General features: G+C 38.7%; 6 protein-coding genes and 1 non-coding gene across 13 annotated transcripts in view; 3 read left to right on the plus strand and 4 right to left on the minus strand.

Moving 5' to 3' along the window:
• Window positions 1-9,118, plus strand: part of fgfr4 (fibroblast growth factor receptor 4) — a 14,719-nt gene extending 5,601 nt beyond the window's left edge. The window contains exons 5-20 of one of the 3 annotated variants that reach the window (XM_053331385.1): window positions 40-309; window positions 587-676; window positions 766-932; window positions 1,074-1,197; window positions 2,081-2,271; window positions 2,710-2,848; window positions 3,006-3,199; window positions 3,416-3,561; window positions 3,888-4,009; window positions 4,097-4,207; window positions 4,573-4,763; window positions 6,239-6,361; window positions 7,006-7,076; window positions 7,300-7,437; window positions 7,883-7,988; window positions 8,713-9,118. In XM_053331385.1, coding sequence (XP_053187360.1) covers window positions 40-309; window positions 587-676; window positions 766-932; window positions 1,074-1,197; window positions 2,081-2,271; window positions 2,710-2,848; window positions 3,006-3,199; window positions 3,416-3,561; window positions 3,888-4,009; window positions 4,097-4,207; window positions 4,573-4,763; window positions 6,239-6,361; window positions 7,006-7,076; window positions 7,300-7,437; window positions 7,883-7,988; window positions 8,713-8,889 — 2,360 coding nt within the window. In that variant the 3' untranslated portion in view covers window positions 8,890-9,118. Of the gene's footprint in view, window positions 1-39; window positions 310-586; window positions 677-759; window positions 933-1,073; window positions 1,198-2,080; window positions 2,272-2,709; window positions 2,849-3,005; window positions 3,221-3,415; window positions 3,562-3,887; window positions 4,010-4,096; window positions 4,208-4,572; window positions 4,764-6,238; window positions 6,362-7,005; window positions 7,077-7,299; window positions 7,438-7,882; window positions 7,989-8,712 lie in introns of those variants that run through there. The other 2 variants (XM_053331386.1, XM_053331387.1) reach the window with 2 other exon arrangements.
• Window positions 9,119-70,655: 61,537 nt separating this feature from the next.
• Window positions 70,656-78,496, minus strand: znf346 (zinc finger protein 346). Its single transcript, XM_053331401.1, has 7 exons — window positions 78,439-78,496; window positions 75,825-75,928; window positions 74,468-74,563; window positions 73,233-73,383; window positions 72,820-73,044; window positions 72,614-72,713; window positions 70,656-71,150 (listed from the first exon to the last, which is right to left on the minus strand). The coding sequence occupies exons 1-7, from the start codon at window positions 78,494-78,496 to the stop codon at window positions 70,880-70,882; spliced, it is 1,005 nt and encodes a 334-aa protein (XP_053187376.1). The 3' UTR covers window positions 70,656-70,879.
• A 2,733-nt stretch (window positions 78,497-81,229) lies between these two features.
• On the plus strand, window positions 81,230-81,302 carry trnav-aac (transfer RNA valine (anticodon AAC)). The gene has a single exon. It is a non-coding gene; the product is annotated as a tRNA-Val (tRNA).
• A 9,244-nt stretch (window positions 81,303-90,546) lies between these two features.
• On the minus strand, window positions 90,547-126,547 carry dpysl3 (dihydropyrimidinase like 3). Its single transcript, XM_053331400.1, has 14 exons — window positions 126,117-126,547; window positions 108,820-108,908; window positions 107,407-107,591; window positions 105,688-105,852; window positions 105,038-105,099; window positions 104,257-104,337; window positions 102,952-103,020; window positions 101,672-101,792; window positions 99,286-99,442; window positions 98,480-98,621; window positions 97,525-97,695; window positions 94,356-94,535; window positions 93,408-93,561; window positions 90,547-90,690 (listed from the first exon to the last, which is right to left on the minus strand). Exons 1-14 carry the CDS (start codon window positions 126,474-126,476, stop codon window positions 90,596-90,598), a joined length of 2,031 nt encoding a protein of 676 aa, XP_053187375.1. The 5' UTR covers window positions 126,477-126,547; the 3' UTR covers window positions 90,547-90,595.
• Window positions 126,548-135,802: 9,255 nt separating this feature from the next.
• jakmip2 (janus kinase and microtubule interacting protein 2) lies at window positions 135,803-149,100 on the minus strand. Of its 4 annotated transcripts, none has more exons than XM_053331391.1 (22): window positions 148,972-149,100; window positions 147,654-147,908; window positions 147,307-147,549; window positions 146,493-146,702; window positions 145,822-145,920; window positions 145,516-145,662; window positions 145,272-145,412; window positions 143,905-143,961; window positions 143,370-143,492; window positions 143,105-143,233; window positions 142,035-142,118; window positions 141,700-141,762; window positions 141,433-141,531; window positions 139,581-139,682; window positions 139,252-139,305; window positions 139,099-139,164; window positions 138,921-138,989; window positions 138,133-138,210; window positions 137,875-137,925; window positions 136,436-136,588; window positions 136,194-136,259; window positions 135,803-135,853 (listed from the first exon to the last, which is right to left on the minus strand). In XM_053331391.1, exons 1-22 carry the CDS (start codon window positions 149,098-149,100, stop codon window positions 135,803-135,805), a joined length of 2,469 nt encoding a protein of 822 aa, XP_053187366.1. The 4 variants fall into 4 exon arrangements, with proteins under 4 accessions (XP_053187366.1, XP_053187365.1, XP_053187364.1 ...); XM_053331390.1 differs by having other exon boundaries at window positions 143,370-143,479; window positions 143,886-143,961; XM_053331389.1 differs by having other exon boundaries at window positions 145,822-145,927; window positions 146,473-146,702.
• An 11,927-nt stretch (window positions 149,101-161,027) lies between these two features.
• Window positions 161,028-169,302, plus strand: LOC128371811 (sodium- and chloride-dependent GABA transporter 2-like). The gene is made up of 14 exons (XM_053332187.1): window positions 161,028-161,145; window positions 161,289-161,423; window positions 161,757-161,897; window positions 162,250-162,337; window positions 162,592-162,728; window positions 163,145-163,275; window positions 163,366-163,469; window positions 163,629-163,753; window positions 164,785-164,897; window positions 164,991-165,128; window positions 167,109-167,211; window positions 167,341-167,441; window positions 167,847-168,017; window positions 169,180-169,302. Exons 1-14 carry the CDS (start codon window positions 161,028-161,030, stop codon window positions 169,300-169,302), a joined length of 1,728 nt encoding a protein of 575 aa, XP_053188162.1.
• A 13,281-nt stretch (window positions 169,303-182,583) lies between these two features.
• Window positions 182,584-211,308, minus strand: p4ha2 (procollagen-proline, 2-oxoglutarate 4-dioxygenase (proline 4-hydroxylase), alpha polypeptide 2). 2 transcript variants are annotated; one of them, XM_053331393.1, is made up of 16 exons: window positions 211,210-211,308; window positions 203,691-203,797; window positions 201,403-201,499; window positions 200,704-200,855; window positions 198,811-198,948; window positions 197,516-197,755; window positions 195,499-195,695; window positions 194,379-194,555; window positions 193,894-193,964; window positions 192,860-192,959; window positions 191,482-191,535; window positions 190,851-190,910; window positions 190,713-190,778; window positions 189,623-189,691; window positions 187,139-187,235; window positions 182,584-183,447 (listed from the first exon to the last, which is right to left on the minus strand). In XM_053331393.1, exons 2-16 carry the CDS (start codon window positions 203,773-203,775, stop codon window positions 183,377-183,379), a joined length of 1,674 nt encoding a protein of 557 aa, XP_053187368.1. In that variant the 5' UTR covers window positions 203,776-203,797; window positions 211,210-211,308; the 3' UTR covers window positions 182,584-183,376. The 2 variants fall into 2 exon arrangements, with proteins under 2 accessions (XP_053187368.1, XP_053187369.1); XM_053331394.1 differs by lacking the exon at window positions 190,851-190,910.
• Window positions 211,309-225,080: the final 13,772 nt, after the last annotated feature.

Here is a 225,080-nt window from a genome sequence, read left to right on the forward strand (position 1 = left end):
GTTAAAATGTTGTGCGCTAATGTTCTCTGGTTTCAACAGATGTTCTTGAGGACTTGAGTGAAGACACCACAGAGCATCTTCTGTTAGAGCCGGGCAACATCCTGAAACTGCGCTGTGACATGAACACTCGCCCCGGCATGGCAGTCACTTGGTACAAGGAGGGAGTCCGGGTTCTGGCCACGCCCCGCATCCAGATCCGTGGTGCCATCATGGAGATTACAGACGTCACCTATGAGGATTCGGGCATTTATGTTTGTGTTCTCCGAGGAACCAAAGACCCCGTGAGGAACTTCACCATCACTGTGGCAGGTAGGAACACTAACACTTAACTAGCAGCTGTTCTATTCAGGGCTAATATGGTTAAAACTAGCTGATGAACAAGCTGACAAATCCAAGATATACACGGGCCTTGAAAAACTAAGATGTGCAGTTTTCATTACTTTTACATTTTATAAATTTAAGAAATGTCCACTGTTCTTATGATGTCCACTGCAGAATTTGTTTCCCCAACTGCTGCTGAATATCAGTGACTGAAGCAGTTGAAAATATGTTTTCATGTCTTTATTTGTTGTTTTATTGTTCACAGACTCTTTGGGATCGGGGGACGATGACGAGGACAATGGCTTGGAGGACTCATCAGCTGAGATTGAAAATGACCAAGTTTACTTCTCCAGAGGTGTGTTAATTGCTGAAATTATTAAAGAATTAGTACATCTCAACCTCAAGGTATTAAATATGTCTAACAGATGGTCTTTATCCATACAGGTCCCTATTGGACCCACACTCAGCGTATGGAGAAGAAGCTGTATGCTGTTCCAGCTGGTAACACAGTGAAGTTTCGTTGCCCCGCCATGGGCAGCCCCATGCCAACCATCCGCTGGCTCAAAAATGGTCGTGAATTTAGAGGAGAGCACCGCATTGGCGGCATCAAGGTGAGGGTGGTGGCAGTTTGTTATCTCCATTAGGGGCTCTGATTGTCAGTATCGTCAGTTGGTTTGAAAGAGTTCAGTATTTTAGTCTTTTCTTTGCTCTATTTTATTTACACTGATATTATTTGTTTTTTCTTTCATTAGCTGAGACACCAGCACTGGAGCCTGGTGATGGAAAGCGTTGTGCCTTCAGACAGAGGAAACTACACTTGTGTGGTGGAGAATAAATACGGCTCAATTGCTCACAGCTACGTCCTCGACGTCCTAGGTAAGAAACAGACGGTTTAGCGCTTGTTGTTGCTTGTGAAAAAGTAAATTAAATCTTTAAACCTGAATTTCAATATCTTGTGAACTGACCGACAGTATTCATGGCAGCTCTAGCAACAGTCATTAGACAGCACTTTCGGAAAAAAGCATCATGCCTTCAAATGAAAGCCTCCAGTCTGGTGGAGGGGATAATCAGGGGGGTGAGCGGAAGGTGACAGGGGCGCCTGGCGTCGGCCGTGGCCGGCAGGATGTGGACGGTCAGGCGTCCACACCAGTTTTCTACCTGACCTGTGACAGGAGATTGAGGAGGGCTGCGGGTTGTTTGTTCATTTGTTCACTGTCCGTCCACCGCAGGGTCAGTTTCCGTCCCTGTCAACGGGGGGAGAAGACTAACGAGACAACTAACGAGATCAGAGAGCGAGAGTAACCACAGATCAAAGAGAACCCGGCGACCAGCTGACAAAGAGCCACGCTAATGGAACCGATTTTCATCCCAAAATGACATTTCCTGCTCTTTTGCCAGCATAAAAACACATTATATGTGACAGTAACAACTGCCGGCCACTTTAAGAAGTTTGTTTACAAAGCAGTGAAGTTTGTCGACTGTTAAACTGCCAAATATTTGGATGTTTTTAGTTCACAGCTCCCTATGATTTCAGATTCCCCCGCGTTTGTCCTGCCTACATAGACTCCTGGTGACAGGGCTATTTGTGAGACTCTGTCAGAATTAAATCACGCTCGGCAGATCATTTGATTCTCTGTCTCCAAGTCCTTGGATCACCTTTGAAGAAAGTCTTTTAGCTGTGACTGGTTTCTGTTTAGCTTCAAGTTATCTTCCTGTTTCAGTCTTTGCTTATCTCTCCTCTGATTTGTTCCCAATACAGAGCGCTCCCCACACAGGCCCATCCTGCAGGCAGGTCTACCAGCCAACAACACAGCAGTGGTGGGTAGTGACGTCCAGTTCCATTGTAAGGTCTACAGTGATGCCCAGCCTCATATTCAGTGGCTCAAACACATAGAAAGGAATGGCAGTCGCTACGGTCCTGATGGGACACCCTACGTTCAGGTCCTTAAGGTTGGTGATATTTTTAACAGTGGGTTTTTTCAATCAGAGGCTGAAGACAACTTCAAATTCAAGCTCTTGCTGAGCCAGCTTGAGAACCCAGTTGAAATATGCTTAGTTGTGTAGTTTTAGCTCTGTTGGAAGTTGCTGTTTAATAAACATATTCCAATTCAGATCTCTATCTAAAAGACTGGAACAAGTTTTCCTATCACGCTTCAATTGACGTGTTTGTCAGAGCTGTAATCCAGTAACAAATTAATTTCCCGCCATAAAAAGTAGTAGCATTTAGTTGCTAACCACAGTAAACACTCGCAGCACTAGCAGCTGTTTTACTGTGAAACGCTTCTAGTGCTGCCTCTTTTCCTTATATAAGTTACTAAAGAATTTGCTGATTATTGTTCTTGTTGTATGCTAATTACCCTGTTTTATCCCTGTTTCTGTTTCATTCAGACTGGCAGTCTGAACATGTCAGAGGTGGAAGTGCTCTACCTGTCCAAAGTTACCATGGAAGATGCAGGAGAGTACACCTGTCTTGCTGGAAATTCAATCGGCTTTGCCCACCAATCTGCTTGGCTCACTGTCCTTTCAGGTAAAATAAAAACTGAACACTATACAAGTCAGTGCTGAAAAAAATGCCTCTTTGCTTGATTTTGATTTTCTGGATGTTTAATTCTTCAAAATGTTTGATTTGTGACTTCCTGAGGTTGTAAACTCTTTTATTTAAAAATGTTCACCTTTTCCTACAGAGGAGGAAGCAGCAGACGCTATGGACACCATGGAGACCAAGTACACCGACATCATCATTTATGCCTGTGGTTTCCTGGCTCTGATTATGGCCATCGTCATCGTGGTGTTGTGTCGAATGCAGGTCCACCCCAGAAGGGAGCCTTTTGATGCTCTTCCTGTCCAGAAGCTCTCCAAGTTCCCTCTTCGCAGACAGGTACAGGGCATGAACGAGTTTGTACAACTGACTAGTTTCTGGTAGAAAAAATGTGCTCTGCAGTCTGCACTAAAATTATACATTATGGTTTTGTGGTGTATTTAAAAAGAAATTGTGAAAGTTTTACTTAGCTCAAATGTTTGAAATGGAAGAACATTCTTTTATGGTCCTGGAAGGTGATTACGAAATTCTCCTTGTCTACATCTCTTCCTTTAGTATTCAGTGGAGTCCAACTCATCAGGGAAATCCAGTGCATCTCTGGTGAGGGTAGCTCGCCTCTCATCCAGCTGCTCTCCCATGCTGGCTGGCGTCATGGAGTTTGAGTTGCCCTACGACCCAGACTGGGAGTTCCCCAGGGAAAAGTAAGTTATATGCCATTTAGAAACATTTCTGACAGCATTTAAAAAGATAACATTTGAAATTATTAGGAAAGAAATGTAACACAGCATTTACTTAAAACTTGTGTTTCTTGCAAAGAGTGTGTTTATTCACTAAGTTTAGTTTGGCTCTCGGGATTCAGAGTCATTTAAACATTGTAGCTCATGTGGGGACCTAAAAAGAAACTAACCCACAGCCCATTTTTGGCTCTACCCAACGTATGTTTTAAGGAACCAGAGCCCAAAATTATGGATTTGTACAGTTTTCATTTGGACATACTTATTTTCACTAACTCCTGTACTCTTTCTAGTTTAACATTGGGCAAACCACTGGGAGAAGGCTGTTTCGGCCAGGTGGTCAGAGCTGAGGCCTACGGCATCAACAAGGACGGCCAGGACCAGGCCACCACTGTGGCGGTTAAGATGCTCAAAGGTAGGAAAGAAATGATATAGACAAAAAAATCCTCAAGAGAAAAGCTCAAGTCTCTGCTTGTCTAAAAAAAATGCATTTTTCTTTAAGATGATGCCACAGACAAAGATCTCGCAGACCTCATCTCAGAAATGGAGTTGATGAAGGTGATGGACAAACACAAGAACATCATCAACCTACTTGGAGTCTGCACACAGGATGGTGAGCTTCTGACCTATGACTAACAACTAAAGTTGTTTAATTTTCTCCCAGCATACCGTTATTTAATTCAACTCGGGAATCTGAATTGAAAGGTTTTTATCTGTCAGCTCATGGACAAGTCAGTCAAGCTAAACTTAGAGCAATTATGAAAGGACAGTTTCGTCCTTGTTAACACAAATTATTTTGGGGAGAAAACAATGCCTCTCCTTTACCTTCATCCCAAACCCCCTTGTTACTGTAAATCTCAACAAACCAACCATTGGGCCTAAATTAGTGAGTGTTTCAACCATGGTGGTCCCAAGCCTCAAGGCTGAAACAACAATAGAAATAACCCCATCCTTCATCCTGTTTGTGTTCACCCCCAGGCCCTCTGTATGTGCTGGTGGAGTACGCCTCCAAAGGCAGTCTAAGGGAGTACCTGCGGGCCCGGCGACCCCCAGGCATGGACTACACCTTTGATGTGACGAAAGTGCCAGAGGAGCAGCTCACCTTCAAAGACCTGCTGTCCTGTGCCTACCAAGTGGCCAGAGGGATGGAGTACCTGGCCTCTAAAAGGGTATGTTCACTTTGATAACTTGTAGTAGCATGACATCTGAGAGTATAGCTGAATATATTGTGGCTGTAAAACTACCCTGCATTCATGAAGGCAGGAGGGGGCAGAGCTTGATATTGTACCAAAACAGAAAGTGAAATGCATACTGGAATACTTTTTACCAGTAGTCAAACACTTTAATGTGTTGGTACGTTATGTTTAGGGAGTTAACTAAATTATTTAATTGTAAGCCACTCATTGGTTTGTTATCAGACCTCATTAAAATGTATCCATGTCCTTGGGTAGGAAATACAGCCACAAAATGGAACCCTGAAAGAGCTGTAATATCAGGAGTTTGGGTTCTGACTCAAAGGGAATTTGATTAGGATTTAGTTAATTTGTTTAATTCAGTGTTTTTTTTTAATTAAGGCACTTTCTGGATGAGTTTTGTCCAGCATCACCAGCTGCCTCTCTGCTCTCTCTCTTTCCTTTCTTCATCTCCCCATGCCATCTTCTGCTACACTGTCCGTTCCTGTCTTTCTTTCTTTCTTTTTCCCATCCCAACCCCCCATCTATATTTTCCTTTCATTTTCCCAGCATGCACTCTGTCTGTATGCCTCTTATCAACATGTCTCTTTGTCTACCAGCCGGTGTCTCAGACAGGCATTCCAGGGCAGAAAGCTGCTTCAGCTTCAGCCCTGTTTACTCTTCTCCATCCATCTGTCTGTCCCTCCGTCGCAGGGCTTTGTCCTTTTTAGCGCTGCCATAAATCTGTTAGCAAACAGGCAGCAGAGCCGTCGTCTGGGTGTAGGCATCAGGTTTCTGGCTCTACGGCCTCCTAAGAATGCAGGAGTCTGAAACTACCCCTCCATTATGGGGAGACCCGCAAACCAAGACTGGTTCATTTCGCACATCCCCACAAATCCCACGTCTATTTCGAATGAAAACCAAAATAAACTTAATGACATCCATTCAATGTGGGCAAACACTGCCTTTCTTTTTTTCCTCCCAAAGGGTTGTTTTTTCTTCAAGCTCCTGGGTTTCTATATAAAGACATTTTAATGTTGTTGCGTTCGCTAAAATGAGGCATTGCGTGTTGACTTTAGTGTCCTGAGTCTTTTCATTTTTGGAGAACATCTGCAGTGAATCATTTCTACCTCCCTCTGCTTCTGTTTTTTTACATGATCTCTCCAAACCACGACCTGGAACAGTTTCATAAGTCCAAATTCAAAAGAGTAATTCATGAATATAAAACATCAGATAATATAGTTTTATTCAATGTTCCTGTTCAGCCAATATTTAGAATTTATTATTTTGCCAAAGGGACAGCATTGTTAAAACAAACAAAAAAGAAGCAACACACTCAACAAAAAATGAGGATAATTTAACAGACAAAATGAGGAGAGTAGGACCATTTAAATTTAATGTTAATGTGGAGTCCCAGAAGTTGGACTAAAGCTCATTTTAGGGTTTTCTTTAATTCTCTCATCTCTCCACAGTGCATCCACAGAGATTTGGCAGCCAGAAATGTTCTGGTGACGGAGGACAACGTGATGAAGATCGCTGACTTTGGACTGGCCAGAGGAGTTCACCAGATCGACTACTACAAGAAAACCACCAACGTGAGTGACAGTTTCTAGAAGCATATTTTCAGGAATTGCTTTTCTCTCTTTTTTACTTTTTTACTAGAAGTGGGGTATAGGGCAGAGAAATTATTGGTCTCCTTAAAAGTGTTGTCATATTATTGCACATTTCCGAAATAAAGTATTATCTTACATTAATGAGCTCCAAAAAGTGGTTAGAATATGCTACTAGATTATAAGTAGTTTAGTAGATTTAAATAGTAGCTTTCATGTTTTCATGATATTTTGATTGTTGAAAAAAGTTAAAATGGAAAGTAGTTTGTTTTTCAACCAGCCCTGCTGTTGTAAACAGGTCTGCTCCTCAGCCAGGTTCTTCGTGCCTTTCACAGCTTTAATTCTCCTCAAGACACTGACACTGTCTGATGTTTTTGTCTGATTGGCAGCAGGCTTAATGGGACTTAATTAGAGAAGAGGGGAGACAAGGAGGGAGGATGACAGAGGAGGGGGGAGGAATTATGAGGGAGAAATGAGAGGGCATGGAGAGTTAGAGAGTGAGAATTCGGTGGGGGTAAAAAAACTTACAGTGAGACATAAAGAAAAACAAGTTCAGATGAAAAATGTGCAGCTGGGTTGTCATGGTAATTGAAGGCAGGGGAGCTAACATTTCTATGTCCATTCTGTAGGGACGGCTGCCGGTGAAATGGATGGCACCAGAGGCCTTGTTTGACAGAGTCTACACACACCAGAGCGATGTGTAAGTACCACCTTTCATACATTTAGAAGTCTCTGCTGTGGAGAATCATGGAGTGCTTTTTAACAAAGTCAATGTGTTAAAGAATAATGTAACGGGCAAAAAATTATCCAAAATCATATTGATATTGATATGTATCCTGTGTCAGAATGTTTTATACCTATTATTTCAGCATTTGTCCCCATCATTAATTCTCCATCTTTCCTCTCTTCTTGTCTGTCCTTAGGTGGTCATTTGGCGTACTGATGTGGGAGATCTTCACGCTGGGCGGCTCACCGTACCCTGGTATCCCCGTTGAGGAGCTCTTCAAGCTGCTGAAGGAAGGACACCGCATGGACAAACCATCCAACTGCACACACGAACTGTAAGCAGGAGCTTTTCTTCTTTTAGTCTGCTTTACTTTTCCACTGTTAGTGACCATAGACCAGTGTCTACACTACATTAGTCAAAATAATCCTTAGGTTATTTTTAAGATATGGTTTCACCTCAGCACAAATGGGGGAACAAATATATAAAGCATTTATAAAATTTCATTGGCCCTGTTTCTGGCAAACATTAAAGCAGTACATGCTCTACATTCACATAATAACCCATTCCACATTAACTTACTGACTGGGCAGTTAGTTTATTTCAATTTTTTTTCGTAAAGGTGGGGTCTTTTAATGGAAAACTGTTAACTAAACTTCATATAGTCATTGCATCTCTTATGAGTTTTTAATATCTTTTGCAAAGCTAACAATATCTGTCACAGTGTAGATTGTCCTGATTGTAGAAATGATTTTTTTGCATGTTGTGTTTTTCCTCTGTAGCTACATGATGATGCGTGAGTGCTGGCATGCCGTTCCCACCCAGAGACCGACCTTCAAACAGCTGGTAGAGGAGCTGGACAGAGTGCTGCTGTCCATCTCTGACGAGGTGAGCTTCAGCCTCACACACTGCCGCACACACAGGCCTGCCAACATGTTCATGCACCTACTCCCTCCTATGAAATTGCACACACAGCAATACAGACACCAACACACCCAAAGACAAAACATTTTAAAACATGCACACATGCTAATGTATGTGCACACACATTTTATTCCTCTCTTTCACAATCTGCCGGCCAGATGTTCTCAGTACACAAACTGGTTGAGCTGAAACAAGAGTGAATGAGCAGAGAGTGGAATCCAGAGCTAATAAACTCGAAACAACAAAAACAAAATCAAACTGTGTTTGGCTGTAGTGTCCACATTGCTGAAATTTCAGTGCAGCCTTTTTTTTTCATCAAATACATAACAGACCATCGTCTGCAGATGGGTCAACAGTTCATGTGATTGATTTGTAGGTTTTTACTTAAACACAGACATTTCTTGGCTTAGACATTAACCTAACCATTAAACCTTAAATTAACCAATCCAAAACTGTTGCTCCAGAACTAATGTGGTGGTCTAAAATTGCAATGGCAGCTATTCTCCACATCTGCACCTCTTCTTGCGTGGACGCTATTAAATGAACAACATATTAAATAACAGTTCAGTTCAGTTCAATGACAGCCTCGAAGAACATGCCAAGTTCAGTTTCCATTACTGTTTATTGCCAATATAACAAACATTTGTCACTAAGATTTCTCTCCTTTCCGAACTTCTTGTCTCCCCAGTATTTGGACCTGTCGACGCCCTTCGAGCAGTACTCCCCATCATGCGAGGACACGTCCAGCTCCTGCTCCTCTGACAACGACTCTGTTTTTACCCACGATGCCTTGTCCACTGACCCTTGCCTCCTGGGATATCAGGACGTGCGCTCTCGGATAGACATGAAGACGGCACTCCGATAGACTAAACGCATCCATACACATAAAGACATTAACATATCACTACAAGTACACGCTACAAAAAACACTACTTTTAAGTAATGTAACATATTGGAGGTCCACCGCTGCATTTCTAAAGTTAAGCTGAAGTTTTTATTCTAATTAAGTTTTCAATCGGACCTCCATTATGGCACCAAACAAAGCCCTTAGATGTAGATGGGCTTTTCTACACACTTACATGCACATATACACATACACAAACACACACATGTATGCACATGGAGCACTGAGGCCAGTGGGCTTCATTAAAAAGTGGAGGTTTGTAGAAAAACATTATTGTGGGCAGAAGAACGAGCAGAAGAAAAGAGGTGCAAACAAACGTGGTACTTTGGACTAGCAGCTCTGGCACTGTGCCCAAGAACAGTTGTAACGTTGAAAACTGAGGCACTAAATATGACAGAAGAGACCCTGGTACTCAAAACGCCTGGAAATGCTTTCTTGATCACTTCTCCTCCAGAGAGGTGACGGACAATGATCTCCTCACACAAACTCAACCTTAAACCAGGGCTTGAAACCTCGTTGATAAAGACATTTTTAACAAAAAAAAAGATTTATTTTGCTATGATAAAAAAGAAGAAACTGATTGTTAAATATAAATCTCTCTATATAAGATTATTTTACTTTTGTGTTGCTTATTTAAAAAGAAAACGGTCTTAAATCTCAGGATCTCTCATGCTAAGAAGTTGCTGTTTAGCAGCAGCAAAGTGCCTGAATTTATGATTTCCTGTGAATATATTAGAATATTAAAATATTGTATGTACATATCAACAACAGAAAGACGATTGCCTTTTATAAATTATTCTGAATGACGCTAAAATGAAGGTTATCGGAGGCGAAATGAGAGATAAATTTGTGTTTAAAAAAGTGTTTCAAGTGCCAAACCTGTCACAGCTGTCACACTGTCTTCATGTTCAAGTTTCATTCCAAAAACACCATCATTAGAAGAATTTGATTTCTTAAAAATTGGCATTCACTGTTACTTTTGTGAACATATTTGGAAAATTATCAATCATTTCAATTGTGATGGACCAACAAACAGAAAATTCCCATTTTGCAACTCAAACCTCAAATGTTTGTGGTCAAAAATGTTTATTGGATCTTTTAAAGATGGCTTGACTTTTGGAATGAGACCCCTCATCTGTCATTTTGTAGTGAACTGCCTCAGCCTGTAACCCCCCCCCCCCCAAAAAAAAAATACAATTTGTGGTCAAATACCACAAGGAGCCAGTCATTGTTGCTGTTGTTGGATGAATAACACAAATCTGCAGAATTTTTTAAATATTATTTTCTCACTAGCTCTAATTCTACTCTGAAGTCATAAATCTCAGAGGTCTCGGAGACCCAGAGGTCATGAGACACACTCATTTACAGGTATAAACTTTTGAGACAACATTATGTGGTCTTCTTCTACTCTTTTAGTCTTTGTCTACATGACTGCTTTGTCAGAGACAGTGTGTCCAGGGTGGGACTTGTCTTAAAAAGAGGTACTGACGATTCAGCATGAGGACTCTGTGGGGAGCTGGCCCAAGCCCACTGTCACTACTGACATGGAGAGGAGGAGGGGGGGTACTGAATGTGAAAGCCAGTGTGATTGATTTCAAATAGAAGAGAAGGGGGAGGGACCCTCCTTTGTCTAGCTGTAACCCTTCACCCAGCCCAATCTGTTGGCGAGGGGTCCTCAGGTCCGCAGCCTGGCCGGACAATGAAGGCTTTGCAGGCTTAATGGGTGTGACTATGGACCAGAGGGAGTTTTGGGGGTGGTGGTGTGGAGATAGCTTGGGCTTGTGTGCAAATGAAGAGGCTCTTATTATGTTAATGTGTCCTCTTCTCTCCCAAACGCCCCTATCTTTATCCCCGGTCGCCATCTTTTAAATTACAAATCTTAATTCAGATTCGCCTCTCTGCCACTACCACCAGCACCAGCTGCAGAAAATTCCCCTGTGGGGTAAATTGCCAACTGGTTCCCAGTCTGCCTCCTGAATCTGACCAAAGACAAAACAACTGACAACAATAACCATTTTCAGTTGTTTTGTCTTTCTTGTTGAGGTGTGGAAATAGATCAAATTGTTTAATCAGCTAATATGATGACTTTCTGCATTTTGGAAATGGTTTGGTCAATGATGCAACTTTGTATGCCTAAATTAACCAAACTTAAACTCCATTGAAATGAATTGATTTTGATCTGAAAATAGGCAGCTGGACTCCTGAAAACACATTTCATTTAGCTAATATCTGTATCACCGGTTGTATTGCGTCACAACTTTCAAATGTTTGAAAGCTTGAGAAAATTGAAGGTCTTTCCAAAATGCTTTAAATTCATCATCCTGTTTGTAAAACCAGTCAACTGTTTTGTCAACGAAGAATTAATGTATGTACTCTCCTCATTTTGTCTCTATCTTATGCTGCCAGTCATCTTGTGACAGTTGGCATCGCTGATGGATATCTCATTTAGGAATGAAGCTCTTACATTTACACACACAAAGTGTCCAGATACATTTTGCATTATTACATTCCATCTATCTGCTCTTCTCCCAGATACCAACTGTAAACAATCACATCGTTCTTAAACATTTCCTCAAGAGAATTATTTTAGAAATATCTAATTTATTTGTTTATTGTTTTGTTTTTATATGAAATAAAGTATAATTTAAAATAAAGCAGCAATGTGTCCCTGTCTGTGTCTCTGCATAAAAAATACATTTTAAAAAACTGCTGTTGGACAATAATGACCATCTACAGCACTCATTTGATCAGCAATCTACATAAAAAGAAGTCAGTTGAGTCTGATAATCAGGATAGAAAGACCATAAAAGTGAAATAACAAAACCAAAGATATTAGATTTTGGGAAGGTTGATATTGTTCTTAGTTCATATGAAACCTACAAAACCAGAAATATTCCTCGTTTGATGTCAGTCCTTCTGCTTAAAGTGAGCTGCCCTTGTCACGCTCTGGAGATAATTGGCTGTCAGTGAAGTGCAATCTAGTTCACCTGAACTATAAAAGCTGTCCCATGTGCTCACTACCTCGCTCTCCCTTTAACTTGCATTCACCCTGCATTGACCTCTCCTGAAAGTTTTAAAGTGCAACTGACATTAAAGTATTTTTGTCTACCTCAGCATACATATCTGTTTACTCCTTTAAGAAAAAAGTCAGAAACCAAACGGGAAATATGTATATTTATTATTCCATCAATCACTTAGGGCGCACTCACACTAGGCAATCCGGGCCTGAGCACCTTTCAGCCCTGAGGCCTGGTTCGTTTGACTAGTGTGATCGCTCCGAACTGTGCCGGGCCCGGATGAAGAAGTGGGCATGAGCACGGTTCAGTTGGACTCAGGTTAGGGTTAGGGTTAGCCATAGCCATAGCAACAAACCGTCATACCAACAACCAGGCCTAGTGTGAGTGCACCCTTATATAGCTGGAGTCCTCATTTTGATACAGCAAATCTATTCTTACATAAAGCGATAATGATGTGTTCAATCATAAGCACAGCAGACAGTCACACTGAGGCTGATAGCATCCTGCTACAAAAGAGCCACAGACCCTGAACAACAACCCACGTAAGCTTCTAGCTGAAGTTTCCTTCTTTTCCAACTTATAAAACATGAACACATGTCTTGTACCAGACCTTAGCTTGATGAACAAACTACCACCCCTACTACTAGTGTCACTTAGCAGGCTAGTCAGCTAATTAACCTCTCAGCTTCAGCACATTAAACAGCATGTAAACATACCTGAAAATATCACTGGACCCATAAGATGTTCCTGAAAATTCCTGTTATTTTGCTTCTTCTTTTGCACGAAAAGTTCCTGCAATACTAAGAAAAACTTTTCATTTCAGATTTTTTCAATTCAGCAAATTAAAAGAAACAAATACAGTTGATTGAGACTCAGCTACAAGCAAAAAAGAAACAGTATGGGAGAGAGAGAAATCAAGAAAGAAATGTGAGAAAGATGAAAGACAGAGACGGGCACTGAGAGGGAGAGGCGGCGAGACGGAAGAATGAAGAGATGGAGGTTAAAGGTCAAGAGGAGGGAGGAGAGGGCAGCAGTGATCCCAGCCAGCCTCGGCTTTTGAAGTGTGTCTATGTGTGTGTTATTTCTCAATGTGTTTCTGCGTACATGATTATGTGTCGGTGTATGTGTGTTACCCCGTGTACATGCTGTGTGGTCTGTACATTTGTGTGTGTGTCTTATCTCTCAGCAATACATCTTGATAACAATAAATCTTGATCACCCAGCCAGTCTGTCTCTCTGAGCTCCCTTGGGTTTGTGCTCCTGCTTGAACTGATAAAGGTCTCAGTCTGGGATTTGTGTCTGGAGGTGTCTGTGTGTGTGTGTGTGTGTGTGTGTGTGTGCGTGCGCGCCTGTGTGTGTGTATGTGTGTGTGTCTTTAGATGCAGACAATACATACAGAATTATTCAAGTTGTTAGATGTCCATAGTGAGGTTAATGCATGTTGTGTGGTATTAATCCAGACATGTTTAATGTGCATGTAAAGAAAACGTTCAAAAGTCAAAAAACATGGCCCTAACACACGCACACACAGGCTGACACTTGGACATTAATCATTGTTAGGTATGTTCAGTCAAAAAACTAAATTTATGCCTGGGAACACACAACTTGGTACAAAGATGTGTCTGCATGAGTTGAAAGTATAAAAATGTGTGCATTTCCTGGGGCTTCGTGACTACTTCATAAACATAAAGAGAAGAAAGGAAAAAGAAGAAAGAACCATAGTTTCTGAGTTCAATCAAAGTCTGAGCTGAGCACAAAAATATAAACACATCCGCAAACCTGGTGCAAGTTGGTTCATTGGCTGTTTGGTGGTCCAGAAGCCAACCTCACATGAATTAAACAAGGCAAACATTTTCTTTGCTTTTTGACTGAACACACTTCTGTTGCTAACCGTCACTCATAGGTTTTGTGTCTGGCTATGTCAGCTAAAGTCGAGTCTGAAGTATCTTCAAAGGAAGGATCTTTGAGTGAGACAAATCAGAAAAGCAACCCAAGACAGTCAAGCTTGATTCAAGGTGACCTGCATATAATTAGACCTGATCTGAACAAACCTGAACCAACCAAGACAGAAACAAACACCAAGAATAAATGTTCTTCCAGTTTATGTTTCTATTCATTCTATCATGATTTTCGGTTTCAATTGATTGAAAATATGAATTCAGAGGACAAAGCCATGGTAAAATATATATAATGAATTTGGACTGAAAGCAAACTGTATATGGTACACACAAACTTACACGTACACTGTATACACAGAGAGACCATATACACACACAAACAGACACCTTATCTCCACAGTACAGTCCGTTCAATCAGTTGCGGTTGCTTAACTCCAGATATGAAGTATGTGTTTGTCAGTATTACCTCTATTGACCTGGCTTCACGAGAGGAAACAGTCGAGGTGATGTAATGTTTGTTCATCACTTTAGGGCCGAGAAGTACAACAGTTACATTTTACATTTCAGCCTAAATGTTTGATGCCTTACTGGTTACCAAGGCAACTCATAAGGAGTCCTGCGGTAGTTAACAATCTAAGTGTCTATATGAAGACATACCTTTTAAATAACTATGTCTACAAAAACTATCACATGAAAAAATGTTCCAATCATTTTAGACATGTTGCTAATGTCAGTGTTATGAAGCTAGAGTTTTATGACACTTTATTCACAGTAAATGATGCCCTTTTGGGTGATATTGCTGTACAAACTGTCCTCACCAGCTGCAACACATGCATTCAGAAAAATAAACACAACCTCCTACGATCTCTGAGCATGTGTTTATGTGTCAGCATAGAGCACTGAAGGATACAAACATGGTTTTGGTGTCCCTGCTCTTATCTCCAAAACCTGAATTTGTTTTGGTTTATTCTTTTAAATGTTCTGTTCAGGGGTGCCAGTGGTATTTTGCTGGGTGTGTGAGTGTATAGAAGTGCAGCGTTAGACTCAGCGGGCAGGGTATCTGCTGACATGTTTCCTCCTCAACTTGTCTGATTAGTCAGCGAGGGTCCAGTCTGTATTGTGTGACTCAACTCGTCCCACAATACAGACCAACGACTAATCCAGCTCCAATTCAGTCACATAAAGTGTTGCTGCTGCTGTTACTGCTGGGAAATCCCCAAACTCCTGATTTTTCTGACTTTCACAATGTTTTTGGAGATGCTGAGCAAGCTTTATGATTGTAGAAACCACAGCTTTTTAAGAGCACCTACTCTTAAAAAGAAGAGAGTAAGTCTGCATAATTGGATAAATTTAAAAAATATATGTGTATCTGTGTTTTTACCAGATGGTGTGATGCAAGGTGTGACATCACCTATTGATTTCCCTTTGAGCAAGTTTAAAGCCCAGCTACCTTGGATCGAGGCAAACACTAGTTTATTGCGAACACAGAGTGCGGCACACTTGGGCTGATGTTAGCTACTTTAGCTAAATTGAGCTAACAGGGCACGTATCAGGTAACACTAAACTTACTGGAATACTGTAACAATAGTCAGACTCAGCAGCCAGGGAGAGTACAGGTGAATCAATTACAAATCAGAGCATCAGCATAAATCAAAGTTCCTATAAACCTTCACATCATGTTAACAAAGCAATCATTTCCAAAATGACCACAAGCACACTTATTACAAGGCCCAAATTTAGCGATTGAGACCATGATGACTAATTGAAAAACATGACTGACTTATTTGACTGGTATTTCTAGATAGAAGATGGCGCTTTTTGAATGGAGCCAGAGATTTTTTGGAGCCAGCAACTAGGGGCCATTGGTGGCATTGCTCTTTAACCTACTTTGCCTTCAGCCCCAAGTTGTGGTATTTGCCGCTTGAGTTTTGACCTTCCATCCAACCGTAGCCGGTGAAAAGCCTGACTAATTTTGTGCTGAAGGCCAAAAAAAGTATGTATCTTAATTTGCATCTGCAATACATCTGACAAGTGGAGATGTGGATTGGACAAGAAAGTTGAAATGCAAGTGAACCAAGGCTTGTTGAGAAAATACATGATGTACTGTACCAGCATATTTTATATTTGACCTGTCATCCCACAGTGTTTGAGTATCCGTGAGTCCAAACAAATCTGATTCCAGGCTGAAACTTAAACTCAACAAGATGTTCTTGCCTGAGATTTTTCTTCTCTAATGTTCATAAGCACACTGACTGAGAAAGAAACCGCTGAAGCAAACTTCCTTTTGTTATACTCAGGAACTGCAGACCACCAAGCATATTAGTCTGACGTCTAACTCCTGTGTTTTGAGGTTGTTTCCTCCAGTTTCTTTGGCGTGTGTTCACCCAGGTTCTCCCAAACCACAGTTCTCTTGGAACATTAGAGATCTTCCGTTTTTTCGGCATCTTAATGACATTATTTGGTGTTTTTAATGGGAATGAACTGCAGACCGTGCTAACTGTGAGTGGACTGATTGGAGGTTTAAACCCACATCCTCAGTCACTCATGAGACTGTTTCAACAGAAAGAAAGACATATTCCAGATAATTTCCTGCCTGTATTTGTTGAATCAACAGCAGTTATCATCACTTGGTGAATTTCAATAATCAAAGGATCATATTTTTTTATGAAGGCAGTGAGCGTAGAAGCTTTGTTCCTTAAAAGGCAAAAAAATGTTTCTCAGAAGTAAAATAAACTGGATTGCTGACGCTATCTGTCTCGTCTTTCTTAGCTTCTCGTACTCATAACATCATAGAAGTTCCAACAGTAATAGACTCTCATCTTGGGCTTCTAAATATTTAAGGATTGCTGTGCCAAAAATGGTATCATACCAACTTCAAAGAGCCACACTTTTCTCAAAGTCTCCTGTTTACCTGGGACATTTGCAAATTACAGGAGAAATGACTTTGAGAGACAGAAAGAAAATGAAAGAGAGGAAGATAGTGTCTCATGGCTGTCACTGAGTCTTGTCAGACTCATGAAAGAAAGAACAGAAGAAATTTAAAATACACAGAAAGAGTCCTCACACTAGATAAACTGAAGTCTGCACACCAGACCGAACCCAGGATTTGACATTGACATTGAGCCAAATAAACTCGCTACCACAACTTTTTAATGTTTCATTTAAAGTTCCTTTCCAAAACCAAAAACATACAGTAAGAGCAAATGCATAAGGAATTAATTAAGTAGTGTGTTTGTCTACAATAACATGACCTGCAGATGTTAGGATGCTAATTATGATATCAGAATATCATTAGGTAACTACACCATTTTGTGGGGTTACAGGTTACATAGAAAAAACATAGAGGCTCTGTCCTGCTCTTTATTTGGTTTCAGGTAAGTTTACATATATAGTGTAAAAAATCAGTTTGTCTTCATCGTCAAATTTTTTTCTTTCCAAAGCTACTCATTCTGTTTTAAAAATCTGAACAATGATGCATACATCTAACCTCTGTGTTCCTTGACCAAGTATGTTTTTCTACAGTAAGCAGCTCACCATACTTATTTAAGAGCTTAATCACATTTTAATGACCTTTTTATTTATAACACTGTACAGTAATACTGATTATATCCTGCAATACAAGAACCTTAGTGTTCCTTCATTTCCATGTCTGTTCAGTTGTTCAGTCTTTGCTAAAATCAGAAGCCTGCTTTTATTTTCTTTTGAGTGAAACTGAAGATCCATTGTTTCCAGATTTACGATCAGTTTCTAGTGGAAAAATGTGCTGCTACCAGGAATTGAACCTTGCTGCTGTGGATGGGAACTATTTCTGGATCTATCTTTGCTGGGCCATCGCTATCATCACTGAAAGTGTGTAATACAGTGCAATGACACCTGGGATGTCAGGACTGATTGAGGTCGTGTATCTGTGCTGAAAAAGGGGCCTGTCCTAGAGTTGTTCAGAGTAGGTGTACATCCTGCAGGTCAGTAATGGGAAGAAAAAGATGGTCACCAACTAGTTTGGGAACTACAGCTAATATGCATAATTTTTGTTTTTGTTTTCTTTCTAATAGTGTGCATACGTTCTCATCCTTTTGTAGTAGTTTATATGTCTGTGTGGCTGGTTTTAAAGATCAGCAGAAGCACGTCATTTATGACCTGTGTCTTCCTCCTAACATGCTCTTGAGGACTTGATATACGTAGATGTTGGATGAAAACAACTGCTTTATTGGACATTTCGTCATTTAAAATGCTGATCGGGCAGTAAACAGAATGAGGAGGTATATAGAGACATGGAGCAACTCCCCTGTTTATCACTGTTTAAAGTTTAACCGCTTTCTTACAGCACTTTACACTGAACCCTGGACCACACACACACAGTAAATGCTACCGTTGTAAATGTGTGTGTGTGTGTGTGTGTGTGTGTGTGTGTGTGTGTGTATAAGGTCCAGTGCAATGTTTGTTGGTCTACTTTATCTATTGACCTCCGGAAGTATTTGTGATTCTGTCTACACACACGGTGAGTGATAAGGCCAGGAAGAGTGTGTGGACACAGGATGTTGAGTTAACACTGGGACAACATAAGAGCAGCTTATCACATCCATACTGGATCTATACTGGCATGAACTGACACAGTATGAAGAAGAAGAAACTGGTAACATTAAAGAATACATTTTCTATATTGTCAAAAAAGCAATAATAGATATGTATATTTTATGTAATGATTTATTTTTAGGAGGGGGTGGTGCAATCTGGTACAAAAAAGAAAAATGGAGGAAAAAGTGTCAATTTGATATAACTGGGGGGTACTTCTTAATAAGCAAAAATAAATAAATTAGGTTTAGATTCATTTGAATGTGTCATTTTGTGTGTCACATGAAATATTAGCATGTTAATAAAACTATTAATGAAGTAAAAATAGTCAGTTATTTTAAGAACACTTGCTTGAACCCCAATATACTGAATAAAAGCTTACCAAGTAAACCGATTTAACACTTTCCCCCTTATTTTGTCTTATAATTTGTACCAAATTGCACCATATTTTGTAAAACCTCCTAAAATTATACTGTTACATAAACTACTACCAGGAAATTAGTATAAAATTAAGTTTCCTGTAAAATAAAGCATTATAAGTTATATGTTATGCGAACACAGCATAACAGAGTTGGAAACTGCATTGCTGTCAAGACAAACATTACTGAGCAGGAACCAGACCGTCAGAGGCTCCAAAGCTCTGAGATTTGCTGTGTTTTAATCAGCTGGTTTGTGGTAGTTCAATGAAATGCAAATTTCGTTGAAATATGTACCACTTAAGCTCAGTACCCACATTGTTCCTTGTTCCATGGAGGAGACAAGAAATGTGACATGTCTGGGAGGTCTTGATGGATATTCAACATGTCACGCGGTCAAAAACCACTTTCCACTGTTGTGCAATAATTTTGATCGAACCAGTTATTTCACAAACCTTTCATTATGCACTATTTGTCTTTTTTGGTCAACAAAAATATCTGCTTTGAGAGACTTTAACCCCCTGAAATAATGCTGTCCCTTCACAGTATGGACTCAGCTGTTATTATTACCTCAAAATCTCTATCGTCAATTCTAAACCACAAACCTGCTTACCATTCGTCAATATGCTACAAAAATATCTAGCAAAGAAGTGCAGACTTTAAATGAGTTGGTTCAATTGCAGGTGGTATGAATAATCTACATGAGTTTTTTTATAACTAAGGATTCTGGGTTTTGTTTTGCAGGCCGTCATTTTTCACGAGAGCCACATGTTTCATAGAGAAACATTTGCACAGACTTTTGTATAAGTCACACTACCCATCACGTCTGTGTCCTGTAAATGCAGCTTTTATTGTTTAAGGCGTATCGAAAATTACACAAAGTTTGGCTTTGCTGTCCATCAACTCAGAACGAGCAAAGGCCCCTAAGGAGCAGGACTGCTTTTGTAAATGGCCACAACATAAAACAAAGACTTAAACTATTTCTGTGTTAATATTTGTTTGTCTGTCTCATTGTGTGTGTGTGTGTGTGTGTGTGTGTCAGAGACAGAGAGATGATTGGACTGGTACAGTCTGCAACAGGCCAGATCAGGTAACATCAGAGCAAAGCCTAAGCTTTAAGATGACAACACAACACCCCGAAACTGTAGACACCCCCCGCATGTCTGGCGTCTACGGTTACCAACAGGCCAAAACAGACATGGGTGAAATTTATGTTAATACCTGTGAAAAAAGGGTTTATTTCTTCTTTTAAATGTACAGGGAGAAAAACACACTTTTTTAAACGTTAGATTAGCAGTAAATCTGTCCCTCCTCTCACTCCTCTTATAAATACTCCAAACAGATTTAGTTATTCTGTAAACATCATGCAGTGAAGCGCATGAAAACTCACATTGTGATATTGTTAGAGGTCGGAGGCCCCGGCATCCTGAGCTGCACATGCAGACAGGAGGGGCCCCATAACTCTGGTTTCCCCTCCGCCCGTCTCCACTGCTGCCGACTGGCCCTGGTTATTTATTGCTCTGTAATTTCTGCAGACTAATTGATTTGGCTCGGCTTTCAGGCTGCAGGGAGACAGGAAGTCAGGGAACCAAGGGGTTAAGAAGAAGGGGAATGTGTGTGTGTGTGATTGTAAGTGAGAGAGAGAGTGTTGGGGAGAGGAAGAGAGAAAAGACGCATGTGAGAAGAAAGCAGAGGAAGAGAGGATGAGTTTCCGACAGGAAGAGTGAATAATGTGTGTATAAGTGACACAAGAGTGGCGTCTCTGTCTTTAAGCATTGTGGTGAGCATGTGTGGTGTCTCAGATGTTTACTGCTGCTTTTTCACAAATGTGTTTGTCTACTGGATGTAAATTAAGTATTAAAAGCATAAAGCTTTAGCTGGAACATAAGGTTTAAGGAGATCAGACAGGTATGATGGGGCATGCACATTTAGGACTGTATGAGTCATCAGAAGCATCTTCAAGTCTGACCTAACATGGATAGGTAGTAAGTTAAGTTAAGATTCTCGCTGCAGCATTTTGAACCATCTGAACACTTTTAGTACAAGCATGTGGCAGTCCTGAAAACAGAACATTACAGTAATCATGTCTGGATAAAAAAACAATTGGATGTATTAGAGTGTCTGCGTCAGCCATGGACAGGAAAGATAGAAATTTATCTCTGTTACGTCAGTGGAAAAAGGCTGTCTTGATGATTTCTTTGATGTGCTTATCAAAAGAGAGGCTAGGATCAAACGTAACACAGAGATTCTTGGCTGCCACACTTAGTGAAATCAAACAGCTGTCAAGAGTTATTTGATCAAACTGGTGTCTGTTTCACATAATATGAAACAGCAAAACATTAGTGCAATAATACAGCAACAATATCCACTATTTGGTACATGTAGCCATGCAAGCAAGACGTGGCAGCAAAACATGACCAAGCAATACTGATTATAACCATATTTTGATTCACGCAGACATTCAGAGCAACAATAAATTTAAAACCTTGGTAAAATGATAAAAGCAGACATAATGTTCATGATTATTCACAGCAACTTTATTATTATAATAGTTTTTAAGCACAGAGGCATTTCAAATTTCTTTACATAAGAAACAGAAGTGCTGTAGGATATATTTTAAAAATACAATAAATGGGGAGAATAAACTCAATTAAAGTGGAAAAAAGTTAAATAATAACAACAACAAATGAGACATACAGCTACAGTGCAGTGATACATTTTTGGTATTATGCAAATAGATTTTTATCATGAAATGTAATCAGCTATCTGGACATTTAAAAACAACTGAAAAGCACTTCAGTTTGCTTTGGAAAATGGTCGGCAGGAATGTAAATTAAATATTAAATACATGTAATTAGTGGTAAATGGGGTAAAACATACAAAAACACGAGTATATCCCCTTAGGCTAAATTAAGCAGCATTTTAATTGTGACATTAGGTCAACATTAGATTTCTACAATTTATTGCTCCATGCTAAGTGGTTTCAGGTCAGAAAATGAGAGTTCAATTAAATTATCCCCCAGACGACACTTAGCTGAAGGTCAGCGGTACACTGAGATTAGACTGCTTAATGTGCTTTTTAGCATCAATGAGCTGCTGTCCAGCCAAGACACATCTGACAGGGACTCTGAACAAAACACTTTCAGAGGACGTCAAACACTGTCATAACCTACAGTGTAAACTGCCCCCTCAGGCCTCATTTTATACTGACGCTTGATTGACAGCGAGCAGAAGAAGACTCAACTCTGCCACCTCTGCTGCTACCCTGTCTCTGCTCTAGTGTCCCTCCAGAGTCTTTCTGCTGCTTGCAGACATTCAAACCTCCATTTAGTCCGCCCCTGCTCTCTGTGATCACCTACACTGTGCTTTAACACGGACAAATGCACAATTTAGTCATTGTCATTTAGATATTTTCCTGTTTCTGTTGTCAGATAACATAACTAGTAATGTAATAATATAATTAGTATAAGTTATACTATGGTTTGGATGAATACTCTTTTCTGATTGGCTGGCAGGTGGTTTTACACACATAGTTCGGCTCAGGTTTAATCATCTACTACCCAACCTGTAACTATAGCAATGTTAAAGAGCACAGCTGTCAAAGCTTACTTGTTATCAACTGAGCACAGCTGAGTTATCAACTAGATAAACTAATGACAGGAAGGAAAACACACCAACGGCTGATTTGAACATTTCTTTCAATCTGTTTGGAGAATACAGTACAATGATTTTGAAGAACGAGATGCAGCAGAGGAAAAAAGGAAAGGAAAAAGGAGCTTAAAATGATGGAGGAAAGAAAGAAGGATGAGATTAGTACAAAAGGCAACAAAGTGGGTTCAGTCCACTGAGGCTGGAGGAGAGTACAGTGTGGCAGGTTTAATGAGCATTACAGTTGCTATCAGCAGCCATATATCACATTTCAATATAATAAAGGATATGGAGTCAAGCAGTGCTGTCTTTAAAGCCATGTTACTTCATAGTGTTTCGATTTTGAGTGTAAAACGTTCACCAGAAATATGTGAATGCTTTTATTTTATATTGCTTTGCATCGTGTAGTTCTTTGCCTCCACATTGCGCCATGACTTTGTTGATTATCCCTTATTGAGCCACCGGTACTGATGAAAATCTTTATGTTATAAAAGCGACGTCGCCTGACAAGATTAATATATATATCAAATATGCGTCAACAGCTGCTCTGGACGTTTGACTGTTATTACATTTAAAATGAGAGATCACAGCAAATGTTTGAGGTAACAGAAAGTTATTAACTTTGCTACACAGCCTCCAATCGTCACTGCTCAGGCTTTCATCATTATTTTGCAAAACCTCCAAATTTTGTATACACACAAAAACACAAAGCCACTGGATGATGTTTTGTAACTGTGGAGCTCGTCGGATTTTGTTTTAGAATCCCATATTATAATTAGCAATCATTCCTTGAGTAGGGGTAGGGGGTAAACTCTTCACTGGGGTCATCCCTCCTTGCTTGGTGTTTAATTGATAAGCCCACGCAGCAACAGAACTTCAGGAGAGTCCAGGTTTCTTCTGTCAGTGAGTTGAATGAGTGAATTACGTGATTTGTTGTCATTTCTGTTCCTGTGTCAGGTGTGTGTTAGCGTAGTATCAGTCGATGAGCAGTCTTCAATTCACTAGCAGGTGATGGAGCCTTATTAACATTGTAAACTACTAGCTTAGTCATAGCAGTATTAATAGCTGAGTGGCATGGTGTTCCACAGAATCACAGAGTTTTCTTCTTTGGAAAAAGGCTAATTACTTCCACAATGACAACTAAAGACTGGGACCAGGATCAGTTGATAGTGTAATGAGGTGACAAAGTGTCAAAAATGTAGATTTAGTGTGACGTTACTCGAAAACTAGCATTCTGCCTTCCAAATGTTAACCATCAGTGCCTAAAGGACACTGCTTTCTGGTGCCAAATTCCTAAGACTCTGAAAAGACATGACTGTAGGAGATCACTGCACCTGGCACAAAAATAGTTTTGCCCTGGTTAAACCACAACCTGTTGTTTATACGCTTTGTCTTTTTGTAACATTTAAACAAACAAGATAAAACTTATCTATTAGTGAGCTTTTAGGTTGATTTTTTTAGCTGTTTTCCCTTATGAATGCTAAGCTAAGCTAACCATTTTCCAGCTCTAGATTCACATTACTGTACAGAAAGTGTGATCTATCTTCTGTCAAGCTATTCCAGTGTCCAAGTGCAGTTTTTTAGATTCAATCTTAATAACAAGTAATTCTACAAATGTGTCTCTAATGTGTGTCTCTAAAAAAGGACTACTGGAATTAAATTGTTTATCTATGAGCTGTTGCAGAGTTTAAATTGGATTTTGATGGGGAAAAAAAGTGAAACTCCTAATCCCATTATCCCAGGAGTCTTGCTCTATTTCTTAATGAGAGCAGCTGCGGATGCTAGATGCTTGTCAGGTGTCACTGAGTAGGTTGTGCAAACATTTGTAAAACTGTCCGAACTTCGGCATCTGTTGCATGTGTGTGTCATGTTACAGATATCAAGCATACAAAGACAGAAGACAGAGGAAGACGATATGCATGAAGGGAAAGTGAGGGAGACTGTGAGCCTGTACAAATCAGTCTGAGAGTTTATCACAGAGGGGAGCAAGAAAAAGGTTGTGTGTGTTTCTCCAAGAGGGAGTGAGTCTGACGGAGGCAGAAAATCTGTGAATAATTCATTCTAACCCAAAACTAAACGGCTGCCTCTTTTTAATGGGGGAGGATTTCTGGGCCTGCACCCACACATGCTGGAGATGGCAAACGTTCTTCAAAGGTCAAGTCAACATCTTTTTAGGTGAAAAAAAGGAATTAATGACATAAGTGAATAGTGCTCAGCTAAGTGGGGTATTTTGTGAATGAAAGTTCTGACTTGAAATAACTGAGTTTGGTGTTTGAAGTGTGATGTTAATATTTAGATCTTTCTTTTAAATGGCATACAGTATGTTTTGTAGTTTTTTCATGGGACATGAATTGCTTTGAACCTAACTCAGCAAGATTCCTCCCTCTGTGTGAGCTTCCTAACCAACCAGTAGGAGTCGCTTGCTCAGTGAAGAGGACATGATCCCACAGATTAAAAGGGAATTCCATAAATTTTAGACATCAAAGTCTGTTTACAGTGTTGGGGAGTTCCATGACATATGTGGAAAAAAAGCTGTATAAAGCTATTTGTGGCTCCAGAGTGGCTCCAACATGTGATAAACTGTTTCAAGTGAAGTCACTTGAATCAGTGTCAGTTAGGGTTGAAGAGATAAAAATCTGGAAATGTGGAGTTAGGAAGAAGTAAGATTACCAGACCTCTTCATCTCATCTCCTCTTCTCATCTCTGAGACATGCTGCTATTAGCATCAAACACCCCGAACCAAACAGTTGGTGGTCGCATTGCATTATGGATAAGGTAGGCAACAGAGTGCAATAGAATAGTTGATAACTCCTGTTCTGCTGCATCAGTTTTGATATATATTGTGGCCAAAACCACTCTGTTATTCACTCATTCACTATTTCCTATAGACACTGCTAGTGAGCAGCAATTCAAAATTTCAAATACAGACTTATAATTGTTTAGTGTCATCACCATCAGCTGTAGAGTTGTGTGCCAGTAGTTTTCACATCTTTAAAATGTGGAGCACGGCATTGTGGGAATTTTAGTAGAAAGTAGTGTACATGCCATTTATGCACACTAAGCAATTGGACACTCAATCGCAGTCGGAGGGTTAATGTAGCGCACTATATAGCAAATAAGGAGTGATTGTGGACATAGTCTTTATGTTTTTAAGATGTCCACTGGATCATACAACTATGCTTGAGTTAAGGCGTCAGTATGCTTCAAAGGAAGTGTTCAACAGTTCATAGAAGAAAAGTGCGTGTGAAATCCTTTCCCATGAAGGAAATGGGGAGTCTGCCTTTGAGAATTTATGTATCCTTCTGAAACTGTCAATCCAACAAGACGCAACAGATTCACTCAGTGACTGGCCAGGTGTGCGGAAGTTTAAAAAGTAGAAAGGGTTTTTACTCCTATTTCTAGATCTCTTTTTTCATTCTTCACAAACCAGTTTTCATCTAGGTAAGTGGAACACCATGAATGAACACCATTTGAGGAACCCAAAATTTGTGTCATTATCCCTATCGCAATGATTAGTGGTTATTTAAACATTTTTGCTTTATGGTTAAACAACACTTAACTATTTCATTTCAAGTATACTCTGGTCTTTCTCTGCTGCCAGGAAGAAATGTCTCTTTGGTGATGAATGAATGTTTTACCCCTGAAAAAGGACTGAGTCAAGTATAAAATTTAATATATAGTTACATTTAAATCTTACATAATATGTAAAACACTGTGCAGTGTTTTGTCAGTGTCATTTATTGTTATGTGAAAACCCTCGTAACCCTAGATTGCACTCCTACATGAACTGCATGATAAGATCAAGTTCTGCGGTTTAAGAAACTTCCCTCTCCCACTTGGCTTAAGAAATCTTTTCAAAACTGGATATACCAAAAAAATGTTTAAATGGTTTTCAGCCAAAAGCCACAAATAATGCAGTGGCAGAGACAGGGAAGACAAAGAGAAAGAGAGCAGTGATTCCATTTCTCAAAGGTGTGAAAGATAAATAGACAGCAGATGTCATCCAGGCAGGGGGTCCGTCTCATCCCTCCCCATCCAGATGACTTATTACCTCTTGCTGTGTCTGTCTGTCTCTTTTCTCATGCTAACTGTGCCTGCTAAAGGTTTCAATGACATGGAAAAAGTAAAGTCCATTTGGTGTTTTATTCTTTTTTGACAAAAAAATGACAAAAAAGGTGAGCTGGGCCATGACATGTCACCCAAGTCAAACTGGGTGTAAATGTATGTTCTGTGTGGGTTGCTGCAGGTCCAATATGATACAAGAGAGCACCCAAGTAGAATCACTTGGTGTGCTTTAATCATCACAGGAGACAATATACTTTTTGAGGCACAGAGAAAGTATGAACTGTGAAATGCAGCAAATACAGGTCGTTAGCCTCAGCTGCTACTTCCAATGTCCCTTTATCTGGGTCTGTTCAAGTCCGCCACATTTCATCCACAGGTCTATTTGACCACCACTGACTACCTTCGGGCACCTTGCAGGTCATATTGTTTTTGTTTGTCAATTTTCTGAAAAAAAATTACTATATGGATATCGCTTTTTTGTCTGTTTCCAATTGGGCACAAAATTGCAGGTTGCTGTACTCTTGTCTTCGTGGTGTTAGTGGCTCCAAATAACAAATACAGATTACTGTTATACGGTTGAAGAATTTTGTTAACCCTAACCTGCAATCATATAACCTGACATCATTTGTATTTCTTTTTTAGTGGCTGGTAAATGTGAGTTATGTGTCCATCATTTTCAGCACATGGAAAAGGATTTTTAAAAATTCACTTAAGGTTTTTAAAGATTAAAGTCAATTGTTTTACTCAATTTATTTATGTCTTCCATGGCTGTTACAGCTTAATCTTATTATAAGGATGTCTAGGAGCTTTTAAGGTATAAACTTAAATTGCTCATATGCATGCATTGAAAATGTGCAGCTTCAGGTTGATCCACACATGTCTCTTCGATCTGATCGTGACGCCCTCACTCTGTGGTTTTTAGTAACTCTGCTTCATGTCTGTTAGTGCTTCAGCGACCACATCACAGCTCAATCCACACATGGCCGAGAGGTTTCAGAGCCGCGACCATGTGTGAGCTGCAGTAATTGGTGGTGGGTGGTAATTGCCCAGGCGTCACCGAAGCGGGTGTGTTTGTATGTATATAGTGTGTGTGTGTGTGCACCGTGTCTCCACTGTGTCTCGAGGTCTCTGGTCTCTCCAAGCTGCTGACAGTTCCCCATTAGACACTTCATTACTGTCAACGAAGCAGAAACAAACCATCCAGCACTCCTTTCTCCTCTTGCTCTCTTTGCCCCTTTCAGAAGAGGACATCTGAAATATGACCGTAATGCTGTGCGGACATCAAGGGAAGTAAGGAAGAACCTATGTGGACGCTGTGGACTTGATCTCAGTATGTGTAACATTCAAAGAGCAATAATACAGTATGGAAATATCTGCACTCAATAAAATAACAAAATGTAGTAATGTAGTCATTTAGTCTGATGCACTAACTTGAAAGCAGAATGTTAATGTTTAACTGGTCACAGTAGACCTAATTTTAATTATATTGTTGGGATTTGCAGCAATGCATCATTTTATTAGATGACCAATGTGTGTAAAAATAAAAAATAAAAAAACCCCTACAAGATAAATTCAACTGTCAGATAAATGTAGTGGAGTAAAATTAAACTATTTTTCTTTCAAGTGTAGCGGAATTACAAAATAAAGTAGCAGAAAATAGTAAAGTACCTCAAAGCATGTGATTAAGTATCGCACTTGACATAATTCAACCCTCCTTAATTTTGACCTGGGCTGAGATGTTTGCATTTAAATTAGGCCTATTAACTATAATTTCAAAAAAATTGTGTAAAACCAGTGGTAATAAGTTGGAATGTGGTTGGCTAAAAGGGTCTAACACAAAATTGGGTGATAATATAAATATGACAAAAGTTGCACGGTCGACAGGAAGACAACAGGGGGGTTAATAAGTCTGTGAATGTTAAAGGGGAACCTATCATACACACGTACAGGCATAAACTACATTTTGTGGCTCTACTGGAATGTCTTTGCATGATTTACTGCCCCTTTATTCGGCCCTTCAGTTCAGCCTCTGTCTGAAACAGGTTGTTTTAGCTCCTGTCTCTTTAAGGCCTCCACACCTATGAACCTGCTATGTTCTGATTGGTTAGGTTCGGCTAACTAGGCTTATATAATCACGAGGAGGAAGTGCATGTTGAAGCCCTGCTTTTGATGTTAAGGGGCATTTTTACATTAATTCACCTGTTTTGGACCTTTTACCATGTTTAACACATTTCATTGACACACAACAGTATACTGTACAATTGACAGAAAGCCAAAAAAAGTAAGATACGTCTCCTTTAAGAAATATTGAGTATCATGAATTTATCATCGTTCTATCAGTTGTTTTTTTCTGTGTCAGATGCTGTCAACCATATTTAATAGATTCAGCCAAAAGGGAAAATAAAAAATGCATTTGGCAATATTTAAATGCATCAACTCAGAGTCATACAACCACATTAGGCTCTGGCCACATGCAGAGCCGAGCGGGGAAGGAGGTTGCGGTGGACAGATATGTCAGCTTTCAGGAAATCCAAAACCACTTATGAACTGTTGTGTGATTAAACTGAGTCGCAAAGTCAAAGTCATTTATTCAATAAATATGTTTCCGTGGCTGCTGAATGCATACCTCCATCCCTCACAAGCATTTTTGAAGTATTGAGGAAACGTTCACCTTTTCTTATTTAATAGACTATAATTCACCCAGTAACATTTAAAGCCAAACTATATTCTGTGCTTCATGGCAGGAAATAGAGCAAAATTTGAAAAATACAGTGCACAGTCTCAAAATTAGACAGTGCTCTTTTATTTATGCCTGTGAAGATTTACAGCACACTTTGACAATGTGTCACTGTTATTTTGCCTGACTTTAAATTCTTATTTCAATGTTTTTTTTCTGAATATCTGCAAAGTCCCTTAACCTAGGAATAAGAGAAGGTATCTTTGTTGTCTTGGATCATTTCACAGTACTGTACAAGCTTTGATTTTTATAACCCGGTCGTTCATCATTTGCACTGAAAGTCAAGTTTCAAGAGTTGGCAACCCCATAGCCTGACAAGAACGCTAATATTGAACATTCAGTCAGACTTTTTTTTTCAAATCCAGTGCATATTTTACAATATCTGTGCATGACAAGTACAGTATTTTTACCAATTGGATGCAGCGGAAATCAGTTGTGAACACAAAATTGTCATATCATCACCTTTTAAGGTGAACTGAGCTGCTTATTTCTGCATCCAGCGGTTACAGAGCAATGTTATCATTCAGTTGGAGGCGTGTTTCTGTCCACTTGGTGAATAAGTCCAATATACACTCTCATTTTTGCTCTCTCTATCTGTCTCTTTAGCCACTAAATACTCCACTGTGTTTACCAGTTGGTTGCTAACTATTTCTATTAGCTGTTTGGTGCTGAGCAGGTAGTGTACTGTGGATATTTGAGATATTTCTCTGAAAACAGCTGCCTGCTGTCGCCAAAAAATGACACTGAGAGCGTGAAGACTGAACCAAAACAATGAATTTGCAGCCAAATAGCTAAACAATGAGCTGAAAATTGCAAGCTGCAGAGTCAGGTGATAATTATCTGCATGTTCATCATTGGATATATGAAAAACTCTTCTATAGCTGCTCTAAGGAAAGATTCTGGCTATGGCAAATAAATCCTGGCTCAGGTATAGTTAAGGTTTAGGTGCATAAAACACTTACATTTGGTAAAGATTGTGCTTACAAGTCAGACACACCACATCCCTCCACTATCCAGGTCTCCAGTGTTGTTTTCTGTTACATAATGGGTACACTACGTCCTGCAGAGGCACCAGTTGTAATTGTAATTCTTCGGAATACTAGAATAAAATTGGAAGTTTTCCAAAACTCAGTCACCTGAAAATAAACAGGACCCCCACTTTGAGAAAATGGTTGATAAAAGTGTTGTGTCCTGTACTTTCTCCTCGCTCTCTTGCAGGTAAACTGACTGTGACTGTTATCAGGCTAATTATCAGACCTGCTCTTCCTCTCCGCCTCACTTCTCCTGCAGGAAAACAGGAAGGCAGGATTAGAGCGACGCGCTGCGCTGAGATCCGGAGAAACCGGACGAATCACCGGGTGGAATGTGCGCGCACACACACACACACACACACACACGCACATATGCACACACACACACAGAGAGAAAGTTTTGAGAGTCAGAGTTTTGAGTCACACTGAATACACAGTCCACATAGAAACACACTTTCTTTCACTCTCTTAATATCTACCACACACACAGACAATAAAACAAACTCACACACATATCCCCATTAAATTCATTAAGTGATCATGAGCAAACAGATAGCACAAACAGCTCAAGGAAAACTTGTTAGATTGTCGATCTAATAAAAAAGTCACGGGGCGAGGACGACTAGGAAAGAGCCAAGAAACAATAAGGGCCTCAGACTGCAGCCAAGACATTTACGACCTGCATTAGGGTTCAGACCCAGTCATTACGAGGAAGAGGTGCTCATTATAGCCTTTTATGGGAGGAAACAAATAGTCTCCTGTGACTCACATTTTAGTTGAAATGCAAAGATGCAAAACAACGTGTAAAGAATAAAACGTGACTGCAGTTGGCTGAGAGAACACGCAAAGTTATCTTGGACAGATATCTGTGACCTTGAGAGGCGGTAATTGAGCGGAAAGGGGATGTAAAACATCCGCTGGTGGGGTTTAGTGTGGATGTGTACACACACACAGACACAGACACACACACACACACGCACACGCACACCCACTCTCACACACACACACACACACACACACACAGCAGCAGTGGCAGCAGTGTTAGTCCCAGGCTGGCCTCTCTCTGGCATTATCTCATAGCCTGAGCACTCCCGCTCCCTCTGAGGCCGTCCAGCTCCGCACACAGAAGCATTACGCGCATCTGCCTCGCATTAATCGGCAAATTATGGAAAAACTGCACGTCAAAAGACATTACTGAGGGTGTTGGGGGTTAAGGCGGTGGGATCGACACACTCAGTACAACCTCACACACTACTTTTCTTTTTTGTTTGTGCTCTTTAATAGACTGTACTTCTTTTAAATTTATTGATCTCTTTTGTGATATTTATTTGTTGTAGATCAAGATTTGTGTTTTGATTTTCATTATTTGGCTGAATTTTTTACTTTTTATGGGGAAAACAACACAATTTCCCACGGTTGTTTATTTCTATGCTCAAGTTTATTTCACGGTTTCACATAGATTTATATGTATAATAGTATAAATGGGTCATAGGGCCCCACGTCCATGTTCACAACCACCTACTTTGCTTGGGGCCCCCGTGACTCTTGTTGCCATGGATACCATTCAATGTTACAACCACCACATCCATGGGCAGCTAATCACAAATTCACATGACCTCATCCCAGTGCAGGTGGTTTCTGTGCAATTTCTTTACACTGGAAACAATCAGCAGGAAGCTGCAGATTAGTGTTAGCTAACGCGGTGTAAATTTCATCTTTCTGTTAAAGAAGTTTTGCATGTTGAAAGGAAAATGCATAATGAACTGAATGATGCCAAACTGTAAAAACACATCACAGATAATTTAGGGTGTAATAATTATGATCTGGGAAAGTGTCACAATTCATATTATTTCATTATAAGGTGACAATTTGCCTTATTAGGAAGAAACAGGTTGGGGGGGGTGGCAAAAAGTTCACTGTGTTGCTTCCCGTTGCCAACTGTGAATCAGGACATTTCTTTGTAATGACTGTCACAGTGTTTACTATTACCACGATAATGAAAGTTGGTAACTGGTCATTCTGGAGTGTGGTTGTTTAATTATGAGGATGTGTTGCACTGGCACAGTTTGCTATAACACCTACATGAATTTCCAGATAACCTCTCCTGACTTTGGTGAGATGATTTCTGAAGGGATAACGTTCTAAAGGTTTTTCGACCCTCCTCCTCAAACCTCCTCGCTGTTGCATGAACAAATCTCTGCTGATACTTACTCTCACCACCTACTTGTTTTTTATTTGTCAGCCAGCAAGTAAATTGGAAATATTGCAATCTTCATTTTATTAGTGTGCAAAACACATGCAGATTGCTCCGTTTCTAAAAATGTAGTCACTCTGGGCTCTTTATCAGGGGGCATCAAATTGACTCTGTCATTGAATAAATAGACTTTGTCACTCCTTGGGGTACAGCTACAACACCAAAGTTAGAGCAACAATAGCAATGTGTAGTTCTCCAACATGAGCTTGTTAGCATATGAATACAATTCAGAATGAAAACCTTGTCACTATACGATTTCTTTTTGTCACCATTCATTTATTATTCCTGCCACAATCATGACACATACAATACATATAGTATGTTTGGACTTAAGTAGCACTGATGCAGTTACAACAATAAGTAAAGTAAAACACTTCTTTATTTTATTAGCACTCAGCTTTATGTAGCCTCTAACTTAAGAAGGAAAATTAACCATAGCAGTTCAAAATATTTTGAGGTCTGAACTTGGTGGGGCAACATAATACTTCAAATTCCATCTCACTCCCATCCAAATCCTCTTGTGCTCAACCCCTCATTCCTCCATCCTTGACCCTCATTCACCTGCCAGTCCAATAAAACACTTTTCACACATATCTTTGTCAGTGAATTGAGTTTTTTTGAAAGGGAGAGTTGTGCTCTTTCTCTCAATGAGCATTTGTCTTGCTAGAAATGATGTATTCATCTGTTTAACTTTGATTGATTTATATTTCTCTTGAGATCTCAAACTTCTAACAAACCTTGTCTATTGCATATACTAAAATCTCATTAGCATTTTGTGACAGTAAAATAGATATCCATGCAGAAGTTTGACTTTTCTCACAATACATCTTGAAGTGGATGAAATTTATCTCATCAAACTTATGATGTGGAAAGGAAAATGTGTGTGTCATGTAGTTTTTATCAGTGGGTGTTCACTAAAATAGTCTTAGGGGCTTAACTTTTCAGCCTTTTATCACCACTGATGATAAAAATTCATATTCGGGCAGCATTCATATTCTGGACTTGTTCTCAACTCTGGGGGACCTTCCAGCATGAGGCCGCTCTCATCAGGACAAACATCCAGTGTCTCTGCCTAACCGCTGAATGTTCTCCGTGGTCAGATCTCCCCATCCCCTCCCATCTCTCAGATATTTCTGTAATGAATAAACTTTCTCATCTCTGACATTCACTCTCAAACAGTTTGTTTTTGTCAGCACTTATGGTTTACCCAGCATCCCCAGAGCTGTGACTCACATGCAGACTCTCTCATTCCCGTTTAGATTTGGATACATCAGTTTGTTGCAACATTTTTCGGATGATACTGACTGACCCAACAGAGGTGTTTGTTTGCTGTCTGATTTCATATGTCAAACATATCTGAGTGTGAGGAAGATTTCAAGGGAATGACACATTTCACCCATATGAGTGGTACATTATATTCAAAAGAAAATTAAATCCAATGGTCACTTACAATAAATATCACCTAGATTAAGAGATTAAGAATCTTTAAAAATCTTTCTTGATGTTGTATCAGTGAGGTATGGAGTCAACATTTTGGAGGCAGGGTTTTGAAATGCTGTTGTTTATGATTTTATTTAGTTAATTTCAGTTAAATTGAACACACTAACACTTTACTTTAAGTCCTCCTTTATAACATTAAGCAGTATATAAATATTTAATACATGTTTACACATTATAACAGAGTTTGTTACACCTGTGCTGTTTAATTCATATTCCTCCTTGGTGCAATTTGTTTGGGCAGATCTGAACACTGCAGTCATATTTGGGTGTGGACCAAAACCGTACCAAGTTCGTTTGAGGATGTGGAGCAGTTAATTTGTGGTGGGAATGTGATCTGACTTTAATCTGACCCAACTACAAAGCATAATCTACTCTGCAAGTTTGAGCTAAACAGTGCCCATAGCCAAGTGCGCTTTCGATTGCTGGGATGTGGACAACTGTTACTCAGCTGTTTCTTGCAGCTAGCTGGAGAATGACTTGAGGTCCAATACTTGTCAGGTAAGACTTTAAGTACCTTATTCCTGTGTTGATCTTACTCTCACCCCAGACCCAACTGACTAATGAGAGGAAAGAAGGCTCTCGTGTGGCTGGTATGTGGCTTGCTGCATTTTGGTTAGCTCGGAAATCTGTCTGTATGAAAATAAACTGAAATTTACCACCTCCTCCACTGATTCAGATCACAGAAAATATAACTGAATGCTTGAAAACACTCATACTTTTAAGCAGACACATGATCATTTTACGTATGTAATAATATACTGTGTTTTTAACTTAACTTTCATTGTCATTTATTATCTGTCCCATATTTAATGTTAACTAAAGCATAACAATATAAATCAGCCAGCCTATGGTCAAAGTTTCATTATGATGTCCGATATGTACTTAATTAAACTTTGGTGCGCAGGTCTTTGCATCAAAATTGATTCAGTGTTATATTCAGTGTTAGAAATATCTGATTGACCTGCTTCTCAGTCCTTTTTTATCTTCCATAGACTTCCTTCCTTATCTGTTATCTCTTGTGGTGAAGATTTAAATTCTAAAGCCTTTTCTAAACCCCCCACTCCCCCATTTCTCTGTCTCCTCAGATCTCTGATGGTTATTTATCCAGACCTTTTTGGCTTCACAATCTCATTTACTCCTCAACAACTCAACACTCGTTGCTCATTTCCTGCAGCTTCAAAAACACAATTTAATTTGCCTCATTAAGGCTAAAAGGGGAATGTATGCAATGTGTGTGTCTGTTTGGATGTTTTCGTGACATCCAAGAACCACAATGAGTACAACGCCAATAATGAGGGAGAGAATGAGACACACGAGAGGGAAAATAAGAGAGCAAGTGAAAAAAAGAGAGATAATGTAGAAGAAGAGAGAGAGAGATAGACAGATGTGGAGCAAGACAACGCGAGCTGGAGAGCAGCAAGAGTTTGTGATCCAACATTTGATTTCACAGTCTTTCCTGATGGTGTTCTGCTGGCAAGCAAATATCTGATTAGTCAAGTTGTTTAATACGACTTCCTCTCCATTAACCTTCAAACCATTCACTAAATTAAAGCATGGAATAAAACCGATTAACAACAATCCCAATTTACATCCCTTTGATCACAAAAAATCCCTTGAGTCTCCATGTACAAAAGTTTGCAGACACCCTCCCATTCATTTGAATAAGAAGAGTGTCTAAATGTTTGACTTGTATGTTAAGTAATAGGAGATACAAGTGAAAGCTTCCATTCTGTATAACAATAGGGATTTTGTACTGCAAAGATGAAATTAAGATGTCCACTTGTTGTGCCTGACTGCTTAAGTTTCATATTAAAGGATAAAAAGCTTCAAATGAGCAATGCCCCCCCCATCAGTTACAATGAAAGTGCATCTCTTACTTGCTAGTATGAACTGGAGGATGGTTAAAGCCACCAAAACCTGTTTCAGTGTTCATTTGGACACATGACTATTGTTTTAAAACTGACTTAAAAAATTGTGAACTTATCCTATAACTCCAGGTGAAAGCACTTTTGCAATAAAACATCACCCTCACAGATGTGGAAACACATTGGGAGCAGGAGTAATAATAATAAGTCTTTTTATCTAAATAAAGGCTTGAAATAATTTGAATCTATCCTTTGAAAGTGTAGCATGCAGGATTTAGTTACACATATTTCAGTTAAAAAAAACTATATTTAACTCTTTTCCACCATCTTTTTCATATACACACACACACACACACACATACACACACACTTAGACGCACACACTCCCATCTTTCATGGCAAAATCGTGTAGTAGTGTAAACAGATTCCCACCCAGATACAGTCAGCCTTTCATTCATGCAGAAGGAATCTGACAGGAGTGTGAAAGTCGCTGTGTGAGGTTTAACGTCGGATGAAGAAGATTACTCAGGGGGAAAAGAATTAAATACACACTGAAACACATGGTGTGTTTGGTAAAAATACCAAACACTGGCTTAACAGATGTGAGAATTCCATGCTTTTCTACTAAATAAACAAGACACCAGTTTAGGGTCCAGTAAATTATTTTTAAACATTGTTTTTGGCACTTGTTTTGCCTTTATTGGTCAGTTATTAGTGGACAAGAAACAAGGGGAGTTGGGTATGACGAGCACAAAGGTCCATTGCTGGACTTGAAAAAGCAGGGCTGTTGCAGATATGTAGCATACAATGTAACCTTTCAGCTAACAGTGCCCTCCTATTTAATAACATTTTAAGATTAAATGATCATATGGGAAAGCTTTTCAAGGGGTTAATCAATGCTGATATTACTGTAGTTTCAGCTATATGTTATCTGTGAGTATTTAATAAACAATCATGGTGTAAAAGACTTGAATATGTATTAAAATGCAAGGTGCAACAGATGCCCTTCATTTCAGAGATTAACTGTTGAATTAACTGCTTTCTCGGTTGATGAGGTGTCTACAAAAAAAAGCTTTTAAAATGCAGTTGGTTTTGTTTTCATCACATTGCTCCATGAGTGCACACATGCATCCTTTATAACTGAATCTCTGTGCTGCGAATTGGAATGAAACAAGCTTGACCCAACTTGTTTCTGAAGGTTTAATTGTGCTTTGACTGCTTTATTACCTCCTGAGCTCCAGGTACTTGGCTCCCCTTAATTCTCTCAAGTGGTGTGTTGACAGTGAAAACAAGCCGGGGGAACAAACGCCAGGAGGGATCCGAGGATCTGATTGCACAGCCTCAAACCCCCTACTTGGTTCAGGCTACAATGAGGGTATGGAGAGAAAGATGGATGGTCATACAAAGGGTTTGGAGTTTTGCCAATGTGAAAGTGCGCCAGAGGTTTCTTTAAATATGCCTCCTGGAATGTCACCTTGATGAGAGCATTTTCACTTTTATGAGGAAGTGTGGTTTGATTTTCTTCCAAATTACAGATTGTAAGAGGAATGGATAGATGCCAATTCAAGTAGTTTGGACTTGTGCCAGTGACATAGTTTTAATTCTGAAATCATTTACAGTTAAATATTTATGCACAAAACGTGTTGTGTGAGCAGCAAATTTCTATTGGTCTTAAATGTGTTTTATTTCTGTTTAAAGGATGCTTCTATGGATGTTCCACGTTCTTATTGTCAAGTAATTAAACAGACAGGAAACAAGGGGACAGAGAGGTTTATTTTAAATTGATCCTGCATATAAAAAAAAAAAACACTGACTTATTACTTACTTACTATATGTGTATTATTGCACAGCTGAAAATCGCACCACTTATAGATACTTATAGATACTACTGACAGATGCCATCTAGCTTGGGGAAGTGACGTTTATAAGATGATAAATTCCCTTTTTGGGGCAGGTTGAGTGATTTTTAGATTGTAACTTACAAAAGGGCAATTTCAGCTTTCAGTTCATCCTAGACTTCCAGAGCTCTGTAACAGTCCATTAGAAGGTGCTGCTGTGTCTCATCATTGTTGCATCATTGGACTATTTTTTTGTTGTTACACAACAGCTCTAACTGGAAGTCTTCCCACAGATATAAGCCACCGAACCTCCCTAATGCTCTCTGACGGATGCTTATGTCTAAAACCTAACCATACCTTAACCACAATGCTGTTACATCTTAAAACATAACTATGGATAACATTACCTGCTGATTATCAATGATAGAGGCGCCTGATTATAAAATGCTGATCCACCTGTTCACACTCTCATTCACACACACACTCACACACATAAGAGGCGCTGGTGCAACCATCTGGAACAATTTGGGTACTTTCAGTGTCTTGCCCAAGGACACTTCAACATGCGGACTAGATCGAACCACCAACCTTCTGATTAGTGGACAATCCACTTTAGCTCCTGTTTCTTTAAGTCCCCCTATCCCGATGATCCCACTCTGTTCTGATTGGCTTGGTACTGGAAGCTACCCCTCAGCAGACTGGAGGCTACGTAAACAAACAATAGCAGTAGGTTTTCATTTCTTTTTTCTCGTTCTTTTCTCAATATGGAAACCTAAATACGTATGTGCACATTTGTGCCTGCATCCAAGTGGAAATATGCGAATGGATAACACTGTGAGGATTTTAAAAGAGCATACCTTTCCCAGAGCATGACCGATCATATTTTTTATCCTTTTATAAAGTATAATAGCCAGTGATTTATACAGCTGATGGGATCTTGAGAAATAAAGGACCTGGCACCTCACAACTCCAACATATTTTAAAGTCTTTTCCTCTGACTATGCCAATTGAGTACCGGTCAGAACAAGGTCACATTTTTAGCCCTTGCATCATCTTTTAATTTGATACGGTTCTCGAAAAGACCGTAAAATACAACCCAGATGGAGGAGCAGTGACGCCAAGAACCTGCAGGGAAATCTAATGATCACTTAGTAAAGATGTTTTATTATGACAGAGGGGAAGCTAAAGATGGAGGAGGGGTTAGAAGTAAGAGGAGGAAAAGAGTGAGGTAGATTGAAGGTTAAGGTGGAGGATGTAGAGGGCGGATAAAATAGTGAGATAGAGGGGAGGTAATGGGGGAGGAAGAGGCGCAGGGGGAGAAGCCCAAAGCTCTTAGGGAACAAAGAGGCACTTATACAACCAGCAGCAACAGCTGAAAACATCTTTAAGCTGAGTTTGGCTGGCTGATATTGTGTGTGTGTGTGTGTGTGTGTGTGTGTGTGTGTGTGTGTGTGCGTGTGTTGTTTTTTGTTCAATATTTAACAAGTCCTAGTGAAAGCGTCTTCAGGTCATATGAAGAACTTGGGGGGGTGGGGGGGGGTGGCTTCAGTGTTCATAGTCATAGTAGCTGCTGAGTTATGCTGATGAGTAATGGCCTAAATGTTACAAATTGAAGTAGTGAAATATATATTAATTAAAACATGGCAGATTCCAGTTTTAAAAAAATTAAGTTGATGCCATGGTTATTATCTTGGGCTATAATATGTCAGTATCAGATTTTCATGTTTTTTCTTAACTAAACACGACAGCAGATTTCAGTGAGGTCTCACTGTTGTCATTCACTCCTCTGCAGTTCCTCTCTCCATCCTCCCCTGCATCCATCCCTCCTCTCCTATCGACTTCCCTCCTTCACTTCTTCGCACTCCCTTCCTCTCTTCCCTTATCTCCCTCCCGTCCTCCATGCCAGCTGTTGTTTTGAAGGCTGTTAACTGGAAGGTCTGCAGGTCAGGACCCGGGCAGGACCTCCACGGTCCTCAGCCTGGATAAATGCAGACATTGTCAAAGCTGGAGAAAGTGCATGAGCTATTTGAAAGTTTATTATTTTATGTTGATTATTTTCATAATGTTCCTGCTTTATCTGAGTATTTGGCAAACTGGAAAGAGGAAATGGAAGGACTAGAAAACAGAGGGGGAAAGATGTGATGTGGTGCATGGTTTAAAGGAGAAGCCTGGTGATTTTCTAGATTTTCCTTAATGTCATCAAATTTCATGTGCAGAGCAAAACCAACAATTAACTAATCTACTAAAACGTATTGTGATTGTATATCCAAAGCCTCATACCCTATGTCTTATCTTCTTTCTACCTCTGTTGTTTTCCATGAACAGTTTAAAACCCATCAATGAGCCACCACGCTGCACTGGGAGACATTATCTTTCACCATGAAGATAATGGTTATGATAGTTTGTTTAGAAAAGGCCCAAAACAGTAATAATCACAACTTCTTGACTTTGTACTATATAACTTTAATTTAACAGAGAATGTCAGCACATAGTGAACAGGTTATGATATGTAGCACAACCAGCTAGCAAAGGTCTTATGTTTGTAAATAACCAAATTAATGTACCAGCTTTAACAAGTTATTAATAAGGTGACATCCTCTATATAAGGAGCAGCCAGTCATTGGGTTTTTAATCTTGTGGCATTCATCAATTTTCTTGTACTTAAATTGTTCTCTTAAGTACGAATGAAATTTCTTACTGGTCCAGATCTGTTGTACATGTCATGAATAAATCATCTCTGCCTTTCTTTAGAGCACAGGGGAGAAACACCTGTTTGACTTGAAATCATAATGTCCAAATCAGAATTAATCCGGAGTTTAAATATGGTACAGAAACTAACAAACATTAAATATGAACTAAAACTTAATGCAAGTATTCTTTTGACTACATATTCATCATCATGGCTGCCAGTTTAGTAAAAAGGTTTTTAGATTTTCTCACTAATGATTCAATTTATAAACATTAATTTGGCTGAAACAAGCAATTTGTGTTCAGGCAGCTAAGAGTTTAGTATAAAAATATGAATATGTCCTTGCGTAAGGACCATGCTCATATGTCATATGAGCATTTAGCATATATTTGATTTGATAAATTTGATGTCCAGTACAATTTTGTCCTGGGGTTTTAAACATAGCCTTCAGAAGTGCTTTATTCTTTTACTCATTTTAAAAGCAAACAGCAACATCAGTCTTCTGTCCTTTCAGAAAATATACATCTATTTTCTGAAGCTGAAGCAGAATCACAGTGACAAGACATCACTCCAGTAAAAGCAGATCCTGGAAAGACACTTTCAGTGCTTCGCAGCTTCCAGGGTCTTGACTCAATGTGAGCTTTGTCCTCAGCATCAGGGAGGGGAAGGTGAGTGTGAGCTGTCTGAACCTTGACATTTGAACCCAGAGGTCACATGTCCCTGGGAGCCATTTTTGAGGCCCAAAACTACACGGGGGAGCTGGGAGGTCCCCATCTCAAACAACAGTGAGAGTACAGAAGTGTTTCTTGGAGGTCTGAACAGCACATTGATGTGTTCCCCCTCAACAGGCTGCGTTTTAGTTTGACATGGTTCAAACTTTCCCACCCATCTACCCTCCTCTTCTTCACAGAGTTCACATTTATAACTGCCCTGAAGCCATGGCAATGCAACTGTCAAGTGGCACAGAGTGTCAAAAAACATCATTCAGCTAAAACTGCACAATTTACCACCAAAAAACAACACAATTTTAGATAAAAATGGTGTCCTTTAACCCTCCATAAACATCTCACACCCAGACTGACACACTATCAATCACATTTATGTATTTGACCAATTAAGGTGTGTCAGACTCTTGTAATATCCACAGTATTTAGCACTTTTGCACAGTTTAAAAGACATTAATCACATAGTTTCCACTGATATAAAATGTTTTGTATTTCAGAAATGTTGTAATTGTTTAAATTGGTTAACATACTGTTGGTGAACTCACTGTCATGAGTTGAAAATAAAAAAGATTCCAGTGATGAACATCCTTTTCTGATGTTCTGCAGTATCTAAAATGACTGAATACTAATTCATTTTACATTTTCCAGACTCATGGATAAAAATGTTATCATCAGACTAACAAGGAAGTGCAGATATTGGTCTGTTGATGCTTTATGTCCTTTAAACATTCAGCTGTGGCCAACTTTTCTTGGCTGACAGTTAGTTGAACACAGAGTTTTTCTGCTTTACGTAAATGAGTGTTGTTGTTTTTTTACAACTTAATTGAGAGCTTGCAGGACATTTACACTGTGTTGTGTTGAACTCTGTCAGAGTCTAAATTTGCAGAGTCGTAACAGAGGGATTGGAATTTAAGAGGAAGGATTGAAACACTCATCACGAAACATTTCTGCTGTCGTGTAAACAACCTCACCACACGCAGCAAAACATCCATTTCTTAGGTTTTCTGAAGCTGCATGGTATTCATCAGATGTTAGACAGCATGAGTAAACAGCTACAGTCCTTTTTACGCTGTCTTGTTGAAAGTTTACAGATAGATTTTTATTTAAAACAAACAAATCATAAGAATCATAAGATATGAGTTTTCAATATCAACTTAGAAGGTCTTAAAGCTCCATGCTGCCTTTCTGTTGCTTCTTAAACATGCTTCTCATTTTCTTGCTGTGGAAGTCATGTGTCCCAGCAGAGAAAAGGTGAGTTTGGTGTGTTTGGCCTTTGACATGCAGCGAGGTCACATGTCCCCAGAGGCCAAAAATGAGCAATGCAAGTGAACAGCCATGACTCAGGAAATAGTTTTGCACAACAGGTATGACAAAGCATAGTTTTTTGGTTGCATATGTTGCTAACATAACATAAGTTTCCCTCTATTTTTTTCTCTGCAATATCGTGAACTTACATTGTTGTATCTTCCATCTGAAACATGAAATTGGCAACTATAATTTGACTCTTAAAAAAGCATCAAAACTTTTTAGAAAACAAACATCAGGCCTCAGAGAAAAACCCCTCATACACCACAGGCATTTAATCTAACATGTTGCCTCTGCTGAACCCTATCAACCTCTATGTGACCATGTTTGGTAGGAGTGGAGATTAAAGTCTGAGCTGCACGGATGGTAAGGTCAGTCCCATAAGTCAGGGACAGGGAGCTGAACCTCAACCTTTGACCCTTGTCTTAGACCAGAAGTCACATGTCTTAATAAGCTATAAAGATCCCCTCTTGTCTGGAAGCCCCTCTTTTGGAATTTTGGAAATGCTTGATATTTAGTCCAGCAATTTTTTTCTAAATAACTTTTTTTTCTCTAAACTTTTGCTAATTGAATGCTCTTGTAATTGATACATCAGGCATCTGTTGGGCATTTTTTCACAATACATTTGTTGATTTTTCAATATTCTAAAAATAGATCTCCAAAAATGTTATTTCAGTAGTTAATTCAGGTAACAAATATCAGGTTTTATCACAGTATTGCACTCTGCTGAACATTTTTCAGCATTCTTTCTTCAGGTTCAAACTGTCTTATACATTTAAACCTTGAGCTGCTCTCTGAGGCTGTCCTCAGGAGAAAAATCACAGCATTGTCAAGTGGCCTGTTACAGAATGAATGTTCACATCACAACACAACAGTCAGTTGGTTTCTCTTAACCACCAAGGCAATCTTTCTGTAATTAAGCCGTTTTAGTTGCCTAAACTTAACCAAACTTTGTTTTTCAGATATGACAACTTGCTGGCCTCACTGTGTCTCATGTAAACAACTCCAATGACTGGATGAAATTTAAGTGCCTTGCTCGAGTGTAAAATGAATGTTCACTTTCTCACTTAGTCAAATCTTTGAAGGTTTCTTTTTGTCACAGACGAGCCTAAACCAGAAATGATGCAGCACAACCGACTCAGCATAACTAATCTAACGTCTGGGTGGTCCAGGCATCACCGATAGGAAGTGACCAGCAGCTAATGACAAAATTTAACTCAAGCAGTTAAGTCAAGCCACGGGGCTCTATAAGTGAACAATGAACAACACTAAATCCTTACAGATTCTCATAATGTTTTGGTTTCTGTGATGCAACTTTCCTTTCCTACTGGTCTTTCAGTCAGGATATGATCAAGTCAAGCAGCAAAGCCACACCACTGTGCCCAGTGAGTTAAGTCTAAGCCCCATTCAGACACTTTCAGCCTGCAGTCACAAAAGTGAGATCTTTACAGTCCTATGATGGAAGCTTCCTCTCTTCTTGCATCTGTGTAAAGACAGGGTTAAGGTACTTTTCAGCACCAAGCAATCACTGTTGTGTCTGCTTTTGCAATGTTGGTGTTCTGTGTTTTGAATGGAAAGCAGCTTGGCACATTTCCGCTGCTGCTTCCTCGTAATAACAACCTGTACCTGATGCTTGAGGCCACTGCTCTCTATCTACTAATCTTATTTTCAGGTAGAGTTGCACGAAGTTTAAAGTTGAGGAAAAGGCTATTTCACAGTTAATGTAAATCATCAAATTTTTGGCTCAGGTCAGACAGTAAAGCTCCAAAAACATTTTTGTTGAGACAGGGTCACAAGTCGAGAGTTGAAGAAGTTTGACCAACATCAACTCAGACTGCAAGAAAAATATCTGCACTGTGTCACAATATTGACAGCAACCTCTTAATCCAGATGCTTCTGCTGCAACCGTTAAACACTCTGATCGTCAGTCAAGTCAAATTAATTTTTATTTATACAGCCCAAAATTACAAACCACAAATCTGCCTCAGTGGGCCTTAAAATCTGTAAAGCAATACATCATACTCTATCCTTAGATCCTCCATTTGGAGAAAGAAAATAACAAAATGAATGTAATTTTAAAGAGAAAAATCATACCATAAAACATTTAAACACTCTTAAAAACACTTTTGCAGTACCTTGGTGGTTTATTTTTCTCATTCCTCTGAATAACCAAATATGGATGGTGTGACATCATATTGAGACATTTCTAATAAAGCAAAAAAGGTCAGTTCCTCAGAATGAAACACTAAAGATTTTAGGTAAAATATATCAACAGCTATTGCATGGATTGCCATAAAATCTGGTGGACATGTTTCCCAAAGGATAAATGATTATAAAAACTATGGTGATCCGCTGGCTTTTTCTTTATCATCCAATCAAAACTTCAATTTGTCCAATAATTGATTGATGACAAGATTCTTGCTGAGCTAGTGACATTCACAGCAGCCTCAGCTGTACTTTGTTACGTGCTAATTAGCCTGTGAGCATGCTAACGTGCACCATTGAGAGCATGCATGTTGACCTTAAAACACCACTGTTCTTGCAGCTTCTCTGGGCTGCTAGCATTGTAGACTCTTAAATTGTGTTCGTTAACCACTTAACGCACGCTGTTCCGTCTTCGGGACGGGACGGATGTTAGGAGGTAGCCACAAGTTCTTCTGGATGTTTTAAACACCAACCCTTAAACATATATATTCATGCCGTACATCGTTGGAAAGCTTAGATTGTCCTGATTCATTTAAGACCACTCACGACTTATATGGTTGCTCACAGCCGTAATAGTATTAGCGATTAGCTCGGCTAGCCACTCAGCTAAGTAAGAAAAGCTATAATGCCTACATACCTTCAAAGTCTTCCCTTTATCCACAACGATCATCTTATGACTCAGGACTTTCTGTACAGCTCGCCAAGTATCCATTCTTGTGAAATATGAAATCCGTTTCCATAAAACCGAAATACTTTCCTCAATATGTCCATGTATTTAGTCCAACACGTAACGTAATAACAAACCATATACGGTCCCTTTTACGTCATTTCCTGACCTGCACGTCCATCTCAGAGTACACGTGACTAGATGGCCAATCGGTGCTTTGGATGAGGACATGTGACCGACAACAATGACGACATGGCTTTGATTGACTGCTGTTCTAGCCTATGGAAATATTCGGTGAAATGAAGTTGATAACCTTTTAGCCAATAGTCAGAGGTTTCCAACGGTGTATGACACTAAGCTATTAAGTTTGGCTGTCCATAAACAAACTCCAAGCGTAACCGGCGTGCGCCCTGTGCGTAAAAGAGTTGAACCATATATCATTACGCACTCGGCATTTTGGTACACGGTTGGTTCTTCTTCGACTTAACATATGACTTATACCAAAATAAACAGATAGATAGATAGATAGATATGGCCAAACAAAAAAAATATGGTTATATGTAATAATAATAATAATAATAATAATAATAATAATAATAATAATAATAATAATATTAATATTAATAATAATAATAATATGGCGTCAGCTTTCATTAGAGACCAAGATTTTGATTGTAGGCAAAGGGGATGTGAAGTTATAGGTGTTTGATTGCGGTTATACAGCTTTGGTAACCAAGTGTCCATTTGGAGTCTCCCAAAAGGACCTGAGGAAAACGCATGGACATACCTGTTGAAAAATAATTCTGAAAAATTCATCTTTTGGTCTTTTGACTCCAAATTTGGACTGCATGAAGCCAAGACATGTGGCTGTGGCCTCATTGTGTCTATATCCTGCTGAGAGGTCCCTGAATGTCTGTACACATGTCATTGTAAAGGCAAACCTATGGGCGAGTAAACAACCCCATCATTGTAACCTCTGCCACTCTTTGTCAGTAAGTCACAGAATCACACAGACACTTTTACAAGAATCCTGAGAGTGTTTCCTTTCCAATGATACCAGTCTCAAACTATGTGGGATCTGTGCTGCTCACAACTTGGGCATGTTGTTTAGGCTAACAGCATAAAAAACAGGGGTGTGTGTTAAGTGGTTAAAGCTGAAATCTATATTTTCTGCATGTTCTGGCCTCATAGCATCAATAACTGATGACGTCCAAAATACAGTAAAAGCCCTATTTGCACTGGACTATACCTGGGGACCTCATACAATTGTACACCACAGTAAAGTTTTATATCAGCAATATACAGTATTTAGTGCAAACCTTTTTCATATCAAGTGTTTTTTCACTAGTTTTAAGGTCAGCTCATGTTGTGTAGTTGATTTTTAAGCTACTAATTTTTGCAGACACTAGACTCACATTTTTCTTGATTACACAACATTTCGCTCATTTAAGTTTAATTATTAGCAATGTATAAACAATTTAAGCCCTGTGACCTTATATACAGTATGTTTCTCTATGTCTGTTCCTACAGCAGGATTTGCAAACATTACATCTGAAGTTACGCTGTGGCTCTCTTTACATGGTGAGATAATTGTCTTTATAATGTCATAACTAGTAAAGAAACATCTGTCATTTTGGCATCTGAACACTAAGACTTGCAGTTTTATGGACACGTGTTAATACAAATAAAAAAATGGTTTAAACTTTGAGCACAATTTAAATGTATATCTTGTTTCATTAAATATGACATTACTTGCATGTTATATAGCGTGTTCATCGGCTTTTCTTACTTGAATGAATCCAATGCCTGAATTTCCACAAGTCAGGGAAATCACGAAGCAGCACATTTATAAAAGTCAATCTTTAATGTCTTTGTCCATGTTTCTGAGACATTTTTACACTTTCTTACATCTTGAATCCCCTTGTTTTCTCAGTATGTCATATTTTCACCTCACTGATCATTTTATCAGGCAGCAAAAACACTCTGAGGCAAGATGCCAAGAGGCTGTCAGTTTTTCCCCCTGACGACCATGAAACAGTATAGACGTCGTTGTGGCTCACGCTGAAACATGAGGCTGACATCCTGCTGTGAATAATGTGCTAATTAGATTTGGCCTGTGGTTGTTACCGTAATCAAATCTATCCGGTGCTGCGGGGCCGAGAGCCTGAAACCTGATCTGAAATCCAAAATATGCTCTTGGACCGTTTCTCCAATCTGTTTCCTCTCAAGTACTGGCACGCTGCTCTATCTGTCCACCCCAAGTGTGTGTTTGTGTGTGTGTGTGTGTGTGTGTGTGTGTGTGTTCTCATTTTCATGTTCTTTCCTACTGTGCTCTATTATAAACAGCTGAATTCTACTGTACTTTGCTATCCATTCAGTTTTACTTTATTGTTGCTCCTGTCTGCTCTGCTACTTTAATCAATTAAGCTTTATGCTGACTTTCTTTCTATTCTATTTTACTCTATTTCAAGTAAGTCTACATAGCTCTTGGTTTATTTTATTTTTAAGAGGGCTGAGGAAAAAAGTAGAGAAAAAAACTAACCTTGGATTCCCACTATTTCCTTTCCTCCAGAATGTGAACTTCTCAAGGATTTGTAGCCAGCGGTGAATGACGCCAAGAAAACGTGAGCAGTGATTAATTTATATATAAAATCTCACATCAAATGTACATATCTGTATCTCTTCAGTGTGTATGTTCTCTGTTTGATACAAGGGTCCTTATATGTGATGTCTTCAAGTGTAGCAGAGAGAAGAAAAGATGTGCTCAAGGAGGAAAAAGTGGAAAAGAAAAGGCATATAAACAAGGCAATGACAGAGATAACTTAAAGGATATGGATTTCAACTGTCTATATATTTTTCTTATGGTCAACAAATCTCATATGCAATTATAGAAGACAAATGTAGAAAATCACCAGCCATTTTTATTTGAAATATTTTGTTGCAACAAAAGGTATAATTATTTTCATTGATCTGTTAAATATTGTAAAATGACAGATAAATGTGATGAATGTCCTCTACAATTAACCAGAGATCAAGGGAACATCTTTAAAGTACTTGCTTTGTTTGATTAACTCCAAAATATTGAAGAAAATCCTTATAATGGAGATACTCAAATCAGAAAAAGTTTGCTTAATAAATAATTGAAAAGATTAACTGATTATCAAAACTGACTAATTGACTTATAATTTCAGCACTAATAATACAGTTGAACTGACCTACTCTTGTCTATGTCTGCTCAGCTGGGTCGACGTATAGGCAGGTTTGATGTTTATTTAACCTTTGCCAGGTACTTACAGCAGCTTTAACTTAAAAACTGAAAAACAGGGAAGGATATTTCTTCATTAATTTATCTGTATCTTTCACCATGATGGTTTCAGAGCCGTTTCATCCCATTTGAGTCTGAAGGACTGACAATAGACTAGAACAGAGGAAAGTAAAGAAGAAAGCAGAGTAATAAAGGTTTGTGTTGAGAAGAGTAGAGAATAATAGAGTAGAGCAGACCAGAGTAATCTACTGCACTCCAGTCTTCAGTGTCGTCAAGGCCTCCCGCTGCCTTCAGACTGTCCAGCTGACTGTGCTGTGGATCCACCTGTTCCTGGTGCTCAGAGCTGCTTCCTGATCCGGATGTGGGAACGTGAGAATATGGATGACTCTGCAAGGAAAACAAGTCGTTTTTTTTAATTTTTTTTTTATTGGAAGAGTCTGTCTTATTATCCTCCGGATGGGTTTTGCGCTGGTATGTGGCGGAGCTGAAATTTTGAAAAGCCTTAATGTGCCTCAAGTATGTCGGAACAAAAGACATCTTCACTTCTTGTGTTTTTGTTGGCGTTGTTTTCTTGTATTTTGCTGTTAAATGTGGTTTTGGGTTTCATGCTTGGTGGACTCACAAACTAAAAGAAAAACTATGTTGTTGCACAACCGTAATTGATGTGGTCTGTTAATATTACAGTAACATCTCATTTTCCTGTAATTCACCTCATTCAGTCTTTTAACAGTAGAAAACAAGAACACACACAGACTGATGTTGAGCAAACACTGAGCATTTATGCAAGTATGCTGTTAAACATGTGTTGCTGTTGCATAGAGTTACATGGAGGTTTTTCAATGATGATTTCCTCATTTTTGAATAGTACTATGAGATCTGTGTAAAAAAATGATAATCAAATAAAGATACTCATGCACTTTTTGTGTGTTATAATCTGGGCACAATGTGGAATTCAATTTAGAAACAGATGACTTGGCTTTCTTCATAGTTTGTCATTCCTATCAGCAAGAATATACTCACTAAGTTAGTAAAATGGGAAAATCTCTACAAAGATGTCTAGCATTGCAAGAAACACACGCAGTCGGACAAGCAGCCCAGTTATAAATAAACCTGCAGTGTAAAATTATGACCCAAACTGCCCGTTGTTGTTGCGCATGTGTGTGGTTTTTTTGTGCAATTAGGGTTTTTTTTTAAGAATGTTAAAATAACAGTTTGGTGTCCACGTATTTAGGTTGCTGTAATGATTCCTTCTGTTCATACTGACCATCATGAGATCCTTTCCTCATACACTTTCAATATAAGTGATCAGGGGCAAAATCCACAGCCCCTATTTTGTGTAAAGATATTTTAAAGCTAAAAAGACTGTAACCCTGATATGTCTAACTATGTCTGCTGATACCTCATATTAGCTTCAGAAAAACTATTAAATACATTATTACACAATTTTGTCCTCCAACACTTACACTGAAAGTGCATTAAGCAGCCAGTATGAACAGGAGGAATGATAATAGCAAGTTAAACCTGTTTTGATGTTCATTTGAGCATCTGAGTTTAATTTTCTAAGACAGCAGCTTGGAAAAAAGTTTAAGTCTTTTTTTAAAACACACAGACAACTAAAAAAGAGAGTGATGGAGACAGAGAGATAGAGAAGGAGTGGTATCACTTTTTTCTACTCTGTGGTTGGGAGGTGAAGGTGGTGGTGGTGGGAGGAACAGATTATGCAGAAAACCACTTCCAGAGGAAGTGTGTTTTAATGCTGACAAGGTTCCTGCGGAGGCTGTTATGCTAATCTGCCCCCCCCCCCCTTGTTAAACGCTGCAGAACGTCCGCGGTGGAAGAGGGGAAATGCACCATGAAAACCTATAGCTCTGGCCAGGAGAGAGAGAGAGAGAGAGAGAGAGAGAGAGAGAGGATACAGTGGAGAGGAAGCACACAGGAAGCAAACACGGCATGTTTTTTATCCCTCCAATGCCAACGCTGCTGCACTGTTACCCGGCTCTGACCTGTCTGAGGGGGGTGACATCTTGTTTTCAGAGTGGATTGCATCCGCCCCCACAACCCTCCCTCCCCCTAACACCACCACCACCACCACCACCACCACCTACACCCACACACCCACACACATCACCACCACACCAGATTTTACAGCTGGATGAAGAGCATCAATGGGAGCAGTGAGCAAGCGGCCAGACAATGGACACAGCGTCCAGGCCGGCACGCCAACCCAGGATTTCCTGGCTTACACCACAAAAAAAAAAGAAAAAAATTGTCAGACCCTTCCGGCTGCACAATAAAGAATGAAACTCTTGTATGTACCAGAAAAAAAGGGCATGTTGGGTAATCTCACAATCCAGACAAGTGGTGTAAGTATCAGTTTGCGGGTTGAAACGGGCAGTTGGCGGGCAGATATCAGGTGGTTTGTTTTTGACTGTCACTGTGAGTTACTGGAAGGGTCCACCCACCCCAGCGCCGGGGCAGCTTGGGCAGTCTGACACAACAGGGCTTAAAAAAGCAAACAGAGGCAAAACGAGCGGTGCCTTCAAACGCCAGCGCCACCCCAACATCAAACATTCTGAATCTGACCCAATCCTCCCTTTCACTGTCGCATGAGCCTGCATGGAAGCTGTCAGGCCTCGTTAACGGAGAGACGCCCACCGCCAGCCTGTCTGCCGTCCCAACCGTCTGACTGTCTGCCGCTCTGTGCAGCTTTTCGTCTGACATTTCAGCCCTCCTTCTGTTTGTCTGTTCCTCCACCCACAACTTGTTCTTGAGGTTTTGGAGGTGTGGGGCGAAGGGAGTGTGAGGGGTCGACACAACAGTGAGCAGAAAGTGGGAAGGATGGAGGATAAACACAGGACCAAGACATGGTCAAAGTGGCTCTGTGTTTTGTCATCAGTTAGTTTGCACCAATATCAGTTTCAGCTTTATCAGAGGTGGCTGCTAGTGCAACAGTGATGACTCAGTGTTTACTCATAAGAGACAGTGGAAATTAAACAGTAATGGCATTAGGTCTGTGCAACAAGTCCTCCCAATTTAATGATTAAATACGTTTGACCATGTGACTCCAGAACGACACATATCTGGCGTCAGCAGTAATCAGCAGGACAACATAATTTGTCTGTGCTTTCAAAACTGTAAAAAAACTACTGTTAAAAATGATGTTTTATGACGTGACAACACTGTGGTTAAGGTCTGGTTAGATTTAGGCACAAAAAAACAGATGGTTAGGGAAAAAAGTTAAAATTAAGTTTAGAGAAACATGGCATATGTGGTTACAAGTTACAACCTCCTTAAAGCCAGGTGACCTTCATCGTGGGGTGTCAGATTAGGTCAACATTGTAGTCACATTTTTTTAGGTGCTTTGATATTGTGCCAATCTGTTCACTAGTTGTTTTTACTGGATAAATGAAAACTTTGACCTGCTGGTAGCACAACAGGAAAAATCAGGGAATCACCAAAGTCATTAGAGTTAATCCTCTGGGGACCATGAATGTCTGTACAACATTTAATGAAAATAAATTGATTCAGTTTTAATATTAATTTTATTAATTAACTAAAGTGGGTTACAACCATTCATAGAGCCTGCCTTTTGTGTGTGTGTGTTTTTGTTTTTAATGAGACAAAAGCAAATTAACTGAAGTAACGGGACAATGAAGACCTACTCTATACTCATTGCTCCTCTCACCTTTGATTTCCTGTAAACCCGCCCTGAGTCCTGTGATCTCCTGAGGGGCAGAGCATCAGGGATTCCTCATCCTTCCTGCCCTCCCTTCCTCTCTCCATCCCCTCATCCTTTACTTCCTCCTCCTCCTCTTTACGGGGGGACATAAGCCTCTTATCGAAAGGCTTCAGGGAATCTGAGTGGCTCACAAACTGTTTAAAATGTATTGCTTTCACACATGTAGCTTTGAAGGGGGGCTTTGGTATGCAAGTGATTCTTTTTGGTTGTGTAAACAAGATGAATTTTCCTTTGTTTTGTGTAAGCTACAAAATATGGAATTCCCTGAAAGTAAAACACCAGATAGATAGTATCTGAGTATTAAACACAGCACAAAACAAAAAACATTACATTTTACAATTGCTGCCATTATTGGTTTGGTTATGCTGTGCTTCCTCTTTGTGGCCTTGCTCACATCTGGCATGAAAATGTGTCTTGGGTGACCCAACCACAAGAGAACACCTCACAGTACAGAAACGTACAGAGACAGTACAAGACACATTGAGGACGCCTGGAGATCCAATTGCTCAGACTACATTTTGAGGTGGTCTGGAATGAATATGTACTGGAAGTACATATTTATTTACATACCAATGGCATCATATTAAGTGTAAAAAAAACAAGAAGAAGCCACAACAGGCAAATGGACTCTCGTGGATTGAGTGCACATGAAACACACTGTCTGATTTCCATTTGTGCTGAAAAGTTTTGATTTTGCCTGCAGGCAAGTTTCTTTGCAAACTTCTTTTGACTTCCAGCAGATGAAGGCGTGGGAAGTGCATTTCTTTCTCCAGCCAGTTAAACATAACATCACATTTGGTTTTTGACAAATGCAATTGAGATTTGATCACTCACATGTGATGACACTGATGCACGTAGAGATGCCCACTTGTGATTGGATCACAGAAGACGCATGTTAATGCCAGGTGTGAACAGGCACTCTGTTGTAGGTTTGGGCAATTGGTGGGTGGGGCTGTTCATTTGTGCTGACTGGGAGCACCTGCTCCCAGTCAATATAAAGCTGCTATATAAAAGACTCTCCTCATGGGCTTTGTTTGACTTGCATATCGTTTTTCGCCACCAACATTCATGCACTGCTCACATATCCCCTCACTTACATCACCAACTTCCACATACACATCATTTAACTTGTGTTTTGTAAATAAACAAGTTAATTTTGGTACGTTTCATTCTCTCTCTCCTTTATTTGCCTTGGCCATTCAAGCCGGTCATGACACCATAATAACGTTAATAATTCAAAGTGTTCATCAAGTCCCTAAAGTTAGTAAGAAATGGACACCATGTCTTTCAATTAAATATTCCTGCCCTTGTCACGTCAACTGGTTAAACATCCTGAAATTGCTGCATTAGTCATTGGTGAGATTAAGTTGCATTGTCATTTATAATAAAACTTGCAATGGCTAATTTTTTAAGTGAAATTAATTAACACTGACAATAATTAATTCCCTGTTGACAACAATGGGCCAGCAATTATGTTTTTTACTGTTTCATAATCATTTTTAGTTAGATGTAACCACCAGCAACCAACCAATTGAGAGATTTTACATAGGTGTGGGAATTTCCTGTAAACTCCAACTTGGGAATACAACTAGGGGGCTGATATGAAGATTAGTACAGTATCTATCTTTATTTTTTCTTGTTCTTGTAACCATAGAAATGCTACAGCACACACTGCATGAGAGTTGACCATCTACCACTGATAAGGTAAGGTTGAAAGGGAACAGAGCAGCTTCTTCCTCCAGGAGTACAAATCCAGCCATACAGGTGGCTCAGTCTCACCCCAGGGAGGTGAAAACTCTCCTTCAGAGGGTAACAGAGGCAGACAGAGGAGGTTTTTGTGCTGAAGGGAAAGGAGAGAAGCTGCCGATTATCAGCACCAAAGGCAAAAGATCCCTTCTTTCTTAAAAGCCCCCCCCAAGCAAGCCTCTGAAGCCTAACATGCTCTTTTATCCTCCCTGATTTGAAACACAAAAGCTCTTCATGAGCATGACTCTGAGGGAGAGGTGGAGATGTGGAGTAAGTTGTGAAAAAAAATCTTAATCTCTCCCTTAATTACTCAAAGGACAAAAGAAGAATAACTTCTAATTCATTTCACTGGTGTCAGATATTTCTCAAAAACAGAGCTGACAATGTGAGACATCATTATTTGTTTAAAAAAAAGAGAGAGATATTTTAGGATTGGTGAGGAAGCATGATGCAAAACAAGGTGAGTTTTTCACTGACTCCTTCAGATGCAGCTTTCCTATTCAGTCAACAGGTGTTCACACGGTTTAAAAGAAATCCAGGAGCAGAATTTTTGCACACCTGTAGATCAACAGGTTCCCAATAAATCTTATTTTAATTGCACGTAAAGAAGTGTGCAGATGTTCTTCGATCTACTTTAAAGAGAAAAAAAAAGTTCTGAACTGGCCTCAAATTGTTTATTTGGAAGTAAACAACATGAAGAGCCTTAAAATGGTCTTCATATTCATCCACTGAGGTACAGGATATGTTATAGATCAAAGGGGAAGTTTCTAGTTTGTTTTAATTGGTTTAAAATAATTTATGGCTATTTGAGTTTAATTAATTACATTTCAAAGTTTTCATTTCAGTTTTTTTTCCTAGATCATACAATTTATGGTACCACAGCACAAGTAATTTAGACATATTTGACAGATGTATAGCGTCCTATAGTCATCATCATAGACTGTGTATAAAGATTAACGTAGCAAGTTGTGAGATTGGTTTGCATTGGAGTCGGTTTAAAGCGCAGAGTTGGACGGCTCTGCATGTCACTCACTGTGAGGTCAGTGTTTTAATGGAGCGCAGTGGGCCATTTTCTGACAGCTGTCATTCCCGGAGGAAACATCTGGTTTTATAACTAAGACCATATGAATAAAAAATACCAGGACTGGCCCCAGTCACAATCCTGTGGCTCGGCTCAGGACATATTTACTTTCATTTTAATTTCAGGCTGTAAATCTGAACTTCAAAAGATGTTGCCAGGTGCATATGGCCAAAAACAACAGTCTCCTTTAATAAATGTATTGCCCACACACTGATAGAAAAACAGAACAGCTTCCCAGGATGCAAAAGAACCAATTTATGTAATGTGTAAAAAGTGACAAAAAATCAGCATTTTGGTCAAAGCATCACTGTCAGCACAATTTCTTGTTGGGGTCTCTTGTATCTTAATTATGATGTGAGCAAATGATCCATCACAGAATAAGCAAGTTTTAATTAATGTTTTATCAGTGAGCAGACCTGCCATGACAAGGGAAATAACTGGATTCATTTGTTGATTTATCAATTATTTAGATTGTGGAAAACTCATTTTTTCTTCTTTTTTTCTGAATGGAGCGTTTGTTTCCTGTGGTTTCACCAGGTATTTGACAAACGGTGTGATCCTGCTTCCTGGAACCTTGTACCCCTCACCCCCAGGTGAGAGAGAGATGTCCGGCACAGCGAGCGGACATCCGCAGACCATCATCCTGTGAGGGGAGCGAGGGCAGTGACCCATGTGTCCTTAAATGGCCAGAGGTCAGCCCAAACAGAGGTGTTGAATTCAGATGCAGCTTCACTGCAGTGTGTTCAGGGCTCAACTGAGCATTGACCTGCAGCTTCCTGAAAGAAAACCATTGTACTGTAAGACGCTGGAAACCCCCAACTGTCTCACTGTTTTCACTTTCATTTAATAATAACTGCAGGAAAAAATGCAAAAAAGCTGCAGGTATCGCTATGACAGGGTCCTTAAATCCTTAACCAGGATTTTTACATTATTGATACATTAGTTTTATTATTAAGTATATGAAAGTTACTGTTTATTTGGAGGTCTGGGTTTTGGGGAGGTTCCGGCATTGAAAGACAGATTCTGCCAGACAAGCTGCGAGCAAACTGTGTGTTAACAGTGATGTTAAAGAGTGCAGATATCATCAACATCTAAACTAATAAAGATGATATTTGCAGTTTTCATGCTGTTTGATGTGCTGCAGTTGAGCAGCTAGTTGGCTGTCTGCCATGCAAACTCACACAGTGCACTTTTTCTACAATGAATGTTTGTCTGATTGAATTGTGCAAATACAAGACACATCCATGTTTGTAAGTAGCAGAAAACAGATGCAATGTAATTTCAGTTGGAATAAGTAAAAGTAGCAGTAGCACAATGTTAAAATCCATTGTAAGTATAGAAATATTTACATCAAAATATATTTAAATTATCAAAAGTACATAATAGTGCATAATATTCCCTTTCCAGAGATGCATATTTTATAAAATAACTTGTTTTGTATGTAAAATCTTAATCTGTAAAGTAGGTATAGTAGTGGAGTAGAAGTAGCCTCTAAATTAAAATGTAAATATTAAAGTAGACAGTTAAATGTGTTTTTTTTTGGGGCGAACCAATCCTTTGAAAAAAAAATCCTCTAAACACCCATCCAGTCACAAACATCTACAGACACTTTCACTGCTCCTCTCTGCTCCTCTCAGCCACGCTGGTCGTATTAACTGCCGTTCGGTCTCGGCTGCGATCTGCTTCACATTGAGAGGATCAAAGCATGGAGGGGGGGAGCTGTAAAGCAGTAATGTGTTTCCACAGGGGAGTCCTCTCCCTGGGAAAGTGCAATAGGTTAGAATATCAATGAGACGTGCCTGAGAGCATAACCGCTCACCTGTTGTCTGACTGCAGCTTTGGCACTGCTTCTCTGCGGTCAGGAGGCTGCTTCAGCTTCCTCTGAACTCTGTCTCTCTCCCGTATTTCCCAGCAAACATTTTGACACTGAATAAATCATGAAGACACCAACATTGACGACTAGTGTAAAGTAAGCAGAGAGGTCAGTTCATTCAGGTATGTCCACGCAGAAAGGTTGTAAGCTTTTCTGCTTCTATGCAGGGTTTTCTTTTGTTCCTAAAGTGAAAATGTGAACAAAATGTGAATGGAAACGCACCTTATGACAATAAATTACTGCTCTGCAATTTCTTCTTGTACATATGCTAGCGCCAGACTATCTGCCATAACCTGAATGCATCAGTTGTGCTCTAATTTACTGTTTCAGTAATGGCCACACTAGACACTACTACATACTGTATAAACAGTCATTAAACCTGTCACTCACTTTTCAAGCAAAATAAGCCCAAAATTAGTTGGATCAGAAAACCCTTCAACATAATTTTCATTCTGAAGACCAGACTCAAGGTAACTTCTCTTATTTATCAATTTAGATTTGCTTCACATTTGACAGTTTGAAGATTTAAGACAGAACTTTAAGTAAATATTCAGAGGATACATCTTCCTTTTTGGAAACTCATAAACCTTAGCATCTGTTGAATAAAGCAATCACAACATGTCAGTGTTAATCATCAGTGGTTTTGTGGTGGACTGAAGTTAAAATGTTACTGATTGCCCCTTTAAGACTCTCGGGCTTGAAACAGACCTGACAAATCTGAGACAGGAAACAGAAAACGGAAACATTCAGTTGATCCAGCTGTTTTGTCCCTTTCTCCCCTTCCTCCTCTATCTGTGTCTGTCTCACTCCCCCCTTTCTCCCTCTCTCCCTCGCTCTCTCTCCCTCCTCCCTCATATCAAGTGTCCGGGGGAGAAGGGGAGAAGAAGAAGGAGGAGGGGGTTTGAACAGGTGTCTGACTGTTCCAGCAGCCTGTTGGTTGGTCTGCTACAGGTTTTACCTCTTGCTCCCAGCTGCTCTCTCATGCGTGCACACACACACACACACACACACACACACACAGAGAGAGAAAGAGAGAGAGAGAGAGAGAAACCACCACCATTTGTCCATCTGTCACAAGAATTAGATCTAATCCATAGGAATTTTCAGATGTCATGGAAGGAGAGGTGCATGTGTATGTATGTGTGTGTGTGTGTGTGTGTGTGTGTGTGTGTGTGTGTGTGTGTGTGTGTGTGTGTGTGTGTGTGTGTGTGTGTGTGTGTGTATGTGCACTTTCACTGGGGTTGTAACCCGACCACTCAGCCACCTGCAGCAGACGGCTGAGAAACCGCGAGAAAAGGACAAACACTCTCTCTCTCCCCCTCGCTGTCTTTCTATAACTCTCACTCTCTTTCTACTTTACTGACACGCCTGCTAAAGCCATGTACATAATGTACAGGGGGAGTAGACAAAATAATGTAAACACCTCATGAGGAGAGACTTTATTGATACACACACTGATATGTGTGTAATGTGTGTCATATAAAGTTAAACAGCAGTTAGCAGTGTCTGTCAGCTATAACACACAGAGAGGAGGCTTTCCAGAGGAGCTTGATGTGAGGTGTGACACGTATCTTATGTCTCTAACTAGATGGAAACACCACCTACAATTGATTAAAATGATTTATTTACAACAATAAAGATAACCGACATAGATAAATAATATATTCACAGCATCATATCTTTTGTACAACAGTTGTCAAAAGGATAAAGTGCTTATTTCCATTGTGGTGCAGGTGTGTGTTTGAGTGGGTATAATTACATTTCTGTTTTGTGATTGGTCAGCTGATAGTTAAACGAGAAGCCAGGCTGTTGTGGAGGCAGCAACATTACTGAATTATAAAAAATATTACTGCATGATTGCAATACTATAGATTCATTAAACTATCCGTGGAAACATCAACGACAGATGACAGATGGTCATGCTTATTCATAAAATGAAAATTTGAGTGTGTGTTTAATCTGAATAATGGATAATAATAATAATAATAATAATACATAATACATACATAATAATACATTCTATGCAACTTTATCTATATTTATCTATATATTTACTCTTCATATTTTCAATGCATGTTCATCTTGAAATATCCGTCATTCATTCATCATTATAAATCCTATAATATCAACCTGAGCCGTAAACATACTGTCCCTGCAGTCTTGTATATATTATAGATTTTATTTAGAGCATTTTCTAGCTTTTTATGGCTCCCTCATTTCTGTTCTTCCAGTAAGTGTACACCATTATCTGATGCTTGACAAACTGTGCATCAAATTTAGATTTAAGAGGCAACTTGACTCCTGTGACTCCGCTCACATAACAGAAAGAAACAGACACATAGAAGAAAGCATCAACACTCACTGACTCAGTGCTCCGCCTATTCATTCATGCAACACACACACCTGCAGCCATCAGGTAACACAGGAGGCTGACCGTTCAGTCAGATTGGTTGGTGTTTCCTACCTGACTTCCTGTTAGGAACAGAGTGGCTTGCTGATTGATGGCTGATAGGAAATGGGCCTGTTGCATGCTGGGGAATGAGCTGATGACAGCTTGATCTGCCCACCTGCTTTGACCGGCTGTTTCATCCCTGTCGTCTCTTCTGTTAGAGCTCCTTAAGGCACCTTTTAGACTGTGAAAGCACAACAATCAAGCATGATTATTGGATGTCACATTATGTTCATCTCATGCAGCCCAAAATTGCACCATGTAGAGGGGCTTTTACACCAACAGTGCAACAGCCATATTGTGCCAATTTATATACCTAATTAATGTCATGATGAAACTTTTTTGGGGGTGGGGGAGGGACAACAGAACAAGCTATTAACACATTCACAGTTCAATAGTAACATTTTAATATTTTCTTAGTTTTAGCAATATTGAGATAAAAAATGTAGTTTTTCCAGATGTTGGTCCTAGAAGAATTCATAAAGGCTCTTTAACCACCAAGTGTCAATGTTCACAAAATATTTTTCCCCAGGTGCAACTCAGCCATCTCTTCCTCCATGTAAGGAGGGGACAAGAGGTGTGTATGCTTGCAAGAGGGGCAGGCAGAGGAAAGTTGTTTTGTTGCCTTGACTTCCAGCTATTAAGATTTCAAGATATCTCCAAAAACTCCGACCAAGGTCCTCTAAAAACCACCACATCATCCATTTCTGTCTCTTTCAATCTCTGTTCTCTTTCCTGATTCTTTTCACATTTCTCTCTCTGTCTTACTTTTTCTGGTCTCTCTTTGTTTTTATAGCCCCCTTCCTCTTTCTGCCACTAATTTGATCAACTTTCATCTTCAATTTTTCTGACATAACATAAAAAAACCACTCAGCAGCTTTTTGACAGACCACGACATAAAACAGAGGCAACAAAAATCAAGCAACACTAACACAAGTTTTGCTTGATTTTGTTGCCTCCATTTCAAATTATCTCATTATGACACAATAAACATTCATATGGAAAAATGGTTGAACTGATAATGGATACTTGGATTACCACAGCAAACATGTTTACTGGAAACATATACACACTCCTCCTCATTTCCCAGCATGCAAACCATTGAGCTCATGCAAAATAATGCAACATGACACCTCAGCCACATCATACAAACATCAGCTCATGGTTTGCTCACAGACACATAAACATGATACAGTGAAAAATAAAAAAAACATTAAGCGCAAGCACAACATGACGCAGCACAGCAGATGAAGTCATGTTTTCTGATCAGATCTAAATTTAGACGCTAGAGGTGAAACATGATGGTGTGGGTTCTGACGTAATTGGATGTTCAAGTTCAGTTAATTAAATTATAATTGAATGATCTCTAGGGGGAAATTAGGTAATGCAATTAAACCAAATGATCTTTGTTTGAGGAAGAAAACAGAACAGCACGGTCTGCATTCCCAAAATACTCCACCACATTGATGCTGGACTGAATGTCTCAATATACATTTCCAAACATTGAGAAATCAAAAAGACCTGTTTCAAATGTCTTCAGTTACATCTGGTTTTTCATGGCTTGCAACTGTCCTTCCTGAGGGTTTTGTTCCCTGTGATTAAATAAAAGCAGAGTGGCCAGTGTGATGTTTTCTTTTAGATTTGAGATGTGAATCAAAAACCTTCTCCTGCAGACAGATGAGGCAAAGATCAGATGCCATAAAACCTTCAACAACTTTGTGGGATTGATTTTTCTTTTGATCCCTTGAACACATGGACTACACAGCACAGGAAATGGAACAAGACACCAGAAGAAAAGCCATGTTCTGTACTGCTTCCTCCTCATGACCCAGCATCATGGTCAGAAAGAAAAAGAAACCCAGCTGGATCATTTAGGAGAAATTATCTGCCTTCAAATGAACATAGCTTAACTTCTTATTATATTGTAGATGCTGTATGCATGTATCACTGAAAGCTGAAACTATGTCTGATAGAAGCAACAACTACAGGTGATGGTGTGGTAATTATTAAACAACAGCTTCTCTGCTTTTCCCCAGATTCTTTTGAGTCAGTAGCTGTTATGACATATGACAATAGACAGCGAGAGTGAAAGAAAAATGATCAAAACTAACTAGTGAGGTTCTTATTATACGCGTTGTTCATTGCAGTATTTTTCAAAACACCAGGGGGCGTACAAACAAAATATTCTATAAAGTATCCTCCTTTGTTTTTCGGGTCTTCATTTATGTTGTGTTGTATTTCACAATGTGGAAATAATTATTTTACTGTTTTGTTGAGAGATCACTACAATAAGTAAAATTGAAAACTTGCTATGAAGACATAAAATTAACTTCAATAGAGAGAAGGGAATTTTCCTACACTTTGTGAAAAAAAGGTCTCATCTTTTGCCAGTGTGGTGGCAATCTCATTGAGCTGTTCATAAGGTCATAGAGATGTCTGCAGAGGTGAACTTGCTCGGCCAGTCTATCTTCCAACAAGTCTTTCTTGAAATGAAAAGTGCATCACATGTTTAGTTACAAAAATTCAGAGGTGCACGACAATTGCATAATTTTGGTGCACTCATGCTCCATGCAAGTATGGAAATGGAAGGCTCTGCCCTGCCAGCCCAAATGCACATCCTCTGTGAACATATTCAAAGCTCTTATGCAGCGGTGGAGGGGATCAGCCTCAGTCCTCATGGCGGCCATATGTCTGCTCATTTAAGCTAACCAGACCGCAATAGTAAACAAACAAGGTGTTTGTGGGGGAATGTACAGCTCACTACAACCCCCCCCCCCCCCCCAAAAAAAACAAAACAAAACAATGTGATGTACAAACTTTAATTCTTGCAATAGCCTTGCCTTGCTGTAGTGCTCAGACTGCTGCTCATGCTTGTGTTGGGTTCAAAATGTTCAGGTGCCACATCTTGCATAATACATCTGTGTTCATATAATTATGTGGTTGTCAGTCTCCATCATGCTGTTTCTTCTTATTATGATTGATACCACCACCACATATCAAACATGTTGTTAACATAATCAATCACATAAAAAGTAACCCAGTTATACAGAAATCTGCCCGATGTGGGAAGGATTTCTGCAGACAGATACAATAAACATACAGACGCTTTTACTAACTGAACCGTTGATCCAGTGCGTCTGTTTTCCTCTAAGGACAATGAAAGCAGAGAAAAACATCTGGATAACGTCTTCTGCATTTATAATGCACATCATTACAGATCACCATAAGTTTAACATTTAGACAATGAGAAAAGATCCATAACAGTTCAAGTGTCTCACAAACACTGGCAACCAAAACGTTTTTCAAGGAAAGTAAGAAAATTTAACTGACAAAAGACAATTTATTCTGGCTCATCCGTTGGTGGATACTGTAAAATCATACAGTTGCTGTATTGGAAAACCCTTTTCACATTGACATGCCTCTTTTAATTGAATTACAATAATGGAGAAGCCCATTCAGCCTGTAGGAGACCGAGACAAATTGTCTTGTCTGGCTGCTCTTACAGACTATCCTGATGTCACCCAGTATATACTATACACTGCACACTCACACTCACACTCACACACACACTCACACACACACACACATACACACACACACACACACACACACACACACACACACACACACACACACACACACACACACACACACACACACACACACACAAAGCGGGAGAAGTTATTTTAGCCATCCAGATTGCAGAATTAAAAAGTGTAAGTGACAGTTTTTGAACACATAACACTCTCTTGGTTGCATCATCAGTACAAAAAACAAACTACTATGTTAGAAATATTTGGATCCTTGATGATGAAAAGTCAAAGGTACAAGCTTATGTACAAAAATCCAAAATCCATGTCTTTGGCTAAACTGATGCAGGCATCTAGAGAGAAAGCACCAATCTGTCCACCTGTCTGTACTTTCAGACATCAGCCTTAATTTACTTTTCTCTTTACTTGTCACTTTCAGCTGTGTTAAGTAACTGTTGATGCAGATGTGGATAATTACTGTTAAATTTCTAGATTGTGAATATTTTATGTTCAGTTTTGAGTCCTGCACACCACTACCAACTAAAGTCCTGATTAGTATTTCCTCTAAATTTGCACTATTCTCTTTTATGACGGCCACATCTTGTTGTCCCTATCTCGTCTCCACTTGTTGGCTTTGTTTCAGGAAGTTAATGGATGGAGAGATGCAACACACCTGAGTAGACTGCTTAGGAATCTATAAATTAGACCTGCAAGATATTCTCAATCTTCTCCTGGCATGGCTCTTTATTTGTGTTTTGTGTTTCACATCCATATACTCTTCACCACTAACACAGACACCCTTTTATCCTTTCTTCTTTAGTTTACTTAAAACATCTTTGCATTATTCTTTGTCCTTTGTCACACCCTTTTCAGCCATATTGTGACTCTTTTCATTTAGTTAAACATTTCTTTACACCTCAGCAGCAAACATTTGTGTGAAAACCTTAAAATGATGGTTGCTCATTTTGTTGATCTACTATTTAAATCCAAACTGAACTGAAATATCTCAACAACTAGTGGGTGGATTACAATTTACAATTTAATTTAGCAGATACTTTTATCCAAAGCAACATACATCTGAGAGTTGATACACAAGCAGGGATCTAATTAGAAGAAAACAACACAACTAAGTCCAATGAAGCTACGTTTGAAACTGATAGGACATAGGTACCGAAAGGATTGCTATGAATTTTGTGCAGACAATCATGATCCCCATCTTTGGTGCCTTCAAAAACATTTCTGGTTTTGAACAGGTCAACAATTATTGGATGGATTATCATGAAATTATGTATTCAAATTCTGGGTGTTTGGTTTTAGTGGTAATTAGCTAATATTAGCAAGCTACAGTAAAATGGTGAATATCATACCTGCCAACCTTGTTAGCATGTTCATGTGAGCATGTTACTGAGCAGCTGGCATGGTTGCAAACTATCACAAATAAATGTGATTAATAAAAACATACATGGAGGAGAGAAAATGTGTGTTCTGTGTCTGAAAACATAGTACTTTCCCCCCCAAATTCCCCACCAGGTTTTTGATCAGCAGCTCTGGTAGCTAGGCAGCTCTTGCTTCACCTCATGAGTGAAAAAATGTGTGTAAGTTGTGATGTTGATGCTTCATGTGCTGTATGAGTAAAGAGTAAACCTACTGAATGGTACTTTTATGCACCCACATAAAAGTCTTTGTTGCACATGCACAGTAACATATTCATTTTAGGAAAGGAACATACCTGTGCTCCCGACCACATGTCTGCATATGACAGCACACACACTGTTATTTAATCCAAACTGGGCTCCACTGTGTCCTCAGCTCTAAAAAGATAAAGAGGGAACAAGCTGTCTTTGTGCCTGACAAATTACTTTCCCTCCTGTCTGCTCAATCTGCATGTTACACACTCCAAATAACGTCTTCATTGTGCATCTGAGAGTGTGTTCAAAACTCACCCCCAAAGCATAAATTATGGGGGTTAACCTGGGAGATTTAATGCTGTCAGGGGGTTGGGGGCATTGAAACCTCCGCCTACATCTACTGACCCGACACTGTGTCTAGTTAAGAACAGTCAGCATGTGTTTTTATATGCATTCATCTTTGTATTAGCTTTGGATAAATACAGCACTCACAACCACAGACTGTAGAGGAAACACTGAACACGGTTTAAAGACCTCAGTGTGATTTAAAAGACAACATGTGAAACCCCCGTCCTCCACCTTTCCAACAGCAGAATAAGAGGTGCTGCCTGTGTGTCGCAATTTTAGTAACTCCTCTCTCAAGCTGGTTTTTATTCATTCTTCACTCACCTACCTCTGTCACTTTACACGTGTACAACTGAGTGCAACATCATGAAAGCCTTCGAGGAGAGACAGTCGGAAAGTGTGCACTGTTATCCCTATTTGAATGATTCATTACCTCAAGACCCTAAAGCCACACTAAAGTTCATGGAGAGAGATCTGGAAAGCAGTGAGATGCAGCCAGGAGGAGGATTTCCACTTTCCAATCATAACAGCTTCTAACAATTTGGACACGTCAAACAAATTACTTTTTATTAAGCATACTGAGTGTAGTAAAGGTTCACTAGTTTCCTTTTATTAATTCCACTTCCTTTTCCTCACTTACTTCACTTCCTTCCCTTTTTCCCCCTTTCCTTCTCATTAATTGGCTGTTCTGTTCACCCTCTGTTACCCCTAATTGTCCTGATTAAGTTCACCTGGTACACTCAAGCCTTATTTAAAGACAGCTCTCCTTCTCACTCATTTTCTTTCACTGTCACACAGGCAGGCCTAGTAAGAGGTTTTATCTTTAATTTATGTCTTATGTACATTTAGTTTAATTGAAAACTTAATTTACCTTTTTAAGACATGAGGATAATTTAATTTGTGTTCATTTAATCTTGTATCTTTTTCTTACAGCTTTTGAGACCCGTGTGTGTTTTCCCCCCTTTCATTCTTTGCTCCACCAAAACAATTCCTGATCATTGAAATACATATCTTGTTAAGAGTGAAGTTTTATGGCCTAAAACACCCACACATGCCACATGAGGAAGGTTGTGTTTAAATATTCAATCTTTAAAAAACCCATAGCTTTGATTGTTGTTTAGTCATGATATTTAATATTGTAGATGAATATTTAAGATTTGAAAGTCATTTTTTTTTTTTTTTTTTTTTTTAAAGGGGCGTTAAGATGTCACCCACAGGTTTTTGAGGAAATGATTAGAAGCTGCCACTCAAGTGAGTTGGGCATCATATTTTTCTTTATTGTCAAACTACATGCAATCTGCGGAGGAAGGAAAGGGGGGAGGAAAGAAGGAAGGGAGGAAAGAGAGAGGAAGGAAAGAAAGGGAAAAGGAAGGAAGGAAGGAGGGAGGGAGGAAAGAAGGAACAGTCAAAAGTGTCCACTAACAGATGTCAATTAAAGTGTGCCTTTATAAAGATAAGCCAAGTACACATCAAAGAAAGCACATTTTCTTAAAGGTTACCATAATCAAAAATATTTTCAAAGATGATATGTTTCTGTCTCTATCTGTAGTTTTATTACATTTGTCTCCAGATGTGAGCAGCTCCTCTGTGTTCTTTGTGTATTGCATTATGGCAGAGTAATCATCAACTGCCATTGATAAAGGCAAATTTGGCCTTGAATATATCTCAACGTAAGCCTTAACATTACACCACAGGTATCTCCAGATACATCAGAAGAGGTGACGGTTCAGCCCAATGGATTGGACACATGCTTGTAGGTTGCTTACTCAGAGGAGGCAACCAGCACTGGCTGACAAAGACAATAGATCTAAAACAAGTGCATCAACAGAAAATCAGAGGCGGAGAGGAGTTTCATCCATGTTGTTTGACAAGTGATAAAAGGAAAGTGCAAAGCAGAAGCCAGTGAGCTGTTGGTATCACTGGTCTGTAGAGATTCAATAATAATGGAAAATTGAAAAACAAAGATGAATTGTGTATGTATAAAGCTAGTTGTTGACAGGTCGTATGAGTAAATTATCACCTGAGCCTGAACTCTGGACAAGCCTTTGTCATGATCTGGGACCTTAAACATTGTGATAACCTGCTAACATAGAGCAAGTGCGCCACCATGTGGACTAAACATTACCAGCCTTCATGAAGCTCATAGAAGTGAGGGTCAGTCTGCTTTCAAACTGAGCTGATTTGTCAAAATTACCTTTTGTACTTAAAGCTCAGCATACATCTTTGACTGTTTCATGCTTTCAATGTGTGATTTAACTTTTGTCCTTGGTTAAGTTATATCAGTTCATTGTATCTCCTCTCTGTGTGTGCAGTATTCTTGAGTTTTTACCTGTTTTCTCTGCAGTGTTATTTTACTATTTGTAATTTCTATCTGTCCATGTACTCTGTTTCTCTGCCTGAGGTTTCTTCCTTTTTTTCATGTTAATTTTGACAAGATCATAAAGCCTTTTGAGGCAAAATTATGATTAATTTTGGATTATACAAATATACTGTATTGGCTTAACTTGATTTCAACTTTTAAGTACCATATTTTAAGACATCCATGTGATGCATATTGTTCCAAACTGTGTGGACATACAATCATTTCATCTGTATTTTATGGTTGAACATGTAAGTAAGCAGCTGCTGCAACAGCTTCCGCTTTTGGCATCTAACTGCAGAGATTTGATCCTATTCACTCAGTCAGGTTTCTATTTAGACACATCTAGCAGGACAGAAATTAGTATTGGATAGTTGTCACAATGTTAGACTGTATCACATTGAAAGCTTTTCTTTCTTTCTTTTTTTTTTACTGGTGAACTCGTCAGAAAATAAGGTACTTTTAGTGCCTTTCTCTATGGCAGACATTTCAGGTGTACAGCCTGACTTTTAGTGATTTCTTTTTTTTCAAGGTTGTTTATAATATATTTGAGAGAAGTAGAAAAAAATACACTACTTTGTTGGCAAATATAATTTCTTTTAAATAAGCACAACATATTACACAACTGTGACCAAGATATGTACTTTGTACATTTTTCACTTGGAACATAATCTTGTCTGTGGATAAAACATGTAATTATACCAAAAAAACTGAAAAAGATGACCAAATCTCTCTTAAAACATTTCTTTACTTTATGCACATCTTTGTGGCATTGTTGTCCCTCAAGTATACACAACTTATATTTAAAGTAAATCTTAAATCACAAAACACCTTACACACCAACACTGAGGGTGAAAACAAAAAGGCAATTTGTCTTTATACACCATGTACTGTACAGTATGCATGAGCCCTCTTTGTACAAATTACATCCAAAAAACACTTTTCTTCAACCAGAAAGTTGAAGACATTCAGTACTAAAATACCCATCCAATCATCTTGTATGAGGACAAATGGACTAAAAAGAAAAAAAATGTTATTGATATTGTAATATTGACATCACTTTCTAATTTGACATCTCTCCAGTAAATATTATACTCTAATAATTACAGAGCTCAGAAAGCATCGATCAGTCTCCTCTAGAGTTTACAAAACCCCATTTTGGATAATTAGGAGGGAAAGTGTTTTTTTTTTAAAAAAACTCTCAAACTTCAATAAAGCAAGAATAGTACAAAAAAAGCTTATTTTCATTGACTCACAGCTGTTAGTGTTACTCTTATTTTGAAAAGAGCACAATATTAATCATAATTACTTTATTTCAAAGTCTATAAGGGGTTCCCATGCTGTTTTGTAATTAAAGGTGCAGTGTATAGAATTTAGTAGCATCTAGCAGAACATACTTGGAATGGAATAAAACATTCGTACATATGTTTTAATTAGTCTGTAATCACCTGAAAGTAAGAATTATTGTATTTTTGTTACATTAGAATGAGCCCTTTAAATTTACACATGAAGCGGGTCCTCTTCCACGGAGGCCGCCATGTTGCTACACTGTATGTTCTCCCACTCGCATGAAAGGGAGAGGTGAGGGCGAGCGGTTGAAATCTGCAACCTCACTGCTAGATGCAAATAAATCCTACACACTGGTCCTTTAAAACTGCCCTAACTCCTGAAAAATGAAAAAAAGAGATAATATTTATAAAAATGACATCAACTTCTACAAAATGCTTATTTTTGACAATCAGTGACCGCATGGGGTTTAAACAAATTCTGGTACTTGATCTAATTTAGTACCTGTGAGGTCACAATAACCCTGTACCTTTCATCGGTTTAACGATGAGCCTCCAATAAAGATCTTCACTGTCACAATTTTGTTTAGTGGCGATAATAAAATAACAACACATGATTGACCAACCAAACAATCAACTAAAAACAGAAAAAGACTTTACGTAAATCCGTCAAGTTTTGCCAAACTTTGGGTCGTCTTTTTACAGTGAAAATGACTGTACTGAAGAAAATAATAAAAACTGAAATAGACTGAATATCATCATCGTCCAGAATATTATAAAAAGAAAAATCTAATAAAATAACCGTCTCATAACAAGCAAATATTTCAATGACAAAAAAGTGTTTCTGGAGATATTCCAGGTTTAAATAAAAAAGGACTGTAAAACCAAATAATTATAAAATAAGTATCAGATTTAACATAAGATGCAGCATCTAGATTCAGACTTGTTTCCATCCGTCTGTACAGCAGTGACATTATTAATCACTGGCTACAAACTCCATAAAATTAACCCCCCGACCCACCACCCGCCCACCCAAAAAAAAAATCACATGTGAAGGGATTGTTAATCAGTCAACCGACTGTAATTAGTGGCTGACTTTGATTTCACTTTCCTATAAATACATCCTCAACACCAGATTTAGAAATAGTCAAACTTGCAGAGAAAGGAGTTGAGCATGTTTCAATAAATACATTCACGGGAGATGCAAACAAAAAATATTTAGGTTTAGCAGAGGAACCAGAAAGCGGTTTTGCTCTGAACTGGTTACATTTGGCTCCTGATGCGAGATGTTAGTATTGGTTAGAAGTTAGTAGGGGTTGAACAAAGAAATACCCTACTATGTCCTGTCACAGTCCAATAATGCCTTCAGTGCTGCCACAACAAGCTTCTGTCATTTTGACCTCTTCATGCTATTATTTTAATTCTAATAATAATAAAGTACATCAAACCTCAATGCTTTTAGTCCTGCGGCACAAGGTATGGAGTACAGAAGGTTAGTATATCATCTCTGAAGAGGTTTGTAGTCTTATTTGTATTATCCGATCAGGTATTTTGCCCATTTTATTAATCTATAAATTATTGATTATTGTATAAATGCAGTTTCAGCAGCAACATCAACAAATTTCACACAGTGCCCGACTTAATTCACATGGATATAGAGAATGTTTTTTAGTCAGCACACATTTGTTACGGAAGGTAATGCCAGCTGAACTCTCAGAGACTTTCTTTATGGTGATTGTGGGCACAGCTGCATCACTGCTGAACCTGTGCTCACATGTTGAAAGGCTCACTGTCATTTTACCTGCTTTTTTCAGAAAGGGGAAAAATATTAACTAGGGCAAGGCCTGGACTCTATACAAAACGCAGGAGGGTTTTTCAATTGAAACAAGGCCTTTTTTTGGCAACAGATACAGGAAGTGGCGGCATTCAGGTGACCAATTGTGTAATTTCATCAGACAATCAGCCACCAACTTTAGCATTTATACAGCTGGCCCTGCAGTTACAAAAACACATTCTTTAATCGTTTGGTTTGGGAACCAAAAGTGATCAAATTCCATATTGGGTCCTCGGATCTGGGGGAAACCTACAGAGAAGAGACTCAGACAGGAGCTGAAGGTCCATGGAGGCTGATGCTTTGTTAATGTGTTAAAGGGGCTGGTTGTTGTGTGTCATTCCAAGTCTCGACTGTAACCTCAGCAGTCCTTCTTCCAGCCCAGTCTCAGGTATACTGGTACTCCTCTGAGTACTCTGTGTCCTCAGGAGCATACTGATTGTTGTCTCCAGCAGCGTACTGTTCATCGCCAGTGCTGAACTGGTTGTCCTCGGTGGTGAACTGGTTGTCCTCGGTGGTAAACTGGTTGTCCTCGGTGGTAAACTGGTTGTCCTCGGTGGTAAACTGGTCGTCTCCGGCGGCAAACTCATTGTCACCACCGAACGACTGTTCTGCTGCACGTTGGTTCTCTGTGGGGTTCAGGCCTGATTTTTTCATTCTAAAAACACAAAACATGTTTTAAGGCAATTAATTTTTTTCTGGGGAATCAGTAAAGGTAATAGGATGCAACAAACATTAATTTTGGAATAGAGCCAGACTGATAACCACCAAATTGTGGTAATATATCGTCCAGGCCGATATATCAGCCAATATTTGCTTGTTGCAAAAATATCTGTGTTGGAGGACGTGTCGGTTGACGAATGACAAGTACAGATATGCCAAAGATACTGTGCTAAAGGTTTAGACACTTTAGAGGTTCAGATTCTTATCCAATATGCATCTGATCGGTGCCAAATGTATTATAAAATTAGAGCTGCCAGGATCACCATGTTAACACAATCAAGTCCCGACCACTGCAAAGTGAAGCTGATCACCGCTTCACTGCTGAGTGAGCAGTTCAAGTGATGGGACTTTAGTTATCCTCTCAGAATGACATTCCTGCCCAATGCTGACCAATATGCCTGCTGCTAAGTAGGCCTCCTAATGACAACGCTGGAATGAAAAGATATTTAGGGACGATTTCCCAGTCAGGGTTTAAATCAAGAGTTATTTCTCAATGGATATTTCCACAGAATCTTATCTTTAGTCTAGGACCAGTCTTAATCTCTGAGAAACTGGACCTTAGACTATAAAGGCTATAAAAATAGACTTCTACAGTTTACCATACTGTCCCAAATATAACTTTTTTTCCCCTCCTGGAAATGCATCTAAATGGTAAATGGTAAATGGACTGTACTTATATAGCGCTTTTCACATTACGTCTTATTCACTCATTCACACACATTCATACACTGATGGCAGGGGCTAACACGCAGGGTGCCAACCTGCTCATCAAAGGGAAACTAATTCATTCATACACATTCATACACTGTTGGCACAGCAACAGGAGCAATTTAGGGTAAAGTGTCTTGCCCAAGGACACATCGACATATGGACTGGAGGAGCCGGGAATCGAACCGCCGATCTTCCAATTGGACGACCGCTCTACCTCCTGAGCCACAGTCGTCCCCATTTTATATTCAGGGTCTAGACAATTACATGTGCAAAAACTCAAATCTTTTTGAATGGATAAAGTACTGATGTAAAACAGACTGTTGCAATATGGGCTGTTTATACCATTAATGTTGGTATGCTAGCGAATGTCTTAAAGCCTATTTATTGTGAATGTGCGTCAGTCAGTCCAGTTTAACCTGCAGAAGTGTTTTTACTAGTTTAGTTTGTTTTACTAAAATCAAAACTGTGTTATCAACTCAAACAAAAGCTTTTATTCTGAATAAGAAATTGTATCAGATGACTTGAGCTGAAACAATTCTTCTTCATCAGCTGATCAATCAGGAGACAAATCAGTTAAATGTTTTAGTTATTTTTCAAGATTCATTATTCAAGCTAAATAGTATGAAATGGCAGCTCAGTCTGACTATCAGTTTTTAACACCAGTATCTAAAGAAAACATGTACTTACTGGTTCTTATGTTTGGCACCACTGATATGAGACTGGTACTGTTCCACAGAGTTTAGCTCAATGTTGCAGATGGTACATGGGTAGCCCTTTAGTGTGGAAGCTGTAGACACATGAACCACAAAGAATCATAGAGAATAGAGTATTACTGAGTGATGATGGCAGTTCAACAAATACAACTTCATGACTTCCTGGTTCTGTAGTCTGACCTGGTGCTGTGGAGGGGCCGTACGTCTCCATCAGTTTGAGCTTCGTCATCTGTTTTCTATGCTTCTTGCCCACATAGTGCTGCTGGGCCATGAGCGGGTTGTTAAAAGACGCCTGGCAGATGGAGCAGAAACGGTCCGGGTTGTTGTCACCTGTTGCTGAAGTGGCGCTCGACTCATCTGCGGGCTTCTTCTTCGGCTGAACTGCCGTTGCTGTTTGGGAGGGTACTGTTGAAGAAGAAATACGATAAAAACTACTGTTATTAAACATTATTTGTATTGTTTGTTTCATTCAGAAATACCTAAAAAGATGTTTATACTTTCACTTAGGAAATAAGACAAATGCATAACATTAGATAAAGATGATAAAAAATGGATGTTAAAATAAAATTATGATTTAAAAAAAATGAACATACCGGGTGCCTGGGGTCCGACAGTTTTCAGTCTCAGGTTTTTGGCGTGAACTTTGCCCTGATAGTGAGACTCGGCCACTACATTAGAGGAGAAGGTCATGTTACATACATGACACACCTTCGACCGGTCTGTGTCTCCGTTGTTACAGTCGACCTGACAAAAGACATACAAACACAATTAATCATTTAAGGCTACGAGCGGCATCATTTATACCATTAACAAAAAGGATTAACTGTATGTTCTCACTCCAAACATCTGCTCCCTGTGTCTCTAAACTCAGTTTGAGCTGGCCTTTCGCTGACATTTGAGATGTTTAAGGAGTATTCACCAGCTGCTCGGAGTTGGCTCCAAAGACTAATCCTTTCTCAATACAGACAAAGCAAAGTTCAAACTTTCATCCTTGAGAGTATGAACATTTTTTTCAAGTCAAGAGGTCTGTTCTGAGAAAGAAAAAATTAATTATATATATAAATATTTAAAAAAAAAGCTTTTTCTGAGCTGTGAAGCATTGGCTTTGTAAGGCAGCTGAGGAGCCAAAATTAAACATAGGCAACGCAAATGTACAAATGTACAATATAACTGCCTAATAAAAAGTAGAAACCTTTACTTTACCTTCAGATAAATGTATTTATTATTTTGGCAGAAAAAAAACAAACTATTTTGACTCTGAGACCCGAGTTTATCTTGGACAGAGGAGTTTCACAAGTTGAAATTTGTACAGTATAATACTTGGTTGTTACTTGCTTGTGGTAATTTACAGTGCAGTTATATAAAAAGCGAAAAATAAATCCCCAAAACTGGACTCACAATTTTGTGTACCAGAGTTCAATCTGATGGAACACGAGGTATCTAATACAGCTCAGGTACTTCAGTATTTTAGGACAAACTAACACAGTCTGCATGAACAAATTACACATTAAGTCTAATTTGTTCAAGCCTGATTTTTTTGGGAAACCTGACAGCCTTAACTGGCTCAGACTCCACTGCAGGCTGGTGAGTGGGATAGGTATAAATGTAGCACCGTAGCAGCCAGCTGTGGCAGAAGATGCTGTGGCTGAAAAAAGCATCAGGTTTTAAAATACATAAACCTCCAGCAAAAATGTTGAAGAGAGAGATCAAACTGCTCTGTATGTTCAGGATCAAAAATATCTGACAGATGGCCAATAAAGAACAACCCAGAGGAATAGATCTGTTTGGCGTTAAATTACTTGACATGAATTGTGTGGTTTTTACTCACACTGTCAGATGACTGTGACTTGAACTTTTTCAATGCGGGCTCCTTCTCATTTTGTATGGAAATATAACGGCGTACTTTGTTGGCATGTTTCTTGCTCTGAAAGGATAAACACAAATGTTCATTGTGGACAACGTACATCAACACCTGAATTTACCACATGAAACATATTCTCATAGGTACAGAAGAAACGTTCCCTGTATGATGCCTGGTCATACAGAAAAAAAAAACATCATTAAGGCTGCACAGTTTCATGTGTATAATTACTTACTGGCTAAAAGGGTTAATCTATGAAACAACATACATTTAACATGACAAAGTATTCTAATAGTAATAGCCCTCTGTCTCCTTCTAATATACTATATCTTCTACAAATACAAATGTCAAATATGCTGTGATTACAACTTCTGAAAAACAAAGACTTGTTCAGGAAAAATAAACAATTTGAAGCATCACTATGGGCTCTTCTAATTTGTTATGTCACATTTTGTACACTGAAAAGACAAGTTATCAAAAAAAAGAAAAAAAAGATCTCCATCCACAAAAAAACATCTGAACAACAGAAAGACGGCTCAATCTTTTCTTCATCATCCTCTTTTCAGTGAGCAAAGTACAGACACTTGCATCACAGCCAACGTCTGGTAAGCAGTGGGGCAGAAAGTTTTCTTACTCTGCTCAGTCTCAGCTGGTTCTGGTCCTCCTTTGCTCTCTGTGATCAACCTTACTGCGATTTAGAACAGCTGAATTGACAATGTGAAACTTCAGCTTGTTGTCTGGCTGGTAGTGATGTCTGTGTGGTGACTATTACTCACACAAACCCTCCTGACTGTGGCCAACTGCCTCTTCTCTGCAAAACTTCTAACAACTCAGAATAATGTGTTTTTGCAACATTGAGACTCTGATCGATTAGTGCAATGCAAACCTGCCATGTGATGCTCGATCAGTCACTGTCACCTGAGCTGAAGCAGATTAAATGTTGCATCTCTGCTCTTTCCAAACTACTTTTATGACACCAACTCCTCCACAGTGATCATTACATTTGCTTTGAGCCATGTGCACTTCAGCTACATTTATTCATAACATGAATATATCAAGTATTGTGATTTGACATTTTTATCACATTGCAGTATTTAACAGTGTTATCATGATTAGTACACAATGTGATATGACACAACAATACCACCCAGCCAGCCTAATGTGGACTTAACTGTTATAGTAATAACAAATTGCATTCGATAAAAAATACTTTTTATTTCATATTTATGCAGCTTTCACCCACACCCCTGAGTGTAGTAGCACTGTCGAATAAGTTGAGTCCCATGACATGGAAACAGCAGCAGCAGACTGTGAGCTCACTGACCTGATAATGAGTCAACTTCTGAGACTCTGAAATTAGGACAGCACTGCAGACTTTACACTGGGAGTCAGAAAACAGGTCACCGTGCTCCTTTATCATCTTATTTACTGCAGGGGGGAGAAGAGAGAGAAACAGGAGATTTCTAATCAGGTTAGATCTTCTGGGAAAATATCATTAAAACAGAACATTGAGAAATATCTGAGGCAACCGTTCAAATGATTCTGTTCAACAACTCTTTCACTTATCAAGGGCATGAGGGTCTTTGAGTACAAACAGCTCTCTTTTTCATTGCCTGTGATTAAAAGCAAGACTGCTCTGTTATGTACATGTTAACATTATATCAACATATGTGAACCACATACTCTCAGACACAGAAGCACCTAAATTACTGGCTGAAAACAAATCTGGAAAATGAATTTACCTTGATGTGTCAGCCCAAAAATATGCAACAAAAATAACTGGTGATATATTGATTGAGCCAAGTATTTCATAAGGGGATTACATTTCATTGGATAGGACACTGTAAGAACATTACATATAATTACATTACATTTCTGTCTTAATCAATCTGTTACAGTAAAAGCTTTTCGTCAGACATTGCTGTCCATTACAGAGTTAACATGTTGTGATGTTAAAGAAGAAATGTGTTCTCTGCTTTCTCATAGGCTGCATCAGTGATGCATTTCTCCCAATTAGATTTCTTTGTTCTCGTCATTGCGATGAGCAACTCTGATTAGTTACTGCATAGAAAGCTAACAATGTGATGAATCACCTGCTGAGCAGAATCAGACTCAGATCTTGTAATCCAATGTAATTACTGGATGATGGTTTAAACAAACAGCCTCATCCACTGAATGAGTGTGATTGATTTAACACCATTACCCCATTTCCCTGAAGTCAAAATCCAAAGGTGAGAGAGTTTTTTTCCATTGTCGCTCCAAAATCTCCTCCAACTACAAGTTCTAGCCAAAACACCACCTTTTTACAACTGTTTTGAGTCCACTTTTGTCATAATAAAAATAATTTAAAATGTCTCTGTAATTCACTTTGGTCAATAAATGAGCTTCTTAAACGTGCTACATAAATAAACTGGCTTTATATGACATTACATGGAAATATAATAACTTCCTCAGATGGTAGTAAAGCTGCAAATTAAAAAAGAGGGAAAATAAAGGTAATAAAAAAAAAAGATAAATCATTAAATTCTGTATGGACACATACTTTCCACACACTAAACAGCTCTGTTGATAGACCTGTTTACAACTTCTATTATAACATAGTGTTCCCATTTGCACCACATTGTGACATTGTTGACATATATCCTTGTATCAATAATATCACAATCATTTGTTCAAAACCCTTAAATCATAGTCACTCTAAAAAACTCCTGGTAATTTGTAGATAATAACGAGGGCCCGACCGATACCACATTTTAGGAGCCAATGCAGATATCGATATTAGAAAAAAAAATCCTGATATCCATAGATTGATAGTGTTGTATGCACAAAACATACACGGAAACACACATTTTTTAGCAATGACCCCTCAAAAATGGTTCAAACAGTTGTGACAAAGGTAATGGAGGCTGTGAATACATTTAGTTGTGTAAAATGACATCAATGAAATTGATGATATAATTACCTCATTCATTAAAAAACTCACGTTAAACTTGAATCAAGTAAAATGATAAAGTACACATAACATGCTGCTTGTATAACTTAAATAATGTTTAAAAATATTGGCACAAATCAGACACTGGTGTATCTGTGGTAAGTCAATGTCTGTTAGGCATTATTTAACCAAACAAATAGAGTAATTCACTCCTCACTAGACTAACAACAGCTTGATAAACTCTGTCACTGGATTTTAGCCTTTAGATCAGGGAAGAAAATCTTGTGAGAGTATTGAGATAAATCAGACTTGGCTACTAATAATATCTACTACATATTTCAAACCACTGAGGGTTCACTGCTGCTGTGACTGTGTTTCTTGCATAGTTACCACCATAACATCAGCAGTGGAGTATTAAAGTTACATAAATGGGTTGAAAAAACCCCCCAAAATATTCAGGCAAAAAGGATGTACACCAAAACAAAGCTGACAACATCACTGACAGGTGAAACCAATTGCCACACCACTCAGATAGGTATTAGACACATTTTCTCACTGAGATTAATCTGAGGCAACTCTTTGAGACAATGCTGTCCATTCAAAAGTTCAAAAGTGTCTTGCTCCTATATCTGAAGCTAAGTGCAACCCGCATGTGTCCTAAAACATGCGTGGCTGCTGCTGCAGATCTAAAAACATCTCCCTCGGTCTCCGCAGCTCCACGAACAAATGCATTGATTCACGATCATACTGTGTCAACATCTGATGCACACATGCACCTCATCGACCTTGGAGCACAGACGGCTACGGCTAGCTTAGCTCTGTTTAGCACAGTATAGCAGCTCTGCTCTGCTCTGCTCATCCCGCACCGCCGGCTAATGTTAGTGTACGAGGAGCTAACCACAACACCGCTGTTTTTCTTCAGCATGCGTTCCGGACAGTGGCTTAGTGCATTGACGCATTGCTCCATTGAACAGACACATTTAATTAGTTCAAACACAGGCCATACCCTCCGCCGGCCCCGAAGGCAAGTAAGGAAAATCCTCCGTCTGCATCGCTACGGCCATAGTTTCTCACAACCAGCGGCTCCCGACGGCGCATGCGCAGTAGCAGCAGCCGCCACAGCAGCTACTTCTTCTTCTCCTTCTTCTTTCTCTTCTCTGTCTTCTTCTTCTTCTTCTTCTTCTTCGTCAGTGTTAATGTGACCAACTCAAGATTATGCAGGGAATAGGCTACCAAAAAACACATTTCTAGATTAGGAAAATGTCAAACACATGACTCACCAAGGGGTCCAATCCAGCCCACTGGATACATTTGCAAAGAATGAAAAGTACAGAAAGAGGTTTGTGGCCCTTGAAGTAAGATGAGTTTGATACCCCTGATCTAGATTATGTTAGCTACACCATGACCAGAAACTATTGTACATTTATTTTGGCATTGCCCATTTGTGAATGTATTCTGGCTAAACCTTTGTGATTTTATTGCTGAGAATATTGATGAAAGTTTTGTTTTACTTTGGAAGAATGTATTGTTTGTAGGCCTACATGATCTAATTTGTATGATACATCTTATTATTATAATGGCCAAATTTCATAACTATAAATGTAAATGTATAGGTAAGAAGCAATGAGAAATAACAATAAATTCATTCAATTCAATACTCCCTAAGACCAAAAGCAGTTGAAACTGTAACACTTTGTGCTATGTTAAAAATCTTGATGTAAATCCCCATCCTGCTAGCATTAATTTGTAGTTTTAATATGTACATTTTTTTACACATATATTTACTTTTCTTTGTATTTGTTTTATGTACCCAGAATGTATATGGTTTTGTACGTTGTGTGCATATAAACTGTTTTGTTGTTGTTGTTTCCATTTGGATACAGGTATTATCAAAATCTAATAATATAATTGTTTTAAAACCCATCCCTCTCCAATTTGGAAACTCCACACATGCTTTTTTAAGCTGCCTTGGTTAGTCTATAATCATGCTGATCTTTGGTGATATTGAATCATGTGTAGGCTATCGGCCAACACACTTGACCTTTCAACACGTTTGGTGTCAAAAATGTGCCTGGGTATTGTGGAATTGGTTAGTCTTATAAAAGCCTGCATTCACTGTGACTCATGCTGTCAGACTGCTGCCATACTTGCTTCAACTGAAGAGCCAGCAGGGCCAGAGAGGGAACAAATGCAGGAGATGCCAGCCAAAGTGCTGTGTCTCCTCTTGGCTCGGCTCACTGCAGAGCTGGTGTTGCAGTTTTGGAGGCTGCTGTGCTGCAATCCAGCACCTCCCTGTATGCTGATGCCACAACAAATGACAGTGAACAAAAACACCTTGAAGAGGTGCAGAGGACAGATATGGGGACTTTCTTAGCCGAATATCCATTAACAATTAGTTTGTTTACAGTAGCAAAATAGCAGTAGTGGTGCACTTTGAGGAACAATTTGAGAACTTGATCACCCAAAAATTGGCAACTTTGGATTTGGAGACAAGCTTCTTTGCTTAGTCCTGCAGAAGCTACTTGCACTATAGGCTTCATTACGTGAAGACTGTTTTACCGCCACATTCTGCCACAGCATTATAAAGTGCCACTACTATAAATACCATGTGCCTGTTGTTAGGCTGATTTCTAAAGCTGCCCAGACGTCACTGAGTCTGAGAGACTTCAGTGAGATCATTGAGCATTGGGGATGGGATGGACAGTTTTGGCAATGACACTTTTATGACCCCTGATGATCACACCTGTGAAAAGACACACAAGACTCTGTTGAGAGACCTGCATCAGTAGTGTGGCTCTGTAAAGGTCCTGCAGGTCACAACAACATGACCCAACTTTCAACAACATGGTTGTGCAAGGCTTGAAATGTCTCCTCCCCTTCTCCTCCAAAGAATTGTGTTGCTCTCCGGTTCTTCTCATTTGTGTTTACTTCTATTGTCAAATCATGCCTGCTGAAGAGCAAAACATCTCCTGTGAGTTCTGACTAAGCTAAGGATGTGATCAGCCAAATACATTTCAAAAACACAGTCAGCCCTCAGCCAAATCCTGCAGATCCTGCTGAATCCAGTGTATAGTCTGTTGTAATATCATAATTAGCAGAAAATGCTCCCTTTTTAGTATTAAACTTTATAAGGAGAGACTAACTCAATTTGGGGCCAGGTCATGTAGTGAAAACCACTATAAAAGCAATGTGAGTGGTATATTTTATTTTTTCTTATATATATTTTTGTTCGGAGTCTATCTGTCACACCCTGTCTGTGAGTCTAAAAATAGACACAGTGTACTTGTGTAGAAAATAATGCATCAATAACTAGATACCAATCTGAATAGTGTAATACTTTCAGAAAGCACTGAACTTCTATGGGTATGAGCAGTATGCATAAGGAAATAAGACTGTTTCTGATTAATCGCGAGTCAGCCACTAGATGGAGACAAATAGCCACACACAGACAACAGAGAACAGCGTTTCAACTGTCATAATGCAATGGGCTCAAAGGTTTCACACACTTTAGCCAAGTTACGTTATTTAAAGTCGTCACTGTTTCGAGCAGCAGAGATTCTCAGGCTAAAGATCTTGATGTGAAATCTTCACAACATCCACCTTTTTTAAACTCTTGTAAAACAACATGCCACTTTGACATTTCATTCAGGCACACTATTTCCTCTTTTCCATGATCTCAAGCCAAAACTTGACATTTAATTATTGATAATAGTTGTTACTTGTTACTCACTCTTCCTTTTAAATCTGTAGGTGCTTTTTATTTTATAAGTTGGCCATTTAACGCCTTTCGTACAACAGTTTCCGTAGTGTAGTGGTTATCACGTTCGCCTAACACGCGAAAGGTCCCCGGTTCGAGACCGGGCGGAAACACTGTTTCTTTTGAAAATTCTAAAGATATGACATGAACATAAGAGATTATTGAGACGGAAATTGAGAATAACATCATCACTGAAAACAGTTTAAACCATTACTCTGTAAATACAAACAGGATGCAAATAGTGCAGAGAAGTAAAGAGTGGAACTTTGAAATTGGATGAAGTATTCTCATAAATTCAGCAATATAATTTACTGCTGGATTTACTGCACTGTACTATGCTCCAAGAACCCGTAGTGTAACAACTTAAAGAACACTATATGAAATTCCTGAGCAGCAGCTGCATTGATGGGGACTTGGGGACTTTGGGGGGGGGGGTCTCTGTTTCCTCCCACAGAGACAATTCTTATGTAAATATTTTATTTACATTTACTGTCCCCATTAAGCAGTTGTATAGGCTAGTTAAGTAAATTCTAAAACCAGATGCAGTTAATAGCTGCTCTGTAATTAAAGGATAATTACTGTTTTTTACAACCGGGACCTTATTTCTAGCATAAAATACGATCATTTACTCACCCAGACAACTTTGGTGTCATTTGGAGTGGTTCAGACGAAATTAGACACCGTATATCCGTATAATGCCAGTAGCTACACGGGGCACCGAACCGCAGCCTCTATATAACGCATTATCTGCCGCAAAACTAGTTCATTTCACCAATATTTAGTTATGATACGTTAGTGCTATTCCCCTCCGAGCCCGTGGTGGCATGTTATCAACATCCGGGGTCTGTAGGTTAACCTAATAACCTCTGATCTGGATGATGTCATTTCCGAACGTCTACCACAGCCCGGTTTATCATTGAGTGGAAATCCTTCAGTCTTGTGTTACAGACATTTATTGACACATCCAGATGACACCACGGGCTCGGAGGGGAATAGCACTAACGTATCATAACAAAATATTGATGAAATGAACTAGTTTAGCAGCAGATAATGTGTTAGAGGCTGCGCTTCGGTGCCCCGTGTACTCGCATTATACGGATATAGGCGGAGCTCCACTGACACCAAAGTTGTCTGAGTGAGTAAATGATCGTATTTTATGCTAGAAATAAGGCCCAGGTTGTAAAAAACGGTAATTATCCTTTAAAATGAAAAGAATCACACCACAACACACCTGTTTGTTAGATTTCAACAGGCATATTTTAAGAGGGGAAGCAGGTGTGATATGAGCAAGATTCAGAAAAGATCTTAGACATTTGATCTGATTTTAGCTCTCCATTCAGAAGTCGATGACTTGTGTGTTGCTCTCTCTGATACACACAAACTTGTGAATAGCACTGTGTTCACCAGACCCGGCCCTAACCAATGTGGCGCCCTAGGCAAGATTTTAGGTGGCGCCCCCCTTGCATCGAAGTAAATTCCACTGCTGGTGTACATACTCACAAGAAACTGAATAGCTTTATCTTGGACATTCTTTTATTTAAAGAAAGCAATTGCCCAATCAAAATACTTAGAACAAATTAGAAAGAAATACAAAAAAATATGATATGAATATATGAAATGTAATATAAATAGCTTACATAAAGTATAAGATAAGTAGTAGTAGTATAAGTAGTAGTATAAGATACCCACAAAATAAAAAGTGTAAACAAGTGACATGCTGCTGCATCACTTCTGGGTGGTGCTGCTGAGGTGGAGGCAACAGGAGGAGCGCTTGATGCTGTAGGTGGCCCAAGATTTGCAGGGGTGGGACTGAGAAACCTCAACAGTGCATCTGAAGAGAGAAGATGAGTATGTGACACCAGTCTAATAATAAATATGATATGATACATAATATGATTTCAAGAATAAAATGAAATGAAATAATATAAATGAAAAATCTAAGAGATACATGCATGATGTTCACTATACTGTACATGTATAATATACAATGTACTTTTTCTGATATGCAAACTATATAAGATTCAATGTTATTGTCATTACAACAAAATGCTGATTAGCAGAATGCAAAGAAGTAGTAAACTGCAGTATAATATAGAATGTGGGAATGCTAAATTATGCTAGCTATAATATGAATGATGTGCACTTTAACACTGATGTAAAGTTTAACACTATAAACACACTTTAGACAATATGAACTGTAACACAACATACAGCTAGGCTTACAACTATAATAAAAGGGTGGAAAAGGAATAGCATTTTGATTGACTATTACAAGCTAAGAAAACGTTAGCTAACCAGATGTTAATAAAAATGCTGAATAGATCTAATATTTACACATTTCCCTGAGGAAACCCAGCGAGCACAAACCCTAATTTCATCGTTTGATTCCCGGTTGAAAACAGATTGATATGAGGTCTGAACGTCTTTTCAACCGTCTGAAAACGGTTACAACATCAACGTGTCACAAAACACACATTTGTTTGATGTCGGTTGATAATTAGCTCAGTTGTAGCTCTCTACAGAGATTGTATTGATTATTTTTACGTTTTTTCTATAAATGAGAGGAGCTGAAATAACGTCTAAACAAAACGTAATTTCAAAGCATTTAATGTTGAATAAAATATCATAAATATGAAACTATATAGGCTATGTCTGCACACTAAATAAGCTGGGAATTTTCTATACAGCAATTCCCGGTGAAATATGTTTTCTATGTGAAAGTTGAATAAACGTCTCCATATAGCCGGTAAAAAACGTTCACTTTTCAACCAATTTTCAACGTCTTTTCACCGGTTACCATAGACGTCTTTTAGACGTCTTTTCAACCAAAATGTGCTTGCTGGGAAGTAAGGTGGGAGTAGTTACATTACTATTTTCCATAACAACTTAGGCTCTTCCATAACATTAGCTGGCGTTAAAACTAACAGTTTAACAACAAACCATGTTATGCTAATGAATAACGACGTTATCGTCGTTCTGCAACACACAAATAATGTCATGACATCATCTTTATTGTAACATTACCTCTGTCTTTGTCTCGTTTTTCCTCCTCTTCTTTTCTTTTTTTCCTCCCCTGGGCACCAGACAGTTTGGGACGTTATGACATGTTGTTGTCGAGCTTGCCTTGGGGTCACGTTAAAAAACGACCATCCTCCCCCAGGTAGCAGGTACAGTCTAATTAGTGGGGGGGGCGTCTTAGGAAAGTAACGTGTCATCATTATTATTATTAGTATTCCTATTTAACAGGCTTTGCTATGCAGTTAAATTAATGTGGACTTATTATCTTCATATTAAGACATGATACCAAGTAGTTTTAAGAATAGTGGAAGTTACATTTTTTTTCTTCCCCCATTTGTGGCGCCCCCTGGATGGACGGCGCCCTTAGCATTTGCCTATACTGCCTATGCCACGGGCCGGCCCTGGTGTTCACCCACATAAACAATATTTCATCATTGTTGGCATATAGAGACATGAAACATTATTTAAATGCTCACAGTTATATTTTATTGTATCAAATGAAGTTAACGTATTCCATGTGCAGGAAGTGTGATGCCTCGTCATTTTGGGTGTACTATAGTCTGCATATCTGCATATCTGTTTGTTAGTTTCACTTGAATTTATAGCTAAGGTGAAACACTTTCACTGTTGAAAAGTCTTTTGGCGCCATCTTGTGACAAAATACATGACTGCACTTGAGAAACTGAAGATTTTTTTAGTTAAATGTATTTAAATGTATTAAAAACTGTATATTTCAGTCATTTACAATAGAAATGACTTATGTGTCTGTGGTTGTTGTCTACATTGTTTCTGGCATGAGAGTCGAGGTTTTGATACTGTAGATTTTCCTTCTCAAACCTGCAATGACTGAACTTTGACCTCATGCCTCTTCTCTGTCTCCTCTTTCAGGGAGAAGATGATCTGCAGGATTCTTCTGCTCATCAGCCTGGCCTCCTGTGTTTCTGGTTAGTTACAACTTTACTATAACATCCATAAATATAATAACAAAATACATTGTCAGCCACACTAACAGATTTTATATTTAATCTGTGAGTGATAGCATTGACAGAACATATTAAAGGTAGAATATGTAGAATGAGCAGAACGACGCCATCTAATGTCTCGAGATCGTAGTCGCAACAACCAAAAAGTAATTCCAGCAGTCGGGTTGCCAGGTCCGGTGCCGGATTTTATTTTAGCTCTAACTCTGTAAATATACCACTTTATCCCCATATCTAACATTTTTAGGCGAGAAAGTAGCCCTTTAGATCCACAATGTGACGCGAATTTGTCCAAATAACATCTGTTTAAAGTTTTGTTCCTGCGAATTCGGAGCCACTCAAGTTAGCCGTAGCGAGTAACGCACTTCCGGTCATTTTCACAAAATAAAACACCCGTTGCCTTTTATTATTAAGAAAACCATAACGATAGAGTTGGTGCTTTTATTTTGAAAACAGGAAGCGAACATACCCTCGCTGTAACTGACTTGAAACTTGAAACCACCGAGGTACATTACATTGTAACGCCAGTGGGAGTAGCAGCAATGTCTCTGCGTGTACTGCCTAATCCTAAGCACCGATTGGCTTGTGTGTGGTGTCGTCAGAAGCAGAAGAGGCTCACGGTCGTAAACATCTAGTCACGTGTACTCTGAGATGGACGCGCAGGTCAGGAAATGACGTAAACGGACTGTATATGGTTTGTTATTTGTGTTATTACGTTACGTGTTGGACTAAATACATGGACATATTGAGGAAAGTATTCCGGTTTTATGGAAAACGGATTTCATATTTCACAAGAATGGATACTTGGCGAGCTGTACAGAAAGTGCTGAGTCATAAGATGATCGTTGTGGATAAAGGGAAGACTTTGAAGGTATGTAGCATTATAGCTTTTCTCACTTAGCTGAGTGGCTAGCCAAGCTAATCGCTAATACTATTACGGCTGTGAGCAACCATATAAGTCGTGAGTGGTCTTGAATGAATCAGAACAATCTAAGCTTTCCAACAATGTACGGCATGAGTATATATGTTTAAGGGTTGGTGTTTAAAACATTCAGAAGAACGCGTGGCTACCTCCTAACATCCGTCCTGTCCCGTGAACGGAACAGCGTGCGTTAAGAGGTTAATGATCAAATATCAAAATCCGAATAGCGTCAGAAAGTCAACCCACTCTCCACATTTCCATTGCTACCGTTTTGATACTTCATGGTACACTAACAAATAGCATCTCATATGAAAGCTAAGACCCTGGCGAGTTCAACAGTACCACTATTATTGCGCTTAAAACTCAGTGAACCAGCAGCCAAAGAATACAAAGTTAAACAACCACTTATTTACAGCGACTAACAGATATTCTGTCTTACCTTCGAAGTTTTGTGATGAAAAGTTGTACTTGAGAGCAAAAAACGCTGGTTTTAGTAAGTCCAACACGGCTTTACTTGTTTACAACTCCATTTCACCCAGTGCCAGCCTACAGTAGCTGCACCGGAACAACAGACAACCCTGGCAACCCGCAATTCCGGCCGCTAATTGGCTGGTACAGTGTACACAGAACGTGTCAGAACGTCATTGTCGAACCCGTCAAAAAATTTTAAATATATTAATTCAGACTAAATATTTTTTTTTATGGAAAAGCAATACTTTCATTCTGTACCCCTCAAAACGCCCCGTGGCTGTATTATTTTTAGAAAAATATAGCTTTTAATAAATATTCTACATATTCAACCTTTAAATAATTGTAAAAAAATAAATAAATAAATAACTTAGTGCAATTGGGAAAGTTTTATTGGGTTAATGCAATGGGTCAAACTAAGGATGAATGTGATATCTTAGCAAGTTGAAGAGGAATATTTAAAATCATGTTTGTACAGATACAGTATCAACTCATACAAGTGACTTTGTCATTTCTCCCTATTATATTTCTGAGACATCCCTCAGAGATATATGGCTCTGACTAAACTAATGATGCAATAGATGTAGGACCTATTTAAAGGAGCTGTTGTCTGCCATTTGGGAGAGGGAGTAAGCTGTGTGTACATGTGTTCAGAGGAGCATGCAGCAAGTTTTGTGAGTGAAGTTTTCCTCAGGAAAGCAAAATTAATTTGACTTTGTTTGCTTTTCATTTGTGTGGTGATATACATCTATTGGTGCTTGTACTGTGTGGATAGATAACCTTATTTCAGTTGAAGACTGCCACCTACCATGTGATAAAGTTACTAAAGTGTTAGTACTGATAATTTTGTTTGGGTTTCTCAACCTAAAGAAAAAAAAATGTCTGTGATGTATGTGACTTGCAAAGTAACTACTCATAACCAGAAGGCATGGCCAGTCTCAAAGCCAGTACACTTGCTCTCATCCATCTGTTAGCGACAGGTGAGCAACATTGAAGCAATAGTTTGTTTAAGTGTGTAAGTTCAGTGTCTCCAGCATGATTTGACTGAAAATTGATAACTTGTGTTTGCAGCACTGCAAATTAATACAAGTTATAAATTTGTGTTTGTTTCCTTTCTTCATCCTTTTCCTTTGTCCATCTTTTCCTCCTTTGTCCTCCCTTTTTCTTACTGACTCTAAGAGTGATGTGTGATTTTTCCATCAAATTTCTTTTTTGTGTGTCTATGCTGTAGAACCATAATGAGGAGGAGCCTGCATACAATCCAGTCATGTACCTACCTGTTCAATTTATTATTAGGATGAGGATGAATGCTGATAAATCTGTGTGTGTGTGTGTGTGTGTGTGTGTGTGTGTGTGTGTGTGTGTGTGTGTGTGCGCGTGTGCGTGTGTGTGTGTGTGTACGTGGTAAAGGAAAATATGCCATCAAATTTTGCACACTGCATTTTATAGGATAGCATATATTAGGAAAATAGCCAGCTCAAGACTTTTTTTCAGGAAATCTGAGTCCTGGAGGCCTGAGTGAAACTCCAATTACAGGTCTTTGGCACTAATAAAGTTTATTATTGAACAAATGCTGAAAATGTGAACTAACTTTTGGGTGGTTAAAGTTGTGTGGTGTAGTGTAAACTATAGCTTAATCCGACTTCTCTGCTGCCTCTGGTGGCCACAAGATATAGTTGTTGGAAAGTATGTTAATTTATCTTAAAGAGAAATGTTTATTCTCATTATAGAATACCATTCTAACACCTGATATGTCTGGTAGAGTTACCACTATTGCTAATCTCTGTAGAGGTCAGTGTGTCAGAAATGCTAGACTGATACTTCACTCCGATGTCAACAATTTAACCTCATCCAGTGTTGCTCATCACTTAAACCTCTAAACTCAGTAGAGTGTTTCACATAGTCAGTCACAGCCATATGACTCACTGTCTAGAGAAATTAGCTGTCAGCACAATATATAAACACAGATCGGCCACCCAGTGAAGGCGAAACTAGGTGTTTTTAACATGTATATCCATAAAATGTTGATACAGAGATATAGTGCTGCTGGGTTTTAAGTGTTTCTGGTTTATTGATGTAATGAGCTTTTATTCAACTTGTAGGAGCAATGCAATGACATGTAAAGCTAGTCTACCAGAAAACAGGGTGTGTTATGCCAAGTTAATTCATAAGAAGCCATTTATGATTATTATCTCATTGTCATATCATGATAAACATCGGTGCATATGTCTTTTTAAGTTGAATAATAATAAAAAATGGAAATCTCAGTCAGTCAGTTGCAACTCATGTTTATTCAGGAAACAAATCATACCTCCACAACACACCTTATTTTTGACCTGCCATCGCTGGGTTTTTGATACAACAGTAAAAAAGAAACAACATAAAAACAATAACAAAGGTTGTCAAACTAACATAAATACAACAAACCACCACTTGTGCCTGCCTCAGAGTCTGCCAGACCACTGCCAAATAAAAACGCCACCTCCTTCCCTCGCCCTCCCCCACAGTGGAACAGCGACAAAATAAAATCTTCCCTTACTGCACCGCAATCCTCTGCCTTATCAGAAAATAGCAGAGACATAAAAAAGAGCTCTAAGCCCACCCAAAACAATCAGAATATTTGATATAAACTGTATAAGACCAACAGTTGTTTCAGCTTGATGTTGAATTGCTCAGATGTAATTAGAGTGCTGTTGGGATGGCAAGGTAATGGTCTTTCTCTTACCCTTAAATGACAGCCCAGTATGTCAGGAATGAAAAAAGTAAAGCCAGAATTGAGGCGCTATTATCTGAAAGCAGGTTTTAGTCACCTAATCATTTTATTGCATCTGTTTTTCTGTTTTTGTTTTTTTTCTGTATTGCCCTCAATTGCAAAGTTATGGTTATGCTGCGAGGGAGAGTTGAGTTAATTCATACTTCTTGTGAACTTGTGAACAGGTTTTATCTTTTTTTTTTTGCTATGTTCTCCTTCTCAAGATGACAACAGAAATAAGCAATATGACACAAGCAAATGCAAAGGACGGTTTCTTTCAATGTTCTTTTCTTTATACAGCCATGATGGAGTGCAGGAAATAAACTGACATTAACCTTTTGGGGATAAAGAAAAGTAAAACCCATTCTAATGTTTGTTTCTTTTCTATTCATTTGCCTTTCTTTAGCTATTGTGTCAATCTTTATTTTTTAACATTAATAATCACACAATCAGTACATCATGGGGATGGTATTCATCAAGCATCTAAGAAGAGGGGGACCAAAGGACCATGGATCACGTCGCCAATGTCATGTGGCCCATGCAGCTCCATGTCCAACAGTACTCCTGCTCTCAGATTTGATTAAATACCTTTTACTTGGTCCAATAAACCCAAACAGGCTGCAACAACATCATTCACAAAGCTACATTACATCTACTGTATATACAATGCCACCTAGAGCTAATCAATGGTACTGCATGATATTACATGGCTAATGTGGATTCTAGTGTTATGTCTTGTTGACTATGGAGAGAGCAGGCTACTGAAAAGGGTGACATTGAAAGCAAAACAGGATGAAAGAACCATAGCTTCATTCTGAGAAAAGCAGTATCCATTTTCCTTTGAGAACACAGTTTGATTGTTTTTCTTGGTTGAATGTGAAGGTATACAGGTTTACATATATCATTTCCCATTACCAGAGCACAAAGTGAGTACGTTTTCACTGTATTGGTAGTGTATTATTTACTGAGAAGACGTGAGACTAAGACTGTTGATGTGTATTGTGATTTGGTGCTAAGTTTATCCATTCTTGTCCAAATTCCCAAGGAAAAGGGATGCGGTTCTCGTCTGAGCAAGGTAGCATTGTGACAGGTAAGGCATGAGGATTCAGTGTTTTGCTCTTATCTTTTAACTAATCATGGTCCTCTGCATCTCCTCCTCCCTCCCTCGGTTTCTCCCTCCCACCCCACCCCTCCCACCCTACACACACTCACTCCTGCACTCTATTGTCGTTTTCTGGATGCATCCCCCCCCTTGTCCTCTGCTGTTTAACTGAGGGAAGTGATGTTGGAACGACCGCCAGGGGGCACTACAATACGCCGGCCAGCAGGCCTGATAGGGATGTCATCTGGGGTGGGGGGACCTACAGGAAAATAGAGAGAGAGAAAGATAAGTTACATGGAAAAAAAATAAACAAGATAACGCAAGGATGTATGAAGGCCAACAGGGCAAATAAAAAGAAAGCCAAAATGAAAATTAAGGACAAAGAAATATATAAAAAGATGCATTTTACAGTGCGGTTTGTACTCGCTGGTCTGAGGAGAAATGAACACTGAGAAACTTCAAAACTGTAACAGGATAATTTAAAATTCAAGTAAATGTTAGGAATTGGAATTATTTTTGTTTGCACTACATTTCCATATACACTATATTGTTACCAGTCTTTGATTACGTATTGATATCCTACCTACATGCTAATTAGTTAGTGGTGCAACGTTGAACACTCATATGTGTGAGCCCTAAATAAATGTGTTCAAATATTATATTGCAGAAAATATATAGAGTACTAGATTAAATGTTATATTTTACATTCACTGATTTATTTGAATATTTTTTGTTAAGTTGTAAACCTTTTATTAAGAAACAACAATGTGGCAAGATTGTGGTATACTGTGACAAAGGAGGGACATTTGCTATGGAAAGTCAGCACAAAGGAGATTTTGTGGAGCCTACTGTATGTAAACCCTGTTGGATTAAACAGATCCAGATGATGAGATTGACTTTCTCTGCTCTTCTCTGTGTCCTTCAAAACCAAAATCTAGGTCTTCTTTTGTCAGTCCTTGGAGACTTACTCTACACAGAACAGCTTTTATGCTTTTATGTCATAGCACACAAATAATTTTCATGCACTCACATTATCTCTTTACAGGCACTAGAGGTTTTGCAAGACATATTATTATTGTCTATGAATTACAGTATGTGTCACTGAGATGACAGGGGAATGCAAATTTCAGCCGAGTTTCAGCTGTATGAGTGCTAACAAAAAAGGCTTAAGTTTGACATAACGCATGGTGTTTCCAAAAGATGAGCCAGGGTGTCTGCTGAAACAAATTATCAGTGAGTATATATAGACTAAATGGAAAGTTGAATGATGTCAGGCTATGATACACTGCATCTAAGCAAACAATTTTTCCCATCTCCCTCCAGACAAGTAAATCAACTCTGCAGGTGGTGAACCTGGAAAAACTTAAATAGATAGGAGACTGACTCACCCTGAGAATACGCACACATATTCACACGCACACACGCAAGAATACACACCATCTTAAACACACGTTAACTGTTACAGAGCCTGGGAAACTAGGAGCTGCCAAACTTCTAAATGCATGTACTCAAATCTGCAAATTCTTTCCAGCCGAGGTCACCTTCTTGTTTCATCAATGAGGTATCACACACCAGCTATGCTTGTAAAGGCAGGTTGCTTAATACAGCCAGAGGCTAACCACCATTCTGTAGACTTTTTCTTTCAGGATCACATATCAACCATTAAAAATAGTACATGTAGTCACTAAGATCACATCAAGTACACCTGTACTCTGTCCAGATTTGAAGGGGTAACTCTCTTTAATCTAAGGTTACACATGGACACATTTAATCTATCAGGGAGGACATAGTGACTAACTAACAGCTACATAGTTGCTCTGTTGGATTATAAAACAGTGGAAACACTAACTACTGTATCTGCTTTTTGATTTCCCTGTTCCCTGTCTGAAGAAGACAATTTCTCACGTTTGTTTTCTAAATCAAAGTGAATCCACTGCTGACCTTACACATTGGCAAAAGACTGTCACTCAGCAGCTCTGCATAATGGAACAGATGTCTAATGTGAAGACATCATGTTATAATCTCTCACATTAGATAGGCTTTCTTAATAGACCATGTCCAGATGCCGGGTCTGAAATCTTGTACGCTATTCGTTTTAGGCCTTGAGCCAAGACTCGTCTAGCATGACGTACGAGAAGTGCAACCGTGGAGAAAACTTTATTTCCTACTGTAGCTTAATGTTACATGGAGGTTGTAGTGAAAAGAGGTGTGGAATAATGTAGGCGAAAGGGATTTATGGTGCATTTTTTAAAGATGAATCACATTTGAGAATGATCTATCTGACTTCGGTATAAAAAAATACTATGAAATATATGATCAGACATGCAGGGTAATGAAAACCATAATTTGCGTGGTATAACAGGCATAATTGAGACATAGACTTTAATACTGCGCTCCAAACTTGAACAGTAAAATATAGTTTACAGCAGAGATGAGTGTCGGTCAGAAGTACGGCTCATGAGGTTTCAGTTTGGGGTAATGCCGACTTCATGTCAAATCACACAAAAGCAAAAACAAATAACAGACATCTCTGTGTAGATATATTTAACTCAATAATATCTGCATTGTGGCTCATTAAAACTCAAAGGAACTATGTGACTAAATTAGCAACATGCATAAACACACAAATTGTCGTATAAACACTGTAGAGTAGACCCATGACATACTGCAGACAGACGCATATCATACTGTGGACATCAAGTATGAAACAGGATAATGATAGATTATTAGGTTTTCCTATGGGCTTGTGATGTTTGAATGCATCATTCATGAAGGGCAACTACATGCATAGATCACATGACTGTTGAGTTGAGATGAAACTGGGGATAGACAGATGCACATGCTCCTTTGATGTATCTACATACTGCGTAGATCAATTCAGACCAAAACCTGATTACAGGAACGAAAGTATGGACAGGGCGATAAGAGGTGGAGATTATATTAAAAAGATGGGCTCACCACATGGTGCAGGGTTACCTGCTAGACTAAATCCAGACTGGTGCAGGTTTCTGACGGGCTGTTTGGTGGGAGAGGTACGTGCTGAGGCCGAAGGGGTACCGCCACGGGACATTGAGAATTCAGACACAGGTCCATCATACATTCCCCTGGGTACTGCCCTCAGGACTGCCAGCTACAGGACAGACAACAAGAAAGACGAAAGAGGTGGTCATGATGAAGAGAAATAAGGAAGCATGAAAAGAGGTAGCAGAAGATTTGTAAGGACAAAGAGAGACATTATAGTGATTTGCGTAACTGTTTGTGCCCAAATTATGTATGCATTCTTTTTCCTGCTGAGAACCAGTTCCAGATTTACACATCCACACGCACATACACATATGTGCAAACCTCTCTTTAGACAGGAACAGAGAAGGCACCACATATAAGTTGAAACTCTATGTTAGTGAAAAAGCCATTGTCTGTCTTTCTGTCTGTCTTTCTGTCAGTGGTGTGACTCAGTGGAATCTGCTATGACAAGTTAAAAAGAGACATCTGTGAATAAGGAAAGCATAACAGTTACTGCTACATGTACCAAGATAAACAGCACATTGTTAATACAGCTCAATTTTCTCATCATCAGGCAGCTGTGAATTAGGAAATTGTTGAACAATGAGATTTTTGGCCCATTAGAAAGGGAGCAAGAAGCGGAAAGCAGTGTCTGCTTCCACTTTAAGCTGTTGTAAATGGTTAAATGGGGAATGCTTCATATTTTCAATTAACTATTAATTCTTTGGAGGAGATTTTTTTTTGTTTGCCATTTCATCTTCATCTGCTCAGCAACTCAGTTCAATTTAAATTCAATATTGTATTTTAAAATATTAAGGGTAGCTTTTTACTGTACTTTCAGAGTTAATTTTCCCAATATGTTACTACATACTCTTTGAGTAGGTGAATAGTAGGCTGGACAGTAGTAAAACCTTAATTTACCTGCTTCCTGGCTTTAACACGCTTGTAGGCATAGTCAGGGAAGGGTGAGCAGGGAATGAAGCGGCCCACGCCAGGGATGACATGCAGGTTCCCATCTTCCAGAACAATCTTCCCCTGGCAAATCACCACAAGTGGGGCTCCGCGCAGCTCCATGCCCTCAAAGACATTGTACTCAGCAGCCTAAAACAAAAATATGAAATTACTACAGATACAGCCAAAGTAACAAAATTGTAAATGCACAATTGTGGTGCACAACAAATGCAACACTGAAGCAATATTTGTTGTTTCTGATAATGGTTTTGAAAATTAAATTTGAGTAGTGAAAGAACAAAATGAAGAAGACAACAACAGAGGAAGCAGGAGGATGGTGGAAGAGACTACAAACTACATAAACTCTCTTCCTTATTTACTCTCTTTTAATCCCTCGCCCTCTCATTCTCCCACTCTATCATTCATCACCTTGTTTCTTACACTTAACCGTTTGGCGTGTACAAACAGCTGCCGTCATCCAGCTGGTGTCGGACAGTTCCTCTCACTCTCTACCTCGTTCTCTCACTCTCTTCACATTGCTAATTTTCCAGTTGTTCATATAACCCTGTTTCTACCTCTATTTTTCAACCTATGCCTTTCTCTCCCAACTTATCCTTGCTTGATTTATGTAAACCCTTGCATTTTTATCCCAACCTTGTTCATTTTTCATCCCCTCCCAATTTTCCTTCAGCTAACTTTCTTTTCTCGACATGTTTGTGATCTGTGATGGTCCCCCTCCCCTCATTCCATTGTTGCTTATTTCCTTTGCACACGGCCCTGTTTTCTGCTGCCGTCCAAATTGAGGCCAGAACAGGACATAACTAAGACTTACTGCATGCCAAAATGATGTCATGACTAAGCTTTGTGTGTGTGTGTGTGTGTGTGTGTGTGTGTCTCAGAGTGTGTATGTTGCTGCTCAGTCTCTTTGTCAGAATATCCTTACATCTATGTATCTATTGCATCCATCCATGTTTATGTCGACAACAACGAGTGATCCAAACCAGATGTGGGCTTACTGATAACAAACTAGGACACAGTACAATACGGTGTAAGTCATATTTATCTACAGAGGAAGGCATTTCCCTACACAGTGTGCTGGTAAACAGGGCCGCTCCTGTTTGGCCTGGAATCAGACTATCCATTAAGGTAGATTTATTGGAGCTGGGAGCTGCTGTGCTCTGGTCCTCTGCTCTCTTCTGTTATTTTATCTGGAAGGACGACCAGCAGGAAATGAAAGGGTGACATCATTATGTAAGAACCCATGGATCCTCAGTGGATGTACTCCACATTTGGAGAAGGCATATTATTAGTCCAGTTCTCTCTTTCCATTCTTCCATCTGGAGACAGAGCAAACTTCTTTCTCCTCCACTAAACAAAAGTCATAACTTGATCTGATAACTTGAGCAAGGCAAACTTAACTAACTTTGCCTTTTGACAAAAATACTGCACACAATCATGATGGAATCTGTGACATATTCTAGCAGCTGCAACCCAAAGTTTAATGTTGTCTTCCTCACTGATGTGTTTCTGTAAAAGCATGAAATGCAGTAGGCTGGTAAAGCCTTCATTTCCTGTGCAGACACTTCCTCTGCTGCTTCACAGTAACCTGTTAGAGCTCCTCTAATGTCTGTGTAATAGTAAGGATGTAAGGATGTATACAGTGTGCACAAGAAGTGCATGTGTTTATGTGTGTGTGTGTATCTTTGTGAAGCTCTAGTCTTAGACTTTGAGAGTGCAGATATATATAGGAAATGAGACAATGTTTGTATTGGGTTCAAGCAGGTCTTCATATTATAAAGATTCAAATGTTTCTAATGCTGTTTCATTGGCTTCAATATTTAATTTTGCATACATGACAATTGAATTTTTTTTAAAATTTGACACCATTAACTTAAATGTGAGCCATTGAACCTCTGACAGTAACTTATTTTATATGAAAAAAACTGATTCTTCAAAACCTTGGTGTTGTGTTGCAATTAATGGGCAAAAAATCTATAGCTTAACATGTATTTAACAGCTGGATAATCCTAGGAAAACAGTAACCCTTCAAGAGGATGAAGTTGTTAGTGATGTTGTTCAATTGCTGCTTATGTCAGTAGATTTTTCCAAACAATATGTAATCTATAATAATAGAATAAAGTGACTTAAAATCAATGCACACATATTGAGTTGAGCAAAGTGTATTGCAAAAGAGGAGGGTGGAGTAAACTGAGGTCACGCAACACTACCAATTTTGATTAAGATTGCATGTTAAGTGCAATGTTTTCTATGAAATCTGAAGTCTTTGACTAAAGCTATTTTCCACTTATGAGTTGTTTTCAAACAAGAAATGTGTACAGATGTCCCAAATCTCTGAGGTTTGTTAAAGTATTTGAAATATTAGTCCTTATTGTAACTTAATCCTGTGCAATGAATGACATAGTTTAAGAATATTTTGGATAATATGTGAATATGATATTGCATGATATAGAGGAAGGAGATACCACTTGATTGTTGGTTATCTTTAGTTGGACTGTACAGGGCATTTAGGAAAATGTTGTTTATGTCACTAACATATACAGAATGGTTTTATTTTGTATTTGGATAATCCTGTGTATTTGAATAATCCATATTATTCCAAATCAGTATTTCCGTCCTTGCTGAAGGTTTTTGGATTTAGTGAGCCTCAAATTTACACTGAGAGCTGGTCATGTGGTGAATACGGTGCAAGTCGCATTAGTAGTGAACATCCACTGAGACCTCATTTCCTTTCAGAGGAACTGAGAGCTCTTTGGAAGCTGGTCAAAAATGTGCTCCCTCTCTCCCTGACCCTCTCTTTGTATCTTTTTTCTCTCTCTATCTTGCACACATACACACACAGACATAGACACTGTTCTTATCTCATATCTTGCATTCTGCTTTACTCTTTCTCTAAAAAATCTGACCTCTTTCAAAAGCACGTTTATATTTCTCCCTTTTTTCCTCCACCTCATGTTGTTTTTCAACTCATTTCTTATTTTTAGCAAAACATAGATCAACTGCACAAAAAAGGTATTGATAATGCCAACACCAGCAAGCAAGTTCTATTGTTTGAGAAGCTGTGAAATGATATAGCATCTAGTAGTAGTAATAGTTTCAGTAGTTTATACTGTGTATGTACCGAGTTGTGTGTCTTTGCAGTGATGGTGCTGATAGAGTCTGTGTCCCAGATGACCAGGTCAGCATCGGAGCCAACAGCGATCCGACCCTTACGTGGGTACAGGTTCAGGATCTTAGCTGCATTGGTGCTGGTCACCGCCACGAACATGTTCTCGTCCATTTTACCTGTAGTCTAGAAAAGAAAACAAGCCAAGTGTTAAAAATAAGCATTTGTCAGAAAGGATGATTGGTTACTAGATGTCACAATGTTAACCTTTTCACCCGGCTTACTCACTTTCTTCCCTTTCTCATTCAAGTGAATTGAAAGGTGTCTTGAAGCTTTTGACTGGTACTGTATGTAGCTCTAGCTGAAAACATTTAGATAGCAATAGCCAGCATCTCTAAAGGACTTACATTCAGTTTTACTTTTTAAAATTCATCCACATTTTAGAGGTAGCACAGTGTTCCACAGCAGTCTAAAGCTGCAAGGCTGTTAGTTGTACTTTGATGCAGTGATAACGACAATGAATGAGGGAAAAAATTAGGGCAGTGTGCTCCATCACCGGGTGAAGGAAAGGACAAACATTGAGATAGAAAAGGCAAGTATAAAGCAAGACAGAGACAACATGATAGTAAAATAAAGCTGGAGAGAGGGAGGGAAATAGGGCAATAGCTGAGCAATGTAGGCAAACTAGCAAATGCCAGATGAGAGAACAGAGACAGAGAGTAAGAACATAGCCTTATAAAACAAAACAAGATGTGGTTTCAACTACAGAGCAAACAACACAGACTGAAACTCACAGAACAGAAGAGACACTGCAGAAAGGAGTTTTTAAAAAAAGCCTAGAAAGCTTAGAAAAATGATAATTTGCCTTAAGAGAAATGGGTAGAAACTGAATCTGTGAATAGAAAGTGAATTTTGTCCCTGTATGCCTTCCAATGTTTAAAAATGGATTTAAAAAAAACATAGTCCTCACCACAGCTTTATCCCAGATGAGGGACATCCTCTCCTCCACCCCGTTGACACCCTCTGGGATCTGAGTGAAGTCGTCCTTGCCAATGGCCTTCTGGGCCACGCTGAAGGTGCAGTGAGCGCTGCCAGTCACACTCAGGTCTCCACTGGGAGATAGAGACATGGAGATATGAGATTTAGATGGAATTATAACAGTACGACAAACTCTGTGTAGTGTAATCACAAGGAAAGATGTTTATTTACTTAAGCATGAGAGCCACACCAAAACAGAACAAGGAATGGGAGCAACTGATATATGCCTTGTGCCAAAGTTTATTCTTGAAGTTCAAACCGTTACTAATGTTTCCAGTTTCCAGATGACATTCTAACTCACTTACCAGACAAAGTCCACCCATTGTATAACAACTGCTGATTTAAATGAGGAAAGCAACTCAAAGCTTCAGTTTAATGCATTGATTGGATGGATCTTGTTGGTATCTAATCTTGTTATTTCTATATGTCTATCGTACTTGCAGATACCTGCTAGTGCACATCCAAGTGGGTCTTTAAATGAAGTTCACTGAAAATCTGTGTGTAATTTGGATAGAAATGTATGTGTGAAAGAGTATGAGATCAGTGACTATCCTGCTTAAGTGTACTCTGTCTTGTTTTGCTTAGTATTATGTCATCATTTTTCGCAATAGTAATAACAGATGATATGATATGATGTGAAATACTTATGTTACATGATATAAATGCATGACGTGGAACCACTATGGTTCAGCCAAGGGTAGTAACAACCTAACTATCAAGAGGCACTTTGATAAGTACCTGGACAGCAGTGTGTTCAGGTAGTCTGGAGTGGTTGGATCAGGGCTGAGAGGAGGTGATGTTACAAAAGAAGCTGCCTTGGCCCAATTCTTGCTCCAATAATGTGTCCCATCAGTCCCCAGGCTGGCTGTGATTGGCTCCCCAAACACAACATTTCCTGAGGAAGAAATATTAGTTTTAAAAAAATACCATCAAACTGATTAATTTCAGTGTTTCTTGGCATTCTCAAAATCATTACTTTCAATAAATCAAGCCTGATTCATTTATCAACAGTTTAGTCTCACTAAAAGCTTTGGCAATTCAAGTGTTTGAAAGAGAGGAACCATGCCTAATCTCTGAAAATCCAAATATAACCGTTGACAATATAGAAATGTCTTTTTTGGCTCAACTGCAGTTTAGCCTGTTCTTCCATGTGTGATGGACCAGGATGTGATTCATGTCACTAACAAGCGTCTGCTGTGGTGTCTCTTCATGCCACTCTACTCTCACACCTCACTCTTTCATGTGTTTCCTGGTTTAAGAGTTTTGGAATAGATCCAAGTGAAGGTGTCAGGCTCATAAAGGTCCCTAATGGGATTGTGTGACTGAAATAAAGAGGCCATCTGAGGTCTGCAGGTTAAAACCTTATCTGGTGCTTCAATCAAAGACATCCAAAAACATATCCTGCTTCTCTGCCCTCCCCCATTTTCCCCTTCCACTCTCAAAAAATGTATATTTTACAGTCCATCAAAGCCAAGGAGCCCTTTGTTTCACCTCAGCTATTGGACTTTGAGGAATCGTCAGTGTGAAAGCTGGACCACAGAAAAGACCCAAATGACAAAGCTGATGAACATATGCAGCTTAAGGGAAGAGGGAAAATGATCTTATAAGGGCATACATGTAGGTGAAGTGATACTGGTTTGTGCATTCCTAACATCTCAGAAATGAGACAGAAACACAGCAAAAAATGAGGAGAGCTGAATTACAGAAGACATTTTTAGAGAGGAAAAGATTGCAGCCAGTTTCTAAAGCAGTCATTTTTCAATTTAATATTGAAATGTGGTGCTTTTGCCAGATTATACATTATTTTAAAGTCTTGTATCTTTATACTGAGTACCAACATGTCAATTAGAAATACATGAAAATGCTGTAAAGAATAATGTAAAGTGGAATATGTCACATATGTGTGACATCATGTCAAAGATTGCTTGTGCTCTACTCATCATTCACAATGCACTAAATCACTGCATGCTCCACAAAACTCTGAAATGAGATAAACCCTATGATCTCAAGTCAATTAGCATATCTAAACTAATACAGTAGCTATTCTTTTAAAGATAAAAATGCACTCCATTTGATCCAATTTCCTTCTGGTAATGCTGAAAGTAGTACTTTTCAGATAAATGTCTTCTTAAAAGATAAAGTGACAGAGAGAAACTAATGTGTGTTGTGATCAGCAACTCTCGTGTTCTGTCAATATCAGGTGCTGTTTTGTTAAAGGTGGAAAAACTTTTGTATAATTCGACTTTGAATGGACGTTGCACATTGTTACTTTTAACCCTGTCAGTAACTGAACGTAACACATGGCTGGGTAAAAAGTAACGCAATGACATAAACTTGAAATGTTTATGTTGTTCTTGTCTTTATTTAAGATGTTTGACAATGTCCTTGTTTCTGTCTTTTTTTTCCCTCAAACATTGTGCTGCATCACAGAACAAAGCATTCATTTCCATGTGCTAGTCTTCAGTAGGTAGTAACAAAGTACCCAAACACAGACTACCCAAACGCAACAGCACTACCTGAGAATAGGCCAGAGCAGCTCCCCACGTCAAATACATCAAGGTTTCTATTACATATTGCTATCTAGTTGTCCCCACCATTAATACATCTAAAACAACCCCCATTTCATTTTAGCGAGCATTATCTCACATGAGGCAGTAATGGTCATGAGTTCGATCCAGTCCATATAACACTGTTTGCTTATAATTTTCCAGCTCCTTAACCTTCAATGGCTAACCCAAATTGTGCTTTTGTAGGTCCAGCAGCTAGTAGAACAGATTTGTCGCCAAGAAGGCAAAAACATGGCAAGCTCGGCAATGGCTGGTCCAACCACTCTTCAATTTCCCCAACCACTCATGTCCGAAACCAGCAGAAGAGCCCAACACAATGCGTAGGAAGGTAACCATAGAACTCTTACATTTCCAGCATTCATAAGATCAAGCTTTTTGAAAGAGCATTTGTGTGACAGTGTCCCATGTTACTTTCATACCAGCTCTCCCCTACAACCTGTGATTGTTGTTGGAGTGTACAACATACCATTTCAATTTCACAAAACTGAACCATTGGAAGCAACACGTGGTTTACAATCTTCTGCATTTAGCGGTTAAGTCTAAATGCTGGTCTTTACCTTTCTTCCTTGCCAGTGAGATGATGTCGGCAGCACTCTTGCTCATGACTCGGGTCACGTAGAGAGGACAGTTGGTTTGGCTGGCGATGGTGATGGCACGAAACACCGCCTCTGCCTCTAGCTAGAGAGGGGACAGGACATTGTGGTTGACTTGGAAATGTTTTTCCCATTAGGAGTTTCTCAAATAAACTTCAAATATATTGACCGCAGGAAAATTATGTATTTTTGGAGCTGCATTATTTGAATAATTCATTTTTAACCAAAACAAGAAGTGGAAGCTTATAATTTTAACATCGTAAACCAGTGGTAAGGGATTTATTATGCTACGTTTAGTCAGGGTGGTTAAAAGAAAATTTAATGAGACCAGAAGCAAATGCTGGCACCTGTCATTTACTGTAATTGTGATCACTGTTAAATTCCTGGATGCTAGTTTTTAAGATTCAGTGAGCAAACAAACAAACAAATAACTTCCACAAAGAACTGGTAAAAATAAAATTGCAAGTAGAAAGCCAAACTCCATATGTGACAACTGTCTCCCACATGTGTTTTGTAGTTTGCAAGGTGATATAAACACTTCAGCTGGTTATTGTGTTCTAGACCACAAGCTCAGCCTGGGTCCAATAAGTAATAAATTACAACCACAGGACACTGGACTCCGATAAAGAAAACACTAATCCAAATTGGCCTCTGCTCAATTAAATCATGTTACCAATCTTTTGATTCTTAAGACTCCACTTAGCTGCTTGACTATAAGACATTGTGAGACTGGCTTCACTCCAATACACCAGAGAGTGAAAAATCCCAGTCAGGCTAAAGGCAGACAAGTTGGGAGCATGGCTTTCATTTTGCTGTTTGTTGAAAAAATCATGAGCAGTAACAATTGGGGGAACCAGAGGATTTTCACCCAATGTCTCTAATGTGTCTGAAACCACATGTGTGTAACAGGAACAATGTGTGTGTGAAAACAAGTTCAGGAACAACAACAATATGACCCTGTGTATGTGTGGCAATGCTTAAATTTCAAAAAGCTGCTTGTACATTTTCTTAATTTTTTCTCATGAGATGGAAAGCTAACCACACTGGCAGCACATTTATGTTACACATGCCAACACTGAGCTGACATTCACTGAAAGAGGAAGACTTTAATAGACATTATTTCTAAAAAATTAAATAAACACAAGCACAAAAACAATCATATTTGCACATATCTCTCTTTATACAAACATCATTATTGTATGTTATTATATAATTAGTGTATATTTGTAGAGTGTGTGTTTTACCTCTTCTGGTCTGCTCAGCACATGTCCCTCTGGTCCAGTGATACCCATCTGCAGCATACGGGCCTGCTCCTGTTGAACAAACACACAACAAGTACTCTGTAAACAGCTGCTTACTCATAGATACATGCAGACACACAATATAAGCATACACACACAACCACAGACAAAAATCCAAATAGTGAATTCCATTTTTTGTTAAAATGAAACTGGAAAGTTGACCAGGTGTGAATGCTCATGTGAAGTTTTGGTCACACTCCAAAATGATGTTCTACTTCTGCTTCTTTCCGCCTGTGTGAGGAGTGTGTAAGGATGTGAGCAGCAGTTTTATCCAGCTGTGTCCGGCCACACACAGACGACCGTGGGAATCTATAGGAGGTAGAGGGTCTTTGTATACATGTACACTCACTTCTCATAATTTCAGCTAGTTTGGTTTGCTGGCAAGTCACTCTGGTAGTAGATCCCTGTGTAGTTTGCTACAAAAGTTAATCCACTTTTTTGGTTGGACTCAAATCTAACTCAATATATCCTTGATAGTTCATTATTTTTAAAATTACTGTTAAAACACACAAAATCACTATTAAGACTTGACCTATGTAGGGAAAATGTACTGTTCCTTGTGCTTCTAGGGAGAAACTGAGGTTCGAAGTCTGAGGTTTCCTAAAGTAAGCATCTAGTGGCCATTAGGGAAACTGCAGCTCAAGACACTTTGTTGCAGCAGATTAAGCACTTATCCATGGTGGTTGTCACAACATGTAGCTTGCAACAACATGTCCTCCATACCAGCACTAACAGCATTTATCATAAGCAAATCTAAGGCCTCTCTATCTCAGTAGCTTTTAAGTAAATTCAGGTCATGACACAATCTAGGAATTTAGACATTTTTGGTTTAAAAGATAATGGAAATCAGACTCCCTCAAAGTCCTACACACAGTGACAGGATCCAGGCATGGTCTGGAACTCTGACTAATACCAACCCTCTTAATCCACCCAACTATTACGAATCATTCACTTTCATTTGTCCACAATGCGGCAAAGCCCTGTATAAACTACACCCACACATTAGTGTCCTACAGGAAATTCATTCTCCCTCTCATCAGTGACAGTGTGTTTAGTCTGTAAGTATGTGAAGATGCACTGTGATAGGGCTCAGCTATAAAGGTGAAATAAACTGAAATAACTCACTGTAAAAGTTAAAACAGATCACACATGACACATGTAATTAAAGACAGACTAGGAAAGAAAGAGGAAAGAAGAGAAGAAAATGTTTAAGAGTAGAATCTGTCAGTTTATTATCGTTATTTTTACCTCAGCGATGATCTCGCCATTCTCAGCATGGACCTGGGCGATGCCTCCCCTCTCTGCCAAGAAGGTAAAGATCTCATAGAGCTGGATGAAAAAAAGAACACTGAAATTACATTTTCAGTCTTGCCTAGAAGTTTACATAAGAATGAGACACTTGGTTTTCATCCTAGGGGTCACCCTTGAGCCACAATTTAAAAGAAGCCCACAATTAACGTGATGTCTACTACGACACACTGCAATTATTGTGTGTGGTCTCCAGAAATGGTTAAACTCATGTGGGATGAGCTGCAGTAGTTGTTAGGTTGCTGCACCGCAGTAACTCAGCAAGCTGCATGACATCAGTTTTTCAAGCTGGACTATTTCAGTTGCCTCATGTGCTCCTTTGACCAACCGAATTAGCTACAGCTGCATGAAAAACAGAGCCCTCTCTTACACCATCTGCACTTACACATTTTCTGCTAGGACTTATGAACTCTTGCTATGGATCACAGACAACAAGTTACATAAGGGCAAGGTATGTCAAGAGCTAAAAAAGACAAATGCTTTTCTGTAACTATACTTAAAGTTAGGGTTCTGGTGAACACCAACTGAAGGTCATAATTTCATCACTTTTTTTAAACACTGAATCATCGCTAAGCTATTGCCATATGTTTGTACTTATTAACAATCCAGTTTAACAGCAGTTCAGCAGTGATTCATTTAGTGAAATCAAGATAAACTCAACTCTGTAGCTACATGTTTGAGGTTTTTTATCCCAGTGTGCACCACATGAAAGTTATTTTACCTCACTGTTGCTCATTTGGTAGTAGTCCTTGTAAGCCATGTAGACCTGGAAAGAGTTCACTCCTGTAAAAACAAGGACAACATTAGGAAGAAAACTTGTAAATGCTACTTATGTCCCCCTAAAAGGGCAAATAACCAAAATGTAGTCTTTATATGTAATTTGAGTCTAATTTTCCAACATTATCAGATTTTTAGGAAGGAGATTTGCTTATTTGCCTGCCAGAAAACATGTTTTTTGTTAATCCATTATAGTTTGTCTCTCTTTCAACTACAGCAAGTGATTCTGTAGTTACATTTTACAGCACCAAGGAAACTACATTCAAATTTGTATTGATTTTTGACTACTGTAGGTTGAAATCACTTGTGATTTTGAGCTACTTATTTTTATCTACTACAAGTACAGTACTTGAAAAACAATAAAGATAAGGATAACAATAATGCTGTATTTATTGCTCCCTCTGATCTCTGATTCACCATTTTACCTCTATCCGAAAAACCCCAACTACTTTATGTTTTAACAAACTACACACTAACATACTAATCCTAACCCTATACCAAATGGCTTTTTAAAAAAATATTTCTTTAGAAAAGTACTTTTCTGTTTAGAAAACCATACTTCATTCTTCCATTAGAAAGAACGTCACCGCCTACCTTTATCCTTGATGAGGTTATCCACCTCCTGCTTTACGCTGTCATTCCAGTGGGTGATATCCACATTGAGGGAGTAGTCACAACAGGTCTTCTCATCAGCCCACTGCCTCCACTGGTCATAGGCCTCCATCAGGCTGCTGCCTGCCTCTGGGATCACGTGGTCCACTGAAGGAGATGAACGATAAACAAGAGAGGAGAGAGGGATGAAGGATTGAGTAGATAATGAAAGTTCGGAGGGAGAAAAGTGTTTAAGGAGAAGAGACAGAGCCGGGTGGGGACGGTGACCCATGGGGAGATGAAGACAGGGTGATGACAGAATTTGTCTTCTGGTGTTTGTACTTTCTACTTCCCTGTGTATTTTATCTTGCATAATCAGCTGTCTGTCTGTGTTTTTGCAGAGCTCAGCCAGTGGGGACCAACCTTGTCAGATGTCACAGCGCATTTGTACAAGTTTGTCTGGGTGTGGGTGTCTTTGAAAAATGTGGGGCCACTTCAGCAGTGGATGTTGTCAAACTTTTATGTTTTTATTACAATCAATCTCATAGCTTTGAAACTAGAACCAAAAAGCAGTGGAATTTTCATAATGGGATTTGGAAAGAGTAAAGAAACATAATATTGGAAATACTGACTGAAAGAGCTGGAATTTAAGTTAGAATATCCCCACAAAAGCAAACCTCTCTGCTGAAACATATCTTTCAATAACACATGCACATTAAAATTACAAATGTAATATAGACATGGGCTCTGACGTATTCATTTCCATGATTTTCTGTGTAAATCTGAGAACAAAGAGTGCATCCTGTGTGCATGCCTGTAAAATGGAGACAGTATCTTTCACTGAAATTATTTGTTGACATAGTAAATCCTCACTGTACACAACAGTATCACCATGCACAGAATATCCGGCCCCTTCTTACTCAGCTCTGATAAAATAAGGCTGCCTGCTGGCTTGCCACCTGACTAGCTTCTTTATCTCATTAAAGATGACCCAATCTGCTTAAGCTTTGCATGTTAATAGGATAGAGCTGGCAATGGCGATCACATAGAAAGACATTGCTCTTTACAATGCCAACCATCTAAACCACTTTTTTGTTTGCTGTAACACAAACATAACATCTGTTAGCATAGAAAGATACAGACATACAGTATACAATTCACACAGGCAGACACACAGGCAGATACAAACTACAGTATACTTTTTCACTTTCTCTCTCACTCATTACCCATTGGAATATAATCCCTCTATGAATGGAGCTCATGAATAGAGCTTACTACAGTAGCACGCCTGTTAGTGAATGTGTGTGTTTGAACACTGAGCCACATTGGCACACAAGCAGCAGAGTAACAGTGAGCTCAAAAGACGTTAATGGTATTAATTAGACTTTGGTATCTACCAGCTGTTGGCTGTGACAGCGTCTGGTCTCAGAGCGGCATTAAGCACAAAAACACACACATACAAACCTTTACTGTACACAGACACACTGCTGCTCTATTTCTGTGGGAGCAATCTTTCACTCTTTGCCCCCCTTTCCCCAACCCCAACCCCCCCCAAACACTGAGTCTTTCATATAGTCCTGTTTTGGAGGGTTGCCCAAAACACACCAAAATCGCTTCTTTCCCTTTCTGTTTTCCTTTGTTGGGGTCTTGTCCATCCTTCCTTTCCTTTTTATCCCCTTTTTTTTTGCTAAAATAAGCTTTGCCTACACTTTTAGCCCTTACCGATCATGGTGGTGCCCCCAGCAAGAGCAGCCTTTGATCCCTGAGCAAAGTCATCCACGGTTGTTGTTCCACGGTACGGCATCTGGAAGTGGGTGTGGATGTCAATGCCACCGGGGATCACCATCTTCCCATTGGCCTCGATGGTCTTCACCCCACCGGGCACGATCAGGTTGTCGCCGATCTGCCTGTTGAGGGCACATGCTGTCATTAGACAGGCAGTATGAACTATTTCTACTAAAGATGTATTGACAACAGGGATTTCGTTGTCAACCCTATCTTTCAATGAATATGATATTGGTATGATTTGAGTAGAAACAATTAGTTGATTAATTGATTAGCTTAAAGTCCATTCACAGAAAATTACTCATTCAACTACTATGACTAAGAATGAACTGATAGTAAAAAAAAATCCTATTTGTATCTGTGTCATAGCTTTTGTGGTACAAAAGCTCTAGTATAATAGAAACCAAACTTCAAAAGAAAAAGTTCTTCACTTTAAACTCACATCAAATCAAAGTCAGCCAAGCTTAAAGAAGCACATTGTCACCATGTCAACACATCAACATTTCACTCCTGTTAAAAAAAAAACTCTACTGTCCAGACTTTATAAAGGACATAAGCCAGACAGACACACAGGCAGGCAGAAGCCAGTGTCTCTGTGAGTTTGCCAGCAGCCTAATGGCATTTGGATGTTTATTATGCAACACCAGGCTTCCCCTGGGTACTACTCTCTGTGCTGCCTTACTGAGGGGCAATGCGGACAAAAGGCCTGTAACTGGAAAATCAAGTGAGAGCAGGACATGGGGGGAAGAGTGAGAGAGAGGACAGACAGAGGAATTCACCCAATCTACCCTGGCCTCATCTAATTGGGCAGGGACATGCTCTCACTAGCGCAGAAAATTGGGACAAGAGTGGTTGTTATCACCCAACTATGGTGTAAGTGACCAACAGAAAAAAGTCCCATTTCATTCTTCATTTGGACAAATAGGACACTATGTGCTTGATTGATCAGCTGGAGTTCATTCATTAATTGTAAAACTTTACGTTTCCTTAAACTTGATTCTTGAGGAAGAGATAATGGACTGTTTTATTTAGTTGGGGTTGACTGAGAAAGCAATATTTGCACTTGAAGCAACATTTTTCTTTAACCTTTGCACAAATACACCTGACCAACCGTTTGATAGAGAGATCAGAATATATCTCTCAACATTTCGCAGTCTGCCATGAAAAACTGTATTCCACTTCAAATTTCTATAACAGCAATCTGCATTCTCATAAGAAAGATTCAATTAAATACGAGATGAATGAACTTGATGAAAGACAGTAAATGGATGATGAGCCTGTGAGTGGAGGGATGAAAGCAAAAAGCAATGGATGAGAGCGGTTTAGAAATGTGGACAGTGGAGAACTTACTTAATGACGCCATCCTCCATGTAGATATCAGCATGGAAGGACTGATCATCATTCACAATCCGCCCACCTTTGATCAGAAGCCTGTCGCTCTGTATAGAAAAAAGATAAGAAGAAGGAAGGGGGGGCAGAAAAGAGAAACTATTACAATTTGCTAAACAAAGAACCAGTTTGGCTTGAAACACTGTCAAGAAAAGCTCAGCTGGATGAATATCTACCATGCCAAATCCAATCTGTTCTATATTTAGAACCGCCCAAAGCTTATCTATCTATCTGTACTGTGGTTAGATTATATCCATAATTTTCCACCCAAAAAGATGAACAATGTCTCTTTCATTAATTCATGGCAGGGAAGAGACAGAGCATGTTCATCAGTCTTGTCCTATGTCAACACACCACACACAGTTTAGCTATGGACCACCCTGTGGGTCTGTCTACACAGCTCTCACTGTTGTCCTTTGTTTTTGCAGAGGTTTAGGATGGATTTTCTCAATTTCATGGACAAACGTCCATCAAAAATAGTATAAGTTACTAGCACTGCTCTAATGCTCATTCTGCCCACTGTGTAGCACCAATAGACAGGAGATGAGATAAAAAAGTTCACCCTAGAACAATTGGAGTATAGAAAAAATGCATACCTGTGTATGCCAACATCCAACTCATACATGTAAAAGAAAATCTTCATATGCTAAATATAGACCTGCAGCTTGTTGCTATAACAAATCTTTCAGGTTTAAATTTCTGTTATTTGAATATAGGTTCATGTGAGCCCCCTTCTTTGACTATGGGGCTCAAATAATATTCAGTATGAAGCATTTTAATCACAAAATTATGACTATTACTGTAAATTTAGGTTAAGGAAAACCTATTAATTAATAATAATCATAGTAAAACTTTATCTGTGGATCCTTTTTCTTTATAAAGGAAGAGGGAAATGCACACAATAAAAACACAAGTGCAATTAAAAACAATAAATTATATCATACAACCCAGGGACAATGAAATCATCCTAAGTAGAGAAAAACATAAAATTCATTGAAGCCTGTATTCAGCATGGTGTCCTTTAAAATGACCTGAACCAATCATGTTGGGCGGCTGACAGTTTGCTGCTGGAAGCAGCTTTTGAGGACTGATCATAGATTAACATCTTAACCATGTTTATCCTGATATTGTTATGTAACAAAATTAACCGTGGATGTTATTTTCTTCATAAACCATTTTGCCCAACAGACTCTCTACAATCGCAAATGCTGATTACTGATCATTTCATGAGGGAGTATTTTTATATTCTAAATGGGGAAATAATGATTCTTATAACCAAATGAAGTGCATGCATCCTATTTTGGTGCAAATGAAGCACATCTGAGAAGCCTTCAACTTCCCATCCCATAATGTGGTCTGATCTGGGCGTTGCCATGACGCAACACAGTCAGACATAAAATCTGCTGCTGCCACTGCGCCATGGACTGACTCTAGCAGGCTGTTGTCATGGCGACAGGCTGACTGCAGGGAGAGAGACTAGAAAGGAGACTGGGCGCCTGGTTTTGCTGACTTGTTGGAGAGCTGGTTGAGTGAGCAACTGGCTGTCAAACTGGGTGGATAGAGGGGACTTGTTGGTGGGTTGATTGGGTGAGATGGGCAAACGGTTTAAGATGGCATTTAATTGATTGGTCACAGTAAGAATACTAAACATTTTCTATTTCCAGCTTTTCAAATGACAAATAATGTTTTTCTTTGTTTTATATTCTTTCTTTGTGTTATGGACTGTTTTCACTTTGGGCTCTGGGAATTTTTTTCAGTTTTATTTCATGCACCAAATGATTGAGTAATGATGAAAATAATCATTGGTTGCAGCCCTAGTAACGTCCAATAAACATGCTCATGTGCAGCACAGGATTGGATGGGATTCTTTAAAGCTTCTTTTCCACCATTTATAACTATAACCATTTGCTATAGATGATTAGTTTCTTGAAGTAACAATTTTGGTAATCAAGGTTTGTTACAATGTTCTGTTATATTGTGGCATTATAAGTTAAATGCTTTTGGGATTCAGGCCATTTAAATGTCACAAACAGTATGCAACTTCCATGTGGGAGAAGTAAACCATGCATCGTTCTGGTACAGAAGTCCTACTATTTAGGCCCACGTTTATAACATAACTACATTTATGGAATACATATATTATATTGCACCCAGAACAAGCATAGCCTTGGTTTCAAATTCACACCTTGTAAAAAGCTCAGACTCCCAGCCCTCCAAGGGGAGACAAACTTGCATTATCTCCTATCAGCACATATGTGCAATGATTTACAACCCTGGCTGTGGACCCAGTGTTTCATCATTTAGATGAACTGCAGCCACCCCTTCACACCTCAGCAAAAAAGGAAAAAAAAACCTAATAGAGTTTTGCATCTCAAATAGCACAAGTCCAATATCTGCTGAGCTCCAAACACATGCAATGTGTGTATTCTTGTGTCTTCGTGTTTGATGGTGATGGAGTAGTGTGAAGCAGAGTCCAGATCCTTTCCAGGCAACCACACCCTGAACACATTACAGCACACAGTCATCAGTGGCTGGAACAGCACCAGCATACATCATACTGTAGAGCATGCTGCCCTAAAACTGTCGCTACTTAGCTCAGACACAATTCCTTCCAAAGCAGAACACTGTTCCACTGCTTCATCATCCGTGCTGTGTCTGATTATGAACTTGAAGACATAGCTCATATATTCATAACTCTGATAACCTCTTTAACAAGAATACCAATGATTCCAGTTCTGATATGAATAAAAAGACCCAGACCCTTCAAATCCATTAACAACCAGCATTACCTGTAACTGAATAACATAGTATATGATGACACAATTCATTGATTACTTGATTAATAAATCAGCAGAATGTGAATTGTCAACTTTTAACATAATACATTTTCACTCATTTATCAAGAAAAAACATTCAGCCAACATTCACTGGTTCCAGATTTCCAGATTTAAGGATGTGCTGATTTTCTCAATTTCTATCATCGTACACTGAATTGTTTTGCAGGCAATGTGAAATAAGCAAAAAAAGAAAAAATGATAGATTTGCATTGCTACATCTATCAAATAGTGGCTATTACTGCGGTATTATTGTACTGTTTTGCTGTTTCCCATTGCTCTGCATGGCTTGTGGACTGTCTTGAGAATACGTATTTTCTTGCTATTGTTTTTATGACATCTTGTTGTCTTCTGTCTATAATTTCTAACCACCACTTCACTGGTTTCAGAACATCTTGCCAAAGGACTGCAACTGAAAATTAGCCAGCTTGCTAACACTGACACCTTTACAGAAATATAACTAATGTGCCTTATGAACAAATAGATGAAATGAAATCAATCCCAAACTTCTACAATTCACTCAGCTTAAAATGACAATACTGCACGACCAAACAGTGGAGTTTAAGTACAAAAAAATTACTGTTAAGATTATCAATTAATTAAGTGAATTATTAATTTAAAAGTGTGAAAATGTGCTGTTTTTCCTCTGTTTTTTATCATTGTAAACTCAAAGACACTGGCTTTTTGACAGTTGGTCGGACAAAGCAAGCAATTTAAAGACACAAGCATTTTACTTTTTTAATATTTTGAAATTTTATAGACTAAATAATTTCTTCATTCATAAAAAAACAATTAGATATTAATAATAATTATCAGTTCCAGCCCTTATAGAATAATAATAGAGTTTAACTCAGCAATACAAACCTGTTCTCATCAATTGGATCAGATGAGGTGAGGTTTAACCTGATTTACAACACTGCAGTGCTTTAAAACAGTCTCTCTCTCTCTCTCTCTCTCTCTCTGTCTCTCTCTCTCGCACGCACTCTCATATTTGTCTCTGGCTGCTCACTCTCCCCACCAGCAAATAACCAATACCATATAACAGCATGCGAGACCACAACCATTTAAAAATCAATGGTTTTCCATTTCCATTACAACCCAGCAACACACAGCACACAATTTCCTCAGTTGGTGCATCTGCCAGTGACATAAAATGTGTTAAAATTCTTAACGTCAACATCAAAAATATAACCGTACAGATCATTTGAATTTCAACAAATTTTAGGCACACATACAGAAACTTAAATCTAAGTCGTGTTTGGCAAAGCAATATGGGTAACCAAACTGTCAGGCCTTTTCAAAGACACACAATCTGACACAGGAGTTTTTTCATTAAACCTCTCAGACTGCCTTTCATAAATTTAAATGCAGACACAACATCCATTGTGGCTTTTACTGGAATCTATGACAAACAGCCTCAATTGTCATGTTTGCCAGCTCTCATGTCATTTGACCACAAACAGCAATATGTTACACTTCAACATTTCATAGAAAATATATCAAGTGACAGCATGATGTTTCCAAATGTTGCCACAGTTATGTAGTCATTGTGTTCCAAAAGACTGTTTGTGTTTCAGAATTTATTAAGGGATTTGTCAGCATATCTGCATTTTTTGACTATTAAAAAAAAGGGAAAAAAGTGGAATATGACGTAAGGCAACATTTTATTTTACTGTGCAGTAGGTGGGGATATCATATGTGGGCTCCCTGCTCAGTCCTACCACCTGATTGTCCTAAAGTTTTGCAATTTCACATTATTATAACAGTTTTCTTCCAAATTAACAAAACACAAACTCCTTTGACAGTACCACAGTAACACTACTGGAGTTAAACTACTGCAGTGTCCATGCTATAATGTGTTTATGGAAATAAATTAACCATTTGTTCGAACATTAACAAGACAGCACCATCCACATAATTAAAAAAATACCACAGAACACATAATACTCTCTCAATTTTCACTAAGGCACATCTTTCTTGACTCTGGCTTTGGATTGGCCTTCTTTTAATTTGCAAAGACTGCAGAAAGGCATTCTGTGGGTGTAGTGGTATTTACATGGCCGAGTCCTGACTCTGAGATGGGACTGTATGACCACTATTGCTTCAAGATGGTGGATTCAGGTAAATATGATGAACATATTAGTGATGTGTGACTAATGACATGCTTTTATCTGACAAACCTTGAAGAGAAACAAGAACAATGACCGCATAATACAGCCTTACTGCACTGTTATTACAATGCAATCACTTCTTTGTTATGACTTTGTTCGCCTGTTTTCACACATGTTGTGGTGAACATATGATCTGACCACAGATACTGAAGACTTGCTACTTGCTTTCTCCACCTCAGCCTCCACCATAATGGCCATCGATATCAGTTGATTCTTGCCCAGTGTTTTTCTTCATGTCTGCCCCTACGGTAAAAATCAGTGAATGGGACATACTTCCAGGCTTTTTTAATTTTTTTGGTTTCCCAGAATAAGCAGATATTGTCCCAGAATAAGCAGATATTGTACAGTGGTGAGAGATAGCATGTAAAAGTACAACCAAGATAAAGAGCCTGTCTGTCTAAAAGGGCTGCCCAAATGTACAAGAAAACACAACAGAGTGAAATTTATTCTGTTAATCCAATGTCAAAATACTACATGACAATCAATGACACATCACAGGTTTGAATCACACCCATTTTCATCACCTCTAATCCAAAGAGACTTGATAACATAATTATTTTTTTTAATTTGTTTACATGCATGATTTGATCTTGGGTTAGAGCATTCACCAACACAGACATCAATGATAATGTTGATCCTGATGTGCTCTGACCTTCCAGGGTCACTGACCATGTCCTTGGTTGTCACTCACTGTTATAGCATCCAGTTTTTGGAAGGGGAAAAAATCTGACTGGATGAGCTGCACACAGTCATTAACAATAATGAACTGTGGCACTCTCACAGAATGTTAATGGAACATGTTAGTGTCCTGTTAAATTAATGCTCAGATTAGTAGGCAGCAGGCTTAGCTGTTACTAGCCTATAAAAGCAAAACAACAGTCAAATTCTGTATATCTATATAAAAGTGTCAATGAAGTCCAGTCACAAACTCTTTCAGTTGGGTTACACCCTGAGTGATGGAAACAAAGAAAATAAATGCTGACAGCTTGAAAGGTCATCACTGGTTTTTGTGAGCTTCTTGGATTGTTTTATGGATAACAGATACTAAACTTTGACTGTGACTGTGTTTGCTTAGAAACAATGCCAACAATTAACTGTTAGCAGGAGTGATTATGACTCCTAGTGTGACAAATGTTTCTTACTCATATTCATCTCCATATGTGTACTTGCTTATGTGTGTGCATGTGAAACTGGGTAAAACTGTGCTGGCTAAAGAATAGAGGATTAGGATCTGCTGTAAGTCACAGAGGTCAGGATTTTATCAACTGTCCTTGAGTCGACAAATTAGAACAGTTGGAGGAGGATTAGCTTTAACGCAAACATCATGCAGGATCACAACTGTCTGAGGTCGACTACAAAGCTATTTTAAAAGTCTGTCCCAATTTACAACATAAGAAATCAGTAGGGTTTATACAACTGTGTGTTCTGGCTCTTTTGATACATTTCGAGGTTGAAAGTATTTCCAAAAAAATCATTAAACTTTCTTTCCTGCCTCAACTGCATCTTACTTCTAGTTCTGACAAGTTCATTTGATACATTTCTGACAGCAAAGCAAAATAAAAGTTCAGGTGGGGAAAATAATTTGTCATTCAACACTGAAAAAAAAAACAAAGCACCAAAAATAAAGCAGCTCTCACTGCACAGGAAACTGTCATTTTCTGTTACACAAGCCAGCAGTAATCAAAAATAGACGGCAGGATGTTGTTCTTGTACTACTACGCTCATATCCAGTGACAACTTTTTTCCACTTCCACCAGACTGGAGGGAGAAGCGTTCATAAACTAGGGGTGAAAATTTCTAATAGCCACTCCTCTCTGCTTAAATAGGAATGGTCCTGGAAAACCCCATTGCTACAAAACAGGCCAAAGAGGCTGAGAGGATATTAGAGGAGACCTCCATTTGATGTGACAGAGACCTTTGTGTGGGTGGAGAGAGCAGCAGGGAGGCGGGCAGGAACCAATGGAAGAGGGAAGTCATCCTGAATGTGCACCAGTGCCTCTGCTTCAGCCTTGTTGCCTAGCGAACCAAAATATTTACTCTTCACCCAAAACTGCACTGGATTTTTTTTTCACATTCTGGAAAATGAAAACAATGAGGCTTATCAATCTAAATTAATTGTGGAGACTCCTGCCAACCATGATCATAGAGAGATCCTGCTTGTCTGGAATGTTGATCTTGTGATACACTGGAGTAGCGTAAACATTTAAAACCATGATGGCAAAAGTAAAAGGCAGGTTTAAAGAGTGTTTGTAAGTGAGAATGACTGCGTATATAAGTCTGTCGATCTATATCCCCACATAAGAAACCAAACAGGGGTTGTATTTTTCTGTCATCACAACTGTATGCTGGTTGCCATGGTGAGTCGCACAGCAACATCTGGGTGGCCACAGGGTGTTTTGTTTGCATTCAAGCCCACTACGCTACAGCCTGCGTGGCAATGGCACAGTCTGGTGTGGCACAGCTCTGTTTTGTGGTGTGTCAACAGGGGAACGGGTTTAATTTCCCGGGCAGAGCCGCTGTCTGCCGGCCCTGTGTCATGCCCGCAGATGCTCATTCCAGCTGGAGGGGATTACTAAAGACATGTACCAGCCTGGAAGAACACTGAGGCTGCTGTGGACGAGTATGAGGGAAGGGAAGAACCACACCTAGAAATATGACAGAGCCACTCTGGCAGAGAGCTGATGTAAGGAAGCAGCTGGAATAGAGTGGACATGCATGGATATACAGTAGGAAAGAGAAAGACACATACTTACACACAAGGACCTTAAATACTGTATTTATTACAATCCTCCTCTTCCCAGTATATGTCCTCTTGGGAAGAGGAGGATTGTTATAAATACAGCATTTAACGTCCTTGTATGTCAGTATATGTTTTTACACAAGATTTTATTGCAGAAGCACTTCATGGAGAATTATTTGTCAACTCCTGCAAAAAGACTGGCCTAGTGTTAATGTTGCAAGATGCTGACTTTTCAAAATCACTTTAATTTTTTTTGATATTCCATCCTGATGAAGGCAAAAGTGGCAAAAACACTTAATGAACAAAACATGACGAACTGGAGAAGAGTTGGGTCACGTGTTTAAATTTGGATGGACTTTTGGGTGCACTGAAACTCATGCTGGTTTGCACCTTTCTATATGTGCATTCTCAAAGTAAGAACTTGTTGAAGACCACTTTTAACCCAACAGGCAGTGAACATTTGATGCTAAGAACATATAAATTAATGATATTCTGATGAGAGTATCAGCCCATTTCCACATTACCGCCATTATGCCTGATGATGGTGGGTGTGTCAAAATACAGAAATAGAGTTTTCATTCCATTCATTTATAATTCATGAGATCTGCAGTCTGTAATTGCTTCTGTACATAGTAGTTTTCATTATTACAGGTGGAGTCCGCCCCACCCGCATTGGATTTAAATACAGGAAAATATTCATGTACAGACCGAACGTGAATAATCTGTGCTGTTGTAATTAAATCATAAGTTCAGTATCACTAATAACACTGTTGACTGTGTTCTGTGTGCATACTTCTGCAGTATTTCTGAGTAGCCATTGATGGTATATTTGCCGCCCCCAGTGGTTGATACATGTATAATTTCAAACAGAACTCAGACCAGTATAATTAAGGCCATTTTCGAACCAGCATTTTTTTAGTCTGGTTGAAATAGGCTGTTGTTCATTTTCTATTTGTTACAATTGGTTTGAACAGATCAGATCTTAACTGAGGAAATGGTCTTGTCATGGTCACAATTGAATTATGAATGGATTGACCTCGATATGACCCAACTACAAAGCATACTCTGCAAGATTAAGGTAAATGGCTCCTTCAGCCAAGAGTGCTTTGAATACTTTGATGCAGATGAGTGAAATCATCAGTTTCCAGCATCTAGCCAGAGAATGAATGACCTGGAACACTGGACTGCCTTGCCTTGATTGATATTTGAACAGTCAGGAATTGCTTCAGGACCTCCTTCCTATGTTTACATTTTCACCAAAGGCACATCTAACCAAAGAGCAGAGTGAGCAGTTTTCACTTGGCTTTTAGGGATGCATTTAGGTTAGCTTGAATTTATACCTGTGTGAAAAGAAAGCAAACCAAGGGGAAAACATAGCAAGATTACCAATTTATCTGCTTATTCGGTTTGAAAACGCCCTAAAACACACTTGCCACAACCACAAGTAGGCAAAGGCCTCACCGCATTAACCAGGGATAAAATCTCAATGATTAACGAGTTTGTCACCCGTGTTACTAGTTTTTCCAAGACAATTTTTTTTGCCTCAGTATCAAACTACCAGAAAGTGAAAGATTGTATCTTGGTGAGTCTAGTGCTCTCAGATCATGCACCACTTATTCATTTTGCCTGGGGGGATGGGTGCTATTTGACACATAAAATAATAGCTTCCTTAGGTCAAACCCCCCAAAAATCTACCATAAAAGCAGGCGAAGAAAGGAAAAAGGGGATTGTTAAATTAAAATTTCCATCCCAATAATGACTGTGAAACATGCATTGGAAAATCTTGCCCCACTTTAGCATATTATAAAGACATGCCCTACTTTAAAAAATAATGTCATTAAGAGACCCAGAATACAGACACAGAATACATGATACAGGCCAAAGCTACCATGGTCTTCACCCCTGTGGTGTAATAGCAACTGAGGAGACGAGACAAAGGCTGTGTCTCCCACAGCCGAGCAACACACCCCTGACTGCAGGCTGAGCTGCAACAATGAAAACTGGCAGGCATTTCAGACTCACACACACACATATGGAGAGCGAGAGGGAGACAGGGAGAGGCAGTGGGCTGCTAGTTTTTCTGCAATTGTAACACACACCAAGACCCAGCTGGCTCATAGTGTAACACCAGCCTGCCCCGAATTCAACCTTTAACAGAGTCTCAGTCTTTCTCCTTCTTGTGATGCAGAAATAGAGGCACCCCTTCACAAGGCCGGCTTATCACAGCTCATCACAAATGGGCGTGTATTCCCCCCACCCCCCCACCCCCCTCCTTTCCTCCTCTCACTCTCCTCTGCACCAGCCTGCAACACGAACAGTGCAGTGGCCCATGTCTGCAGGAGACAGGTTTCATTTTTAACAGTAAAAAGAATAAAACTTTCTGTGGAAATATTGAGGTCATGTGCAAGAATAGTGAATTATTTTACGCCATACTTACTTTTCTGCAAATATTTGAAGAGCCCCAGGAAAATGTGATAAGGTTGTAGTAATGTCACTAAAACACTGTGCATCAAAATGGCACCAAAAGCTCACTGAATTGGGGATTAACATCGGTTTTCAATAGGCTGCCATCAGAGTGATCAATTAGGCCTGAAATAATCTCCATAAAAAAGAAAGGGCTGGGAAGATTCTTGTCAAAATGGTTAAAATATGTTTTCATTGTGGAAAACATCTTTTTTTTTTTTTTTATAATAATACAGGGAAACTGCAGGGGCAATTCATTGTCTCTAATGCACATGGATGCAATATTATAATAATTTTCTATGAGAGATCATTTAAAATCTATCAGTAAGTAAAGATCTTGTCAGCATAAACTGACAGATATGCACACCAGACAGCAGAAACACTACAGTGCTTATTATATGGGCGAGCCGGCTCGTCACATGCATGGTTCGCCTCAACAAAGAAGATGCAGGACACCTTTAAGAAAACGCCTTATCTCCCTGCCTGTCTGTCACTATGTCATGCCATTTCATCGTGCGTATTTTTTCCAGCGGCTTCCTGCAGGATGAAGTCTCACAATAGACCTAAGAATTACAATCCCTGCTGGTGCACGTTAAGGATCCACAGCAGAGCCAGCGTATAACACTGATAATGCAGTGATTTGCAAAAGCAGGCGTAAGAGTTCCCACAGCCAATGAAGCGTAAATAACCCTTTTTTTTACTCACTGTGATCTTTGGGATGTTCTTTTTTCCTTGATAAGACATTTTTCGTTCGATTCCACCTTTCAAACAAGATTTAATAAACGGTATTCCCTCTTTACGGATGCTGCAGCGGCCCTCTTCTGGATGAGAGCTTCAGGGAATGGTCGCCCCTCTGTCAGTGCGATGTGTAAGTGCCTCGCAGACTGTTATAGGAGCGTCAATGGTCCAGTCAGCCGACCGGCCCCTCCCTCAATAGGCTCAATTGGAAAGAAACAGCGTCGCAATCTTTCCACCGGAGGGCGCAGTGGAGCAGCTGCTGAGCCAGACTGCAGCCCCCAGCCATCAACCAGTTGTCTGCATAACTAGGGTGTCACAGATTTTTCTTTGCACATACACAACATATATCAGATATGTCGTAGTCATTGTTGACATATCAGATTTTTATTGCCTCATATTTAATTCACAATATCAAGTCATAGAGCCAGCATGACTGATTGATTTACTCATTCATTGATTGATTAGGATGGAAGGTATGACACTCCCTCTAATCCCTGCTTGATAGAAATTGCCATCATTAAATTAATTGTTGTAATTCTTCTTGTAAAAATTAGGTACTGACATTTATTCTGAGGGGCTATTTATAAAATTAACTTACTGACTAAGTAGTCTAAAGTTGTAAAGAGTTTCATGAAAAAAACACTGTAAAACATAATGAATGAAAGCAGGCCTATAGTTTACATTTTCTATGACCTTGTCATTTGCAAGTGCTTACATCATCAAATTTAAGTAATTTAAGCCATTTTAAACAACTTATTTTCTAAATTCATGAAAGTCTAATTAGGCGTACATGTGATCCTGGATACATTCAGCATCAAACATTTAGTTTAAATTAAAACATTATGTAGACAAATTACATCCAAGTGTAAATCTTTAAAAATTATTACCTACAGATTTTTGGTATTTTGTTTTTCTGAGCACAGAGGAGGGGGGGGGGGGATGAAGTAGCAGCTGTCACAGAGCCTGTCCACCACATTGCACACCCCACATGTCTACCCCCCACCCACCCACGCACACACACACACCCACGCACACACACACACCCACACACAGAGGGAAAGACACTCTCCCTCTCTCTGCATGTCCCCACCCAGCCATGTGTCTCTATTGTTTGGACCTAAAGTGAATCCCCCTCCACTCCACCAGTTTTCTCCACTCCCTCCTTAGCACTAATGCACCCATAATTAGGTTCTGAGAATAACATGCATGTAAGAGTGGGCACATGACTGAGGGTGTGCCTGTTTACATGTGTCCATACTGCTATTATAAACTGGAAAATTGTACTTTCATTTGGTTTCAAGAAAGATATTAATGTATGGCATGCAACATATGAAGTGTAAGGTTTAAAGATTTTATGACAAATTAGTAAACCATATCTCTCTTATTCGTTTAGAATTGTTAGAATAGCTGTATGAGTTATTATATATTTATCAAAAAATAATTGAGATTAGTATGATTTTTAGAATATCTCAACATGCAAGATGTAGATTTTGTTTAGATCTTTCCCTTAAAACAAAACAAAATGTCTTTGTATTGTAGTCTGCAATCACATACTGCATATATCAGGAGGATATACCCTTTAATGATTCATATTTTTGGTATAAATTAATAGCCACAGATAGTTTTTTCTCCTGCTTTTGGCATCTAGAGGACACAGCTTCTGCATGCTGACATATCCTTTCATGGCAGTGAAGCAGTAAGGCATTACCTCAGCATTCCCAGGCCTTAGAGAATGCATCAACAACACACTTCAAGTTTGCAGGCCTGCAACCTCTGCAGTACACATTAACCAGCTGACACTGACAGACATACAAGGGCAAGACAGATCAGGGATGCAGAAAGCACTCTGTCACGCCATCAAAGCTGCACCGGCAGATGTGGTACCTTGGTGGCCCCAAATGACACAAAGAGGTAACTGCAAAAATACCTACTGTAACACCGGGGAATCTTACTCTCACTGCTGTTTCTTGAAGTAAACTTCTTGCTTAAGGGATTTAACCAAATTCTTTTGGGTGAAAAATGGAACGCACACACCTGACATTAAAATAAAGTGCATTTGTGTATATAGGGAACATTTGCAGGGACTTAAAAGGACAGCAGTTTGGAAAAGTTGGGTAACTTGCAAGAGACAGACAAAAATAATGGTAAAAATGATCCTGACGTCCCTAGTATGGGTCAAACACCAAAAACATTGGATCTACCATACCTGTATCTCATAATGCAATTCTCTGGACAACATGCTTAGTTGTCTTAAAGGCCAACTGAGAAAAAAGGCCTTTTTTCAGCTTGTATGAATGTCTTTATTTGACATTATATATTTACTTTTATCAGTATAAATAGATATAAAACTGATTTCACATGCTGAATGGTACTAACCATGACAAGTATACTGACCTTTATGTGTAAAATTGGTGGAGTACCTCTTTAATTTCTGGACATTGGTGCTTTTTTTCCTCTTTATGTGTCATTCTGTGAATCTGGATTATACTAAAATAATCTACTGCAGCATGAATTATCTGTTTTTATAATTTACTTGTGGCTTACATGCATGCACTATGTAGATGTGTGCATATTGACAAGAGTAAAATAAGGCGTGGGTATATAATGTATGTGTAGTTAAGTGTGTAAAGTGCTTCTCCCAATCTGATTGCCACCCTGCAGGACAACAAAGAGGGGAGTCCTTCCCCAAATCAGCTCCCCTGGACATCTGGCCAACCACTCCCCATTCTTCACTCCACTACAGTAGCTGATCACACTAATTATCACCAGACAGGAAATAATCCATCAGAGCTATAATAATGATTTATATCCTTTGTTTGACTGTGACATAAACACAATCTGAAGGGTTAAGGTCATCTCAGTGCAAAAATGCATTGTTTTTTCTTATTGAATATTGTGACTATTTTACGATGCATCCACTATGCATCCACCCTAATCATTAAAGGGCTACAACAATGATTTTTATCTGTTATATTTATCAATAGTTTCCATAAAGGGGTTCTTGCTAAGCCACACTAGCATCCGCAATGTACTAGACAATGTCAGAGGAGTAAGCATGTTTTGTCTCAACTGTCAGTCTGATTTCCTCAAACAGCTTACAAAGAAAGCACACACGCAGACACACACACACACACACACACACACACACACACACACACACACACACACAAACACATAGAGCCTACTCCCTTTATTTCTGCTGAATCATCCGGTCATTTTGAAGGTGTAGTGTTGCAGTTCAGTCTCAGGCCACAAGGGGGAAAACTGGCTGTCTGCCACACTGAAGATGTCCACTTTGTCCACACTCATCCTCAGAGGAAACACTTTAACATGTGCAGTAATAGAATGTGACAGTAAAAACTGTAAAAGGCAGGATACAATTTACATTTAGAATTCAGGAGATATATATTGAATATTATTATAAGGGTGATGGAGTGTATAAATTCAAATACAGATGAGTTAGCAGTGCAGCGTGCAGCAGTCACACTGTGAATCTGTACCAGCACCAGTGTTAAAATAAACCTACACTTTATGGTTTCAGTCCTGATGTAGTAATTGGACAATGAGTTAATGATAGGAGACTAGGGAGAAAGTCCCCAGCTGAACAGACAGTTTTAGTTTTTTTGCCATTTGTGTATACTTCATCATGTCATTTTATTAAAGGTTGCCTATGCCTTTAAAAAAACAACTATTTAAGCCATGTAAACATTAAGTGGGTCTTTCATTATAGGATATAAACAGTATACAAGAGTTTAGAGAATAATTCAATAAATGAAGTGATATTATATGGGTTAGGGATTTAGCTGCCAAAATCATTGAATACCCGTATCCATAGCAGTGCTGAGTAGGTTTCTCAGAAGAAATAAACAGGAAGATTTGCTTTCCAAAGAAATCCAAGACGAACAAGATGTTGTTTCCTAATAAAATCTTACTAAAAGTGATCCAACAATTTAACAACAAGACCAGAAAGAAGAGACACATTTTCACAGATCACCCCTTTGAATATATGACACTGGTAACTACAGTATAGTATCCGCTACAACAGAACAAACCATTTTGTAGTGTCTGCTTACTCCAAACTAGAGTTGACGTCAGGTTGATGAAGCTTTATGCCTTTAAGCAGGCAATTACATTTTATTGGATTCTATTGGACTGTAATCTATGACATATTGCATTACATCATATCATTAAATAATGTTTAGCCCCGTCCGGTTTCTCATAAAAATCAATTTGCCTCTATTGTGTGTTGTGTGATAATGTCTGTGTATGCAAATACATGATCAGCCCTGAAATGGTTAACTTGTAAACATCCTCCCTTTGTCTAATGGCTTCTTTCTTCTCGGAGCCAAAATTGTGTGTGTGTCTGTGTGTGTGTATGCATATGTGTGTGTGATCCAGAGAGAGGGAGGAATATGAATCATTGTTTTTGCTGGCCAGAGAATGATCTCATTCTGACACCAGATGAACCAACTTTCCTGCTCAAAACAAGTGTCATTTAACAGTGGAAGTAGCAAACAAATAATTATAATAATAATAATAATGATAATACTAAAAAAGAAAAAAAAACATGGGTGCAATAAACTTCAGGATACATCATAAAGTTTTTGCCTTTGTCATTATTGTTCTAATGACAGCATTTGGTTGTTGGAAGATGACATAGACTAAAGATTTGTTTCACTGTGCTCTGTTTCTATGGTGTGGAAACCTTCAAACCCATCCTCTCTGTTTCTCTCTCTCTACATGGTGCCACATGTTGCTCTTTGAGGAAACTTGTGATGGCATAGCTTTCCTTAAATATGCCATTGACTTTATCATGATGAATTTTGAATGAATTTTTCATCATTCAGTATAAATAATGAAAAAGTGGTACGATAATGGGCCTCTTATGATTGACACTAGGCCTCGCATTGCTTCCACTGCTCGTATTATAAGAAGCACACCCTAGCAACCACGCAGTTTCCTCTATGCAGCTACAGCCACCATAACAATGAGCTCATTTGCAATAGTAACTAGATAGCAACCATATAAAATCTCTAGACACTGTCCTAAAAACATCCACCAAGAACTCCATAGTAACCTGTGTGCAACCACTTAGTAATCCACACACCCAGAGCACTCCATCAACCATAGCAACCACTCAGAGTACCCCTAGCAACCACCCTAAACATGCTAGAAACCTCTCATTCGTCTATCCCATTTAGTCTTGTTGAATTTGATGTGTGTTACATTTCTAAAATGTGTGGCTTAAGACCCTATCACTAATTTGGTTTCTGTCAACTAATGTAGTGATTAAATTTTGATTAAATATATGCAAAAATAGAAAATCAATGTGTTAGTAAATGAGCAGGCAAAACCTGTTGCTTTTTCCCTGTAAAATTGTACTGTACCATCACAGTCTGTTGTGTCTGCAGTCGCCTAGACCTGCAGCAATGAAAGAACTTTTCATATGTCCAGCCTTGAGTCATGCTCTGCGGCCATGTTCTCTTGTGTCTTTTTTCACATTTATTTGTCTTGACACACATATTTGTCCTGCAGTATTCCTCAAAGGTTTAAAAATCATACTTGCCAAACAAATGTCCATAAAGGTTTACTGTGAATGGTAAGTCAAAGTGGCCTCAAATTTGGTATGCAATCTGTTTGTGTATTTCCTCCATATATGCTTTTAAGACTAATTTTATGTTTTGCTAAATTAAATTTTCCAATAAAATTGTAACTCCACTCATGGCTATTCAATCACTATTTCACAATTTGCTTTATGCTCTTTGGGTCCAATGACTGTACAATATATTAATTACATGTAAAGTTAATGTATCTCTTCTCCAATGCTTTTAAATTCTCTCTGTAATGTCTTTAGTTAATTTCTTTCAGTTATTTTACAGTATATAGGAAAGTGACAAAATGACTCACACAATCAACAATTTAAACTCACATCCACATTTTCAGCTCCCAAATGCACATGGCATAAATTTTGAATAAGTGGGTGAAGGACAGCTTTTACATTTTATTCAAGTGTGACCCATGGCTTGACAGCATCACTGTCAATAAAGACATTCATGAGTCAGTTAATTGTACTCATTATTTGCAATTGCAAAATGTTATTTGCCTGTATAATGTGCCTCTTCATCTCACAAAGCTTGTTTCATCATTGAATATTATTGTCTTATAATAACAATGAAATATTTAGTTACTTTAAACAATAAAGTAATAAAAAGTGTAACAAGCTCAACAGTGACACACACTGTAGAAAATACTCCTGTCATTCATACATGCTGCAGCTCACATTGCCAGTCACGCAAAAGTTAGTCTTCTTACATTTTCGTCTCCCAGGTTCTGCAACACTTCTTTACCGCTGCTGGCCCTGACAGCCACTTGGGGTGAGTCGAAACCTCCTCGCCTGTTCGGAGCTGGACTTTTCAAGGCGCTCCTGTTGTCACTCGCCGGGCTCCTCGCCTCAAGACCGGTCTCCCGTTTTGCTGTCCTCGGGGTGCGGGAGCCCCTCTGCCCGACGCTCAGTGCATCAAAGTCTATGGTTTTACTTTCAAATGCTCCCTCCACGCTGCAAAACAAGCCACCGTATTTCTGCCGGGGCACCTGGTCGGCCGTGCCGGGTCGGGCGAGATAAACCGGCAGGTCGTCCTCTGCCTGGTCCCAGTTTCCCCTACGCTCTGCCATGGTGGAGCCCTGCAAGAGTGACCGAGGAAGAAGTGAAACTAGTGCTGTAGTGGTGTGTGCTGGTTTGTGTGTGTGTGGCACTGTGGGATTGCCAGAGCAGACAGGCAGGCAGGAGTTCAGTTAAAGCCAGAGGTGGCACTGTAGTGGTGGCTGATGCATGGCCAGGTGGCATATGATTTTCCCTCAGATTGTAATATACATAGGTCATGAGTGTTTGAGTTGTGGTTTTGATTAGTCATTGGAAACACAAATACACTGCAGAAGAGGGACCAAGGAACCCACAAATTTAATGTGGAAATATATGGTTAAAGGATGCATGTCTCTATTTATTTAAACTTACACTGTGAAACTCGGATATGTTTCGTTTTTTAACAACCTTTCCTTTCTGAAGCAGAATTTTAAATGAGTTAAGAGTCAAAATAGATATGTTCACACTTGAAGATGCCAAGATTCAGCAGTTTTAATGGTCAGTGCACTAATATTTTGGCCACAGGTGTGCTTTCAGCAGGAGGCAGGAGCTGTCCTCTCTGTCGCTGTCCTTTCAGCACCACTTAAGACATTTGATAATGTGCGTACACCTGCGGTCCCCGTTCAAACCCCTTGGCTAGGCTGAAACACTCCGACTCCAAGTGTAGTCCAAAGCTAATGTTTTTCCTCAAGTGCCTGTTTGGTTTGCCTTCAAACGCCTGCACCCCCGGGGTGATTACTTGCGCCAGCACAAATGAGACAGGGTCGTGTCAGCAGCGCGGGAGACAAGCGGCTTTCAGGCAGCAGGTCCTCAAACTGAGGGACTGCTGAGTCGAGAGGGCAGGAATGCAATTATGTAACGACCACATATATCAGCTTGTTTCAAAAGTTGGAGTGGAGGTCAGGTCGAAATTGTTTTATAGGACTCATCCTCTTCTTATTTTTCCTCCAGAAACATACCATACTAACTTTTTCAGATAGTACTGACAAAGCTAACAACAAGGGCTGGACAATATATCTATATTGTTGTAACATATAACTAGATATCGTCCTAATGATCCTATCATCATATCATCATATGACATATGTGTCTTTCCCTGATTTTAAAGGCGACATTACAGTAAAGTGATATCATTTTCTGAACTTACCATACTGCTCTATAGCTGTTCTATTATTTCCCTTTACTTACTTTGTAATATATCAAAATTACTTGAATTAATCTCATACTTCAGAATTTAAATTATTACTCAATACCTGTCTTATCTGCTACTGATATTAATTAAAAGTGGAAAGAGTAATAGCAGGTCAATAACAGTTTATCTGGTACCCTGTAAGGATGTCTTTGATATCACTGTGAGGTGAAAGGTTTCATCAGTCGGATTAGAAATAACGCGGCTGCCTCAGAAATCCCACTGAACTGCTAAGCATGTGGGAGAGAAAGAGAAAGAGCACAAAGAGACTGAGAAAGAGCCCCAAGGTCAGTTACACTGTAGGCTACAGTGAAATCAGACAGGGCACATGTTCAGGTCTCATCTGACAGGTTGTCATCACTGAAATGAAACCTTGGCTGGTTTTCTGGCAGAGGGCCACTTCACAGGACACTGCAGTCATGTCCAGTGTTTTCCTACATTGCACACTCTTGCAGAAGTTTTGCAACCAAACTTTAACTTTAAAATGCATAAGTCTGACATCTAACTTGCAAAAATAACCTGGTTCCTGAAATATGCAGCATTTGAACATCCATTTCAAAGTGCAAATATGTACAATGTATACAAGCATGATGGAAATTGTAATGCTAGAAATGAATGTAGTATTGCAGATTACAAAACTGAAAATCAGATAGTTGTATCTAGCCATGCACTTATATGTGTTTTGTCTTTAACAACAGCTGATATGTCTCATATATGCCAGTATCTTTTTACTGGCACTTGGAGGAAGCCATGGGTTAACATGCTTGGGAAGGGTAAAAAAGAATGATCAAGCACTAAATTCTGAAAAGGTGGCTTAGAGGATACTTTTTAGAGGACTGAAGCTAAGTAAAATATGATAAGTAGCTCTATTTCCACACATTCCTGCTTGAATACCACTGTCGCAGTTCCTGTGGCTCTGTTGGCATCAAGCGCAGCAAATTGTCAGGCCAGCAGAAATTTCCCCTCACATGAATGTGATTAAAGCATCAAGGTTTGTGGTGATGCCAAGAGCCCACTAACATTTCTTGCTTCGGTATTGCTATGGTGGCTTACTAAGGGGGGAAAAAACTAAAGAAAACTGACAACATTCTTTTGATTTACAGCAATGCAACAGCTTCCTGTTTGCCACACGTCGTTTACATGCTGACACCAACCAGTTCTGATGACCTGAAAAGAATTAAATGTTATGTGAGCGAACAAGGACAGCGCTCAAAGGCAGATGTTTGTCTTAAACTGTACCCTGTTTTACTGTGGTCGGGACAGAGTAGACTGGGAGGCAGTCTAGCCATCAGCTCACACTGTCTGGCTTGCAATGTCAGTAATGTCAGGATAGCTGCAAACCAAAATAACAAAGTTGTTTATTCAATTTGGAATAAACAACCTATAACAAGTTGTTTACTCCATCTGGGTGGAGCACTATTTTTTGTGCTTTAGTGTCAAAGTGAAACCCCTCTGATGACATAAAATTTTATTTAAATAGATAGTATTCTTCAACAAATGCACCTAGCAATAGCATAACATTTTAATAACATACTCAAACCTGTGATACCCACAACGCTCTGTCTGGCACTTGGTCAAGAAGACCACTAACAGGATATTGTTCCAACTTAATGAGGCTTTTAAAGCAATGACAGCAGCATTACTGGAACAAAGCAGGAGTCTATCCCCCATCTTACCATTAAAAATGGATGTAAGGTAGGCCAGCTAGTAAAATGAATGCTCCCCTTGCAACAATAGTTCCCATGTTGCCACTGGCTTACTGTAAGTGCATGCTCATTCAGGCATGATGGAAAGATGGCAGATAGGACAGAGTTTGGCAAATTCATGCCCACTGGTCTTCATGGAATTGGCACAAAAGGCCTTACGGCAAGCAAGACACTTTAGACAACTGGGTAAGTGGGCCACCGTTGCACAGGCAAGTCAGTGAGAGTTAATTCAAACCATAAAAGGCCTGGCAAATGGGTTCTTCATTTTTCTCAAAAAACTAAATACAGTGTGTGGTTAATTAAAAAAACTGCAACATGACCAGTTTTAGTCTGAACCTTTCCTGCATGTCCCGCCCCTCTGTCTCTCACCTTTTTAAATTTGTTTCTCTACAGTCCCCTATCAAAAAAGTTAATACCACAAAAATGCAGTTTTATTGTATATTGGAATCTGGGAAATATCAACTACTAACTGTTCCTTTATTACAGGAACATGAGGCAATAGAGCAGTGGCCCATAGTCACCAGCAGCAGTACACCTTTGGCAACAGCATAAAAAAAGACCACGGCTTGTGTGTAACACCAATATTTGGATGGTTATGTGAATGCCCTTTCTTACTAGTCACAGATTTACAATCGCAACACGTCACTAAATCAGTTTTATTCTTTTAAAAAGGGACTTGAGCACTGTGCATTGCGATTTGGAAATTTTGGAAATTCCTTGAATCCTTTGCTGACTAGTTGTGCTGAATCTTCATTGTCACTGGAGATGAAAACCAACAAGTCAATTGCCATTCTCAGTTTAATAGGAGTATGAGCCATGAAGTCAGTGTTGCTAAGCAGCTGAACAGAGCAGACTGGGCAGCTGCATCCGCCTGGCTGGTTTGGCTGCAGACCAGCTGCTGCTGAAACAAGGTTAAAGAGCCTCAGAGGACGTACTGTCAGACATTTCAATCTTATATCTTGTAGAGGGGGTATCATGTCATCAAGAATGTCCCATAATTAAAATATGGGCTTTCAAACATCTACTGTTTTCTGAGTTCAAATAGGTTTTTTTATGCTGGAAAAGCCTCACCAGTAAGTTTTCTGCAGAGAAAGCTCTTTCTGTTTCCACACAAGAAATACTGTATGTCATCATGGATTATGTGTTCAGGAATTGAGACATATGCAGAATTAGTCTAATTGTAGATTGCAGAGACAGAAAAAATAACATGCACTAACTCTTTTCATGTAGCCTTTTTTTCCATTTAAAACTTTATTTTCCCCTTTAAATAATTAGTTATAGAAGGCAGTGCACACTCTAACCTCTGAAAGTGACCTCTGTGTGGTTGGTGAGGGGAGGACAGATGGGATTGCTTTTATGACAGACATCATTTGGCAAAGCTGGTCTGAAATGAAGCAAAACCTGGCTGGACCCTTGTTCTTCTCTGGCTTGGCAGGGACAGTCACAACTGAAGTGAAAAGACAGACTGTTATCCTGGACTGACTCTGCTCTATGTCCTTTACAGCTGGTAAAAAAACAAAAAAAATAAATTTAAAAAAAGCCCACTGTTTAACAAGCTTGTGAGACAACTGTAACTTTCACTGCCTCAGTGCAGAGGTTTTACAGTATGATTCACATAATATACCACAAGTCTTAAACTTGCTCATAATACAAAGCAAATGTATAAAACACTTTAAAATATCACAGATAAATAATTTCATTAGCAATAAACATATTGTATGTGGTTATTGAAGAATATTATTGACGTGTAACAGCACAGGATGTACGCTAGCTTCCCTTGATATTTCTGTCCATTGATTATGAAGTGAAACATGTGCTGAGCAATACCAGCCACAGCTCAAAGCCTATTTCCTTCTCTCTGACATGAGAGCAATAAGTTAACATGCTCTATTAGAACTCCATTAAGCAGGACAACTCATAACAGCTGCTGATAGGAGTAAGCAATAAAGTGCAAACAATAGAATGGTGCATAATTTAAAATTAAATGTCATTAAACTAGATACACAGAGAAAAGACAGATTCATAACAGTGATAAAATAATGAAAGTTCATTCTTGACCTTGAAAACAGTAGTAGACAAAATAATCTTAGCACAAGGTCAAATAGCTATCCTGGAGCTTTTAAATCAACTGAATGCTCCAGGAAAATAATTCAGTTGTCAACTGTGAAAGAGCCCACTGAAAATAAATGAATGGAAATGATGAGAATGATGGAAACAGCAGCTGACAAAACAAATCAGTTCCCTGAGCACTTTGTATTGACTGAAAGCCCCAGGACAACTACCAAATGGACTGTGTGGTGAGTTGTTTGTCAATAAAAAAAAAAAAAAAACAAAGACAAATAAGGATAACATATAGGACTCGGGTAATGAGTATATGAAATTTCTTCATCTTCATAAATTTAAATAGTGTTTTAGTGTCAGTTTATCCCCCTAATTGGATATTCTGAAATCAAATTATGACAAAAAAAGAAATCAGGAAAAAACTGTCTTGTGGCAGACATTAATCTTTAACTTTGGATGCAGAGAAAGCTACTGAAGTAAGGAAGTGAAAACTGTGTGAAATTAGTGTGGAGTTGAGATGTAGAAAGTTGAGGTGGAGGAGTGGGAGGATTGGAAGATAATTAACATCAAAAGAACTATCAAGATGCTTTGAAATGCTCACCATCACCCCCCACCAAAAGATGTAAAAAGAAGACAATTTATCCTTCAAGGTCAAAGGCCATGATTTTTTTTATTTTTTTTTACAGCATTACTTGTTTTTCTGTTTATTTAATAATCTAGACGAAAGTAGGAGGGGTTAAATTCTTGTTGGAAGACAGACGGGGGAAAAGATTAAAAAAAAATTCCTCTGTGAAATAAAAACAAAAAATATATATACATTACATTACATGATAATATCAACCGCCTGAAAAAATAATTGTTAAAAAGGAACATACAAGCGAAAAGAGGGGAATAGTGCATTTAAGGCAACTGCTAGTTAGCTGAGTTTGCACAAAAATAGTCTGAGTCATTCCCCTTGGTAAGTTATAGTGAATGAAGTGGGTCGTAGTTTCCGTTGGCTACGTAATGTGATGCCAGAGAGAGAGAGGCTACTCTAGACCTGTGAATGGAGCCAGAGGGATGGCATGATGGCAGATAGAGTAGCTCAGGTACACAGGGAACAAACACGGTCAGCTAGTAAATATTGCAGGGATTCGGCAGAGTTAGTTTGACAGGAGAGAAGTAGAGCAGGTGTAGTGTTGCCTTAACTTTCTCCTGTTTCATTTGGTGGAAGTAAGAGCCTAAATAGTGTTTAGTAAAAGAGGGCCATTAGTATCAAAGAAGTTTTGGTTAGTAAAAAAGGAAGGGTAGAGAGAGATAACCTACAGTATACTTCAGAGAGAAGTGGGTGAAGCAGTGATGTTTCCTTTTCAGTCACAATAATTTAGTTTTTGCTCATTTTTTTGTGTGATAAGAAAGTAATGATGGAATAATTGCTAGATATGAATTTAAACCAATCGGGTATGTTGTAAGGTAGTCTGAAAATATTTACAAGTTTGTTAAAAGGTCATGTCACTTTAAAGGGTGAGTTGAAACTTGTTCAGGTGAAACCAGCACCCCCTGCTGGTAAACCAGAGCAACACAACAGAAAGTATAAAGAACATACTGTGGGTGACAAGGAGGGCAGACGGAGGAAAGGGAGGCAAATATTTTGTTATTCCACATTCATATTCCAACAATTTTTCAGTTATAATTTCCAAGGAAATAAAGTTCATCTTTGCAGCTGTCACCACAATAAACAAGAGCAATCTATACCCCATCTGAGTCATTCATAAACTGCCAAGTACATCAACTGTTCAAGCTGCTTCAGAGAGTTAAAAGAAAGTTGCAACTATTCACAGAAATAAAAAGGGGAAACTAGATGAAATCATTCAGACACATGTACATATCAACAAATGTGTATATATTACAGTACAGAATTGGGATGTTTTTTCAGTGGAAATCTTGGGACACAGTATTTGAGTGGTAGGAGCTGTAAAAAAGAAACCAAGGAAGAAAGAAAAGAAAAAACAAGAACACCAGAGAGTAAAGCTCTTGCAGTCTGCTGGCTTTTGAGAAAAATTAAAAAGCGGTTTGAAAATCCGTAAGTATTTCTGTGGAGATCCAGACTGAGTGGAGTTGGATCTGAGAGCTTCATTTCTCACTTGATCTTTTCTTCCTCTTTTTCACTCAAGTCTGTATCCAGTGAAGACGTGTCCTGTATTCCCTGTTCAGTTATCGTGTCTGTACACACCAGTCTCTGCAGAGTATTTCAGGTATTTCTCCAGGAGAGTCCTAGCAGTCTGTGTAAGGATCATTCTGGGAAAAGCGAGGGCAGGCCAGCCTGTAAGACACTATGTCCTGAGTGTTCCTTATTATAATCTGACCTGAGACCAGTCTGTTTAAACGGCCTCCGCACTCGTGGGCCCTGAGTTGGCTCGCTTCTATTCACTGAGAGGTTGCATTCACAAAGAACGTCCTTTCAGGTTTGGAAAGGAAGGAAGAGAAAAAGAAGAGAAGCTGTGGTCTGGCGGTTTGTTTGCCTCATTGTCTATGAGTTTTTCTGTCTGTTTATATTCCCACTGTGGCTAAATGGTGGTGAATGACATATTATTACCCTGCATGGCAGAGAGAACATTTCCCAAGCTTTGGTTTGGATTTGTCAAAGCATGTGTTTGTATGTGAGTGTGTCTGCATCTACATGCATCTGTATATGCATGCGTGTCTGTAAACTGTATGTACAGATACTGTAGGTGTGTGTGTGTCTGTGTCTATTGTGAGTGTCTTTCTAATTGTGTGTCATTGTTGCAGCTGTTTGGAGAGATGTTTAATGTCCAACACCGCTGTAAAAATATCGTCCTGGGCAGCATCCTGAGAACCCCATCCCCATTTGAAAATAATAAAAAAAAAAATGATTAAGATCTGAAGTGTGAACATCCATGGCCAACACACGACACGTCCACCTATACTGACAGCAGTCACTGATGTTATGACACTAGCAACCACTGCTATGCACTTTGTTCCACACTTGTCCAGAAAATAAATAACACTGCAGTCACAAACAAGATCTCCAAGCTGACACACCACCTGAGAGAGAGAGACACACAAAGAGAGACAGGAGTCATAGGGAATTAGAACTAAATTTGACATGCACTGCACACTGCATATTTTATTATTATATTTGTGTTTGTATCTGGCAGTATTTCAGTAAATCTATTATTAACACTATACATTTTTTAACACAACATAGCAACAAGTATTGACATGTTGCTATTCTATAAGTCTGAGTGGCCACTTCCTCTCAGACTTGTGGAACATCTCAGGGTTATGTAGATTGCTGCATAAAACAGCAGCTAAAGAGCCAGATATTAAGGGTTGATAGAGAGCTAAAGTGCAGGTAGCTAGAAGTATGTTTTCAAATAACTGGCAATGTCGCTCTGTGCCTCCTGCCAACATGTTAGCCATAACAACTTTATTAGGTGATAATATGTCATTGTTATATTTACAACTTCTTGTGCTGCCCCCAAGTTCCCCAAAAAAATCTGAAATATATCAATGTAGGTTTAAAGGTCACTGCTGCAATAACACCCAAGCTGTAACAACATTTGAATTTTCCTGAAAGACCATTTTCATAAAAATAAAAAAAAACACATAGAAACATGGGTTATGACCTCAGAGGTGACAACAAACAAACAGGAGAGAGACAGTGATGTTGATGGGACTATTTGCTTCCTGAGATGTTGGTTACAGTACCTGGAAACCTTTCAATGATGATATGCCTATGTCATATCGGAGAAAATGGTGAAGGATGCTTAAATAGAGAGATGTTGAGAATGCAAAGACAGAGAAATATTTCTAGGTGAAGGCAAGGTGAAGCAAGAAAATGTGTAGGCGGAGAGTGAGCAGACCAGGGTCAAATAACTTTTAGAAAGCACTGAGCCCCCCTAGTGGTCATATATGGTATGTATAGTGGTAAACATCTCAAATGTACTGCTGGAGGTCTGTAGTTTTCTTTCTGAAACCACTATAGATTAATGTCCCCTGAGCATTAGGTACAGGAGTATTTGGGTATACATTATAATATTTGTATTAACCATAGACTTCCACTGCCAGTTCAATTACAACACTATTTCGTTTAACGAGTATGATAATTGAAGTTAAGTGAGACAATACTTTAAAAAGATTAAAAAATAGATCATTTCGAAGACCAGAATCAGGTTATCAGGTTAGTCATGTTACTTGCTTGTCAAGGTCTATCCAGGCTGTGTTCCCAGAGTATTCCCAGTTCTTACATTGGCTGCTGCACTATGCCAAAACACTTGACGTGCAGTTTCTGCTTTAATAGGAACATATTTGACCAAGGTCCAGAAGAGAGAGGGTGCTGGTTGAGCTTTCTACTCAAAGCCCGCAGGACTCACCTCTGCTACAGGACACGCCAAAGACTTCAAGGCCAAAGGATAAAGGCGAGAGAAAAGAACAAGAACAGAAACAAAAACTGGAAAGAAAGGAAGAGATGAAGAAGGGACAAAGAAAGTGTGAGAATTATAGGAACACTTGACATACAGCATGTTAGTAACAGCAGAAACAGGAACAGAGGTTCAATAACCAAGGAAACATGTACAGTATATATAATGAAACCTTATCACTGAATATTACTTATGTGTTCAGAGGCTGTAAATATCCTCTTAACTGTGGCTGCCTGACAGCAACAATTGTAAATCCTAATAAACCTGGTATCATTCCATCATGAGTTTCATGTAATTAACAAATACATCCACGCTTCTGAAATGTGAACAACTAATACTTACATTAGAAAGACATAAAACATGGCCTACCTTTTCCTCCAGGTCTTTAATCTGCCTCCTCTGGATTTCTGTCTTATCCTCAAGGTCCCGAATTCTCTGCAAACATTCAGAGAAAAAATGGTGAATACTGAGGTTCTTTGTGGAGATGCAAATTATGACAGATTTCATTCACCTTTGAAAGAGAGGAGTCAAGTCTCTCCAGCCAATAGAGGTTTTTCATACATATACAAACCTATTTTCACACAGTTTTACTATCATAATCACAAACGGACCTGGTGCGCCTGATGCAGCAGTTCCATCCTCTCCTGGAGGATCTGGCAGTCGTACTCTCGACTCTTCCTTAGCATCTGCCTCCTCAGCTTCTCCACTGCTGTCCGCAGCTCATCTTTCTGAAGCTCATCTAGAGGCTCACCATATTTTATCACCTGCAGGAAGGAAACAGGCACCACACAGAGACGATAGCATGAAGGATTGTTTAAAGCCCATAGTAAATTTCTTATCTTATTGGTATAATGTAATTTGTTACACAGATTCTCATTCCTAGTTATTCCATAACTTAACAGTTCAGTTATTTGTTGGTGTCATGTTTAATGTAAATGACCCACGTTTCCCAGTTCTTGTTGAAAATAATGTTTTTAACTCTTTGCAGCTATGTCAAGTTTTCAATTGAAAAAATGTCGCAGATAAACTCAAACCATGGCTCAAATCCTGGAGAATTAGCATTATAGCAATTAATATATTCATCCCAGGTTCATCCCAGAACAGTTGTTTGGGACAACATATCTCTTAATGTCTTTAATGGTTGTATTCGCATTATCCCAGAGAGGCTTTAGTTAAATGCAGCTCCAGAAAATAAAGTTATTGTTGGCCTCAAGGTGCCCACAGAGTCTTGCACAAGGTTGCTGAGCTACTAGTTGTCTGCTTTTAATCTGGGGTGATATGAAGAACCTAGTTAGATTCTTCCATCCAAACTCTCTCCATACTTGTGAGTTAGTCATTGTACACTGTGTCATACATATTTTGTACAATGCTCCATATGAATTTAGTTTGGACTCCCATTTTTTTTTCTTATGTATGGTGTTGAGTTCCCTCTATTCTCCCTGGAGGTTGGGTAAACCTGAGATTTGGCCTGGTGATATGCACCACCTAAATTTCACCTTTACTTCTTGGAAGCTCATACGTGTCCCTTGTTGGAGCAGCGATACCATTCTCTGTACATTATTTTAACCTTGGGTCAAACACCCCTGGTCTGAATTTCAGGTTGTATGTATCCCAGCTCAATATACTTCTTTCCCTCTTGAGTTTACATTTCCTAACCATATTTTCCCAGATTTCAAGAGTAAATGTTATTATTGGAGGTCCATTATATGTTTTGTAGTTCCTATCTGTTCTTTATTCCTACAAATAATAAACTATTTTTCTATCTGTAGAGATTTCTTGGAAGAAGATTACTTGAAGCCTTCTGCACATCTTGTATTTCCTATAAGCCAATCTTTTCTTAATTTGTGTTCATAATTTCAAAGATGCTGTAGTCATAACAGCTATTTACCAGACACCATGTAAACAGGTCATTTGGACACTGTGTAGATAGTGCAGATGTTCCAGATTAATGCCATTTGCACGATCACAAGAAGGCATTTCAAAAGCAAATTCATTATCATTAAACAAATAAACTAACATATAAAAAAATAAGGCTGTAATATGAAATGACCTTGTCCTGCTGCAGGGCGTTGTATAACGTTGCTTCCAACTCCTGGATTTGCTGTTGAGAGCAGAAAAAAGGAGTATTACTTTTGATGTCATACAAACCCACAAAGTACCACTGTACTATGCATGCCATGATTCTAACCAAAACCCTAAAACCAAGTCTTAACCTGAAACACATTTGTCTCCTGATGTGAACTGACTCTCAGTAGTGTGATGGTGAACAGGCTCCAAAACATGACATACACCTGGTACACTCACTTACCATGTAGGCCTGGTCCAGGGCTTGTTTTCTGTAGTCCAGCTCCTCTTCTAGATATCCTTTTTGTTTACAGAACATTTCCTGTACAGAGTGTGCAGGTCAGGGTGAGTGGTTAGGGATTTTTAGCTACTCAGTTACAACATAACAACATACAACATTCAATTAATCCCATGTGATAAACCTACAATATAGGTATGGAATTATTTAAATAATATAAATAATCCACAACCTTACATTATTTAATCACTATAAGCAACATTTCCTAAAAACTACAGTTTCAGCTGTTTAAAAAGTTTATGTTTGTGACCCATTTTAAAGATTTATGTCTTCAGGGGGAACCAGTGGCCTCAGGACAGACAGCCACACAGTAGGGAAGTCAGACAAGTCGGACTAATGTCTTAGCGTTTAATGCATTTCATGGGATATTGAGAGACTATTAACGGCCTTATTCCACAAATGAAAATACTTGAAGGAATGTTTTTCAGTGTTATTTTGTTGTTGTTGTACTTAGGGAGATTCATTTGTAATGATTCACTACTTTGGGCTAATACAGGTCATGATTACAAAAAGTGAATTACCAACAGGGACCTTTTTGTCTTTTTGTGTAATGTGGCATTTTATATCACAGGTGGAGGTGATAACTGGATGAAACAAACTGTGGGTTTGCGTCAACATAATCTCCAGCTCTTTTGTGCTATCACATAATGCCGCCCCCATTGTTTTTTTTACTGGATGCACCATGTGATGGATTTGAGTATGACAACCTTAAAACATTGTATGCTGTAGCTCACCATCTCTATTTCGAGGTCCATCATCTTCTGGTGAAGCGCTGCCTCCGTCCCTTCAATCTGTTGAATCCACTAGAGGGCAACAAACAGCAAAACATGAGTCAGTGCAGCACAAACCAGTCTGTGATGACAGTTGATGTGACTGTTATCCAAGGAGCCATGATGTAGCCTCTAAACTTACCTTTTCTGCTAGTGACAAAACAGTGCTAGCCTGAATAATGGCCACTTGCTCCTCATTTCTTAAGTTCTATACAAAAGGAAAAAAAAAACTTTCATGAATAATGTTCCAGTATTAGGCATCATATGTTGATATGTTAAATTCCACATGAATTACCCCGTTGTCTCCCAGGATATCTAGAAGTTTGATGAGATCTGGTATGCAAACATCCTGTTAGAAAAAAAAGAATAAAATCCTGTCAGGAGTATGCACATAAACAGTTTGCTATGTTACGGTTGGAACTCCATGTGCAGACACTTGATATACAGACAGCATATGGTGTTATTCTTTTAAGAGTGAAATGTGATAGATAAGAGGGATACAAAAGCATGCAACTCCACAATTTGTGGCACCTGTACTGCACTGTACTGAGATCCCTGGCCAGAAAAGATGCTACAGTATATGAGTAATTACAATGATAAGCCATCTCCTCCTCCTTTGCGTACCTTGACACCCTCCTTCATACAGTAAATCTGCAGGGCACTGACTCCCTCAGAGAAGGGATGCATCCTCAGGTGGTTGAATGGAGGAGACCTCCTTTCACGCTCCTACAATAAAAGAAAGACACATTTCATTATACTAACAATGTGTGTAACTGTTCCTGTTGCCTCTGTGTTTGAGTCAGACTGGGATGAAACTGTACTTTCACCTTTATTGGCTTATTTTACTGTACTCTACAGAAAAACATTTTTGCATAAAATCAATATTCAGAGCCACAAAAGGTTTTTCATGACACTCTTATAGGTTACTCTTGTCAAACTAGAGGCTGGTGTATTTAATTCAAGTGTTATGTAACATTGTAAACATTTTTCACACAGCTGATAGGAATGGTAAAATTGTATTTACATCAGAAGACGCAGGACTGGGATCAAGAGCATCACCAAGGTCAAATACCACCCTGCTCATAGCCTTATGACTGAGGTCTAACACTGAAGGACTCAGGAAAAGTTTTTTTGTTTTCCAAGCAATCTGAAGAGTACTGAATCAGGATAATTAGACCTCCGCACAATTGCACATACTGTATTTAATAACAATTTGCACAAATTCATGCACCTTGATCTGTGTCCACTATAAAAAAACACACAAAAACTCTCAAGCTTTACTACCTTAAGTTATTACATGAATGTGTTCTTTTCTAGTTTTTGAATGTGTATTTTTCTTCATTTCTGATTTTATAATTTATTTTGTCTCTAATGCCTTAAGTTTTATATTTATATAGCAGACCAAGCTACAACAGAAAACATTTCAATGGCATTATTTATTTACAGAAAACATTTGATTTGTAAGTGACAAAAACCTAAAAGCTTTAATTCAAATTAAAGTTAAATCAATGTGATATTGTAAAACTAAATTTCAGTACTCTATTGAATGCATCCACAGTAAACGGGTGGTTCCTCCTCTGTACTCACTAGGTGGCAGTTTACTGTAGACTCTCAAAAGCATACAAGAACACAAAGACCCCTTTCAGCTAGTTATCAACATGACTGACAGAATAGTGGGCTGCCTGTCTTTATAGCTGTGTGATGACTTGACAGGCAAGATCCACATAGAGGAAATATGTACATTAGTGCATCATGTGCTAGATCAAGGCAGAGTTTGGGTCAGCACACTGAAATTAGTTTGACTAACCTTCATTTGAAGTAGAAGCTGATTCATAGAAACAGCAACCCAAACAAGTGCTGCACTATAGCTTTTTAAACATACTGTAGATGTTATTCAATTGGCTCAGCATTTGTACCTTTACAAAAATATAATATTTAAGGAAATGACCCCCATAAATCCTTAGTATGAGATCACTTTAGCCAGGGAATAGCTCTGTCAAAACAGAAAACAGCTGTTATTTTGTGTCAAAAGGTGGCCAAGATCTGATTTGTAACGGAATATCTGATCTTGGCTTAAATTGTTTTTTATAATGTACAAGACTTTATTTTTACATAACAGACACAAATAATAATATGAAAAGCAGTCTGGACTCCAAAAACATTGGTAAAATATGAGATTTATCTTTAATCATCAAGGGATTATTTGTGTGATGAATATGCTGACAGGAGCTTTTGGAAAGACTAACATGGGTTTTGTAACTTGATAGAGTCTCTGTAAATGTGGTCGCAGCATAGTAAAATGTTTTTTCTGGATTTCAGTAAAACACCAATAAAATGGTTCACACTGTTGGACCAATAACCGGGCTAGTAAAATTTTGATCGTACAAAATGATCGGTTTTCCTCACAAAACACATTTATTAGGTTACAAACATTTTGGAAGAGCTTTGGACACACTTGTGTATCTTTGTGCCTCACCTCTAACTCCAGTATCCTGAACTCTAACAGCTCGTTCTGGTCTTTGGAGTCTTGGAGTTCTTGCTGCAGCCGACTGCACTCTGACTCCACCTTTTCCGCCTAGACAACGAAAGTATTAATAAAAAGAAAGGAAGATGTGCTTGTTTACAAATGTATTCAGATTCCTTCGATGAAACTTTTAAAAGTGCAATCAACACAATTTCAAACATTTTTAGAAAAGCAACAGCAGTTTGATTATTGGAAAACAAACTTGAAGATGAGCCTAACCTTCTCTAATAGCTCCTGATTCCTTCGTAAGAAGAGTTGCTTCTCCTCCACCCATTTGGAGTCCTGATGGATAAAGAAGCAGAGACAGCTGAGCTTTAATCGCAGCTATTTTAACAATTTATCTTGTCTTAATAGTTAAGATCCTAATATGCAGAATAGTTAAGTTGTTAGTTCAAGTATTAACATATTGTTTGACTATTTTTTAATTGATTTTTGTTGATTTTTTGTGTGTAATTAATTTCCCTTGTTAACATGGAAAACAGCATAGTATTTCATATCCATCCACTCCCATGCATGCATGTGGCTTCATTTATGTGTGTGAATGTGTGTCTTACCTGTCCTTTCAGGGTCAGTTCATTCTCCAAGTCCTCTATTTTTGCCTTATACCTGAGAATGTCTGCCTGGACCTGCTCCTGCGCCTGAAACAAGAGCAAAACAGTGATTCAGTAGCTACTAGAGCACAGTTCCTCAAGGTGTCCACATATACCTAGAGATGTGTTTTTCAAGATGTGAAAAGACTGAATTTTTGCTAAATAAAATCTGATATAAAATACTGATACAATTCTTTCTCTCAATAAAATTGTCATTATTGATCTGTCAGTGTGACTTGAAAGCTGCTGTGAACTTTGAAGTGCTCTCACAGCACTTTCAGCCCCATACACAATTCAGTTACGTCCAAAGTGTAAAAGAACAAAACACGTGGAGCCTTGAATGATACTTTGTGTCCTTGTAAAACATGAGCCATTAGGGTAAGGGTTACATTAGGGTTACACATTGCTTATTTGGAAAAAAAGGGGGTTGCAAATATTACTGAATTTTTCTGTCACATTAGCATTAAATATATGACAACTAAGCAAGAACACCTCTAAAATATTAAAGTCAAAATCATAAAATGATTCACATAATCATATAAATGAGCAAAGTTTGCAGGGGAAAGCTTGTTATTCCTCTCTGAGCACTTATACTCTGTTGTAGGAGAACTGAAGAACCACAACTGACTTGATTTGAATGTACTTTGAAGGGTTAGTGTGTAGCTGAGGGGAGTTAGCATTGGCGTGTCAGTGGTCCAGTAATCAAAAAAGTTGAAGAACCACTGCACTAGAGGGCACCCTACTGTACTGAAATACAAGCTTTTTTTTAATGCTCAGTAGCTCAGCTGTTCATTCTAGAGATAACCAAATTATGTGTAACTCAATTCCCATGATGTCAGTGTCTGTGTCATGACCCCGCTCGAACATACCCCACATCCGACATAATTGATGATGGAAATTACAGAACTTCTTGGGTGTTTGTTTTCCTCTGGGTCGCTTAACTATTAGCTATTGCTCATAGAGATCAAAATGCCTGGCTAACAAGGCAATTTTATTATTTAAACCAAAAATAAAGTGATTTTGTGTGCATGTACCTTGGCTTCCATCTCAGCGTCCAGTATGCCTCCTTTCTGTTCCTGCAGCAGGGCATAGGCTCGCTGTAAGGCCTGATACTCCCGGGTCAGCTGACGGAAACGCAGCTCAGACTCCTCATTGGCTAGACCCTTGTTTGACACAGACACATTAGAGGTTAAGGTCTATAGTTGCATTGCATTCCATCAAAGTGTGGTGACAGTGATACTCCAAAGAATGGAAGGTAAACGTCTTTAATGGTATAATGAATACAAGGCGTCATCTCACCTCATCTAGGTCTTCATCAGGAGTAGCAGGGGTCCTGTCCATCCGGAATGAAGCCACTGAAGAAGTCTCTGAGTCCATAGATTCTTCATCATACCCAAAGTAGGTGTCTACTACAATGTGCCTCTGCAGAGAAGAAAGTTGGAAGATTTACAAATCTAATAATCACTGATGGTAAATGTCCAAGGATCTATGTATAAGCCTGGTTGATAATATTGCACTTTTCAACTTCTAATCCTCCTGTTGGGTTTCCTAGAAAATGTTATTTTTATGTTGTTGTACAGTAAAATATGCAGTATCATTGTGGCAGTATCATTACAATGAATGTGAGTGCTACTTGTAGGTGCTTGTTTGAAACTGGTTTAAAGTGGCAGTTTTGTGAAGAGTTTTGTTTTCTGTGTTACTACAAGACTTTTCAGGTTTTCTCACACACAAGATTCCTGTTTTCAAAGAATTCGCAATCTGCCTATTGCCTTTAGAAATCAAACTATGTGAGGTTAAATACAAATAGCCTCAAACAAATTGGATTTTTTTCTACCTTAATTGGCCTTGAACTTCTTTTATGCCTTTTCTTTCTTAGTAGTTTCTCTCGGTCCTGGAAAAACAGACAAACAGAGAGAAAAAAGTTAACACATCACACATCACATTAGACATATCCTTCTTTTTCTTCTCTTTTCCAAAAATACAAACAAACCAAGAAATCTATCTACCCATGACACTGAAAGAAACAGTTATCATGTTGATAGATTTAAGTAATTTCAGGGACTGTTTAATTAATTAACACAATATGCTCTGATCCTGACTGATGGTCACTTTTATTTCAACATTGAAAGTAGTAGTAGTATAGTATGATATGTCATCCTTTACGCTAGGGAAGTTTAATGCATTCTGCTCTGTTTTTCTGAATTAATGACATAACACAAAATCTCAAGACAAGCTCCCATTCCTACTTGGGAGCTCAAGTTCATGGAGGTAATTGTGTCCAGCCTGTTGAGTTGAACCCAGTTTTATTTTGGCTTTAGATAATTGTGTTTTTAAGTAATATAGACAGAATTATTATTACATTTTTGACTTTGTGCAGGCACCGCAAGTAAAAATATTTCATTAAAGCCCAAAAGTAGACAAAACAAACACACCGGATGGCCTACAGAGCTAAGCAGTTTTTAGCTTGCCACAAACAGGTACAGTGGGAAGACTCAGTTTAAATACTGTTTGAGGGGAAATCTTTAGGATTTGTCTGATAATCTAATGGCAAAATAAAACTTACAACAGGTCAAACATAAGAAGAAAGTACAATGAATTATGTTCATGAACAAACACAGGAAGAATAGACATATGCATATATTTATCTTTCAGGATCTTTGTCGCACTCAGAAGCTGTTTTTTTTCCCATAATTACACCACTATAGTTGTGCCTATAGTGGTGTAATTAAAAAAAACTATAGGTTCAGTAAGTTCAGATGGTAGCATTAGCACAGTCAAATTTTGAGGTATCCCATTAACTCAGAAAAACAGAGCAGATTTTTTTTCTCAAGTAAATGTATAACACTTCTGTACCACACTGCTCCATCTTAAACTATGATACTTGAACAATGATAGACAATGACGTATTCAGAGTCAGAGTAAATATAACCTACATAAGCAATGATTTTATAAGTAATGAACAACTTGAATTTCAGTTAATAATCTGAAAATCTTACACAAAATGTGTAAAAAAGAGGTGTCTCATACTACAGTCTACTGTGTATGTTTACTGCTTCTTTGTAATGAGGGGTCAAGGACATCCAGTGTCCACGTGAACAAAGGATTGACCCCAATGACCCCAAACTGCCTATCCTGCAAATCACTGAAAACATCAAACAAAAACACAAGTTTTCATCCTTGCAATGTAGAAAAAGAACATACTCTTGTCAGTTCATCAATCATGCTTTGTTGTTCCAGGACTTGAAGCTTGAGAAAGGCTATTTCCTGGTCATCATGCGCTTGGTCCAGGTCATTCAGAGACTTCAGTTTCTTTAGTGGTGGATGGGAGCTGATCTTCTCCCTCTGCAGTCACACAATACAGAAAGGTAAAAGTCATTTAAGGTCACAACAACCTCTTACCCTTTTACCTAAAAAATACTAAATGTACAGTACATATGATGCTGACCATTTCAAGGTTCTCCTTGGCCAGGCTCTTAAGTTTCTCCTCCAGCTTCTGGATAGTATGGGTCAAATCATCATTCCTCTTACTCAGCAGCTTGTTCTTGTCCAGCAGGGGCTTGCACTGCTTCTCTGACTCTCGAACTCGCTTCAGCTGGCAGGAGAAAGGGAAACAAGGATATGTTGAATTGTGACTGACAAGAGGAAGGTGGACAGGAAGAAACAGAAACTAGGAGATCAAGAAGGAAAGCTAGAAAGACGAAGGTAAGTAACTTAAGAAAGAGAGACAGAGATGATGAATTATTTTACATACCAATTCATTCCGCTCATCGACCAGCAGTGAGTTGCGGTCCTCCAATTTACGTATAGTTGAGTTGAGGTCAGCAATACGCCTCTGGTTTCTCCTCAGGTCCTGACACGTACACAAATGAAAAAAACAATACATCATATAGAGTATATCATAGACAAATAAAAACAACAACTTTCTTTACTTTCTAACTAGAAGCCATTGCAACAATTTAATTTTTTTGTTCACCAATTCACAAACACAATCCCATTAATTTAGGCTACTATTTATTTGGAATTTGAAACTTTTAGTTTGCTTGCATCTCATGGACATCACATCTAAACCCCATGAGTTGTTACATTAGCAGAGGGTCATGGGCTGGCATATTCATGACAATCAATGTTTTCCTTTTCTTTTTGCTTCTTTGAGCTAATCATGGGAAAATCATGATTACAATCTATGTCACATCTCTTATGCTCCTGGGGAGCTTGGAGCTGTTAAGTGTGGGACCCTTATGGGACCCTTATCTGTAAAAAGAAATGTCCTGTTCTTGAAACCAATCCTGGCATATTGACACTTAAGTTATAAAATAATATGTAAGGCCTAAAGCAAAGAGGAAGTATCTTTCATATTAATAGATTGATATTAATGTTTGATGTAAACAACATAAGCAAGCATAACATTTCTCTGTCACTTACTGGGCTGCCACAGTGCTCTGCTCCATCTCCAGCTCTGCCGGGAATCTCTCTTTTCGGGCTTCCCAGGCCGCACTCAGCCTCCTTGACAAGGAACAGTTGTTCATCCAGGGCGTCCTTCTGAAGCTGCAGCTTCTGCAAGAAACCCGACGTTGACTCCAGTTCTTTCTCCAGAGAGAAGATGGTGCGGTCTTTAGATTTGATTTCATCCACCTAGTGAAGCAGAAGAAAACAGGCGTAGTTAAGAAATTGCTGATATGTCATGACATTAATCATTCACTAGGACCAAATATTCTCTGCAACCAGACTTTCAAATATGACAATTTTGCTTTTTTCCCCTCACTTTTACATTATTGTAAATCTCTTTTTTTTTGGATTGTTGGTATTTTTACTGTTTGTCAGTCATAAGCAATTGAAATATTAGTTTATACATGTTATGCAAAAATGATTTGATATTTTAATTTGACTGAAAGAAAAAAAATCACTAGTTGTAGCCCTAAATTCCACACATGTAGCCAGCCACACACACCTAATAAGAGCAGCAAGCCTCTAATTTTGCATTTATCATCATTTATATATTTGCATCTTTATGTTTTTAAACCTTTTACACTTAAATGCAACAAAAAGTCACCACTGCCAGGTTACCCTGTAGCTCTACAACAAGCATGCTCATATGTAACAGAATTGTAGCTGGTATAAAATCTACCGCACTATGCTCCTTCCTATTTTACATGCTGAATACGTATCTAATGTAGCATTAACAGAGGCATCAGTATAAGTCATTTGTTAGGTAACTAGTAACAGTGACTGTGTGTACCAGTCTGCGGATGTCTCTCTCACAGTCCCACTTGATCTTGGAAATCTGCTCCTGGTGCTGCTGGTGCTCCACTCGCAGGTCTCCAGCCTTCATCTTGTCAGCTTGGATCATGTTGCTGAGAGCCTCATCGGTCTGCTTCTTAGTAGACTTCAGCTCCATTATCTCCTGCAGGAGCTTCACTCTCTCCTGGTCAAAGAAGCGACGTGCATCCTCCTTGGCTTCCAGGGTCAATGCTGTGCGCACCTGAAGAAGCAGGGTGTGAAAGATGCAGGGTGTTAATGTTGCTTGACAAAAAAAACCTTTTTAAAAACAAGCTCCTCTGCTCTGTCTCAAATAAAAAACCTCACCTTCTCCCCACTGCCATCACGCATAGCACTCAAAGCGGCCTTGAGCCTCTGGTTTTCCTGGTCTTTTATTTTGGCGTGGCGGGCCAGCTCCTGCTCATGCTGCCGTGTCAGGTTTTCCCTGAGAGCCTGAAGCTCTTTTTGCTTTTCCTCGTGCCACTTGGCCCGCTGCTCTGTCAACATGGCAGTGTGACGGTGCTGCTCTTGCTCTCGCACACGCTTTACCTCCTGCACCTTGTCCCGCTCTAGCTTGCTCACCTGGTTTGACAGAGGAAGAGAAGAGAGGAATTAGGTTATTTTACACATCTGACATACCTATTACTGTACTCTGTAGTATTTTTCAACTGACTCTAGTTTAATTCTAGTTTTAACTTAGTTGATATAGCCATGGTTTAAAGGCTATTAATAATCTTGTGTTTTTGCCAACATACTTTGAGTGGTGTCTAAAGGCTGTGTAAGGCTCCAACAATCTCCATAACTAAGGCAAAATCAAAATATTCTGCCCTAATTTGCATAACTTAACAGGAACCTTCCCTGGCCATGAGTCTGCAACTGCTATGAAGTTTTAACATTAAGATTCAGTACATGATAGGGCAGCCTGTACAGTAAGTAATATGAAAACCCTGAAAACCTTGAGCAAAAAAGACTGCAAATCACAAGGATGTAATTTCCCCTGGGGATCAGACTGGCATTCTCCCACACTGTATCCTTACATTGATTAAATCTCAGTCATGATGATCTCAGATGTAAGAAGAATGTCCCATTGTGAGTTGAAGAAAATCATCTGCCTGAACTCATTTACATTGTACCAGTTTTGTACATGTAAGAAGATGGAACACATGTGAAAAAGCTAACTTGAGTAAAGCATGCTGTTTTGTACAACATGTGCTGTCAACATCAATATTTAACCCTGATCAGCCTACTGCAGTGTGGCATTAACCCATGGGGTGTATGTGTTCTCTTGTTATAGTTGACTTTGCGAATGAACAGTGTACAATGTTGTAAATGAGTAGGACGTACAGTGATTTACCATTAACTGAACTTATACATGAGAATACATGTTGTACTTCATATGGTATCATGTCACAAGATGTATTTGTACTTTACAGACTTTGTTTAGGTCTTTGAACTTGACATAGTCCAAAGGTTGCTGTAGCACGTTTCCATTTAAAATATCATAGTTTTGGGCCCTCCACTTACAGACTGGCATGAAGACAATATGACTTAATACTTAGCGAAAGTAAAGTTTAAATCGACTAAGTTTACACTGAAACTGAACAATAATATGACAACAAAAGACTTCCGTCTTTGGAAATTGTACCTTGCATTTTTCTTGATGTAGCTCTATCTGAATATCAGTCAGCTTGGACCTGAGATCTTCATTGGCTGCCTGCAGGGCAGAGATGAGCGCTTCGGGCTTCTCGCCCTTCGTACGCCCTTTCTTTGCCATTGAGTCAAATACTAGAGAGGCTCTTCTAATGCTTTCATTGAGACTTCACAGAAACTTTCCAAGGTGCTCCCAAGGTTTCCAGTTCCTCCTCTTCCTCATTCTCCTATTAGACAAAGGGGCTGGGGGGCAAGGAGAAGAGAAAAAAAGAAACATATTGAGACATATTACAGACACAGCAGTTCAGAGATTACATAATTAAGACTTAATGTATTTGCAGACTAGCTTGGACTAGCTATGAGAGGGATTTGGTGAGAAGAACCAATTCACAGATTACTAATGCAGGGTTAGGGTCTTACACACTTCAACGATTATTAAGAATGTCAAAACTGTGCAATGTGGATGGAGAAGGAAAGGCTCTTGTGGTATGTATGCTACAGGAAATTGCATAACATACATTTTGTTAGACCCACTATCTTATAAGCAACTGAATGAGTCTGTTTTCCATATCCCTTCCTACCTACGCATACAGCAGTCCCTACAAACATGTTTTTTGTTTCTGTGATGTCAAGGCTGCCATGTCTGTCAAGCTGGATGATAACTTGCAAATGCATACAAAGTTAATGGACATAAGTGATTAGACACAAAAAGCATTGCAAATTGAAAATGATAAGACTTTAGATATTGCCTCACCCAAGGGCATTATGCAGATATTTGGATTTTGGATATCATTACAGATTAACTATTAGACAGCCTGTGATTGAAACACACTTTGTAATGGATCATACCAGAAATCCTGTGGTTACTGGTTGGCTAATCTAATGTGGTTAGACACAATGTGAATATACTATTGATTAATTACACAATGACAAGCCAATCTAAAAATTAGGCTTTAACACTACCAACGGTACCAAGCAGCTCATACTATCAGCATGAACTGTAATCATTTGTAGATTACAAGTTGTGGCTTTTCTTCTGATATGTTAACAAATTTACTTTACAGAGCAACTTCCAACTGTTTCAATTTACATATTTTATTAGTGGAAACATATAGTATGGTATACAAGATTTAAAGATCCAGTATTTCCATTTTTTCATATAAAAACCTGGTTACAGTAACTACTTTATATGTCCCATAGTTTCCTACTAATTTCCTAAAAAACGTATTAAAAAATAATACCTAGCAATACCTATTTGTGCTACCAAGCTATGGAGTTACTGATCCTTTCTGAAAAAGTTAAATTAATATGTGGCTATTTACTAAATAGTCTTAAAAATCGTAATTGTCCTATAAATTGCGCTGCTCGTTGAAAGAAATATCCTGAGGAATTACTAGAATATTGTGGGAAATAAATTACTATAAACCTGTAAATCTGCACACCACACTTTTTGCACATGACACATTATGTATTAAGCTGTGATTATCTTCAGTCAATTGATTAAATTCACATAATGACTGTAAAGTTGCTGAGTGCTGCTAACAGCAAAGGTCATAAAGGTCATATCTTGCCTGTGGTACAATTGTCTACGTAACAGTTATTTGAAGAATATACAAACACAGTGTGTTATTTAATTGGTTATTTGATTGTCTGCATTAAGTGTGTCTTAAATTTAATTATTTAGATTTATCAATATCAATTGCATAAGTTATTTTTATGTTAATGTCATATTTAAAATCTGATGCTACTAAATGATACAGAAATGATGTGCATACTAATCTATGACAGTATATAGAGTTTTCTAAAAGGGTGTTAAACTGCTTTTTTAAGGGGATCTTTTAGCAGCTTTAAGTATGTTTATGACTTTCCTTACTATAGACTTGTGACTACTGTACCCACCAAATGCACGTGAACATGATGACTCAAGAGGAGTTGCATGGTGTCTGTCATAATCTGAGGAGCGATGACATAACATTGCTTAAAAGATTTTGAGATGCAGATTAAGTAGTTGTCATCATCACGTTTAGTCCACATGAGCTTTTCACTCTGCAGTGTCATGGGGCTGCTGCTCTTTTTAAGTATCACTTATGGATGTTGTCCAAGGGAACACCACTGCTTAGATCAGTAGCTGTACATGAAGTACTGCTTATGTCAGCACATCACACGTTCTTTTTTTAATATATCTGTAGGGCATTTTTATGTCTTTATTTTAGCCACAGTGGAGAAAGTTGGCAGGAAACTGCGGACGTTGCACTTATGACATCTTAACCAATAAGCTAACAGGACTCAAATGAACGTGTTACCTGTAGAGGGAACTTAAGTTCCTTGACTTTGTATTTGCTACCTTATGTCATGTCATATTAATTCGTTTAGAAAAAGATTAATTTAGAGGGACAGTGATATATTTTTTGAAAACTCAATGATGATATCAATGATATCAAAATAGAAAATCTTGCAATCTAAACAGTTGCTGCCAACAAATATTGTGGCATTTGTCCTTAATAAACAACCATTAATTGATTTACCAGTTATTTCAGACCTAAAATATATCACATAATCCTTTTTCACAGAGGACATTTTGACATGTCACAGAATGAAAATCACATGTGTGAATAATCAAATTAATTATGACTACATTGTATTGTGCATGCTGGCTCACATGCTAAAACAGAGCCATTGTTAATGTTACTACTGACACCTTTGCTTTTCCTACTAAATCAAAATGGCAGCTGTGAAAGGGCATACTGTAGTTTGAAAAAGGAGAAAGCTTTTTTTGTATGTAACAAATCCAGAAAGCAAACAATAGGAATGAACAGAGTATTTTGGTTTTTGGATGTTTGTCACATAAAAGGACCTGAATACCCACACCAGTGTTTTAAATGATTATGACTGATTGGAGTACATGTCAGCCAATAAATGACAAGAAATTGAAGTAAATGTTATGTAAAATGATGTTTTCAAACAGTGTCATCATTCTATAGTTTATCCATGAACAAAGACTACTAACCAGAATAGGGCAGTCAATGTACTGACCCAGTACATTTGTAATCACCAAAGATAAATGAATGAAATCACAATCAATTTTATCAACATGTTTACAAGAACATGTTGAACTAAATTTGCAAATATAAATGAAATTTGACATGAGGTTTAAATTCTTGGTATATCGTTAGTGGTATCATACTGCCCTGAGAACTCAAACTCATGATCAAACTGAGTGAAAAATCTATCTTGTGCAAGAAAAGGATTAAATAACATACAATTATACGTTCTAGTAGGGCAGAAATATACTGATATTGAGCTCAAGAATTAGTTAAATAAAAATCCCTCATAAAAATGGTCAAGGGCACAGCTGCCAGCGTTAGACTGCCTGACTCCAAAACTTTAAGCTTCATTTTTCTCCCAATGCTATGGTAGATCTGATCTGTATTACAGAAAGTCAAAGAACAACAACAAGAGAGAAACACTGTCTCATTTTGTGCGCACTACTGCTATAATAAAGTTTGATTTGATTTTTGATTTGATTTAGGTACTCATGTCATGAGAGTTCAGTTTCCTTCCTCGACTTTCCTTTATTCTCTTCTCCTTTTCTTCCAAGTAGCCTTTAACTTTTAGATTATTATACAGATTTGTATAATAGACCATGCAAAAATAAATAAATCATGACATAACCTATTTGTTTTGCACTGTGACATTACACCACTCTTGGTAGAAGGGTAGTGGACCCAGTAATCCCCTCCCAGACAGGCTGTTATCCTTACTCAGCATTATTTCTTCACCTAACAGACTGTGTGTGTGTGTGTGTGTGTGTGTGTGTAGAGTTACTTTAATATTTTAACAGACACAGCTACAGCAGCAGATTCCTCTTGAATAAAGTGTAGGTTCACCTAATAACGTGCCTTTCTTAGCAGATGATTGGCGTGTAACATGGCAAGAACAGAGCTTTTTTGACCTACACAAAACATATAGGAAGACCTCAAGGGGGCCTTGCTGAGGTATGTAAAAATACATACTCCCCAACTCTCTTTCATACTGGCATACTGTAGTACCATGATTCAGCTTAGTTTAGTTTAGATCTTACAATTGTATCTTTTTTTTTTTACAAATAATTTATAACTCTCCCTTATTATTATATTGCTTTTTCACTTCTGGTCAAGATAAGCAACAATATGTACAAAAAGTAGTTCTAACAGACAAACATTACAGTGGCCATCATGATGATTCATCAACATCTTGGTCCGGCTGAATACACCACCTTCATGCAAAGCCGACCACAATTCACCATGGCTACTAATACTGTATTAACCTACAAACAATCCGCAGCAGCCAGATATTGCTCTGAAGGGTTAGACTAAATATGAATTTGTTGTGTGTCCAAGGCAATCTGATTACTGTCATATTCCATTTTCAGACTGTACAAGGAAATAATCCGCTGGCTAGTCGAATGAACATAACACACCCACAGGGAGGCATGATGGGTAATACTGGGCCATGCACCGGATGTAGGCTCAACTGTCTAACCTATTTTGACTTCCATTTCTATTTTTAAATGTATCTCTGGAAAACATTAATGATTTTAGAGTTAGGATTAAGGTTGATTTCACTGTGATATAGCCTTGTTGCTGAGATTAACACATAGCAGGAATCTCTCTTGACTGTCACGTCTGGTGATTTCTATTTCCTCTTGTATTCAAGTAATGTTCTTACTCAGCACTCTACTCTATTCACACAGCATGGTCATAGCCTTAAAATAATAGGCACCATCATGACACTGAAAGCACTGACATCCCTTTTAAGAAAAACTTCTGAGTCAACCTCAATGGGAGCCTTAAGAAACTATATTAAAAAAGAAGAAAATGTACCAGTACCTTACACAACAGTCCTAGTAGCTGCTGTTACAGTGTGAAGTACCTCCTCCGACATGAAATGGCACCATCTGACAAAACTGAGGACCGTTTTATAGGAACTCTCAGGAAATCTCAGAGACTCAAACAAGTTAATGAAATTGCTACTGTCATGCCAGAAAGGATTTAAAGGACCAGATCTTGCAAAAGCTGTTTATGGTATTCCTCTAAGAACCAGCAGGCAGATCAAGCAGATCATGAATCCATCACACTGTCATCCAATGAATTATAATAAAAATCACCCTGACATGCAAAGTTGTGCCACAAAATGCATTTGTTAAGTGATTCATTCACTCAGCCAAAGGTGTTGTAACTATCAAGATCTAAACACAGGATTTGTTCTGTCATAACTTCCACACTGTGAGCATGGCATGAGCTAAGCTGTAGTTGGCAACATCTAGTATATAGTTATACAACCACAGCATCTGCCTTCATTGTTTTAGTTGGGGGTAAAGGTAAGAAGGAACAAGCTGCAACCACAACACTGACATATCACCTTACAAAGTTGATATATATAAAAGTGTGAAGCAAAGTTGCCTACTTTCTCATAAAGAAAACAAAGGGCCACATTAGCATTCATTTGATGTTTCTGTCCGCCTGACAGATGTAAGTTCAATATTAATTTACCTTTTGGCTCTGTTTTAGTTTCCACTCACTCCAGAAAAAAAATCTCTTTAGCAGATACATGTTAACTATCTAGCTGCTGATCAACTTAAGTTAAGGTCACTGCCCTATTACGTGAAGGGGCTACACATTGTCTGGAGATTCCCAGGCAATGACACAGAGGATGACTACACAGTGAGGTGTCCAAATGCTATTGATTTCCTAGTGAATTGACTTATTTCTGGTATTAAAAACTGATGTTTTTGGCCTGGTGACGTTCTCATTGGTCTGGCGGCCCACCAGGCCTGTACAATTACCAGGGAAACGCTGGATTTTAAAGACACTGAGGAGCTGTAGAGTCAGACCATAATTATCTTGGTTTTATTGACTGTAAGTCATAACTTTTCCATTACACTGTCATGTCATTCAAAGCATTAGCAAACAAAATGTTGTTTGTTAACGTGGGGATGCTTAGCATCCAACAGCAGAGCCCTATAGTTGCACAAAGTGAGGGCACCCAGTGATGGATATTAAGTGTATGATAGGAGGTACTGATGGCAGGTGAAAAGAGAGCATACATGCTCAGAGAAACTGTTAACAGGAGAAAAAGGCTAATCATATACCTGCCTATGTCATAACACATCACTCCAGTGAGCAGAATGGCCCATTTTCTCTCTGCACTTTGACTGTTAGTGTGCGTACGTGTATCATAGTGTTAGTGTATCAATTTGAGCTTGTGTGCATTTAATACTACAGCATGAAGCACACTGGCACCATGACCCACTTTTGACTGCTCAGACATCAAATTTGGGTGTAAGCGCTGGATTTTCCAGACAGTCCACCAGGATACTAACAGAAACACAAGCCTTACAGCTGCTTTAGTCTGATAGCACTGGTCTGGTAAAAGCTATGTACAAATGATTGGTGGTGGATGGATTTTAAGGACATTTTTTGATTTTTTTTTATTTTCAACCTATTTAATAATATAATATAATAATAGTAATAATTTGTAATAGATACCAAGGCCGTCTTTAGCAGTATTTCACATCAGTTTTGCCAAATGTGGCTCATTCAGTGCCATTCAATTGTATATGTCATAAGAGAAATGAAAATCCTGCTAATGTGTTATTCACTGTACAGAATTCTGGGCTCACAAAAGAGCTGACATTAGAGATACTGTAAGTGGCCATCTTTATTTCTGCTCATAAACAAGAGGTGAAAACTGAGAAAGCTATTGATACATCTTTCAATCTGGGACCAAAACTATTGTTCAAACCATACTTTGCCTTGGGCTAGGGTTAAGATAAGGGAATGAAATTAGATTTGGTTGCATTGGGGGTTCATGTTTGGAGTTTCCATTAGCCCTCCAGGACTGTGCAAGCAGCTCTGTGGTAAAGCAGTAGTAGACAATATTTGGTGGGAATTATTTGGCAGGATAACAGAGATTAAAAAAAAACATGCATCTTCCATACAGAACACAGCAATTGCTGACAAGATCGTGTTCACGCACACAAATATACAAACACTTCATAATAAGTCCCTTCCATGACCTAATTTATATATTTATCAATACTATTCACCATGAATGTACAGTAAATGTATTTTTTCAGGTGAAGATTTAATTTTTCCAGATCAAATAAATAAGAAATACATGCACAAATGTATCTCCAAATATGTAATCTGGTTGCGACTGATGCATTTTAGATGTTCAATTTTGCAGCTAGATAGATAATGCATACTGTGTTAAGTAAATGAAACCCACTGTATTTGCAAGACTCTATGCAATATATGCATAAAATGCTATTCATAATGAGAACTTATACTGTATCATAATGTAGTAAACTCATAAGGAAATTATAATTTACATCAATAGTGATGCTTGTTTAATTTCTGTCACAATGTACTGTACCACCACTGTTGAACTTCTACACTAACTGTTGAAATAAATTCTTACCAAAAAGTATGAAATGTAATGATAAAATATAGAGTGAGTGCCTTCTATTGCTTGCTTACATGTTTAGGAATTCAAATTTAGAGTAAAACCAGACACAGACTTACAGACCTCTTTAGTGATTTCATGTCTATGTGTTTGTGACTGCTCAACCAATAGGAACGTTTGGCTTAATCTATCTTACATTTCTGTCTCTTACTTTTCCAGGCTATATATATATATATATATATTTTTTTTTTTTTGCTAATCCAAGTTATGCAATCGAGTCAGCAAAAGTTAGTCAGACTGATGCCAACGCGGCCCTGATGTCAAGGAGCAACTTAAGTTCAATCAGGCTGGGATGTGGTTGTGATGTAAGTTGATTCAATGGCGTCAAGCATCAGTCTGCTGTTTGTTTTTGGATTGTGTTTTGTCTGTTTCTTATGTCAGGCCAAAAAATTACTTTTTAATCTTTCTGGCTGAGGTCAAAATACCAACTTGGTGTATAAACTGAGCTCCCCTAATGCTGGAAATAGTGCGCATCAAAATGGTTCATATCTGCTCCACGTTGCATATCTCAAATTAATAATTTAATTCATGTTTCTGAAGTAAATTGTGGATCTCTATATAATGAAAATCCACAGTATTAGTTGGCATAACCAAATATTGTTCATCAGTGATCCAAGAGATTTCGTGTTTATGTAACATGACTGTCCAGTCCCAATGATGTGATCTTTTAGCCCTTTTACACTAAGTTTAACATTTTGACCTTCATTAAAAGTCATTTTATGTATTAAGTTGTGCGGTACAGCTGAAATCCAACTTAATTGTTCACAACTGATTTTCCACTGATGGCAGATTAACAGTAATACGTGGAGAGGGATAGGCTTTACCTATGACAATATGACAATATAATGCCACTTGAGACTTGATGGCAGCTGCCTAGATAAATTAATATCATTATCACCTGTGCTCAACTGGCTGAGTATCACAGAGAGACTTTGAGATGAATGTCATGATCCTAAATATAATCAAACTTGGACAAATGTCTTCATTAATATGACAGATCCAACCAAAAAGCAGAAAAACATCACTGCCACAGATGAATCATACAGCCTGAGTGTATCAGCTCTATCGATGTGTGCTATTGAATTTGCTCTTCTTTTGCAATTTAATCTATGATCAATTAACTTGTGGGCAGCAATTAGCCTACATCTGTGTTGACCCTAAACAACAGTGACAAACCCCCCTCCTAGCAGGAGTGATGTGTTTTAAATCAGGCCAGTGTAACACCCTTAGGCAGATGCAGGCTGACAGACCCTGTGCCTTAGTGTGGAGGCCCTGCCAGCTCACTGTGGACTAGCATCTCCTCCTGCAAAATCACTGCACCATCCTTTCAGAACAGTAACGTGTGATGACCTGTCAAGCAGAAAAATGCACACATTACACACCATACATGGGGGAAAGAAGCCATCTGCGCATCTGGCTTTACCTGAGGCTATAGCATCAACAGCTGGAAGCTTCACTGCACGGCTACCAAATGTCTACCAGCCGTGGGAATATACACACACACACGATTCTCGATGCAGCATGAGCATCCGCCGTGTGTAAGACGGCCCTGTAAAGCGATGAAAATCCCAAAGCGGACACAAGCTATATTCCCGTCATCTATGAAGGGCTGGCTATACTGTAGGCCAGGCTGTACCACTTCCGATTTGCAGGCTATGTCAATGCTACACGCCCAAATAAGACAAGTTGTCCGATTGTGTTTTAATTGATCTCGTTAATGACACGTTTTGTTTCAATGTTGCGGTTTTGGATCAGCAGCGGTGGAATAAAAAAAAACCCGAATATGCATCTATGCATCGCTGCTGAGATGATCAACCTGACTCCAACCAACCAGCAGGCCCAGCTAATCCCACTCACTCCCAGTTTAGATGCTGCCCAACCAACAACATCGCCTTACCTTGTAATCCATTATCACCGTGCTGCGTCCTAATCTATGTGAAACCGTGTCCATGTCATGCTCCTTTTTGTTTTTGTGAAAAGGAAACAAAATATATATCGCCCCCTCCGCTACGATCTCAGCATCAGCAGCAGCTCGTACAATGAAGCAGTGATGGCCGGTGGTGATGATGATGCTGGGAGCCCCGCCCTCCTCTCCATGCAGCCCTGAATGAGCTCACTGGTTTCCAGCTCAGACGCCTCCAGTGCCGCCGCAGTCCACCAGCACACAGCACAAACCCACCTCCATCCCACAGTGCAAAGTCTGTCCTCATAACGTTTCTTACACCTTCTGAAACAGATGATGAGAGACGTTTTAATTGTAATGTTTAACACGGTTGTAAATATGATGTTCCTGCAATATCACACAGTAAGCCATATGTGAACAGGACGGATATCACATTGTTCCTGGGAGGACGTCCATCCATTATTTTATGTTTGTATGAATATTGGTGCAAACATTAGAAAGTAAAATTATCTGATTTTAATAAACAGATTTCTGATAAAAAACGGATTTCTAAAAAGAAATCTAATAAAAAATGGATATTTGAAAATATTTCTAATAAATAAAAATAATAATAATAACAACAATTAAGGATACTCGTGGATCAAAGTGCTTCCCATTTATGAGGTCCTTTAGAAAACTATTCTTCATTTTTGACATGTAACACAATAACCATGACAAGTTTTAAAGACATTTTAAATCCTATTTGTCCAACAAGGGTAATCCACTGATCAATATTAACACCACCACCACCACCACCACCACCATAAATACTGTTTGAATCCACTCTGCATAAGCCAGAGGAACATCTCTAAATTGACAGTATAGTTACAGAATATAGGCTTAATGTTGTACAGCTTATGTGGAAGAGTGTATGTGTAAACAGACATTTTAGTGTATTTACTTTTTTAATTTCTATACTTAAATTGTGCCTTTTACTTATATAACATGCTCTGTTAATATTATGGCCATGCCAATAAAGGAAATTCACACTGCAACAGTCTGACAATGTTTTCAGGACAAGTCCAGCTGACCAACGTATACAGAACAGAACATTAACAAACCGATTGATGATTCAAGGAAGTTTTGTCTGTGACCGTAAAAGGTCATTAAGTACATATTATTTTACAGTTCCTCTCATGTTGTGCTGTGTACTCTTGAACTCTATCAATGTCAGACACTATAACCTTCATAGTCTGCCGATTTAATTAAACCATTTCAGAATCAAAATCAACCACCATTTAAAATAGCCTGTTATCCTCATGATTGCGCCATCATTGCAAAACGTTTAGGTGAATCAAAATGAGCACAATATGTCTTTTGTTTTAAAGGAATCTCTGGTGGGGATCCCTCTATGAGTTGTTTGGATGATGCAGTAAAAATTGACTGAGAGGCAGTGCCACCTTAAGGTCGCTCCCAGAACTGTGCGTAATTGCCAGACCCATTTTAGTGACTGAACTTTGATTTCTTTGGGTTCATGAAGAAGAAAATAAACGTATGGTTACTATAATAAAGTTTTATAGAATATTCACTTGATACTTACTGCAGGAGTCGTGGATTCCTGTCAGCGTTAATAGTTTAGACTCGGACTAACTGCAACACTTCAGAGTTAAAGGCCCAACTTTGGCAGAGGGGTGAACAAACAGAACAGGAAAGGTTAAAGTTAAATGTTAATGTGTGATGGAGATGCTCTTTGGGAGGGAACAGAATAGTTCAAAAATTAAGAAAAGTCCAAGGCACTCTTCTGGCAAAAAACAGAGCTGGGTTACAGTCTTTAGATTGTGACACATACGGATAAAATTAGAAGAAAAGTAGACTCTTCAGCATAGAAATGCACTACAAATGCATTCGATTCAGGATCGGATGTGAACAATCTCTACCTTTCTGTTGCTGCTGCACATGTATGGTATTTGTGGTAAGTCCTGACAACACGTTGATCTGGAAATGCTGCTAAAACAACAGTTTGGTATTTTCTCCTTGTGTAACTTTGACATGGAAGTTACGTTTCACAAGTGGCCTGTGACGACCTGTTGTTTAACCTGTTACGTTTCTGTTGTTAGGCTGCAGCTCACGTTCTGTGTGGGTGCTCATCCAGTGATTTAGGCTACTCGAGCTGCCACTTATGTTGAAAATTAAACGCATGACATCCTATCTGTGTGTACATACATGCAGACACATAACGAAACACATACAGTAACGCTTACTTCGGATGATTTACGGTGGAACAGACGATCTGTTCCGCCCCTCCTGCACTGTCTCCAAGCTTCTTTTACTCAGTGACACCCTCCCCTAGACCCCCTATAAACGCATCTGCGTTACTGTCTTAACCAACACCATTCTCAGTGACAAGACGATAAGAGCTTCTATTACATCCTGACAACACATCCTCAACTTGAGATTCACGTCCAGCCTGTGCCAACACAAGTGTGTGACTTACTTATCGGTCCGCACATAATCTTAAGTGGATACGGATTACATTTACGTTTTTAAAGTTTTTTTTTAAACTGTAGGCGTAAGTGATTTGAAGGAAAGAAATGGTTGAGAATGGGCATAATGGCACCTACACAATTTCTGGGGCAAACGGATATTCCAAGAAGCCTAAAGAGATGGAAGGACGGGGATACTGGGGGACCAAAGCCGAATTTATCCTGACGGTGATGGGCGCGATCATCGGACCTGGAAATGTATGGAGGTTCCCGTACCTGTGCTACAGAAACGGCGGAGGTGAGTGACTTTCTTTTTCTTTTTCAGTTTTCATGTTTCTGAATTGGTCCTCTAGGACAATTAGAATAACATTTTTACATTTGTATTTGTGAAATATATTTTCTCTCGGAGCATTTTGAAGTAAATACCTCTCTTACTTGCAGGTGTGTTCTTCATCCCATACATCTTGTTCATGTTTACCTGTGGGATCCCTTTATTCTTCCTTGAGACTGCCGTAGGACAGTATACCAACCAGGGGGGGATTACGTGCTGGAGAAAGATTTGCCCACTTTTTCAAGGTAAATAAAACGACTAATTTGCCTACAAATAATTTTTAAAATATGAATGATAAGATCATGATACAACGTCATTTGTCTGTTTCACCGGACGCCTTGTGCGTAATTACGCACTAAGTCCATCCTTCTGACCATATCACCGTTTGTCATCCTATTGATATTGAGCAGATATTTCGTACTTTTTAAAGTCACAGCATAATGATAATGTTCCAAATAACCCATTTTTGCACAGAGCACTCTTTACTCAACACACAGCAGTTGCATCAACATACTGTAATGTCTTTGCGTCGCCTTCACTCATCTTATGTACATATATTTTTTTCTCTTCATTGGCAGGCGTGGGCTATGCCAGTCACTTGATCATTGCATTCAGTGCCACCTCCTACATTGTCATCATTGCATGGGCGTTCTTTTACCTGTTCTCATCCTTTAGTGCGGATTTGCCTTGGGCCACATGTGGTCACTACTGGAACACAGGTAGGCTGTCATTTTGGCAAGGGCTTCATGAACCCTTAGATGTAAAGTGTTGTTAATGAAATTAGAATTGAGCATGAGGAGCTTCCTTTTTAGTCAAGATCTAAGTATGAATTTGATCACTGTAGTTTGCCAATATTGTTGAAAAACCTGTGGGTATTATATCCAAGGCTGCATGTTATGTGTAACTCTGATATGACATAGAAACAAAGGGTCGGTCTTGTTTTCACTGATAATTTGATAATTTATATGTTTGAACTGTAATCAAGCAGTTTTAAATAATCTCTAATACTTACTACAATATGATATCCATGTCATACAAAATTTACTTTGAAATTTTATTTCCTTGCATTAGACTCATGCTTGGACTCAAGCCTTCCCAATGTGAGCTACAGCATGGCTTCCAGGCTGAACATGACTCTTCCTGTTGTGGAATTCTGGCAGTAAGCACTTTGTCAACTCTAAAAAGTTTTTTTCAACCCTGCCATCTCCTTTTTTCTCTGTCTTTCCCTTTTCTTTTCACAATACTCTGATTCACTCCAGATCCTCTCTACCTCCCCTCCTCACCCACCCACCTGTTGTCTTAGCTGACCTCTCCTTTCCTGTCACTATTTGACTCCATTTTTCCTTTTAGTCATGTAAGTCACTTTCACCTATTATTCATTTTGATCTCCCTTCGCTCTCTTCCGCTGCCTAGGCACCGGGTTTTGAAAATCTCTGGTGGTATTGAGGAGGTTGGCAGCTTGAGGTGGGAACTAGCCTTGTGTCTCATCCTGACCTGGGTCATCTGCTATTTCTGTGTTTGGAAGGGTATCAAGTCCACAGGAAAGGTTAGTTGATTTAACACTAAATGGCATTCAAGAATATTTCATATGTTACAGAAACATTTCCCCAGAATGTTGGTGAAGTCTTTTAGATATTTAGCTGACTCTGATTTTTTTGTAGGATTGTGCACATTTTCTGTCTTCCAAAAGTTGCAACCTTTGATCCATGATGTCATGACACTTTTGGATCAAAGTATTTCTCAAGTTTACTTAATAACAATATTGCTTTTTGGATGGCTTGGATGTTTTCCTGGAACTTTTCTCCTATCACAGCAGTGAGTGTGTGGAATTTTGTGTCAGAAATAAATCCCAGCAATATGTGCAGTAGCCCAATTAAGATGTTGGGACCTACCTCTGTTCTTGTAAGAGTTCAGTAACCTGCAAAATCCCTCTGACTTTCTCTGTTTCCTCTTTGACTTCAGGCAGCCTTCTTCACAGCGACCTTCCCCTTCATCATGCTGTTGGTTTTGCTCGTGCGTGGTGTCACCTTACCAGGGGCAATGACTGGGATCATTTACTACCTCTACCCTGATATCTCTCGCCTTTCAGATCCCCAAGTAAGAACATAAAGGCTCTATTCTTCAACCTCCCCATTATTTTCTCTACACTTGAACATACACATGCATGTATTTCTTTGACATTTTCAGGTGTGGATGGATGCTGGGACTCAGATTTTCTTCTCCTATGCCATTGCTCTTGGTTTTTTAACCTCCCTTGGGAGTTACAACCCTTACAATAATGACTGTTACAAGTAAGTGCACTGCTAATCTGTCAAAGCTATCCTATTGGAAATTAAATTTTAACTTGAGCTGGATACTTGCATGCATCCATTTCCACAACACTTGGTATCTTCTCCATCCTCTCATCAACTGCTTACACATTTGTAGAGATGAATTAATTTGTCTTTCAGGGACTGTTTCTACTTGTGTTTGCTGAACAGTGCCACCAGCATTGTGGCAGGATTCGCTATTTTCTCTGTTTTGGGTTTCATGACCTACGAACAAGGAGTGGATATATCTGAGGTTGCCCAATCAGGCAAGTACCAGCATTGTTGAGTTCAACTTTATAGTGAGTATTAGAGTGACTATTTTAATACATGCGAGGCTTGCTGGGGCAGGATAATGCACAGACACTAACTCTTCACCCTTTGTGGAAATTGTGCCAAATCGAATGTGATCTGTGTGAATCTTTATCCTGCTTTTTTGCAGACCTGACACTTTTTTAACTTGAAGCATGCAGCTCAGTTCGGGTTAGCATGATTACTACTAATCAGTGAGAAGTACAGTAGGAATGCAGAGAGTCACTGTTGACATTAAAACTTTTTAGAAACAATTCAGTATTTTGTGAGTTGCCTTTTTTTTGCAACCAGTGTGCTGACAAGTCTCTTGTGCCTCTAACATGCAACTGTCCTTGACTCACTTTTGGAAAAAATAAAACAAAACCATCTCAGCTGCAAATGTCTACAGCTAGACAGGGAGTGTTTTTTTAAAAGCCAGAAACAGCAGCACTTGACAAGCAGTTGACAACAACACTGTAAAATCCCTGCAGATACACAGTGTATAATGCTGACCGTGTTCAAACATTTGAATCATTTCCCCTTTTCATGTGACTGTTTCAGATTTTACTGTGGAAAACATTATCAAGAGTGAGATTTAGAATGCTTAGAAGCTGTCTGATCAGAAACTGTTGCAGCTGTAAAATGCATTACCAGTCCTGTTGTATGCATGTAGCTGTTTTTCTAGTCACTAGTGTTTTCACATTGTGTTTTCCTTATGTGCATATTTCAAATGCTGCATTAAATTGATAAACTTATTGGATATCCTTCCTCCATTTTTTTGGTGTTTTCAAAGGTTGAAATTAGTAGGTTTTACTCTCTTCACTACTGTGGAAATTTCTTAAAAATTAGATTTAAATCGATCATAACCTCGTGGAAATTACTCATTAAAAAGTGAACATAATCCTCAACACTGTTCTATGGGTGCACAAGGGACATCTCCATTCGCTGCCTATAATTTAGGTTTTACTGTACTTTGTTACATATTACCCTGCTTGTGTGTGTTTTTTAGGTCCAGGTTTAGCATTCATTGTTTACCCACGTGCTGTTGCCATGATGCCCATGCCTCAGGTGTGGTCGGTGTGTTTTTTCATCATGATCATCCTGCTTGGCTTGGACAGTCAGGTACCAGTAAAACCTCTCCGAATGATTGAATGAATTAATGATACAAAATATTTTGTAGTCCTGACGAACTGTCCTCCTACTGGCACGTAACAGTTTGTCGGTCTGGAATGTCTGATGACGTCAGTGGTTGACCTGTTCCCATCTTACCTGCGTCAAGGCTTTAGACGTGAGCTGCTTCTACTGGTTATCTGTTGCATCTGCTGCACACTGGGATTCTCTCTGGTCACTGAGGTTCGTACATTACACACTAAGAAGTTTGCAAAACCCCTTCTGGACTATGTACATGTATTATTGTAAAAAAAAGTTCAGCATTTAGGGAAATATGCTTAAGTCATTTTCTTGTTGAGAGTTTGATGAGAAGATTGATACCACTCAAACGACTGTTCATTCAGTTTGAAGCTGGAGCAAGCTGGTTGGCTTATTTTAGCACATAGACTGGAAAAAGAGGGAAGCAGCTTCACATTGAATGGACATGATCTCTCTGTGGTTGTGAAAACAGTAGCACCATCTGTTGTGTTAGAAAGTATATGTAAATATTACATTTATCTTAATTTTATAATTAGTTTAAACTTAAGTTTGGATTTAAGTTAAAACATTGTTGGGAGTTTCAATCAGAGTTTCTATAATTTTGAAGAGATTTTGGATCCTGGATCTTTTGAATAAAAGTTGTAGAAAACTGGAAAACCCTGAATGACTCTATTGCAACTTTTCACCCAGTTTGAACTTCCTGATACCACCTGATAGTCTTGGTTGCAGTGTGAATGCACAGTCACAGTCCACAAGACAACTGTGAAATTAAAGGCTTTATTGATAAATTTGATTAGATGGGGGTATTGACCGAAACAAATTGTAGTACCGCCTTATTTACAGGTTCTTGGCCTCATGCAATCACATGAAGACAAGTATGTTTCACATGTTAAGCTCTTTTGTTGTTTCTTTGGTTTGTTGTTCATTGAGGTGTGTCATCATCAGAGACCCAAGGCTAGTTTTCATCCATTGGCTAGTTGTGAGCTGGCAGAAAACAATGTTTGTAAGACATGTACATGACAAGAAACACAAATAGTTATAAGCAGAACACAATAAAAGCATAGTAAACTACAGTTGAATAGAGCAACAAACAAACAGTTACAATGAGTACTGTACCTGCAGCAGAGGTCAGTCATTAAAAACAGTGTGACCGGTTTCTGCCAATAGAAGCACACCAACGCCAACCATTGTCTGTTGCTCTGTCAGAGGGATGCAGGAAAGCCTGCCAAACCCTCAAGCAGGATTCTTGCCAGTTTTCTGATGTTACACAATTAATTTCTCACACCTCTGAAATCTGAATCTTTAGTACCAATGCCAAAAACATTATCACATGAATCATTTAACAAAATCAGTTTGCAGAGCTGTCATCTCAGACTAGCTTAACAGGTCTTTTCCAGTCATTACACAATATCAATACACATTCATTACTGATGCCAATGCTGCTTGTGAGGGATTTTTTGTATGTGTCGTATGTACCTTAACTTCTGTAAACACCTAAGCCTCAGGCATTTTGTGAAATCAGACACGACACCTGATAGTAAAACTAACCGTTTTTGATCTAGTAGAGGGTCAGCAAAGGTTATCAGTATTCCTTGGTTGGTTTCTGTACTTTATTACTTTGTTACTTCCTTTCTCTCCTCTCAACCCCAACTGGTCGAGGCAGATGGCCGCCCACTCTGAGTCTGGTTCTGCCTGAGGTTTCTTCCTGTTAAAAGGGAGTTTATTCTTTAAAGTTAAAACCTGAAGAGTTCGGTTTAGAACCTGCTCTATGTGTAAAGTGCCTTGAGATAACTTTGTTGTGATTTGGCACTATACAAATAAAGATTGATTGATTGATTGATTGATTGATTGATTACTGTGTTACTTTATTACTTCATTGTCCTCTCTTATTCAGATTTCCACAAGGTGTTACAGTATAAAAGCTGAAACAGTTTGTTGTCATTAGAACGACTGTATGTCCTTCTCTGTGCTGGCTTGAGTAAAAGAGAAAGATTCATCACTCTATTGTCTTTGATTCTTCAGAGAAACGTTTAGTAAAACATTTCTACTACATGCTAAATGCACCATTTTAAATGAAGGGTTATATTAAAGAATTACCTGCTGCTTTTTATCATCAGAATTGCTTTGGGGAGAGTGAAAATTGATCCAAAAATGGATGATAATCGTTATTACCTTCTGTGTTAGGGAGGGATGTATCTGCTCCAGCTGCTGGACCATCACGTCTGCAGTGGCACCACCATACTCTTGCTCTCTCTCTGCCAGTCTGTCAGCATTGCCTGGGTGTACGGTAAGTCACAAATAATGACACTAACAAGGTAAAAACTACATCCCCAATTTTCAAATTATGAGACATTTTAGTTACAAATACTCTCAAAAACCAATTTCCAATTTCTAACACTTTTCCTTTTCTTTAAAGGTGCTGAACGTTTCTATGGCAACATCACAGACATGATCGGTTATCGTCCACACCCATTGATGATGTACTGCTGGCGTTACATCACTCCCTTCGTCTGTTTTGTAAGGATTTAGTCATTTAATTCACTGTCATGTGACCTGTGCATCCCTTCCACATATATCACTATCTCTGGTGTTTCTGTCTGATGTATATAGAGAAAAGTAGGACCACCCCAGTGAGAATTACTGTATGTGTAGATGAATCACAGGTGCAGATGCACAGAGCTGTGAACATACACATAGATGGTGGATTTATTGTATCGTGATAACAGTATAGCACTCATCTTCACCTCTATCTTAACTTGCAATGCCAGAAAATTACAACCCAAAGTCCTAACCTCAACTGCTGCCATCACAAGTTAAAGGTTATGTTACGTTTGTATTTCATTCATGTTCCCTTCCCTAGTGGTTCTGTATCTGCGGACTGTAACTTTAAAAATGTATCCACTTTGTCTCTTCTCATCACAGGGCACATTCATCTTCTCTTTGGCCAAATACACTCCGTTGAAGTTCAGTAAAACTTATGTTTATCCACTCTGGGCCAACATCATGGGCTGGTTCTTTGCCACTGTCTCCCTCTCACTCATCCCGCTGTTTGTGTTATATAAAATGATGCAGGGAGAAGGCACTCTTAAACAGGTGAGCATGTTGTCTCTCTCTGTAATGAAAAATGAAAAAGCAGAGTGTTACATTGGAAAGCTAGAATTCTCCGCATCTAGCTGCTGACTCGCTGATGTTTATCATTTTGTGGTTGTTTGCTGTTCAAATTGTGCTCTGCACTGATGTGACAAATATGTACTTTTACTGAGTAAACAAGGTTTGTATAAATCGTGTTTTGATTTGTTAAGAGGGCATTAGGGTCAGTGTTCTACCATTCATAAAGAGCTCTGTGGCTGAAAGTATTTGTGTTGGCCTCACTTAAATCTTGGCTGTCACGACTGTACAGGGGCCTGTTTGATTCTAGGTATGTGCAGAGGTTGTTTAAGTGCAGCTTGGCCTTGTATACAATAAGATTCCTGGACTTTCTCCAAGATTTCTCAGCAGGATTTCTCATAACCTCTACCATATTAGCTGTTTGGAGAAAACACCCTAAGCATGATATTACTAGGAAGACATTTGAACTTTTCACTTTTGAATGTAGGAAGTATTCCTTGCTTAAAGGGATAAGTGTAATGATATGTTAGATTTGTCAGCAAATCTGATAAATAGACCAAAAGTAAATTATATTTGTGTGTGCAGATTTATATATTTGGTGGGGATCAGTGGGCTTGAGACTGAATGCCATAGAAAGGTTGTACAAGTCTGAGGTTTTTAAGAGATGTACTGTTTTTAAGAGATGTACTGTTTCATGCTGGATTTGGGTCTTATCAAGGGATTTGTTGACAGTAACAAAAATATAAAACATTGCCAGTCTTATCCTTTAATCCTTATCATAGACATATTAATGATAATCAGATTTTGGTTGGTTGTATCTTTTTTTAACTTAAAAATTGCCTCACTTTACCATTTAAATGTTTTTTTCTCTCCTGTTTCGCACAAAGAATAATACGTTTTATTGTCATCATGCTTGTGAACACGGCCACATCATTACAGTGCAAATTACTAAAAAAAGAAAACCGACAGTTGTAATATCAAAACTTATATATCAAATACCACATGCTAAATGAAAAAGCAGCATAACGTTATTGTTCACACAGACAGGAGTATCAGTGCAAAAACGATTAATTACTTCTGGTATGCACAAAGTAATAGGGACCGCTCAGATATTTTAAGCTCACCCTTGTTTCTCTTCTTTCCTCAGCGTTTCTTATTGCTCTGCCATCCTGTGGAGGAACTCCCCGTGGATCAAAAATGTCTGCCTGCAACCAGTGGTACTCCTCAACACACAGAGCTCAAACCTTTATCCCACACAACCACAAATTGAGTGAGGTGTCCAGCAGAGAGGATTACTGTAAATTAGTCTGTAGTGCCCTGGGTCTGTAGTTATTAACATCATAAAAATGCTCTGAAAAGCCAGGTGAAAACTGGGGCAGGGAGGAAACTGCTGTTATTAGAAGAGTTGCATTAAAGAAAAGAAAATAATAAGGGACATTTAATACATTCTTGGGCACCTGTACCCCTGAAAATGCAAAAAAAAGTGGTGTAACATCCAATATATATAATCCATAAAATGTGCATTTGGAGATAATATGGATGGAAAAAGCCGCTGAATTACTCATATTACTTCAAATAAAGACTTTTGTTTATCATGGGCAATACAATATTGTAAAATCATTCCAAATCATGTCTCAGAGGGTGAATTCTCAACTCGGTGTCTGTACTACATGTGAAACCCTTACAGATAACTCTGAACCTACTTCCTAGACTTCTGAAGCTCTCTGGGAATGTGATAAACAGCTTTAGTTTATGAGTAGGAATAACAGTGGATAATTTTCACCCTGTCACCATGACGCAGTAGTTGGTTTTACTTTTACTTTTACTTTTACAGCGAAATAGTATTTGACTTTACTGAAATTGTCTCATTTTGTAAAGATTGATTTTATTTGTTGCTCCAGAATATGGGTTATGCAAGGATGCTAAATCTGTTCTGAGACATAGGCACCATTTAAAGTCTACATATCCTTATATCATAAATGTCAGATTGTTGATCACCATCTGACATGTTGCATTTTGTATGTGTGTGTTTTTAGAATGATTTTTCCCCCGTTTTTGTAACTTGAGTGAACTGATGGTGGTTGCTGTTGTTATTTTATTGTGCATCATACATTAGCTCTTTTTGTATTTCATAGCATTCACTGGCTATATTTGTTTAATCATTCACTTCCCTGTATAGTATATTTGTATCTAAATCATTCATTCGTCATATTTGGAATGTGTACACCCTGTATAGCACTATGTACTGTACTTCTTTACAAAATGTACTTATGATATAATGTATATGATCTATATTAAGTGCCTTTCAACAACATTGATCTACAAATAATTATGAAATAAAAAAAAGTATTTGCTTGTAAAATGCGCCTGTTAATCTCTCAGCACATGTCAGTATTCATTATAAATCGATTCCAAATGGTATTTTATTATTTCTATATGTCCTTCCTGTGTGCGGGGTGCCAGCCTAATGGGAGTCAATGTAAGCCTTAAACTTTTGACAAGCACATGACCTGAGGCTGGTCTCTGATTGGCTTCCTTTAGTTTTCTCACATCAGTGCGCCCCAGACACGCCCACTTCTATTGACAGCGAATTGTTTTTATTTAAATGTTTTTTAATCTACTGTGATTGGACAATAGACCGATAGCTCCACTCACTCAGTTACAAGCCAAAATGTACAGGTCCCAGTGCAAACGTGATAAACCGCATCTCATTGCCATCACCATCTCAGACAACAAGATAGAGGATCAGCATTGTTCATGCACTGCAGGGTAAGAAATGTAATTTCAATCAACTTCAATTAATTAACCAAAGTGCCACTGAAGTTAAGGTTTTTTTTTACTATCTTTACCAAGAGTGTCTCCGTTAGGTGCTACAGTATTTACATTCAGCATAACGTTTGCCAACCATTGTTATCTCGGCTATTAGAGATAAGTTAATGAAGCTAAGCTCCAGAAGTTAACATTAATTTAACTAGAGGCCTTTGGACAACAGCTAACAATGATGTACGATCAGCAAAGTACCGCACAACTTTATCCAAAGAAGACACTTTTCTCGGTTGAGATGTGGCTTAAGAAAGGGTAAAAAATACACCCCATCGCCCAGCCTCTCAGGATACCTTGTGTCGGAGTTGCATGTACACGTTGCATGAACACTGTTTGACCATTTTTAAACTTCAAATCTCAGAAAAACTTCATAAAACCTCATAAAACTGACTTTCTGCAATGCATTTCAATGGCAGTCCAGACAGAGAATGTCCGAGTCCATGGGAATGGCTCTACGCACTGTGACTAGCTCATTGTGTTTGAGGGGACTTAGCCATAGGTCATTCACACCCACCCGTCAGCTGCTGTCACTCAAACTCATGCTGACGGTAGTTTCAGGGGAAGTGGAGCCGCGGATATTAAAGAAAATTGTTTGGTAATTTCTATAAAAAAACATAATTTCACAAGAACTAGGAGACAAAAAGAGAGTAAAGCAGTTTGGACCGGACTGTTGACAGCTCCAACAGTAGGTGATGGAGGAGCTGAAACCTGGAGCTTCTCCTGCTACTGTTATGAGACACGGAGCTGGCTAGCTGGATGTGGTGGGAGTTATTCCTTTCATTGCCTTATCTGTTTGCTCTTTCAAAGTGTCGGCACCGAAACGTTGTAGACAATGACAGAGGAACAAGACCTAAAACATCTCTAAAAACATGCAAACACTAAAGCTGCAGCCATCAAGACAATAACATGAAGCTCAGTTTCTTAACAGGCTTAGCATTGCTGAGCTCTGTCTGCAGCTGTTTCACCACATCTGGCCACATGTTGACCTCCTCTATGCCAAGCTCCACAAGAGGAACATAGATGATATCAGTGGCTGCATCCAACAACTTCAACAGGATATACAAAACATCAGGTAGTAGCTGCATTCCTGTTTTTGATAGACTTTATAAAAGACATAACTATGAATAAAGTGTAGAAGATTAAAATGCATAAATACAGGATAAGAAACAATGAAAGTAATTTTGACTATTACAGTTGATTTGGGGTACATTTAATTATTAAAGTTAAATAAGTTATGCTTATCACAGCAGTGTATAGTGCTTAATGCACCTATTGTCCTGTTTAGGTATTGCAACAACTAACAGATTACAGCAAAATCATGACTGAAGACACAATAACTAAAATATATATGGTGGTGTCTCTTTTTAAGCTAATTACTTTATTGGTAACACTGCTTTAACTGCTGGTATCTTTAGGTGACATGAGTGAAAAGGGCATTTTATATCATCTCTAATTATATATTTTTTTATTCCTCTCTCTGTGGGTCTGAGATACCATACTGGGACAAACCAGGGAACATTATAGTGTGTTGTGTTGTTTTTAGATTGGTTTTCCTTTCTTATTTGTATTTTTTGCTGCGGTATGAAGTGGTGCTACAGTTTGTTTGACACTAACCCCAGGACCACCAACCATCAAACTGCACCCCCCCTAAAAATTTTTGTCACCAGCCGCCACTGGTGTCATTGAAGAGGTGTGTTTGTGCATATGATATGATATTGACCATGGGTACAACCCATTGTTAGTCATTTATAATGGATTAGTGGTGAACAATGAATATACAAGATTCTGATGCTTTTTCATGTTTTTTTACTTTTTCAAGCATTTTTTGTATTTTGTCTACTGTATGCAATCTATGGGTACACCGATAAACAGGGATTAGTGTTTCAATGTTATTTTGGTCACTGCAATTTTTAGTCATGCAAGTGGCATTGCTCTGGCGGCCATTAGTTGGTCCACCTCTTTCCTGCATTCATTCTAATAACTAATGCCCTGACTTTGTTTGTACCACCATCATGAGGTTCACATTTGTGGTTTTGATTGAAATGTCTCTACAACTACTGGATGGATTGTCATGAAATTTGGTTCAGACATTTGTGACGCTGTGACTTTTCATCTATCACCTAAACCCACGTTTTAATAAAATAAAAATACTCTGGTTTAAATAAAAATTTGCTTCTGATGTGGTTTTTACCTCAGAGAAGAGGAGAACAATAACTGTAACACACTCAGTGGTATGTACAGTACTGTATGCACAAATCCACATGTACACACTTTTATACTGGCACAGATGCACAGATGTTTTAATCAAAGAGGGCTGATCTTTACCTCTGCAGCCTTGACCTTAGCATCCAATACCTCCCACTTTACACTAAAAATTTCCCGACTTCCATCACGAGTATAATAAATCCATGTCACAAGATGCAGAGGAAGGTTCCCAACTTCTTGATTTTTGGACTGACATGTTTATAAGATCCACAGTAGATTACATTCTTGCATTTGTGATGCTGATTTGTAAAACTCATGAGCAGGACAGCACTCCCATTATATGATTACATGTTCAGATGTTTTGGGCAAATGTTGCTCTTTAGTAGGCAAACTGGCAAAGAATTATCTTGTAGTTTTTTTATTTTTGAAGATTCAGCTCCAAAGCGAGGCCGAGTAAAGTGATTGAATGCAAATCTTTAGACAAAAAGCCAGTCAGAAAATAGAAGATTTGACAAAATATGTGTGAAGCGCACAAAGTTTTATTATATATATATATATAGTATTTTTAAAGTTTTTCTGCACACACCTGTTTTCTTTAATGTACTCAGCTGTTGATTCTGGCAAACTGACTATCTCGGGCACAACTTGTTAAAAAATCAATCTTTCAATATTAATGTAAACCTACACAAGTTAAAGCTGAGACATGGTACTTTAATGCAATATACTTATTTTATACTTTATTTCATATTGAATGTGTTGAAGTGGACCCTAAAGAAGAAAAAAATGTGTAACTGTCCATGGAGTCATCATAATAAAATGATCATGATAAGTTGAAAGGACATTTAATACATTTTGACGTGGTAGTCTGAGGTCTATGTGCTCCAAAGCATGAAGGCAAAGTAAGGTGAACCTTCTAATGTACATGAATCAAATGAGACAGGATTATGCTTTAAATTATGAGTTGAAGATAATCAGCTTTGTTTGACAGGCTCCTGTTGTGGCTCTGGGGCAATATGTCAAAACATTGAAAAGCGTTAATTAAACTCTTATGGGTGTGAACTGGCAACCTTAGATACAGTAGATTAGGAGTCAGAGCAGGGCATTGTTGGTAATAACAGGTCTGAGTGTGAATAACAGGATAATTAGGATAATTAAAAGCCATCAAAGCTGTGAACAAATAAAAATGGATTAAAACTGGTTTGTGAATGTTTGAATGTCCCTAGGCTTTAGGATAGCAGACTTGCTTTGAGAAGATGTTTGTTCTTGTGAAGAGTCTGAACTCTCACAGACTCTGGAGAGTCTCACAGACTCTGACTGTTGGACAGATCATAAATGTGATCTGTCATAATGTGACATGTGATCTCTCCAACAATAGCAGGGGGAAGGCTGCTCCATGTTGTTACAGCAGAGTGAAGAAAGTTCCTGTCAAGGCATTTGGGGTTAGACCTGAGGAGTGACAAGGCATGGCTGGGTAGTAACCTCCAGGTGTTTTGACCTGGGACATCAGCTGAGGTAGCAGTGCTTTCACGTCTGCCGGGCAATTGGGGGGGTGCATTTTATAAAGGACAGTTGTGGTAGTAATTGTTCTGCAATGGCTCAACTTGGTGATGGCATAGTCTTTCACGGCCTCATACACACCAATGACCTTAAATACCTTTTTTCTGTATATCATCTAGCTCCTTAAGAACTGTTTATGAGGCATTCATTCAGACAAGGCAGGAGTACTCCATTACACTCCGGATGTGGGTTTTGTAGACGTTGGCTCTGCCTCAGTCAAGCTTGTTGGCCAGCTTCCACGGTGATCCATGACCTTGTCCCACACATTTGCAGATGTTAGTTGGCTGGTCCACTGGAGTTTGATTTTCGTGTTCCCAAAGAAGACATCAGGGCAGGATAAATTCTTCGTTGTGAACAGTATTATAGCCTTATATTTGCAGGGCTCAAAGGGGACCTTCCAGGCATCAGTCCACTTTCTGATGTTTCTCAGGTCAAGTTTTGTTAACTTTAACGTTTTTGTTTCTTGTTGTGACTTGTGAAGCACATTGAATTCGTAATCTTAGAATCTGCTCTGAAGATAAACTTACTATGCAGAGCTATAAGATTGTGAAAACAAACAATAAATACAGTAGTTTAGGACATACTATGTAGTTATAAGCAGTTGTAAGGACATTTGTAGTACAGTATCATTGTACACTAAGCCTCCAGTGTGCTCTGACAATGCATGTTACTTTAGTCACTAAAACACGTCACCCTGTAAAGCTTTGTTCTTTAAGTTGATTCAGTGTTAACAAGGAACATGGATTCATTTTGAACACCAGGTGCCCATAGGGAGATGAATCCAGGGGAATCAAGGGAAGTATACAGACCAACAGCTAACCAAGGTTTATGCATGAATTATGAAATGAGTGACCTTCTCCTCTAATGGATTTTGTGACCCAAGTTGTGTTTAAATGCATTAAAATGAACATACCAAACTAACTTGCTGGACCAATACTATTCAACATATACAGTATATGCTTTGTCATGATGCCCAATTATATTCAGCAGTGAAGCCAAATGAAACCAACCAGTTATTGTGCCCTAAACTTGGCTCTCAGATCCCATCTCAAAAAGATACAGAAAAGCTAGTCTATGCATACCTATCAAGTCTCTAAAGACTCTCCAGCTGATCCACAATGCTGCTGTACATCTACTGACAAAAACTAGGAAAAGAGATCATATTTCTCTTGTTTTAGCTTCTTTTCACTGGCTCCCTTTACCTTTTGAAATAAGGTGTATAAAGTATTTAAATTTAAAAGGGGAATTTCCTCCATTTAGTCTGGGGGGAAACATCCATGGTGCAGTAGGAGTATCAATGGTACAGTAAAAAGTATTTCTTTAATTCGTCTGCTATAAAATTATAATTGTCAACATGCAGTAAACATTTTGTGAAAATCTGTCAGTGCTTTCACAGATTGTTTAGATTCTGGAGATGATTGACGCCACAGTGATAATAAATGTCTCAGTGTAGCTTTTCAGTCTGTGAGAACAAGTTCAACCCACTATAGCTTTTTACACTCTTGTGTGACACAATTATAACCAGCACAATAATTAATACTGATAAGTTTTATGATAAATTAGTCAAGTGCTGCACTGAAGTGCATATATCTCACCATGTCCATGTCTCTCACTAGGTATATACTGTATGAATTCTGCAACCCAGGATAGCTGCAAACCAAGACTGCAAAATCTTACAAAGAGCTACAGTCTGTTTGGTTTTGGTCTCCCTGTAGATTACAGTCAGTTGTATTTTGATAACACATTTTGTTTTCCACTGTTCCACAAACAATATTATAATTATGTTTGGAACAAAGAACATAAATGCAATGACCTTGGCCCTGTAGTCCGTAGACTCAACATAATGAGGACCTCCATATTTTCTTCTGACCCTCAATCTCAAAGATTTCTTTAAAAGGAAAGCAATGCGTTCCACTGTAAACAACTCCAAGTCACATTCATTTATTGTGCAAATTCTTTCTAAAAATAAAAGGTGTAAGGACAGCCAACATCTGTTTTAATTACTGCAAATCAGCAGCTTGTTGATGTCATAGCGGAAATGACAAGAAGCTGTGATGCGCAGTGGTTAATCTGCAGCACTGAGTGACCATGGATGGAGAACTGGATACAGGAACAGCACTCGGCTTTGAAGCAAATTTGACTTAGCTCAAAAAGGATTTTTCCTATAGATTTACATTGTGAAAGAGACTTCTGTAGATCAGTGGATACATATTTTGAGTATCATAAGTTAACCAGAATTTGATCCACTAAGAATCACATTTTGAAAGTCAAGAAAAGTGATTTAACCATTTTATCCCCATTCGAGTTAGCTGAGGGCTACCCAGGCGAAAAAAAGGATACTTTAACATACAAAATTTAAGCACACAGTGTACTTTATAAGCACAAAATTATTGTACTCAAAGTGTGTTATTTTCGAGTACTAAAAACGTACTTAGTATACTAATGATATCATTAGTGCTACTTAAAGGTTGAATATGTAGAATATTTATTAAAAGCTATATATTTTTTTTTTAAATAATACAGCCACGGGGCGGTTTGAGGGGTACAGAATGAAAGTATTGCTTTTCCATAAAAAAAATATTTAGTCTGAATTAATATTTTTAAAATTTTTTGACGGGTATGACAATGACGTTCTGTGTACATTGTACCAGCCAATTAGCGGCCGGAATTGCGGGTTGCCAGGGTTGTCTGTTGTTCCGGTGCAGCTACCGTAGGCTGGCACTGGATGAAATGGAGTTGTAAACAAGCAGAGCCGTGTTGGACTTACTAAAACCAGCGTTTTTTGCTCTCAAGTACAACTTTTCATCACAAAACTTCGAAGGTAAGACTGTTAGTCGCTGTAAATAAGTGGTTGTTTACCTTTGTATTCTTTGGCTGCTGGTTCACTGAGTTTTTAGCGCAATAATAGTGGTACTGTTGAACTTGCCAGGGTCTTAGCTTTCATATGAGATGCTATTTGTTTGTGTACCATGAAGTATCAAAACGGTAGCAATGGAAATGTGGAGAGTGGGTTGACTTTCTGACGCTATTCGGATTTTGATATTTGATCATTAACCTCTTAACGCACGCTGTTCCGGTCACGGGACGGGACGGATGTTAGGAGGTAGCCACACGTTCTTCTGAATGTTTTAAACACCAACCCTTAAACATATATAATCATGCCGTACATTGTTGGAAAGCTTAGATTGTTCTGATTCATTCAAGACCACTCACGACTTATATGGTCGCTCACAGCTGTAATAGTATTAGCGATTAGCTTGGCTAGCCACTCAGCTAAGTGAGAAAAGCTATAATGCCTACATACCTTCAAAGTCTTCCCTTTATCCACCACGATCATCTTATGACTCAGGACTTTCTGTACAGCCTGCCAAGTATCCATTCTTGTGAAATATGAAATCCGTTTTCATAAAACCGGAATACTTTCCTCAATATGTCCATGTATTTAGTCCAACACGTAATGTAATAACAAATAACAAACCATCTACGGTCCGTTTACGTCATTTCCTGACCTGCACGTCCATCTCAGTGTACACGTGACTAGATGTTTACGACCGTGAGCCTCTTCTGCTTCTGACGACACCACACACAAGCCAATCGGTGTTTAGGATTAGGCAGTACATGCAGAGACATTGCTGCTACTCCCACTGGCGTTACAATGTAATGTACCTCGGTGGTTTCAAGTCAGTGAAAGTTACAGCGAGGGTATGTTCGCTTCTTGTTTTCAAAATAAAAGCACCAACTCTATCGTTATGGTTTTCTTAATAATAAAAGGCAACAGGTGTTTTATTTTGTGAAAATGTCAGGAATACTGGTGACTACTGCATTATATAAAAACACATGGTCAATTGAAAGGTGCTCTGTTGTTGATGTTCATGTTTATTCAAAATTCACCATTAAATTTGGAGAATGGATAGATGGATTTTTAAATATTGCATAAAAACAACGGAGTTGTTGAAGTAATCCAAATACTTGCACTTGATAAAAGTAGATGCAAATACACTAACATTAAACTTATATTTAAAGCATTCGAAGTACATAATAAATAAATATACTAATCAGACACTTATATATATTTCAGTGTTAGTATATTTTATATGAATATACTTAATATGAATTTAATTAATTATTAGTACTAAGTAGTGTACTTTATCTAAGTAAACGGAAGTACTACTGAGGGAATAATATATTTGTAATTAATAAATTTATAATATATTTTTGGTTTACTTTATTTTAACACATAAAGTCAAAATATGCTAGAAATGTACTTTCAGAAAATTAAGTAAATTTTTAGTACATTAAAGTATATTACTTTTTTACCTGGGTAAACTGGAAGTTAGCCAGCTACTGGTGCACGTGCTCTATGAGCTACACAGATGCAGAGGATTTGGGTAATATGTATACCCCGAGGTCAATTTTTTTTGCCTTCATGTACCAAGGAGCAACTTTCATACAAATGAATGGGCCTTGTCCAGTTCTCTTTATACATCCATGGTAGTGACCACTGTTGAACTCGCTTCCTCTCTGGGTTGACCTCATACAGTTCACTTTAGTTTTGTTTTTGACAATTGAAACAACACTTGTCATGTCGGCAGGGATTCCCCCAAGGGTATGTGCTGATGGGAAATCAATGAGGGTATGTTGAACAACTAATGAAATGCAGCCTCAGAATATCCTGCCAGCAATTCTGGGAAATGAACTTACAGTCCAAAAGACTGTATTGTCACACTGAAGTCACCTAGTTTTTCAATGCAGAATGCCTTTCAATTGTTTTTGACCAAACTAATCACCAAATCCCCCTTAATCCCTCTCAACATATTGCAATAAGCTAATAACACCACCTTGCACTTCCCTTGCACCCCAGTCAGGTCAAGACTCTGGGCAGGTGGCATAAACGTGTTTAGCTCCATGTTTCTCAATCATATCAGCATGACATCCAGCGCACATTCCACATCCAGTAAAAGCAAGTAAACGTTTACCAAGCCCATAAGTCCCCTGAGCCTGAGCAAAGCAGTCACGTGGACCCAGTGCTGTAGCACACCAAGTTTACATTATTGCTGCTTACTGCACTCAAGTCAAGTGCCAACAGTGCACAGCGGGTGTGAAGAAGATTTATTAGTGTTGAGTTAAAACTAAAACTAAAAAACATGGCCAGTATGAATCACTCAAAAGATGATTCATTTTACCTACTTTGGTGTAGAAGAATAACAATTAGTTATGTTTTCACATCTATTTAACCAGTCTATTGATCTATTACAGTACCAGTCCAAAGTTTAGACACAATTTCCTATTTTGTGTCTGTTCTGTGTTTTGACTGGTACTGTACACTTGAGGTTAAACGTTTAGAGTCAGCATGTGGGATGAACCATTCAAGTTTCAAAATCTTCTGTAATTCATTCCATGCATAAGGTGAACAGTAGAGTGGAAGCTGGTCTTCCCACAATAACAATCCTGAGGTCTGCTCCGATGAGCAGTGGTGTTGAATTTGAGAAGTAACATACTGAACAGCATTTGCAAGAAATATTTGTAAATAAAAATGAATGAATGTAGTTCTCCTCTTGTTGCTAGTAAGGACTAGACCAGTGTTCCTCAAATACAAATCTTAAAGGTCCACAAAAAAGTCAGTTTATTAGTCGGTCAAGCCACAACAAATCAATGTATCCACCACCAACCAAATTAACAATATAGTGGTGTATAGTAGAAAAATAGAATATATGACTCAACTATAAAATGTATTTTTAATTTTAACAACAAAACAAAACTACAAAAACAACAAAAATCAAATAAATACTCAAAAACAAAACTTCATTTTCATTTGAACATAAATTCAAATAAATACTTATATAAAACAAAACTAAATTCACAGCCCCTGCAAATAATCCAAAACAAATATCAACACTTTTCTTTTAAAATACAGGCACAAAGGACACAAGAAAGGAGGAAAGAACTGTAGTGCTGTTCTTAGTGCTGTGTATCAAAAGTAACTCAAGTATAAAGTAAAAATGTGGGTTGCGCTGTGCCTGCGCTTACCCAACAAGTCACAAAACAATCTTTACTTGCCCTATAAATGACCGCCTAGAAAATGACCGACTTAGTAAAACATCTACACACAGATACACCTATGATTGGTATAAGACATTTTAACTGCTTCATAATTTGATTCTTTGTTGGTTAGTGAATATGGGGGACAGTGCACCAGGCCATACAGAATCATAAGGTAGGTCAATGTCAGGAAAAAAACTGGGCTGGACTACATGGCTTCTTAACACAATTGAGAGACACTGAAACTTGCAACTAGAGGCCTAAGCAGGATAAGAACTGAATCCAAACTCAAAGAGCAAAAAAGGAGATCTAAAAAAGTGCTGTGCAATTAGCAAAGATGATTAATCGAATCACTACACATTAAATATTTGCCGGATATATAATATTTACTGTATAAGGACTGTCAAAACAAAGGCAGTCTAATCTAATCTAAGAAGGATCATCAGCTACGTGGCAGATGTCACACATCCATAAATTTCAAAGATATATTAAAGGTGCAGTGTGTAGAATTTAGAGGCATGTCGCAGAACAGACTTGGCAGCACATGAGTATGTTTTCATTAGTTTATGATTACATTAAAACAAGAATCATTGCATTTTCATTACCTTAGAATGAGCCTTTTATATATACATAAAGGAGGTCCTCTTCCACTGAGCCCATCATATTGCTCTGCCATGTTTTTACAGTATCCCAGGTTGGACAAACAAAACACTGACTCCTTAGAGGTTTTTTCAGGTCTCAACCCCATCATAGCTTCTCCTACACACTTGGAAGGAGAGAGAGGGGTGTGGGGGGTGTGTTCTGTTGGCTGAAATCTGCAACCTCACTGCTGGATGCCACTAAATCTTACATACTGATCCTTTAACTAATTCCATATGCTTCCTTTCCAAACCCAGGAAGTAGTTTTCAGCACAGAAACACTGATAGATACGTGACACATGTAAACACATCTAACAGATGTACAGCTTATCTTTCGCACTTAGAAAAAAAAAATCTCATCTGGTTCCTATACTGAAGGCACCATGGTGTTTCTAGAAGGGCCTCTCCCTGTAGTTTATGCTATGTGTCACACAAAGACGTATTCAGTTATGTAGGCTGAAGTTTTGCATTTCATTACATCCCAGCACGGCACATGAAGGATGAGATATTTGCTTTCTGTCCTCCTTCATTTTTCACTCATGGGTGATACATCAATATGACCACTGAGGCCACTGTGAAGGAGAATACTATTTGTCACTAAAAAAAGCATCAATGGGCTTTTATTTTAGTTTCCGCTCATTCATATTGAAATTATTGTACTCCTCCATTTCTCACCAAGGACTTAATAATCAGTAATGTGTGTGCATTGAGGTTTTTGTGAAGGGGAAAAGTATGTTTTTCACACTATAAGAACAATTGCTGGTGCGTGTGAAGTAGAGGAGGGGCTACATCATGGGCCCCTTGCAGTACGTGGGAGTGACAGATCTGCAGCTAGCTACACATTTTCTACTTATTATTGAGGCTCACAATTAATTCTTAATATGAGTGTCTGGAGATGCTGTTACTATAGAATGAATCAAACACTCAATTTCTTGCATATCACTGGTACCTTTTATTTAAAGATCATGTATCCTTTACATTAGATTTAACCACTTTGCAAATCATGCCGTTGTTTTGGTAATACATTTTTTTTTTATGTCAGCACATTACTAGTTTGAGTTAAAGCTGGTCCAATCACAAACATCTGTTTTTGTTTCAAAATAATCTGAAATTAAAATGCAGGAAAGTTTCAGGAAAGGCTTCACCAGAAAGTGAGTCTGTCAGATACAGTAAATCATCCTGTTTGATTATAGCATGAGAGATCATGTAAAAAGACACAACACATTTTTAATAAAAGACACTGTTTATTGACTTTCTTGATTGCCATCTTGTAGAGAGAGCACACAGTGGAACGAACAACAGTGTAATAATTTAAATTCTATATAAATAAAAATGTAATGGACAAGATTTGGATAAAATGTATTTCTCAGTCAGGTTTGAAGGGAAAAAAGTTTTCCATACAAATGATGAAGATAAAAAGGGACAAGATTGTGTCATTCTTAATCACAAAATGAAGGGTCAGTAATCAAGATACAAAAATGCATTTGTACCTTTTTTCCCCTAAAAGACTGATGGTTACTTTGGATCGAACTTATGTTTGCGAGCTGGCACTCCGGTATACATCAAAAATTGTAAATGTGTTGTTCTGTTGCTCCATTACCCTGCAGAGGCAAAAGTCAACTCAGGAACATTAGTAATACCAAAATGTGGTAAAAAGTCTAAAGTTGGGTCTAGTACAGTATGTATCCAATACCAAGAGTTTTTTTTGTAATCAAAAAAAGTCTTCATTCAGTTCATGCTTCTTATGCCAAACCATGGTAAATGCATGGAAATCAAAATAAGTTTGTTTTTTCACATCTTAATACAATGTGCATATGAAACTGAAATAAATCACATAACACCTTTTGCTTAAGTTTTCTTCACAATTTAAATATGTTTTAATGTTTGTACGTCCCACAACAGTGTCGTAACCTAACAAAACATGTGTTGAATCTGTTGACAAGCTGAGCCTGGTGATGCTTATGTAAGTGTTGGACAATGTCTTGTGTTTCATCATTGCCAGAATGAAGGCACTACGGAGGGGCTGGTCTTTGTGTGTGTGTGTGTGTGTGTGTGTGTGTGTGTGTTTGCATGTTGCATGTTCAGTCCACTTCTGTCAGGCCACATGGTCTCCTGAACTCTTGTCCTCGCTCGTGGATCCACTTGTTTGACACTAAAAAAAAAAAAAAGAACAGAGCAAATATTTAAAGCTACTCTTACCTTTCTTGCATTTCACATAGCAATCATATCATTCGGACGGAATAAGGTTTCTACACGTCTCCACTGGTAGTTTGGTCCACTCTTTGTGAGCAGTTTCCTCACAAAGAGTTTGATGGATGCCATCAACGAACTGCAGTTTTCAGCTCTTTCCACAGTTGTTTGGTGAGATTGAGATCAGGACTAATTATAACTTTATTTGTATAAAATCTAAAATGCAGCTCAAAGTGCTTTGAATGCATCCTTCATTTTAGACTTCATACGTGAAAACACAAGTATTTTGCAATGTGTACACAATCTATAAATTGGCATCATGGCTTCTTTGTATATGTTACAGTTAACTGTGAGCCTAGTTTTCCTCAGTTTTCTTTCAGCAGCCTGACAGATTCTGTTGATATCATTAACACTTTTACAATTTAACCACGGGGGGATGCTGTCAGCAGATCTCTTTTTAACTTTTAGTGGAGTAATACTGGATGTTGTACGAAACAGTATTCAAAGCAGATGATAATGCATTGTTGAAATGTTCAACCATGCCATTTAAAGAGCAGTGATAACTGTATAGCTCAAACAAGGACGTTGCTACCATTATATGAATGTGGGGAAAGTCCCATCCACTATTTTAAATTATTACTTTGGACCTCCCCACACGTTTCCCATTTCGATAATTGATTGCCCTTGCTTATTGAGAGAATGCCCAAATCAATGAAGCTCCATCCCACGTTTTCACTGCAACTTTACATCCAGGCAGATTCTCATACAGCGCGCACACATACACATGAGCGCTGCTGACCGTTGCTTGTAATTGATGCTCAGATGCCAGGTAGCTGAGTTAGATTGGGGCACACACTGTCACAACAAAATGTTAGGGACGTTAACTTACTTAAAATCAAAGCTTGGCATTTAACTAAATGTTCGTATTTAGTTAAGTCTGTAGTATACAGACTGACAGCAGCCTTGTTGTTGTATTAGCTAACAGTTGAAAATATGCACTGTGCATAGCCAAGTGGTCAGGGGGCTTAAAACTTCAAGGTGACTGGTTCGAGTCTGACATTAGACCTTTATTGCATGACCCCCATCCCCTGCAAGATTGTCCAACCCACATTTTCAATGCGTCTGACTCCCATGGGCTCAAATTAATGTAAATGTTTATCCCCTTTGTTATGACTAAATTTAGTGTGTTACCATGTTGTTGAGTGGCTTCATTTGCATGTTGGGTGAATTCAAAGCCATTCAGTAAACTTGCAAGCTGCATAGCTTTTATACATGTTGTGTATGTCCATTCAGGATTAACCTATCATATCTAGTGTCACCAGGTGAGATCAGTTCTGAGCATTCCTGTATCCTGGTAGTCAATATAATGTAATGATTAATTCTGACAGTTCTGTTCCATTACACACAATCGGTGTAGAGAAAATAGTTCCTTTTCTGTTTTGTTTGACTAACTGATAGAAATGATAGTTTGGAGGACAAGCATCTATCCGTGTAACTACATCAGTAGTGCTGTTTAGCCAGGTCTCAACTAAGAACATACAATGCAAATTATTTTCAGCTGTCAGATCATTACCCTGGAAGGATTTGCTAGCCAACAATCTGACATTTTTAAGGGCAGAGTGTGTTACAGGAAAAGACGCTGGTTGTAGCTGAGCACTGGCAAATTCAAGATTATTGAAACAGATACCAGATGGTATGTGATTCCTATATGTTTGACCATGCCACTGGCTGTTTAAGATCACTCGTATATTTAATGAAGTAGCATGGGGTCCGTCTCATCTACAGGCTGTTTGCCTGTGTGCACTGTGAGAGAGGGAGTGGGGGGCAAATACAGGCTGGCTGCTCTCTTTACACATATTTATCCACAAATTCTTGTTTGGGTTTAGGGTCCCGTGGGAATAACGTAGATTGGTGATAAGGGGTCCGGATCCAATGATGTTTGGACAGTCATATTAACTGATAGCAGGCTACCTCAGAATGGTCCAATGTCGGGTTGAGCATAGCTCAGTGGGTAGAGCACCCGCCCCATGTGTTGAGGCTACAGTCCTCGCTGCAGGCAACCCAGGTTCAAGTCCTGCACCAAGCGGTCCTATCCTGCATGTCGTTCCCCTCTCTCTGCCTCCAGTTTCCTGTCTCTCTCTACTAACCTGTACATTAAAGGCAAAAAGCCCCCAAAAAATATACTTAAAAGAAAAAAAAATAGAATGGTCCAATGTTTTCTCCTAATCCACTCAGATGATTTTTAATGTATGTTTTGGATCATTATCCTGTTGGAAGACCCATGACCTGCAACTAAGACACAGCGTTCTGACATTGGGCTTTTAGTTTTACTCTAAATGCCTTAAAAGTCTTCTCATGTCTTTGTGCACAAATTCAAAGCACCCAGTGCCTGAGGCAGCAAAGCATCCCGAAACAACTTTGAAGCTCCTCCATGTTGATGTGATTTACCAAAATGCTCTAATTCTATTTCGTCTGTCCAAAGCACACTGTTCCAGAACGACCGAGGCTTTCCAACATGCAGTTTGGCAAAATCCAGTCTGGCTTTTTTTTGTCTCTCGCTTAGAAGTGGGGGATTTTCTCCTTTTTAAAGTGTCTGCATGGGTGACAATAAGACTTAAAACACTTTTGATACTAATTAAAAGTATTGCTACAAATCACTTATTTCTTACAACTTCTAAAGGGGTTTGTAAGTTCATCCAAGCTATTTTAGAATGTCTTTGTAGAATAAGCATTAATTCATTTATCTTCACAACAAACATTGCAAACCAAACTTAGATATGCATTGATAATAAGCTATATTTTAATTCCAACACTGTTCAGGGTAAATGCATTATTAGGTGCATTATTTTAGTAAAGGTACCAATAGTTTTGTTAACATCTGTCATTTTTGCTTGAAAGTTTATTAAAAGGGTTAGGATTTTATTTTCTTTGTCCGTAAGAGAAGAACAAAAAAATAATACATTTTATACAATGATCTTAGAAGGTGGAAGAAGAAGCATTTTTTCTCTCACTGTCAATGTTTTACCTTGTGCTGCTGTGGTCTACACATTAATCTGACAGCATTCAATTCAGACTTGTGCTGTCTTAGTTAAAGTTAAATGAAAATGTTGCTAGGTGCGACCTCGTAAGATTGCCCTCATAACTTTTACTTCAATCTCTTGAGATATCCATCTGACTGACTCCACACCAGTTTGTCTCATATGCTACAAATTGTGGTGATTGAAAAGCAGCACCAGAGCCAAATCTTTGGAGGAAACATATCTACTCAAATCCAAACTGAAGGCACAGATAATAGGAACAATCTAAGAACCCAATATGATCGATCCACTTAATTTTAGGATGTACATTGTTGTATTTTTAAATGCAGCCCTTACTTTACTTGAACTGAGGAAAGAACATTAATTTAAAATTAGATTACTTATTATTCATAACATCTGTGTAAAATAGAAGGTTTCTGTCTTGTTGTTGGTGTATACTCATTCAGACCTCACACCAACTGTCTGTGAGTTTTTGAAACTTGAGAAAACTTGAAAATCTGAGAAAAGCCAAGAGAAGAGTTATCTTTTTGCAAATAATACACATTTTAATCTTATCTTATCTAATCTAATCCAATCTAATGTATCACTACTTAATTGAAATGCATCATAACTCACCCCATTTACTTCCTACTAAGACGGGACAGGCTGCATGTCTGGTCCTATAGTCTCCCTCCCCGCTCTTGAACAGATTGTACCAGAATACTGCAGTTCCCTGTGGAGAAATTAAACCAATGTAAGAATGATGGGAACATCCAGTTCACACATGAGAGAAATAACATGAAGATCCAAAATGCAATGAGACAAATTCCGAAGTAAAAAAGACCTGGAGCACAAGCGGCTTCACGCTGAGAGGGGATTATTGCGGCAATATACTATTCCATGTGTTACTCACACAAACTCTGCATTGCGTGACAACTCAGATATTGCTTGGCACATTGGGAAAAAAAAGTAAAATATTGTGCAGCAACACATTGGCACATTCATGAAACATGTGCACATAAGAACTGCACAAAAACACATTCTGCACGGCCTTTATTCACAGAGCTTTGTTTGGCTAACCATTGAGAACATTATGTATCAGTCTGATCAAATCAACTTTTAAAACCTTGGCCTGAAAAGGGAGCTACTTATTCAATATACATGTACAGTTGCAATCAGAAATATTCAACCCCCTCACCTCAAAAGACATTTTAGTGACGTGTGAAGGATAATGACAATAAGTGACAAAAAACCTAATTAAACAACAACAAAAAAATGTATTGATACATATTTGAGTTATTTTGACAACACAAGTTGACTTAACTTTGAAGTTCAAATGAAAAATGTGCATGTGCAGTATTATTCAACCCCCAGCTTCAGTACTTTGTGGAGCATCCTTTAGCTTTTATAACTTCTAACAAACCTTTTCGGTTAGTGCTGACTAGCTTCTTACACCTCTCGATCGGAATCTTTTCCCATTCTTCACGTGCAAAAGCCTCTAGCTCAATGATGTTTGATGACTTCCGTGCCGCAACTGCTTTCTTTAAAATCCCACCAAAGATTTTCAATCTGGTGACTGAGAAGGCCACTCCAGGATGTTCCAGGATCTATTTCTCAGCCAAGCTTGGGTTGACTTGGTATCATTGTCTTGCTGTAAAGTCCAATGATTACCATGGTTTAATTTGTCAGCAGAAGGCATCACGTTCCTCTTTAAAATGGCCTGGTATTTCTGGGAATCCATGATGCCAGGTAGGCCCACCTCTATGCTTGACCATGGGGATGGTATTCTTGTGGTCATAAGCCTGGCTTTTCACACGCCAGACATACCGCTGATCCATATGTCCAAACAGTTCCAGTTTGGTTTCATCAGTCCATAGAACTATCTCCCAAAATTCTGTAGTCCATCCAAATTCCTCCTGGCATATTCTAGTCGACTTTTGATGTTACTTGTGGTCAAGAGTGGAGTGCGTCTTGGAGTCCGGTCATGAAGTCCTTGTTTATTCAGTGTACGTCTTATAGTATAGTATACTGAAGCACATGTACCAGCCTTCATCAGGTCACCCTGTAGGTGTTTTGCAGTAACACAGGGGTTTTTCTTAGTTGTCCTGACTAAGATGCTACGGGCCCTTTATGAAATGTTAGGCTTTCTTCCACGGCCAGGCAGGTTTGCAGCTATTCCATATGTTTTAAACTTCCTTATAATGCTCCCAATTGTCCCTCTCGGAATGTTAAATGTTTTGGAAATCTTCAAAGCCTAACCCTAACCCTAACCCTAACCCAAGGCCCTTCAGGTGTGATGAAATAATCTCCTCTCTCAGCTTTTATGGACGCTCCTTTGTCTTTCCTTTGGTTGCAACTCACCTTGAATACCTTCATGGGTGGGGTTTATATATGCATCACACGTTTACAGAAGTAAACATGGCAACAGTGACAACCGGTGAAGTTACTGGTAGTCTCATTTATGGTCTAATGTTAAAAACATTGTGTGGCAGCAGCCGGCAAATTTGTGAGCGGGTGACGTTAAAAAGGAGGAAGAGGAGAAAGAAAATGAATATTTTAATGATGTCTTTATTAGCTGTGTGTTGCTGTGTGTTGCTCCAGAATAACGTCAAAGTCGCATTAAATGTTGCATTCAAAAAAATAAGATATGTATCCGATTCAGTACCACATTTGAAAGTGGCCTGAATAGGATTTGGAAATGTCTGTTGCCATGTTCGCTTCCGTAAACACCGTTCTGTGATGCTGTTCACATTGTCAGAAACAAATCAGATATGGGTCACATTTGAGCGAACAAATCGGATTCAGGTCACTTTCAACTGCAGTGTGAACGTAGCCTATGTTTCAACTCCACTTTAGGCCATAAAAAGTGGCGGAAGGCTTTGAAAACAACAATAAAGAAGTCATCCAAAGCAGAATCTTGCTCTTTGATGAATCCTTAAAGTGCACAGTACATGCACAAGTTTTCACTGCAAAATTGTGTCTTTCTGACAAATTGTCATGCAATAGGGAATGAGGTACAGGAAATACGCAATAAAAAAGTCACTGACAGGACTTTGTAATAAGTACTACTTCCCGGCACATTAATCTTTTAACTGACACACACAGAAGTTTTGTTATTACCTTTCTAGGGTGGATTGCTGCTCCGAAGTCCGGGAAGACTGTGGCACCTCCGGCCTCAACATCACTCATCTGAGAAAAGACAACATGCTGGTTGGAAATTCTCTGCATTCTCCTTCAAGAATAGACACCAGTTTTCAACTATCCCCAAAGGATGCATTTTTGAAACACAATTGAATTTTTGGGCTTAGCAAAATATACAGTAGTTTTATTTTTCAAAGTAACCTTTAACATGTCAACATAATTAATTCATAAAATGACACCACTCCAACAATCAGTAATTTCTCATAATGCATCCTTTCCACCATGAGTTAAACTTAATGATAATAAAACATGCACTGTACTGTCGCCTTGTAAGGTGTTTTTCTTGTACCATGTATTTCAGTGTAAAACAAAATATTCTGTCTATTCAAAGTATATAATTGTTTTATCTTACTTTGTTGCATTTGCTTCTACCTGACTGTAATTTCCCTGGAGGAATCCTAGGTTTCATTGTATTTGGTCTAGTTATACTTCTTTCTCTTAATCATGTAACATGAGGAACTTGAATATGTTTATTCAGATTAATTTATTCAGATCATTAATGCACTAAAGCACATCCACATCATTCACCAGGGTGAACAGTGATGTCCTGTAAATCCCTAGCTATGTGAGAAAACAAGACAATTCAACTACGGTACATACTGCATTCAATGATAAGAACTTTTGTTCCTCTCTTTTTGAATATAATATGTTGTAGAGATCAGTGTTAGCAAGGGTAAAATAAAAAGTGCCTTTTTATCAGTGTGTTAATGGAGGCCGGCCAACAAAACTCTGTGCAAAATGTATTGAACTGATTGACGGAAATACTTCATTCTTAACATTTTTCGGTCAGATAGAAAGATATGTATCCAACACTTGAGCCTATACAATATGTAGAAATCCCATAATTCTAGGTTTTGATCTCTATAAAAGTCAATCAATCCAAGTCCAAGATTGAACCAGAGCTTATGCATATGCCTGTGAAGCTAAAAGAAAAGATGCCTGGAGCGTAGATTTCAGGTGTCTGCCACTACTGTCCTTCAATCATCGGCGACTGGATGCACATACTCACATAGTTCAAAAAAGTTGCCACACGATTTCCAGTGCCTAATCTTTTGAAAGCATCTGGCTCATCTTTCTACAAAGATAAAATTCAAGAAAATAAAAATACATGATCAAACACTGCGTTCTTGCACCCACGTGTACTTACGTAGTTCAGGAAGGTAGCAAGTCTATTTCCATCGACCTTGAGGTTGCTGTCAAAAGGACGCTGCAACAGATGTTTATAACGTTTAACCCATCACCAAAATGACTTTAGGAGCCAGCCACTAAAGGCACTAACTATACTCACATCAAATAGACTTTTATTAGTTGCCAGAAACATTAGTGAATTTAACTTTTTGTTTGAGTTAATGATAAGTTTAAATGATATGCTTAAAAGAACATATTACACTTAAGCATATTAAGAGAACACTTAATAATTTGTTCTGCAGAAGATCTATTAATCATAAAGCCATATTCTTCATGGGGTATTCCCAGAAGACAATAACCATTCATCATTTCCATCATTGAGGACATTCCTACCCTTGATTAATACTTTTGCAATGACCTTTAGCATGATATATCTTAAAATGAATCATTCTGTAGTACAACACCTGACAGCGCACACATGTATACATCTATAGATCACATGAAAGCTATAGATGGTTGGCAATTACAAACACAGACGGAGCAGAGCTCAAAGTATGGAAGTCAAGGAAATGAATGGAAACCACAGGAAAGTGGGAGGCTGACAGTATCACACACACAAACACACACTTTTACCCACAAAGTGAACTCACCCTTGAGAAGTCATAATGTGGCTCGTACTGTCCTCCAACTCCATAGTTAGCAACCTAGTCAGCCATTGACAAAGGTGATTTATATAAAAACTAATATGATTACAAATGAATTGGCAAAATGTATCTACATGTATCTTTGATTTAATGATTATTGTTTGATTTCTTTTAGAGGTAATGAATAATTCCTTCTGGGTTTCTGTCTTCTAAGTAGCATATTGTTTGTCACTCTGATATCCTTTATATTATCTTAAAGGTCACATACTGTATCATGTTTTTTGTGATTTTTGTACTGTTATGATGTTGGATTTTTTGTGTTAAACATGGCCAAAGGTCAATGTATGTAAAAGCTGATAACAATGTTCCACACTGATACCTCTACTTCTTTCCCACCATGATATCAGATTTTTTTATACATGCTATCGGTGCCATAGGTGACCTTTGTTGCTAAGGTTATTGTTAAGGTTCTCAGATGTATTTGAGAAGTTTCCATTTCAAGTAAAGAACGAGAATAAGAAGTGAAATCCAACTAATATGGTTTGTTTCCGTAGCCTTCTGTGCAGCTAGAAGTCTGCCAAGGGACAGCTTCCATGAGCTGGCCAATCAGAATACAGTGGGTTCATTGCAAGGGGGCATTTGAGTTAGAGGCAGGAGCTAAAACGGCCTGTTTCAGACAAAGGCTGAACTGAGGGACTACATAAAGGGCCTGGAAGAGTTTATATCATGCAAAAACATATAAGTGAAGCAGAATATAAATTCAGAAATGAGCATGGTACCTTTTAACATGTGCAAATAAACTAGAACTTAAAACTACAAAAGACAATTTCTTTGGTAGAAAGTAGTTACAAAGAAAACAGTGCGTGACTGTGACATTGTTTCTGAATTGACATTGGTTTTTAAACGTAATATTTTTCAATACTTTGAACAGCACAAACCAAATTCTGTTCACCTTCTCTGAGGCTGAGTGAGAATATATTTTGTGATTTGGGTGAACTGTCCCATTAACCCTGCCAATGAAACTTTTTCTAATGTTCTTCCTGAATATCTTACTGGAAGGTCAAAGGTGGAGCAAGGTTTAACTTCATGAGGAGAAGTGCAGCAGGAGAGTGCTAGAGAGTTACTTCTGTAGATTCTGTAGATCTATGTGTTACTCTCTGGTGTTGACATGGTGTCCATGTCCTTTTGACCATAGTTGTACTTATTTTGCTTAATATTAATTACTATCAGCATGAATAATGATATACATTTGTAAAACATTGAGAAATGGATATCATTAAGTACTAAACACAGTAATATGATGTAGTGATTCATGTAGTACATATAACACAACAACAGTACATCAAACAATATAAATCAACAGCATAAGCATAAAGTACATTACCTGTAGTAATTCTGCAGTGTCTACTGTAAGGCCTGTGATGTCCTCTATTCTCTGATTGACTCTAGAAATGACCGGGTCTTCCTCATCTTCTAACCATGCACTGAAGGAACATACACATGCATAAACACATACTAAGCATACACACAGACAATCTAAACACTGGATGGATATCCAGCTCCTTCAAACTTAGTCATCTTTGATGTAGAAGTCTAGAAAACAATGATTAGTTTAATTTCATCATATCAAAAAACCTCAGGTCATAAAAATGAATAAATAAAAATGCACACATGGTCATCATGACTTATTATCACCTGATTACATTAAATAATTGTCTAATAAAGAATGTGAAATATGTGAAATATGACACCTGCATTCGACTCCCTCTGTTGCAGGTAACATGATGTCATTAAAATTTAAAAATATATTTTGGGGCCTTAAAACTTCTTTAACTCAAACATCTTTGCTGGGCACACTCGCTTTGGATTTTGCCATCTAGTTTCTGTCACTTCTAGCATGCCCATCATTAGCAATCAGTTTTCATATGTGTTACTCACAACCAGTCTTCTCATGTCATTGTCTATGTAGTTTGACGGCCTTAGTAGTAATCAACCTGTTTGTCACACGTGCCAGTTCTCCTTGTTACCTGATCCAACCTGCCTACGTTTTGCTAACTACAGTCCATGACCACTATGAGGGCATACAGTAGTTCAATCATCACACATCTAGGTATTGTATGAGGAATACATCAGTTAAAACTTTTGTGTACCTGCAAATCCAAAAGTTTTTCCACATACATTTTACAGCAGTAAAAGGTGTCCTTACAGTGGGAAGAGCTCACAGAATGTATCTGGTCATAGAGAGTGAAGAGAAAACAGGCAAAGCACAGTAATGCTTCCAAAGAAATACAAAGAAATAATATAGTACATGGCTGCAATACTGTGCTTTACTCTGCAAATGATATTAATAATAAAAAATAAGAATATAATTAAACCTAACCGTGTATTAATGACTGAAATTCATAAGATAATAATTACCTTTTTGATACTCTGTAGTTAGCTGTAGTCAGGACTCCGGTTTTAGGGTCACGGACAGTGGCTCTGGCAAGCTTGAAAACAAAGAGACAATAAATCGTTTATCCACCCTTTCAAGTTTTTTTTTCATGAGGGCACATCTGCCATAACACAACTATTAGATGTGGGACTCTCACAAATCAACCTAGAATACTATATATACAATTTACTAAATCTCTAATTCATCATTTTATTTGCAGTTTCACACATTTTTTCTGCATTTCTGCTTCTGTGCCGTCTGAATGCATGAATGATTGCTCTGAGCAATATATTTTGAATGCATTCTTGTTACAAAGAAACTGAATCTTATCTGTACATGTGCCTGATATCAGACGCTCATGGGAAAACTATTTTTTTCATGGTACTGGTCATATTTAGCCTCTGAATAACTAAATATTTATGTTTGTTTGTTTTTTAAGAAATACAAATACTACTGCTTCTTGTCTCACCCTGGGTTTAGCCAACTCTTTAATCTTCTCAATCTCATCGTTGGCCAGGATATTCAGGTAGCGTACAATGCGGGGGCTGTCCCACTCATCCTCCTCCATTACGGGCTTCAGCAGGAGACGAGGGTTCCTCTGACCATCCCGGTAGCGACAGAACAAACGGCTGCGCCTCGCTTCAGTCTGAGAAAATGTAAATGAATGAATGAATGAACTTTATTGTCATTATACCCATAGTACAATTCAATATTTTGTGAGACTGTCTCTCAATAAATGAGAAAAAAAGACAAACAAACACAACAATATAAAAAACAATGCAAACAAACACTATACAAATGTAAAGTTGCACCATCAGAGCAGCCTTTGTATAAGGTGGCAGCTGTATAAGGACCAAGAGAAATAAACCATTTCAATACAGTAATTCCTCATTTAAATTTGAAAAGCCTTGACTGAGAGCATCTGGAAACTGATTTCTTTTGACAGCCAAAATGTTCACAAAATGATGAGTTACTTTGATCATAAAAGCTCCTGCATACCAACAGTGCATCCAAACACTTACATCACATTATTTTACATGAACTGACAGTGACATTTCTCCTCCTCTTTTTTACATTTTGTTGCACTTGTTGGTACAGGACAGTTTTCAAATAATATAATTATGATTATCATTTATGATTAGTGCAGTTGGGTGATCTCACAAAACTCTCAGCCTAAGTTCTGCCAACTTCACACTGAAAAGAGCTCTGATTGGCCAGAACTGAAACTGTGTCTGCAGAGCCTCTTAAACAAGTTGCCAACAGTTATCGATTATCGATTAGCTTGTGGACAATAGCCTACACATTTCTACAAACTGGAGTATATATTCTTGTTCATTGCTCAAAAAATATCAACTACATTCATTTATGACGCCTACTGTGATTTTGTAAGGCATCTATATATTGTATGAAGCTGATATGTGTGATGCACTTGGATCAATGTATCAGGTACTTTAGGATTTCGTGGACAAGGTATTAACAGTTCAGAGATATACGAAAAGATTGGGTATTTTCACTGCCTCTCTCTCTCACAGGTTGTCACTTTATGTCATGCCTAATTCTCAAAATGTCTTTATTTTTCGCTTTCTCACCATTCTGACTCCCTCTCCTCTGCAAAGGGCCTCGTAGGCCTCTCTCTCTGGCAAATGGTCTTTAGGTCTGCTGTAGGTTCCCAGCTGGATGGGCTCCTCAGAAACAGGCTGGTAGTCCTGGTTCAGCTCTTTGAGCTGCTTGAACAGCAACCCTTCATAGTAACGGAGGTTTCCTCCTGCCCTCTGGTGTTTGGGGTCTGTCAGTACAAGATAATTTTGGTTAATAGCTCAATTCTCAGCTGGGAAGTGAAATCAAGGTATCAGGAGATACTGTAAATAGAAACAAGGTACAGTATTACTCCTTATTAACACAAACAAGTGAGAGCATTAGAAAGAATATTATGACATTGTAAATATTTGTGTCTTCAGTTTCAGTTTCTTTAAGCTTTCATTATTTATTTATTTACTATGACCAACTATGGTTTAGTTCGGACAAAACAACAAAACAACTTACTGCAATGCCATTTACAATCAATAGCTATTGTGGATTTCACCTTTCAATTACATTTCAAGGCACTCAGTATTCAGAGTTTCCCTTTTGTCCTTGGTAAGTGTTGGAGACACTGAAGTATAGTTGGATAATAGAAAAAGAACACCCACACTGTGATATTTAGAGGAAATACACCAATTTTCATGCTCCACCTGTCATTTTATTGTAGGGGCAAAGTTGCATCATGCACAAAAATGATAGGAACTTCATCAGTAAACTATGTGTAGCCTTCGGTTAAGTTCTTCTTGAAGGAAGTGTGCTGTTCAAATATTTTCTGTTGACACAGGCAGCCAATAAACAACACAAATGAGTGTGTGTGCTTTTTTTCAGCAGGGCTACAGTCCACACAGATTTACTTACACTGATTCAGTCCAAGGAGTTGCCCAATAAGACCCACTAGAAGAGAGCTGCTAAACTGACTGTTACTTGTATTAAAATGTAGTTTACTTTGTTTTTATCCTAAATTAAATAGTTGGGCATTTTTTGTTTGCTGTTTTGTGAGTGATATGCACAAATTATAACATTTTTATGTTTGAACGCTATATGAAGCTGGACCCAGCAGCCAGTGAGCTTTGTATAAAGACTTGAAATGGTGATACAGACAGTCTGGCACTAGACTGAGTGAAGGCAAAACTCACTTATTAACATGAATCTTGTGTGTTTAATCTGTACAAAAACTTTTGCAAAAAATGCATGTTGTGATTTTACAGAGGTCTAAATGTAAGACTACTTATTAGCTGGGCACAGGGTATTCCTGAAGTATATATATATAATCCAACATATCATTTGCAGCCTATCCAACTTCTCATCTAATACTCAGCATGAAAATGTGGCGTATTTCCCATGTTGCCGAACTAATTCTTTAATATTTTCCAGTGAAAACTGAATAAAAGTGATTGAATATGATCACCACATCATATTTCTTGGGCATTTCCTATTGTATTACATTTGCTTAATCTGGACTTTTTAAGTGTATGATCTATTTTATGGACAATGTTCATGTTACTTTTGTGGCACTCAATGGTAGAAAGCAGTTTATGTCTGCTGTATCTCAATTTCACATGACATGTAAACAAGGATACCACAGCTCTAAAAAGATGGCCTGCAGCTGTCAACACAGCCCTTAATGCTGAGACTAAAATAACAGGAACCACGGGTTCTTGCTTTGGATAGACTACACCCACTGCAGTGTGAGAGAAGAGAGGTCTGTAGTGATTCATGACACAGCAGGAAGACAACCCATCAATTACTCCACAGTAGAGGAGTGTGGTTGTATTGGTCAGCTAGCTGCTGTCTGTATGTGTTATGGGCGGCAGCTCGCAAAGGATGCTATTTTAGATTTATAAACCCTGAACCGTGAATGGGTTCATGTAGAAAGACATATAATGTTGTGACAGGCTGGGATAAATGAATGATTGAATGAATGAATAAATAAATAAATAAATAAATAAATAAATAAAAGCATATGTGCAGTGTGTTTGAGCTTGTAGCTTTTGTGTCAGTCCATTTGCCTATGTTGCACCTTACCAATGGCCACTAGCCGGCGTGTCAGCTCAATAGCTCGAGGCAGATCACCCATCTGGTAAACAGAGTAGCTGAGGTAGTCCAAAATGTCTGCCTTGGAAACCACAGCTTCTTCCCCAGCATCCAGCTGCTTCAAGGCCTGCTGCATCCACAGCACAGCATGGTAATAGTCTGCATCATTATAAGCCGTCTTTCCCATGTCGTAGCAGTCGTCCACTGTCAGTATGGCATTGGAGTGCATACCTGGGGCAGAATTCATTACATTTTAATACTGACAATATTGAGCCAAATAGAATTGAGCTATTATGGTTTTCTGAAATATTATTTGTGCTGTAATACTTCAATTTCCTTATATGGAATCAATTACATTAATGTATTTTCTTATGTCTACTTTTGTTTTGTTTCTTTTAATATTTACTTTTGAAACAACCACTGTTGCCAAATAGCATGACAAACACAGTCAACTATCATAGTTACACCCCCCAAAAAATGTTCATAGAAGCACATACCTGCAGAAGTATGCACAAGAACACAGCTTTTCACACCTTTGTTTGATCAATATTATGTCTAGATACCACTGAATTTGATTGCAAGTATCTAAACTTAGCCACTTAATTGAGGATATCTGTCTTTGAATCGTCATGCAGATAGCATGTTGCTAGGTCTAGGTCCTTAGATCTTGAACGTGACTTGCCAGATGATTTGTTACACAGAAGTATCTGAGATGTCGGCACAAAGAATACTTCACAGGTAACTGGATGAACCATCTCTCTATGACCATCTATCATGGTTAACTTCTTGCTGTCATCACACCTAAACCACACCCGGAGCTGCCAGTAGTTCCTCATAGGACACCGATTGCTCCAAACCACTGTTGGTTCGGCCACAAGTGCATAACTTGCAGGATCTCGCGAATCCAGCTGCCTCACAAGGTAACTTAGATTTGTGAACTTTGAAAGTTGAGTGCGATAAATGCTGTATTAATGAATAAATCTGAAATTTAAATCAAAGAATACAACATGTATCTGTGTATGATACAACATTAAATAAGTTATTTGTTCCCTAGTCACATTCTCAAGGCCTTACATCTGAAGAAGTGAGGTCAATATGGCCTAATTTAGAAAAAATATGCTCTTTCAAGAGGACCAAAACTCAAATTGGGTTTCACAAGGAGAGACGTATAAATATGCACATGATCACCAGTTAAAAATCATTACATACATGCAGCTTCCCTTGCCCTCTTTCTTTTATAAGTGTACACGCTACCCTATTAAAACATTAGTGCACTCTTGGCTCACCTGGCAGCTTTCCTTTGGAGAAGGCCTCAGAATCCAGGTGGTATGTGTCCTGTAGACGCATCAGTGCCTTAGCTGCACCTGTCTCATCTTCCTCATCTGGGAAGTACTGTCTGTGCATGGACATGTTGGAAATGAACGCTAGAGAGGGAAAGAGCATGCAAATGTTATAAAGTGCAAACATCTAAAGAGAAAAGTAATCTGTCAGATATTCAGTTTCAGTTTCAATTTCAACACTTTGACCACATTTAAATGAAGCATATGCACAAAAAGCTGCTTTGAAAAAAAGGTACACCATTTAACTGTTTCAAGTTCAAGGACATTATTCCAAATGGCAATGAAGTGTAATTTCAGCAGAACTGGATACAAAGCCAACTGAGCGATACATTATTTAGTACAGCAGATGGCGTTGCAACTTCGTTGTTGGAATTTTCCCTTATCTCTCTTTCTATGTCACAATGACACACACAGAGGAAAATACTGAGCTTGTTTTGTCTTTTTTCTTCTATCTATGTTATGTGTGTGAGGCACAGTACCAGTCAAAACACACTTTCCCATTGACTTTAATGAAAGAGTGTGTCCAAACTTTTGACTGGTACTGTATAAGCCAGTCTCTGACCCCAAACATACAGTAACACTTCCTAAGGTTTCTTGTTAGGTTAAACTTGGCGAAGCTGCTTTGTTGTGTTTTCTATCTGTTTAAAGTGGAACACAAATTGTTGCTCAATGTAAATATACATCACCCCTTTGCTTTTAATGGGCTTTTGTAGATTTGTAGTTATAATGCAGTCTAGTTTGCATTGCTTATGATGACTACTAACAAGGTATATCAGTACAGTGCACATTCCTCATAGTTCATCACTGCATATGAGATATCACCATCTGTTGTTCAGTAAAGTCTTTTAGAAATAATGCATGTAAATGTAACATTTTCATTAAATATTTATGATTTGTAGTTGCTCTGTGATATGAAGAATAGGCATCTTTGTTCTAAATACTAGAGTTTATACTTTTATTTTTCTCTCCTTGTCACTTCTCTCTCCTTGTAAAGAGGAATAAATATGTCTTCTATCTACTTTTTTTAATAAAAGGTTCTCCTCCAGTCTGATGCATGTATCTCTATCCTACCCATCTTTTTTGTGACTCATAGCCACGTATTAAGATTTTCTTGTGGGACACCCATTATGAACTAATGCTCAACTCATCTGGCTCACACAGAAATGAGCCTAAGCCTAAACACACACACACAAAAAACATGGCCAAAATATGCAGAGATGAGGAACAGCTGCAGCTACAACATGACAGACTCTATTCTCCGTTCATTTGCATCAGCAGTGTACTTGAGCAGAATCGAACAGCAGAAATTTCCACTTAGCAAAGTCCAAGCTGTTATTTATTCTGCTTACATCCGCTCTGGATTTTGTATTTGCCTCTTGCCATACTCTCCACATGTTGATAGAAAAAGCAATGAATGCTGCCCTTCAGATGCATTACACGATGTGAAGAGACATTTGAGCTGGCGCACTGAGTATCGATGGAAAGGAAAGAACAAAGGCTAACTCATGCAGATTTGTCAGTACAAACGGTTACAAAGACACATCAGATCACATTGAAATAGCTTCAACTTGACTGAAACTTTGCAGTTATACACATATGCAGTTATATGCACACACACACACACACATATATATATATACATATGTATATATATATATATATATATGTACATATAAATATATATATAATAATAAATAAAAAATAAATATATATATATATATATAGACTGTGCTTCTACTCCAAAAACATGTATATGCTTCCAGTCAGTCTACAGGTCTGTAGCTGCATGGGACCATAAACACCTCTCACATACAGTTTTGGGGGGAGTTTTTTTTTTACCATCTGAGGGGTTCTGAAGCACCAGGCTCTCCAGTTCAGACCACTCTGTGTTGAGTCTCTTCATCAGTTTGTAGGCATTGACTGGGTGAGCCAGGTAGCCCTCTGGGTCGGAGGTGGACACTTTGGTAAGAACATCCAGCTTGTTGGCCCAACTAAGAGACAGACAAAGTGGTATTATCACTGTTAAAGCAGCCTTTTATACAGATATACATACATTGTGTATATTCTACATATCACTTGACATTGACCTTGAACTTGTAAAAGTTAAACCAGATGTTTAGCTCTTTTTTACTCATATTGATAAGTCTGGTGAAAACTTGTTGACGAAGACTTAAATGGCGTTACACTATAAAAAACATGTACTGCACAAATTAAAAAGAAAGTTTGTAAGACTTCCACAGTCTTAACCACTAAATAGTTAAAGGACTGTTGATATGAACAAATCTCTTTGTTGAATGTGGATGGAACAGATATAAATATTGTATTTAATTTGTCACTACTGTTGATTAAACATATTTTATTCATATTTATAATATTTGTAAATGCTAGGGATATTATTTTGATGTATTTATCCCATAACACATAGCACAAATGGAGCATACAATGAAAAAAAGAGGAGCTGAATTCAAACATGAAGAATACACAAGAACAATGCTGATTCATCATGACGTTATAGCTGTTATTAAGTTGAAAATACACCTTCTCAAAGCAGAAAGTTTGGACTCCTCTTCTTTTATGTACTCCCTCAGAGACTGGACCAGCTCTTTCTCTGTGTAGATCAGGTCCGTCATTTGGCCTACAGAGACAGACAGCCAGATAGATGAGAAGATAAGACAGACAGACGAGTGAGATGAGTTAAACTTGGGGATTTTTCAACCTGGACCGTATTTTCCCATCATTTTGTGTCCAGGTGACGAATGGTGACAGGTATTTTTGAAACTGGTCCAGTACTGAGTGAGAGTGCTTCAGCCGGTAGCCACTGACAGACTCAGATCATTTTATGCATCTGTTAAAATTATGGAAAGGAATGTACAGAGAGATAAAGCTGACTTATTTACATTTTCGCTTGATCTGGTCGGTTTATTATTGTGTTTAATCAGATCTTGCTCAAGAATAACTATTTTTCTAAAATCTCCTGACAGTTGAGTTATTGTCAAAATCAGCTAAATATTCTGCCATGACAGAGTTGGAGAGAAGAGTGCCAGGAAGAGTTTGTTGTTTTGGAGTCCAGAAAGCTTAGTTTTATTTAAAATATGTCAAATCATGGCTGAATATCAAGCCAAATCAGATAACTCAACTCTTGCAAGATTTATCCTTGAGCAAGACTTGGTAGGACACAATGGTAAACAGACCAGATCAAGCAAAAGGTTAAAAAAATGTTTTATTTCTCTGTATAATCTTTTCCATAATGTTGTCACAATAATACTCTGAGCCTGTCACTGGAAAAAACAAGCATCTCAGTGGATGTGCATTGTCGAGGCACAATTGGCGTATAACAACCCAGCTGAAACCCTCTCACAGATTACTGGGTCAATTACAAATTCTTGTCGCCATTATGCACATTATGCTACAACTTCCTGTAGTTCTGCTTAAGGTAATGTGCAGGTTTGTTATTTGCTAGAAAAAAAAACTCCCTATTAAAAATTTAAAGCTCCATTAAACAATTAGTCTAGAAAAACGGATACATTACATTACATTCAAAAATGTGTTGCTAGCACTAACAATCCCACTGACATCTTTTAAATCTGCTAAGCTTTGCTTTAATGACCTATAAACTGCATTTTGGTGATACCATTTGTCCCAGACCTTGGCTGAGGTAAAAATAAATCTCCAGCCACAAACTGTGAGGCTTAGATTGTATAGAATTACTTAGCAAACTACAGAGAGTAGTCTATCCATGAGTCTTTGAGGAGAAGGTGGTGATGGGGTATAGTATACAAAGCAAACAATTCCATGGAAACGTTCAACCATGATTAATTCCTGGGGTTTGCCAGAGAAGAGGAATTATGAAACACTTCCTTTGTTTCTGTATGCAGACAGCATTACTGACCTGCCAAATGCACTAAATCAATGTGACTTAAATGACTCTTTAACTCATAAGATGCAACGTGTTAAATTTTATAGTACTGTGAATACTACTGTATAACAAGAATGACAATGACAAAAAATCTAAATGTTTGTTCTTATCATTCACATATTAGATGAAAGAAAGCAATTGGGTGAGTGGTTCTTAGTCTGACTTGCAGAAATGATTCTGACAACCAGTTTTTAGTTTTGTTTCAAATGAATTGAATACAAGAATCTGCAGACCACAGCTTTCTCTTTAAACTTATGCAGCACTCCCGAGAATAGACACAGATTTTATTGACCTTCTAACCACTTCCTTCATTTAAAACCTCATCATTGCAAAACTGAAAAAACATGCATTACTGAGCTCAAAGCTTCTGTAGTACTCTACTTTGATACTGCTAGTGTGTGACAGCAAAACTAGATTCAAGTTCATTATTAAGTAGTGCCAGGATTAAAGTCATAGGGTCAATCAAGAACAATTTCATTATATTCTTTTCCAAATGTGCATTGAGCTCTACAGTTGGAGGCTCATAAACTGCATTCAGACTAAACAAAATGAAGATGTGACACAAATTCTATGCAAATTTCATCAGTCATCCATTAATGGATCATAAATAATGTCCACTTAGTGACATTTGTAGGTTGTAGTTGATCACAACATATAATAACCAAATTAAGATGAAAAATAATCAATAGCCAGTATGATAGGTGAATGTAAACACCTATCTGTGTGTTACCTGTCTCAAGATCAACATGTACAATAGCAAATGATTTGACTCACTGTCACTTCTGATACATGCATGGAACATGTATTAAAGGTATTTAAAAGTATTTTGGGGTAAACTGACTCAAGAATCTCCCACAAAGGACAAAATGTAAGCTGAATAAAAAAAGCTCACCTAAATCTTTAAACCTACCTATGGAGGTGAAGACCTCTGCCTGCGTTGTCCGGCAGCAGCAGCAGAGCAGAGCCCAGGAGATGAAAGACAGGAACGTCCTCATTCTGTCTCTTTTAATTAATTACCTGTAATGACAACAATTTTCACATCATGTCACAATAATTAAATTTTCATGTTAAAAAGTACTCGTGTAATCAGATTACTGAACTAACTGTGCTGGACTGTATTAAACACATGGTGAGATTTGTATGTGTTGCTGTCTTTATGAAACTATCAACCTTTATACTGTGTCCATCCATGACTTATACTTCGCTTTGATTTCATACAGTATTGACAACTTAAACTAACAAACAGTATGTCTGTTACAACACTGGCTCCTTAAACTTCAAGTCACACATAACAAAGGGTAGTTTGCACACTGTAAATCAGCAGTTTTAGTAATGATGCTGTGTTTCCGTTGGGTCTAACAATATTCAAAGTTTCCAGTATGTTTTCTATTATGAGTCACCAGTGCCTACTACGAGGCATGTTGTCATATAAATCTGTTTGCCAAGTTCTACTGAGAAAGAATAAGAAAGGGATGATGTGGAAAGAAGCTATATTATAAAATGAATATATATTTGGGGGATTCATTAGTTACAACTTATAATGAAAGCACACAGATGATAAAAAAACAAAAGAATGTCCAGTGATTCAGATCTAATTGACTGTTACAGAGCTCAGGGACTCATGGTGCACATTTTGATTTATGTTATAAATCTGCCTGCATCATGGAAGATAAAATCTCACCCAAACAAACTGAGCTGACACAGATCATTGCAGGTATTGCATGCTTAAAACAAACAGTGGAAAACAAACTGTGCTCTGACAATAATCGCCAGCAACACCGTAAACAGATATTTCCTGACCTCCAGAGGAGGAGGAGACTTGACAAGTCTCAGCCCCTCCCCTGTAACATACTGGACTTATGAACTGAAAGCACTTTATACAAGACTACTGGACTCTATACATGATAGACTCTTGATAATAAAACACACAAAACATTATATAAGGAGTCATGTGTCTATTCAGTCACCTTACAGATGCAACCAGTAGAACAAAATGTTGTATTATAAAATTAAAAAACACCATTTTAAAACACAAGATCAGAGTATGCACATTTTTGTTTCTCTGGAGTTTAACATGACCATCAGACGCCTAATAAAAAATACTCATGACTAATGCCATGACTATATAAAACTCAGTGTCCTTTGACATATAACCAAGAGTTTGTACTGCAGAAACAGAAATTTAAAACACTATTTGACATATTGCCTTCACTACTAGTTGTCCCATTAAATGAGTAGCTTTATCTAGGGCAAAAAGAACATGATCTGTGTGGACTTTCAGCTTCTTCAGAGGCAGCAACAGAGCTAAAGCTGAAAAACAGGATTAAACAATGGTGTCCTACCTGACAGAAACTCTCCATTCACAGTCCAGAACTCAGACCTGCTTTGTCTGTGACTTTGTGTGCAAAATGACACTGTTCCACTTTCTCCTCTTGGACTTAGTCTAATCCTGCTTTGCCACATCACTCCTCAGTGACGAGTATTTCACTTTGTAGAACAAACATACACAACCGTAACTCAAAATGCAGGCACACGTACACATACATACTTCTGTCTGCACCGCTATCTAATCAAAGGCTTAGAGAAAAAGAGGATGTGAAGCAGAAGATTGTCACGTTAATTGTTAGTGTAGTAATAACACAGTGAGGAATCTGCTGCAGGTGAAAAATAAATCATTTCACTTACATGACACCTACTGACAAAATACAAGTCAACTTTCTATTTTTGCCAAACTTAGTTATGACAAAGTGAATACATTCAACAGGAGCCCTGAGTCTGAACTTTAAGTCGACCACCATCGTGTCCAAGAGGAAGTCAGCCATAACCATAGGACAGCTGTTAGGACAACACTATAAGTAAGAACAGTTAAAGAGCAGCACATCTACCAAAAGGTATAATTACCTGTCAGTGAATCCTTTGTAAAACAAGCATGATGGAAGGTAGAATTTGGCATACTGGTGATAAATTGATCCTTTTAATGAGGCATCAAAGCAACCATTTGGTACTTACCAACAGCAGATACTACTGGAGAAGAGAAATGCCTTTAAAACACATGCAGTACGTCTTTGTATTCTAATTACATTTCCCCCACATGTTTCAGTCAAGCACAACACAGTCAAACTCAAAACAACATTATTTATTAAAATAAAATAAATATAAAAAACTTCAATCACTGTCTGTGATCGTTTCTGCCTTCCTCTATCTTTTTTTAACATTCATGAAACAACTTCATCAACAAACTTTCTATTACTAATTTCTCTGGTGAGAACAAAAAGGCTTAACATTTCAGGACTTATGTTCTGTATTTTCTTTGGCCTTCACATTTCCTGTGAGAGTCATTTTCAGCATTTTAAATCATAGTTATTTCACTGGAATTTACCACATCGGGTGTGAGTATGAAGGTCAATGATTGTATCCAACATTTCAGAATAGGACTGGACCAGAATTCACAGAGCGACACATTTCTAGTCTTCCTTTCTGGCTTAGTATTTTATCCATTTTCTCACCAAATAATACTATTTGTGTCTCCTGAAAGATCTAGAAGAACTACAAAGCTGTCCCAACCTCTTAGAGGTTTCCGGCCGGGTGGGAATGATGGGACAAACATGCTCACATGTTCAACACATGTAGAAATGAAGAACCGATGGTGTTAAAATTAAAACCAATCCTTCTCGAAGATGTCCAATGGATTACAACTTCTTACAAAAGGGTATGTCGGGGTTACTCATTTTACAAAACTGTGCCTGCTCTGCAGAATTCTTGCCAGTTACACTGAATTAAACAAATGACTATGACTCAGGACAAGCTCATGTGCCATTGGATCATTTTCCACCACCTTACATTGGTTATTGAAAAGATAAAAGACAAATTGGTTATGCATGCATGGTTTTGTGGTCATCTGGTTTGAAAGAACATGGTGCACAGACTAGTCTGGACAGAGAGAGCAGATCAACATCAGTGCACAAGTTGGATGCAGTACCACACAGATCTCAAAAAGTATTATAATTAAACAGTATGCAGTCTGCAAATGACACTATATAATTTATATTATATTAATGTAGCTTTTCTAGCATCAAGCTAAAACAGTTGGATCTCTATTCTTAGTGGACAGTGACTGTTTAGCGTTACGACCACTGAATCTTACTCTGAGGTTAATGTATTCATATTAGTTGTTGGAGTAGTTATGGTTTGCTTGATGAGTGCCGACCCAGATGCAATTACCACAGTCTCAAACTGCAAATGAGAGGACCACATCTCTCTCCTAGTAATTTACAGCCTATGTAATAGCTCAGCCCAAACACTGCCTTGCCTGTTGTTGCAGGTTGTAACACCCATGTCACATTCCTGGAAAGAGGCCTGTTACATTTACTACCCAACGAGTTCCTGACCGTTGCCTGGCATTTGTAAAAATGTGAGGAACTGAACTGAGTGGAGCATTAAACTGGATATGATGTAATCTGTCAGGAGAGGACAGGACAGTCCTGACAGCTATATATAGGCTGAAAATGAGCTAAAAATAGGCCCTCTACAGTGCAACATATCTTTTTTTGGAGTGCATTTCCCTTAGAGATTGTGCTTTTGCTTGTGTATGTGTTTTATCCTTATGGGCCATTGCACTTAATGGTTCACAAGTTAGTGCTAGTGGTGTAGCAAAAAACAGCCTGAAGGTGTGTGCTCTTTTCCAGCCAACTATTGGGTTTATGTTTCTCCTGACTTTGATTTCATATCTCATTGTTAGGAGCCACATGTCCATTTAAACACAACAAACGTTGCTCTCTGGCAAAGCAGTCAGGATCCAAGGACTGCAATGGTGAAGGCATTTATTAGGAGTGAGAGTTCACTCAGATAATATAATGGCCAGTGTCTGTCTTGTTCTGCTGGACCTGACTTCACAACAATTCCACAGAAAATAAGTTGGCGGGTCGGAGCAACAGCTGTCTTGGGTCACACAAGTGCTGATTTGGTGAAGTTATTAAAAAAACATCTCTTATTCAGATTTATAGTATTATTCAGATCTGAGTAGTTGAGAGTAGTCAAGGCAACTGAAACAACAGTCCAATACTGTTTGTCCTACTTCCAAAACCTTTTTTAAAACTCTCAATAATTACAGGAAATATGTTCAATAAACTAAACCTCCCTATGAAAATTAGATCAGAGCAATCAAAGCCACTTTCCCTGTGACTCTTATGCCTATTATGTTACAATGCTGTCAATGCTACGTGTAGAAATACTCAGTGTAGTGGCTCTTTTTGCTTTTAGAGGCATCAAGACAGTTCACATTTTTTTTTCAAAATCAAACTTTGGCAGCAAAGACTAAATTCCAGTATCGTGATAAACCTAGCATGGAGAAAGAAATCAGCTATCTATGTTAATTAAGAGTGGGGGTTGTGTACTAGAAAAATGAATTCCTCATAAGTCTGCACAGATAAGATGCTTGCCAGCTTCTTCCACACTGAAGCCTGTGAATGGTGCACTGAGATAAAGAACGAATGGTTGATGCTTAACAGCTATTTTTCTGGCAGATGTGAATCAGTAAGCAGGAGAGGCGTGTGTACCGCAACACACAAACCCACCCACACACACACACAGGAATGTCATAGTGAAAACATGCATTCCTACAGAGTGATATATATATATATATATATATATATATATGTTACATAAAACACCATATACAGTATATGTGCACATAGTACCTGCAGGCAGTGAACATGCTCAGGCAATCCCTGCCTCCAGGAGATTTATCTCTCTCCTACAGCAGAAAAAGAATTTCAGTACTGTTGCTCTGAGCATTTCAATTAACACTGTGGTTGGTACAATAACTGTTTATGTACAATTAAATATAATTAACTTAGATTAAAGCAAACATGCCACAGCTTATTGGCCAGTCAAGATGTTTAGCATTGCTGAGGACAATTACATTTTCATTAATCACTTGATAATGACAAATGATGACATGGTTTGTCTCTGCTTGGTGTAAGCACCAAATTGACTCTAAACACAGTGCAAAAGTTTCGACACAGTCAGATTATGCACTCAGAAATTTGCTTTGACTTTCATTTCCCTCGAACATCCCCCCACCGGGTGACTAAAGAACGCAATTTCCAGGTCTGAAGCAATTTCACAACTTCACACAGCTAGCTGACCGATAGAACAACTGCTTAGAGCATTTTAGTTTCTCCCTGCCATGAGAAAAGGAAGTGAGCATTTCCAAAATGGTTTCCTTTTCTTATTAAACAGGCAATACCAGGGTGGATAGTGTAGAGAATCTCTTTTCAGTAAGGAAAAGGATTGAAGAAGTTACATCCAAGATTTCTGCTTACCATATGTGGTTGACATGAGAGCAAATTAGTTTCAGATGCAGTAAAAGTTGCAGCCTGCTAAAAATTGGCTATGTTATCCAAACGTAGCAGCTAGACTGGACTATGGCAGTACTGGTCATCTATAACTAAAATGCTTTGTTCTTAACAGGTTCATAGTTCAACCTGGGAGAGAAGCTCAACTGTTCTGGAGTGTGATTCACTTCAGATGGAGTATTAACATAAAGCTGCAGACATGCTCCAAGTTGTTTGCATTAGTTTATATAAGCAAGCATGTGGACACAGGCATGGATTTTGTTTGGGTTTTTAAATGCAAGAGTACACCAAACATACCATCCACTTCCAAAAGCCTCCCCTGGTATGTAAACACTGAGCACAAATGTTGTAAATCATATATATCACCCAGACATGTTTTAATATTCAGGGGGCTGGGGGGGTTGTTTGAAAAAAAAAGACCAGATTTAGACCAAAGAAAGAGTGATTGATTTTGTTATAGTGCTTCCATGTAACTTAATAAAGAAGCTCTGTACTGCAGCTGCATCTAACGAGACTCATCTCCTTGTCTCAGCAGGCATGTCACCTACCTTACAGCCCAATTACTGCCGACAGTTTCATGGTGCCCCTTTCCTCCATTTGTTGTCTCACAATCCAATGGCTGCCACATTCAATTATTGCCAGGGTACTGCAGAACATATAAATCACTGCAGGATACCAATCCCCTGCCTAACAGCCATTGCTTACTCTATCCTTTAATTCATCCCGCATCCTTTCCAAACCCACCAAACCTACCCTACCCCACCCAAAAAGACCTATAATTTTAAAGTATTAATAACTTTTATTTATCTCATCTTATTATTTTTCTTCTAGCACTTTCCATTTTCTTTCTCTCTTCCCACCTTTCTTCTTCATAATATTATGGTTATTAGTTTCTTCTGCTTGTTTTATTTCACCTGCCTCAGACACACACACACACACACACACACACACACACACACACAACATTGACTTCTGAGAGTCTCAATAATCTAGGCTTAGTCTCATTGTTGAAATCACTGTTAACTCACCTGCTTCATTTATTTATTTTTTTAAAGCTTTATTTGAGGACAGTGTTTACAGTGGCATTATGAACTATTTGCGGATGGTGGACAAAACCAACAACTTTTCCTTTGGAGCTTTATTATTATTATTTTTAATCTATGAGCTAACCTTTTAAACACAACTGAACTGCTATAGCTGTCTTTGAATTCAACTCAAATTAAAGGCTTGGTTCGCCCACTTAGCGAGTAAAGTGATCCTTTCACTCCCCACTGGTGGTACCAAGCTATGCAAACACTGTTGGCTTTTTTTTGCCCAAGGTTTCTGCCACCACCCCCTAATAAAAGAATATGACGTTCACAACAATAACAATAAAAGATAATCAGCAACATAATGTCTATAATCTTCTGGATAAAAGTAAGACCTAACTTATAACAGCCTTTCAATTAAAGTGTGGGTAAAAGTGAGCAGACTCCGGGCCTAGCAGCCTGCTCATCATCTCCAGCTGGACACTATCCATACCGGTGACGTCAGCCCAAGATAGTTGATTCTAGAAATTCCCACCTCAGCTCTCCGGGTCCCGACTTTACCCCTGCCTGCAGCCTGCTTTTTTTTTGGGATACATGTGAAAACGCTACCCTACCCAAAAGATTACGGTCAATGTCCAACTCACAGAATGTAACCTTTTATAAGTTAAACGCCATGTCATGCGACGCTACGTCTGAGATGCTCCGCGGCAAAACTTTTTCAAAAACTTTCTCCACTTTCGCTGTGAAACATAGTAACCCGACAGCCTCACAGAGAGTAACATTACAACGTAACTAACATGTCGGAAATGAGCGCAGACCTCTCAAAATAACCAGCCGCTGTCGATTTACATTCTTGGCACTACAAATCTATCGCTGATACTACGACACAAAAAAAAGAAAACAACCCCTGTTGGACCCAGTTATTGACAACCATCCCAGCATGTTCGGGAGGCAGCCGAGCTCAACGCTTCAGCCCCTCAGCCACTGATGTAAAAAAACAAGGGGTTTTGTTGCTAATTATTATATAATATATGATATTTTTTACCTTTATTCTCCGTGGTTTTGAAGATTAACGTCACACCTTTGGTATGTAGAGGCAATATCGCTACGCACCCCCCGGTTGTGAATAGGACTGAGTGGTTTTGGTCGCTGCCACGTACAGAACCTCCCGGAGGGTTTACTGTAATACTCGTAATAGATGCGCAAAGACATTCCTATCTGAGTATTTGCGTGTTGCCTTCAGTACACCTCGTAAACTCGTTACTTTTAAGCTTTAGCTTGTATATTCGACTTTCACTTATGCAAACAAAAGCTAACGTTCTGGACAAATTGGGGTGTAATTTTACTAGGATGCAATTTTATGTGTAATTCAATTGATTTGATAAGGCTACATTTCGATGCAAGCCACTTTAACTGAGTATTTTGTTACTTTATAGCAACCCCTACATAGGACATAAAGATTATTGTGATATATAGTGTGTTACTTTGTTGATTAAGATGCTATATTAAACATATCATGAGTTCATAAAATATGACACACTGTTACAGGCTAAACTACCCAGCACCACTGTGTAATTACAACGTCCTACTTACACATGAATGCATCAGTAACAGTAATCTTATAATATACTAGTCACACTGGTGTTTGTAAATGTTGGTACTTAGTATCAGCTGTATATTTTGTTGATAATGTATCTGTGCAGAACTTTTACTTGTAGTATTTTTACACTGCTGTATTGCTTTCTTTAGTTAGAGATGTAAAACATTGGTTTGTGACTGAATTTAACATAAGTACAGTATGTGTTAGAGAGTTGTGGTATAGCTTAAAATTCACTCATAAAATATTCACTAACCAAGGGTCCTACAGTTTACATGTAGGGTGTATCAACACATCATCACTCTCATTCCCTTTCAGTTTCTCTAATGGAAAATATTAGCCACCAGTGTGCCCAATTATTATTTCTTTTATTAATTTATTTAGGCTATTTATTTTGAGATATACCATATTTATTCTCATCATGAATTGTGTTCAGTGACCTTACTAGCAACAGTCTAGTGTTGTTTTCATAAAATATGAAAGTATGCATTATGTATTTTGCCACTAAACATTAACAAGTAGGCTAAAGATTAAATTAATTGTTTGTGTTTTCCTCCGATACTAATTTCTAAATAGTACTTCCCTTTAGGTAACTACTTACCACTCCCCCGAAAGCACTGTCAAATTTTAGCAAAGGATTAGTACAATTCATATTTAATCATAATAGCTAATTAATATTTACTGTATGAGTGAGTGATGGATTGATTAAAACTAAATTCCTTTCCTTGTTTCCTTGTGATTTATTCCCAATCCCTAAATATCAGTTGGTATTTCCAGAGACCTTTGAAAGATGTAAATTTTGCTCTTTGCAGAGAATAAAGGAGGCTTATGAATGGAAGATATTCTAAAGCCTGTTTTGCCCATAAATTGAATCTTTTAGGATACTTACGGTAATGCAATCCATGCAATTGGTCACGTTTACAGTTTGGATCTGGGTTTCTGGGGGTTGTTCTATGGATAGACTGAACAACATCTGTGAAACATATATTGAATGAATGAATGTATTTGATGATTTTTTTTAAACATATGGTACATGTATATAGTATAGGACACTGCAGTCATTACATACACTGAAATTAACCGAGGATGAAAACGCAGTAAAGCTCAAAGGCTTGTTAATTTCCATTGCAGTCTCCTAGCATAACACTTCATAAGATAAAAGTAAAACAGGCACACCAACAAACCATATTTGTGAGGTATCCTAACTTGCACTTTGCAGTAGGTATCGTTGCACTTTGTATGATTTGCTCCAGATATTTCCTAGCAAAGATAACTAATTATGTTAAACCAACATCTAAAAAACATAATCTAAGAAAATGACTACTATTTCCAAATCGATTCTGTCTTATTGGTGAGATAATTAGAGAAATGATTCCACACTTAAAGCAAGTAATTTACACAACAGACCTAATGGTCACATTCAAATCAAGTTTAGTTGCAAATCACATTTCAACCACAAGGTAAAAGAAACACAAAAAATATATAAATGAAATTTTAAAAAGAGTTAAATAGGTAAAAAACAACAAGCCAACTAGAATAGGACACATAAACAGGATACTAAAAGTTCCAGTGCAGTGCAAGGTATAACTAAGAAGCCCATAATTTGATGTAATAAAAGGCAGTGGCAGACAGAAAAGCCTTAATTAAGAGAATTAAGAGTTGCAGCAGGGCTCAAGATCTCTGAAAATTAAAAGGCAAAACAAGTAAGAGGGCTCCTTTACAGTAACTGTTCATTTTAAACCTCTGAAGCGGAACAATATAGCTGCACTGCTCACTAATGTCCACTAGGTGTCAGCATGACTCAATGGATTAAAGGCCTAAAGCTTATCCATTGGTTACTCTTAACTTTATAATTCTCAGACACACTCACTAGGTATGACCATCATCATTGAATTGACAAATTCATCAATGACACCCAGAAATTTCTTGTCAATCTATTTTTTATGTTATACATATGTTACATCAGACACATTTGTACTTTGATTCTGCATTAATGTGGCCAGCCACACCTTCTCTACTCACACTTGTTACCCTGGCTGTCTTTTTTTAATCAAAACAAACTGCTGGTTTTGCTTGTAGTAACATGTAATGATCCATGCTTAAGAGGGATTTTTTTCCAGCAATATCTGCCTCTCTCACAACAGGTGATGACAGAGTGTGCATCAAGAAGTTTTAATTAACTGGGCGTGAAGGTTGATGAGCAAAACCACTATTTGATGCACTTCACTAATGCTAAATAGCTTACAAGCTATGAAAGAGTGACCTCCTTTATGTGTTGTCAATAGGTGTCACTCTTGTGCTTATTGCTTATTTCACACTGTAATGATTTATTATGCATTGACTGTAATCGCTACCCTTCACATTATGTAGTACATTTTCCAGATAAATGTCAATATAACACCTATATTTGCTTAACTTTTTGTTTGTAGTGCCCCATAAAAAACAGAATCCTACAACAAATCTGGCTTTGGTGACACAACAGGGTGTCTCTATTCTTGTCTAAACACAAAGGTATTTTACTTGCTTGCCAAACACCAGGTAATTTCCACACCTTAGTAAAAGCTTTGTGCTACAAATAAGGGTGTAAAAATATGAACTGGTAATTACACATAGAGAACTGAATGTCTGGCATGCCACAATCCCTGACATGGAGAAACCAATCATACTGTAGAGTAGTAAACAAATACTGTAGTAAAGCAAGGCTGAAGAATGTGTCATCCATCTTTGATTTATAGTCTTGGAGACATTGTTTTGTGAATGTGACATCAGTGCACAAAATATGTTTTCTGGCTCCATCTGGAGTCAGTGGCATCATGTTTTGGAGTGTCACATGATGACAAAATGACTATAGAAAACCAAGCATCTACTTCCACCCATTCATTTAGCTGAGGTTAAGGTTTTCCAGATGTTTCAAGTGCCTCCATATGTTAAGGCTCATCCTGTACTCGACTTCGGCTGGTAAGTCGTGCATCTAAAAGGTCACAAAGTCAAAGATGCTCTCTTGTTTTTTCAGAGATGATTTATTGAGGACACACAAACTGAGAGACAGTGAAGTACATGCATACTCTATAGGCAACTATGGCCTTGTGCTTGAGGCTGGGTGATTGAAAGTGAACACACACAGAGCAAGTTTTGGGTTTCAGATGCTTTAATCAAACCTCATCAGCTGAGCTCAGGGGCTTGTCAGTGACTCCAGCCTGTGTGCCATTTATTCCACCCTGGTGGGAACAACAGAGTAAGACACACAGGAACAGTGTGGAACTCTGTGTGTGTGTGTGTGTGTGTGTGTGTGTGTGTGTGTGTGTGTGTGTGTGTGTGTGTGTGTGTGTGTGTGTGTGTGTGTGTGTGATTGTGTGTGTGTGTCTGGTCCACTGACTCCAACCAGGTAATGAGGCAGAAAAAAGACATTAAAACGCACAAAGGAGGGATCATGCAGTCTGCTGTGTGAGGGGGCATTCCCATGAGTATGTTTTCTGTGTGTGTGTGTGTGTGTGTGTGTGTGTGTGTGTGTGTGTGTGTGTGTGTGTGTGTTGGTTTGTGTGTGTTGGTGTGTGCTGGCGTGCGTATGTATATGTGGCCATGCACTGAGGAAGAGACACAGCTTTTAGTGCAAGCCTGAGATGTCCTTAAACTGTAGCAGGTTCAAATAACGCATTAACAATTTTGCGAAGCACATATGGCCTGTTTTGTTGTGGTGTGTGTTATTCAACTTTTGGGGACACATTTCAAACTAAAGACCAGTTAATTGTTCCAACTTAGGGACAAAAGGTGTATCCCCAGTTGGGAAAATGATTATTTTTGCATCGGTGGTTAAGGTTAGAGTTAGGTATGTAATACTGATGGTTAGTGTTAGGGTAAGTCCTCCAAAAGTGACGTAAGTAAACATTATGCAGTGCTTCAGACTATTTAAAGAGCTTATTTGGTGCGTGCATATGTGTGTGTTCATGTGTGTGTGTGTGTGTAGCGCCAAGTAATGACTCAGGGCTGGCTGTTCACTCAGTACCCAAGGATTGGGTTACATGAGCTGTCTGTCAGTATGGACAAAATGAGCCCCCTCGGGACAGCAGAAACAAAGTGTTGGTCACACCACACTGATGTCAAACACTATTTGAAAATAAACCTTCCCATTTGTTTTAGGGAGCAGTGTGTGAGTGTGTGTGTGTGTGTGTGTGTGTGTGTGTGTGTTTGACACCAAATACTATTAGAAATCACAAGAATGTTGTGTGAAGTTGGCCTGATTGGTGTGTTATTGAGAACTTAAGTGACAGCATGTGAATCCATCCATTTTCTATTCAGGATCACAGGTGGAGCCTATGGGCCCAAGTTACACCTTGAAAGTGTCAAAGTCTATCACAGGGCTGACACATACAAAGAGACAACCATTCACATTTATGTTCACAGCTACGGGTAATTTGGTGTCACCAATTCATCATTCTGTATGGAGTTTGCATGTCTTTGGACTGCGCTAATCACAGTCTTTGAATGTTAATGACCATACAACATGCAACGTCAACATTTGGGTAATGACTGGTGACTTAAATAAAATAAAATAGTTTAGATTCAGTATCCTGGATTAAGCCTGAAAAGTCTGCAGTAACATGAACAGATCTGGCATAAACATGGAAGAGTTTGAGACATCTAAAAAACTGGAAAAAACTCAAATAATCACAAATAATCTACAAATGAAATAACTGAACATATTTAAACATGTGAATAACACAATGTACAAAATGTGTCAACCCTTTCAACCCAATTCCTTTCTGACTCAGCCATTCCCCTTTTTATTGTGCGTACTAATGCATGTGCATGTAAGTACCTGTGTGTTTCTAAGGGATTTGCGGACATGTAGCTGTTTGCACACACCTAATTTGACTAAACACTCCTGTCACTGAAGCATTATCTAACTATTCAACATATCAGTGAGTTACGGCTTTACCAATGTTGACACAGCTCTTTCTAGTGAAAGAACAGGCAGCTCAAGCAGATGCAAACAGGTCAGAGCCTATTATGGTTGTGAAATACAGAAGGAAGGACGCATGGATGAGGCTTATCCTTGACCTGCCAGGTCCAGACTGGCCATTTGTTTAAAGGAAACGTGGGAGTTAGTAACGTATCCTCTCTGGATGATGCATGTGATACTTACAGTTATGGGAAAAGCCACCCAAATTTAGAAATTATAGGAAACAATGCTAAACAGCTTTGAAATGTGTTAAACATGTTTAAAATGTGAAACAGGTGACTTAACTTAATACAAAATTCAAAATAAATGGTGTAAATATGTGATCTTAAAAAAAAGCTTCTAATGCTGCTGCTCCTGCCCTGATTATAAGGTCTGCCCTAATTATAAGGTCAAATTTATCCAAAGTAGCTAAGAAATAGGCAAGGTGCGCACTGCTCAGTGTTCCTCATAAGCTAGCATTCACTTTGGTCCAAGGCAGCAGGGCGTGTTTCCACTCCGTCTTTGCAAAAGTCCTGGCTCCAAATGAAAAAGATGGTATCAACTGTAAGAGTTTGACACTGAGTTAACTTTGATGTGTGACATTCCAGTTAAAAAAGTAAGTGTTCCAAAAATATTTGCCTCCTTGTGTATGTATGTTAATGTGCACTAGTCGTCCTTTGTGTGCAGTCACCAGACTGCATATGATTCACATCATTTTCATACTCATCAAATCATTCAGTGACCCCGCGTGCCCCATAGATGGGTGGGATTGTCATTCTCCCATCAGGATAGAAATGTTTCACCATTGGATAAAGGACACATTTGTATTGATTTGCATTGATCCTTGCCTCAAATGCCCCCCACAGCATAACTGCCACCAGACCTCCTCACTGTAAATGTAAAAAAATCAGACCTTTTCCTTTAGTTTGCCACCCATCACTCAAATATTTTCTCAGCCAATATGGGATTTATATTTTTATACCTTTTTAACAGTTTGTCATTTACTCTTTGCCCAGCTAGGGATTACTCTCTTCACAAACTATAAATGATCCTCCTCTATGCTGAGGGCTTAGTGCGCACATCTGTGTAAGAAAGGTCTCCAAGTATAAAACACGAACATGAGGAGAAGCTGCTAGAAATCGGACTACAGGTAACGTGCATTTTCCTCTACATGCAATTCTTCAAATATATATTCAACACCATCTTCAACCTGACTTGGATGGACAAGATGAGAGGATTATTTCCTCCTGCCAAAGGGGACTGGTTCAAATAAGACATTTTGAATATGTTGTAGGGATGGAGCAAAGATAGCAAAAGAAAGTCTCTTTGATGTTTAGTTGCTCTTTAGCTGACCCAATGAGACAATATTTTCATTTTACTCTTAATGTAGCTTGTCTGAAGTACGAGTTGGGATGGATTTTTGGTTTTGTTACTAAAAAGTGCTGAGTGTGAAAAACATTTCGAATACGAGAGCGAAAGAGGGGGAAGGGGGTTAGGTTTGTTTATATAGGAGCCGGTGTAATTGGGGTGTGTTCCCGCTCCTGACACTGCGCTTCACAAGCTTCGATTCACGAGCAAGGACCACACCACCAATGAGATACGTTTGACTAATTCATAATGTATGATACAGAACTGATGTCTCGTGCAGTTGGTATAAATACTGACAAGTCTGAGTAGAATGAGTAGCGCAATACTACCTGGCCCCCGCCAGAGGGGGCTGTGGCCGTGGGGCTACAGGGCTCTGTGACGTCATGCATGCCAATCCGGGCGGTGATTAGCTTTGGCGAAAACCCGAAAGTGCGGGAGACCCGGTGCCTGTTGTTGCCGCTGAGTAAACAACAAAGCTTTGGTTTAATGTAGCTGAGGTTGATAAGGAATGCATCCTATGCAGGAATCATTGGAGGCGGGCGGCAGTTCGGTCGCTGATGTCGGGTCCGTTTGTGGATGTAAAGGCGGCCAGACGGAGGGCCGCGAGTTTGGTGTGGTGGAGAATTACCTGGACTGTTGAATCAACAGTCCAGGTAACTCTCCATCTTCAACAGTGTTGAAGCAGCTGAGGAGGGGAGAGTTTAGTTTAGTTGCCTGTTGCTTCCCTGTTTTTTTGCCCTCGCTGATGGAGGAGATGACGCCACAGATCTACTGGGAGGGTCACATCAGGGGAGCGTGGGTTGAAGAGCCCGCGAGGCCGGCATGTGCCCAGCTGAACGCAGCAGCTCCACCGTGACGCTTGGCTACGGTCTGCTGCTGGGTGACGAGAGGTTTTCACACGAATTTTCAGTCAAATCGGACGTGTTGATCTGCAGTTCGTGATCGTGAGCAGTAATCGTAGCGATTGTTCAAATTTTGTTAATGCAATTATGCGGGAAGTACAATCTGTTTCTGGTATGACCATGAAAGCTTGACTGAGACTGCCTGCACGTGAAACTAAAATACGAGACCGAAAGAGGGGGAAGAGGGTTAGGTTTGTTTATATAGGAGTTGGAAGGGGTGTAATTGGGGTGTGTTCCCGCTCCTGAAACTGCGCTTCACAAGCTTCGAAAAATAGACACAAAGAGTTAGATGTAACCTCTGTAACCCACGTTTGGTCACATATATATATATATATATATATATATATATATGTCTTAATTTGTTATTGGAAGAGCAGAAGCAGCATATTCTGTCAGACTTTATCTATAGGTGGGAAAGGTCTTGCCTGTGCCCAGTACAAAATGATCTCAGAGGCCCCAAACCATTATTTTTTCAGTCAATCTTTCACATGTAAATGTGAACAAACACTGATTCTGTAGGATCACTGAGATTAACGTATGTCTCTGAACCATGCTGCATTGACTCTGAGTAGGGCTCCATGTCTCTTTCGGACAGCAAGGCCCTCCTGCTCCGCATTGACTGCCCTCTAGTAAACTGTCCCTCTCTCTCCGTCTGACCGTCGGTGCAACCTGAATGTCTCCTTTGTGTCCCCTTGCTAACTCCTCCCACTCTGTTCTCATCTACAGGGTGCTGGCTAATTAAACATTTGACCTTCCGTGTGGTATGACAGGTCAAACCATTTTCAGGGTAAAGTAAAATGAAAAGTAAATAAGGTTGCTTTGGAAATAATTAGAAAAAAAGCAATGAAAGATGGAAAATATTGTAGATGTTTTATAATCATGCTACTTGTTGACAGTACAACTGCTTATTCCTGTATTTTCCTTTTTTCTCATGGAAATCTCAAAAATCTTGCTGAATGAGACTATTATCTCCCTCTGCAGGTCAAGATGGAGGAAGACATGGATCACAGTGATGATGAGACCTCATCCACTCAGGAAAACACAGTCGACAGCACAGCAGACACAAAACATGGAAATATTTGTAAATAAGCTTCATAATTCTTCAGAATATATTGTACAATTCATTGAAATGTCTTATAGCATTTAATTCTATTTTGTTTGCTGTCCTTGCAGATTTCACATATGTGGCTTCGTCTGACATTCCTAACTAGTCTACATCATATTTTCAAGCAACTTTTGGCACAGATTTGAAGTTTCACCTGAACACACCTGAAGAGCAGCACACTGCCACATGCCACACATATTTAGCTAACAGCGAATACCAAATGTCATACCTGCTAATAAATGCTTGAATGCAGATCGTGATTATGATGCTGTGTAGCTTCATTTGTTGCAATGCAGTTACACACATTCACACCTGGAAGCTGCCCAGTAGAACCACAGTCTGATCTGCCAGCCACTGAGCAGCTCCACTGGAGCAGGTGGGGTTAAGGGCACCTCAGTGGTGGTAATGAGGGAGGGGAAAATTCTGTTTCTTCACTTTCCCCACCTAGTTTCATCCTGCCAGTCTGGGGGATTGAAGTGGCAACCCTCTGGTCACAAACTGGCTTCTCTAACCTTTAGGCCACCACTGCCACTAAAGTGGATCAAACAAATACTCTTGCTCTTTCTCTCCCTCTCTTCACTGTGATCTTCCAGACTATGGCTGTATGAATGACAACATTATCCTTGGAGCCAGTGGAGTGAATCTTCCTCAGGTAAATGTTGCTAGTTGATGGCTCAGATGGACAGCTGTCTCTTAGAAATTATATCACATGAAAAGACAAATAAGTCTGCCTTCAAAATAATGCCTTTGGATGGTAACAAGTTAATTTGGCATCCAAATGATGGTAGTCCACATTCTGACCTTGGATTCTGTGTTTGCTTGAACTAGACAATGAACTAGACGACCTACAACTTTGGGCTCAACTCCAGCAGATGTCTTCTGGAACAACTTTTACCCACAGACTGCCTTCGGGCTCCGAGGGGTCTAGGGCATGGCAGGGCTCACTTTCGACATTTAAAATATTTTCCTGTCCACCATCTGAGCCCTTTTCTCAGTTAATCACCCACCTTTATACTTTTAGTCAGTCAATGATTAGCACTTTCCACACTTTAGGCTAAAACATTGCCCCCTTGTTCTTTTTACTCAGTAGCAGTGTGAAGAGCTTTCTTCATCTCCCTTAACCTTTGTGTGAACCGGTGAGAAAAATGATGAAGCACACTACTTTGTTTGTTGTTGTTGTTGTTGTTGTGTTTGCTTTTGTCGGTTAAGTCGGATATTTGTAATAGCATGGAAACCTGTCTTTTTCTAATTAGGCAAGGCATTTACATAACCATACTCAGCTATGTAGCTATGAATACAGATAGAGATATCCAAAATGCACAGAGGATTGCTGACCTTACAGGTCACTGCAACAATATTCTGTATGTAGCTGTTTTTCTTTGTCTGCTCGCTTTTAAAATTAAAAAAATAAATTGTAAAAATGTGTAAGAATTAGATTCTTTATTATTAATGCAAGGGGCTTTGAACTTATGTGTTCAGAGATGGATGATCCCAAGTGCTCTGCTGTAATAAAAGCAGTGACTCTGATTAGATGTTAAACCTATAGACCAAATCAGTTGACACCTGCTGTGACCAACAAAAAGTCTAACCCTAACCCTGTGGCAAAACAAGTTGCTCACTGGAAAAAGCCCTGTTATCTTGGTCCAAATCATCATAGTTCATAGTACATGGTTATTGTAATATAAAGGAGTAAAATATTTTGCCTTTTTGTTAGATTCTCACCTAAAATTTTAGAAGCATGCTAAAATGATGAGCAAGGTTGCAAAAGCTTTTTAAAAAATACACTCTTTGATGTTGCTCTGTAAAATATTTTTAACATATAAAAACAGAAAAATTAAGAGAGTTGAAAAAGTTTATTTTCACCTTAAGTACTACAGAAAGAGTTGTCTGTCCAGGAACACTGACAAGGTCACCTCCACCAATAAATCATGTGTTATGATCTGACGACACTGAACTCAACACACTCTTGTCTCAGAGAACTGGCCCCAATTTGGTTTATAGCACAAACAAAAGTGTTCACGCGGGGGAAGACTGAGGACTTTTACAAACACGGCCCTGGAGGTTGAGTCTCCAGAGGGCTACTTTTTGTCCAGAGAGGACTGTGGTGGTTGTGGACTTCATACCGCAGAAGGACTGGAAACCTCCCCCTGTCTGCTGTTTCAGTAGTTCCCACAGCAATAAAAGATGTGAATGAGAAAGGCAGATTAGCAGACACCGCCTGGCTGAGACCTTTACGGATGGTGCTCCATGACTGAATTTGCTCTACTGCCTCGCTCCAGTGTTCATCCCGGATAGTTTTAATTTAATTTACATTTGATTTTCATATTTTAATTTTTGTTTTTCCAAATTATATATATTTTCTTTAATTGTTTGATAATGTGAGAATTTTGAAGTCCTATAGGTCCAAAAAATAAGTACACAACTAAACCTGACTCACAGCTTGGCAGTAAAAAGGTTCCCAGTTGCGAAGCAGCTCAAATTATCCTCATTGTGTAAATTATGAGCCCACCAAATCCACAAAAACATAGTTTTGTGTGACCTTGGGTTTGTAGTACTGCTGCTGCCTGTCAAATTACATTGACATCCAGTGCACTTTGTTCTCATTTGGAAAGGGTGGTTGACTGGTAACAGCACAGGGAGGCATAGAAAAATACACTCCCTCTGACATGTGCTGAAGCAATCAAGGAGCTGAGGGAGGATGGAAACCTTTCAAAGAAGAGCTTAGGCTGGGAGAGAGAGCGCAGGCCCCCAGGTCATCTTCCCATTTCATACTAAATTGCACTTGATCACTTCAGGCCAAAAACCGCATGCATCCTACGACCGCAGCCTGTTAAAGGAAGTGCAGTCAGTTCCTGGGAGAATGACATTGACAGACACAGAAAAAGAAAGTGGAAGACAAAACCTGTAAACCATGCCAATCAGATATGACGGTTTAGTATCAGATAGTTTCTAGGTACTTTCTGTAAATTGTATGCTGAAGATCTGAATCATTCAGCACAAAAACTGAAAGATGTTTTCCTGTTGCTCAACTCGCTGGGAAATTCTTAAAACATCCAGACGAGACATGATGTCACTGGCATCAGCAGAACTGTCAAGTAGCTAAAGAAATAACCCCCCAGATGCCAAACACCTGTAATTTAATTAGTCTTCACGGTAGAGGGAGTGGGGATTCAATTACATGATTATGTCTCAGTCGGAGAATGGAAACGGTAATGGCCCCACAGTGGCCTGATTGTTGATGTTCAGCTACTGAGAGTGCTCAGTCTGTGTGGGCTTTTTGTTCTTTCATGTCTATTTCTGTCACTGATGTTGTATGTATGAAGCACTTGTGTGATTCATCTATTTTGTAAGGAGAAAAAAAAATTCCTTTGGAAATAAATTTGACTTGACTCAAGTTGACCTAAATTTGAGAAATTTCGTCTCTTCTGGGGACTGGTGTAATGAAAACATGTTGTTACTCTTGGCAGGTGTGGATCCACCACAAAACCCAAACTCAGCTGACCCATTTTAGCTCCTGACCATGACTGACAAACTGCTGACCTATTCAATCGAAAGGAAGGAAATCCTGCTCAATCTGAACTCCATCCGATCTTTATTAACATCTTTTTTGTTTGATATAAATCACTCAAACACTAAATCCATGCCATAAAAACTTTGTTTCACTAAGGGATAAACTCAATGATGGTCCCTGACAGGGGTATGCAGCATAAAAGAGAAGCAACACGCGATAGTCTGGAAGTCATTACGCAAAGAAGGTTAAACTCTCCCTTGCTTAGTCCCCCTAAAGCCACTGAAGTCCCTGAAGCCCCCGGAAGGCTGTAAACAGGTTCTGAGAGCATTCTTCAGGGATGTCTCAGAAATGTTCAGCTCTCCTCATCCAAACAATACACACACAAACAGACAGTCTGAAGACTCATACAGCACACACACACGTACACACACACACACACACACACACACACACACACACACACACACACACACACACACACACACACACACACACACACTGAACCTTTTAAAATGAGAGTGCTTCAGTGAAGTGACATAGCATACAGCTGGTAATAGTGAAAAGATAAGGAAAAGAAGGAAGTCTGTTTTTCATTTGTGTTTGGGTGCTTTTCTGTTAAAGACCTTGAAAGAAGAGTTCTAGACAGTCATTTTCAGCAATTAATTTATTCCAAACACATTTTCGGAGCGGTCACTTCGATTTGTAGTTGGACAAACACTTCTTTTCAGGTAAAACTATGTAAATCACAAAAATGTCTGCAGCAATCATGAGTGGTGCATCAAAATGAAGTCAGGATGCCCAACTATTTCTGGCAGAAATCATTGGTCATCCTTGTAAACGGTAACACTGGACAGTGATTTTTCCTACCATTAAGCCAATGATTCACCTTCAAGATGTGTATGACATTTTTCCACATTGTTGTGGAAGCCATCGGAGGGGTTAACTGTCTGTACTGCAGCCTGGTTTAGTTCAGCCAATGCTTTTTGGAGAAAAAGGAGGAAGGCAGGTAAACAAGCTTTCAAGGAATAAAAATGAAACAAAAGCCAGACACCAGACCATTTCCTGTGAGTGTGTGAGTGGGTGGCTGTAGAGGTTTGTGTGAGTAGGTGGGGGTGCATGTGTTTGTGTGTACTGTTTGGCAGTCCCTTCCTTTTTATGTTTCTCTCTCATAAGTGCTGTTTGACATTCTTGTACAGGCCTAAATCAAAGTATTTACAGAGGATAGAGGGAGAAACAGAAGGTGGCAACAGGATGGACAACAAACAGAAAAGGAAAAATACAGTAGTGTGTATGCAATCAAATTTATATAAACCTTTTTTGCTTCAACTTGTGTCTTCCAACAAATGCTTTCTCTTTTCATTTTCATGCTTTATTTGGGAGGTTCGTTACAAGAAGCCAAAACGTCGTACTTGTGACACCCTAGTCTGTCTAAACAAGGACTCCCAGTGTGTTTTAATTGGCCTGCTTGTTAAGTCTGTGTGTGTGTGTGTGTGT

Source organism: Scomber japonicus, chromosome 13 (assembly GCF_027409825.1).
Source record: "Scomber japonicus isolate fScoJap1 chromosome 13, fScoJap1.pri, whole genome shotgun sequence".
Taxonomy (NCBI): domain Eukaryota; kingdom Metazoa; phylum Chordata; class Actinopteri; order Scombriformes; family Scombridae; genus Scomber; species Scomber japonicus.

Excerpts from the sequence above, each read along its gene's own strand:
- LOC128371811 (XM_053332187.1), top strand. The coding sequence starts at position 161,028 with ATGGAAGGACGGGGATACTGGGGGACCAAAGCCGAATTTATCCTGACG. Across the intron at positions 161,898-162,249 it reads TGGTCACTACTGGAACACAG|ACTCATGCTTGGACTCAAGC; the intron begins GTAGGCTGTCAT and ends TCCTTGCATTAG. Across the intron at positions 168,018-169,179 it reads GAGAAGGCACTCTTAAACAG|CGTTTCTTATTGCTCTGCCA; the intron begins GTGAGCATGTTG and ends TTCTTTCCTCAG.
- jakmip2 (XM_053331389.1), bottom strand. The coding sequence starts at position 149,100 with ATGGCAAAGAAAGGGCGTACGAAGGGCGAGAAGCCCGAAGCGCTCATC. Across the intron at positions 146,703-147,306 it reads AGAGAGACATCCGCAGACTG|GTGGATGAAATCAAATCTAA; the intron begins GTACACACAGTC and ends CTGCTTCACTAG. Across the intron at positions 135,854-136,193 it reads TTAAAGACCTGGAGGAAAAG|TTTTTGTTTCTGTTCTTGTT; the intron begins GTAGGCCATGTT and ends CTTTCTTTCCAG.
- dpysl3 (XM_053331400.1), bottom strand. The coding sequence starts at position 126,476 with ATGGCAGAGCGTAGGGGAAACTGGGACCAGGCAGAGGACGACCTGCCG. Across the intron at positions 104,338-105,037 it reads ACCAAATGAGCAACAGTGAG|CTCTATGAGATCTTTACCTT; the intron begins GTAAAATAACTT and ends TTTTTCATCCAG. Across the intron at positions 101,793-102,951 it reads TGCTGAGCAGACCAGAAGAG|CTAGAGGCAGAGGCGGTGTT; the intron begins GTAAAACACACA and ends TCCCCTCTCTAG.
- znf346 (XM_053331401.1), bottom strand. The coding sequence starts at position 78,496 with ATGGCCGTAGCGATGCAGACGGAGGATTTTCCTTACTTGCCTTCGGGG. Across the intron at positions 75,929-78,438 it reads GCCTTCGGGGCCGGCGGAGG|TAAATAAGATGATAAAGGAG; the intron begins GTATGGCCTGTG and ends TCCCCCCTGCAG. Across the intron at positions 73,384-74,467 it reads AGTCACAGTCATCTGACAGT|GTCGACTGTAACAACGGAGA; the intron begins GTGAGTAAAAAC and ends GTCTTTTGTCAG.
- p4ha2 (XM_053331393.1), bottom strand. The coding sequence starts at position 203,775 with ATGAGGACGTTCCTGTCTTTCATCTCCTGGGCTCTGCTCTGCTGCTGC. Across the intron at positions 200,856-201,402 it reads AAACTTTCTGCTTTGAGAAG|TTGGGCCAACAAGCTGGATG; the intron begins GTGTATTTTCAA and ends TCTGTCTCTTAG. Across the intron at positions 183,448-187,138 it reads CTTAGTAGGAAGTAAATGGG|TGTCAAACAAGTGGATCCAC; the intron begins GTGAGTTATGAT and ends TTTTTTTTTTAG.